Raw genomic sequence first — 286,972 nt, forward strand, 5'->3', positions numbered from 1 at the left:
GGAAAGGACATAGAGATACAAAATATTTATAGCAATTCTTTTTGTGGTGGCAAAGAATTAGAAATTGAGAGTATGCCCATCAATTGGGAAATGTATGGAATGTTAGTATGCTTTAAGAAATGATGAGTAGGATACTTTTAGAAAAACCTGGGAAGACTTAGATGAATTAATGATATAAAGGAAATAAGCAGCACCAGGAGAACATCATACATAATAATAGGAATATTATATGATGATCAACTGTGAATGTTAGCTATCTTCAGCAATACAGTGATATAAGACAATTCTAAAGGATTTATAATGAAAAATGCTACCCACCTTCAGAGAAAGAACTGATAGAATCTTATGGCAGATTGAAACATATTTTTTTATTTTATTATTCTCAGGTTTTTTTGATCTGCATTTTCTTTTGCAACATGGCTAATATGGAAAATTTTTGATTACATATATATATATATAGCATATAAAATTGTTTGCTGTCTTAGGTAGGGAGAAGGGAGAGAATTTAGAGCTCAAATTTTAAAAAAATATTAAATTAAAAAAATTTTTAAATAGCTTTTTATTTACAAGTTATATGCATGAGTAATTTTACTGCATTGACAATTGCCAAACCTTTAGTTTCAATTTTTCCCCTCTTTCCCCCCATCCCCTCCCCTAGATAGCAGGATGACCATACATGTTAAATATATTAGAGTATAAAGTAAATACAAAATAAGTATACATGTCAAACCATTATTTTGCTGTACAAAAAGAATCAGACTCCAAAATATTGTACAGTTAGCCTGTGAAAGAAATAAAACATGCAGGCGGGCAAAAATATAGGCTTTGGGAATTCGATGTAATGGTTCTTAGTCATCTCCCAGAGTTCTTTCGCTGGGTGTAGCTGGTTCAGTTCATTACTGCTCCATAAGGACTGATTTGGTTCATCTTATTGCTGAAGATGGCCAGGTCCATCAGAATTGATCATCATAAAGTATTGTTGTTGAAGTATATAATGATCTCCTGATCCTGCTCGTTTCACTCAGCATCAGTTCATGTGAGTCTCTCCAGGCCTTTCTGAAATCACCCTGTTGGTCGTTTCTTACCAAACAATAATATTCCATATTATTCATACACTACATTTTATTTGATGGACATCTACTCAGTTTCCAGTTTCTGGCCACTACAAAGAGTGCTGCCACAAACATTCTTGCATACCCAGGTCCCTTTCCCTTCTTTAAGATCTCTTTGGGATATAAGCCCAGTAGTAACCCTGCTGGGTCAAAGGGTATGCACATTTTGATAACTTTTTGAGCATAGTTCCAAATTGCTCTTCAGAATGGCTGGATGTATTCACAATTCCACCAACAATGTATTAGTGTCCCTGTTTTCCCACATCCCCTCCAACATTCCACATTATATTTCCCTGTCATTCTAGCCAGTCTGACAGGTGTGTAGTGATATCTCAGCATTGTCTTAATTTGTATCCTTTGATCATTTATCAATTGGAGAATGGCTTGATTTTTTATAAATTAGAGTCGATTCTCTATATATTTTGGATATGAGGCCTTTATCAGAACCTTTGAAAAAATGTTTTCCCAGTTTATTGCTTCTCTTCTAATTTTGTCTGCATTAGTTTTGTTTGTACAAAAACTTTTCAATTTGATATAATCAAAATTTTCTATTTTGTGATCAGTAATGATTTCTAGTTCTTCTTTGGTCATAAGTTCCTTCCTCTTCCACAGGTCTGAGAGGTAAACTATCCTGTTTTCCTCTAAAAAAAATATTAAATTAACATGTAATTGAGAAAAGAATAAAATAAAAAGTTAAATGGGAAAAACTGCCTGTTGATTAGTTGATTATAGGCATGAGATTCAACCAAAACAAAGACACAAAAATGGAGAAATGCAAGGTCAAATAAGAAAATCAATTTAAAAAACCTTACATGGCATGGTGAGGACCAGATTTTGAAAAGCTTTAAATGCCAAAGAGACTAGTTTATTTTTGATCCTAGAGGTCAATAGGGAGATACACTGGAGTTTATTCAGGAGGGGAGGGACATAGTCAGATTCATGCTTCTGAGAAATCACTTTGGCATATCTGTGGAACATGACTAGACTTGGAGAAGAGAATGCAGAGATCAATTAGAAAACTATAGTAAAAGTCCAGGTGAAAGGTAATGAGGACCTGAACCACGATGATTGCCATGCGAGTCTTCATTCATTTCACTCACAGAGAAGGAGTTGAATAAATGAGATGTTGGAGAAATAAAAATGAAAATATGCACTATAAGAGTAATGGGGAAGTCTGGGAGAGGGGTGGGTTTTTGGGGAAAGAAAATGAATTCCATTTTCAACATGTTAAGGTTGAGATGCCTATGGGAAAAATATACAGTTCAAAGTGTCCAAAAAGGCAGTTGGTGATGTTGGTACTCTCCTGAACCTTTAATGCTTAAAAAAGACACTTAGGATAGATCTATAGATTAGGGAGTCATCTGCATTGTGATTATATTGAAATCTGTGGGAGCTGATGAGATCACCAAGTGAGAGAGCAAAAACAGAGAAGAGAGTTTAGGTTAGACTCTTAAGGTGCCACTCTCAGTTAGGAGCAAGTGTTTATAAAGAGCTACAAAAAGGATTGGTTAGACAGGTAAGAATGAGATTAAGAGTAGGTCTCTGTCTCTCTGTCTCTGTTTCTCTCTCTCTGTCTCTGTTTCTCTGTTTCTCTCTCTCTCTCTCTCTCTCTCTCTCTCTCTCTCTCTCTCTCTCTCTCTCTCTCTCTCTCTCTCTCTCTCTCTTTCTCCTCCCTCCCCTCTCTCTCCTCCTCTCCACCCCCTCTCTTTCTCCCTCTTTTCTCTCCTCCTCTCTCTCCCTTCCCTCCCCCTCTCTTTAAGGTAAGGGATAGAAGGAAGAGAATTTGGAATAGGAAAAAAAATTCTTTTTAAAGAACAGGGACAGGACTTATGATTTCATTAATAGACACCTCCTTGGCAAAAAAAAAACTCCCTTTACAATCTTGACTAAGATTCTTATTTAAAAAACTGAGCAATGATTAACTCAGAGTCACACAGTCAATTTATATTAGAAGTGTGAAGTGAACCCAAGTCTTCCTGGTTATGATCTTAGCTGCCATGCTGCTTCAATAATGGTAGGAAAAATCTAACCATATACTAGGATTCCTAATTCCAAGGGTTAATATTCTTTCCACTACAGAATGAATCTAGACTCCAAAACTAATTCTGAAAACCATAGTTCTGTCACACAGCTGTTACTTATTTTCTTACTTATAATTCAGTGATATTTTTGAAAAACACTTTAAATTAATGGGAAGATCAGAAAAGACATTACATAGGAGATATCAATTGAACTGGACCTTTAAGGGGAACTAGTGGAAGTGAAAGTGAGGAATAAGTGAATTCTAGACATGAAGAAAAGCTAGTAAAATTCCTAGGAGTAGGAAATGGGATGTTATTTCTTTTTTCTTCCCAAGTTTCACATTTTTCTCTCCCCTTTCACCTTTTCCAGAAGGCAAGAAATACAATACTCATTAAAAATATGTCATGCAAACCATATTTCTACATTTAGCCATATTCACACACATACAAACACACAAAATCAAAAAGAAGAGACGAAAATATGATTCTATTTTTATCGACTCCGTCAGTTCTCTATCCGGAAGTGGATAGCATTTTTCATCATTGAGTACTGGGAAGGCAGTTAGCAGGTCAGGTTGACTGGAATACAGTGAAAAAGGGAGGCTAATATGAAATATTTTGATGAAATATAAATAATGAAATATTTTGGAGCTAGATGATAGAAGACTTTAAACGACAGGCCAAGGTATTGATGATATTTTAATGTAGAAGCAATAGTCATTAAAAGTTTTGGGGCTGGAGAATGATATAGTCAGGCCTGTGCCTGAGGAAAAAGATTTGGGCGTCAGTGTGGAGAACAAGTCAGACTAGGGCAGCATTGGAAGTGGAGAGATCACTTGGGGGGAAAGCAGCGTACAATACTTCAGATGAGAGACAACGAGTTTCTAAATTAGGGAACTGGTTATGTGAAAGTAGAGGAGACAGATTCAAAGAATGTGGAGGTAGAATTAACAAGACTTCTAACTAAATGGATATGGAAATAAAAGATAGGGTAGAAGAGTCAATAATGCAAATCAAGGTCGCCCGCTGTAGTGATGGGAAATATGATGGTGACCTCAACAAGAATAAGGAAGTTTGCAGGAACGGTTGGGTTTGAGGTTTGCGAAGGTAAAAATGAGCTCTATTTTGGATATGCTAATTTTAGTTCCAGTTAGTAGTAATTCATTGTGTGATTTTAGACATTTTCCCCCCTTTCTGAAACTCAGTTCTTCATTTGTGAAACGAAGAAGTTGGACTAGATGATCTTTAATCCTCCTCCCAGAAATTACATTTTATGAGTATGACAGAAGATATTGGGTAGGTAGGTTTGGGGAGGTAAGGGTTTGGGCTGGGGTGAGGTCCCGGCGCGGGGTTAGGGTGGAGGACATCTCTGTCTCAGGTAGGGAGTATTTCAGTACTAAGGGCTGGAGGTTTGCTTCTGGGGGTGATGTCTATCTCCACATTTCAACTCATTTTATAAATACAGAAAATGAAATTCAGAGAAACGACTTCCTAATTCAATTCTATATACATTTATTATCTATTCTGTAAAGTCACTATTCAAGGGAATCAGCGACACAGACAAAAGGAAAAAACAAAACCAAAACAAAATGGTGCCTGCCCTCAAGCAGCTTACTTTCACTAGGTTCATACTCCAATCAAAAAGGATAAATAAACAAGGCAATTGGAAAAGGTTGGGGGATCTGGAATGCAAGAGGAAAAGTGGGAAGGGAGGTCTCTATACTTAGGGTTGGAGGTGGGTGAGCTGCATTCTGCCTCCAAGGCTTAAAGCATCACTTTTGGAGGCTGAAGGTGGCAGCGGAGTGCCTATGTCTGAGATTAGTGGAGGTTCCGTTTCCAGAGTCTAAAAGAGGGGACTGGGAGGTATTTGTTACCAGGTGGGGTGATCTTTGTCCTTTGAGTTGGAGGATGGTAAGAACCTAGCCTGGGACCCCCTTCTCCGCCTCCATCAGGGTGGGGTGATAATCACCTCTCTGAGCATTGTCACACCACGGGGCGGCGTCGTGAAAAGGGAGCTCATGATTTTCCTATTGGGTAACCCCTCCATCCCAAGGCCCTGCCCTTGCCCCGCCCACATAACATGGCTCCTCCCCTTTTCTTTTTCCCTAACCTATCTTCTTCCTTCTCTTTCCCATTTGGACTCCGCCCTGGAATAACCACGCCCACTATCGACTACATAGTCACGCCCCCTATAGGCCACTCCCCTTCCTGTCAGGCCCCGCCCCTGCCTCGACAGGCGGGGGCTGTTTTTCTTGGGACTGAGTGAGGTACTGGCAGTGACTGGCGTGGGGGCACCGGGTCGGCCGGACAGAGCTAGGGAAGGGCAGGGACTGGGCGAGATGGGGCTGCCTGAGGAAAGGAGCGGTACCGGGAGTGGGAGTGGAAGTGAGAGCAGGAGCAGGAGTGGGGAGCGGACGCGGAGCTGGTCCCCGCCACCCGAGCTCAGCCGCATCGCACACGTCCCTTCCATGGCGCGCTACAGGGAGCTGCATGGGCGCTCGGTGCTCGAGCCTCGGGGTGAGTGTGCCAGTCTGCGCCTGCGCCTCCGCGCCCCAGAGGGCGGCGGCGGCGGCTGTGGGGGGGATGTTCTGGGAGCGGGGAAGCTCAGAGGAGGGGACCGGGGTACTATACGAAGAGAATGGGGGGGAAGTCTGTGTGGAGGGGAGTCGGTGGGGGAGAGTGGAGTGTGTGCTGGGGAAGGGGGTTCCGTACAAAGGAAGGGTTCCGAGTCAGTTCTGGAGGGAGTTGATGAGAAGGAAGTATAGGTGACTGGAGAGACCTTAGTGGAGGTGAGAGAGGAAGTTTGATTTGGAGGGTGAACGAGGGGAAAAGAGATTGGCCAACGTGGGATGGCGAGTGGACTAGAATTAGAGGAAGGGGCAGAAAAGGTGAGAGAGAGAAGATGATTAAGGATGGAGGGTTCTGCTGAGTTTTTTGGAGGTAGGTTTCTTAGCTCTTTTCCTCCTCACCTCGGGTATCCAACCTTTTCCAATTGCCTTGTTTATTTATCCTTTTTGATTGGAGTATGAACCTAGTGAAAGTAAGCTGCTTGAGGGCAGGCACCATTTTGTTTTGGTTTTGTTTTTTCCTTTTGTGTCGCTGGTTCCCTTGAATAGTGACTTTACAGAATAGATAATAAATGTATATAGAATTGAATTAGGGAAGTCGATTCTCTGAATTTCATTTTTTGTATTTATAAAATGAGTTGAGCTAAATGATTTTAAGCTTCCTCCCAGTTCTGTCCCATTTCAGCTGCCTTAACTACTTCTTCAATTCTTTTAGTTCCAACTTCTATTTGGGAGTTTTTTACCTCCGTAATACTCCTATATCTCAAGCTTAACCTTGTCTAAAACGGAACTCATTATCTATCCTCACCCAACTTGTTCCTTCTAGCTGACTTCCGTGTATCTATTAGTGACACTGTCATCTCCCCAAGTCATTCAGACTTAAAACTTTCATCACTGAATGTCATCTTTGACTACTCCCTCTCACTAATGCACAGTCACCAAATTGTCTTTATTCTTCTTTCGAAATGTGTTTTAGATTTGTCCTCCTTTTCTGTTACAACTGCCAACACCCTGATTCAGATCCCTGTTGCCTCTCCCCTGGACTATTGCAACAGCCTCCTAACTATTCCCGCCTCCAGTCTTTCCCCCCTCCTACTCATCCTATGTTTTCTGCCAGTTTAATCTTCCTTCAGAGCAGCTGTGATTAAGACACTTCCCTTTTCAAAAATGTTCTGTTTCTCAAGCTTAACCTGGCACTCAAGACTTTCCACAAGCCAGACTTCTCAGTGTCTCTCATATTATGCTTATTCCTGTCTCTATACATGTGAAATCTGTAGTAGTTTGCATTGCTTCTGTCCTTTTTACGAACCTATTACTTTCTTTTGCTTCTCTAGACTTTACCATCCTTTATTTGCCTGTTCAAATAAAAGTTTGCCTTTTTCTGGAAGCCTCCCATGACCTCCAAAGTCCACATTGATTTAATAATGATAATAATAGCGCCCATTCACGTAATGTTTTATGGCTTACAAATTGATTTATATACATGATCTCATTGGAGCTCACAACAGCCCTGTGAAGTAGATAACCCAAGTGCTATTCCTGTTTTATAGACATAAAAAGAGAATCTCAGAGAGGAGAAATGGCTTCTAGAGGTCTCTCAGCTAGAAAGAGCTGCCTAGGAGCTAGATCCCATTTCCTAATACTTTCTGCTGTCCCCCTTATTTCCACTCCCTGAATTTTTACAGCATTTACAATGTGTACTGTACAATCTAGCTCTTGATGTTATTCTGTCTTGTGACAAGGACAGCAGGTATTTAGAGAAGAGAACTTCACGGGGGCATAGAGAAAGCTAGATTTAATCTAATGCTTGAACAGTAAAGAGTCAGTGTGTCACAGTGGATAGAAAACTGGCCTTGGAATCTCAAATACAAACTGGCTGTGTAATTCTGGACAGGTTAGTTATCTTCTCAATGCTCTAGGCAGTTCTTTAAGACTGCTTGTTGCCAAGGAGATAAGGACTTGAATAGGAAGAGGGGAGTTTTCCCCACTCAAGAGTTATCCATAACAAATGAAACCACAGGATCCAATCTCTATCCATATTCCCTTGGAGGGCGGGAGTGGGACTGACAAGGGGAGAGGGAGTTGTGGACTAGGAGCAGTAGGAGCTAAAAGGTGAAATTAGGGTCCAGTGTCTGCAGGGAATTTCTGCGGGCAATGGGGAGAAACCAGTATCACCTGCAGTTGGTGGAACTCTAAATCCGACTGGAAGGCAGATATTTGGATTTGGGTCTGTAGGCAGTTGGAATTGATTAAAAAATAAGGATTTTTGGAAACTGAGGAATAATTTCTAGAACTGAGTTATTAATCTGGCTTTCTTTTTCTACACAGAGTTTTGGGGAGATATTGCTAAGGAATTTTTCTGGAAGACCCCATGTTCTGGCCCTTTTCTTCAGTATAATTTTGATGTGACTAAAGGGAAGATCTTCATTGAATGGATGAAGGGAGCAACCACCAACATCTGCTATAATGTGCTAGACCGAAATGTTAATGAGAAGAAACTTGGAGATCGAGTGGCCTTTTACTGGTAAAAACATCCAGTTCCTAGTCCCAGAGAATAGCACTCTAAGCAACATGAGCCAGAGTAAAGTCTAAATTGGAGCCTGGAAGAGGACAGCTTTGGCCTGTCTCTTATTCCTGCATTTTCAAGGGGAACAGGCTGCCTTTTTTTCTTTCTTTGTAATCTGCTCCTATCTCCATTAGAGAGTCCGTAGCCCCAGTGGCCCTTGGTGGGTATCATACACTTGAACATGGGTAGAATCTTGGTATTATTGTATTCTAGGGGTTTTTTCTTCTTCCTTCAGCAGGCACCCTAGGAAAGAGGTAGAGATTAGAATATCTAAGAATAATCCTGGTTGCATTAGTCTTCTATACTATGATAAGTTGCCATGGCAGGCAGTCAGAAAACCTGGATTCTAGTGATTTAACTCGGTCATTTAAACTCTCTGGGCCCTAGTTTCCTCATATTTAAAATGGTGATAATAATATCTTCTTTGCCTGTCCCAAGGTTCCGATTTCTGTGAGAACCACAGGAGGCATAACATTGAATTTGGATTCAGAGGACCTTGTTTCAAATCCTGGCCCTGCCTTTGTGACTGTGGAAAAGTCACTATACACTCTGGGCCTCAGTTCTTTATCTGTAAAATAAGAAATTTGGAACAGATGACTTTTAAGATCCAGCTCTAGGTTTATGATCCTGTGAAATGAAATTGTAGACATGAAAACACTTTGAAAAGTTAGTAGTGCTAGCTAAGGATAATGAACTGTTATAGTTTTCTTTCATTTTTTATTTTTCCAATCTTGTCTTAAGCACCAATCATCTCTTCTCTTGGGCACTGCTCAGCTTCCAGCTTTTTGTGTCTCAGGCTACCTCCTTAGCATTTTGGAGACATCGACAACCATTAAAAACCAGCCAGGAATGAATGGTTAATTGCCAGGACCCAGGAGACTTTATTTAGACACTTATTGCTGTGTACTTTGTAGTCCTATATGAATGTTAGCTGCTATTATTACTTGGCTGGAGCCCTGAAATCTTGTGTCCATCCTGACGCCTTGTGTCCACTCCCCTGGGTTAAGTGCTATATGGAGACAGGCTAGAAGATCAGTAGTTATTTATCCACAGGGCAAAAAAGGATCTAGAAGGCAGGAAGAATGCATATGTTAGTCAATAAATACCTTATTGAACCTACTAAATATCCAGTCAGAGGCTAAGTATTGTAGAAAGGAAGAAAATCTGGTTGTTACAACTAAGTGTCTCACGGTCTAATTGGGGAAATGAAACTGACACAGGAAAAAATTCAAGAGAACAATTAAATACCATTTCAGAGAAATGAGGTGATCTCAGAAGGCTTCATAGGAGAAAAAGGGTTTGAGCTGGGCCTTGAAGAATTGGTAGAATTTGGATAATGGGACAGAAGGTGTCTTCCAGACAAGAAGATGTGTATGAGTGAGCTAAGATTCAGAGGTCATATTGACTATGGAATGTGTTGTGGAGATTAGAGGGGGAAATGGTGTTAGGGACTAGCTTGACTAGAAGGTACATGAAGGAGAGCATTTGGGGGTTGGGATGAAAAGGTAGATCAGCTAGATGGTAGAAACCTAACTACTAACCTAAGAAATCTGGAAGTTATCCATGAATAGCTGAAAGATTTGGGGGTGAAAGAATGACAGTCATATTTGTTCATTAGGAAAATTAATCTGGCAGCCTGTATAGAAGAGTTTGAGAAGGCAAACAGAGAGGTTGCAGTAAACCATGAAATGGGTGATGGGGGTGGATGGTCAAGTCTAGGGTGGAAGTAGTAAGGATGAATAAATTTGAGAGATTTAACAGGATAGACTATTTTATAAGTCCTTGAAAGATTTGCATCTAGAACTTTTATTTTTGAAAAGATATTAGCTTCTTTGATCCCAGAGCCTTATATATCTTCCCCAAGCTAGTCAATGATCCTAATCTGTAACCCTTCACAGCTACTGGACTTCAGAAGTAGGAGTGTGTGTGCGTGTGTGTGTGTGTGTGTGTGTGTGTGTGTGTGTGTGTGTACTGGAAGTAGATAGGAAGGGGAGGAAGCAGTGGGGATATTTGGAGACTTGAGATGGGAGTCAAAGTAGAATCTGAGGATGGGTCAGTATTAGAGGAATAGGGTTGGATTTTGAGAGGGATTATGGATAAGGGGCTATCACTAACGCTTTAATGATTTCTGTATCACTGCCTCTTGACTGTATGGTCTTAGGATGTTTGGGAGAAGTGCGTAGTCTAAACTCTTACCTACCATTTTTTGTGGGCCACCTCCCCTTTGCTCTGCCTGCTAATGTCCAGAGTCCCCTGTAGCCATTGTCCTTGGTCATGGAATCTGGTATTGTTGCAGGATGGAGGCTGGGACTAATACCCCATTGAAAGGTCTCCCTCCTTCTTAGGTTGGACAAGGTCAACTGAAATCACTTTTCTCCCTTTTGCCAACTCCTGGACCTATTTCAAACCTTCCTTTTGAAACTAGAGATGTTGAAGGACTGATGACCTTGTGGGTAACCTTAAAGGCTCTGTTTCCTGCTTGCTATGACCTTACACAACCAAAGGGCCAAGATCCTCCAGATGGCCTTGAGCTCTGAGTCTCAGAAAGTGAGATTTAGGATTCTAGGCAGGGTGCATTAGAAACCCATAGAAAAGAAGGAAGTCATGATAAAAAAGTTAGCTTCTAAAGGGGTTGTGCTACCTGGGGTATATCTAAGTCTATGTAAGTATATATATTTGTGTTGGGGAGAGTGTGACCGTTCTAGGGCTACATGTGTGTGTGTAGAGGGAGAGAGATAGAAACAGAAAGGGAGAGGGGTGTATGTGTCCGTCCTTTTCTTGGCCCAGTGTCCAAGACACCTCTAGCCAAAGAATCACTAACTGTAAGGCCACAGGACACAAGATTCAAAAAGTACATCCTTTTCCTGTGTCCCTTCTCTAATATGCCATAATTTCCTCAAGTGTCCTGGCTTTAATAATTCTCTACTACCAAAGGATGGAGTCCCAGATTTGAGAGAAGGGAAGGAATTTTCCTCTCTGTCTCAGTATCATTCTTTTTTTTCCTGTTTCTCTATCTAAGGGGTTTACCCTTGTCAACATCATTCAGCCTGATTACCTTTTGTAGATGGTGACTTTCTTCATGGTGGATCCTTGATGTTTTTAGAACCTGCTCCTAAGGAGGCAAAACTGAGTGAGGTGGGTAGGTCGTGAGTAGTTACATCCATGGCCTGTGGCCGAGCAAAGTGGCTTCCCCTTTTAGGTGTTATCAGTTCCATAAAGGTTTGAGAATAATTAAGGCAAACTCTGGTAAACCTCTTTGCCTCTTTAGGCCTCATTTTCTTTTGCTATACAATGAGGGACTTGGACAAAATCCTTTCTAGCTCTGACATTCAGTGGTTCTATGACTCTTTCTCAGTAGGAGGAAGGAAGTGGCTGAGGAGTTCTTTTGCAACATTTGGGGAGCTGTATGAAAGAAAAGAGTCGCATCTCCTTTTCCTGTCTCCCTATATACCAGGCTGGACTCAAGTAGGTATTGCAATTAACAGATAATGAAGATAAAGAGAGGTAGCAAGCTTCACAGGGTGATAGTTACTCTGGAGGTCACTTCAGGCCCCAGGGTCCTGAGCCATAGCTCAAGAGGCTCTGTAATTTGATCTTATCCATCCTCTTAAAAGGTGATCAGGCTACAGGAACCTGCTTCCTATTAATCACACAAACTAGAGATTGATTAACCAGATGCCTTTGTATTAATTTACAGTAGGAATATCCCTGGTTTTAGAAATGTTCTTGCCTGTTGGTAAAATGGCTCTCCCTTTAGTGGGTAAGTCTACCTACATAGGAAACTCAATTTGTAAGAAAGTTTCATTGGTAAGTATAGAATCAGAATCGAAGGAAACTGAGTATTATTAAGGGATGTTTCTCTAAAGATAGAATAGTTTAATAAACTTAATTTTTTTAGCCATAAGAATATTTCTAACTAAAGAAGTTGGGTGTCATCTGGAACCAGATTAATTTCTCCCCAGGGTAGTATAGGCACTTTCTTTCCCTTGGGTTCTCCAGAGACTATGCAAATCAATTTCTTCTGCCACAACCACTTTAGTACATGATGGACAAATGATAATTAATTAGGTGACAATTTTCTCTATTGAACTGCGGAGACACTTATCTCAACCAGAACCCATTTATAAACCATCTCCTTACTGATTTCTTATCCATTCTGTATTCTCTTAGGGCCCATTTCATTGGGTGGTATTTTCTGATTTGGTTCCCCAGTTCTGGGGGTGCCTCTCTACCTGCTTGCTTCTGTGGTTTGACTGAATAGGTATTTGGGAAACATATTTTGGATGGGTACCACAGGGGAAATATCCCATTCTCCTTACTGAGGATGAATTTTCCCTGATCCAGCCAACCACCACAGTGACTCATAGAATACTACTCATGGAGCTTGAGATACTTTATACTTTTCCCACTTGTGGTTTGGGAGAGATTGGGCACATGTGCCTCCTACAGGAACAGGTAAAATTGCTCTAGTTTTTATCTCCTCAATGGCCCTATCATAGAATGTTAGTACTGGAAACAAATTTCAGAGGCTGCCTAATTCAACCCCTACCAATGCATGAGTCCACTCTGTAACATAGTAATCATAAATGATATTTATGTAGTGCTTTAAAAAATCTGTAAAGTGCTTTCCTTACAACAACCTTGGAGCTAGATACTACAGGTAATAAGCTCATTTTATAACTTTAGAGAAACTGCATGATTTGGAAAAACATCACATACCTATTTGGTATTGCAAACAGTATTAGAGTCATTGTCTTCTTAAATTCAATCAGCCATCCAACCACTGGGTTAGCACCCATCCAGCCTCTCTGCTTGAAAATTTCCAGTGGTAGAGAAAACACTACCTCACAAGGCAGTTTGTCTTGTTGGTGAGAGGCTCTAATTGTTGGAAAATCTTTCTTTATAATAAGCTGAGATTGGGTCCTAGAATTCTGACCTCAGCAGAATAATATGGCTCTGCTTGACAGTCCTTCAGTTATTTTTTTTTAACTTACTCAACATATTTATTAAGCACTTACTGTGTGCAAAGTATTGTACTATGCAGTAGGGAATTCAGTGGCAAAAATGAAGTGGTCTGTGCCCTTGAATTTATCTTTTGCTTGATAGTTACAGTATATACACACATAAATAAACACAAATTATTTACAATGTAGTTTTTTAAGGGAGGAAAGCCCTAACAGAAACTCAGGAGAGTGCACATAGGAGGTGACATTTGAACTCAGCCTTCAGGAGACTGTCCCATGGTTGGAGGATGTCCTGTCTTCTTAAAGTAGAAAGAGGCTAGAACAAGTAATAAACAAGGTTAGCTAAAACACAGGATATATAGGAATATATAATGTGAAGGAAAAAAAAAAACAATTTTAAAAGTCAGGAAGGAACCAGAATGTGAAAGATAGGAGATTGTACTTGAATTTATATTTTAATAAGGAGCCACTAAGGCTTCTGGAGTAGAGAAATGATGTCATTCATTATACTTTAAGAATAACAATTTGGAAGGTGTATGGAGATTAGATTCAGGAGGACCAATTAGTAGATTATTCTACTGGTTCAGGCAAAAGAAAACAAAGATTGGAATTTGAGTGGTGGCCACATGCGTAGAGAAAAGGAAAAGACTTATGGTGATGGTAAATTTGCTAAGATTAACAAACAATTCAGTTTTGGGAGTGAGAGCAAAAGGGGATGCCACCAAGTTTCAAACCTTGTTGTTTGTGGAACCTTCTATAAGAAGTAATTAGGGGTGAATTTGGCAGAAAAGAAAAAAGTTCATTTTTGTACATGTTATGTTTGAGATATCTATAGACATTGAGACATATTCAGCAAGCAGTTGATAATAAAGACTACTTTATGGATATGTAGGTTTTATATTCCCCTTGATTTTTCTTATTTCCCAGGTTATAGGACCCCAGGTTTTTAAATAGATGACATATTTTTATATCCTCTCCCATTCTGCTAACTTTCTTCTGTATGTCTCTCAGCTTTTCAATGTCCCTTCTAAGATGCTGGGCCCAAAACTGCACATAAAACTCCAGATACGGTCTGGCAAAAAGTTTGAACATAACTTCTACTGTGCAGCCTAAGATCATATTAGTTCTTCTAGAACTTCCCTCACTCTGTCCAACAGCTAGAAAGAGTACACAAAGCTAGCCACTGATATTTGAGAAGGCTTGGAAGGGTCCCTCACAAGGTAAATGTTGTTCTCTTACTCTAAAGTACAGACAGAAGTCAGGTCTCAAGAAATCCAGTCAAGAAGCTGGATTTCTGTGAAGTGGTTTTGCCAATGTTTTGCTGTTTGCTCTTGGATAAGTTACTTAACCTCTATTTCCTCTGTAGAATGGGGATAAAATCCCCTGCTCTTGTAAGAATCATATGAGATAAAGGATGGGAAAACCCTGTACACATGTGAAGGAATGGTGGTATTACTTGTATAGGATAGCAGAATCATAGATGAGGATGTGTGGGAGCACAGAGGCATGATGTACATGCAACAGGAAAACTATTTCCAAGCTAAAAGGGTCCCTAGAAATCACTAGTCCAGTCCCTTAATTTTTCAGAAGAAGAAATTGAGGACCCTGAAAAGAGAAGTAATTTGCTAGAGATCACACAACAAACTTGTAGCAGAACTAGGAACCCACTTAGCTTAATTCTTCATTCAGGATTTTTTCCACTCTACCATAGTGCCATCATTAAAGCAAAGTTTTGCCTTCTAGGCCTGAGCTTAACTCAGGAAGAGGTCTGTGTATCCTGGGGTATTGTGTTTTTCCTTGCATCACAGCAGGTGAAGGGGGTGGGGTTCTTTTCCAGGTGCTGGTGCTCCCCTGTTCCCTTGTTCCAGCTGTCATCTGAGCATTACCAGTCTCTGTGAAGGAAGAAATCTAATCTTTCTCAGAGGCTCAGGTTACTGTTTTCAGAGTGTCCTTTTCACATAAGGACTGGGAGAGCCCTTAGAGATCATCTCTTCTAACCCCCACATTTTACAAATGAGGAAATGGTCTTGGAGAGACTAAATGATTTGTATAAGGTCACACACAAGTTTGCTGGTTTCTGCCACCAAGTAGCTATTTGGTTTGTTCCAGTTCTGCCTCTAAGACTTAGGATCCCAGGATCATAGATTGAGAGCTGGAAAGGCTGTCACAGGTCACCTGTATGAATAAACCAAGGGAAAGGATCCTGGAAGGGATAAATGCGATGGCCAGAATCTTAGGAGGAGCAAGGAACAGAACCACGATGAGAGCCGAGGCCCTTTGACTCAGCTGTTTCCATTATACTACACATCTAGCATTGTGTAGCCCTTGGAAACCCATTTTCTCTTTCTGGGCCTCAGATTAACCATCTGCAAAAGAGGGTTGTTGGATAAACAAGATAAATTATCTCTGAAATCCTTTCAGTTGCTGTATCTCACGGCTTTATAGTAAGTCAGATTTACATCCATGGCACAGAGCGTTGATTAAGCATCCAGCCTTGCACATTCTTTTTCACTGGCTTCTTAGTTAGGTCTCTTTCCCATCCTTTATGACTAGGCCTCTTGTCAAGCTCCCGTAGAATTTTGTTCCATGACTGGACCCTTTACTTTCCTTTCTCTTTGTTCTCTCCCCTTTTCCTCCAGCCTCAAATAGCTGGTGTTTGATTATGGCTGACAGGGCATACAATATTCTGGCCTAGAAGACTCTTTCTCTGTCCTAGAAGACTCTTCTCCATCACTCCCTTCCCCCTCCCACACCAGCCCTGTTCTTTGAGAGAGGAAATGATGCCTTTTTTTTTCTGCCCCTTTAGAGTTCAGCTTTCTTTTAGGGGGAAAGAGGTCCATTTTGGACATGTAGAGTTCTTTTAGACATTTATTTTGAGATGTCATATTAGATGATGTATAAATTGTTCTCTTAGTTCTCTGTTCATTTTATTTAGCATCCCATTTACATCCTTAAGGAGTTATCCAAATTTTGTTTTAATTCTTCCAGGAATAAAAACTTCATTACTCCAGGAAGTACTTCATTATTACAATGTCCTAATTACAAGGAAGTTCTTCCTTATACTAAGCTTATATTTGCCTTACTATAACTCCAACCTACATGTTCTCTATGAAGTCACACAAAATAAGCCTAATCGGTCTTTATTATGATAAATTATTGAACATAGTGAACACATTCATCTTAAATCTTTTTTTTAAAGCTAAATCCTCAGACCTATCAACTGTTCCTTGTAGGCCACTTGGAGGACATCTAGACTGTTGTCTATCAACCATTAACCATTCCTTGTAGAATATACTTATAGAATTTGAAGTTCACTCCATTATTTTATTTAGATCTGATATTACCCCGTGTCCGTTTTACAGAAGACTCTGAGGAGATATGTTATTTGTCACACAGAATTAGTAGACAGAATTAGTCCAGGATTAGACTTCATATATCAATTCCAAATGTTAGGAAGTCAAACCTTTATTAGGTGCTTATTGTATGCCAGGCACTGTGCCAAACTCTAAGGATACAAAGAAAGGCAAAAGGCAGTCCTTACCAATAAGAAGCTCATAGTCTAACACGGGATCTAACAAGCAGACAAAAATGTACACACAAAATATATATAGAATAAGTCAGAAATAATTAACAGAGGGCAAATATTAAAATTAAAAGAGATTGAGACAGATTTGAAGTAGAAAATAAGCTTTGAGTTGGGACTTGAAAGAAAAATCCAGGAAGAAGGAAAAAGTCAGAAAAGCCAGGAAGCAAAGATGAGGAGGGAGAGCATTCCAGGAATGGAGAATGGCCAGAGAATGAATGCTCAGTGCCAAGAGATGGAATATCTTGTTCATATAACAGCAAGGAGGCCAGGGTCACTGGCTTGAAGTGTAGTTGGTGGGGGTGGGAAAGGAGGTTAAATTGTAATGACTGTAAAAGGGGAGGTTTTGAAGAGCTTTGAATGCCAAACAGAGGCTTTTGTATGTGATCCTGGAAGTCATAGGGAGCCACTAGAGTTGAGTAGGAGGATAGACTTGACCGCATTTTAGAAAGATCACATTGACAATTGAATAGAGAATAGGCTAGAGAAGAGACACTTATGGCAGGCATCTACTAGCAGTCTATTGCAATAATCTAGGTGTGAGGTGATGAGGGCCTGTACTAAAGTGAGGGCAGTCTCAGAGAAGAGAAGATGGCATATCTGAAAGATGTTGCAAAGGTGCAGTCAGGTTTCATATAGGGAATAAGAGATAATGTGGAGTTAAGGAAAAAGCCTAGATTGTAAGGCTCAAAGCCTGGGAGGTTAGTATTGTCCTCTACAATAATAAGAAAGTTAAATGAGGGAAAGGTTTAGGGTAAAGATAATGAGTTCCATTTTGGACATGTTGCACTTAAGATTTCTATTGGATATCCATTTTGAGATATCTAAAGGGTAGTTGGAGATAAGAAATTGGATATCAAGCAGAAAAGTTAAGACAGATTAGACAGTTTTGAGAATCATCAGCATGGAAAATCCATGGGGACTGATGAAATCATCAAGTGAAGAAATATGGAGGAAGAAGAGAAGAGCATCTATGACAGAATCCTGAGGGACCCCTACAGTAAGAGGGCGTAATCTAGGAGAATCTAGTAAGAGAGTGAGAAGGAGCAGTTGGAGAGATAGGAGGAGAACCAAATGAATGTAATATCCTGAAAAATGAGAGAAAAGAGAATATCAAGGAGAAGAAAGTAATCAACTGTGTCAGAGACTGCAGAGAGGTTCAGGAGAATGAAGACTGCGAAAAGAATATTGGCAACTAAGAGACCATTAGTAACTTTGGAGAGAGCAGTTTTGATGGCGTGCGTTGGATTTTTAGGGATTAAGAGAGAAGAGAGGAAGTAGAGGCACCTGTTATAGATAGGTTTTTCTAGATCTGCTTACAAAGAGCAGAAGAGATCTAGGATGATAGCAGGATGGAAGGATCAGGAAAGAGGGGTTTTTTTGAGACCAGAGTTAATATGGGAATGTTTATAGGCAATAAGGAAGGCACCAGTAGACAGGGAGAGATTGAAGGTAAGTGACAGTGAGGATGACAGAGAAACAGTTTATTGAAGGAGATAGGATGAAATGGAACTGCTTGTGCCTGTAAAAGGGTTTGCCTTGACAAGAAGTGGAGTCATCTCTTTCTCTGAGAGAGGGTGAAGGAGGAAGTAGTGACTGAAGGCATCCGAATGATACGAGAGGAGAAAGAGAAGAGGGAACATTGGCCTCAGTTTTTTCCTGTAAGATAGGATGCAAAATTCTCAGCTGAGAGAATGGGAAATGGGGCAGCCATGGGAATTTTGAAGACGGATAAATATTTTTGAAAGAGCCACTGGACAGTGGAATAGTGGTTGGTAAGGGAGGAATGGTAAGATTGCCTAGCATCAGTCCTGGTGAGGTTGTACACCATCTATTTGTAGTGAACTCAGTCAGAACAATTTCTTGATTTTCTCCACTTTCATTCAGTAGTTCTTGTGCAGTAGTGAAGGCAGGAGATGGAGAGATTGTGCCAGGCTGAGACTTGACAAGGTACAGCCAACAATAAGTTAAGGGGTCCACGGACTCAAGAGAAGAGGACAGTGTAGAACTGAACTGAGTAACCAAGGGTTCAAAATAGGAAAAAGAGGAGAGAGTGGGTAGTGCAGGGTTGATAGTCTGGGAGGAAATTGAGGATTCAGAGGGTTGGAAGTCATGGTGTGGATGAAGAGCATGATGTAACATGGCAAAGGGAGAGATGGAAAGCCACTAGATTATGTATGGCCAGATTTCAGAATTCTGTAATGGAGAGGTGGTACATTTGGCAGTGCTGACAAGATCAAGGGTATGACCATCTTTGTGTATGGTTGAGGTAGGGTGGAGGAATAGGTCAACTTGCAAACAAGTGGGTACAAATAGGCTATGGTGTTCTTTTCACTATGCCATGCTTGTTTCTCTGGGGGCCAGGGTACACAGGTACCTGAGCTCTCTTGGCCGGGGAGGCTTGGCAGAAGGCCGGAGGGGTAGTCTAGGACTGAAATAGCTTTAGGAAGGATGGGGTGGTGTTGGGGTAGGAATGAGACACTAGGGCAAAGCAGGAAAAGGACAGTCTGACACCAGCCAGCCAGGTTGAGCTCTGTAAATGGGAAAGGGACCTTTCCTTCTCATCTTCTCTATGGTATGGTATGTTCAGGAAAGGTGGTGATTGCATAATATTAGAGCAGGAAGTAACCTTGGGGATCATCTTATACAAAATCAAAGAGCTAGAAATCAGTTGAAACAGGATTTGAACCCATATTCAGTGCTGTTTCTGCTAGACTGTACAACCTCTTTATTGCAAGGGATGGAAAGTAAGATCACAGTCAGAAAATGGCAATGCCAAGTCTCCTGGCTTCTTTTTAAAACATTGTTTAATTATTATTTTGTAGCTGACAAATATTATTTAACATGAATATTCCCATAAGAAAGAACTGAAAAATAGGATTATATATAAAACTTCAAATCTCTGTTATGAACCTGACACTGTTTTTATTGCTTCACTATACCTCCTTGTCCAAGTTCCTGTTTTCAGATGCCCATGAACAAAGCTGAAATGGTAGATATTCCCAGGACTGTTTCTCAGCTCCACCTATTTTCTCAGGTCTATTTGGGAAAATTTATGACTCAGGTATCTTTCTTTGCTCCACCCCATGTAACTTTCCACAATCCCAAAGCATAAATATGGCAAACAATTGAATTTACATAATAATACAGATCACTTCTATCTGCAATAAAAAGATTATTTTGTGTTTGGGGGTCACCTGAGCCCTTTCTTTACTGGTTATGAGGATCAGGGCCTTTCCTTTCTCATTTGAAAGAAGTTATTTAGATGAGATGTGAGGGAGGGTAAGAATCTCAGGGCTTGCCTAGCTGTACCTTGCCCACTGACTTCCCTTTTCTTCCCCCTTTACCCCTAAACCAAACCCAATCCAAATTCTGAGGGTAGGAGGCATAAGATTATTACTATCCTTTAAAAAGAAACAGTTATCTAAAAGGGTGTTACAAATCTTCATTAAGTAGTTAGTTCATACTGCAAACTCTGAGATTTACTATGCTGTGGCAGAGAAGATGAAAGGAGGAAATCTGTTCAAATATAGTGCCTAGTCAGAAAACAAGATCAGACAGAATAGATTAGGCTTTGAGTAGATTTTAGGGTCCCAATTGCTATAGAAACTCAGAAAGGGCAGTGATGATTGTGGACTAAAGTAATTGAGGAAGGTTCATATAAGAGGCAAAATTTAAAATTTGGAGAGTCATCTGTTCAAGAATTAAGTTAGCCCTAATGATGGATATTGAACCTTTTTGTGAGCCTGTTTTACTTGGATTCTAGGTTAAAGGGGAGAAAGCTTGCCCCTGGGCAGCTATGTGTCTTAAATGGACTGTGCATTGGGCCTGGATGCAAGAAGACCCTATTGAAAATCCAGCTTTAGACACTTAATTACTAGCTGTATGACCTTGAGCAAATCACTTTCCCTCTGTCTGCCTCAATGTCTTTATCCATAAAACAGACCATTAAAAAGCGCCTACCTCCTGGGATTGTTGTGAGGATCAGATGAGATAATATTTGTCAAAGAACTTAATATAGTGCTTAGTACATAGTAGATACTTAATAAATGCTTGTTTCCTTTCTTTCCTGGGCAAGATTAGAAATTTTTCTACTCTTTGAGCTGGGCTTTGGGACACAGGGTTTGACTTGTTAGAAGAACAGTATTTATAAGGGAACAAATTGATCTGGAACTGCATTTTCTCAGAGAAAATGAACAATAGGAGAAATGGGATAACTATCAATAATTCAGTCCCTTCTTCCCTTTTTTTCCTGCCACCTCAGGTACTTGTAACACCCATCTCCATGTGAAAAAACTTTAGGTTTGCAGGCCTTGAGTCGTTTTTGTCTTGGCTTTTCCACTGACCCAGTCCCTTCTCTGAACAGCCCTTAGAGGGGGAAAGGGAGAGAGAGAGGGATAAACACCCTGTCTTACTGAAGCTCAGAGAGGGATAATGCCTTTGCCAAAGTCATACGGCAAGTGTAACAGTGTGGAGCACAGGAGTGTGAGCAAAAGCCCTGACAGAGAAGATCTTAGAGGTTAAAGTCTGCTCACAAGTTGAAGGCAGGTTCACCTTTGTGGTTTACCTTGGGGATTTCCAAAGTGTGTCTGTTGATACAAGTTCTTTTGGTGCCTCTCAGGGAAGGCAATGAACCTGGAGAAGCCACCCAGATCACCTACCGAGAACTTCTGACCCAGGTGTGTCGGTGTGCTAATGCCCTCCGGAAGCAGGGTAAGTACTGACAACTGCAGGGTGAACAACTAATAGACTATTGCTGCATTCCAGGTGATATGGCCTAGGCCAGAATGATGACAGTGTCAAAAGGGAGGACTTGGTAACAGATTGGATATGGGGGAGAGGGAGGAGTTGAGGATGTACTTGGGCTTTGAGCCTAGGACACTGGGAGGTTGGTAATTCCCACAGTAGCAGGGAAGTTAAGAAGAGAGAGGTTTAGGAGGAAAGATGATGAGTTGAATTTTGGAATATGTTAGGTTTAAATTGTCTTCAGAACATCCAGCTAAAGATTTTCAGTAGCAGTTAAGAGATGTGGGAGTGGAGATTAGTAGAGGTTAAATCTGGATAAGTAGGTGTAGGATCTTTCCAACATTAGCATAGAGGTGGTAATTGAATCCATGAGAGGTAATGATATTACTAAGTAGAATAGTATATTGAGGATAAAGAGGGCACACAGACATGTGGGGGGCATAAGATTGGGAGAGAATAAGCCAGAGAGGACATATGGCTGGAGAGTGGGAAGATCTATGAGCCCATAGGCCATGTCTCTTGATTGCAGGCATTCGGAAAGGTGACCGTGTATCCATCTACATGCCCATGATTCTGGAGCTGGTGGTGGCCATGCTTGCCTGTGCTCGTCTTGGTGCATTGCATTCTATTGTGGTAGGAGTCTTAGGGGACAGAAAGTGTTAGGTGGGGGATGACAGAATCTCTGGGACCCTGATGGAACTCATTACCTTACCCCAAGATCCGATCCTCAGTTTCCCCTTACTCCCTCAGTTTGCAGGCTTCTCAGCTGATTCCTTATGTGAGCGGATCCTGGACTCAAGCTGTACCCTTCTTATTACTGCAGGTGACTGGCTCCTTCCTAGCCAAAATGGGCTGGCTCTTTTGGCAACATTCCAGCTTTTGGTCGGCTCTTCCCAAGTTGGGGTGGGAGAGTAAGAGTGGGGGGAAGAGGAGGGCTGCACCCCCTTGGAAAGGGGTAAGCAAAACCCACATATGAACTCTGATTGGAAACCAGTTGCTGTTCATAAGGGCCGCTTTCAAGTGCTTTACCCTCTCACCTGTCTGCCCTCTGGCATTGTCCCTATAGCTACAGTCTTCTCTTGGGTCAGGCAGTTACAGAGGGAGCTGGGAGCATAATGCCCACTCTTCCCACAGATGCCTTCTACAGAGGAGAAAAATTAGTGAACCTGAAGGAGCTTGTGGATGAGGCCCTGCATAAGTGCCAGGAGAAGTAAGTATTCTCCTCTGGGTTCTTCCTAGATTCCCCCTAGGTATTCCCTACCATTCTGCCCCACTGGACTCCTTTGTTCCCCAGGGGCTTCCCTGTGAAGAGATGCATTGTAGTCAAGCACCTTGGCCGAGCAGAACTGGGCACAGGTGATTCTCCCGGCCATTCCCCACCATTGAAGAGGTCCTGCCAGGACTTGCAGGTAGGACTCTCCCCCCACTTACCCTCATTATCCTACTACTATCACAGTGTTATCATAATTACTCCTTGAAGAACTTGAGCCAGGAGATGAATGTAGTCAGGGAGAATGGACAATGTCCACAGCGAGAGAGCATGATTTGGGAGGCTGCAGTATGTATATGTCGATGGGGGATGGGGGGAGCTAGCAGCATTGAAATATCAGTTGGGAGCATCTAGCTCCCCCAGAGTGCTAATTGATATGAAATTTTCTGGGTGCCAGTATCCATTCTTTGTGAACTATTGGCTTCTTCTGAGCAATATTGTCCTATGAGGTTGGGATTGACCTGCTTGGCAAGGGATGCTCTGAAGTTGGTCTCTGTGGTGAGGCCCCCTTTATTCATAATGGCCTCCAAGAGTCTTGAATAAGCACAGGCAAGCATGTCCACTACCAGCTCCTTTCTTCCAGGAAAGAGTCTTGGAAACATAGCAGTTATTTGTTCACCTAGTTTTGGCTAGAAAATGATAGAGATCAGATTTGGGCCTGTAGAACTTGGAGTAGCTCTTAGATCAGAGGGTTCCTGGGGTGGGGGATCAGAGATGGGGAGGGGGCCAGTCAGAGGAATAGCAGAGAAGCCCTCAGGGTAGGAGCTTAGGCTTGGGGATCTTAGTTCCACCCCTTCGTTACTTCCCTCTCCTGCTCACCAGCCTCTCCATGGGCTTTTAACAGGACAAAACGAAAGAGAAACCCATGTCCAAGCGGCCCCAGGTACCCACTGTCCCAGGCACTGCTTCATTGTGCCCTTATCTGTGTGTCCATCTGCTTTGCACCTGCTTGCCCTGTTAATATGGACTTGAGCTTGCTTCGTGATCCCCCTGCTGGTCTTAGTCTGGTCCTCAGCCTCTAGGCCCTAGCCACATCTGCTTCTAGGGCTTAGCACAGTATTTGGCACATAGTAGGTGGTCAGTAAATGCTATTGGACTCTGACTGACTGACTGAATAGAAAGGATGACTATTGAGGTGCATCTCAGGAAAGGAAACCCAGGAATTGGTTAAAAAACAAAACAAAACAAAACAAAAAAAAACGGTACAATACATTGGGAGGAGTTAAGGAAGCCTTGGTTATAACTCTTCACAATTTTTTATTGGTTATGTGCCCTTTTGCAAATCTTTCCAGTTCTAGTGCTTGCTGTGTACAGGGCCTTGAGCCAAGTGCTGGGAATATAAAGACAAAAATGGAAATCCCTACCCTATAGGAGCATACATTCTTCGAGCCTCAGTTTACTGATCTTTAACATAAGGAGGTAGAATTTAGTTATAGAAGTTAGAACTTGAAAGGAACCTAGAAGAGGAAAGTAGGGCCAGTGAGCTGCCTAGGGCTGCACCACAGATTTGTGGCAGAACCAGGACCCTGAGGTGTTTCTAGTTTCTATGATCTGTGATATCCAGACTTGTGTGAGGCAGGTGGTCCTGTTGGAGACATGAGAGCAGAGTCTGCTGAGAAGACAGGATTATACATGCACATAGATGTATAGAATCAGGTATTCGACTGAATAGAAGTTGCAATATAGTTCATATTTAAGAGAATCAAGGGCAGAGAAAGGACTTTCTGTGAGAAATTTGAAATTATTTCTGAAGGAAGAACTTGAAACATAAAGTGGGGGTTCCAAAGCAGTTCCAATAGACTTTGGATAGAAATTACCATCTGCATCCAGAAAAAGAAGTATGGAGATTGAACATAAATCAACATATGTTATGTTCACTACTTTTTTTCCATTTGTTTTTTTCCCCCTTCCATAGGTTTTTCTTTCTGTTCTGATTTTTCTCTCCCAACATGATTCATAAAACAATGTTAAAATTAAATTTATTATTAAAAATATTAATATTTTATTATTAAATTAATTATTAAATTATATTAACATTAAAAATTAATTAAATATTAAAAATAAATAAATAAATTCGGAAAAAACATGAAAAAAAAGTTAGGTTTTTTTTTTTAAGAGACCTCTCTGAAGGCTCTTTTGACAGCAACATTGGTGTAAGTGGCATAGAAAGCAAGAAAACTTGGCTTCTTTCACTTCATATGTTCCAGAGTTCTTTGAAATCCTGGATCCTATTTCCCTGCAGGTGGGCTAATGATTGCCTTTGTGGCCTAAGGTTGGTCCCAGAATTATGGGATTCAGAGACTACTATCTGACTTCAGTCCACATTAAATGAATGACTTAAGTTATATGCATGTAGGGTTGCAGGGAGTAGGGATGAATAAAAGCTACAAGGGGTATATTCTTTACAAGTTCTGGATAGTAAAGTTGCATCACTTTTCCTGTCCCCTGCAAGGACATTTTAGGACAAACTCAAGGCCCTTAGACCCTCACCCAGCATCAAAACTAATTTCCCCAAGAGGTGACATAGTCTGAAGGTATAAGCATTCATTTTTACAAGATTTTGAGTTCTAAAGTTTTCTCCCTCCTTCCCCTCTTCCAGAGAAGTTAAGTAGTTTGATCTAGTTTATACATGTACTATCATGTAAAATATATTTCCATATTAATCATAGTTTTGAAAGAAAAAACAGATCTAAAGGGAAAAAACCCCACAAAAATAAAGTAAGTAAAAAAGTGCTTCAGTTTGCATTTGGGGTCCTGCATCAGTTCTTTATCTGGTTATGGGCAGCATTTTTTTAGGGAGGTTTTTGAAAGATTACTGGACAGCAGATACATAAGACTGAGAAATTCAGAAGTTTGGGAACTTCATGGAAGGACAGCTATAGGGAATGATTTCTTCAACCCAGTTACTGGGTTGATTTATTTCCAAAGCCTGACCATATAAATAGAGGTTTTTGTAGGTGTCCCAGCCTGGGGCAATAGGCTTCAGAGAGATGTGTACACAAAGTCCTCCTAAGCTGCTCATAGGGACTAGAGGGAGCTCCAGATTCTGACGCTTACCCAAGGTAGTAGGAATAAGATTCCCCTTTTGACTTAAGTCTTGGGATACAAGGAACTGGAGACTCACATAGCAGCGGCTGCAGAGCAAACAAGGCTGAGTGGCATTTGGGCCTTTTGGTTGCTGAATGCTTATTGTTTCTGATGTTTATGCATATGCATTCCTGCTTCTATGCTGTGGACACTCATGCATCAATATGTTTGCTTACACTTTATGTATGTGTGTGAGTGTGTGTGTTGAAAGCATATTATTGTAGCCTTGGGAGCTGGTCCCTGGGGAGCCTGGCAGAACTTCCTGGCATGAACCACTGACTGAGAGAAGTGGTTCTGGGGTGGAGAGGTGAGGAGAAGGGGGAGGCTGGTGCTATACCCCACAATGTTACCAGTGAAAATTCAGACCCTGGCTTTCCTGACTCTTAGAAATACTATCTTTTGTTGGGAGTTCTTCCCATCTTTAAGTCCCCATGATTTTATGGAGCACCTACTATGTGCTCTGTGGCCACTGTACTTTCCAGAAAAAGGAGGAAATGCAGTTTCAGCTCTTGAGCTCATTCTGCTTAGGGAAATGTGACTTACACATAGAACTATATATTAATGATCACACACCAAAGGATGGAATTCAGGACTGTGGTTTAGCCTCCAAGCATTGTAGGAAATCAGAGGAGGGAAATCAGAGTATCTGGGGTGATCAGAGATTGCTTCCTAAAGGACAGGAGTTTGAAGTGAACCAGAAAGGATGAACAGTTTTGGGATGTCAGGGGAGCAGTCACGGAAGAAAGCAGAAGTAGTAAAAATCCTGATGGGTGCTTATAAAGGGGAATAGAGAGTGGTCAGAATGGGGAAAATCCAGTTTGGCTGGAGTAGAGAGTTCGTCAAAGAGGAACAGATGAGGTTGGAGCAGAGAGTGGGATTGGGTTGTAGAGGATATTTTGAGTATCAAGCAGAGGGGCTTGGATTTGACACCCAAAGGAAATGGAGAACCACCCTATGTCATGGGCAGGGAAAGGATATCTGAACCTGTTAACCTATCCACAAAATGAATTGAGATCTTTAAAAGGGCTTTTGGATCTAAGTCTGTACTTTGGGAAGATTAATCTGGTGGTATGAATTATGTGGATTGAATGGATTGTAGGGCAAAACTTGAAAATGGGACCATCAAGAAGGAAACTATGGCAGCAATCCAGAATTGGTTAAGGATGGTTGTGGCACAAAGGGAGGAGAAATTAGATCTGAAAGATACTAAAAAACCAGATAGGTCCACTGGCTGGGAATACCTTCAAGCTGTCCCTGAAATTTTGTGTGAGAAGTTCAATGAGGTCCAGACAGTATTCGGACAAAGTCCTAATTACTCTTCTAGGAGACTTGCTTACTAATCCCAGATAGTCCTTGAAGGGGACTTGGGGAGTCTAGGCCTGGGGCCTCTGTACCCTCCCTGAAAATTCTCTTAACTGGTAACTCAGTCTAAGACCCTTAGGGCATCCCTCCAAAGCTATCCTGGATGTATTTCTTGTCCTCCTTCCCTCCTCCTGTCCCTGCAGATCCCCTGGAATCAGGGGGTTGACCTGTGGTGGCATGAGATCCTGGGGGATGCAGGGGAGGAGTGTGAGCCTGAGTGGTGTGACGCTGAGGACCCCCTCTTCATCCTTTACACTAGTGGATCCACTGGAAAGCCCAAGGTCAGTGCTTGGGAGGGTGATGGTTAGGAGTGGGCACATCAGAGGGCCTAGCATGTGCCCTAATTCTCTGCCTCACACTTCTGCCATAGGGAGTGGTACACACAGTAGGGGGATATATGCTCTACACAGCTACTTCCTTCAAGTATGTCTTTGATTTCCATGAGGATGATGTGTTTTGGTGCACAGCAGACATCGGCTGGATCACTGGCCACTCCTATGTCACCTATGGGCCTCTGGCTAATGGGGCTACCAGTGTTCTGGTGAGACAGGGTGGGCTGTCCAGGTTGGGACAAGGGTTGGATTCCAAGGATTTTAGGGAGATGGGCCTGAGTGGTTTTGGAAAGGAGGGAGCCGCAGAGAAGGGGGCAGAAGCTGTGGTGGGGTAAGGGGTTCCTGTGGGTAGGCCCTGGGAGTGGTTGAGGGAACATGGGGTAACATCTTGTTGGGTGCAGTTTGAGGGGATCCCCACGTACCCTGATGTGAGCCGCTTGTGGAACATTGTGGACAAGTACAAGGTGACCAAGTTCTACACAGCACCCACAGCAATCCGCCTGCTTATGAAGTTTGGGGATGAGCCCGTCACCAAGTAAGACCCAGCCCCTCATCTTCTCTTTGCCTTCTGCCTTGGTACCCCCACAATGACCCTGAGGCAGTGGAATCAGTTTTCCTCATTGTAGAGATGGAATCACTGAGGATAGAATCATTTTGCTGTGAAAGGGGAACAAGCCCCTGCCCTGGCTCTGTCACAGAAGCACCAGGTTGGGAGGTTTTGGAGACCAAGGCCACCTTTTATAGAGGGGGAAACTATCAAGCCCTAGCACAATCACCAGCTGGAGCCACGTCTTCTGACTGACTCCTGATGCATGGCTTTTTCCACTGGGCATCAGGGAAGTGGTTGATGCTGGTGCCCATTTCCTTCTGTCCTCACAGATACAGTCGGGCATCCCTGCAGGTATTAGGGACAGTGGGGGAACCCATCAACCCAGAGGCCTGGCTTTGGTACTACCGTGTGGTGGGAGACCAGCGCTGCCCTGTGGTGGATACCTTCTGGCAGACAGAGACAGTGAGTACAGAGATGCCTGGGAAGTTGGGAGCCTGGGATCTGATATCAGGATTGACCTCTGACCTCTTAACAGGGTGGCCATATGCTGACCCCCCTTCCTGGTGCAACACCCATGAAGCCAGGCTCTGCGGTGAGTGAAGCCTTTTGCCTCCCCCCCCCCCTCCCCCTTTACGCCATCTTCTCCCACCTCCATCCTCTAGGAAGATAATGCCTAAAGTGAGAATAAGAGATTAAAGACTGGTTGACTCTGTGGGACTCAAGTTTTAGGCTTCAGTGGGAAACTGAAGATCCCCTTCTCAGTATCTGCCCCTTGCCCACACTGGGTCTTCTTGCCCCCGCAGACTTTCCCATTCTTTGGTGTGGCGCCAGCGATCTTGAATGAGTCTGGAGAGGAGCTGGAGGGAGAAGCAGAAGGTTACCTGGTATGCTGCATCTGAGGCGACAGAGGTGGTGTGTGGGACAGACAAGACACAGAGCCCTGAGTGCACAGGGAAGGGGGCCTGGGTGGGACTCCTGGGTGACGGGGCTCTGTCGGATACGTGATGGATGAGTGTGAGGCGGGCCACACAGTTACTCTCTCATAGTATAAGGGGCAGGCTGGGAGAGTGTGGCGCTTAGCAGGGATGCCAGATGTTCCTTCCCTGCCCTTCAGGTGTTCAAGCAGCCCTGGCCGGGGATCATGCGCACAGTTTATGGGAACCATGAGCGCTTTGAGGCTACCTATTTCCGGAAGTTCCCAGGCTACTATGTAACAGGGGATGGTGAGCTCTCCGATTCCTTTAGCTTCCCACCTCTTGGGGCCATCCCACCCAGAAAAGGCAGGGCTCGTGGGTCAGGCAGTATGCCTCTTTGGAGCTACTGAGCTGAAGGACCATCTTCCACTTTCCTCCCTGGGTCTGGGCCCCTTCCTGGGGAGGGCTTCTGTGCCAAGAAAGCTTTGGGATGTGACCCTGTGTGCTTCCATGTGCTTCCTAAGGTTGTCGGCGGGATAAAGATGGCTACTACTGGATCACAGGCCGGATTGATGACATGCTCAATGTGTCTGGTGAGGGATGCTGATCTGTCTTTTCATATCTTACCTCCAAACCTAGCCTCAAGACTAGGACCATACTTTAGAAGGGATATTGATGGAACATCCTCAAGAAAATAATTAGGATAAGGAAAGAAGTAATGACTGATAAAAAGAAACTGGGGATACTTAGCTTGAAGAAAAGCAAGCTTTGAGCAGATAGCTCTCTTCAAATATCTGAAGCACTGGAATTAGACCCATTGTGCTTAGCCTCCCTAGACGGAACTACTACAAGGGCAGAAATTAAAGGGAGCCCAGAGGAAAAACCTCCTAACTCTGACAACTACTCGGAAGTGGAGTGGGCTGCCTTAGGAGCAAATGAGCAACCTGCAGCCACTGGTGGTGTCCAAGTCGATGCCTTCTGAGATCGCCTTGGACAATCACAGTGACCTTTGTTAATGAAGTAGAGAGGATGGCAGATCTAGGATCAGCTTGAGAAACTGAGGTATTTTTCTCTGCGGCCTGGGGTAAGACTTGCTGCCTTCTCACAATGCCCATCCCTGTCAGGTCACTTGCTGAGCACAGCAGAAGTGGAGTCAGCACTGGTGGAGCACAAGGCCATTGCAGAAGCAGCTGTGGTCAGCCACCCTCACCCCGTAAAGGGCGAGTGTCTCTACTGCTTTGTTACTCTCCGGGAGGGCCATGCCTTCACCCCTACCCTTACTGAAGAGCTCAAGAAGCAGGGTAAGCATCCCTCTTGTCTGCTGGGTATGAAGAATATGGGCTTTGATCCAGTGAGATCAGGATCTTCCTCTCTAAAATTCTCCTCTTTGAGTGTTGGTGTCTTGCACAAATTCTCAATAAAGGTTTTCTGTTTGATTGCAGTTAGAGAAAAAATAAGTCCTATTGCCACTCCAGATTACATCCAGAATGCACCCGGCTTGCCCAAAACACGCTCAGGTAGGCATGCATCCTCATTCCTATGGGTAGGCTGGTGCTGACCAATAGCAGTGGGCCCCAGGGTACTGAGCTGGAGCTGTGGGAAAGGGGATGGTTAAAGGAAGGGAGCCTGAAGTAACCACGGTTCTATCATGTACCACAGGGAAGATCATGAGGCGGGTACTAAGGAAGATTGCACAGAATGACCATGACCTGGGGGATACATCCACCGTGGCTGACCAATCTGTCATCAGCCATCTTTTCAGCCACCGCTGCCAGACAGTCATGTGAACCAAGCTTTCACACATAGCTCCTTCTCCGGACATCCCTGCTTGACTGTCCAAAGTTATATCCAATTTGCTGTCCCTTGCCAACTATCACCCAGGAGTACTAACAGGAGATGTAGCTTGTATCTTCAGGACCAGAAGATGTGGAACAGGTCTTAGCTCTTTCTGTCCTTGCCAGCCAGGATACAGGATGGGCTGGACCCCTTTCTTTAGGCCTTACTAGGAGCTGGAGCCTCTGTCAGAATGGGGTGATGAGGGAAGCTCGGGGTGGGAAGGTAGAACCCTGGGAATGAGGACAGGTGCTTGGTCCATGTTTAGTTGCACTGGGTCACAGACCCTTTCCCAGAAGCACCAGCACTTAACTCGAGCACTTAGCTTAGCTCTGTCTTTAGAAATTGTTCCTTATTGACGGTTTGCAAAAGGTAATTTAAAGAAAAACAAAAGCAAAATCCTACTCCTTTTACTGGTGAAAGCATCAGGGGAGGGAAAGCATGTCCACAAATTTCATAGGCCACTGACCAGAAATCTATTAGCTTTATCACCTGGAAGGATTGCTATTCTTACATTTTTTTTTGGACCTCATTAATGTTTTCTTCCTGGAAAAACATCTCAGGGCTCCATGATGTCCAAGTCAGGAAAGGTGAGGGGCCATTGCTAGAATTTGTGCTGGTCTCAGGATTCTTTCTTGCCTCTGTCCCACTGTCATTGGGGCTGAAAAATCCCTTAAGACCTGTGATTATAGGAATAAAATTGCTAAAATGGAAGAAATGGACAATTCTTTCTTTTAGCTCTCAAAGGCCCTTTAAATGCAACTCTGTCACCATACAGCAGTGCCTGAGTCTACCCACCACCCTTCAAAGCAGGGATTCTTAACCTGGGTTTCACAGATCCCTGAAGAGATCTTTGGATCAATTTTAGGAGTTTGTGAACCTAAGTAGAAAAAAAAATCCATTTTTGTTTCACTATGTGTATATGTGTGGCAAATGGAGTTGTGACTTTCTCAGAGTTACACAACTAGTACGTATCAAGTGTCTGAATTTGGATTTGAACTCAGGTCTTCCTGACTACAAGGCTGGTGCCATCCACTTTCCCACCTAAGCTTCCCAATTCACTATTTTTGTTGTTCAGTCGTGTCTGACTCTCTGTGACCCCATTTAGGGTTTTCTTGGCAGAAATGCCAGTGGTTTGCTCTAGCATGCTGTAGATGCCCATCTCATGTGAAGAGTGGCTTTTCTTCTAAGTCCTCCTCTGTGTGTGCACAAATGATCCCATTCCATCCCATCTTCTCTAATACATTGTCCCCTCCCTACTCTATTGCTGGCTGCTTGCCTGCTGCCTACAAATATGCCCTTATCTCCTATCCACAAAAAATCTACAAGAGGAACTGAGGCAAATAGGGTAAAGTGACTTGCTCAGTCACACAGCTAGTAATTTGTACTCATGAAGATAAGTCTTCCTGATTCCAAGCCTAATGCTCTTATTCACCATACTACTTAGCTGCCCTGTTTCACTGAAATCACTTTCCTTTGTCATTGTAAGTATTTTGTGCATTTAAATCACGAAAAGGGTCCTAGAGAGCAAAAACTTAAGAACCCCTGCCTTAGCCCATGGGCGATGCTACTTCATACTTCTTGGTAGACTCTGGCAGTGTCAGAAAGGCTACAAGTTAAGGGCTGATGCTCTTGGGGTGAAGAATCACAATGGCTGCTTGTTGACCACTGCTACATAGGCTCATATGGAAGTAAGGAAAAATGTCTATTTTGTACCTGGATCAGACAGAACTCTGCATGAACAATATTAGACCAGCAACACAGCTTTAATCAATGCATCTTTATTTGGAGGGTGAGAGACTAATCCATTCTAGGCTGAGGACTGGCCTCTGCAGAGGGGAGGGGCAAGGCAGGCCTCTGATCCCACCTGTTTCAGAGATAGGGAGGGGAAGTCTGAAAAAGGAAGGAAGAGTCCAAAGCTATTCACTAACCAGGCTCTGTCCCACTTGCATACAAACACGAAGCAGTGGTCCTACGACCAAGCTCTCTACCAGTCCTCACACTGGATAAGGGTTGTCTAGTACAGCCACCCCAGCAGCCACCCCGCCATCTGCATGTTTCGTGGATTTGGTACGGAGAAGGTGACCCACATGCTTGTTCATCAGTAGTGTTTTCCCTTGCCTGCAAAGCAAAAAGGAAGAAATACTTATTTGCAGGAAACCAACAAGCCAGGAGGCTCCACAGAGACTACTGAAATGTTGAGCAAAGACACCTGTTTTGTCCTAGTTCTTTGCCTCGGGTAAAGTCCTCAGCTTTCTGTGGTCCTTTTTATCACCTGACAACAGTAAAGACTAGTGCTGACTCTAATCCAATGCCTTTCTTTCATCACTAACTCCCACGATTCCCTCCTCATGACTCCTTCCTCCCCTTTAATCTGAGAATATTGCTTTAGTAAATTTTTTACATTTTACCTGTTTTACTAAAATAATGGAGGCTGCTCATAAAATCTTTCTCTTCTCCCTTCTTCCCCCCCTCCCATCACTCAGAAGACTTCTGCCATTACCTGCTCATTCACTCCATCTCACGTAAAGAGTGGCTTTTCTTCCAAGTCTTCCACTGTGTGTATGCACAAATGATCCCATTCCATCCCATCTTCTCTAGCACATTGTCTCCTCCATTATCCCTACTGGCTATCCCTGGCTGCTTGCCTGCTGCCTACAAACATGCCCTTATCTCCTATCCACAAAAAAACCTTCACTTGATTGTTCTTCCACTAGCCATGCTATCACTGCACAGTCTAGAGTCTAAGGAAGTTGTAGCACGTGAGGGTAAGCCTTCACGCTGGCTTACCTGACATAAACACCAAAAATGCCCAGCTCTGAAATGCACTGGGTCATACGTGCAGGGATCCCAGCTTGCAAGAGACAATTCCAAAAGGGCTCAGGCTCAATTTTCTCCATGAGAATGTAGGAAGCCCTCTCTTCACTGGCTTTCAACTGCTCCAGAGTTTGTGCCATCTCCTCCCCATATAGGTTGTTTCCTGAAACAGACCACCCCAAAGCAAGTTAATTTGAGGACCCCAATGGCTCCATTACCCTTTCCTAAACAGCTGGAGCCTCAGGCCTATCAAGCAATTGCTGCAAGGGGCCGAGCTGAGTCAATTTTGAGCAAACTCAACTCCAACTTGAGTGCTTAGCTCATTGGAACTGGACGTCCTAAAATTTCAGTCTAAGAAAGCTACCATAATAGCTGTAAGTGGAACCAGGAATGACAACAGAGCTACTTTCTTAATTATGGAGAGAGAAAGGTGGAATGAGAAAGACCCTTCAATACATGATCAAGCTTAGGATCTCCTAGGATAGCTCCCTTCCAGTATTGAATGGTTCTAATTATTTTAATGTTCTTAGTGTCCCATTAACATTCGCCATTCTCTATGACAAACCTTTAGACACTTAACCTGGCAAATCTTTAGACACTTGAAGACAATGATCACATTCTCCCTAAGTCTTTTCCAGATATAAAACCAAGCAAGCCTTTCAATTATCCTTCATATAACTCTACCTCTGACATAGCTCTGACAGTTCCCTCATTTGTAGTATGGAGGATACCTGAGATCATGTTCTAAAAGTGAGGTTTCAATGAGATAAAGTATATAAAACACTACACAATCTTTAAAACACTCTACATGCCTTCGGCCGCCTCTTTCTCCTCCTCCTCCCTTTCTTCCTTCTCTTCTTCCTCTGGCCAAGGTTCTAGTCTGTAAATGTCCTTTTAAAGATATGGTCCCTAGCAGTGCAGTCAATACTAAGGGAACCCCTGACATAGAGGCCTAACACCCCTTAATATGATGCATCTCTCCAGGAAGCTGAAGGCCATAATTTCTTTAGCAGCTGTTTGCAAACATGGGCTTGTGATCGCCAACTATCTAAAGAATAAGAGAGGACCTGGTCGGCATCTACAAAATCATCTCCTGGATGGCAGGACAAATGGGGGCTTGTTCCCTGGCACTAGTAGAGCCCTTTGAAACTCAAAAGAAGTAAATGTAGGATAAGTACAAGTAAACTGAAATTCTGAGGATCTCATTCCCCCAAGAGACAGTCTAGGCTGAAGGTATAAACAGGCTCAAACAACATTTAAATTAATCCCTAAGTGGCAGACACATAAAGGGTTTTGTTAAGGGTAATTAAGAATGTTTGGGTGATGTCAAAACGTCACGTGATATCGGGGAGGAGAATGCTGACCGGCTCCTAGGCTATTGGGACAATTCTGGGTCCTACAGGCCAGAAAAGGCCTCTATCCTTTGGGAACACACGTGGCAAAATCTGGCCTTTTCTTGCACCCGCAGGAAGGAGAAAACAAGGCCTCAGGATCTGGTGACAGGATGGGACCTGGGAGGCTTGGTGTGGGAGTGCTGCTGGGGAAGGGGATATCAATGCTGGTGAAGGCCTGAGGTCCCATTGCTTGCTTCCCTCGCTGGCACACCTAGAGAAAGAGGGACACTGGCCACCTACCTCCACCCTCCCTTTGGGGCTTCAGGACAAATCGGTCTGGGGCAGCGATGGCCTCCATGATAGCACGGTCACCTTCTTCGCCCTGGCATGAGGCAATGGACCCATCATTGGCAGCTGTAGTGTATGGCTCTAATGTGGGGGTGGGAACCTGGTCAACACTAAGCCAAATACCAAAGAGGGCTGGGAGAAGAGCCCAGAGCAGACACTGGCCCTGGGCCACCAGAAGGGTAAGTGGTCAGGAATGGAGAAAGGCCAGGATGAGTTCTGGGAGAGCTCAGGGCTGCCCCTTGGTTCTCCTGAGACAAGGCAGAGAAATGAGTTTCGTGAGACAGTCCCTCCTTTCCTGGCACTAGCTCTAGAAGGGGCCCATTGCTTTATGCAATGGGCACAGAAATAGCAACAGCTGCACAAATTCACCATCTTCACTGAGCAGGGGTGACCCTGACTTAGCCCTGCCCCCATTGTAGATTGAGACTGACCTGGATCGGCTCTAAGGCTCCTGCTCATGGATGAGGACTGGCCCTGCTTATATCAGTCCCACTAAGAGGATAGCCCTGATCTATAGCTCTGCCCTTCTCGCAAAAAGGATCTGACCCTCACTAGAAACCCCCTGCACTCTATTAAGGAACTTGTCACAAATCCTACCATAACAGTCCAGCTTTACCCACCAGATATTCCTTTTTGGGGGCCAATTCCATTTTAGGAAAGAGAAGCGGCTGGAGGCCTCCCAGGAGATAACTATTATGAGTGACTACTTACCATGTCCAAGGAATAGAGGCCTGCAAACGTGGCCCGGAGGCGGGCCACAGCTTCTGGCTGGTCTGGTATCAAGCTCTCCAGCACCCCTGGGCGGCTCAGCTCCTGCTGGACTTTCTTGGTCCCCACCAACTGAGTGGCTACATCTGGGCACTTAACAGCACATGACCTCTCCAAGAGCAAGCGTGCTTCCCAATTCTGCAGCAAGAAGGGAAAAGAAAGGTCCAGTCTCTCCACAGTCTGCCCCAGACTGCTGTGAGGGGCAGCTTCTCTGGCTTCACATCCATGACAACTGAGTAGCCCGTCCCAGCCTCCAGCAGTAACACAGCACATGTAATTTTACAACTGAGGACTTGGAGACTCTCTGATAGAACGAAGAATATAAGAACTAGCAGGAACTTGTTCATTTCATCTTTCCTCTATTCCAATCTTCCTCTTCATGTCAGTCATCACAAATATAACACAATTACCTTGGCACTTCAATAGGCCCAGCCTGTCAGGCAGGCAACCGCTGGCACACAGACCAGGCCTCTCTCATTCTTCTGTCACTCAGACTGTATGTCTTTCTAGATCTCTAACTGCTCAGCTTTCTTGGCACAGGATGTAGGTAGCTCCCTAAGGAGACACCCTTTCTCAGTCAGTTCCCTGAAGAATCACCCTTCTTTACCAGACAAGAAATGTTTAGGCACACACTTCCCTCCAGGCCCAAGCCTGGCTTTCCCTTGTCTCCTGCCCAGCATAATTTCCTACTTGCTAGACAGTGTGATCCAGTCAGAAGTGGGGGTCTTCGCCCTCCCTTCATATATCCCCCAACAACTTACCCCAATTTATCCAGAAAGGCACCAGGTACTTTGACAAGTTGTGGACCCAGTACAGTCATCAAAATTTTCTCAACAACTAATCTGATAGCTTCTAATCTAAGGCAGAGTGTCCTAACTTTTTTAAGGACTCACAGAACATCAGGACTGGAAAAGGCTTCAAAGATCCTACAATCCAGTTCTCTAATTTTAGAGGAGGAAACTTCCAAGGCCTATAAAGGGGAAGATATTTGCCTAATGGTACAGAGCAAGATGGTGGAAGAATTAAAATGACAATTTAAGTCCTAAACTCCTTTGTACAGCAAACCTTCAATTTAAAAGAGGAGAAGAGAAGACTTCTGAAAAGATACATATCTCTGATAATGAAGAAAGAAATTGAAAGGGAGATATTGATACCCAGTGCTCTAAAGGGGCACATTCAGGGAAGCAGAGGGAAGGAAATAGATTTTCTTAGAAGAGGAAAAAAAAGAGCATAAGGAAGGGCTGTTAGGACATGGTGGTAGAGGACCCCAAGAGGAGATGACCAGAAGTAGAGCTGAAGACTAGGCCTAATCTGAGGCTGAAATTAAGATGTAGCAATGTAGTCCTGGAAATGAGACAATGGTTTAAATCCCAAATACCAACCTGGGGGCTGTACTGGCTGGGCATGTAGCCATCACGGAAGTAAACCACAGCAATCTCCTGGCCATCCCTGGAATACAATGTGAAGAAAGCTTTTTATGTAAATGAGTTATGGTAGTTAAATGATTGGATTAAATATAACACTATGTCTGTTTCACTTATCAAAAAGAGTCTGGCTCCTTAAGAAAGTGAGATGACAGTGTCATTTACCTAGCAAAAGCCTGGCTAGGAATTAACTGAAAGTAGACCAGGAAAACCTTCAAGACATTATATGCCTCTCACTAAAAAGGGACAAGTAAAACAAAGAAAGGAGGCTCGCCTCAGGATACTGCAGAAGGTGAGCTAGTCAAGAAGAGGAAAAAAAAAGAAACTGGATGTACCAAGAACCCATGGGGGAAAAAAACAGGTCAGGTAAATCCAAGGCACTGTATCACTCTTAACTGAGCAGTAACATGTTGTGAGAGTGATAACAAGGTATTGGGACTTTAATGCCTAAAGCACCTAGGACTAGGCTGAGATGGATGAATTATCACAGTCCTTTTTAAAAGTCATTTTACACTTGGAAAGATTTTTTTTTCCTTTTCCTTTGTTTTTCTTAGTATTGTTTAGTCTATCTATTTAAGTTGATAAATGAAAGAATAATTCATGCATTTATTTCAGTATAAACTATTCCGCAAACTACTAAAATGGGCAGTGAGGATAAGAAAAAAAGCAATGCAAGCCACATCCTCCAAGATTTTACAATTCAATCAACAAGATGGATGTACACACACAAATAAACATAAAGAAAAACAAAAGAGAGAGCCAGACATGCCAAGGAAAACTAAAAGGAGGGGATATTAGTTTTGTTAGAATAAATGAGTATTCTTGGTACAAAAATTCTGGTACAGAATTACCTGGGGAACTCTTTTGAGAATAGGGATTTCCTTAGAGAGGTATGGTTTCATACCTTTAAATCTTTGTCTCAGTACCTGAATTAACTTACAAATGAGAAGGGATTCAGGGTTCAGGGTTCAGGGAAGAGCTCAGCAGCCTCTTAATAGATTTGCTCTGACACTCAGAGTGCCAAGTACATCTTCCATTGGACTGGTTGTCAGCTCCCTTTCCTACTTTCTCTCATATGACTACAGAGACATGGAGGCATAGAGACAGAATGGGGGAGCCCCAGTGGTATGTATACTAGCTTTGACAGGGTCAGGAGAACAATGCTAAGGATGCTAAGGTCTCTCTAACATTGTTATTAGTTTTCATGAGTCCACTTCACTTTCCCCCTTTAGGAAGTCACCCACCTAAGAACTTACACAAACAATTTACGGTCTTGGGACAAAGATCCTGTTTTAGCAACATCTTCAAACCTTCGCCGAATCACATGGATGTTCCTGAAAGAAAGCACATGTCAGTGGGAGAAGCCCTGGACTGCTGATGCACACAGTACAAAGGAGTCACACTTACCTGCTTAATAGGTCATGTTCTATGTAGTGTTGGTCAAACACATTTCTTTCCTCTTTCTGAGCAATGACAAGCACCAGTGCCCTACAAAAAATACACTCAAGTTCACACAGATTCCATTTATCTTTTATTATACCTCCCCAATATTCAAGAAGTGAATCAACTTCCTGAGCTGAGACATAATTTTCAATTCATCCAGAGCTCTATATATGAGACTTCTCAACATATCAAAGTTCTAAGATACATATAGTTATTCCATAGCAGAGATGGAGAAGGCCCAGGCTAGAGTTAGATCATTCCTAGGCTTCTATGTTACTTGCACATCACCTGGGATAGCGAGTGGAACATTTACAGTTAGGCTCTTTAGGGATAGGTTCTTTCCAGATCAAGAGAGAGGAATGCAGATGCATTGGGATTGGGTTTTCCCACTGCCTCAGGAGCTCCAGTGGCTCCAGTGATACTCAGTTCCTTTACCTAGCTCCTGAATCCTGGATACATAGTGCTTTGGCCTGAATTCTCTTGTCTCCTTAATTCCTGATGCCTACTGCCTGACTTCTGAAACTAGACCCTTACCTGCCTGAACCTATGGGACTCTTCTTAGCTGATTCTCCAGGACTTCAAATCCAGGCCTTCCTGATTTAGTCACTATCCAAAACCTGGTATAATATAAGAAATGTTAGCCTAATGATAGGCCCAGGGATAGGTGTCCAACAAAGTGAAAAAGGAAAATTTTATCCACTTCATTCTGTGACAGGTACTAAAGACTGGCTACAAGCATTTTGCCAGGATGAATTGTAGATATGCTTAATGATATATTCTCTGGCCATGGTGAAAGGCCTAGGGTTTCTCTCTTTTTAGGAGGGAGCAAAGACTGGAAGACTTATGGGTTATAAAATGGAAGCATGTAGGTCTATCTATATCATCATTAGGAAATACCATTCTCCGGACAGGAGAGTATTCTTTTAGAATAGAATGCAAATAAGGGTTGTTCCCTAGCAGAGAGTTTATGCAAATGAACTTTCTCCTTCTTCCCATCCTTCTTATGCAAATGAAATTAATCATCAGAATCAAAGAATATGAGTATCACATCATCATCAAAACATAGTAAGTATCCAAAACAAACATCAGGCATTAAAGCTCCTAGGGCCCTTCCGCCCTCATTCAGGGTCTTCCTACTCTTACTTTGTGAATAATTCTAATGAATTTGGATTTCTGGTTTACCACAGCAGATTAAAAACAACAAACTCTAAGGGAAAGGATTCTAGATGCAGTTACAGTCAAACAGAACAATTATAAAAAGTCAGCAAGATGTTACAGAATACAGTCATAAGGAGAGAGGGCAGCTTTTCTGCTTTGACTCTGAATCACAATTACGGGGGAAAGAAGAGGGCTCAGGCTAAGAGTGATAGGGATGACCCAAGTCAGAGAGAGATGGGACAGGAGTTTGCTAGCAGGGAAACGCCAGATAATTGTAGTTAAATGGAGTATTCAGTTCATAGAATCTGTTAGAGACCTCAGAAGTCATCTGGTCTAATTCTATCTGAACAATTGTTCTCCCTACCACAGGGCTTCTTAAACTTTTTCCATTCACGACCCTTTTTTGCCTGAGAAATTTTTATGCAACTCCTGCCATATAGGTGTTAAAAATACATATACAAATAAAACATTAGCTAATAATAAATTAATGTCGCAACCCCACAAGATCCGTATGGAATGGAAAAACCACAGTTTAAGAAGCTGGATGTTTCAATAAAACTCTACAAACATCCATAGCTCCCACCGCTGCTTAAAGACCTATAGGGAAAGAGAACCCATTGTGTTTCTTTGGAAAAGTCCAATTCTTAAAGTTCTTCTTTGGCCAGAGCTTCAATCTACTTCTCTGCATCTTTCACCCACTGTTCCTGACCTCTATCTAGTATTAAACAGAACAGGCCTGATCTCTCTTCTCCAGGCCAGCCCTTTAAACATCTGAATTCAGTTATTTCTTCTTTTCTCCAGGCTAAACATTCTCATTTCCTTCCAGTGATCTTCATGGCATGACCTCAAAGCTATCCACCATCTTGGTCACCCCTCCCCTAGACACTCTTCTGTTCATCAGTGTTCTTGTTAGTATGTGGTACTCAAGAATGAAGCTGATACTTTGATAATCCATATCTGGTCTACTCAGAGCACAGTACAGTGAGTGGACTACTACCTTCTAGTCCTAGAACCATTCCTTAGAAATGTGGACTACTATCGGTAGTCAGCATTGCACAAAACCTGAATAAAGACACTACTTCCTTCCCTCATCCTTACTTGGGTGAACCATAGAGTTCCCATGCTTTGGCAATGCCCAGGGCCAGCCCCTTGCTGGGATTGTTGGAGAGGATACAGGCAGCTTCCTTAGTTTTGCCCAGGATATTAAGGATGTGCCTGTAGGAAGAAAGACATAAGTTACTATATCGGCCTGGGGAATGTCAGAGGGTCTGCTTCTGCTTCTCACTAATTAGTCATTCTCCTAATAGCACTGCTACATCCTTGCTGTCTGCTGAGTTACTCAAAGCATTCTAAAAACACAATCCTTCAGGACCCATTGGGAGTCCCACCTTGTCCAGAAAGTCTTCCCCAGCAATTCCAGCCTGTGGTCTTTTCCTACTGAAGAGCAATCTATCTCACTGTTTATACTGCACACCTCAGCAGATCACACGCTATCTCATATGAAGTGAAAATATAATGTGTTTACTTATTTTTCTAAAAAATCAATTATGTCAGAATTCATCCATCCACATTCACTTCTTTGCTTTTTTTTTTTGTTTTGTTTGTTTTGTTTTTTTTGCTGAGGTAAAAGTGACTTGCCCATGGTCACATAGCTAGAAAATATTAAGTGTGTGAGGTCAAATTTGAACTCAGGCCCTTCCTGACTTCAGAGCTGGTACTCTATACATCCACTTCTTTGCAAAGAAGTCCCCTGGGAAGCATCAGACTGATTTCAGGGAGGCCACTACTACTTTGGAAGATGCTTTTGGAACAGTCTTAATAGTGGCAAATCTTTGTCCTTTAACGGCAGAAACAGCCAAAAAATAGGCTAAGTGGAATTTAACAAATAAGCTGGATCAATCATTACTGCTAGGGAATAATCACACAGGAGAAGGCATGCAATGCATTTTACAAACTTCAGTGTGTTCTGTAAATGTCAGCTATGTTTATAATTCAAGTAATGAGGTTGATTCTGTAGATGCCTGTAGACAGCTTGTAACCTGACACTGGAGGCAATTTCTAAGAAGGAGTTTTAAGTTGAAATAAGTGCACCACCTCCTATGGGAGCTATCATGCTTATAGGACAACACTCTTAAGCATGTGGGATCTGGCTAGGTAGGGAGGACATTTAGTCTCCTTGCCCATATTACTGCACAACATCTCTAAAATCTGGCTAGTGTTTAGTTTTTCCAGGTAGGCCAGGAACTCTATTGTTCTTCCATAAAGTGTTGAACAGGGTAGTCCTCTCAATATAGACTTGTAGAAATGAAAAGAATGCTGATAATTTCACTCTAAGTTACAAAGAGAAGATAAGGGATCTCTTCCTGAAGCTCAGGCCTGTCTTTGTGAGCCAAGTTGTGTTCTTTTCCCCCAGGTGTGACTGAAACTCTCTCATTACAGCCAGTGCTCTCTGCCTGCAGCAGGTGCGGGTTCACAGCCCTTTGTGAATGGAGACACCTTAGGTCTGCCTTGTGGCCTGAGAGTCTGGCCTAGAAGTGGCTGTGTATCAAGGGCTCACCGATGCACAGCTGGGGTCTTGGAGGAGAGGCCCCCAAAGCTGGCAGAAATGGTGTTGATCTCGATTTGTTTCAGGACCGGAGGGCCAGCTGCACTGCGGTTAAACATGTAATCAGAGCGATTCAGTCCTAGAAACACCGTCTGCAGGAGGGAAAACAAAACGCCGAGGATGGCCGTCACCAGGGATCTGTGTGGGCACTGTCAGTAAGCAGGGGACTCGGACCTGTTTCCAAGGGGGGAAGAGGTTTCCAGGGGCTGTATCACCACAGGACAACTCTTAGAGAATCTACCAGAGACCCAAAGGAACTCATTAACACTTTTCAAATCCAATGAGACAGTTTATCTGTTCCTCTATCATTTCCACCAGATAGACTCAAATGAGCTCCAGCACCCAACAAAATGCTTTAGAGGAAAAGAAAAGGGACCTCATGGGCCACATCTGGCAGTATGTGCAGTGGGATTGGGGACAAGGTGGGTGGAGTGGGGGAGTTACCTGGGCAATACCCTCTTTCAGGACTTGTTTGTAGATGCTAAAAAGCTGAGCAATGAAGTCATCTATTTTAATGGTGCTGGAAGAAGAAGCAGAAAAACAGTCACTCACCATAGGGAAAATACCAACGATGGCCTTTTCCTCTTTCTATCAACAATCCTTCCCTTACCTGGGGCTCTGCATATAAAATATCTAATTCTCAACATGGGCATTTGAGGCAGTAAGCAGGAGAAGAGCTCAGGAAGAACTATACTGGGTGATGGATGATGATGAAGATGATGATACAGAAATCAATTCATTATAAGGTTTGTAAAGTGTTTTACAATTACTTAATTCTCATAAAAACTGTGAGACATACAGATAAGAAAACCGAGGTAGAGAGGTTAAGTGACTTGAAAAGGGTCATAAAACAAAGAAATATCTAAGCCCAGATTTGAACTTGTCTCTTCCTGATTCCAGGTCCAGAATTCCAGCCATTTCACTGCCTACACAGACCTGTGGGTAAAATTAAATTTAAAACTAAGACACTGGCCCTGGAGTCATGAGGACTTGAGGCCAAATCCAGCCATTTCCTGGGCAAGTCATTTAATCTCAATTGCTTTGGAGGGGAAAAGAAAGAATACCGTTTAAAAAAACAAACAAACCCAAAACTATGTTTGTAATATCATCAGCCAAAATGACCTTTCCAAGTAATCTCCAGGCCTAGTTCACATGTTCTTCCATGGTGACTGAGTTGAGATGAAGAAAAGACAGAAGAGCAAAGCAGGGTATTGCTCAGTTTTTCATCTACTAGAAACCCACTGCCCTGAGCCAGGCTGGAGACCCTGCAGATTACACTCATGTGAAAAATCCCATCCCAGAGTTCATGGAAATAAGAAGGTCCCAAGTGCCACTCTGCCCTCAAAGGCAGAGAGAGGTAACCCTTGCCCTCATGAAGGGAACATTATTCTGTTCACATCAACTCCTAGAGTCTGCCTAGACTTCATCTTCCTGAAACCTGGTCAATATAGGAGAGTTAAAATGGTAGAAAAGGTGGAGTTAGGGAAGGAGAAATATATACAGGAAAGAAAAAGCATTACAAGAATGGCTCACATTAACAATGGCAGAAATACATTTCTACCTATTTAAAGGCCACAGGTCATAAACTGTACAAGATCAGACCACTTGAGCTTTAGAGAATAAAGACAGTTTCCTTCCTCTTGCTTCTTGGGAGAGAAAAAAAGACTTGTAAGAGAAAAAAAGGTCAGTTGTTCTTGGGGTTGTGCCAGATTACACAATGAACCTTGGGGTGGGGTGGGCATTAGCCTGAGTTGTACACAATCACGGCAGACTATATAAAGCAGCAGCAGAGAGAGCAGAAGTCAACAAATTAGAGCATTTTGTAACTGGAGTGAAGTTTGGCAATTCTAGTTGAAAACAGTAGTTAAGTCACTTACAGTCAACTTGATTACAAAAGGAAATGCAGTCTCCACAAGAAGTCAGTGGCCTTAGTGAAATCACAGGCCCCATCCTGACTCCCCACACATATTTCCCCCAGACCTCCATGTATTCTACAGGAAAGCCCGGTACCTGGCCAGAGTCTGTTCCAAGAAGTTTGAGTCTTGGCTAACTGTGTCCACTAGGAAGTTGAAGTCCATTTGTACTGAGTAGGCTTGCTCCAGAAGTTCCCTGGGTACTGCGGAAGGGAACAATGTGAAGGGGGCATAACTTACAATCTAAACAGGAAAAGATGACAGAAGACAAAACAGCTTATTAGCCTTTTTATACACATGGAAATAATACAGGTAGCAGAAGTATCTCATGCACAAGCAGGACTCCCATACCAAACAAAGACCTCTCAAAGCTCTAGTATTCTAATGGATGGAAATTATTCTGTGGGTCTTGTTTTATAAGGTATCCAACTACAGTTAGTACAAATCTGGAAATAATTCACATATACTAAAAACTCTACTGCCCACCATGCACCATGGAACTCACATCTCTGGACTTCTATTTCTGAACTGTCAGACCCTGATTCATTGAAGTACTGGCCTTTTAAGATCCTGAAATAGCATTGATGACCACATCCTTCCAAGCTTTCACACCTACAGAGGTCTCCAAGGTGAGATTTATAGCTTGATCTCAAGATATGGTGAACAAATAAAAGGGGAAAATAGGTCACATCTCACCCTCCCTCTCCTCATAACCAGTTGTAGTCTTTTCTCCAACACAATCACACCATCTCTGTTCAATGCTCTTTCTCTCTTCTTACTCCTATAGCAAGCCTGAACTGGCAACAACATAGCCTCTTTACAATGGGAAAGATACCCTAACAAAACACAGGCACCAGCTGCAGCTGTGTAGGCAAATTTCTATCACTGCCACCCACCCTCCCCATTCCAGCTTCCCTATCCCTTGTCTCTATTACCTTCATGACAGGTTCTTACCATAGAAGCTGGTAAGCCCCTTTCCTGGCCCCCAATGCACAAATATCCATGATTCTAATTTTTCAGGAGCAAACAGTGATGAACAGACAGAAACAGGGTACAATTACACGACCTTCCTACCCCTCATTCCAACTTTCCTGTTGATCTTGAGCATATCAAACATCTCTCTAGTTAGATCATCTCTTTACCTCCAAAACTCCTTGTAGATACTAACCTGAAAATACTGGAAGAGCTTGCTTCCATTTATCTCTTTCAAGCTATCAGAAAAGACTGATAACAGCAATCAACCTTTCAAGCACTATCTGGTGCTATAGAACAACCAGGTCACCTCATTGTCTGGATTTTGTTATAACTGGTTATCTGCACAGATGATTCCCTTCTCCATGATAAAATGATGGCTTTGACCTCTTGTACTTTCCAAATTCCACTTCTTCTCTACACTAAAGATGACTAGAGATGACCTAAGTCAATCTGAAAACCCACTCCAAAGGGCCTATAAATATCACTGTTTCTCCAGGGAGATACCAACTATGGCTCTCTATTTATACCTTCTGAAACACCTCATTCCTCCTCCAAAACAAAGGCCCTCTAGGAGGGACCCCTTCCTCTACCATAAATATCAATCAAATGAACTCCTGCCTTCATGACTACCTCCTTCATATTCAATCTAACCTTAGCAAGTCTGGCTAAGCTCAATGCTGCACCCTATAGCTCCCAAGATGCCCCTCCAGTATTAAATGAGTAAGACCTGCTCTATTGTATCTCCTGCTATTGTCATGATTTAATTCAATAAATATTTATGATGCACCTACTATTTATAAGGTAATGCGTTACCTGTCTACCACAGTGATTTGGAAAGACTGTTATCTGGAGGACTACCGTAAGAACTGGGATTTGTGCTTCTAGGCTTCCAAAAGCTTTCTATGGCTTCTATACAACCAAATGCTGATTCCCAACTTCCTGGGAAGTATCCTATCTTAAGGGGAGAGGGAATAAGGATTTATATAGTACCTACTATATGTCAGATCCTTTTTTACAAATATTATCTCATGTGATCCTAAACAATCTTATTAAGCAGGTACTAGTATTATTCCCATTTTAGAATTGAGGAAACAGAAGCAGAGGTTAAGTGACTAGCTAGGACCACATAGCCAGGAAGTTTCTGAAGCTAAGTTTGAACTTGGGTTTTCCTGACTCCAGAGCCAATGCTGTCTTATTTACTGTATCACTACCTTAAAAAGGAAGATAGTATTCTTCACAGATCTTCACTGGCTCTTTGTTCAAACCGGCCAATCAGTGGGTAATTCACCTCTGTCATTTGTTACTCAGACTTCTTTGTTTTTTTCCCCTGATTTTACAAGATCGATTCCAGTCATACCCACCTGGTTTTGTTGACTCTTTACTCTGTGCTTCCCAAGTCTTTCAGTTTCTAGTTTATATCAGAATTATATTCCTCTATCATTCTGCTTCAGGCTCTGCCTTGACTTTCAACTCATTCTAGGTAGATATCTCCAAGAGTGTTTGTAGTTTACTGACAGCGCACTTCTTTTCTTGATGTCCCATGAGCAATAAGCTCTTTTCAGCCAAGCCACTGCTGCTCCCTACTGGCCCTGCCAAGTCTTGTGAAGCCAAAGAGTCTTGTACAGGCATCAACCTTCTGTGTACTAGCTCCCTATTTCAGGCCATGAGGCTGACTGACTCTCTCCCCAAGGACCTCTTGTGCTCCAGAGCAGGGGAATGGGGCTTCCCAATTGCACTGTAGAGCTTTAGAAGAGAAACATATCCTTGGGACAGCGAGTTGTAACTCAGAATGGATAAGAGAATCAATATTCAGGCTAAGTTCCCAAGGTAATCTAAAAAACCCACATTTAACTAATTATTATTTGAACTATAATATTAATAATCATATCTATGAAAAAATATAGTTCTAGTTCCAAACAACAAGTTTACAAATATTTTCTGAAAAAGTATATTCACAACCTGGGGATTGTGTTTTAGGAAACTGCTAAGAACTGATAAGGCTTGAGCACATAATTCACAAAACTGAAGAAGTTTAGTATTGGAACAAATATACATTAGCTATTATTTGAGGGTAAAGAATCTGTCATCAATCTTCAAATAATATTAAGCTGAAGCATTTTATGAGGGAAAAAGTTTTAAGCGTTACAGGTTTACAGGGAATAAGCACTGATTTACGAGAATTACAGTCCTTTCTCATTTTAAAAATTCTACTTGGAACTCACTGTTCCCAAATGTGTCCTGTCAAGCCCCAACAACTTCCAACAGTCTCATAACTTACAATTCCTGCAGTCCCATACATAGGTGCTATTGCTTACAATATTATCTCTCTCTGAACAAATGAATATGCTGATATACACAAATATACACACACAACCCCTATTCCTTTATCAGCTGTGAAGAACAAGTATATAGGACTTCAGTGGCCTTTATTAATAGATTGGTGTCTCCTGACTGATGGGAGGAATGAAATTTCAGGAAGGAAAAAGTCTTGTCCGTTCTTGGCTTTTATAGTGGCTCCAAGAAGCTCCAGACCTTGCAACTGGATCAATGACATTTCCAGCATTCAGAAGCTGCCCCACCAGCAGGAGTGAGAATATTTTCACTCTAGGCTACTACCTTCCTCCCCCAAACCCGACTTGGTGCAGCTTACATCAGAAGATCTGGGTTCCTGTTTGGTTCTCATCAGCACTCCCTCCATCAAGGCCTTGTCCACAGCGTGCTGGGCCAGCTCTTCTAGCTGCTGCTCATTCTGCAGAATGTTTTCCCAGCTGGCTGCCATCATTCCTGCTAGGACAGACAAGAGACAACGTTACAGAGGCTACTTAGCTACAACAAATAACTTTATGGAAGGACTTCTGTTTTGATTCATCTTCCAAGGAGACAGTGGGATGGGTTTAAGCAGCACTGGATTAAGAAGGGGTAAGAATCCCTAATCTCACTATCTATGCCATAAGGCCAAATGTTTTATCTCTGTCTCTGTCTCAGCTATACAATGAGCAGGTCGAGCCAGATGAGCTGCAAGGTCCACTTCAACTTTAAAGTCATGATCCCTAAAGTTGTTTAATCTTCCTAAATTCAGACTCCTGCTTAGAATGGGCAGATGATAGAGTACTGTCTCAGATCAATGTATCTTTTTGGCTCATTCACTCACCAGGCACCTCCAGTCTGTTGTCAAATTTTGTCATTTTTACCTCCATAACATCTCTCAGATTTGTAGGACAACTAGATGGCGCAATAGATATAGTGCCAACCTTGGAGTCAGGAGGACCCTAGTTCAAATATGGCCTTGGATACTTACTAGTTGAGCAATTGTGGGTAAGTCACTTAATCTTGTTTGCCTCAGTTTCCTCATCTATAAAATGAGCTGGAGAAAGAAATGACAAACCTCTCCATTATCTTTGCCAGGAATGGAACATCCCAAATGAGATCATGTAGAGTTGGACAGGAATGAAATGACTCATCAACAACAACAACAACACACACACACACACACACCCTTTCTTTTCATTTAGCCATAACCTTAGTTCAGAACTTCATTACCTCTAATCTGGATTACTATTAAAAGTCTCCTATTGGGTCTCCCTGTCCTGTCTTTCTCTATTTTAATCCATTTTCCACTTAGCTGCCAAAGTGATTTTCCTAAAGCTCAGGTCTGACCATGTCACCACACACATACAACGCTCCACCTCCCCTCCCCTCCAACCCCACATTGTCCCCATTGCAGTGGTTCCCTATTATCTCTAGGATCAAATAATATAATCCTTTTTTTGGCATTTAAAACCCTTACAACTTGGCATTTTCCAGTCTTCTGATACTTGACCATCCTCCATCTTCTCTGTGCTCTAATTGCACTACTTTACTGGCTGTTCCTCATACAAATAGTCTACTTCTGAGCATCTGCTCTGGCTGTGCCTCATGCCTGATTTGCCTTCTCTCCTCACCTCTGCCTTTTGGCTTGCTTGGTTTCAAGACTCAGCACAAAGAGACCCTTCCCAATTGATTTGTCTCTCCCTCCCTGCCCCCAGTCCCTTCCATCTGAGATTATCTTCCATTTACATTAAGTTTATACACTATATTCACTATATTTATCTTCTAGGCTTTCTTTATATCCCCAATACTTAACTTAATACAAGCCTGGTACATAGCATTTTAAAATGCTTGTGATTGAATGTGTGACTGTGGGCATACTACCTTATCTCTATGGACTTATTTTCTTAATTTCATCTGTAAAATTATTATTTATGATAAGTTTACATTTACATAAAATAGCTGTTATCATGTTATCTTATATGGAATGGACAAAATTATCTCTGAGGTCCTGATCAATTTCTATGATTCTTAGTATTTATTTAGGAGTAAGCTACTTAAAGCACTCATATACAACAGAAACACAAGACAGAATCTTAGCACCCTAAATTTTCAAAATATTGTTGATCCTGGTATTTTGTTGTTTTGCCAGACTAGTTGTATCCAACTCTTAGTGACCCCTTGCAGGGTTTGTTTGTTTGGGTTCTTTTTTTTTTTTTTTTTTGGTAAAAATACTAGAATTGTTTGCTATTTCCTTCTCCAGTTTATTTTGCAAATGACAAAAATTGAGGTATACAGAATTCAGTGACTTACTCAGAGTCTAGTAAGTGAGTGAACTCAAGTACTCTTGATGCCAAGGCAAGTACTCTATCCCCTGTGCCACCCAGCTGCTCATGACTCCTGGTATAGAATGCAAAATTTACAACTGGAAAGGACAATCTCATTTTATCAATGAGAAACCTAAGATCCAGATAGGCTATGTGTATGTGTCAAAATAGAGCCAGGATTCAATTCAGACTTAAAATTCAGCATTTCTTCTGTGATTATCACAGTAACTTTTCCTATTTTCTTATATGTTACCTAATTTTATTGTGAGCTATTGTTCTCCCATTTTTACAGATGAGGAGACTAAGAATGAGTGAAGTAACTTGCTCACATTAAAGCATACTAGTGGCAGTCAAGATGAGAAAGTGGGCCTCTTGCCCAGGTACTCTAATGCTTCACCCTCCTGCCTGTTTACTCCCCTCACCTCAGCTCTATCCATCTACCCAACTGGTTGCAGGGATTATTGTACTTTTATACATTCCATAAGAGAAGAAAAGTTTGGCTTCCTAGCTGTCTTGTTGTTAGTAAAAAAGCTCTAATTACCCTAACTGGGACACTGCTCTGCCAGCTATTGCATTATTAATTCTTTAGAAGGACTAGGAGGCAGGCGTTCCTCAATCCTGCCCTGAGGCAGTCGGATGGGCCCAAGCCCAGGCCTGCTTCATAGCAAAGTTAGACATGTTCTGGGCCCTACCTCTCTGGTAACATTTTATTATTAACTAAAAATTCTTAGCCCAGAGTTATACAGATAGACTCTACTGGTATATTTGGGCTTTCTTGGGTTTTCAGATGCATAGGAACTGGGGCCTCAAACTGAATCTTCATTCAGGGAAGTATGCACATGATCTGATTTGGTAGTTTTAGAAAATGCATAGTTTAATTTAAATTAAAACACTGTGGTCTGGATCAGGAATATAGAAATGATCCAGTCAGATGGTTTTGGAAACTAAAGAGCTTTAAAGACCTAGGGACTGGATCTATAATTTGATTAGCATACTGAACTCCAAAGTGAACAAATTCCTTTTACCCATGGAAGGCAGGGGAGAGAAGAGAAAGGAAGAAGAGATAATGACAGACAACAGAGGCAAAAGAGAAAGAGAATAAAAAGAGAAAGTAAAGAGAGAAGAAAAAAAAGAAAAAAGGAGGGAAGAAAGAAAAACGAAAAGGGAAGGGGCAGTTAGGTGACTTCCCAGCCCTGAAATCAAGAGAACCTGAATTTAAATCTGGCCTCAGACACTTCCTGGCTGTGTGATCCTAGGCAAGTCACTTAACCCCAACTGCCTCAGCTCCCTCCCCCCCCCCAAAAAAAAAAGTTTTCTTCAAAAATGAAAAGGGAAAAAGAGAAAGAAGAGAAAAGGAAGAGAATGAAAAGAAAGAGAAGAATTAAAAAGAGTAAAGAGAACATTTAGTTTCACTAAAGGAACAGGAGTTTTTAAGTACTTTGTAAAAAAAAAAATGACTACTGTAGTATAATGGAAATTCAGGTTTAAGCAAATGAGTAGATATGATTCTGTCTCTGTTAAGGCTTGGACTCTCAATTAATAGTTATAAAATTACAAGGCCCACAAAGCATTTCCCATCTACAAGACCTCTTCCCCTCAAAAAAAATCTGAAAGGAGGAGTATTACATGTATCACTGGAATTTTACAGAGATGAAGTAATTTAAAGATGGTCACAAAGTGTCAGTGTTCATTCAACAAATTTTTATTCAAAACTATCAAGTACTGGAGGAGAGGCAACTCAGTATAGACTCCTTCTTGGAATCAAAGATCTAGAGTTAAATATCTGACCTTCACAGCACAAACCTACCTTTCCAGACTTATATATTACTCCCTTTACACTCTCTTCAATCCAGACAAACTGGCTTTCTATCAATTCCTCAAAAGACATGCCATTTTCCCTTCTCTGAGCCTTGCCTGGAATGCAATTCCTCACTTCCATGCTCCAGAATTCCTACTTTTTGTCAAAGATACACTCAAATACCTTCTCCTAGAAGAGGCCTTTCTGGGAATTACCTTCTATTTATTCTATAGATATTAATATGTAGACATGTTATTCCTATTGAATGTAAGCTCCTTGAGAAAAAGGGGTTTTTTTGGTCTTTGTATGAGGGAAGGAGAAGAGACTATGAAGTAACAGACAGATAACTGAACTCAAATACTGGCTTTCAGGGCCTCAGACAGCTCTTGATATTTTAAACTACAGATGAGTTGTAGGGTTGCCTTCAGAGATGGAGCACTTAGTCTCCTGTAGGGATGAAATAGTCTAGACCCTCTACTCTCCCCACTCCAAGTACCAGGTTAGATACCAAAGAAAAACAGAATAAATATAATAACTTCAGGAGGCGGGGAGGGAGACTAACTGAACATGCCTATTATCCAGCAATGATCTACGGTTAGATGAACAGCTTGAACTTAGGCTTCCGGATCCTGAATAATAACATCACATTTTTAGAGGATTTTAAGGCTTAAAATATTTTTTCCCCTTCACAATACCACTGTGCAGGAATAAAAGGATTAGTCTTCAAATTTCTAATAACACCTAGCCTGCCATCAGTCGGCTCTGAGTGGTAACTTATTTATTTTGATTCCGTACCTCATCTTTCCTCCTCAGCCCCTCCTCTACCTCTTCCCGTCTTATAAAGCTGTGTGCTCTCCTCAAGAGCATAAACAATGTGGTGGGTACTCTTATTTCCAGAAAAGAGCACAGAAGGTCGTGAACACCCGGAGAGCTGAAAGGACCCTCAAAAGAGACTCCCTAGTCCAGCCTGTTACTTTGTTTGACAGGGTAGAAAACTAGGGTCCACAGCACGGTCACATAGAAAAGCGAGGAGAACTCAGATCCTGATTCCAAACCCAGAGTTCTTCCCTGGTGTGGTCCCCATTGTAGGAAGGAGCTGCTGGACACCCCGTGGGGGAAGAGAGAGGGTAAGGAATGGTGAGGGGAGAGTGAGCAAAGTGGGAGGGTGGAAGGGGGGAGGAGAGAAAAGGGAGAGGAGGGGAAAGGAGAGAGAGAGAAGGGAAGAAGAGAGATGTAAGCTGGGGAGAAGAAAGGAGAGGTGAAAGAGGGCAAGGAGAGAAAGGAGAAAAGGACAGGGAATGGGGAGGGGGGAAAGAGGGAAGGGGGAAAAGGAGGAAAGGGGAAAGAAGAGAGGTGGAAAGAAGGAGAGACAAGGGGGAATGGGGGAAGAGGGGAAAAGACGGAGGAGGGGGTGCTCGGGGAGAGAAGCGTGGATCTCCTCGGGTTCAGGGCCCCACGGCCGTGTTGGGAGACCTTTGATCGGAGGCTGCAGCTCGGTCCTTCCTCTTGGCCCAGGAGCTTCTTCCTTCACCCACGAGAGCTCGGATCTGGGCCACAAGCCGGCTCTGCCAAGACGGGCGGACCCACGGGCCCATCGCCGTCCCGCCCTCCCAGCCTCCCTGGGTCCTGCGGGGCGGGCTACTGCCCCTCCCCGCTATCTGGAAGAAGTCTCCAGGAGCGTGTCCCTCGCAGGCCACCGTCCCCGGCGTCCCCCCACTTACCCGAGAGCTCGCACAACCCAGGCCGCAGCAACTTGGCTTCAAGCGCCGCTCCAGGTTGGGAGGCTCCCGCGCCCCGGAAGGGAGGGGAGGAACGGAGGAGGGGCGGGGCACGAAAGAGGCAGGGCCCAGAAGCTTACGTCTGCGCACTGGGGGCCGCCAGGAAGCTGAGCTGGAGGGTAAAGGTTAGTTGTAGAAAGGGCTCTGGGCAGTGTTCTGGAAGAGGCGGCGCTGGAGGTGGGGAGACTTGTCGGGAGCACAGTCCTCTGCACGCGCGCGCGCGCAGCCTTCCCCAAGCTTGACCCCGCGCGCGGCTCTGCATATCCGCCGGGACGTAATGGAATTCTGCAGGTGGAATTTGACCGGGAGACTAGTTTCAGTGCTCTAGGAACGAAGGTTCAAATCCTGCCCCAGTCTCTTAGTAGCAGTGTTTCCGTTCTCTGGAGGTCCATTCAGTCCCACTTCCCAGGGCACCGGTTAATGAAAGCTAGTCTTACATATTTTTTCTGAGATCATTAAACAAGTCTTCCCAAAGCTTCCTTGAACAAGTGCAAAAAGTCAGAGCTTTTGGGGGACCTCAAACCACCCGGTCCAGGTCTTCATCCCTCTCACTCACCGGGAGGTGCAGGGAGGGCTGCGAGTCACAGTTATGGACACAACACATACCCCCTCCCCCTTCCTTCTTTATGGAACCGTTTTTCTCATACAGGGTTGTATAGTTAGAGTTGGAAGGGATCTGAGAGGTAATCTAACTCCTCAGTTTTACAGATGACAAAACTGAGACCCAAGAAGTTATGACTTTCACACAATTAGTATAATGTAATATGATTTTGGTCCCCTGACCTTGGGGGGCAATAAGTAGTAGTTCTAAATCTTCTAGCTTTGGAATCTGCCTCAAGAAACTCCCATACCCAATCTGTCTGATTCTGACCACTCCAGATAGCTTCTGGTCCCAGGAAACTCCCAGAGATCAAACTCCTGAGACAATGAGGGAAGATCACTCCTCAATTCATTGCTGACTGACTGGTAATCTTGTCAATAATATGGTCGATTGAGAACTGCTCCTTCCTAACTATGAGCCATAGAATGAGCATATCTTTGATTAAAAAAGCTGTATGAAAATATCTCCTTTGCTTCTATTTCTCTGCTGAGTTCCCTTACAATTCAGTCCACTTTGTAATGATGTTACTATTACTATTGCAATAAAACTTTGCCCCTTGACTAGGAGATGGGTTCAAGCCTGCAAACTCTTTTAAGACACCTGGGGACACACCGGTCTGGGACCCCAAACATTCCATCCAAATGCAACATTCCTTCCATTGTTCAAGCTGTCTCTAGTTATATGACATCTAATACGTATGCTCTAACAATCTGATTATTCACAAATGCCTGTATATTCCCTACTAGATTATGAATCTTGCTTGGACAGTGAGTGATCATCTTTGTATCTCCCCAGCTCCCATCAGGATCTTAAGACAAAGGACTAGTTTATCTTTTACTAATTGTTCAATAAATACAATGAGGAGGAGGGGGAAAGGGTGGAAAGGAAGGAACCACAGTAGGGGAAGGTTTGAAATGAAAGAGTTAGCAGCCCAGATTAATTTTGCATGAACTCCCCAAGTAGTAGTTTGGGGCCTCCAAAGAAGACCTAGAGCCTGCTTTAAATCACATTAAAATTAGCTGACATAAAAGGAAGAAATTTATAATTATACCTTCCATTTTATATAGCAAATAGGCATGTTGCTTCTAAGGTATATTTTAGTAAAATTATTTTATTTCACAACTTTATTGATCAAGTATTTATTTGTACTGTCCTAGGTACTGTGGCATGCCAGAGAAGGTAAAAGTCTTGGAAGAAGGTTTATAATCCAAAAATAGTAAGTGTAGCTCATAGCTGACATTTTTACAATTCTCCAAATATGTAATGTGTTAGCTGAGATACAGTGTTTCCACAGAGACTGCCAATAGTACCAAGACACTTTACAGTTGGCTTTGGCGTCAGCCTGATCGAAATTCATATGTTGTAGATGTGATATGAGACATCAGGGATGGCACAAGGGGTTTGAAGAAAGGAAAGAAAAATGGTGGCTAGCACTTACATAGCATGCCTGCTTTCTCCTCCTCCCTGATTTACCAGATTTATTAGATTTTTTTTGAGTGGCTGTGAGGTACTTAAAAATCACTCCTTTCCAAGGCTGCTATTGCAAAGACGCGCCCTTTCTCAAGCCGGAGCAGCATGCCATGTAGCTTCTACAATCTGGAGTCACTAGAACTATGGAGTCAGGGATTGTGCAGCCTTGATCAAAAGTCTTTATAGCACACTCTTATTATTTTTTCCCTGCTGAGACAATTGGGATTAAGTGACTTTCCCACACAGACAGGAAGTGTTAAGTGTCTGAGGTCATATTTGAATTCAGGTCCTCCTGACTTCAGGGCTGGTGTTCTATCCACTGCTCCACCTAGCTGTCCTGATGTTCTCTATTCTCAGTGTTTTGGGTGTGCATATTGGGAGATGGGAAATTTGTTAAGACTTGACACTTTGAGGCTGTATCTCTCTCACATCCTAAGAGAGTGAAAATAGATTAGTCTGAAAAGTTGGAAATGGGAAGTTCCTGGGTTACTGTATCAAATGATATAGTTGTCTAATGTTTCTTGTCATTATCATGCTTTTACACATCTAATTTAACTGTTTAACAGTGACTTTAAGGTCACAAAGTGACTTGTGAACAACTAGTAGGATCTAGGAGGATAGGGACATTTTTTTTTTTCAATAAAATGGAAGCCTATGAGTCAGTGAGAGGAAGAGAGCTGTCAAATATCCAAAGTAAATTTAACTGGGGTATTCTTTTGTAAGCTGGGAGTGTCCCCAGGTGCTACATAATTATTGAGGGAAGGACAAAAAAGAACACAGAGGGTGTAGGTTACAAAGGTATGGTGTTCAAAATCTTCCAAGTCAAATACAGTAAGTAGCCTAGCAGTCTCCCCTACTTTCTCTCTCTGAGATACTAGTAATAGTGTGTTCTCTAGAATGGTTGAATCAGTGTACATCAATAATACATTAATATTTTATTTTTCTCACATCCCCTCCAACATTTGTCATTTTTCTTTTTTGTCATAGTAGCCATCTTTAATACAGAAGCTATTAAATCTTGTGTTATCCTGGCTGTGGTTCTATGATATTTGAATTGTTTCTTTTTGGCTGCTTATAGTATTTTCGCTTTGATCTGAGAATTCTGGAATTTCAGTATTTCATTTGGAGATCTTTCAGGAGGTAATTGGTGGATTGTTTCAATTTTACTACCTGGTTCTAGAATAATAGTACAGTTTTCATTGATAATTTCTTGAAAGAAGGTATCTCTTTTTGATAATGATTTTTATGTAGTAAAATCATTCTTAAATTAACTCTCTTGGATCTGTTTTCCAGGTAAAGTGTTTTTCACATATTTCACATTTTTTTCTATTTTTTCATTCTTTTGATTTTGTTTCTTTCTTGATATCTCTATAAAGTCATTAGCTTCCACTTGACCAATTCAGGCTTTCAAAGATTTTCTTCTGTGAATTTTTGTATCTCTGTTTCCATTTGGCCAATTCTTTTTAAAGTACTTTTTAAAAGTACTCTTATTTTCAGTGAATGTTTTGCATATCTTTTCCCATTTGGCAAATTCTGCTTTTCAAAGTATTCTCTTAGATTTTTGATGCCTCTTTAACCATTTGGCATATTCTGTTATTGGATATTGTGTCTTATGAAGTTGTTGATACCCCCCCACCCCACCATGGTTTTCTTGCATCCCTCATATTTCTCTTCATTTTCTTCTCTCTCTCTTAATTTTAAAAATTATTTTTGAATTCTTCTGTGACCAATTTATATTTTTCTTGGAGGCTTTGAATGGAGAAAAAAATGTGACTGTCATCTTCTAAGTAATGTATATATTTTGATTTTCCTTTTACTATGATAGCTTTCTGTGATCAGAATTTGTTTTCTGTTTGTTCATTTTCCAATTTATTTTTTTATTTTAATTCTGTGCTAAAGTGAGCCTTTGCTTCCAAGTGGAGGGAGCACTGTCTCAAGCTTCAGGGATTTTGTGCAGCTGTTTTCAGCATGATCTACAAAGAGGTGTTTACACTACTCTCCTTTACTGTGTTGCTGGTTTGTGAGTGATCACAAGCCCTCTTTTTCAACCTTGGTCCCTGCTTCTCTGCTATGCTTAGTGCTCTTCCTCACACTGATCCAAGTAGAGGCAATGCAAAGAATTCTGACCCTGGTAACAACAAAGGAATTGTTGTAAATCTTCTCCTGACACAGTCTGATCTCATCATCTGTAGGCTGAGAGAGCTGGAAACTGTCACTGATTCAGTAGCCTGAGGCTTGTTCCTAGTTTGCTGGGGCCAAATCTGCACTGGCAGGCCTGCACTGGACTGTGCTCCTGTCATAATCTGGTGTGTGACCTAAGTTGTCTTGGGTGGGAAAAGTGTTTCTCTCCATCTTTTTGTGGTTTCTAACGCTCTAGAATTTGTTTAGAGCCATTATTTAAAGATATTTGGAATGATAGGTGAATTCCCATCTTGACTCCTTCATTTTGGTTCTGCATTTTAATGCTACTTTATATATCCAATTTCTTTGAGATTTGGTTTCCTCAGCTGAAAAATGGAAATATATTACCTAACTCAAGGTTGTTATAAGGAAAGTACTCTATAAATCTTAATGGCAATGTGAAATATATTTAATGTTCTAGTCTTTATCAGTGGGAAATTTGCCTAGGACACTGAAAGGTTATCTAATTTGCTGAGAGACCACATAGCCAGATATTCTTTAGTCAAGAATATTCCTTAATCATTTCTTAATTGAAAGTTCTCAATGTCAATTAAAGATCAACTAGGTGGTGCAGTGATTAATGAGTCTGGAGTTGTGAGTTCAAATCTGACTTCTGATACTTATCATTTACAACCATAAGCAAGTCACATAACTCTATTTGCCTCAGTTTCCTTATCTTTAAAATGAATTGGAGAAGGAAATGGCAAATTACTCCAGTATCTTTGCTAAGAAAACCCCAAAGACATGAAGAACTGATAAGACTAATCGACTAAATTACAATAAAAATAAATTAAATCCCTGAATAAATAAATACAAATTTTGTCAGATAATTTGAATCAACAGCAGGGTAGCTATATAAAACAAAGTATTTCTTTATTAGAAAGTAAAGTAGGAATACATTTGCACATAAAGAAATAGCAATATAAATCACATATAGGGTTCTGTGCCACAATATACAATAGTAAGAAAATATTAAAAAAAAAATAGAATCTCAGAGGTAGGAAAGACCTTAGGTGGCATCCAGTCCAATCTATTCCTGAACAATAGCAGCAACAATAATATTTAAATAGTGCATATTATATGCCAGGCACTATGCTAAGCACTTTACAATTATCTCATTTGATTTTCACAACTGGTGAAAGTGGCTACTATTATTATTTCCATTTTACAGATGAGGAAATGGAAACAAACTGAAGTTAATCTACTTGTCCAGGGTCACACTTACAGATTTAAATTCAGGTCTTTGTGACTCCAGGTTCAGTACTCTATCAAAAGATACATCGCATTACCCAGAATCCCAACATTCTTTTTTTTTTTTTTAACTGAGTCTCCCCATCTTGGTCAGGCGGAAAGTTCAGGGGCTACTTAATAAGTTCTGTCCCACTACTGACTAGCATAGGAACTTTGATCTGATCTATTTCAGCATGAGCAGACTCATCATCCTCTTGGTAGCAGTCTGTTGTCTCCAATCTTTCCCTTCCTCACACTGATACCATACTTAGTGAAGACACTATAGGCTTCTACACCATAGGCTTCTACAGCTCAGAACTCCCAAACTCAAGCAATCCACTAATCCCAGGCATCCTTTTTGCAGCAGAAACCTCTAGGTGGGGGACTCCTCCAATGCAGCATTCTCAACAAATGTTCATCCAGCCATTGCTTGGAGAGATCTTCAGTAACAGGGGACTCATTATATCTCAAGGTATCTATGCCATTGTTGGAAAACTCATGTAGGAGGTGCTGCTCTGTCTCATTTCTGGGAGCTGAAAGGCCCCCAGTAATTCCTGTAGGAATAAACAAAATTGTGAGACACTGAGAAGGGTTGTAACTTCAGAAAGCATAGAATTCAGAGATCCCCTTATGCCTGAGATACGCACCATCCACAATTCCTGGTGCAGGGAGCAAAAACCTTTGGCCATCAGATCACTTCCTGTCCTCCATGTGGTGAGAAGCAGCCTTTGGCAATCAGTGCTGTAACCTGCACTTTTACCTTCTATAAGCAGGTATAGCTAGAAGACTACATTTGACCAAAGCAGCTGCAGTCCCAAATCTCTTATCTGTGGTGATCAACACTGAGATAATCCTAAAATAGAGATCTTGAGCTGAAAGGGACCTCAGAAACTCTCGAAGACAATCCCTTCCTTTTACAAAAAAGAAACTGAATCTCAATAATGTTATGTGGTTTTCTTAAGATCACACACTTAGGAAGGGTATGAGATGAGATTTGAACTCAGGTCCTCTGATTCCAAAGTTTTTTCTATTTTGTTGTCTGCCATGTCACCCTAAGGGTTGAGTGGAGAGAGGGCTCTATGTAGGGAGCACAAAACCACTTTTCCTTTTACTTTCTCAATACTTAATAGACTATGTGGCCACAGTATAGCAATTGCCTGAGTTTGTTGAATATTGGGGTTTGATAAGAAAGATTAGGCAGGGAAAGGGTCATAGATCTTTAGAGCTAAGTATTAAATCTATGATCAGATCATAAATTGTAAAGCTATTATTTCATCATTCTTTAATCTAAATACAGAATGTGGCCAGCAATTTATTCAGCCACCTGGAGCTCCAGGTTGTGGGAAGCTCTTGCATAATTTGGTGAGACTGAGTGGTGCATAGAGTGAATCTAGTGTCATCTGGTGGACAATTTAGATATTACACTCATGTGACCGGTACAATTGATGTAGGCTGTTACTACAACATCCCAAGTGGCACTCCCAAGAATCCACCAAATGAATACACAGGCCACAGGTGTCTTTCCTTACACTGTCTGTCTCAACTCCCACACATTCCTTCCAGCTTTGCCTTTTTTTGGGGGAGTGGGGAGGCAGGAGGGGAGAGAAAGAAGTGAGAGGAAAAGGGGGAAGGGGGAAAAGGAAGGGGAAGGGACAGAAGAACCAAAACTAAAATTTCCTCCATTAAAATGATGCACTTTTTCAAATCTAACATCCTCCAGATTTCAACCTTTGAATAATTTCTGGCTTCCAGACTCAAAGAAAGCAACATTCTATTTAGAATACCTTATGTTGGAAATTCCTGACAAGCAGTCATCCAACTTCCACTTTAAGACCATTTTTGTTTACTTACCTCTCAAGACTACTTCCACACTATACTCTGCTATAGGACATTGTATGTGATGGTGGGTTTTGTTTTTGTTTTGATCTTGCTCAGATTCAGCTCAGAAGACTTGCTCATAAGGTAGAGAGGTTCAGGAGGATGGGGGTGCTTGAAAAGAGAGAGACTTTCTTTTTTGTGTTAGTGCCTATCAGAAAGACCTGAGTTCTATCAGGCATTTACCATTCGACTTTGGACAAGTCACTTCACTTGTTTACATCAGTTTTCTCAACTGTAAGATGGAGATAATAATAGCATTCAATTCCTAGAGTTGTTGGAGTAATCAACAAAATCATTCAATAAACATTTATTAGGCATTTGCTCTGTGCCAGGTACTTGTACTAAGCACTGGGGATATAAAAAGAAGCCAAAGAGGACAGTAAGAAATTTGAAATCTAACAGGGGGGACAACATGCAAACAAATGTATACAAAGCAAGCTATATACAGGACAGATAGGAAATAATTAAAAGAGGGAAAGCACTGGAATTAAGGGAGGTTAGTTTTTAGGTTAGTTTTAGTAAAAAATTAAAAGGAGCCAGAGAGGTCAGTTCTTGGAGAGAAGAAGAAAAAGCCTTCCAGGCATTGGAGACAGCCAGAGAGAATGAGATTATATATTTTTAACAATTAAATATATATCTTTAATATTTTCCCCATTACATTAAAACAATTTTTTTACATTTGTTTTTTAAACTTTTGAGTTCCAGTTTCTCTCCCTTATCCCCATCCCCAATTAAGAAACCACATGTAAAGTTATGCAAAACATTTCTATAAAAATTGTTGTGAAAGAAAACATAGATTTCTCACCCCAATGGAAAAAAAACTAAAAAAAAAAAAATGAAGTTGATTACTAGAAAATTTACCATGTAAGAGTCACTATCAAAAATCAATTTCAAGAAATTCAACATAGTTTGTTTTCTTTACATAGGGAATTTATAGCTTATGTTTAAGACTGACAACAATATGACAGCTCAAAAGAAAGATTGGGGTAGAGTTAAGATAAAAATAGTAATTATGTCATACAAATGAGGTACAGAGGAAGAAAAGACAGAGAGGCATGGGCGGGGGAGGGCTTGTAGTTCTGAAAACTTACAACAGGAATGGGTTAAATAGACAACACTACATATATACCTTGAAGGGTATGGCACCCTCCAAAGTCTATAAAGAAATAATGGAGGAGGGATGGGAGGACAGGGAAGCAAAGGATGAGGGAAGAAGACAAGGGAGGGATCCATGGTGGGGGGAGGGTAAGTAATAGCAAGGCAAGTTAAGGAGCAGAATTAAAGCAAAGTCAGCAGGCATAGGAATGTCTATGTGTAGAATGTGTTAATGTATAGATCCTACATATCTACATACATACATATATACATATATATGTGTATATATATATCTTAACTGTAGCTTGCTTGGGGGTGGAGGGATGAAAGGGGGGGAAAAAGAATAAAGTAAAATAGGTACCAAGTGGAGAAAAAAGAACAATTTACAAGGAAATAAAGAGAAGATGGACAGTTGTGAATATGCTTTCTTCTACTAATATATATACTTTCTTGAACTGGTATTTGATGTTACATATCTTGACTCCCTCCTGATGTTCTGCTGGGCATATGACAATGTTCTCTTTATTTTGTTTCATTTTGTTTTGTATTCCTTTTTCTGCTTTTCTTTTTTCTTATTATTTCTTTAAATAAAATAAATTTGGATTAAAAAAGAATAAAAAAATTGAAAAGAGAGAGAGAATGCTTCAATCTGTATTCAGAAACCAATTCCTTCTCTGAATATGGATAGGATTTTTCATCACATGTCCTTCACAGTAGTTATGGATCATTGTACTGCTGAGAATAGCAGAGTTATTTACAGCTAGTCATTCCGGAATATTGCTATTACTTTGTATACACATACAGTGTACATTTCACTTTGTGTTCTTGGAGGCCTTTCCAGCTTTTTGTTTTTTTCTGAGAGCACCCTGCTCATCATTTCCTATAGAACAATAACATTCTATCACAAACACATATCACAATTTATTCAGCCACTCCCCAATTAATGGGTATCCCCTCAGTTTCTAATTTTTTTGCCCTGAGAAGAGAGCTGTTATTTTTTTTTGGTACATACAAGTCATTTTCCTTTTTTTTTTGTCAAGTGTTTAGTACAGTAGCTGGCATATGGTAGGAACTAGCTTGTAATAATAGTAATAGTAGTAGTAGTAACTAAGGGGGCCCAAATAGACTATAGTCAGCATTTAATGTTTGTTGAATTAAATTGAAAGGAATCATTGAATACAAAAATGGAATTATGGGAACTTTATAGAGGTGATCTGAAGGAGTCAACCTCCCCATCCTTTGTTGAGTCGTGTTCAACTCTTCTTGATCCCAATTTGGGGCTTTCTTGGCAAAGATACTGGAGTGGTTTGCCCTTTCCTTCTCCAGTCCATTTTACAGAGGAGGAAATTGAGCCAGGGAACGAAACTTGCCCAGGGGTCATACAAGTAGTAAGCACCTGAGGTCCAGTTGGAGCTCGGGTGCTCCTGACTGCAGGACCAGCGTTCTGTCCACTGCACCCCCTAGCGGCCCAATTTTACAGCGCAAGAAACTGACAGGTGAAATAGCTTGTCTCGGTCACCCAGCTGTTTGTGATCCAGCAGAGAGAGCTCCCAGACACGAGGCTACCCCGAGAAACCAGCGGCCTAGTTTGCTCTCGGGCAAAGCCTCTTTTCACGTGACACCTTCTCCCCTCACTGCACGCGGTTTGATTCCGCGGGACGGGGCTGAGGTGGAGGTGCGCTGTCCAGCTCACCCGGAGGGGGAGGCTGCCGGGGCTTTCACCCGTTGTCTTCTTTTACCCTGGCGGGGGTCCAGGGAGTTCAGTGGGGGCTGGTGTGAGGCAGCCCTCTGCAGGGGCTTGCATTCCGGCCGGGAAAAGCGGGGCACGGCACCCTGGAGGGGAGGGCGTGGGAGGGGTGGGAGAGGGATTTCTACTGGGGCCGGAGCCTGGCTCACAGTGGGACGGGGGTGGGGCCGGGGCTGCTGTGACGTCGACACCGGCATTGAGACCCCCACAATGCCCGTAAGGACCAGAACCCCGGGCGGCGCCAGACTCTGCAGGTGAATAAACGGGTTTGGGAAAGATTTGGGGAGGGTTTGGGGAGGAGGAGCTACCCCGCCGATGGATCACGGCAGGGGGCACCACTCGGGGCTGACCCTGACAAATCACAGCATTCCCGGGGGGCATGATGAAAACTCGAGACTGAAGGGAGGACGCTGGGATGGGGAGGGGACTCCCCAGAGTGCGGCCCAGGTCCCCTGCTCACTTTTTTGGGGTAAGGATGGTTCAGCCGCCCCTAGAGACTAACTCCCCCTTCTCTTTCTCCAACATTCAGCCTCCCCCCTTTCCCTCCCCCCCATTCAATTTATTTTCATTCTACCAGTGGTAGAATAGGGTGGTGTTACTTATGGTGTACTGTCAATAGGGCCCAAGGAGGGAGGAGCTCCAGGGAGGAGATGGGCTGGGGATGGCTCTGGGACAAAGAGGCAGGAAACACTCAGGAGTGAGCTCCCCATCCCCTCGGGGATGATTCCAGTCGGCCTATGTATAATGTTCCCTTCGAGAAGCCCAGATATTAAGTCCAGGAAAAATTATGATTCTCTCGCACACAAAAAGCACTTTAAAATAACCAAGTGTGGGATTCCTACTAATAAACTGTAAAGTAGATAGTATAGCCATTATTCCCTACTTATTTTTTGCCTGTTAACAAATTGGGGTTCAGAAAGGTTAAAGGTCAAACAGTTATTTTAGAGCTGGAATTCAAACCTTCTTGATTGAAAATTCAGGAGAGTCAAATAAACCATCTTGACTCTATTATTCTACGAGAAGGGGAGAGAGAGAGAAAGGGAGAGAGACAGAGAGAAACAGAGACACTGAGCGAGAGAGAATATTTTCTGATAGGCTTTGAGATTGTTCCTACTGGGAGATAGTTAGGGAATTAGAATAGTAAGTGACTGAAACAAGGCAGAAGAATAGAGGTATCCTTTTCCCCTACCTCCTAGGCAAAAAACCCAGCCAGTCTACAAGATTCATTTCCTGTGGGGACAATCCCCACCTTCAGCCACCCAGGGCCCTGAGAATACCAGCTACCCCGTCCTCTCCAATCCCACCCTCTCTCCTGCAGGGAAGCTGTCCCAGTCCCTCGGCCTAGGGCCTGGGAGAGGCTGTCAGACATCCCCCTGCCCTTGTGATCATCTGGTGGCCACTCGGTGGTGATCAGGACCTGGAACTCAACATCCATCCATCCATCCCTCCAGGCCCCACACACCATCACCAGCTGTTGAGCCCAAGAGAGTTCTGGACGTTACCTGCTCAGTCCACGTAGGGTCAGGACCATCCCTGGCCCCAGGGGCAGCTGAGTCAGACAGCAAGACCCTGAAACTCACAGGCCAGGCCAGGCCTACAAATCTGGCTACCAGCACCCAGATTTAAAGAAACCTGATTCACTAAGAAGACTGGAAACCATTTCCCTCACCCCCAGGTGCACAGATATTTAATGTCTAACAGGAAAGTCAAATCCCCTCAGCCTGAAACTTCACCCTTGAGGCAGCTCCTTGTGTAGTTCCAAACCTCTTTGTCCAAGAGCTTCACTACAAAAAGAGAATTTCCCCTCTCCTCTTCCCCCTTGAAGGATCAGGTCCATCTCTGTGCCCGCTCATGAGTGTGGGCCCCCAGCCCCTGGGAAATGGACATCAGTATCCAGAACATCCTGAGCTTTTGCTTTGGACGCTTTCTAGGGTCCAAGAACAGCCAGCCATTCCTGCCCAAGATTGAAGGCCCTCTGCTACAGATCATGGGCCGCCCCGCATCGGAGGCGGAAGATGCCCTTCTGGAGAATGAAATCATCCCAGACAGCATGCCGTGCTTCCCAGAGGGAGACAGTATGAGCAGCACAGAGAGGGACCAAGGCCCTTGGGATGCGGTATTGTCCCCTGACGGCGAGGGATCCACAGGGGTTGTGGACAGAAGCAAGCTGCTGTGGGAGTCTAACCTCATCCCCATCTCTGAGGCCTTGGGGGCTCCAACCACGGAGCACCCTGCCAGCTGTAACTGTGGGCAGCTGGGTCCCATAGCACTCTTCTCTCTCCCGGAGGCCACAGAATCAGTGACGCGCAACTCCTCCCAGAGCCTGGCCACCCACACCAGACAAAATGATTGGAGGATGGATACAGAAGAGAGGAAAGACATCACAGAGCTGATGAGCAATTTCTCAATGAGGCCCGACTCTGCCAGACAGCTGTGGCACAAGAATCGGGTGTGCCAGGCGTATCACGGAACTCCGGAGGCAGGCCGGCCCTCCTCAGGGTACTGGGGCCCCCCTCAGCCCTTCAGTCATACGGACTCTGGCGAAGCAAGAGCCCTGCAGCCACCTCAGCTAGACCTGGGTCCCACACAAGGCTGTGCCAGCCCGAAGCCCTATTGTGAATGGTCAGATACACAGGCACACGCCGACACAAACATGCACATAGAAAAGCCATCTCAAGCACATCAGCATCAGCATGAGCACTTACATAGAAAAAAGCATTTTCGCATGAAAACAGACACAGACCTAGGCCATCCAACCCTTTAATTCCCCTCAAAGTTTTCTGTCCTACAGTAATATCCTGGGGATGGACTGAAGGATCCTGGGAGGGGGCAGGGGAGTGCTTCCTGGGATTTGGAAAGAAACAAGTGTCCAATAAAGGCAAGAAGACTCCCTCTCTGCTCTATATGACTGGCCTCTTTCTGCGTAATCTCGTCGTATGGGTTTTATACGAGGGTGAGGGGGTATGGCTTAGGGGAATTCCCAGGGGGCCAGCATTCTTAGAGTCTCAGCATTTGCCCCAGATAAAACCAACTTAGGTGGTCCTGATGTGAACTTCACTAATCCTACACCTCCCAACCCATTTTATAGATCAAAAAATCAATGCCTAAGAATAATTTGCACCAAGAGCATCAAAGGTATGATTTGAATTCAGGTCCTCAGACTGGAAGCAAGTACTTTTTTTAAAACTGTCTTATCTTGCCTCCTTATTCTTTCCTCCTCCTTACAGAACTCTGCTCCTCCTGAACTGTCAGAACACTCTTGATAACTCCGAGTGTTAGTTTCCAAACCTCCATTCTGTAAGAGTCCCCCAAACTTTAACCTTCCCCAAAGTGTCAGAACATCTAGGATATTTCCCCTGGAATATCAGAACTCCCTAAGATTTCCTCCGCCCATGTCAACTGTAACATGGAGGGGAGTTACTGATTGTATTCTTTGTGGGGCAGAAAGTTCAGTTTACCCCTTACCCCACCACACCCTTTCATCTCCTTCCCCCACATCTTTGGAGTCTTGAGCCTTGGCCCTATGACCTATTAGGGTCACAGAATCATAGAATTTAGAATTGTAAGGGACTTTAGAGAATGTCTAGTCTGGTTCTCTGAATTTGGAAATCTAGAATATGAGCCCCCAGTCTAGGGCCCTGAGCAAAAAAAGTGTTGGAGTCCATGCCCCCTCTTGCCTGCCAGACAGACGCCTACTACATACCTGTCTTGCTTAGCCCATGTGTCACTAGAAAGGAGCAGATCACAAAGCAGACCTCTTGGCTATCCTGGGCTCCCACCCCCCACCCGCCTGTGGGTCTTGGATGGCTCCAGTCCCTTATCCAGGGCTGTGGTGGTTCCGGGAGGAGATAGAGACAAACAGCAGCAGCTGGAAGAGCCTTATCTCTGGCCCAAGAATAGACACTGGGGAGGAGGGGAGATGGCAGGGGGGGGGGGGGGAGAGGGCTAGAGAATAGCTGACCAAAGAGAACCATTGTGGGAATGAGGCCTGGGGAGGGAAGTCAAAGCCCATTTCTATGGTCCCTTCCTTTGGGAAGCCTCCCTTGATTATCTAGGCACCTGTCGTGTGTCTCCCGATTCTATAACACTGTCTATAGCCTGAAATGGAATGCATGAGTCCAGGTTTTTCTGTCCCTTGTGTAACTTTCATAGAAAGCAAGAACTGGAGGCCCTAAAAGATCAATAAAATCAACCTCAAATCTGAGTAATCAGTAGAGTGAATTAGTAGAATGAGTACATAGTATAGTGCCCAAGCTTTAGGCCTACTGCATAATCTTCGGATTTATGGTTGGAAAACACTGGTGGTCATTAAACCTAATCCTCTTTATTCTACAAATGAGAAAAATGGGGCCTAGAGAGAGTAAGTGACTGGCACAAGAAAGCCACACTACTAATGAGTAGCAAAGCCAGGTTCTGAACCCAGGTCTTCAAGACTCCCAATCCAGTGCTTTTCTCACTAGAAAAAAGAATGGTTAATTAAAAAGGATTTTAAAATTTGGACCTGGGAGGCACTTTACAAATTACCTAGAGCCATCTCATTTTAAGGAAGAAGATAACGTATTAAGCACCTATTATGTGCCAGGCACCAGACTAAGCACTTTCCAAAAATCTCATTTGATTCCTAAAGAAGGAACCAAATCTTAAGAAGTGACAGTTTATACCAAATCACAAAAATTATTAACCTACCTTTTGAAGCAAATTTTCCTGATTCTCCATGATGTTCTTTTCACTTTGTTCCCTCCTCCACACAAGTGACTCTCGTATCACTGTGATCTTCCATTTTTGGAAGACTATGTTGTCTTCTGCTAGGCCCCTCACAGGGCCTAACATCCTTAGGAAATTAGATGCAAGTCAAACACTTATTTCTCAGAAATAAGACTCCCTCACAGCTAGGGGGTCACTCTTCAGTTATAAACTGTTTTCCAACACAACTTTTATTCTCTAGACAGCCTTGTGAGAGAATCAGGATAATACTTCTTAAGTTCATTTCATTTCTAGGAAATCGGAGGCCCAGAGGGACTTTGGCCAAGTCAGCAAGTGTCTATTAAGCACCTATTATGTGCCAGTGCTGTGAATAAGCACTAGATTGGTTACCCCCCAAATTAGCCATAAAGGCAGAAGTAAAACCATAGTCTTCTGATCCCTTGTCCAGGCTTCTTTCTGCCTTATTAGGCTGCTAGGATATGATTTGCTCTCCATAGTTTCTGGCTGCCCCAGGCAGGTCTTCTCAATCAGAGGCCCAACAAGCTTCCACGACTCCATAACCCAGTAAGTTCATTGGCCAGATAAAAATGACTTAGAGGACAAGAAATAGAGGGATAGGCTGACCATCACCTACACTAGGATAAAATAGAAAATGCTCCATTTGGCATTCAAAGCCCTTCAAGTCATCTTTCTTTCATTCTATAATGATCCATTCAGTAACATACTCCAGGCCTTTTCATTGGCTGTCCTCAGTCTCTGGAATGGTCTCCCTCCTTGCCTCTGGCTCCTGACTTCCCTTTAAGATTCAGCTCAAAAGATAGTCAAGTGGTGCAATGGCCCTGGAGCCAGGAGGACCGGAGTTCAAGTGTGATCTCTGATACTTGATATTTTCTAGGTGTGTGACTGAGCAAGTCATTTAATCCCAATTCCTTGAAACTTAAAAAAAAAAAAAAAAAAGAAAAAAGAAACAAAAGATTCAGCTCAAATCCTACCTTCTCCCTGGGGCTTTTCCTAATCTTACTACAATGTCTTGCTCTTTGAAATTATTTGCCATCTGGCATGAACCTAGTTTTATATGTTTCTATACACACATATACATTGTGTGTATGTGTATGTGTATATATATATATTTATTATTATTAGGATACACATGTCTATTAGAATATAAGCTCCTTGAGGATACATATACATATATACATATATTAGAATCTAAGCTCCTTGAGGAACTTACATGTTATAGCAGTATATATATGTGTGTGTGTGTATATATATACACACATATTAGAGTACATATATGTTATATATATTAGAATGTAAGCTCCTTGAATTTACACCCATATGTTATATTAGAATGTATATATATACATATAAGAACACATACACACATTAGAATGTAACTTTTTGAGGACAGGAACTATTTTTACCTTTCTTTGTATCCCTGGCACTTAGTGAAGTGATATAGTTAATGCTTAATATATGTAGACTGACATAAGTTTTCATATATCATCCTAGAACATTAAAATATTCTATAGCTTTTATCTACCTGTAGTTCCAGCCCTATTATCTTAGATTGTACATCTAGACTATGGTCCCTGTGATCCAATCCCTGCAATTCATTCAGTGAACTCTAATAAGTGTTTATTATGTGCCAAGTCCTGTGCTTCTTGCTGAGGAAGATTTAATTTTTTTTTTTTTTTTTTTTTTTTGCTGAGGCAATTGGGATTAAGTGACTTGCCCAGAGTCACATAACTAGAAAGTGTTAAGTGTCTGAGGTCAAATTTGAACTCAGGTCCTCCTGACTTCAGGGCTAGTGCTCTATCCATTGAAAATTAAAAATTAAGAAACAATCCTTCTCCCTAAGGATGTAGAGTCTCTAAATTGGAACTGGCCTTCTAGCTGGGTGCCAGAGAGAGTGTTGGACTTGGATGCAGGAAGGCCTGAGTTTGAATTATGTCTTCAGTGCTTACTAGGTGGGTATTCTGATTATTTAAGTTCGCCTGACTTCAGTTTTCTCATCTGTAACATGGGGGCAATGATAGCACCTCCCTCATTGGATTATGAGAATCAAATGAGAAAATTTATATAAAGAGCTTTGCAGACTTTAAAAGTACTACATAAGTGTGAGCTATTATTATTATTATTATTACTCCATTTTCATCTAACACCAGCACCAGCCCAGCTGCCACAAACTAGAACACACCCAAACCTGACTCCTCTTCTACAATCCTTCATCCTTATCTGCCTCTCTCCCTTCACCAAACCTCATTATGATATAATAGAACAGAGTCCTGGTCTGAGAATGAGATCTGATTTCATGTTTTGTGTTTTGCTCTGTGACCTTGGAACCTCAGCTCCTTTCTTTGTAACACAAGAGGATTTCACCATATAGTTTTTAGGTTCTTTCCTGTTCTGACATTTGATGTCCTATGGTTTAAAGTTCACTTTAGTGCTGACATCCCAGGCACCTTCCAACTTTGTATAGCGAGCTCCTTTCTAGCTTTGACATTCTGGTGTTCTGTGCTCTGACTTTCCTCCTTCTGACTGATTATGCCCTCCAATATTTCCCCCAACCCAATCATTCGCCCTAAATCTTTCCCTTTCTCCCTTCAGCAAAGCATTTCTACCTTGGACTTGAGGCTGCTCCCCAGCCCCACAGAGAGCTCACCCTTGCTTTAGTGCTGGGGTATAGCCTCTCTCCAGAGCCCTTCTATCCGACTGGGGATACACCACATGATCAGAGATGCCCTAGGTCCCAGGCTCCTTGGGGGCCTCCCGCAGCAGGCCATGATGGGATTCATTTCACTTTATGGGGGAGGGATCTGGGAGAGGGTCCTAATCCTCTGTCCGACTATTGTTTGAAGTTGGGAACAACAATTGAAGGGCATAGAGAGCTATAGATAGGTCTGCAGCTGCCCCTGTCTGTCAGAGGCTCCCCCTCCACCTCCCCCAAGGGCACGGTGCCCAAGCATTGTCTGTGTGTGGAGGGGGCAGCACCATGAGGTGCAGGGGCCCTGCCTTGAGGATGATAAGGACCGCCACAGCCCAGCCCCAGAGAAGGCAGATGACCTAGATGGCCTCTGAGATCCCTTCTGAGATTCTTTGATTTTTTTGATGCTCTGAGCATAACATTTTTGTTATGTTTAAAGGTTTACAAAGCTCTTTCCACACAATATCCCGGTGAAATAAGTAGTTCAAATGCTATCATCTTCTCCTTACAGATGAGGAAACTGAGAGTCAGGGTAAGTGAAGTAGATGCTAGTATTGTCTCTGTGGTACTGGTAGGGCCCAGAAACTCAGCTAGTAAGAGGCCAGATTTAAACACAATCAAAGCTTTTATATTATTTTTATTATTTTTTTTAGTCACAGTTTTTAAATGTCAAGTTGGGGAAGGGAACCCAGGCAGAGAGGAAGAATATTACCAAGAGCAAGAAACATACCTTGGGTGTTTTGTGGGCTCAAAAGATCTTTGAGATTGGGGCCATACTATCATTTTATGGGGTCCAATTACTACCCCACAGGAGGGAGGAGAGGAGAAGCAATAAGGTGAAATGTACTGAATGGAGCAATGAATTTGGGAGAGACCGGTGGTCTTATTATTATTATTGTTTTTTTTTTTTTTGCATTTCCTTTTTTTTCCCCGTTTATTCCCCCCCCCCCTTTTAAAACAACTTTTAATTGACAGAACCCATGCCAGGGTAATTTTTTTTACAGCATTATCCCTTGCATTCACTTCTGTTCCGATTTTTCTCCTTCCTCCCTCCACCCCTTCCCCCAGATGGCAAGCAGTCCTTTACATGTTAAATAGGTTACAGTATATCCTAGATAAAACATATGTGTGCAGAACTGAACAGTTCTCTTGTTGCACAGGAAGAATTGGATTCAGAAGGTATAAATAATCCGGGAAGAAAAACAAAAATGCAAGCAGTTTATATTCATTTCCCTATGTTCTTTCTTGCTGCTTCTGTCCATCCTTGATCAGTAAAAACTGAATTAGCTCTCTTTATCGAAGAGATCCACTTCCATCAGAATACATCCTCAAACAGTATTGTTGTTGAGGTATATAAGAGACCGGTGGTCTTAGCCACAATCTCACAGTATGATCTTCAACAAGCTACTTACCCTTTTGGGCCTTATTAAAAGGAGAGAGTTGGAATAAATGATCTCTAAGGAATAAATAAAATGCCATTTTAAAAAATACCATCAGCTCTGTCTGATATTCTGTGGTTTTTCAAAATTCTCCCACTGTTCCACCCTGCCTCCTTCCCACTTCAGTCTAAGCCATCTCCACCCCACCATGAGCGTGGGGAACAGCTGGCCAACCTTCCCCTTAGGATAACCTTGGTGGAGTAAATCCACTATATTTTATCTTCTCCTGGATAAATATTCCCTCCCCTTTCCATCTGTTCTCATGGCTCTGATCTGACTCCCTACCTCCTGTCTCCCCCGCATGCCACTCCCCCCAGCTTGACCCCCATGACTAGAACCTGCCTCTGTTCTCTGTCCAGCTGTCCTGAGACCCTGAGAGCAGCCCACCCCCACCCTCATTAAGGTCCTTGTCTGGCCTTGCCTGCACAACTAAAACAATCTTCCTGCTTCTAGTTCCTTTTTCCATTCTATTAAAGAAAAATGTCATTGCTCTCCTTTGTTTTTATATCCACATTTCCCAATATATCCTCTCTGCTTCCCAGAGAGCCATCCCTTACAACAAGTTTATCCCTCCTCAGTCTTTTCCTTTTTTGGAGAGTTTTTAAAAATTCTTTTGTACCAGGACAATATATTACAGTAATTTTATGAATGTAAATTTTTCTTAGCTGGTAAGGCATTTATAAAAACTACACATTCTATTTATTTTAGCTTGACTGCATGATAATTCTACAAAAAATTTATTTTTAAATTAGCAAATATAAAATACTTTCAACCTTGGAGAGATGATCTGGCTTTTTAAAGACAATGCTATGTCAGAAAACTCACTCAGAAAATTACAAACTTTCACATATTACCAAGTTCAACAGGTGCTTCTGATTTATAAAACATTTAAAACCAGTGCCAGCGAATGTTCACTGGACTGCATCAGTGTACTCCATTATACATCTAGAAATGATTCAAGCTGATTTCTTTTACTACCAAAAAAAAAAAATTGAAGTCAGGATGCTGAGCATCTTTTTCCATACTGATCACCTCACTTTCAATGTGACACCATTTGGCCCCCCAGAATTTTCTGCAAAATATAAACATATTTGTGTTCTTGGGACCACTATCTTTTTAACAACTGCTTGTGGCCAATGATTATCAACTTTAGGAGTATAATGATAAGTTTTTCTACCTAATGTAAACTTCTGAGCCATTTTTTATACTGTGCCAGATTAATCTTCATTATACTTAGGTATATTGATCTCTTTGCTCAAGAACCTTCCATGACTTCCTATTGCTTAAAGGATCAAGTCCAAACTGCTTAGCCTGATGCCTCTGTCTCACTAGATGGGAGGACACAAATGTGACATTATGTGAGATGAAAAAGGGGAGGTCATTCATGATTGACAAAGGGGAATGAGGGAAGGTGAAAATCCTGAAAGTGTTAGGTGCCAAACAGAGGCAAAAATTCTCTGGTTTTGCAATCTGGGTAAGAATTCAACTGGTAAAGGAAAAGAAAGAATATATTTGAAAAAGCAGTAAGATTATTATGAGTCATATAGAAATGGTAAAGTATGAGGTATGCTCAGGAAGCAGAGTTGCCTATTTTGATTGGAGTGTCCACTTCCATTACTGGAGGGAAGTTATGAGAGAAAACTGAAAATTCAGGGTGAGCCTTGAATAAAGAGTTTAAACCTCACAGAAGACAACAGGGAAGGGTTCCTATCAACTGGGGAATGGATGAACACATTTTGGTATTTGAATACAGAGGAATAAAACTGTGCCATAAAAAAATAATGAAAAGGATTATTTCAGAAAAAAAATTATGAAGACAGAGGCAGAGCCAAGATCCTGTAGTAACAGGAAGACATATAGTGAGTTCCTCTGCCCAAGTGTCCAGAAAATAAACCATAATGAATTCCTATCAGGAAATCCAAGAGAAAAAATCATAACAAGTCATTTTTTCCAGCCCAAGTTTAGCACTGGGAAACAGAGAGATCTTTGGACACTGAGGATGGAGCCTGGCCAAGAGTATGCCCTGCAGACTTCTCTATTATAAGGAGAGCCTGTGTATCAAGGCAAGAAGAGATCTTAGGCCCAGCACAGAGGGATCTAGGTTGGTGAAGGGTGAAGGAACAGGGGCCAACTGGAAGATCTGTCCCTTACTGCCCATGTCTGGATAATTTTCAGCTGACTTATAATGGTTGAATTGTAAAATTGAAGCAGCAATTTCCTGGAACTCCAAATAGGACTAAGCCACAGATGTATTGCTCAAACCCAGGTCAAGAAAATGAAGAACTCAGATTAGGGAGGCAGCAAACTGTACGAAGATTATACCACTTTAGGAGCATTGAAAATTTGCAAGCTCTGCATTTTTGTTTTTCTTCTCAGGTTAATTTTACCTTCTTTCTAAATCAGATTTTTCTTGTGCAGCAAGATAACTGTATAAATATGTATACATATATTGTATTTAACACATACTTTAACATATTTAACATGTATGAGACTACCTGCTATCTAGGAGAAGAGGTAGGAGGAAGAAGGGGAAAATTTGGAACAGAAGTTTTTGCAAGGGTCAGTGTTGAAAAATTACCCATGCATATATTTTGTCAATAAATAGCTATAATAAATAAAAGAAAATTTGCAAGCTCTAGCCTGAACTGTGTCTGAAATTCTGAAATAATACAATATTCAATACCTTTAGAAAACAGCAGTAGGAAAAACCTAGACATTCTCATCAGGAGTATACAGAGCCACAGTTAGAAAGTAGGCTGGAAGAATGAGTAAACAAAAAGAGAATCCCACCATAAAAAGTAACCAGGAGGACAGAGATACTCAAGTTATAAACAAGGAAAGAATGACCCTCAAACACCTACAATCAAAGTTTCAAAAAATGTAACAGTTAAACAGAGAATAAAATGTGTTTTTAAAAATGAAGTGAGAAGACTTAAGGTGGAAAATGGAAAAGAAATAAGAGCCTTGGAAGAAAGAATGGAAAAGGAATTAACAGCTTGGAACAAGAAATAGAAAACCTTGCCCAAGCAACAAATTCTGAAAATTATAATAGACCAAACAGAAGTTAAGAATTCCATGAGGGAAAAAGAAGAAATATTAAAGTAATGTCAAAAAACAGAAGCAAACATAGCAAAAATGCCTGACCTGGAAAATAGATTGAGGAAAGATAAATTAAGAATCATTGGATTACCCAAAAGCCATGATTAAAAAAATAGATCATAGACATCATATTTCAAGAAATTTTAAAAGAAAACCTACCTAGATTCCCTAGAATCAATGGACAAAAAGTATAGAGGAAGAATCACCAGATAACTCCTAAAAAAATCACCAAATAAAAATTACCAGGAATATTAGAGCCAAAATCCAGAGTTTCCAGATCAAAGAAAAAAAAAATACCAACAGCAAAGAGGAATAAAGAATTCAAGTACCAAGGAGTGACAGTGAGGATCATACCAGATTTAACAGTCACCACCATAAAGGAATAGAGAGCTTAGAATATGATAATCCAGAAGGCAAAGGATATGTTTACAACCAAGAATAATTTACCCAGCAAAACTGAGGTTTACTGCAAGAGAAAAAAATAGATCTTTTTTTTTTTTTGCTACCCCTGTCTTTTTATTTTATTTTAAAATTTATTTATTTTTAACACACATTGCTTTATGAATCATGTTGGAAGAGAAAAAGCAGAGCAAAAGGGAAAAACCATGGGAGAGATTTTAAAAGGCAGAAAAAAGAAGTGAACATAGCATGTTTTAATTTACATTCAGTCCCCATAGTTCTTTTTCTGAATACAGATGTCATTTTCTGTCCAAAGTCTATTGGGATGGTTTTGGATCACTGAACCCCTGAGAAGAACCAAGTCTTTCATAGCTGATCATTGCACATTCTTTTTGTTATTGTGTACAATGTATTCCTGGTTCTGCTTGTTTTGCTCAGCATCATTTTGTGTAAATATTTCCAGGTCTTTCTAAAATCAGCTTGTTCATCATTTTTAATAGAACTATAATATTCCATTATTTTCATATACCACAACTTGTTATGTCATTCCCAATTGATGGACAAGTACTTATTTTCCACTTCTTTGCCTACCACAAAAAAAATTGCTACATTTTTGCAATTCCCCTCTTTTATGAAAAAATAGATCTTTAATAAAATAGAGAACTTCCAAGCATTTCTAATGAAAAGACCAAAGCTGAAACGAAACTTTGAAGTACAAACAGAGTAAAGAGAAACATAAATTTAACACGAGTAAACAATCATAACAGACTAAATAAGGATAAATTGTTTATGTTCTAATAAGGATAGATAATATCACATTCTAACATGTTTCTCTCTTCTAAACTACATCATCCTCTGAAATCATAGAAAGAACCTAATTGGACAGAAGGCTTGGGATTGATTTTGTTATGTCTTAATGAATGAAAAAGAGAGGAAAGGGAGGATATACTTGATGGGGGGAAGTAAAGGAAGGTTAGGGGAAATTGTCTTAAATATTTGAGGTATGCAAATTGTTCATCTTTCATTTTCTAAAAAGACTAATGACAGCATATGATAGCTTGATTTGGATTGGATTTAAGTGAGGCAGAATTGCATAGTCATCAGCCTCACTTTGTCTTCCAGAGCCATAAAAGTCTAGTGGCAGGACAAATTTGAGTCAGGATGACTGGCCATGGCCATGCAATGGATAACCTTGGAGTCTTTGATGTCTGATCAAGTACTAAGCACTTCACTAAGCACAAGCCTACTTCAGCTGCCTTCATGGCCATTGAAACAAATGGGTGTGAGGTCTGTGGGCAAGAATGTATCTATATCGATAAGAAGGGGGGACTTATGATACTTGAATAACACTCTCATCTGAACTGGTCAAAGGAAGAAAGAAAACAGTTAGATACAGAAATGCATTTCACTGAAGAGTAATAATACAACATTGTAAAGACAACTTTGAAAGATTTTAAAGCTCTGATCAGCACAATGACTGACCACAACGATGTCACATGCTATCTATTTCTTGATAAAGAAGTGATGGATTCAAGATACAAAATAACACATTTTGGGGGTCATGGCTGTCATGGGGATTTGTTTTGCTTGACTATATGTATTTGTTACAAGGTTTTTCCCTTCTCTCTCCAACTTTTTCAATAGGAAGAGTCAAAAGGATAGAAAAATAGTTTTTTTTTCTTAACTGAAAATAAATTCAACTTTTAAGAAGAAGGCAACAAATTCCAATAGATCTATGATGGAGAGAGCCATCTGCATCCAGAGAGAGGGCTGTGGGGACTGAGTATGGATTACAACATAGTATTTTCACCTTTTTTGATTCTTCTTTGCTTGCTTTTTGGTTTTTTCCCCCTTTTTTCCCCTTTTGTTGAATTTTTCTTGTGCAACATGATAATTGTGGAAATATGTGTAGAAGGATTGCACGTTTAACATACATTGGATTACTTGCTGCCTAGGGGAGGGGAGGGGGGGAAGAGAGGGAGAAAAAATTTGGAACACAAGTTTTTGTAAGGGTGAAGGTTAAAAACTATCTTTGCATATATTTTGAAAACAAAGGTTATTATTTTAAAAATTAGGCAATAGGATAACACGGGGCATTTTTGAGCAACAGAATAGAATCTCTTAATCTGAAAGACATCTCTAGCAGTAGTAAGAAAAATGGACTGGAGGGAGGAGAGAATGAAAGTAGGGACACTTGTTAGTCCTTCCTTATTTCTATACTTTTTTGAAAATGGCTCTTTCTCTAGAAAGAGTCTTCCTGAGTCTTTTCAGGTAGATGTGATCCTTTTTTGCTCTGTGCTTTTCAGGTGGCCTTGATAACATACCATCTTGTAGTACAATTACTTGTGTCTATGTCTTTTTTTCCATTAGATTTTAATCTCTAGAAGTTCAGGGACAGAAGAATCTTATTCCTTTTTTGCCGTTCCCATTCACCTGTGTAAATTATAGATTTTTAGTTACATCTTTCCAAACTTATTCTGGGTGGCCTCTGAGGTTGCCTTATAAGCAAGTATGTGCTGGAACATATTTAACAACATATCTTGGGGGGAGGGTGGGGAATGAACAAAGAACATATCTTTGTTAGCTTTTTTCTCTTGCGCTTATTTATTTATACTATTAATTTGTTAACAATAGCTCTTCATTTTCAAAATACATGCAAAGATAGTTTTAAACATTCATTCTTGCAAAAACCTTGTGTTCCAAATTTTTCTCACTTCCTTCTCCCCATCCCCTCCTCTAGCAGCAAGTAATCTATATACTATTAATTTTTTAAAACTTGATTGCCAAATTTTCTCTCTCTTCCACCCATTGAGAAAGCAAGCAATGTGATATTAATTATACATGTGAAGTCATGCAGAACATATTTCCATATTAGCCATGTTGAAAAAAGAAAATAATAAAAGCAAGAAACATAAAGAAAATTTAAAAATATGCTTCAGTCTACATTCAGAGTTCATCAGTTCTTTCTCTGGAGGTGAAGAGTACTTTTTAAAATGGGTCCCAAAGGACATATTTTTAAGTTTAATTTGCTATGCTAACATTTTCTTCATCACTTTCCTAAATCTTTGTTGTTGCTGTTCAGTCATTTCAGTCTGTCTGACTCATCCTGACCCCATTTGGGGTTTTCTTGGCAAAGATACTAGAGTGGTTTGCCATTTCCTTCTCCAGTTCATTTTACTGATGAAGTAACATGGACACAATCAATAAACAGGATAAAATCTATATTAAGGGAAATATAAGGGGTAGGATCATTGAAGAGAGCTAGCAACTAGGCGTAATATCTTTCCCATTTTACAGATGACTTAGAATTGGGAAGACCTGAGTTTGAATTCTCTTTCATATACTTACTAGCTTTGTTTCCTGGGTAAGTTGTCTCACTTTTCTCAACTGTAAAATGGGGATGACATAGTATCTGCGGGGTTGTTGTAAGGATCCAGTGAGATAATAAATTTTAATAATTTAATATTTAATAATAATAGTATTTTGCAAAACTTAAAGTGCTATGTAAAGGTTAGTGAATATGGGTTAGTTGACATTCTTTTTTCTTTTCTGCTTTTTTTGTGTCACTCTCACTTCCCATCTATTTCCCAATACTTCTTTTGTAGCCCTCCTTTAAAACAAATACATAGAGTCAAAAATCAAATTCACATATTAGGGATGTATGAAATGTATATCTCATTCTGCACCTACAGTGCCACTATCTTTTTGTCAAAAGTTAGGAAACATGCTTCATTGGTCTTGCAGAGTCATTATTGACCATTGCACCAATCAGAATTCTTAAGTCTTTCAAAGTTTGTCAGGAAACTTTTCCTGCCTACTTCAGTCTTCATGGAAGTCTCTTCTCTTGTCCTGGGAATCTAGGGCCATAGTTTGACTAACAATTACAACCTATTCTCTAATTGTCCTAATAAGACATGATATAAATTCCCATGGAACTGGGGCTGAGACTGCTCTTCCTACACTAGCCACCTCAAGCCCCCAATCTCTCATCCTTCTATCCAGTGAGGCCCAATTTCCCCAAAATAGCTCCCAGCTCAGCAGCTGTCTTGATAATCAGTGACTAAGGGCTCCATGAGCAATATCTCTCCCAGAAACTGCTGATAGGAAAGTGTTGGGGGATAGTAGCTGTCACCACTTTGCCTCCAGGTTCCTTCTTGCTTTCCAAATCTCAGACCCCAAGCCCTTAATCCTGACTAGTTAGTTCTCAGCCCAACTCCTTTCAGCTGAGAGATACTCCCAACCCAGCTCAAGTCTGCAGCCCCTCATGTTGCAGTCTTTCTAGCAGTGAGCCTCCAGATTCCAGTTCCCAATGAGGCTTTTAGACTGCTTTTAGCATCTGCTCTTCCCCAAGTATCTAGTTCCCAGACCTTAGCCTCCAGTCCATTTGACTTGTAGCTCCTAATTATATATCCCCAATCCTCCAGTACCCAGCATCTGGACCTCATTTTTGATACTTTAATCTTAAGAACCCAACTTCTAACCCTGAGCATCTAGATATGAACTTCCAGTCTCTCAGTCCTGAAACTCTAGCCTCTAATGCTGAACCCTTGGTCCCTAGTCTCCCAGTGCCCCAACTCACCAGAGCCTGGAACTTGCCTGTAACTCCTTAGCCTGAACTTCCCATATTCTCCATCTCTCAGACTTTAGGCTTTTGACTTCAAGATCCCAGCAACATAGTCCCTAATTAAATTCATGCATTGTCTTAAGCAAACTTGGACTGAAAGGTTCTCTTCTGTGTTTTTATGGGATCAGTCCCACATCATAGTGCTGGCAACCTTAGTAGGAGTATGATATTGAACTCTAAACTCTCTCCAGCCCATTGATCTCTTTTAAAGCACCTTCACCAGGCTCTAGAGAAAGTCAGTTAGTCAACAAACATTTATTAAGCGCCTATTATGTGCAAGGCACTGGGCCAAATAATGGGCATATAAAGAAAGTAAAAAACAGCATTTGCTTTCAAGGAGCTCACATTCTAATGGAAGAAGACACCAACTACATACAAGCAAATATAAATATAAAACAAACTATAGGTGATCTTATAGGGAAGTCACTAGCATTGAGGAGGATCAGGAAAGACTTCTTATAGAAAATGAGATTTTAGCTGGTACTTGAAAGAAGTCAGGAGATGAAGTTAAGGTGAGGAGAGCATTAAAGACATGGAAACAGCCAGATTTAGTTTATTGTGTGAAAAACAGCAAAGAGGCTGGTATTACTGGATCTCAGAGGATGTAGAGGGGACTAAAGTATAAGAAAACTGGAAAGATAGGAAGGGCCCAGATTGTGAAGTTGAATTGAAGATGTTATATTTGATCCTAGAGGTAAGAAGAACCCCAGAAGGTAGAAACAGAAGGAAGTCTGTTTCAGGGCTGCTCATCCACCTTTAATATCTACCTGGCACTCAACTCAAGAATAACATGGTGCAGCAACCACATCCCAGTACACTTTCTCAGCAAATGGGCTAACCCAGATTGAGGGTAACCAACAGGCTTTAAACTGTAGATGAAGCATGTGAAGATTTTTCAGGTGTAATGGGTTAATGAGAACTATTGACTTCTGTCTTTTTACCAGATTCCAATGCCAATGGAGGAAAAAGTGAGACTTTGTACAATTCTGCCTCACTTAAATCCAATTCACACTCAAGTCAAGACATAACCTATGATATCTTTAGTTCTCAGTCCTCTTTGAATGAAGGACAAAACAACAATAAGAAACCACTAATGTTTATGGAATAGACAAGGGAAAGTAACATGAATAACACTAAGATCAACTTGACACTTTAGGACGATCAGTTTGACAGCTGAGTCCTAGTTAAGGTAGAAAGATGCACCATCAGGCTAGTTCAATAGTCTCAGTGTGAGGTGATAAGGACCAATATCAGAGCGGTAGCAATGTCAAAGAAGAGAAGTGAGAGTATATGAAAGGCATTATGAAAGTAAAAGTGATGGGATTTGGCTATTGCCAATTAAACTGGATATGGAGGGTAAAAGAAAGAGATGAGCTGAGAATCTAAGTTTCATGCTTAAATGATTGGGAGGATGGAGGCCCTTGACGGGCCTAAGAAGTTAGGGAGAAGGAAAGATTTATAAGAGGGGAAGTTTTGAGAGGAAACTATCATGGGCTTTTTTGAGGGATTCTGATACAGCAGTGAGTTACATGATCTTGGTAGGTATCAAAGAGAGCAAAGCCATCTCAGAGCAATTCTCTTACATTAGACTGGGCTTGAATATTACCTTGATACCCTTACCCACAACCATAATCTAAACTGTGAGAGAACCCACTTCTAGCTACAATCTATTTATAACATAGTATATTCTCAATATTTTCTTTTTTTCCTCTGGGCTTTGTGGAATAATTTTGTGGAATGAATGAATAAATGGTTGGATGAATAAGAATGGATGAATGGACTGATAAGCAAAAGGATGAATTAATGTAGAAAAAGGATGAGTTGGCATTACTTTATGAATTTATTATTTTATGAATTACATTAGAGAATCATCTGATAAATAAATTTAATTCAACAAAATTATCTTCTTAAGTCACATATCTGAATCTATTACATTATATTAAGAGAATTTGTAGCTTGACGTTAACTGCCATTCATTTAAGATGAGTATGTCACATAACTAGCCAGAGCTTGCAAAATCAAGCTAAGACATCAACTATAGCTACAGTATTTACCATCTAGTTTCCTTTATCTGAATCAGATCTTGCTCTTCTGACATTTTGGTCTGTAAATCTTCACCTTTATTAACACTTTGAAATTCCATTATACCCAACCTGTTTTTCCTATATAAGGTTGCTAAAATCATTTCTTGGGATCAATGATTTTTACATATAATAAGTCTATGTTCTGGTTATAAGTTTTTTCCCCCTATTTCTGCCTTGTTGATTGTATAGTTGACAGCTCTATCTTATCTTCAAACAATTTTGTCACAGCTCTCTTTCTCTAGTCTTAGGGGTTCTACTGCCTTTAGAATTGAAATATAACTCTCCACTTTGAACGTGAAAAACTCTTATAATCTTGTGCCAACCTACTTTTCTAGATTTATTTCATACTATTCCTTTTTTCTCCCCTATGAAGATGATTTATTTTCAGGTGAAATTTTTATAGTTGCATTAAGCCCTGGAACATTGCAAGGTCTGGATAACATCCATAACAACTCAAAAGAACCAGTTATTCTCAGAGGAAAAACCAGGTGCAAAGAGTGCTAGACTTAGAAGTCAGGAATTCAAGTTTGAATCCTTCCTCAGGAACTTCTCAGCTGTGTGATCCTAGACAAGTCACAAAACCTCTAACAGACTCAACTTCCTCATTGGTACTTTCCTGACTTTCTTTGGAAGTCTTTTTTTTTTTTTTTAAGATTTTTATTTTCAAAATATATGCATACAGAGGCAGCTAGTTGATATAGTAGCGAGAGCACCAGCTCTGAAGCAGGAGGACTCGAGTTCAAATTCGACCTCAGACACTTACACTTCCTGGCTGTGTGATCCTGGACAAGTTGCCTAACCCCAATTGCCTCAATAAAACAAAACTAATATCTATCTATACATATACATACATCTATCTATGCATATATAGTTTTCAACATTCATTCTTGCAAAACTTTGTGTTTCAAATTTTTTTCTCCCTCCCTTCCCTTCACCCCCTCTATTAGATGGCAATTAATCTAGATAAAACATGTACCACAATTATGCTGTACAAGAAAAATCAGATCAAAAAAGGGAAAAAATTAGAAAGAAAACAAAAAGTAAGCAAACAAGAACAAAAAAAGTGAAAATATTATGTTGTGATCCACACTCAGTCCCCACAGTCCTCTCTCTGGGTGTAGATGACTCTCTCCATCACAAGACCATGGGAAGTGGCCTAAATCACCTCATTGTTGAAGAGCCACGTCCAACAGCATTGATCATTGTATAAACTTGTTGTTCTGTACAATGTTCTTCTGGTTCTACTCACTTCACTTAACATCGATTCATGTAAGTCTCTTTGGGTCTTTCTAAAATCATCCTGCTGACCATTTCTTATAGAACAATAATATTCCATAACATTCACTTACCATAACTTATTCATCCATTCCCCAGCTGATGGGCCTCCACTCAGTTTCCAATTCCTTGTCATTTACTGCCCAAACATTTTTGCCCATGTGGGTCCTTTTCCCTATTTTATAATTTCTTTGAGATACAGGCCCAGTGGAGACACTGCTAGATCAAAGGGTATGCATGGGTTTGGGCACAGTTCCATATTGCTCTCCAGAATGATTGGGTCAGCTCACAACTCCACTAACAATGTATTAGTGTCCCAGTTTTCCCATATGCCCTCCAGCATTCATCATTATCTTTTCCTGTCATCTTAGTCAATCTGAGAGGCCTGTCATCACTCCCTTTCATGCACTTTGACCCCAAACTGGCTTATTTGCTAGTCCCATAATTCATTTTCAATCTATATCAGGTGCCTATTTGCCACTCTTCAAACCTGGTATTTTTTCTTTTTGCTTTGTTAAAGGCTTTTTCTTTCTCTCTTCCCCCACTCAATCTATATGCATTCTATCATCACCGTAGGATCCCTAGTTTTATTTGAGTCTCCATTCTGGAAACATTTTCTACATAAAGTCTTTTCCTGATTGTTAATGCCCTCTCCATCCTCAAAATTATCATGAGTTTACTTATCTGTGTTACCTGATGAATTTATCCCTCTCTTCTTTCTCTGTAGAATGTAAGTTAATAGAGGGCAGAGCTTATTTTTTATTTGCCTTCATATTCTTAATGTAGTTCTCAATGTCAAACATATTTAAGCACTAAATAAATGTTTGTTTAATTGAGTTGAATGGATGGACAAACATATAGACATATGAGTAGATGAACAAGTAAAAGGATGAATAAATGGCTCAATGTGGCCCAATGGATAAATGGACAAATGAACTCGTAATAAGTGAATGGATGAGTGTAGAGACAGATGGCTGGAGGGACAGATGGATGAGCAAGACTACAGTTATCCAGGCTACTGCATGCCCTACTGCCATTCCCTCCCTTCATCAGACCTTTTCTCTTTCTTCAGTATCCTTTGTCCTCATGTTATCAGCATCCCTACTCACTCTGGTTTTCTTTGTATATATTTGAATATACTTATGTATTTCCATGTTGGCTCCCTGATGATTTCCTTGAAGACAGGAACCATTTTATCTTTATTTTTGCTTCTTCAGAGTTTAGTATTAGCTAGTACATAGTAGGCACTAAATAAATGCTTAATGATTGTTGATATATTTATTTGTTGATATACTCAATGTCAATTTTCTCCTCTAGGAGATTTCAATCCCAGACCATTTTTCTCTTTGAGTTACCTGCTATGATCCAAGGTTGAGAGCTTAAGAGATTGGGCGGTATATTGGAAAGAGTGCTGGATTTGGAACAAGAAGACCTGGAACTAGGATTTAAGGGAAGGTTATAGAGTGCAAGCTTTTTAGGAAAAGAATGGAGAAAGAAAGGGAGAGGGAACACTGAAGGTATAATAGAAATGGAATTTTAAATTTAGAGAATGAAAATATTCTCCCTGCAAAAATAATCAGGAAAAAATTAAATGTGGAAATTTCTGTGAGAAGAATTCAGAAGGTATATTCTATATTAGAATTCAGAAGCAATTTTCTAATTTTTTCTGACTTCCTGGGTGATTCTGGCCTCGTCACCTTCTTCTCCCTTTCTGACTCACAGGTTTCCCATGTATGGAATAGGAAAAGAATATCATTTCTAAGGCCTCTACAAACCCTAGTGTCCACTAGCTCTATGTTTTCCTTTCTCAGTCAATCCATAAACATTTATAAAGCACTTGAAAGGTTCCTAATGCTATACCAGGCTCTGAGGACAGGAATATCCCATCTCTCCCTGTATTTATGTAGCCCCTACTTTCTCAGGCACAGCCTCTCCCTGCATATCTCTGCAATCCAACACCTCAGAGGGTACCTTACTCTGTACCCCATGCCTCTGTCTCCACAACTTGATCTCTGTGTCTCTCTACTTCCATATTTGTCTGTTTCTGTCTCTGTCTCCATATTTCTATCCCTGTTTCTTTTTCTGTGCCTTTGTCTTCGTGTTCCTTAGTCTTTGTGTTTTAGTCTTTCAGTGTCTCTATATATCTGTATTTCAGTTTGTGTCTCTGTTTCTATATTTCTCCGTGTCTCTGCCTCTGTATTTCAGTCTCCATGTCTCTGTCTCTGTATTCCAATCTCTCAGTGTCTCTCAGTATTTCTCTCTCTCTCTCTCTCTCTCTCTCTCTCTCTCTCTCTCTCTCTCTCAGTTCAGTGTCTCTCTTTATCTCTGTATTTCAGTCTCTCACTGTCTTTGATCCTGTATTTTAGTCTTACCGTGTTTCTGTATTTCAATCTCTCAATGTCTCTATCTCTGTATTTCAGCCTCCTAATATCTCTCTATTTTTACATTTCAACCTCTTGTGTTTTTCTTTGTGTCTGTATTTCAATCTCTGTGTCTCTGTATTCCAGTCTCTTATCTCTGTATTTCAACCTCCCAATGTCTCTATCACTGTATTTCAACCTCTTGTGTTTCTCTTTGTGTATGTGTTTCGATCTCTATCTCTGCCCCTGTATTTCAATCTCAGTGTCTCTGTATTTTAGTCTCTCTCTATCTCTGTATTTCAGCCTCCCAATGTCTCTATCTCTGTATGTCAGTCTCCCAATGTCTCTCTCTGTGTATTCCAGCCTCCCAATGTCTCTCTTTGTCTCTGTATTTCAGTCTCTTAGTGTCTCTCTCAGTCTTTGTGCTCCCCTGACAATAGGAGGTAAAAATAGCCCCTGGGCGGTGCTGGCTGGGATGGAGATAAAAGGGAATTTGCCTTTTGTGTCCTGTGGCCAGGATGGGGGGGTCGCTGGGCCCGCGCTGACACATGGGGATTGCTGACATAGCTCCCCTGCTGACCTTGACAGGGCTGATAAAAGAGGCTGAGCTGCCCCAGGCCTTCACTTCGGGTGCTGAGGTTGGTGATATCGGGTGGGGGAGTGTGAGCTGGGCTTGAGTGTGGTGGGACTCTGGCTATGTGAATGGCTACTCACACTTGGCTATATCTGCGAATGTGTAGCTCTGTGGGTATGATTGTGGGAGGGCAGGTCTTTGACTACGTCTGTGAATGTGGAGGTGGACAAGACAGTGAGTGGGGAGGAGTCTGAGTGGGCAAATAGACTTCTCTGTGAGGGGTCTGAGTGTGGATGTGTTTACCAATGAGATGCTGCGTCCTAACTTGTAGCTCTGTGTCTGTGTGTGAGTGTGGAGGAGGAGGGAGGGTTGGGCTGTTTTTTGCCCCTAACTTAGGTCATTGAGTGGGCTTCTAACCTGAGGGAGGCTGAAGGACCGATTCCATGAAGCTCCAGGGCCTGCCCTCCTGCCTCCTCCGGGGATATTGCACATTGACTTGCCCTGGGCCAGCCCTGATACTCCCTCATCGACCCTTCTTTATTTCCTATTTTCTCCCCACAGGACTCCCTGGATTCTCTTTCTATTCCTTACTTCTCGTCGTTGCGACTACCATCTCTGCCACCATGATGGACCTGAGTGAGTTGGGAGAGGCTGCTGCCTACCTGAGAAAGAGCTACCAAGAGATGGTGAAGGTGCACACCGTTCCAGGCGATGGTGAGAGTGGGCCTGGGACATAGGGTCGCAGACTCAGACCCAGGTCGGGACGGCAGTGTGGGGAATCTGAAGTCACAGGGGCTTGGGTGTTGGAGACCACGACACAACTCCAATTAAAGAGTAATAGTTATCATTATAACAATAGCTCATTTATATGGCACCTTAAGGTTTACCAAATCCTTTCCATGTTTTATTTCACTTGATCCTCACAATCCCTGTGAAGTAGGTGCTATTGTTATTTCCATTTTAATAATAAGGAAACATAGGCCAAGAGAGGTTAAGTGCCTTGAAAAATCTCACATAGCAAGTATCTGAGGCAGGATTCAGACTAGTGTTCCTGACTCCCAACCTCATACTCTCACCCAGGGGAGCCTTGTCTGCCTATTAGTAAATTCAACAGACACTTAATAAGCACATCTACAAGGGGAAAGAATCCTTCTAGTCCTTGGATACCTTTGGCTGAGATGTGATTCCTGCCCTCATGGAGCTCATTTACAGATTTCAAACTATAAAACCCAATATAATCCGATGAGTACATTAAAGCAGTGTGAAAGGAAGGGCAGTGGGTAGATCTGAGGAGAGGAAGGCTGAGGGTGTCAGGGGAAGAATTGGTTCTCGAGTGAGCTGCATTTAAAAGGATGGGTAGGAATCCAACCAGCCAAGAGGGGGAGGGAGGACATTCCAGGCATAGAGAACAGTTTGAACAAAGGTGGAGACAAGGGGAGAGTGATGTGAACACAAGGACAAAGGGGCTGTGGGCCAAGGGCCCTGGAAAGAGTCAGAAGCACAACAAGCCTACCCCCTAGATGGTTAGGGCAGGCCACCTCTGTTAAACCTTTGGGCTGTGGAGGCCGTAAGCTAGAACCAGGAGAGAGGGATTTCCCTCTCTGTGTTTTTGGTCTCTTTGTCGCTCTATGTCCATATTTATAGACATCCTCATTCCCAGGTGAGTAAGGTGAATCACAAAGGGGACTTATCCAAAATCATCCTGTGAGTTAGTGCTGAGCTGAGGTCAGAATCCAGGTTTCCCGCTTCTAAGTATCCCTCATGTACACAGAAAAGTCCACTTTCTTAGGGTTGGTGGGGAGGGAAATGAGGAACCTCAGGGATAAGGGTGGGAGAAGACCCAGTGTTTGGGAGGGTAGCATTGTTGGGGTGGGTAATAGGAGGTCTCAAAGATGGGGAGATCAAAGAGTTATTCTTTTCACATCTATCCCTAGAAGCTCCTGAAGCCTCCACTAGAAGAGGTTCCTTCTTTCCCAATCCTGAAATTCTTATTTCCCCTCCTCCAGGGAAGAAATGGGTCTGGGTCCCTGATGAGCAGGAAGCCTATTTGGAGGCAGAGATCAAGGAGATCAAGGCCGGCAGAGTCACTGTGGAGACCAAGGACCAGAAGGTAAGAGCGCCTGCACTTCACTATCCCAGAACTTGTTCTTTGCCTGAAAATCCCTGACACCTCTAGCCTCCCCTGCTTTGATAGCTCTGGGACCCTCAGGCTACCTGGGTCCCGCCCTATGATCCCAAAACACACCATCTGCCCTACCCCAAGTAGCCAGAGCTCAAGGGGAACCAGCTTCCCAAGGATGAATGAGGTCTTACTCTAATCCCACTTTTGACTCTAGACAGGTAAGTCAGGGCTGCAACTGTGACAAAGAAATAATAAGATCTAGGAGAAGGAGCAGAGGAACTATGTGACATGATATAAAGCACTTAGCGTCTCTGGGCTCAGTTTCTTGCAAAGTGAGAGGGCTGGACTAGATCTCCTCTTAAGGTCCCTTTCAGCTCTATACCTGTTAAGCCTGTAAGCGCAAACATACATAAATCAAAGGCTTATTCTAACCTATACGCTTGCTTTCTCTGTTTCTTTGTCTCTATCTCTCTGTCACACACACACACACACACACACACATACATACCAATCTACAGAGGTAATAAAAGGAAGGGGAAGACATGATTAACTGATACACTTCCCCATGGGACAATTGGCCATCTGGCCATAATTATAAAGTAGATGTAATTGGAAGAAAAATTCATTTGAAAAATAGATTGAAAGTGTGTATGTCTTGGGTGATCACAGGTTCAACAGGAGTCCTATGTGCAGTAGTAACCCCCAAAAGCCAATGGGCTCTAAAGCTGAATGAACAGAAGTCGAGAGTCCAGGGTGAGGAAGCTGATAGTCTTGTCATTATCCTAATTGGATAATGCTGATTCAAGTTGAATACACTGAGGGGGTTCAGTGGAGAGAACAGTGGGCCTGGGGTCAGGAAGACGTAAGTTTAAGCCCTACTTACCTAAAAGTAATCACCTTAGCCAGCCTCAGTTTCCTCATTTGTAAAATGAAGGAATTGTATTCAGTGGACTCTAGAGTCCTTTCTGGTCTAAAATCTATGATCCTATGGTCTGTTCTTCTAAGCTCCAAGGGCAATACAGGTACACAGAGGAAAAACATTTTTGTCAGCAGAAAGCTCACCATTTAAAATAAGGGGGAGGTGGATATATAAGTGAGAGGCAGGACAGTAGCAGACATAAAACCAGCCTCAAGGCCAGGAAGACCTGAATTCAAGCCTCACCTCTAATATCCTGGCTGTGTGACCCCCAATAAAGTACTTAACCTCTCAGTGCTCTAAAAATTGCAGATCAGGTGTGGATCAACACTGGTAGATGAATATCCTTATCTGGGAATCCCTCTCCCTATCTCCTATAAATACATAGGATATATAGGTCTAATATAGATGATTATAGGGTAAATGATACCATGATTAATTGCTTCCATTTCTTTTTTTCTGCTTGGGTTTTTGTTTGTTTGTTTGTTGTTGTCGTCGTCGGATTTTTTTTTTTTTTGGCAAGGCAAAATGACTTGCCCAGGGTCACATAGTAAGCACAGGGCATTTACTTAGAATATAAATTCAAGATTAGGGACTAATTTTATTTCTGTCTCTGTATTCCAATCACATAGTAAAATACTTTAATAAATACTTTTGGATTTAATTGAATCATTGAATAGCCAGAGTCCTTTTTTTTTTTTTTTTTTTTTTTGCATTTTTGAGAGATAAAAGGAGGGTTATTATTAGGCCCATTTCATGTTTTCTCATCTACAAATCCCACAGTTTTTTCTATTACGCCTCAATTAAATGAACTGAAGGCCATATAGAGAAGCCTAAGAGATATGGAGAGGGAAGGATCACTTTGAACTGAGAAGAGGTGTAACAGAAGGCTTCCTGGAGGAGGTGGCACCTGAGCTGGGCAGTGAAAGATGGATGCATTTCAGCAAGGAGAGATGGGCAAGGGAAGAGGGATCCATTCCACGCATGAGCAAAGGCTTCTTCCCTCCTTAAATTATCCTTCATTTTCTTATAAATGAGAGGCTTTATTATTTATATTTATGTGTATAAATATAATTATATTATAATTTTTATTTATATTATGTGTCAGATTATAGCTCTTAAGAGGATATTGTAAGCTTTTTGAGAGCAGGAATTATTTCTCAGTTTTTTGTTTGTATGCCTAGTATACAGTTCCTGGCACATGGCAGGCATATGGCCTTACATGAAATGAATTGAATGAAACTTGATACTGTACAAGACTTAATTAAGGAAATGGGGAGGGTAAGCCTGGAAAAGAGAAGAGCCATAATGGAGATTATGAAGCAACTTAGTATAGGGCACTGGACTACTTATTAGCCATGTGACTCTGGCCAAATCACAATTTGTTTCTGCCTCAATTTTTTCCATACATTAAGAAAAAGGGGTGTGAGTTAAACTCAATTGCCTTTGAAGTATCTTTTTAGTTTTAAATGTTTGATTCTATGATCTCTTTCATTAAATATCTGAAAGGGAGAGAGGGAAACAAGTGTTTATTTAGTACCAACTATGTGCCAGATATTATATTTAGCACTTTACAATGATTATCTCATTTGATCCTCACAACAACTTGGGGGGATGGGTACTATCATTATGCCCATTTTACAGTGAGAAAACTGAGGACAGTTGATTAAGTGCCTTGCTTAAGCACTTAGCCCATAAGCATCAGAAAACTCAGGTCTTCCTTATTCCAGACTCAATGTTCTGGGTACTACACCACCTAGATTTATTCCATTTGGTGCCAGAAAACAGTATTAAGAGAGTTAGAGCATGGGGGCAGCTAGGTGGCTCAGTGGATAGAACACCAGCCCTGAAGTCAGGAGGACCTGAGTTCAAATCTGACCCCAAATACTTAAATACTTCCTAGCTGTGTGACCCTGGGCATGTCACTTAACCCAGAGAGAGAGAGAGAGAGAGAGAGAAAGAGAGAGAGAGAGAGAGGGAGGAGAGAGGGAGACAAGAGAGAAGAGAAGGAGAGGAGAGGGAGAGAGAGAGAGAGAGAGGGAGACAGAGAGAAGAGGAGAGGAGAGGGAGAGAGAGAGAGAGAGAGAGAGAGAGAGAGAGAGAGAGAGAGAGAGAGAGCGCAAAGTTCCAAGGAAGCAGAGAAGCAGATTTCAGTTCAGTAGAAGAAAAGACTTTCTTACAGGGCAGCCAAGGAATAGTAGGCTTTGGGAGGTAGTGAGCTCCCTGTCACTGAAGATCTTCAGGCAGAAGCTAGATAACTCCTTGTCTGGGATTTTGTAGCAGGGATTCCTAAACTGGAGAGCACGTTGGACTATATGAGCTCTCAGGTCCCCTCCAGCTCTGACCTTCTGGCCTCCCTACCCCTCACCCCAGAATAGTAGCCTTGCCCTCTCCGCCTTTGTGCCCTTCTCTTTCTCAAGACTGATCAGCTGGCTCATGTTGGACCCTCCCCTGGGTCTCCCTTGCGTGACTGGGGCCCCTGTGTGAGATTGGGGGCAGGCGGGGCCCAGAGGGAAAGGTTTTGGGGATGCCCAGTGATGGCCCCCATTTCCCCTCCAGGTCCTCACCGTACGTGAGGCTGACGTGCAGTCCATGAACCCGCCTCGCTTTGACCTGCTGGAGGACATGTCCATGATGACCCACCTCAACGAAGCCTCGGTCCTACACAATCTTCGTCAACGCTACGCCCACTGGATGATCTATGTGAGTCCCTCAGGCCAGGGCAGGAGCCCGAGGTAGGACCCTGCAGAGGGCCCCTGCGCAGGGCAGCTCCACGTACCAGAAAATTCCCTCAGCCCAGGTTGGGGGGATCGCGGGTTCCTGGAGGCGCCTCAGTCAGCCCCCGACAACTGATCATTTAACGGGTCTTTTTGAAGCATCCACCACAAACTGGGCCTATGCTGGGCACTAGAGAGCCAAAGGCAAGGAAGGGTTCTCAGGGAAGCTGCTCTCTAAGGGAAGGATTCTGGGCTGGGCATGGGGGGGGGCAGATAAGTACATGCCAAAGATCTTCAGGCAGTACAAAGTGATGGGGGACAGCGGGGGTCAGCGGGCGGCCCCAGACCTGCCAGAGGCAGGTTTGAGGGAGCCTGCAGGGAAGCCAGGGATTCTAAGCGGCTGAGATGGGAGGGGGACCCCTTCTTCTTACAAGAAGGGGAGGAGTGAGTTGGCTACACCAGGAGCCGGGCAGTGGGTGACTGTGGAAAAGCCCTGGAGAGACGGGCGGAGATGGGATTCTGAGTGGAGTTTCCTCTCTCCTGCAGACTTACTCAGGCTTGTTCTGTGTCACCATCAATCCCTACAAGTGGCTTCCTGTCTACACTGCCCCTGTGGTAGCTGCTTACAAGGGCAAGCGTCGCACGGAGGCGCCCCCCCACATCTACTCGGTGGCAGACAACGCCTACCACTCCATGCTGCAGAGTAAGGGGCCCACCCGCCTGGATTCCTGATGTCAGACCCCTCCTGTAGCTTCCCCCCATTGCGGTCCATGGATCAGGCTGACTCCCCCGATGCGTAGGCTACAAGGCGCCAGGGCCTGGGGCTGGTTTGCTTGGTGGGGAGGAGAGGGGGGACAGGAGGAGAAATTGTGCTGGAGACTGAGATCCACATCTCACCCCCTTTCCTTATAGATCGAGAAAACCAGTCCATGCTTATCACGTGAGTACCTGATGTTGGGGAGGGAAATGGGAGGCAGGGGAAGGGGCTGGGAGTCCAGCCTAGGGCCAGGGAGAGGATGAGGCTGTCTCCTTCCACCCGCATCCTCTCTAACTCGCTGACTCAGAACTGGGGCTCAGGGTCCCCAATGCTCCAAACATATCTCAGGGCACAAGGCACTGATTAGACGGGGCTGGGAGTAGTTCAAAGCCTTCAGACACCCCGTCCCTGATATTCCCCCTCCCACCCCACACACAGACCCACAGCTCTCAGTCAGCCCCTGAGCTTCTTCCTCTGGGAGGGGCTCCCTTTCTGCCTCACGCGCCCAAGCCTCCAGCTCCCCAGGAGAGGTGGGAGGAGGGGACCTGACCCCTATTTCCTCACCAGGCCAAGACTTTCCTTGGGGATCCTAGGATAGGGGAGGACTAGGGATGAGGGGGCAATAAAGGGGTGGGAGAAGCCTTCCAATAGAAACTGATTGGCTTTTCTGTCACCCAAGCGGAGAGTCAGGAGCTGGTAAGACCGTTAACACCAAGCGGGTCATTCAATATTTTGCCATCGTCGCTGCCCTGGGAGAGGGGCCGGGCAAGAAAGCCGTAAGACCTACCCTGTTTTGGCTTCGGCTTGTTCCCCTTCTTTTCTTCCTCCTTTTCTCCTTTTTCCTATTTTCCTTCTGGGGCTTCTCAGCCCTGGCCCTGCCTGAGCCTCCTCCCCAGGGAGGCAAGACTCTGGCCTGAGCAAGGCTTGACCAGCCCGGGGCCCTGTGTCCAGAGCTCTGGAGTTCCCTTCTCTCCTTCCTCCCAGGACCTCTGGCTTTTATTGAATGCCTCCTCCTGCAGGTCTCTCCTGGTCCGGTCCAGTCCCGTGTCCATCTGTTGAGCCTTGCTCTCTGGGGGCATTTTGGTTTTGTGGTGGTTTTTTTCTTGTGCTTTTGACATTATCATCTCTCCCCTCCTTCTATTTTGTCACCCTTCCCTTTTCATGTCTGATTTCCCTGTTTGGGGCGTTTTTTCTTTCTTTTTCCCACCCTCTCTTTTTTATACCTTTCCTTTTGAATCTTCCCTTTTTTCCATCCCCTACTTTCTCCTGAGTGGCTAGTGGAAATGAGACAACATAAGGAAAGATAGTTTGAATCTTTGGGCTAGCAGGGAAAAGCAGAAGCCTCTGAAAGCAAAATTAGAAAAAGCAAAGGGGAGCAGATTCAGATCCCACAAGAGAAGTCCAAGAATAAGAGATTTTGAAAGGAGAGAAGAGTGACAAGGGTCATAATTCCTTTCTCTTCACTGTGAAATCTTGAAAGCTGCCTTGGAAAGAATGTCAGTAATCATTTAGTCCAATCTAATGCCTTAGAAATCTCCTCTGAACTTTCACTTAAAAATTTCCCCTGATGAGGAGTTCACCACTCAAAAAAAGAAAGCCAATTTCACTTTTCCACAAACAGATCCAAAACTAAGTGAGGCTACTGGGTGGTTGCCCAAGGTGCTAAGCTGTTAGCATTTGAGAAACAATGAGGGAAACAACCAAATTAAGCATGTAGTTAGCAAGAATAATTAGTTAAACTTGGAATCAGTCACTCCAACAATAAGTATTTATTATATGTCTAATAGATAGTGTTAGGCACTGAGCTGGGTGGCCTGGAGAGATACAAAGACAAAAATGAAATCATTCCTATCCTCAAAGAGTTTACATTTGATGAGGGGAAACAACAAGTCAGCATAATATTCATAATACATACATATTTGGATATAGACACAGTAATGTCGGAAAATTTTTATTTGTGTGGTGGAACATTAGGAAGCGTCTCAGATAACACTAAGCTTACAAACTGGAGTATTGAAAGGATAGTGGTTCTACCAACAGAAGTAGGGGAGTTTGGTAGAAGGATGAGCTTTGGGGGAAAATGATAGTTTTCTCTTTTGGACATGTTTAATTTGAAATGTCTATAGGTCATCTAGTTTAAAGGCAATTGGTGAGGTAGGATCAGAAGAGAGACTGAGACTGGATATAGGAAGTGACCAATTGCCATAGTTCTGCTGCTTCTTCATTGAGTTCTTTCCAGACCTCAACCAGATTTTGCTCCTTCCCACATGGTAGCCTTCTAAGGAGTTAGCCTGTTGATATCCTGGGGGCTGTTTTCACCAGCATAAGGCACTGTTCTGGGTACTCTCCTTGAGGTGATGATCTCCTTGAGATCATAGATGTCTTGCTGAGGTTTCCCCTACTTTTTGCAAATCAAACTTCTCTTGACTTGAGGAAGCACTTCATATTGTTGACCCTGGACATATCTTGTGGTACTTGCCCTGAATAGAATATTTTCTAACTAAAATCTACCTTCCCATAATTTTCTCCAGATGATTCTAGTTCTGCCCTCTGGGGCCAAGAGTAGTAATAATTATGTACATTTTTCTCAATCAGCAATCAATTAACAAAAAATTCCTATTGTGTCCCCAATACTCTGCTAGGCTCTGGGGATATACATGAAAAAATGAGATAATCCTTGCCCTAAAAAAGCTTACATTTTACTGGAATGAAAATTCTAAAAAACAGAGAGTTGACAAAGCTTCTATAATAGTTGGGTCAGGTAAATTCAGAAAATATTGTTTGAGGGATTATTTCATTTTTATTTTTATCCCCAGTGCCTAATACAATGCTGGGAACATTATAGACACTTATTAAATGCTTATTGACTGACTGATTGATTGATCAGACATGGAATTTCACTGGTATAATAGTTTGAATTATTAATATGGCCAATTATACTATTTTCCTAATATTGAACCAGCCCTGTATTCCTACTTCACTGATATAATAGACTCCCAAGGAAGAAACTCCCTCTCTCAATGAAAATTAGCACCTTCTTTACAAATTATACTTATAAAGTTGCCTAGAACATTGCAGGGTTAGGTGACTTGTCCAGAGTCACACAGCCAGAGTGTTGTGGAGGCAGATCTTCCTGCCTTCAAGCCCAGCTTTCTATCTACTCTGCCATGCTGCCTCATTCCTACTTTATGGATGAGGAAACTGATTAGCTCAAGGTCATCTAGCTAGTTGATATTGTAGCTGGGATTCAAACCCAGGTTCTCTCTGCTTTCAAATGCAGCAATCTCTGCCTCTTACAGCTTTCATATTTTGGATCCCTGCAAATATCTGAAGATATCAATTATGTCTTCTCTAGGCTATATCTCCATAGTTCCTTCAAATGATTCCCTAGATGGTCTTGTGCTCCACTCTTATTCAATTTGTCAATATTCTTTAAAAAGTGCTATATATGACTGTACAAATGTGATCTGATCTGGACAGAGGACAGTCGTTTCATCACCTTTCCCCTTCTACATCTCTTTTTAAAAATTTAGCCTTTCTGGCTGCTTGTTGTGACCAGGCTTTGGGGAATCCCTCACTACGAGGAGTAATATATTACTTTACATTTACCCTGGGACTTGCTACTTCTGAGAGATGGTCGGAGGAGTACATAGAATATACATATGTCCTTGCAATTAACCCAATGAGTCAGTCTTTTTAGTCATGTCCAACTCTTTGTGACCCCATTTGGGGTTTTCTTGGCAAAGACACCGAATGGTTTGCCATTTCCCTCTCCGGCTCATTTTACAGATGAGGAAACTGAGGCAGACAGGGTGAAGTGACTTGCCCAGGATCACCCAGCTAGTAAATGTCTGAGGTCAGAATTGAATTCAGGTATTCCTGACTCCAGGTTTGGCACTCTGCACGCTATGGCGCCATCTAGCTGCCCCTAATTGTCCCAACAGACCCCCACATCCTAAGGAATGTAAGAGTCCAAATCATTTCCCCTAAGTCAGTGCTCAGAGGGCTCAGTGGGGCCAGCGACTGGGAAGCAGCAGAACCTCTGAGCCAGACACAGTGGGGCAGAGGATAGTGAAAGAATAATAAAGAGTGTTCATCTTCACACATCAGTTTCTAGAGTCCTGTGAGGGAGCCAGGGCAGGTATCCTGTACCCTATTTTACAGGGGAGAAAACTGAAGCATTAGGAAATGCCAGAGATAGGATTTTAGCTCCAGTTCCCTGACCTTGAGTTCCCATACAGAGAGGGGGGACAAAAGGGAGACTCCTTCTTGGCTGAAGGGGGCTGGAGGAGAAGGTGAAAGAGGAAGTAGGGAGCAGAAGGAAGCTCCCCAACCCTCCAGCCCCCCTTTCTATGCCCTTTCTCCTTCCTCACCTCCCTCTCCCCCTTCTCCCTCTGCCTTTTGCATTTCTCCATCTGCGCCTTCTTCTTTCTCCCAGAAGACTCTGTGGAGTTTCTCCTCCAATGGGGGCAGCCCAATTGGGTAGTTTGTTAACCCTGTGCCCAGGTTCTCCCCACTAACCAACATGCTGCCCTTGGCCCTTTAGCCTTCACCTCACAATGTTTCTCATATCTCACTATAGTTTCTCACTATTTCTCTTTCCTTTCTTCTTTTTTTCCAGCAACTTTTGGCAACCAAGACTGGGGTGAGTTGGGGGGGTCTTAGGGAGGGAAGAGGGAGATCCGTACTTTCAGGGCTCCCCCTCGCTGCTACACCTGTGTTTCCTAGAAAGCAAATCCGTGAGATTAAAAAATAAAAGGCATCTCCCTGTCAGCCTCCCCCTCTAACCCCCAGCTACCTTTGTAGCAAGAAGCCCCCAATTAAGATGCCCTTTTATTGCCCTCCCCCACTTCAGGGAACCCTCGAAGATCAAATCATCGAAGCCAACCCGGCTTTGGAGGCCTTTGGGAATGCCAAGACCCTGAGGAATGACAATTCCTCCCGTTTTGTGAGTCATCCCAGGGAGGGGGCGGGGGAAGCAGCCCTATGGCCCCCAGACAGGGGTGAGGTCAGAGTCCTACAGCCAAGTGGTTTGGGGGACAGAGGGGTAGGTGAGGGCATGGAGGGGAGCAGGTGAGGGGACTGAAAGAACAGCAGCCATCCAGGACCGGGATAAGGGGAGTAGAAGTTCAAGGTCCTAGAGATACTGGGATGGGGGTGGAGTGAATGGAGGCCTCGGAGCTCTAGAATCAGGCCTACTAATAGCCTGCCTGTGTCCCCTTTGCTCCTCAGGGAAAGTTCATCCGGATCCACTTTGGACCATCAGGAAAGCTGGCGTCTGCCGATATCGATAGCTGTAAGTCAGAGGCAGTGATGTGGAGTGGGGATGGAGCAGATAAAAGGTTCTGGTTTTCAGTATACCAGACCCAGCACAAAAATATCCTTGCTCTCCTCAAATCTCCAACTTTCCCCCGCCCCATCAATCTCCCAGCCAGGCTTGACATTTCAGGATTGTCTTATAACAGAGATGAGAGGTTCAGGAACACCATCCCTAGGGATAGAAGAGGGTGGAAAGAAGGCAGAATGGGGAGAGAGAGAGAGAGAGAGAGAGAGAGAGAGAGAGAGAGAGAGAGAGAGAGAGAGAGAGAGAGAGAGAGAGAGATGAGACAGAAGGAGAGACAGAGAGAGAGACAGAGAGAGAGAGAGAGAGAGAGAGAGAGAGAGAGAGAGAGAGAGGCAGACAGAAAGACAGAGAGGTGAGAGGGGCGGGGGAGAGAGAGAGAGAGAGAGAGAGAGAGAGGAGAGACAGAAGAAGAGACAGAGAGAGAGACAGAGAGAGAGAGAGAGAGAGAGAGAGGCAGACAGAAAGACAGAGAGGTGAGAGGGGCGGGGGAGAGAGAGAGAGAGAGAGAGAGAGAGAGAGAGAGAGAGAGAGAGAGAGAAGAGAGAGAGAGAGAGAGAGAGAGAGAGACAGAAGAGAGAGAGAGAGAGAGAGAGAGGTGAGGGGGGAGAGAGAGACAGAAGGAGAGAGAGAGAGAGAGAGAGAGAGAGAGAGAGAGAGAGAGAGAGACCGAGAGAGAGAGAGAGAGAGAGAGAGAGAGAGAGACGAGACAGAAGGAGAGACAGAGAGAGAGACAGAGAGAGAGAGAGAGAGAGAGAGAGAGAGAGAGAGAGAGAGGCAGACAGAAAGACAGAGAGGTGAGAGGGGCGGGGGGAGAGAGAGAGAGAGAGAGAGAGAGAGAGAGAGAGAGAGAAGAGACAGAAGAAGAGACAGAGAGAGAGACAGAGACAGAGAGAGAGAGAGAGAGAGAGAGAGAGGCAGACAGAAAGACAGAGAGGTGAGAGGGGCGGGGGGGAGAGAGAGAGAGAGAAAAGAGAAAGAGAGAGAGAGAGAGAGGAGAGACAGAAGGAGAGAGAGAGAGAGAGAGAGGTGAGGGGGGAGAGAGAGACAGAAGGAGAGAGAGAGAGAGACCGAGAGAGACCGAGAGAGAGAGAAGAGAGACAGAAGGAGAGAGAGAGAGAGAGAGAGAGAGGAGAGAGAGAGAGAGAGAGAGAGAGAGAGGTGAGGGGGGAGAGAGAGACAGAAGGAGAGAGAGAGAGACAGAGAGAGAGAGAGAGAGAAAGAGAGAGAGAGAGGGGGGCAGACAGAAAGACAGAGAGGTGAGGGGGCGGGGGAGAGAGAGAGAGAGAGAGAGAAGAGAGAGAGAGAGAGAGAGAGAGAGAGAGACAGAAGGAGAGACAGAGACAACACACACAGAGAGATAGACAGACAGACAGACAGACACACACACACACACAGAGACAGACAGACAGACAGAGACAGAGACAGACAGACAGAGAGGGAGAGACAGAGACACACACACACAGAGACAGAGAGAGACAGAGACACAGAGAGAGGAAAGAGAAAGACAGAGACACAGAGAGAGACAGAGACAGAGAGAGTGAGAATGAGAGAGCGAGAGAGGGATAGACAGAGACAAAGACACAGAGAGAGACAGAGAGAGAGGGGGGGAGAGAAAGAGAGAGAGACAGAGAGAGGGAGAGAGACAGAGACAGAGAGATAGAGAGGAAAGAGACACAGAGAGACGGAGGGGGAAAGGGAGAGAAGGAGGGAAGGAAGGAGGGAGGGAGAGGGAGAGGGAAAAAGGAAGGAGGGAGGAAGGGGGAGAGAGGGAGAGAGACACACAAATCTAGGCACACCAGAAACGTTCATTGAATGAATGAAAATATTCCAAATCTCTGACTTTCCATCTCTTTCTCACACACATATACAGCACTGTCCCAGCTCCCCCTAATGTCACTTAGACATTTACTGACATGGAAACATACACATGTACACATGTCTCTACACAGACATAGTAACACATACATAGGATCATAGTTAGAGTTGGAAGGGATCACAGGACCACCAAATCCCACCCCTCTATTTTACAATTGGGGAAACTGAGGCACAGAGAGGTTAAGGGACTTGCCCAGTAAGCTGTCAGAAACAGGCCCCTTGACTTCAGAATCAGTATTCTTTTTACTGTACCATGTACACAACCTCCTTAGAGGCTGACACTCTTAAAGACATGCACACAATGACAGACACCTATGAAGATTCAGAAACACTACTGTACTATACTAACACACAGATAATGATACTACAGACTTGAATACATACCAGGGAAGATTCACACTCATTCGTTCGTGTTTTCACTGACACAGCCCGGGACCTTCCTGCATCAACAAAGGGATGTCCAACTATCTTCTAGGGCAGTTTTCTGTCTCTGAGACCCCATAAGAGAATCTAGGCTAGTTGGCTCTCCTCTTGTGCCCTAACTCAGCCTCCCTTCTTTCCTCCCACCCAGACCTGCTGGAGAAATCCCGAGTGATCTTCCAGCTTCCTGGGGAGCGAGGCTATCATATCTATTACCAGATTCTGTCGGGGAAGAAGCCAGAGCTGCAGGGTAAGGGGGCAAGGAGGGTGGGAGAAGGGGACCAAATGGGACTGGGTCCAAAGGGCATGGGGTGACAAGCAGGAGTGTGCTGGTAAATGTTTAACACTGTTATAAAGGTTTATGTTTTCAGGATACACTTTTAGATTTAACCTGCATTTTTAACACTGTATCCATCATCACTAGACAATTAACAAAACAATATACAAAGTCCTAATTTAAAGCGTTTGCCAATTTCTGAGATCTAAATGCTCACATTGAAAATTTAATAATTCTTCCACATGGGTTAGAGTTGTCTCCAGCACATCCCTGGCTTCTGGGCTAGGAGGACAAAGGGTAGAGATAAAAGATGGGAAATGAAGGGGCCCAACAGGGGGACCCAATCTGGAGGCCAGAAGGGTCCAGCTTCTGTCAAAGAGAGACCTAAAACTTCAAAGATCTTGATTCTAGATACCTAGCCTAAAGTTTCCTCAAGGTACTAAGGGGTAATTGTCATGAATAAAAATAAGGATGATTTCTTAAATCAGTTGCTTAAAGGTTTCAGAGTGCGTCCCCCACAACAGAGTAATGAAAGTAAGGAAGATAATGAAAGAAGGCTCATTACCCACTTCTTATAGATAAGAAAACTGTCTTAGAGAACTTTAATCATAGGGATTCAGAAAGAACAGCAGCAGGCTGTTCCAAAGTGACACAGCTAATGGAAATAACTCCCATTGATTTAGGGCTTCACATTTACAAAGCCCTTCCCTCTCCCTCTTCCCCCCAACCTAAAGAGGGAGACTGCAGGTATTAGCATCCCATTATTCTTGTGGGTAAACTGAGGCTGAGAGAGATGTTCATGGTATTTAAATTAAATTCCAACAGTACACTGCTGCCTCTGGGTAGATGGACCCCCAAAATACCTCATTTAGCACCTGTTGGTTCCTTTCCTCAAAGGGCATGCTGGGAAAGAAAAGAATGGCGGCTTCTACTCTGGGTGGGGAATAGCAGGGCTGGTTCCAAGATAAAAAAAAAAGTGCTCTAGATTCAGTTTTTGGGTTTCCAAGTATTGACCCCCATGTTATAGGTCATCAGAGAAGTGAAATGATTAGGATTAAGCCACACAGCCCAAGAATATCTGAGGCAGGATTCGAAGCAGGAGACTCAATACCAATCCTAGTGCCACTATCTTAGGCTACTGGGAAGGAGAGGGAGAAAGCATCCCTCTCAATGCGGAACCAGAGGGCCTGGCTTTGGATTCTGACTCTGCTCTTTACCAGCTGTAGGAACACAGGCAGGTTGCTCAATCTCTCTGACCTTCAATTTGCACCTCTGTAAAATGGGGGTATATATTACTTGTACTGCCTGCTTAATGAGGTATTTGGTTAGAAGGTATTTAAATGCTAGGGAAATGAAAATATTACTAAGAAAAATGGGTTCTCAGAGAAACTTGACAGGGGATCCAATGAGCCAGGTAGAACCCTGACTGACTGACTTTGGAGATGCTTAGAGAAGGTCCATTGCTTCCCCAAGCCACAGCTTACCTTCAGGTCTCTGCAGTTCTGAGTGTGAAAGGCCCAGGGCCAGGCGGTCACTATGGGGACAAGAAGGGGGGAGGCACTGGGCCTGTCCTGTCCTTCAAGAACTGAAATATAGAAGGTTGTCATTTAGAAAAGAAACAAGTGGCCCAGTCCCAGGCTCCATGAGAAGTAGGACAAAGGCAAGCCTTGGGGTTAGTGTCCAGGGTTGATTGGGGGAGTGGGTGCCCTAGCAAGCTTCTGGACAGACTCTGACCTCTGCTTTGAGCATACTCCTGTGTGAGGATGCCTGCTTCAGGCCTGAAATTTCTCTGTGTGCCCTCAGATATGCTGCTGCTCTCTCTGAACCCCTATGACTACCATTTCTGCAGCCAGGGCGTCACAACTGTGGACAATATGGATGACGGACAAGAACTGATCGCAACTGATGTATGGGGGTGTGACAGAGTGGAGTCTCTGGCATAGAAGGGGCAAAGGGAGGCCTACAGGGCCCTCAGGACAGTGGGGTGGCATTGGGAATTCTGGGAGAACAGTGGCAGATGTAGGGGGATGTAGGGCAGTGGGAAAGCAGAGACGCTTGGGGAATGGAAGAACAGAGAGATAATTGGAAAGCTTAGATATGAGAGTGGATTTAGAGGAACATAGAAGGAGTTCTGAGGGACAGAGGGAGAGGGGCTCAGGATATCAGGTGACAGAGGGGAGCTATATGGTGGAAGGCTCAGAGGGAAAGAGGCAGATGTTTGGGGGGCTCAGGACAGCTGTTTCCTGTGTAACCTTCTTGCCACCCTTCCTGCGCAGCATGCCATGGACATCCTGGGCTTCAGTGTGGATGAAAAATGTGCCTGCTACAAAGTAGTGGGGGCTCTGATGCACTTTGGCAACATGAAATTCAAGCAGAAGCAGCGGGAGGAGCAGGCAGAGGCCGACGGCACTGAAAGTGAGACCCCAGCCCAGCCTGGATCCCGGATCCTGGATCCTGCCCATTTGGGGACAATGGCCCCCAGCCCTACCAGGTGTTACCTCCAGTGTCCCATCCCCCCAAGCCACTGACCTCTCCTGATCATTCCACAGGTGCAGATAAGGCTGCTTACTTGATGGGAATTAGCAGTGGGGACCTCCTAAAGGGGCTGCTGCACCCGCGAGTCAAAGTGGGGAATGAGTTTGTGACCAAGGGACAGAGTGTGGAGCAGGTGAGTCAAATGAGGGGGAGAAGGAGTGAGGGGGACAATGGAGGAGGTGAGATGGAGGAACTGGTACGGGGGAAGAGGAGGAGGTGGGTAACCAGAGGAGCAGATGAGGGCAGAGGAACAGTGAGAGGACAGAGAAAGAGAATGAGGAGGGACAGGAAAGAAGGCGAGAGGAGCAGTGGGATCAGAGAGCAATCAGTGGAGGGCAGAGGAACAAGTGAATGGTGACAGAAAGGAGCAGGGGGAAGGGTCAGAAAGAAGCAAGTTGGGAGGACAGAGAAGCAGGAGGGGGCGGAGCTTACTTAAGGAGTCGGGGGGGCGGAGCCTACTTGAGGAGGAGGGGAGGAAGCCTACTTGAGGAGCGGGAGGGGGCGGAGCCTATCTGTGGAATAGGAGGAGGACGAGCCTGTTTGAGGAGTAGGAGGGGCGGAGCCTACCTGAGGAGCAGGAGAGGGCAGAGTCTGCCTGAGGAGCAGGAGGGGCGGAGCCTGCCTGAGGAGCAGGAGGGGCGGAGCCTGCCTGAGGAGCAGGAGGGGCGGAGCCTGCCTGAGGAGCAGGAGGGGCGGGGTCTACCTGAGGAGCAGGAGGGGCGGAGCCTGCCTGAGGAGCAGGAGGGGCGGGGTCTACCTGAGGAGCAGGAGGGGCGGAGCCTGCCTGAGGAGCAGGAGGGGGCGGAGCCTGCCTGAGGAGCAGGAGGGGCGGAGCCTACCTGAGGAGCAGGACGGGGCGGAGCCTGCCTGAGGAGCAGGAGGGGCGGAGCCTACCTGAGGAGCAGGACGGGGCGGAGCCTGCCTGAGGAGTAGGAGGGGGCGGAGCCTGCCTAAGGAGTAGGAGGGGGCGGAGCCTGCCTGAGGAGCAGGAGGGGGCGGAGCCTGCCTGAGGTCCAGATTTGCTGTACCTAACCCAGCCCCTCCTTGGCACTCTTGCAGGTGGTGTTTGCTGTGGGGGCTCTGGCTAAAGCTACGTACGACCGGCTCTTTAGATGGTTGGTCATGCGTATTAACCGAACCCTGGACACCAAGCTGGCCCGGCAGTTCTTCATTGGGGTGCTAGACATCGCTGGCTTTGAGATCTTTGAGGTGAGCTAAGCAGGGGTGTGGGGCAGCTGGAGGCAGGCACTAGCATGTGCCTTACACTCTTGGCTCTCAGATATTCCTGACTGCTTAATTCTTTAGGTTCCTCAGTCTCTTAAGGAAGGAGGTAGACCCTCATATGCAATGGGTGACCCTTCTGTAAAGGGGTTCCAGTATAGTTTTAGGATGACACAAGTGCCAGCTCCCTTCCCCCACCCATGTCTGAAAAGTAAGTTTGTTGTGAGTCTGCCCTAAACAGGGAAAGGAATAAGCATTTGTATTGTGCCTACTGCGTGCCAGACACTGTGCTAAATGCTTTTCAAATATTATCTCATTCCATCCTTACAACCACACTTGTGAGATAGATGTTATTATTGTCCCCATTTTGCCAATGAGGAGACCAGGGCAAATAGTTTTGTCCAGGGTCACAGAGCTAGTAAGTGTTTGAACTCAGTTTGTCCTGATTCCAGGTCCAGGGCTCTCTATGCACTGAACCAACTAGCTGGCAAGGAGTGCCATGAGAACTCTACTCCGAAATAGGTCCTGAATGTGTACGAGGCAGAATTTGAACTCAAGCCCTCCCGACTCTGAAGCCAATTCTCTTTCCTCGACACCTAGTGTCTCTCCATATCAGTTGTTAATAATGAAGGTGAAATTGTAAAGTGTACCCCCTACCCCTGCCAGAGAGTCCAAGGTCACACAGCTAGTAAGGGTCTGAGGCAGCATTAGAATTCAAGCCTTCCTGACTCTGGGCCCTGTGCTCTCTCCACGGCACCACCTCCTGGCTCATTGCCTCGCCCACCTAATCCCACCTGTCTGTGTCCCATCGGCAGTTTAACTCCTTCGAACAGCTGTGCATCAATTTCACCAATGAGAAGCTCCAGCAGTTCTTTAATCAGCACATGTTCGTGCTAGAGCAAGAGGAGTATCGCCGGGAGGGCATTGAGTGGGTGTTCATTGACTTTGGCCTTGACCTACAGCCCTGCATCGACCTCATTGAGAAGGTGGGCCCTGGGGACTCAGGAAGGGAGGGGGTCAGAAGGGTGACCTTGAGAAGTCTGGGGAAGGGGCATGGGAGAGAAGATGTATGGGTGGCCCTGACAGGCGACTTCTGTGTTAGGAACCCCCAGGGAGTAAACGCCATCCACCTGTGGTCTTGGTCAGCTTTGTCAGCTTGTCTTAGAGAGTGGAGGGGAGGGGAGGGAGGGGGGACTTCTTGTTCAGGGTCACCATAATCTATGAGGGCCAAAAGAGGGACCTAATCCCAGGTCTCTCTCACTCGCTCTCACTCTCTCTCTTTCCATATGCGTGTGTGTGTGTACACATACCTACCTATTTATCTATATATACCTACACACACCCCCCACACGAGATATGTGAAGCATAAAGGAAAGGCAATCTCAGAGAGAAAGGACCAGCATGAGGGCGGCTGAGAGAGGCCTCCTGCCGCAGGTGAGCCAAGTCTTGAGGGAAGCCAGTCCGGAGGTGAGGAGGGTGGGCATCCCGGTGTAGGGGTGACCACTGTATGCTCAGCCTGAGAAAAGCAGGCAGGTCAGTGTAGGGAGACTAGGATGTATAGAAAGATGGGAAGGTGAGGAAGGGGCCAGGCGGTGAAGGAATTCCGGTGCTCTCTGGGTGGCACCGCCTGTGCCCATTGACCTGCCTCCCGCTCTGACTCTGCAGCCGATGGGAATTCTCTCCATCCTGGAGGAAGAGTGCATGTTCCCCAAGGCCTCTGACGTGAGCTTCCGGGCCAAGCTCTACGACAACCACGCTGGGAAATCGCCCAATTTCCAGAAGCCTCGGCCAGACAAGAAGCGCAAATATGAAGCGCATTTTGAGATCGTGCACTACGCCGGGGTGGTATGCGCTGGTCTTGGTCCCTAGCCCCAGCCTTGTTTAACCTTCTTTAACAATAACCTCAGTTCCATATCCTGACCCTAGTCATGCCCTTTCCCATGATCTCCACCTTCCATCCAGCAGAGTCTGTGCTCCTTGAGGACAGGGATTGCTTTGCTTTTGTCATCTGTAGCTTGAGCATAACCCCACAGTATCGGGCGCCGCAGGAGGTGCTTAAAACTGCATACTGAATAAAGGCCTGACCTGGCCCTGCTGCTCTCCCTTTCTCACATCAGGTCCCCTACAGCATCGTCGGGTGGTTAGAGAAGAACAAGGACCCACTGAATGAAACAGTTGTCCCCGTCTTCCAGAAGTCCCAGAACAAACTGTTGGCTTCCCTCTATGAGAGCTACTCTGCCTCTACCGCTGCTTCCGGTCAGTCCCCCAGGGCCTGGGGGGGGGGGTAGGGAGGGGCTGTCACTGGGGACCCGCTCCCTTCTACGTGACCGGTGTCCTTGTCTCCACCAGCTGAGGGCCCCAAATCCGGGGTGAAGGAAAAGCGGAAGAAGGCGGCATCGTTCCAGACGGTGTCCCAGGTGCACAAGGTGAGGGCCCGGCTTTCCCCACTGCCCTGGGCACTCAGCCCTCTCTCAGCCAGTCCTCTGCCTCTCTGGGCGGGCAGCTGTTAAGACTTGCAGTGATGTTTAATTCTTCTCTGCGTGAACATCACAACAAGTCTATACAGTTTCCCAGCCCCATACCTCTGGGACAGGGCTGGGGGCAGATGGGGATGAGGGTTGAAGGCTTGGGAGGCTAGGCCATGGGAGTCATCAAAGGGTCAATGGAGCTTTGGGGCACATAGAAAGTGATTCAACACATCAGCTGGGTAACCTTGGGCAACAACAAGTCCTTTGCTCTCTCTGGGCCTCAGTGTCCCCATTTGTAAAATTACACTGGACTATATCACCTCTAGGACCTTTCCTGCTCTAAATCCCAGGAACCTAAGAAACAGGCCAGTTCAGGCATAGGGGATCTCTGGAATTAAGAGAGACTCGTGGAGGCACAGGGAAAGCTGAGGAATATGGAAACTCCATAAGGAATGGGGTAGCCATGGAACAGACGTAAGGATCCCTAAAGCCAGGGGTGTGAGACATGAGCAGGAATATGGGGAAGTGAGAGGGGTGGTCAGCTGGGAGGGGATGCCATCCCCCACCCACTGCCTCCTCTCCTGCCCAGGAAAACCTCAATAAACTGATGACCAACCTACGGGCCACCCAGCCACACTTTGTCCGGTGCATCGTCCCTAATGAGACCAAGACACCAGGTAGATACCTAATTATGCACCTGGGTATCTGGGGAAACCTAATCCTAGGAGGTATTAGGCAGATAAACGTGGGGGCTGGGAGATCTCACCCAATATTACCATTCCTTCCCCTCCCCCCTCCCTGATACAACGCTCCAACCTCACAGAACTCCATTTTTACTTTCTTTGTTGGGTTTTCTGGAGGTTGGGTTGAGACCTAATCTCCATTGATCTTACGCCCTATGAACCCCATCCTAGGAGTCATGGATGCCTTCTTGGTACTACATCAGCTTCGCTGCAATGGGGTTTTAGAGGGAATCCGCATCTGCCGCCAGGGTTTCCCCAACCGCCTGCTTTACATGGACTTCCGACAGCGGTCAGTGATCCCCCTGCTCCCTGTGACAATGCTGTAGGTTTCTCCTCCATATCTTCCTATGTCCTCAGTTGCCAGACAGACAAAGCTGTATGTCCTGCAAGCTCTGCTCTTGTGAAGTCTAAGATTCTTGTTGGGAAAACAAAACCCACAATATGCATGTGAAAGATAAATAACCAGATAAAACTTTCATACTTGGTCAGTCAGGTCTATGAGAACTTAGAAAAATGGGGTTAGTGACTTGGAGAAAGATGGACAGATGGATCTCGAAAAAAGAAAGGGATTACAAGAAGAGGTAACGAGGGCATTCTAGTCAGGGGCACACATGAGCCAAGGCTCCGAGTTGGGGTGAGATTGGGAATCAACTATTTGGAAAAACCTAACCTGTTTGTACAGAGGACATGTGTTAGGGAGCCTTGAGAGAAGCTCCCAAAAGGAGGACGGGGCCAGACCACGGAAGGCTTTGAATGCAGGAGGAGTTGGGAATTTTATTCTCCCTTAGCGACAGGAAGCCCATGGAGGTTTTTGAGCAAGAGGAGGAATGTGTTCAAAGTTGTGCTTTGTAGGAAGGGAAGAACTGCCTATGAGTGCAGGATGAGCTTGGGGGAAAGATGGAAGCAAATAAGCCATTTAGGAAACTGTTGTTTCTAGGCAGGAGGAAGGTTGATTGAAGGAGCCAAGAGGCAACAACATACTGGACAGGAGATAGAGAATTGGAGTTTGAATTAGCAAAAACTGGGTTCATATCTTGTCTTCAGATACTTATTATCTGTGTTAGCTTAACAAGTCGCTAAGCTCTGTAAAACGAGGGGGTGAGATTCCATGGCTTCTAAGGATGCTTCCAGATCTAAAATCTATTATCTTATGATCGGCTATCACAAAAATGAAACAGATGTTAGGGGCATTCCAAAGGAGTTAACTTTTAAAAAATTATTTTGCTTCTTCTTTTTTTGGTTATGTTACATGCATTTCCAACTATATTCATCTCTCGTCCCACCAGTAAACCATCCTTTGTAACAAAAAATCAACCAACATAGCAACCATGTTTGACCATATTCCCAAAGGAATTATCATTTTTTTTCAAAAGGCTTTGTAACAGGATAGACCCAGGTTTTAAAATGAAGTTACAAAACAACTTCTGCAGCGTCTCTTTGCTGCCCTTCTTGCCGCCCCAACCTTCTAGTTTGGGCCCTAGCTCTGGGCCATACGTGGCTTGTCCCCTTGGCCCCTCCCCACATCCCTCAGCTCCCTTCCAAGGATCTTCCCGCCCCCCCTAATCCTCAGCCTCTGCCCAGGTATCGCATCCTGAACCCCAGTGCCGTCCCCGATGACACCTTCGTGGACAGCAGGAAGGCCACCGAGAAGCTCCTCGGCTCACTGGACATTGACCACACGCAGTACAAGTTTGGTCACACTAAGGTAAGGGGGGTCAAGTGTCTGGGTCAAGAGCCACTCTGAGGGGAAGGGCACTGAAGCTGTGGGTCCCACGGAGGTTAGGAGTGGTTCAAAAGGGTCAGAAGCCCACCGAGGGGTCAAGGTCATGTTCAGAGCAGGTCGGCTCTGAAAGGCAATCGGTCAATGTCTGAGAATACGAGGCACCATCATTGCTAACTCCATGCTAAGCCCTTCATGTTACACCCTGAGAGCCCAGGGAGCTCACACCATGTGTCCAGAATAACGCAGGTGAAGCCTGGGGTCACCCCAAGGGTCAGGGTCACACAGGGAAAAGCCTTGTTTTCCTTGCAGGTGTTTTTCAGGGCTGGGCTGCTGGCCGTGCTGGAGGAACTTCGGGATGAGCGGCTGGCCAAGATCCTGACCTTGCTGCAGGCCAGGATCCGGGGCCACCTCATGCGCATTGAGCACCAGCACATGAGAGGGGGAAGGTATGAGCAGCCCGGGGGCTCTGCCGGGATGGGCAGGGGAGAGCTCCCTCCCACTCCTGCTGCACCCGGACCCTTACCCGCCTCCCTCCTCTGCAGGGACGCCCTCTACACCATCCAGTGCAATATCCGGGCCTTTGCGGCTGTGAAGAACTGGTCCTGGATGAAACTCTTCTTCAAGATGAAGCCCCTGCTGCGCTCGGTGCAGGCCGAGGAGGAGCTGGGCGCCCTGCGGGCTGAGCTCCGGGGGCTGCGGAACTCCCTGGCCGAGGCAGAGGCCAAGAGACAGGAGCTGGAGGAGAAGCACATCAGCATTGCCCAGGAGAAGAATGACCTGGCTCTGCAGCTGCAGGCGGTGAGCCCTGGGAGGGGGCTGGGCACAGGCCGGGGACAGCAACAGGATCAGGGACGGGCATGGGGATGGGCACAGAGACAGGGGCGGGCACGGGGATGGAGAGAGGGATAAGCACGGGGATGGGCATGGAGACAGTGGCGGGCACGGGGATGGGGATGGAGACAGGGGTGGGCACGGGGATGGGGATGGAGACAGGGCAGGCACAGGGATGGGCATGGGGACAGGGGCGGGCACGGGGATGGGGATGGAGACAGGGGCAGGCACGGAGATGGGCATGGAGAGAGTGGCGGGCACAGGGATGGGCATGGAGACAGGGATGGGCATGAGACAGGGACGGGCATGGTAATGGGCATGGAGACAGGGACAGGCACAGGAATGGAGACAGGGACAGGCACAGGAATGGAGACAGGGATAGGCATGGTGATGGACATGGAGACAGCACGGGAATGGAGACAGGGATGGGCACGGGGATGGGCATGGAGACAGGGGCAGGCACGGAGATGGACATGGAGACAGGGACGGGCATGAGGATGGGGCCCTCCGGAGGAACAGTTAGAGCACTAGCCCTTCCTGCCTCCCTCATTGGGCACTGGTGAATCTACCCACAATTCTTCAGGAGGTTTTACAATTTGCAAAAGTGCTTTCCTCACATTAATCCCATTAGATGGGCAGAATAAGGACTGTTATACTTATTTTAGAGATGAGGAAACAGGCAGGAAGAAGAATGTGACTTGCCAAGGGTCATATAACTTAGTGTTGGAGCTAAGACTAAAACTCAAATGATAGGATTTAAAACTGGTAGGGTCTCAGGGGTTCCACTTCAAGGATTCAATTTAAGTCCCTCATTTTGCAGATGAGGAAACAGGAAAGAGAAATAGTTTTCTAAGGTTATATGGGCAGAAAGTAATAAAGCTGAGATTTAAAATCAGCCCTCTTGATTTGAAACCCACTATTCTTTCCACAATATCACATTGTCCTAGTTGTGATACAAACTTAGCATTCAAGGAAGGCTTTTGCTCCTCCCTTTTTTTTTCTCCCTCTTTTTTCCCTCCTTCCTTCCTTCTTTTTTCCTTCCAATTCTAATTTTTTAAAAATTTTTTACATTGAGTTAGATCTAAAATCTATTATCTTATGATTGGGTATCAAGATACCCAATCTTTTTCCCTCCTTTCTCTCTCTCCCTTCCTCTCTCTCTGTCTCTTTCTGTGTCTGTATATCTGTCTCTCTCTGTCTTCCCTTTTCTCTCCTTCCCATCTTAATTTTACCTTCTGAGACTGAACAGAGCAAAATTCATCAGTTCATCCCATTTCCATATAATGACTTTTTACATGAAGTTTATTGGCACAGTTATGTAAAAGTCTTTCTTTCACCTCTATCTGCCTCATTTTTCCCAACTGTAAAATGGGGACAATAATCCCCAGGGATGTTATGAGTTTCAAATGAGGCAATATTTGTAAAATGCCTAGTACATAGGAGGCTCTTAATAAATGTTCATTCCCTTCCTTTTCAGATTTGTGATTACATTTCTCCCTATTTTATTCTCTAGGTTAAAAACCCTAATAAGTAAGGTTACCTAATAGGTAACTCAGAAAGTGTTTGAGAATGAATGAACCCATTAATGGGTTAGACCCGTTCCCATTTTGACTTGCCTGCAACTTGGTCCCTTTCAGTGCTCACTTCATGTCTGTATGTCCTGCTCTGCCCCTGGGCCTGGGGTGCTGACCCCTGCTGTCTGTCCTTTTTCCCTCCAGGAGCAGGACAACCTAGCAGATGCAGAGGAACGCTGTGACCTTCTGATCAAGTCCAAGGTGCAGCTGGAGTCCAAGGTGAAGGAGCTGAGTGAGCGGCTGGAGGATGAGGAGGAGACAAACTCCGACCTCACTGCAAGGAAACGACACCTGGAGGATGAGTGTACCGAACTCAAAAAGGACATCGATGACCTGGAGCTGACGCTGGCCAAAGTGGAGAAGGAAAAGCACGCCACAGAGAATAAGGTTTGGAGCAGCCAGGGAGGGGACTGGGGAGTCACTTCTCAGAGGTAGCACTGAAGTCAGAGCCCAGAGCAACTGTTAGGCCCAAGAGAACCAAAGGAGCTAGAACTTAGATCTAAGAGAAGACCTAGAAAAAAGGAGTGGACTGGACCAGAGCAGAAAACCAGAGGAATTGGAGATTAGATCTAGGGGAAAATCCAGAACAGGGCTGGACTGGACCAGAGCAGAGAACCAGAGAAGCTGGAGCTTAGATCTAAGGGAAAATCCAGAACAGGGTTGGACTGAACCAGAGCAGAGAACAGGAAGAGCTAGAGCTTAGATCTAAGGGAAGACCTAAAACAAGGGATGGACCACAGCAGAGAACCATAGAAGCTAGAGCTTAGATCTAAGAGAAGAGATAGAACAAGGGCTGGACTGGACCAGAGCAGAGAATCAAGGGAAGGAAAAATACCCAGAAGGAAACTCAAAGAGAAGATTCAGAAAATAGTAAAGAATCTTTAGAAGAACAGGAGCAAAAAACTGGAAAAGGGCCCAGGATAAAACTTAGATGCTCTGGGGAATTGGCATGAATTCAGACCACCAGGAAGGGCTGACACAGAGATCTAAGAGAGGGGCTTTGGATCAAGGAATGGGGTAAAGAGCTTGAAATCTAGGAGGTGATGAGTCTGAAAAGATCATTGAACTTGTAGCCACTCAAATTGTGTGTGTGTGTGAACACATAGACCTACTTGTTTGTATACTCTCTCCTCTCAGAATTTGAATGCCTCAAGGGCAGGGTCCACTTTTTACCCTTTTTTGTATCTTTAACACTTAAGCACAATTTATGAAATATAGTAATTGCTTAATAAATGCTTGTTGACTGACTGATTGACTGAATACTGCCTGAGTCCCTTTATTACATATATGACAATCTCACTGGGGCCCGTTTTCTCTCCTATAAAAGGAGAGGTTTAGGTGAGGTGACTTCTAAGCTCCCTTCTAAATCTAGTTCAGTGAGCTAAGTCAATGTGTAACTCCTTGGAAAATGAGAATTAGAGAAACGATGTTAAGCATTCAGTGCTCTGGAGCTCTGTTCTGCGAGGATGGGAGATCAAGGTCTCCTCAGCAGGTCTGCTCTGAAAGGCAATCGGTCAGTGTCTGAGAATACGAGGCACCATCATTGCTAACTCCCAGTTCTGGGACAGGCCATACGTAGGCATGAGCCATGACAGACACTTGGATCTTATCCCCACGACACAGTAAAGACATGGGGAGGAAAAACCCAAGCCTCCATGGTCCTCTTCCCTCCACTGAGGGCACTTACTCTGCTCCATGCACAGGCTGTCCTTCCACTCACATAATCCATTTTACATAAAACACCAAAAGCTGGAGATCTGGACGAACAGGAAAGAAAAGTATGACATTATAGAAAGAGTATTAACTTGTCTTACAGCAGAAATTCTGGGTTCAGATCCCAGTTCTGCCCCTTTACTGTTGTGGGATCTTAGCTTGTGACTTCCTCTCTCTGTATCTTTAATTTTTTCATCCATAAAATTAGGGGGTTGTACAAAATGAGGTCCCTTGCAGCTCTAACCCAAGATTTGGGGATGAAGCCATAAGATTTAAATTGAAGGAAAAAGAATTGTTTCCTCTCCGGCTCCCTCGTCTTCTCCCACCTGTCACTGCAGCTCTTCTGTTTCAGGTGAAGACCTTGGTGGAAGAGATGGCAGGGCGGGATGAAACGATTACCAGGCTGACCAAGGAGAAGAAAGCCCTGCAGGAAGCTCACCAGCAAGGGCTGGATGACTTGCAGACTGAGGAAGACAAGGTCAACACTCTGAGCAAAGCGAAGGTCAAGCTGGAGCAGCAGCTGGATGATGTAAGTGTGACCTGGCAGGTGTGTGCTGGAGGAGGAAGTCATCTGGGCCTGGGCAGGGTGATACTACTGCTCAGAAGGAAGGAATTGAGAAAGCCTCCACTCACTCACATCTCTCCTTCCCAGCTGGAAAGCTCTCTGGAACAAGAGAAGAAAATGCGCCTAGATGTGGAAAGGGCCAAGCGGAAGCTAGAGGGGGACCTGAAACTCACCCAGGAGTCAGTGGCAGATGGAGAGCGTGATCGGCGGCAGCTGGAGGAAAAGCTCAAAAAGTGGGTCTAGTTTATAGCGATGGAGGGCTGGAAGCTGGGGATCATCATTTCTTCTCTCTCTGAGCTTCAGTTTCCTTATCTGTAAAATAAGAGGGTTTGGATAAAAAAGGAACTCATATCCTTTACTGCTCAGGACCTTGGTCCAGTGAATTCAGGGTCAGGCTAACTCCAAGGCAGGGATGTTGGAGGTCAGATAAAGCTCATAAAATATCAGGGACCCTCAGGACTAGTGCTTCCAACTTCAAACCATATCATTGATATAGAAAAAAGAAATAGCTGAATTTGCACTACTCTGTCTTCTTCGACCTCAGGACTTAGGGAATAAGGATCAGGGGCTGGGGAGCCAGAAGTGGGAGAAGCATCTGAGATGGATTTTTGAGTTTATAGGTAGTAAAAAGTATGGAACTTTGGAAATTAACATTTTACAAACCTGGCATGATTAGTAGATGAGAGTTTGCTAAGCTAACACTAAGCTAACCTCCTACTAAGGGATAAGAGGAAAAACAATTAATCAAACAAAAAGCCCTTATTAAGCCCTATTATGTGCTAGGTGTTGGGGGGCTGAAGATATAAGTTCAAAGAATGGAATGATTCCCATTCACAAGGAGATTACATTCTTATAGAGGAGACACGTACATATAAAATCGTATACATCACAGATAGAAGATAATAAACAAACAATAAACATGCAAAGCAGTTAAATACACAATAGTGAGGAAGAGAGAATGCTAACAATTGGGGAATCAGGAAAGTCTTCATACAGAATATAATATATGGGTCTTAAGGTAGGAAAGAAGGGAAGGAAAGGGAATGCAAGTAGGAGGGAGGGAAGGAAGAAAGAAGGGAAAGAGGGAAGGAAGGAGGGGAGAAAGAAGGAGGGAAGGAAAAAACAAAGAAAGGAAGAAAAAAGCAGAAAGGAAAGAAAGGTGAGAGTGAGGAAGGGAAGAAAGAAAGAAGAAAAGCAAGGAATGGAGGGAGGGAAGCAGAGAAGGATGAAATGAGGGAGGAAGAAAAGAAGGAAGGAAGGAAAAAAAGAAAGAAGGAAGGAAGGAGGGAAGGAAGAAGGGAGGAGAAGAGGGAGGGAAGGAAAAAGAAGTAGACACTTATTATGTATCAGGTACTGTGCTAAGCACTTTACAAATATCATCTTATTTGATCCTTCCAACAACTCTAAGAGGTAGGTGTTGTCTAGCCTAGCTAAATTCAGAGGCTCATTATCAAAAGGGTAGTCATATCAATTCAAGAATCTGGATGGAAGGAATGCCCAGATTGATAGAGAGAGATCACAGATCTTTTGGTTTCAGTAAGCTTGCAAGATTGGGAGCTCCTTGAGGGCAGGGGCTGGTACATTTTTCATCCTTTCTTACCCAATGTCTAACATGATGTCCTACATGTAGGTATAGTGGCAAAAAGTCTGGATTTGGAGCCAGAGACCTCGAGGTCACTGGTGACCCAGCTACTCACTCCCCGGTTTAATCTTGAACACAGCTTCTTCTTTCTACAATCCCCAGCTTCCTCTTCTATAAGGAGAGCAAGCTAGAAGGCCCTAACTTCTGATACTGTGTGTCAGAACAGAATCCCAGAAGTCAGGGTTAGGGGGACCCTCAGAGCCAACTCAGAGCCAGTTGGGCCAACTTGACCAAAACTCCCCTCCGCAATATTTCCGACAAGAAGTCACCCAGTCTCTGCTTGGAGACTTCCAGCTGGGAACTCACCATCTCCCCAGGCAGTCCATCCCACTTCTAAGCACGTTGTTTGCTAAGAAGTTGGGTTTTTTTTCCTTTCATGGAGGCAAAAGCCACCTCCCTGTCACTTAGACCACCACCAGGGTGGTCTAAGGCTGGGCCAGCATCTCTTGCCCTCACATTACTTCACCCGTGGCCATCTCTTGCCCACTGCAGGAAGGACTTTGAGATGAGCCAACTGAACTCTCGAATTGAGGACGAACAGGTGCTGGGAGCCCAGCTGCAAAAAAAGATCAAGGAATTACAGGTGCCTTTCCCCCGACCCCTCGCTTCTTCCTCGGGCTGGGCCACAGCTGTCGGCAAGCCGGAGCTTGGGACCCGGGCCGGGCAGTGCCGAGCGCGCCCCCGGGCTGTCGGGGCTGGGGGCGGGAGTCCCTATGGCGGCCCCGGCGTCTTCACACCCTTCTGGCTGCCCTCCCCAGTCCCGCGGAGAGGAGCTGGAGGAGGAGCTGGAGGCCGAGCGGGCAGCCCGCGCTCGCGTGGAGAAGCAGCGGGCGGAGAGCGCGCAGGAGCTGGAGGAGCTGAGCGAGCGGCTGGAGGAGGCGGGGGGCGCCTCGGCCGGGCAGCGGGAAGGCAGTCGGAAGCTGGAGGCGGAGCTGGGCCGGCTGCGGCGGGAGCTGGAGGAGGCCACGCTGAGGCACGAGGCCACGGCGGCGGCCCTGCGCCGGAGGCAGGCGGACAGCACCGCCGAGCTGGGGGAGCACATCGACAACCTCCAGCGGGCCCGGCAGAAGCTGGAGAAGGAGAAGAGCGAGCTCAGGATGGAGGTGGACGACCTCAGCGCTAACGTGGAGGCCCTGACCCGGAGCAAGGTAGGCTCGGGATGCTCCGCCGCCGACGCGATTCACCCGGCCTGGCCCGTCCGGCTTAGGAGCCGGACTTTGGCCCCGCCCAGCCTCCCTCCCCTACGTCCCATTCTAGTCTCCTCGGGGCTCCTCCGGCCCCCTGCTCTTCCTGCTCCTCCTAGTAGCCAACGTTTTATAAGGCACTGACTGTGTGCCACATATTGTGCTAAGCTCGTTACAAATATCTCATTATCCGTCAGTGACCCGGGAGGTAGGTACTACTATTATCCCCATTTTACAGATAAGGAAGGTGAGGTAGAAGTTATTGAACTCAGGTCTTCCTGACTCCAGGCCCCATAATACTTACTGCTTTTGACTCTTGACCCGAAGACCCTTCCAGAGCTTGATCCTTTGTCAGACTCTTTCCCCTCTGCCCGGTCCTCAGATCCACAAGCTTGAAAGCCTACAGTTGCCTGACTTTGTTTCCACTCTCTGGGACCCCCACCCCCACCCCTCTTTCCATTTTCTGCCTTCTGATACACTCTGACCCTTCTCCCCCAACCCAGACCAACGCGGAGAAGCTCTGTCGGGCTTCAGAGGATCATCTGAGCGAAGCCAAGGTTAAGATCGATGAGCTGCAGAGGCAGCTGGCCGACGTGACTGCCCAGCGCGGGAGACTGCAGACTGAGAATGGTGGGAAGGCTATCTGGGTGGAGGGAGGGACGATGATCTGGGGTGGAGGGAGGGGATGGTCCGAGTGCAGGCGGGGGGCGCGGGGGGATGATCCGGGAGCTCTTCTTGCCGACCCCTCACTCTATCCCTTGTCGTTCTCCCCCCTTCTCTCCTCCCCCCCAGGAGAATTGAGCCGGCTGCTGGAGGAGAAGGAGTCTCTCATCAGTCAGCTAAGCCGCGGGAAGATCTCGGTGACCCAGAGCCTAGAAGAGCTGAGGCGGCAGCTGGAGGAGGAGACCAAGGTGCCGGGGCCGGGAGGATGGGCCGGGAGAGCTGGGAAAGGAAGGGGCGCCCCGCTCCTGACACCCCCTCATTCCCCATCCTCTCGACACAGGCGAAGAGCGCGCTGGCCCACACGGTGCAGGCGTCTCGGCATGACTGCGAGCTGCTCAGGGAGCAGCACGAGGAAGAGGCGGAGGCGCAGGCCGAGCTGCAGCGGCTCCTGTCCAAGGCCAACGCCGAGGTGGCCCAGTGGAGGAGCAAGTACGAGGCGGATGCCATCCAGAGGACGGAGGAGCTGGAGGAGGCCAAGTAAGGAGCCCTGAGCCCTCCCGCTGCCTGCCCACCCACGGGGTCCCAGACCCCTAGCTGTGACCGTGTGTGTATGACCACTCTCCTGTCCTTAGGGGCCAGGCCCCGAAACCCTGTTCTGCGGCTCTGTGAACACCTGGCTGGGAACTGGCCAGCATGCTCTGACCCATCTGTGGTCATTCCATTCCCCCACTCCCCTTAGAGGCCACCAGGTAACCCAGCAGGTGGACTGCTGCTGCTGGAGTAGGGAAGACATGAGTTCAAATGCAACCTTAGACACTTGCTGTGTGACCTTGAGCAAGTCCTTTGTTTGCCTCAGTTTCTTCATCTGTAAAATGGGAACAACAGCATTTACCTCCAGTTGTTTTTTTTTAAATAAATAATAGCTTGTTATATTACTTCCAGTATTATTAACATTAAAATAATGGAAAAGATCCATAATGCATATATATGTATTTATGCATATATGTGTATAGCTGTAATATGCATAAATATGTATACATACATATATTATATATACATATAGATAACACAGATATGTATGTGTGCATATATTTTTTTTATTGAGTCTTTTAGCCCTAAACATTCACCCTGTGTTTACAAGTTTTCTCCCTCCCTATCCTCCCTCCTCTAGACTGCAAGCAATCCAATATAGGCTAAACATACTAAATTCTTCCAAACATATCTCCACACTTTTGTTGTGCAAGAAAATCAGATCAAAAAGAGAAATAAATGAAAATTTAAAAACCAAACAAATAATACCACCAACAACAAAAAGATGAAAATACTATGTTGTGATTCATACTCAGTTCCCACAGTCTCTCTCTGGGTGCAGATGGCTCTCTCCATTACAAGATCATTGGAACTGGCTTGAATCACCTCATTGTTGATGAGAGCCAAGTCCATCAGAATTGATCATCATATAGTCTTCTTGTTGGAGTGTACAATATTCTCTTGGTTCTGCTCATTTCACTTAGCCTTAGTTCATGCAAGTCTCTCCAGGCCTCTCTCAAATCATCCTGTTGGTCAATTCTTACAGAACAATAATATTTATTCCATAACATTCATATACAACAATTTATTCAGCCATTCTCCAACTGACAGGATCCACTCGTTTCCAGTTCTTTTCCACTACAAAAAAGGCTGCCACAAACATTTTTTGCACATGTGGGTTCTTTTCCCTTTTTGATTATTTTTTTAAGTATCCAGAGACCCTGCTGGACCAAAGGGTTTGATACACCCTTACAGTTTGATAATCCTTTGGGCATAGTTCCACACAAAAACTCCAGGAATCCAATGAGAGAATATTTGTTAAAAAAAAAAAAAAAAAAGTTCTTAGCACAGTGCCTTGCACTTAGTAGGTGTTATATCAATGCTTATTCCCTTATTTCCCCTTGGCCTTATGGGACCCTGTCTCTGACCACCAACCCCACTTCCATATAGTCAGTGGAAAGAATAATGACTGAAGTCAGAATAATGAAGTTCAAATCTAAGGTCCTTTTCAGCTCTGCATCTGCAATCCTACAATTACTTTGATGTCTAGGACCTGTGACTGCCATGTTGCTGATCTCATGAACATTTGGCCACGATCCTGCCCTGTGGCCCCATGCTGCTGACCCTGTGACTTTGAGGACCTTTGGCCACAACCTGTGCTTTCTCCCCCCCTGCCTCAGGAAGAAGTTGGCGGCCAGGCTTCAGGAGGCCGAGGAGGTTGCAGAGGCAGCCCACGCGCGGTGCTCGTCCCTGGAGAAGGCAAAGCTGCGGCTGCAGACGGAGGTGGACGACGTGAGCCTGGAGCTGGAGCGCTCCACCTCGGCAGCGGCCGCCCTGGACAAGAAGCAGCGCCTTCTGGAGCGGGCCCTGGAGGAGCGGAGGCGCCAGGAGGAGGAGACTCAGCGGGAGCTGGAGGCGGCCCAGAGGGAGGCCAGGAGCCTCGGCTCGGAGCTCTTCAGGCTCCGGCACAGCCATGAGGAGGTGCTCGAAGCCTTGGAGACCCTCAAGAGGGAGAATAAGCACCTCCAGGGTATGAAGCTCTGACCCCTCCTCAAAGCAGCATCTTGGGGACAGAGGTCGTCCTGGGGGTCAAGGGCTTCCAAAGTCACTGGGGTCAGCTTGATGCTGACCCGTGAAGGTTATTCTGGGATCTAAGAGGGGAACGCTAGGATTGAACAGGGGCCATCCCACGTGGCGGGCATCCTCTGAGATCGAGTCTCACACTTTCCCATCCTCCCCAGAGGAAATCAGTGACCTCACTGACCAGATCAGCCTCAGTGGGAAGAATTTACAGGAGCTGGAAAAAGTGAAGAAAGCACTGGAAGGAGAGAAGAGTGAGCTCCAGGCCGCGCTGGAGGAAGCTGAGGTCAGAGCGGCTGGGCTTGCATTGCTCTCGCTGATCTCCACGTGCTGACCCACCCAAACTAACCCACTCATGCTGACTGCCAGGACGCTGACCAACCAACGAAGCCCCCACTGCCCCTGACTCCCTCTCACTGCCTTCTAGGGGGCCTTGGAGCTGGAGGAGACAAAGACTCTGCGGAGCCAGCTGGAACTGTCTCAGGTGAAGGCCGACATGGACCGCAAGCTGGCAGAGAAGAACGAGGAGAGTGAGAACCTCAGGTGGGAAGGCCAGAGGCTGCCCCAGTCAGCCTCTGCGGGCCCCCACCCCTTGCACAGAATGAGCTCCCTGGGGGGACTCCAGGCCTGTCCCCTGAGAAATCATCGTGGCCCTGGGCCACTCCTGGGGAGGTGAAAAACCCTGACAGAAGTCCTTTTTGCTCCTAAACCTCTGTACATGTGGTAGGGTATACGTGTGTGTGTGAGAAAGACACAGAGACAGTGTGTATGTGTGTGAGAGAGATACAGAAACAGTGTGCCTGTGTGTCTGTGAAAGTGTGTGAGACAGAGAGACAGTATGTTATCCGTGTACGAGACAGAAACATGTATGTATGTATGTGTGTGTGAGAAACACAGTGTGTATGTCTGTGAGTGTGTGGCAGACGTGTGTATATATATGTATCTGTGAGTGTGTGTGTAACAGGCACAATATGTATACCTGTGTGAGAAACAGTATGTATGTGCATCTATGAGACAATGTTTTCCGTATATGAGACAGAGACATGGATGTATGTGTATGTGTGTGAGAAACACAGTATGTATGTGTATCTGTAGATGTGTGTGACAAACAACATATATATATATATATATATATATATATGTGTATGTGTGTGTGACAGACACAGTATGTTTGTGTATCTGTGAAAGTGTGTGAGAGACAACAGAGAGAGGGAGGGAGAGATGGAGAGAGAAAAAGAAATAGACAAAGACCAAAGAAATGACCTGAGGCTGGTATAATTGTAATAAGAATCTAAAATAGTTCACCAGTCAATAACCATTTTTATTATGGGGGATCAGGGAGAGAATCCCAGAAATGAGGGACTAGCGAAAATACCCAGCATCTGGAGTTGGAGTGCTAAGAGGAGGGAGGCCGGTGTTACTAGATCAGAGTCCAGGGAGTGAAAGGAATAAAGAATAAAAAGACTGAAAGGCAGGAGGGATGAAGCAAACTTGAGAGGAGGGGCTGAGGAGCAAAGGTGGCAAAGGATTAGTCTAGCAGTGGCAGTGAGGACCAAGGAGCAAGCTGCTGCTGCTGCTCTTCCTCCTGCTCCTCCTCTTCTTCCTGTTGTGTTGGGGGCATGAGGGAAGGAACCTTCACTCTGGAAGAAAGTGACCATGGCACAGTGACTTCCAGAGGGAGCCAGGCTCCTAAAAATTTTCATTAGCCTAGAGGGATTTCACAGAGAAAGGAACTATCTGACCAAACATCAGAGAACTTTTATTGGGAGATTAAACTCTCCTAAATCCCAGCATCTCCAAGATGGAAGGGACCCCAGTGCAATCTAGTCCAAGACCTAATGGAGCCAAAGTCCTCCCTCCGATATCCCAGACAAGGGGCCATCTGGCCTTTTCTGGAATACTTCTGTGACGGGGCGCCCCCTTTCCATTTGGGGGCGACTCCTCATTGGCTGGAAGCAGAGGTCAGTGGCAGCTAAGAAAGGACCAGAGGGGCTAGGATCTGGCGTCTGAGGTGACAGGCGTTGATAGCAGAGAAGAGCCTGGGCTCAGTGAGCCCCCACCGGCCGTCTGGGCAGGAGACCCTCGGCATTGAGCCTACCCTGCTTCTCCTTACCCAGACGCAATCACCAGCGCACAGTGGAATCCCTGCAGGCTTCGCTGGATGCTGAGGGCCGGGCACGGAACGAGGCGCTGAGGCTTAAAAAGAAGATGGAGGGAGACCTGAACGAGCTGGAGCTGCAGCTGGGTCACGCGACCCGCCAGGCCAGCGAGGCCCACGCAGCTACTCGCCTGCTGCAAGGCCAGCTCAAGGTGAGACGGTGGCCGAGGCAGGAGGGGGAGCATGGGGAGACGTCCGAAAGCTACGGGCACAGCCGGGGAGCTGGGGCTTGGCAGGGGCAGTGGGGGGCAAAGCTAGGAGCCATGGGGAAGTGGGGCACAAAAGACCTGTGGGCAGACCTAGGGAGCTGTGTTGGACAAATGCAGGCCCAAGCCTTTCCTGGAGCTCACCCCGTCTCCTCTCCAGGATGCCCAGGTGGCCCAGGACGAGGCGCAGCGTATGGCCGGGGAGCTGCGGGAACAGGCCCAGGCCTTGGAGCGAAGGAACGGGCTGCTGCTGGCAGAGCTGGAGGAGCTCCGGGCAGTGCTGGAGCAGGGTGAGAGGGCCCGCAGACTAGCTGAGCAAGAGCTGCTCGAGGCCACTGAGAGGATCAACTTGCTGCACTCCCAGGTAAGCACCCAAGCCTCCCACAGGGCTGTGCACATAGTAGATGCTCAATAAAGATCTGCACAACTTCTAGTATATTTTCTATATTTATTACTATGATCTTTACATTTACCAATGTATTATAATTTATGTGAATATTTTTGTATGCACATCTAAAAGAAACATGTTGAATTATGACAAGACCCAGAGCGTGCTGGAGAATAGGGCACACCAGGCTCTGGCTCCAAAATGGGACACGCCAAACACTGAGCACAGAAACGCAGGGCTTGGAGACCCCAGAGATCCCCTTCTTCAGAGGCCCTCGAGTCCTTTCTGCAGAGGGCTTGCCTGGGGCATCTGACTGTCCTTAGTAAGGGTTCTTAAACCTGTCAACGGGGATTTTTGTTTTTTAAAATTTTTGTACTTTAATGTAATCCTATGTATTTTATTTTATGCATTTATGCAGTAACGCCAAGAAGACGTCCATAGATTTCACCAGTCTGTGGAGAATTAATGACCCTTGCCTAGGTGGGACCCAACCTAGATCTGATTTTTTCTTTTTTTCTCTCCGCCCCCATCTCAACCCCCATGTGCTTCCAGAACACAGGCCTCGTCAGCCAGAAGAAGAAATTAGAGGCTGATGTGTCACAACTCAGTAGCGAGGTAGAAGAGGCCGTGCAGGAAAGCCGTGAAGCTGAGGAGAAGGCGAAGAAAGCCATCACTGACGTGAGGATCCAGAGGCTGGGCTGGGATGGGACCAGTCTCGGGAAGGACCAGCCTGGTCCGTCTCAGAGCTGAAAGAATTGGGCTGGGAATACAACAGGAAGGCTTTGGGACAAAATGATTTGCCAGAAAGATGATCACGGGATCATAGACTCCGAGCTGGGAGGGATGCCCCCATTTTACTCATGAGCTCTGGAGAGGTTGACACGGTGCCCAAGATCATACTGATCCTAAGTGATGGAGCCAGAATCTGAATCCCGGTCTTCTGACTTCAAATCAGAATCTCCTCTAGAGTCAAAAGGCAGTTTAGAGATCTAACTCAAACCCCTCCCCCTTTTTAGCAAAGAAACTGAGGCTTTGAGAAGCTGTTGGTAAGGCAAGGTCACAGTGACAAAACTAGAATCAGAACCCAAATTTTCTAAGGAAATCCAATTATCTTGATACCATGTAGCCTCTATCCAAGAGGACGCGAGGAGATCTCAGCAAGGGGGAAGAATGGAATGACCCTTGAAAGGGGGCAGGGATGGTCAGTCAATAAACATTTATTAAGTGCCTACTGCGTACCAGGCACTATGCTGATCTCTGCAGATACAAAGGCAAAAGGCAGTCCCTGCTCACGGAGAGCTCACATTCTAATGGAGGAGACAACATGCAAACCACCTATGTACAAACAAGTTATGTACAGTTTAAATCGGAGATCACAACAGAGAGAGAGGATTAGTATAAGGGGGAGATGGGAAAGGCTTCCCAAGGAGAGTGGGATTTTAGCTGGAAAGAGGCCAGGAGGCGGAGATGAAGGAGAACATTCCAGGTACAGGAGACAGCCAGTGACAACGCCCAGCCTGGAGATTGAAGTGTTTTGCACCCATGTCGCCGGACTGAAGAGTACGTGCGGGTGAGGAAGAGTAGGCTCGTGAGTCTGTGCCTTCTGCCCCGACTCCCTGCAGGCTGCTATGATGGCTGAGGAGCTGAAGAAGGAACAAGATACCAGTGCCCACTTGGAGCGGATGAAAAAGACACTGGAGCAGACAGTGAGGGAACTACAGGTTCGGTTGGATGAAGCTGAGCAGGTGGCCCTCAGGGGTGGCAAGAAGCAGGTCCAGAAGTTGGAAGCAAAGGTCAGTCCTTCCCCAATGTGTCCCCATCCCCCAGAACTTCTGAGACATTGCTCCTCTCTCCGCCTCCGTCTCCCTCCCAACGGTTTCCATCATGATCCGATTCACCCAGTCATCCCCGGAGGTTCTCCTGTCCTTGCTCTGAGGCTTCAGTCCACCTCCCCAACATTTTCTAGTGTAGGAAATCAAGACTCGGACTCTTTGTGGCAGGAATCTTGTCTCCCTTCCCCCAGGACTTGATTACTGCTAGGCACTGGAGGGCTCATTAAACTGACATTACACATGCAATCAACTGCTTGGAGAGCAGAGGGGTTTCATCACCAAGCAGCTCCTGCCCTAGCCTCCCTCGGGGAGAGCAGGATGTCTCCTCTCCTTGGTGATTCCTTAAGCATCCCACTGATCCATGGGGAATAACTTGAATGATCCCAAAGAGATGGGGCCCCCTAGATTCTGAGATGCTTCCAAGCCCGCTCTCCCCAATCCCTTCCCTCTCCTCTCCCCCTCACTCCCCCCCGACCCCTGGCCACCAGTACTTCCAGATCCCTCTTGGGCACTTCTGCCCTCTCCCCTGCCCCTTCACATTTGTCCTTGGCCTCAGACCTGATTCCTCACCGCCTGCCGACTGCTGGACCCCGTTCTGGGTATCCAATCCATATCCTCAATCTCCTTGTTCTTTTTTCGTGCCTTCTCTCTTCGGCATGGTTATTGTCCCCTGGTGCTAGGGAGATCAAACATCTAGAGCTGGAAGGGACTTACAGAGGAGGAAACTGAGGCCCTGGAAGTGGGGATTGGCCCAAGGTCACACAGCTCTGCTGCCACAATACCAAGATCCTACCTCCCTAAACTCACGGCCCCGGGCTCATCTACTCTTGTTCTGCAGGTACGGGAACTGGAGCTGGAGTTGGATGGGGAACAGAAGAAGAACGTGGAGGCCCAGAAAGGCATTCGCAAACACGAGCGCCGAGTGAAGGAGCTCAGCTATCAGGTCAGTGGGACCGAGGCTGGGGATGTCAGAGCTGGATAATCTCTCGAGCTACAAGCCTAGGCCACAGCTCTGAATGATCCCCACTTTCTCTCTTCCCCAGGCTGAGGAAGACAGGAAAAACCTGGCCCGGATGCAGGACCTTATTGAGAAGCTACAGAGCAAAGTCAAGAGCTATAAACGCCAGTTTGAGGAAGCGGTGAGTACGTGCGCAAAAGTACGTGCGGCTCTGACCCGGGCATTACTTTTCCCATCTTATAGAAGTAAAAACTGAGTCAGAGAGAAGCGTGTCTTGGCCCAAACATCCACATACAACTCTTTGTGCGTAATCCTACATGGTAGGCACTTAATATGATGCTTGTTAATGGACTGATTCTCTGATTGCTCCTTCCCAGGAGCAACAGGCCAACTCCAACCTGGTGAAGTACCGGAAGGCTCAGCACGAGCTCGACGATGCAGAGGAACGGGCAGACATTGCAGAAACCCAGGTTAACAAGCTTCGGGCTCGCACTCGGGATGCCCTGACCCCAAAGGTAAGGGGCTGGGGAGAGAAGGGCAATAACTTGTTCCCCAAAGTGAAAGGGGAAGAGAACAGAAACAAGTTCTGCAAGGGAGGAGGAATTCCTTCTTTGCAGGGCTGTCTGTGACTGTGGGAGGGAGGAAGCAGCAAGCATGGGTGGTGAACTAACATGTCTCTGCCATTCCTCAGCATAAAGAGTGAAGGCCCGGAGGCCCATAAGCCCTTAGAGGCCTACGATCTGAAGAGGAGTGGTTGCTGCAACAGCACCATGGACCCCTAACTCACTGCTTCCTTATCCTATCTCAAGGACCTTCGACTCCATAACTTACCATAATTTTCCCTCCAATCCCTTCGAATTTCCCAAATAAATGCAAATAAAAGCAGAATGCTTTTTGTTCCTTTTGCTTGAGGGAAGGGGAGACTAAAAGTAATGAAGAACCTGAGGGTTGGACTCAGGCCCCCGGGCAAAATCTGCACAAAGGGAGGAAAACTGGGCCTAGAGCACATCCCTAGTCTATCCAGTCTCCCAGAGCCTAGCAATGCTTACCCAAACAAAGGTCAGTTCCACACCCCTCACTTAAAATACTTTAATACTCTCCATCTAATAATCAGTTTATTTGCTGTTAATAAATTGGCAATACTGTGGTGCGGTCCTCATCCTGGGGAAGGGGAAGAGCTTTTCCAGGGAGAGCTGATCTGTGTGGGGCGACTGGGGGTGAAGTCCCTCAGAGGAAGGACTGAGTCATTCAAGGGATACAACTCCATGACATTTGAATTTAAAGAAGACAACCTTTTTCCTTTCCCAGACCTATTGGCAGAACTCCAGGGAGCATGGGGCTGTTGGACCAAGGTATTGGGACCCAGCCCTCCCTGGGGAAGATACCCAGCTCTGCTGGGGGCAGCCCCCTTGAGTCCAGTACGGGAAGAAAAACGACTTAAGACTATCTGAGGATTTAAGGGGGAAAACACGGGGTAGGTCAGAGGGACGACACATCTTTTCATGAGTGGCCTGTGGGTTAAAAGGTGGCAAAACAAAAAAGGAAGATCAGACAGCAGGGGAGAAGGATCAAATAAACAGGAAACTGATGGGGCAGGCCAAACCTCATCCCCGGGGCCTGGGAAGGAAGCCTGAGGAATCAGGCCTACTGTCCAAGGGGCTGGATTGGTCCTGGGCTAACCAAAGGTGAGACTCCCAGAGGGTGGGCCCAGAGGGGTTAAGGACTCTCTGGACCCCTTTCTGTGCTCTTCATCAGCACTGGGCCAGCTTACCAGAGACCGAGGGACGACATACCTCTAAGCAGTCTGAATTCTGGGGAGTTGGACACTGTGGGGAGCTTCCTACTACTCCTTTCTGGCCTCTCTCTCTCTGGCTCCAGAGAAGGCCCAGTATCCCAATGGTTGGGGTGCCCAGTATGCCCTCTCCCCCTCTCTCCAGCCCCACTCCCTTTACATGGAGGACTGAAATGCCAAAGTGGGAGGAGGTACCGCAGAAAAGCGCTGAGCAAACATCTGAGATGTGAAGATTTTAAGTTCCACTCGGCCACAGGTGGGGGCAGTGAATAACATCTAAGCAATGGACTGACGCTCCTGCCCAGTATTTTAAGGAAAAGGATTCTCCCTGGGGGAGAAAAACAATGAGAGGCCTGGAGGGAACACTAGATAAAAAGATGGAGACCCTCAAATTCAGTACCAGGTCTCAGGAGCAAGGGAAAGAGAAGAAATAATGAGTCCGCCTACGGCCCTTGCTCAGGAAACATCTGAGTTCATGTATCAGTGACCCAGGCCAGGAGCCGGCAGCACAGGCCTAGCCTCAGAAATGGCAACCAAACAGAGGGCCTGGTGATACTGGTCAGGAAAAGCTTCAGTTGTGAGGGATTGGGACGGAGAGGCAGGAAAGAAGGAAAGAGCTCTCGGTAAGCCCTGCCTCCCCCAGGGAGAAAAATAGCACTGTCTCTTCTGGGAAAAGGTAATTTCTCCTTCAAACCAGAAGTCCCTGAAATGTCCCATCCCAGGAGCAATGGGAGCAGGGGATGGAAGGGGGAGTAGCAATAGGGGCAGGAGTGAAGAAAGGGGCCCACACGGTCCATGGATCCAAATGGAGAAGTGCACACACACCACACTGTAATCCCTGAATCACCACTGTCTGCAAGATGTCCTCAGAGGCCTGGCCCTGGCAGGTCACTCCTCTGTGAAGTTTCTGTCTATGTCCATATAGGGCTCTTCAATATAGCTGACCAGAGCACAGGGTGACGTCCGGTCAGGACTTAGCAGGATGGACACAGTCTCTTTCCAGTAGGTAAAACTAATACAGGAGCTCTGTGAAGAAGAAAAAGGTGAAAGGTTGTTGAAAGGGCCCAAGGTAGCACAACCACATATTCCATTTCATTTTCCCCCACCCAAGGCTAGAAAAGGATCTCATAGCTCTCGCCTCCCCCCAGCCAGTTTTATCCTCCAGGTAGGACTGAGGCCTTGCTGAGGAAGGGGAGATAGACAAATCTATGTCGAGGCCATTTGGTATATAGAAATTGGATATCTTAGTCCACACTGCCCTCGGGAAGAGATGAATAGCTTCCTGGCTCTAGGACTTTGGGAGAATTTCCCCTAGCAGCTTTGATTTCCATGACAAGAAGGGGCCTACGGTATAGACCTGGCTCGGGTTTCCCCTCTTATTTTATGCTATTTATTTCCAGGCAGTATAGAATTCAAAGTTGTGCTACCAGAAGTGCCCCTTTTCAAAGGACTAGGCAGGAACAGTGGATGCTCAAGGCTGGACCCTTTCTCATCTCCTCCCTCTGTCATCCTCCCAAGCAGCAGAGGCCCAAAGGACAAGTTCCATTCACAGCCTCCACCCCCCCCCCCCCCATCCCCAGATGTGATAATATCTGCCCACCCCACTGGGCTCCCATACACTCCTACATTCTCTAAGCAGGTGCTGTCCTTGTCCTTATGGAGGTAGTGCTGCTGCCAGAAGCGCAGGAGACTGTGAAAGTTGTTGAGGATGAAGCCAGGGTATTTCTCATCATATTCCATCTTCTGGAGGGCATTCAGGTACCCAGGCAGTTTGTCTTTCCTCCGAGCAAGCATCAGGATCACCAGACTGGTATTTAGGCAGCTGACGTTCTCCTGAAACGCCCCAGCCCCACCCCATCCCAAAGCAATGAGTTCAGAGGCAGGACAGTGGGTCTGGAGCCCAGACAGGATGAAGGGACCAAGGATCAGGTTAAGGAAGAAATGAACTTAATTTTATGAGGCTAGACACAATAAGAATGGGCAGGAAAGAAGCTTGAAAGCCTTTAGGTCTGACCTGAGATGTGGAGATGAAAGGGGATGCCCATGCCAGAGGCCTAATTAGGAGCTTCCCATTTCTTCCCACAAAATTGGGCTTAGGTGTCGTAGGCTGGAGCTCTTCAACCTCATAAAGAGAAGTTTCAGCAACACAACCATTTGAAACACAATTAAGAGCAAGGGTAGAACTTGTAAAAGAAAATTTCAATTAAAGATGGAAGAAAAAAGTTCCTAACAGTCACAGCTGTCTAAAGTGGGTTCTTAACCATTGAAGATCATCAAGTAATGTCTGAATGCTATAAAGGGATCTCTGCTTAACTAAGGGATGGACTAGATGACCCTTAGGCCTGCAACCCTGTAATCCTAAAGCACAACAGACAATCACAAAACAATGCTTCCTGCCTTAAGTGGCCAGCAGTAATCACAGCCAATCTAGTTCCTAACAGAAAGACCCTGGATTAGAAATAAAAGGACCTGGATTCCAGTATTTGGCATTCCAGTTCTGCCACTTGACAGCTACTAGCTCAAGGAATACCCAATATTCAGTAATGACATCTCTAAATTGGAGAGGCTAATCTCAGACCATCTACTACTATTTTTACTAATATAGGAGGAAGATTGGATCTGTAAATGCTTCCTAAATCTCAACGTTTCTGTTAAGTAAATGAGAGCTATTGTTGCCGAGATCTCTGAATTCACTATGAGATCCAAAAGGTAGCTCCCAGAACCAGTCCCAGATGTTCAGGGAGGGCTGTCTCTCTAATTGCATTGATTTTCCCTAATAATCCCCTGAAGTTAGGAAGCTTGCCACACCTTATCTGTCACTCACACTGTAGCTTCAGCCCAATTTCTTTTGTTTGTTTGTTGCTCATCAGAGATGAAGACTATTTAGGCACCCACATTCTTCATAAACTGAAAAGACCACTAAGACTTCCACTTTCCCAACTTCTCCTAAACGCTCCTATTTTCCAAGCTTTTGTTTCATCTCACCCCACAGTCCTTGCCTCTCTTCTGAACCCATTATAAACCATCTCTTTATATAACCCAGTACTTGGGTAAGAAGTTCACCACCGTAATAATAGACTGATGTACTTGGGATAAACTATCCTCTTCCGAGGATCAGGATGAAAAAAACAGCTAACCAAATGAACCAAGCAAATGACAGTGCTGTCCCACATTGTTGGTATATCCTATCTGGTACTATACCTGTCACAGTATAACTTGTTGAGAGCTTCGATGGTATTTTTTCCTTATAAAAATTATGGGTCCTTCTTTTTTGATCTACCCTAGCAGTATATACCTACGCAAGCAAATTTACAAGGTTTCTCCTCCTAGACCAATGACTGAGGATGATCTTGTTATATCAGAGAAATAAGATCTCTAGTAGAGAGAATATGCAATTGTTGGAAAAAAGAACAGGATTCCTTCCCCAAGAAGCCCACAAGGCACACAGAACAAAGGAAACATGGCCAAAAATATAGAAATCTGAGTTACAGAGGCTGTGTTCATGACCTAATACTCAGGTTAGCTATATACTCAAGTGTCACATTTTAGTCTCTTACCTGTGTTAAAGTCTGTACGTGAATAATGTTAATGAGACGGAAAAGGAAAGTAGTTCTGTTGGACATCTGGTACATGTAGGATAGGAGGCGGCACTCTGACAAAACGTGTACAACTGTGGGATAAATAAAAACACAGTTTGGTTTACAATTGAAATTAATAACAAACTGAAGAGAGCAGATCTTCCAGCAGGCACTGGCTCAGGCCTAACAAAACAACTTATTAAGTTGCCATCTTTGTTCCCTGAGAGTCCAATTTGTCTCCTTACAGCAATGATCACAAGACACATTGCCCACAGTAGGTATTCAAAACTTGGTTGGTACCTATGAATTACAACTTATTTTGTTCTAACCTCTAAGACATTCCTCCTGTTTGGAGTATCCTCCTGTTGGAGAAGGGGAGGCCCTTCTATCAATCCACATCTCTTTTTCTGTAAAATAGTGTCTGAAGTTCACCTCTCTCTAGGGAGCTTATGCTACCTGATTCTAGGCCACTACTACTCTAAATGGAAAGGTCTTGTCTTTCAAGTGTTCCCAGGAGTGGGCAACAATATTGCAAACAGGAACTGAGGGGAATAGTTAGGGTATTGTTTATTCTACTTCAGACTGGTGACAATGTTAATACACAGTGCAAGTCAAGAGTCCTCTGGGGCTCCTAGGTGAACTGCTACAGAGTAGGTATTAACTCATTTATATGACTCTGGGCAAGTTCACTCCAACATTAATAACTTATGTACCTAATACACAAGGTTGACTTTTCTGGATTTGAGTTTCTTCTGTGAAGAGATTGGGGTGATTTCATTATCTTAAGAGGACTAGAACTAGGGGTGTGGAATGCTGCATTATATTGTCACACATGGTTGTTGTACTGGATAGTTTTGGGTTTGCTGCAATGCCTTTTTTCCTTTACTTTCTTGCATGAGAGTGCTCACTGAAAAGGGAAAGGAAATGAAGGTGATATAAAAAATATATATTTATAAAAATATTTTAACAACAAAGATAAAACAAAAGAAGGTGAACTAAAATGTTTCTGACACTCAGTCTAAGCAGCAAATCTCTAAAGAAGAAGCTAGATAGCCACTGGCAGTTTCCATAGGAATTTGGGCCCATTTTTTTATTTCTTGGAAAACAAGAAAAGTTGTGAGGCATTTTTCCATGAGGATTGTGTGGAAAATGGGAAATTTTAATACATTAAGAAGAGGAAATTCAAGGAGTCCACACCAAAAATACCTATAGGAAATTACAAAAGATGACAATATAAAAGAATGAAACACAGAATTTTTGAGCTGGAATGGACCATGTGCTACCTTGTGCTATCCAGAGTCACGTGAATATTATGCTTGGTTTTGTTAGTCACACCCACAGATCATAATCACTACCAGAAGCATTATCTTCTGAAAAGGAGCACAACTCTATGTAACTGTAAATTCCTTAAAAGTAAGAATTACATTTTATATCTTATATTCTGCAAAACTGTTTAGAGTGCCCTATACTGTGCCTGGTCAATAAATTCTGAGTAGTGCAGGAGGAAAGTTTGCTAGCTGAGTATAAAGAGATCATTAAATCTAGCTATCCTAAGTTTTTAATTACTTCTCTATTTTGTAGGTAGTAGTGACAATACAAATAAGATCAGATGTTAGCTACTGTATCAAATGGGAAAAAAACCAGAAAATTCAAAGCTCAGGATTCTGCCCACTTTTGTAAAGTCTAAACAAATGTCAAGTAGACCTGGTAAATTTATGACAGATGCTGTTCCAGAAAAATATGAGTCTGAATACATCCCCTGAAATATAAAACTGAAGGAATGCGACATTTTCACTTACTTATTGACAAAAATTACCTTAATTAAAACAGAAACTTCTGACCCAGCTACCTCTCCCAATGCTCAGTCTTGACACAGTAGTCTCATTTACTGTGCTATTATTTTTTACTGTCCCTGTGCTAAGCAGCTATAGTTAGTAGATGATCTTGGACAAGTCCCTTCCTTTTCTGGGCCTTAGTTTTCTCATTGATCAAATAAGAAAGTTGGATTAGTTGGCCCATAAGTATCTTCCCAGTTCTAATATTTTCTAGTTCTATTACAGGACATTAGTTGATACTGGGCTACTCAAATTAAAACATCAACAGTAGTTTGCATCACACAGGAGGAATGAGGGAAGAAAATACCACAATTATAATCGTATTAGAAGAACTAACATTATATTCTCTATCACAGGCCAACCACTAAAAAGCTTAGAAAAGTAGGACTAAGATAGGCAATTTTTAAAAATTTGACTATCCCCTTGTGTAAAGTGTCAGTAATGAAAACAGCTTTGAATTGTGTAAAAGGCAAAAAGAGAATTTTAAAAACTAGAAGGAAAATTCAACCATTCCCCACTGATTGCCATTAATAAAAAGAAAGGCTAAAAACAGTTTTAACTTTCACTGATTTCTAATGAATGCATTTTGCTCCCCCAAGACCCATCTTTTCTCTTTACCTTTCATATCTGATTGGTTTTCAAATCGATCAAGAGATAGTGTAATGCAGCGCACCAGCATATTGGAGTCCACCAATGAACTATTGATCTGGCTCAGGAAAACCTGGAACTAAAGCAGAGATCTCACTGAAACACACAGTGTGGGCAGGGGAAAGCATTTTGTGTGATTGCACCTGAGAGCCCTAACAAAGATAAAGCCATGGATTCCTGTTATACTTACTGCCTGTTCAGCTACTGAGATCTTAGCATATAGTTTCTTTTCATTACCTGGAGTTATCTCTGAGTAATCAATAGGAAATTTCCTGTGGAAATCCATATCTGGTCAATTCCAACTTAGGGGCAAACTGATAAGGAGACAGATCCACTGGATTCAAAGGCTGACTTTAGAAATCCTAACTTCCAAACAACCTGCATGCTAAAGTTTCTGATCTCTTTTTACAAGTCTGGTAACTGTACCCCAAAGATTATTAACAGAAGGGGGTTTTGGAGCTGTACCACCTTTCTAAAGGCATGTGACTCTTAAAAGCCACTATATTAAATGGATTTTGTTTGTAATATAACCTTTTATACTTAATAAAAAATTCCTGAGAAATAACATCTGACACTTTATCTGTCCCAAAGTGTTTCAATTAGGCTGGTCCAGATGCAGTTTCCAACATGTTATCTCTGCTAACACTTTTTCTTCCATGTGGGACACTACTCCTTCCTTTCCTTGAATTCTACCCGTTCTTCAAAGTCTAGTTCAGATATGACCTCCATCATAAGGTTTTCCCTAATGATCCCAGTCCCTATCCATCTTTCCCATTTCTTTCAATACCTAATAACATTTATCATCTGAACCTCACAAACTAATGCAATTTTACCCTTTTGTATGTTTCATTTCACATGTTTTGCCTCCCCAACAAGATCATAAGCTCTTCAGGGGCAAGATCCCTGTCTTCTATGTCTTTTGTCTCCCTTCACAGCTCCTATTTAGGGCTGAGCATATAGTACATATTCAATAAATATTTGTTAACTTACTAATTTCTCAGCATTCTCTAGTTTGGGACCTGAAGGTCATCTGCCCTGAAGACCACAAACAAAGCTGAACATATGCCAAGAATTCTCAGACTTCGAAAAAGACATGTTTATACTAATACAATTTTCTGAAGACAGATATGGCAACCACAAGAATTTCTTATATTTTACCTTCTCATCTGTGTTGATATATTTATTGAATCTCTTAAAAGCATCAATGTTGAATTTCATCAGTTCGCCCAGGAGATCAAAGTAACTCTGAAGTACATCCCTGGATTTACACTCACTGTCCACGATGCAATATAGAATATGCTATTTTGGAAACAAACCAAACCAAACAGGATTATTGAGCAGCCCAGAAAGCTGTTCCCCTGGAGCAGACAGACTGATTAAGCACTTGGAAGTCCCTATTGTTACAAATTGTGAACTACAAAGGTGTGACCTGTTCATGAAATAAAGATTTCAACCAAATACTTCATAGAATCCTAAAGGTGAAGGAGGCCTCGGAGGTCATCTAGTTCAAGCTACAGCCTAGTGGATAAATTTCTAAAATCATTGACGAGTAGTCATTTGGCTTCTGTATACTTCTGGTGACAAGGAGTTTTCTACCTCACAAAATAGCCTGTACCATTGCTGAACAGTTTTCATTATTAGAAAACTCTTCGTTACATGAAGCATAAACCTAAATAGTCAAACTCAGCTCTATAGAAACCTTCCCTCTGATTGGATCCAAATCTTCAGTAGAAGTCACTTATTTCAAATGATCAAACACCTCAGGCTTGACTTGTTTCTAAGGTGGGACAATATGAGCCACTGAGGTGGCAAGGCTGTCCGTTTGGTTACTGCAGGTTAGCAGGTTAGCAGGTAGGGATTACTGCTAAATTGCTCTAAAGTAACAAAGCTGGTCTATTGTAAATGGAGAAGCAGAATTGTCTTAGAAATAAGGTTTTTACATTTCTTTAGACCTGAGATTGTTCAAGTTTTACTCTTAAAAAATAGCTCTCCAAATATAGATCTCTTTTGTTCGTATATATTTTTTCTTAGTATATTTAAATTTATTTTCCCCATCTATAACTAGAAAAGGAAATGGGGCCCATCATTTGGTGAAGGAGGAATAACAGCTAACCAGAATGTGGCACTGGTATTCAGGAAAGAATAAAAGCAGCAGCTGAATATGCCTTTAGGCATTGTATTCACACAAAGACATGGACAAGAATCACACAAAATGAGAAAGTAAGGATGGACTATAATCTGCACCAGAGAAGAGAATAATACCCACATTCAGGGGAATCACTGGTCCACTGAAGTATAAACCTGAATTAAAGGTAACACTTTTTACAATGTGACAAACTGAGAGGCAGCAGACCCAAGTTCTAGTCTAGGCAAATCATTTCTCTTTGAGCCTCAATTTCCTTTTCTGAAAAAAGAAGTTGAATTAAATGACTTCTAAGATTTCATGACCATTTGGGAAGTGTTATATAATCTCTTTAGTTGCTATAGGGGAATCAGCTTTTTATAAGAAATTCAATCAGATCAATAAAAATTTTCAAAACACATACAACACACACACACACACACACACACACACACACACACCCTTCCTCCTCTCTCAATAATCAAACAACAGGGAAAAAAAAACCCATTGTGCTTTGAGAAAAAAATTTTTTTAAATCCATCATCATTTGGGTACTTACCTCTAAAAGGCCCCTCTTTAGTAGGAACATCTGATCAGCATAGGAAGTGGCCCCTCGGAGGAAACTTTCAACAGCCCTTGCTTGCCAAAACCTGTGATCCAAACACAATCTGCTATTCTCTCTCAATAAAGTTGCCAGCTGTAGATGGCAATCCCATAATTCTAAATTCCAGATACCATAGTAATACCTTTTTTTTCTGTTGTTCTACAGGTATGTCCTTAATTATTTCCAACTTAAAAGATTGGATGTCTTAAAAGGAGAGCCCAGGGCAGTAGGAAAAACATAACTCTGGAGTAAGAAAACCTGAAGTTCGAAGCCAAACTCTGCTTCTTACTAAAAGACTGTTCTTAAGTAAGTTATTTCCCTTCTCTGAACCTCAGTATCCTTATCTGATAAATGGGAATAATAATACGTGTACTACTTTCCTAATAAAGTTTTAAAGGCTCAAACTAAATAATACATTAATTCTAATAATAATATCGAATAAGTAGTAGTAATGGTAGTTTCAGCCTTGATTGGCTGCTATTGGGCTCCTCATAGACAAGGACTTTCTTGGCTCTTTCCTTGTTGTTTCTAATATACATAATTTCTTTTTTTTTTTTTTAAATAGCTTTTTATTTAGAAGTTAGAAGCATGGGTAATTTTTCAGCATTGACAATTGCCAAACCTTTTGTTCCAATTTTTCCCCTCCTTCCTCCCACCCCCTCCCCCAGATGGCAGATTGACCAATACATGTTAAATATGTTAAAGTATAAATTAAATACAAAATAAGTATTCATGTCCAAACAGTTATTTTGCTGTACAAAAAGAATCAGACTCTGAAATAATGTATAATTAGCCTGTGAAGGAAATCAAAAAAGCAGGCAGACAAAAATAAGAGGGATTGGGAATTCTATGTAATGGTTCTTAGTCATCTCCCAGAGTTCTTTCGCTGGATTATACATAATTTCTAATATGCTCTACTAATACAGCAAGAACTTAATACATGTCTGTGACTCAATATACAAGGGTGAAGAGGGAAAAAGAAGGTCTCTATGTGAGGACAACCAAACCCCTAAAGTAACAATGGGAAGACTTTCTAACATCTCTGTTGACAAACAGACATGGTAAGGCTGTGAGGTACCAGTCATTCCAATAGGGCCACAAATATCAGACCTACCTGAAAGAGGACTCGGTTGGCTCTTTTTTCATGACCTGTAGCAACCGAGTTAATAAGCCTCTTTTTCCATCACAGACTAAACTCCTAAAATCAAAAGACAAAAGTAAAAGTTCACACAGAGCTGAGAGACTGGAGAGGGAAGAGACCAAAAAAACCAATTCAGCCAACAACGGAAATCAGCACTGTCTAAGAGATTTACAGGGTTTTGAGTCTTAACCCCAGAATCCAAGACAGGTTTCCTGTGTTGGCAATGATTGGTACAGAGAGTGAGGGGAGTCCTTCCAGACTGGCTGAAAGCCACACAGCACAGCAGGCAGCTTCCCTTCCCTTCCAGGGACTGCATCTCCCCAGAAGACTCTAGAGAACTCTGAATTTAACAGCCAAGCATTTCCTTCACACATTTTGGACAAGTTTTTCCTTTCAACTTCTCTTCCCATCAACTCTTGGGCAGTTTTTTCTTCCCCAAATTACTGGGCAGTATTCAGATGCTGGACATGTGCCTAAGGTTGCTTTAGACTTGGTTATATGAAGTCTGGGTCTGGAAGGAGGCCAAAGTGGACACACACAAAAAGTTAACTTCTCCTTCCTGTTATACTTCCAAAATGTTTGTGCCTATGCCATCATATCAAGTGAAGTATATGACCTTTCTTTCCTCACAAAGCAGTAACAGGGTAAATCAAGGTGAGACTGCAGGGACTTCTGCTGAGATTCTCCACTATAAGTGGCTTACCTGTCTGTGTTGACAACTGCATCTACTTCAGGAATATTGGCCTTGAGGGAGATTGCACTGAGTTCATTTAGTTCTTGGCTATTTAACAGCAGATACTTATTCCTGAAACAGATAGGATTTGGGGCAGGTAAGGGAAAAGAATTATGGTTTCCACATTGGCCAAATGCTTTCATTTGGACTCTGTAGTTTGTACAGCTGCCATATTCTCAGGTGGCCAGTATACTGACCATCCAAAGCATTTATGGACTGTACTAAATTTTGTACCAAACCATACTGTCCTTTCATGATTTCACAAGTGACATGTGTTTTCTCCCTCAAGCACCAATCATAGGCTTAGAACCTAGCATGTACTTTGTGGAGCATAGAAATGATTCAACCCAAGAGAAACATTCCTGTGACTTCAGCTAGGCTGTTGTGAGTGTTTGGGACAGAAGAGATCTGTGTGCGTGTGAATGTTCTTTTGAGTTGTAGAATGGTACCAAAATACTATAGTCAAGTCAAGTCAGCCTAGAGAGAAATCTTTGTGGGCAGGAAGATTTCTCCCTAGGCTGACATGACTACAGTAGATCACTTCTGGTATCCAGAAAATAGGTGGGGTCATTTTCCAATAAATAGTCAAAGGATATATAAAGGTAGTTTTCAAAAGAAGAAATTCAAACTAACAAAAATTACATAAAAGAATGATCAAAATCATTAATAAAAAGAGCAATGGAAATTAAAACTATGAGGTCTTTATACCCATCAGATTAGCAAAGATTTAAAAATGATAGATATGGAACCAGGATTCTATGTGGGAACATAGTCATACTGAAATACTGTTGGTAAAGTTCTGAACTGGCTCAATTCTTCTGGAAAATAATTTGAAACTATACTAGCTAAGTCATTAGGCATAAACCTAAAGAAGTTCAAGGAGAATGGGAAAGGTACTATATACACAAAAATATTTATATTAGTATTTTTTGTAGTGACAAAGACCTGGAAAGAAAATGGTTTAGGAAGTGGCTAAAAAACAAAAACAAAACTATGGCATACTATTACTATAAGAACGACAAATATGAGGAATTGTAAGAAACTTAGGAAGATTTGTATGAACTGATGCAGAGCAAAGTAAGCAGAACCAGAAGAACAATTTACATGATGAACACAATAATGTAAAAGAAAGCAATAATGAAAGAGTTCAGACCTACGACCAGTGTGATGACCAACTCTGACTTTGGAGGATTTAGGGCAAAGCATTCTTCAGGTGTGCAATGATGCGTACATTTTCAGACATGGTCAATGTGTTGGTTTGTTTTACTTAACTGTATTTATTTGTTACTAGAAAGTTGTTTCGTTACTGGAGAATAGATGAAGAGAAAAGGGGGAAGGTTATTAGGAACTGAGTGATGGAAGGAACAGCAACAGAAAATGTTTTTTAAATAATGGATATTTTCTTTCCTTATTGATTTAACTTCCACCTCCTCCCACACAAAATTCTGTTCTTTTTTTTTTTTTTTTTGGTCTTTCTTTTCTTAGTTACCATAAAATTCACAACAAGTTGTATATTATGGTCTTACAAGATAAATCATTTGAGAGTGACAACAAGATTGACAATGCAGGAATTAAAAGGCCTTCCCCAGCTCCCTGAAGTGAAGCTATGACTCAGATGGCATATCTAAAAGTGTTTTCCATATTCACTATGTAAATCAGTCAGTCAGTCAGTAAACATTTATTAAGCCCTTATTATGTGTTGATCATCATGTTAAGTTCTAGGGATACCAAGAAAAACAAAAGAAACTTCTTGCTCTCAAGGAGCCCACAATCTAATTTTGACATTTAAAGTATCTAATGGCTACTACAGTATTCTGTTTTATGTGTCTCCTTAATGAGACTGCAATCTCTTTGAGGGAAGAATCTATGTTTTTTTTGGTGTATGTCTTCCAACAGACCCAAGTACTAAATGCAAGGAAGATTCTTAATAAACTCTATTGAACTGAATTAAATAAAACATAGAGGAACTCTGCCATGACTCAGTCTATTACTTTCAAGTATTCAACTCAATTCAGGCTTCAACAATACTCCTTAGACACGCAACATGATGTAGTTTGGCGAGAGAGAGCACCAGCCTCTGCCTGGATGAAGGTCCAAGTACTGTCTCTGACACAGCCTGCCTTAATGACCCTGCTCAGCTTTTCAGTGAAACTTTCCAGGCAGTTTGGCCTAGAAACTGTAGAAGAACTGCTCATCTGCATTCACAGAGGAGTTTCCGTCAGCAGGAATTCTCTATATCAACAAAATCACAATATCTAAAAAATATACTTAGAAAGAGGAATGGATGTTTGGTAGAATCATATCAATAGTGTGTACTCTGACAACTTGGCTATCCTAAATTAGGATTAATGACTTGGAGGGGAAAAGTGTCTTTAAAAAACAACCAATATAAAACTCCTTTCCAAAAAGATAATACTTACTCATGGTGATCACTAAAACTCTGGAGAAGTCTCAAAAACTGTATCTTTAAGGTGATGTCCTAAGGGAAAGAAAGCAAAATGTCTTCAAAATATATTACAGACATATCCAACATATAAAGGACTGCTTGCCATCTAGGGGAGGGGGTGGAGGGAGGGAGGGGAAAAAAATTGGAACAGAAACGAGTGCAAAGGATAATGTTGTAAAAAAAAAAAAAATTACCCTGGCATGGATTCTGTCAATATAAAGTAATTATTAAATTTAAAAAAAAAAAAAAGATCAATCAAAATATATTACAGAGTCTGTTAAAACAAGAATCTAAGAAAATATCCATGAAAACAAATAAGACAGACAGGTATGTGATCTCAGGCAAATCAATTCCATTCTCTAGGCTTGTTACATCATTTGTAAAATGAAGGAAGACATTAATTAATAACAGAAGTGCAAGTGAGAATTTTTCTAAGGTTTTGCCTCATATCTAGATTGGCAAAAATAACAAAAGACGAAAATAAAGAATCCTGAAGGAGTTGTGAGAAGACAGACAGACAAATACACTATTGTAGAGTTGTGAATTGCTCCAATAATTCTGGAAAACAATTTCAAATGACACCGGAAAAGTCATATGTTCTATGTACCTCTTTAATCCAGCAATACTAGCAATACTAATGAGGTCAGAGACTGAAAGAAAAGGTCCCATAAATACAAACAATATTTATAGCAGTGCTTTTTGTGGCAGTAAAAGCCTGCAAACAAAGTGAATGCCCGTCTCTTAGAGAAGGGGTGAACAAAAGAATATATGAATGCAGTGGAAAATACTACACCATACAAAATGCCAAGTCGGAAGGCCTTGTGTAAACTGAAGCAGAATAAATGAAGCAAAAGAACAGGCACAATAATGTAAAAGAAAAAAATGAGAGTGAGCAGAACTGTAATTAACACAGTCATCAACCTTGATTCTAGAGGACTGATGATAAGGCATGTCTCCTATCACTTGTCAGGGATGTGTTTAAATTACAGAAACATAAGAAGGAAGACACTGTTAAACACAGCTAATAAGGTGGCTTGTTTTGCTCAATTCTTCTTCTCTATTTCAAGAGAAGAGGGAATTGGGAAGAAAGGAGACATTGGAAAATGATGCTTATAATTATTGATAAAACAAATAAATAAAAGGGAGTTTGTGTATTATGTTCCTGTACTCAAGGTCATGAATCCTGTCTTATTAAACTGTCACCTCTACTTATGAATCACACTCCTGAAAGAGAACAATTAATAGAAGAACTTACCGGACTACAGTCACAATTCTGGTTATGTCCATGTAAAACAAGGGTGGATGTTGAATGTTTCCTCCATATCAATTTATCAAACAGATTATTAAGCCCAGGGATCAGTTTGAATTCTGCTATCATTTTATGAACCTAGATGGGGAAATAAAGGGACATTAACAGCAAAATACTGCAACTCAGCCACTGAAATATGACATGGAAACTAAAGTTTTCAGACATAAAAGCCACAAGTCTAGAGGATACTGTCACAAAATAGGGGCCTAAATGACAAAGCTGTGGGCTACCAAACAAGGTATTAAAAGTCCTCATAGGGCACTGTTCTCAAAAATCTTCTCACCACATACTCTGAAGAACCCAAACCTGTCATGAATGAACCACTCAAAGATTAAAGAGATGTTCCTTGGGTGACTGCCATGTTGACAGCAGACCAAACAAATTCATGCCAGCTATGCAAATTCACATGAGCAGTTTATCACCATAATACAAAGCCCTTGGTTAACCAGGAAACTAGATTATAGAGAAAACAAGGTCTTCTTGACTTCCTTCACAGAGCTGTCGCCTACTGTACTATAGGTGTTTCAAGACAGGAGCAAAGTCAAAAAGGACTCCTACAGGAGGTTCATCTAAGCAGTTTTCCTTAATTCCTCCTTCTGGATCTAACATCAGTGTGTATCTCTCAGTAGAGGTTTTGAGATCTGGGAATCCTAAAATATAAGGTCTGAAAGGGGTCACAACATTTATGAGTATAAGATACCTGTCTTTATCCAGTTAAGACAAATGATTGTAGAGCAGGTATACTCTAATTTTATAGTCAGTACTTTTGTACAAGACTGTGAAAACCATAGAATTCCCTGCCTTCAGCATTTGGGATTACTCCTTCACATTGATTGGGTGAGTTTGTGTATTGTCTCTTTTTTCCTGTCTGCCCATCTAGGACTGGCAAAAGGGAAAAATGCCCCATCTATGTGGTAGGGAAGACAATTTTGTAATCTGTACATACAAAGTAAACATCTGATGAGTACTGTATACATATAGAATTGACAAAATAAAGCAAGGCAAAAAAGAGTATTTAATTGGTTTCAAAGCAGAAAGCTTATTCCTGCTTTTGAATACAACATCCCCAGAAAAAAAAAAAAAACTGACATTTTCCCAAAAAAATATCATTTAGATGGCTTAAGGGGGTTGTGGGTATATCATCATATATTATGTGCTTCAAATGGGAAAGTGAGTGTGGACTATATGAAATGTTTGGCTATTGACTTGTGGGATCTAGTTTAGATAAATGTGAGATGTGGTCATAGATGCTTAAAAGCTGGGACTCTGTTCTGGAACAGAAAACTAGTAAAAGGCTCCTTCCAGCAGTTTGTACATAAGATATTTTTATAAGCAAGAACATCTAAACATATGGGGACTTTATGACTGAGATTTCTTAAATACTTGCTGAACTACTTGTAACAGTTGGTCAAACCCTGACTATCTCTGGCCAACTGTGGCCCTTGAAGATTCATGTATTATTAATGGGATCCTGCTGCTATCTGACTAATTTGACTAATGAATTTAGCTATATGATCTTAGACAAGTCACTTTCCCTCTATGGACCTCAAAATCCTCCTCTTAAAAATTAGGAATGGAGGGAAGCAGGGAGGTGGGAGGAGGGAAGAGAATGCAGATCAGAATATGAAATAAAATTTACTTTAAAAAGCAAAATAAAATAAGAGAATTGTTCTAATAGATCTCTAAAATCCCTTCCGTTCTGACATTCAGATGGGTTTTTAGAAGTCATCTCTACATCAACAATGTGGGGAAAGACTTTTCCTGTTGAAAAGGTAGGAATTTCCCTAAGACTAGGATTAGTTATTATCCTTTCCTCCCATACCTCCCTCTATTTAGGAAAGTCCTCCTTTGGTTATTTTAAGCCTTAGTAGGGGAATATATCCATGGATCTTTGGGTATTAGGAAATGACTACTTCTGATCAATTTTTAAAAATAAACCAACCACTAAAGACGATCATAGTTCTCCTTCCTCCAGAAGGAGTTGCTATACACACTTGCTTCTTCTACATAGAGAGCTCTATATTGCACTAGAAATGGACTGAGCATGACTGAAAACTGCTCTGCCCAGTTTTCCCAAGTATAATAGAGCTCTTCCATCTTCTGATCTTCCTCATCTCTTAGGGGTATTCAAACACTAATACATCAGGAACTTGTATTTACCTTTGCTCTCACTACAGAGGCAGCAGAGGCACAGCTGGCACAGGGGTGTCAAAAGGGTCCAAGCCTCTGCATCCCCTTGGTTTTTCATTTTGGCAGGGACCCATAGTGTCTGAGTACCAAGACAAATGCAGTACACCAACTATGAACAAACAACATGGTCACTCTGTGTCAAAAAAAGTGCTTGAGCCCTTGCTATAGGAAGGCAGTCACCTGATTCCGCTGACGGCCCATCAGCAGCACACATAGGACATAGAGCACCTCCAGTTTGTACATGATCTCGTGCATAATCTTCATTGATTGGGGCAGCTGGGTCCTTGAGGAAGTGTTTGCCACACCACTTTCATCTGAAGATTCTAAAAGAGGCAACATAGTAAACTCAGAAACTCATTCCAAAAAGGATTTATAAAGACCAAATCCTTTCAACTCACATTTGCTCTGTATAGACTTCAAAGTAATACATTTCCAAACTTGAGTCCCTGTGCCAACCAAGCTAAGACAGACTTATAAAAGCACTAGACTGTTCACCAAATTTCCAGAAGCAAACTTGGAAATTTAGAATAAACAGAATTTTTAGATCTTTTATTCCCTAACTTGTTTTTAAGCATAAAAATTTTCTGCCAATGTTACTAAACTTTCTTGGAAGGGACATGGCCAGATGTTTAAATTACTTTTCCAAATACTAGACAGCTCTCACATCTGGACACCTAATAGGCTTCTTGGCAACCAAGCCTTGGGCTAGACTACCAGTGAGCCCAGGGTACCTTGGGAAGCTCAGGAAAAATCAAGAAGAAGAAAGGCAAAACAAGTATAAAGGGAAAAATAGTATGACAGGAGAAAATAACTAGGTCAGAACACCTGGATTTAAATCCTAGCTCTGACAAAATATAATACTCATTTCTGTTAAAAACACTAGAAAACATAGGAATGAATGAACATTTTCCTTAAAATGACAAATAGTACAGGGAATCCCCAAAGTCTTAGTCTTTAAGCTTTAATAACTATGACTTTTGGATGTGTGTGTGTGTGTGTATAAAAATATACACACACACATATAAATATATGTGTATAAACACAAAAATATACACGTGTGTATATATAAACATATATTATGTATATATAATACACACACGCATACATATATACACACCAAGAGGTACCACATAAGAGATATAAGAGATAAACTAGAATCCTTTCCAATATAATCAGGATTGAAACAAAGACATCTATTGTCATACTTCTATCTGACATAATACTAACAATGCATTTTATAGCAACAAGACAAGAAAAAGAAAATAAGGGAATAAATATAGATTTAAAAAAATATTTTTGTGCAGATATGATGGTATACTTAAAGAACCCTAAGAAAAACAAAATTAATTGAAATAATGAATAATTTCAACAAACTTTTAAGCTATAAAATAAATCCACACAAATTATCAGCATTTCTATACACTGCAACAACACTTGGGGCAAGAAGATATAAAATAAAATATTATTTAAAATTAATAATGCAATAAAAATACTTAGTTTTCTTCTGAGGTACTACCTCATATCACTTCTACTGGCTAAAATGACAGGAAAAGATAATGATAAATACTGGAAGGGATGTAGGAAAACGAAAACATTAATGCACTGTTGGTGGAGTTGTGAAATGATCCAACATTCTGGAGAACAATTTGGAACTTTACCCAAAGGGCTATAAAACTGCATATCTTTTGATCCAGCAGTCTCACTACTGGGTCTGTATCTCAAAAAGATTGGAAAAAAGAGAAAAGGACCCCCAAAAATATTTATAGCAGCTCTTTTTGTAAAGGCAAGGAACTGGATATTGAGTGGATGCCCATCAGTTAGGGAATGGCTACATAAGTTATGGTATAGGAAGGTAATGGAATATTATTACTCTATAAGAAATGATGAGCAAGCTGATTTCAGAAAAGCCTGGAAAGACCTACATGAACTGATGCGGAATGAAGTGGGCAGAACCAGGAAAACATTGTACACAGTATCAAAAAGATTATGTAATGATCAACTCTGATGGACTTGACTCTTCTCAACAATGAGGTGATTTAAGGCAATTCAAAAAGACTTATGATGGAAAACAGCAATAGATTCCAAAGAGAGAATATAAATACTGAATGTGGACAGAAGAATAGTATTTTCACCTTTTTTTTTCTTCTTTCTCATGTTTTTTTTTTTTTTTTTTTTAATTCCCCCTTTTGGTCTGATTTTTCTTATACAACAAGACAAACATAGAAATATGTTTAAAAGGATTGGGCATATTTAATGTAATATCAGTTTCTTGCTGTTTTGGGGAATAAGAAAATTGAGAACATGAAGTTTTAAAAAAATGAGTGATGAAAACTATCTTTACATATATTTGGAAAAATAAAATACTATTAAAAAATACTTAGTTGTCTATTAACTAAGATACACTTAAGAACTATATAAATACAACTACAAACCATTGTTTATATAAAAATCTAAGTTAACTGGAAAAATATTGTTTGTGGAAAAGATGAATTTACTGGGCAGCTAAGTTATGCATAGCATTGGGCTGGAAGTCAAGAAGACTCAGCTTCCTGAATTCAAATCTGGCTTCAGATACTTAATAGCTGCATGACTCTAGACATTTCACTGAGCCCTATTTGCCTAATTCCTCATCTGTAAAATGAACTGTAAAAGGAAATGGCAAACCATTCCAGTATCTTTTGCCAAGAAAACTCCAAACAGAGTCAAGAAAGATCAGACACAATTAAAACAACTGAACAACAAAGATAAATCAACATAATAAAAATGATTAATGCCACTTTAACTGACTTAATCAACGTCATGCCAATCTACCAAAAGATTATTTTATAGAACTAGAGAAAATAATAATGAAATTCAGATGGAGAAAAAAAGTCAAGAATCTCAAGGAAAATAATGACAAGGAGGAGGAACAAAGGGAGCCTAGCAGTGCCAAATTTCAAACTACACTACCTTATAAAGCACTAATTTTTGAAACTTAGCATTGGTTAAAAAATAGAGAAATTAATCAGTGGAACAGATTAACTACACAATACAGGAAAGTAAAAGTAGCTAGTACACAAGTATTTGATCAACACAAAGACCCTAGGGTAATTTTTGTTAAAAGATTCATGTGGTCTTGAGAAATAGTTTTATTTTTTTGCTATCCCATTGAAAAGATACTATAAGTCTTCTAACTCTAGTTTCTCTAGTAATTTGCTCAGTTTATATTTTCTTTTTGCTTATCTTTGTATTAGACTTACCAAAAACTAAGAAGAAAATTTCTTTCTTCTAACACTATTGTGCTAGTAGTATCAATGGTATTTTTAAAGTTCAGTTGTTTTGTTAATGAATTTGGATGCTTAGGCATTAAGACTTTAGAAGTTATTACTGACATTGATTTTCTCTCTATAGTTTCTTTCAGCATAATAGTTAACTATTACATTGTTGGTAAAACTGTGAATGGATCCAGCCACTGTGGAAAGCAATTTGGAACTATGCTCAATAAGTTATCAAACTGTGTATAATTCTTTGACCCAGCAGTGTTTCTATTGGACCTATATCCCAAAGAGATCTTAAAGAAGAAAAAGGACCCACATGTGCAAAAATGTTTGTGGCAGCCCTTTTTATATTGTTGTTCTATAAGAAATGATCAGGAGGATGATTTTAGAGGTTTTTTTTTTTTTTTTTCCCCTGAGGCAACTGGGGTTAAGTGACTTGCCCAGGGTCACACAGCTAGGAAGTGTTAAGTGTCTGAGACCATATTTGAACTCAGGTCCTCCTGACTTCAGGGCTGGTGCTCTACTCATTGAGCCACCTAGCTACCCCGGGAGGATGATTTTAGAGAGGCCTGGAGAGACTTACATGAACTGATGGTAAATGAAATGAGAAGAAGCAGGAGATCATTGTACATGGCAACAAGAATATTATAAAATGCCCAATTCTGATAACTTTTTCCAACAATGAGATGACTGATGTCAAATCTTGTGACAAAGAGAGCCACCTACACCCAGAGAGCGGATTGTGGGAATGGAATGTGGATCGCAAAATAACATTTTCACTCTTTTTGTTGCCGTCTGCTTGCATTTTGTTTTCTTACTCATTTACTTTCTTTTTTTGATCTGATTTTTCTTGTGCAGCAAGAGAAATATATAAATATATTTCTACATATTGGATTTAACATATATTTTAACATGTTTAACATCTATTGGATTGTTTGCCATCTAAGGGAGGGGATGAGGAGAAGGAGGAGAAAATCTGAAACACAAGGTCTATGCAAGGGTCAATGTTGTCAAATTATCCGTGCATATGTTTTGAAAATAAAAAGGTTTAAAAAGTAACAATAATAATAATTTCCCTATCTCTCTTTCTCTCTCTCTCTCTTTTTTTTTTTTGAATGCTTGTTTTTGGTTTGTCAAATGGTATGATACAATTCCACCTTTTTTGAATTCATTGAAAGCACAGTAATTTTCTGACTAACATGACAGGAAGAGATAATGATAAATGTTGGAGGAGATGTGGGGACACTGATGCATTGTTGGTGGAATTGTGAATACATCCAGCCATTCTGGAGAGCAATTTGGAATTATGCTCAAAAAGTTATTAAACTGTGCATATCCTTTGATCCAGCAGTATTACTACTGGGCTTATATCCCAAAGAGATCTTAAAGAAGGGGAAAGGACCTGTCTGGGCCAAAATGTTTGTGGTAGCCCTTTTTATAGTCGCTAGAAACTGGAAAATGAATCATTTTTGGAGAATGGTTAGTAAATTGTGGTATATGAATGTTATGGAATATTACTGTTCTGTAAGAAATGACCAGTAGGATGAATATAGAGAGGCTTAGAGAGACTTATATGAATTGATGCTGAGTGAAATGAGCAGAACCAGGAGATCATTATACATTTCAACAATACTGTATGAGGATGTATTCTGATGGAAGTGGATTTCTTCGACAAAGAGAAGATCTAATTCAGTTCCAATTGATCAATGATGGATAGAATTAGCTCCACCCAGAGAAGGAACACTGGGAAATGAATGTGGACTACTTGAATTTTTGTTTTTCTTCCCAGGTTATTTTTACTTTCTGAATCCAATTCTTCTTGTGCAACAAGAAAATTTTATGAATCTGCACCCATATATTGTATCTAGGATATACTTTAACATATTTAACATGTATAAGACTGCCTGCCATCTAAGGGAGGGGGTGAAAGGAGGGAAGGGAAAAGTTGGAACAGAAGTGAGTGCAAGGGATAATGTTGTAAAAATTACCCATGTATATGTTCTGTCAATAAAAAGCTATAATTTTTTAAAAAGGCACAGTAGTTTTATTTTGCATATGTCGGTTTTTTAAATGTTTCTTATAGGCAATACATCTCAGGCTTTTGTTTCCTTATTCAGTGTCACTCTTTGACTGGATTGTTTAATCCATTCACTTTTGTGAACGGAAATTATACATGGTGACCAAGTAGAATTTATACCAGGAATGCATGGATGATTTAATATAAGGAAAGCTATTAGCAAAATTGATTGTATCAGTAACAAAAAGTACCAAAAAAATCATATGACTATATCAGTAGATGTAGAAAACCACTTCTGACAAAATACAGTCCTCATTCCTATTAAAAACACTCACTCAAAAGCATAAATATAAATGAATTTTTCATTAAAATTAGAAGAATCATGTACCTAAAATTATCAGCAAGCATTATTAGCAATGGGGATAAGACAGAAGCCTTTCCAATAAAGTCAGGAGTGAAACAAGAATGCCCATTATCACCAATCTTATTCAATATTGTATTAGAAATATTAGCAATAAGAGAAGGAAAAGAAATTGAAAGAATCAGATGAGCCAATGAGGTAATAAAACTCTCTTTGCAGATGATGTAATGATATATTTGGAAAATCCCAATGAATAAATTAAAAAATTAGTTGAAATAATAATTTTAGCAAAAGAGCAAGATATAAAATATCTTAAACCACATAAACTACTGGCTATATATCTATATATCACCAAAGAAGAAATAGTAAGAGATAACCCATCTATAACTGCAGATTATATAAAATACTTGGGAGCATATCTGCCCAAAACTATATGAATATAATTATAAAACACTTTTATTAAAAAAAAAAAAGAAACCTGAATAATTGGAGAAATATTAATTGTTCATGGGTGGGTAAAGCCAATATGAAAAAAAAGACAATTCTACATAAACTTATTTACTTATTCAATGCCATCACAATCAAACTACCAAAAATTTTGAGCTAGGAAAAAAAAATTCATGTGAAAAAATAAAATGTCAAGAATTGTTGGGGTTTTTTTTTTAACTTTTTATTGACAGAGCCATGCCTGGGTAATTTTTTTACAACATTATCCCTTGCACTCACTTCTGTTCCAACTTTTCCCCTCCCTCCCTTCACCCCCTCCCCCAGATGGCAAATAGTCCTATACAAGTTAAATATGTCGCAGTGTATCCTAGATACAATATATGTGTGCAGAACCGAACAGTTCTCTTGCTGCACAGAAAGAACTGGATTCAGAAAGTAAAAATAACCTGGGAAGAAAGACAAAAATGCAAGCAGTTTACATTCATTTCCCAGTGTTCTTTCTTTGGGTATAGCTGCTTCTGTCCATCCTTGATCAAGTGAAACTGAGTTAGATCTTCTCTTTGTCAAAGAAATCCACTTCCATCAGAATACATGCTCATACAGTATCCTTGTTGAGGTATAAAATGATTTTCTGGTTCTGCTCATTTCACTTAGTTCATGTAAGTCTCGCCAGTCCTCTCTGTATCCATCCTGCTAGTCATTTCTTACAGAACAATAATATTCCATAACATTCATATACCACAATTTACTCAATCATTCTCCAATTGATGGGCATCCATTCATTTTCCAGTTTCTGGCCACTACAAACAGGGCTGCCACAAATATTTTGGCACATACAGGTCCCTTTCCCTTCTTTAGTATCTCTTTGGGGTATAAGCCCAGTAGAAACACTGCTGGATCAAAGGGTATGCACAGTTTGATAACTTTTTGAGCACCGTTCCAAATTGCTCTCCAGAATGGCTGGGTATATGAACAATTCCACCAACAATGTATCAGTATGCCTGTTTTCCCACATCCCCTCCAACATTCCGCATTATCTTTCTCTGTCATTCTAGCCAATCTGACAGGTGTGTAGTGGTATCTCAGAGTTGTTTTAATTTGCATTTCTCTGATTAATAATGACTTGGAGTATATTTTCACATAGCTAGAAAAATGTCAAGAATTGTGAAGACCGAGTTAGCACCCTGGATGCCTTAGAATCAGCCAGAGTCAGGATAAGCAAAAGTCCTTGGTCTTTATTTTTGGTCTTTAGGGGTAGAAATGAAGGAGACTGACGCAAGCTCTCCACGACTTCCTTTCTCCTCATCTACTGCCAAAGTGACCCTGGCTTGTCTTACTCCACCCCCAATCTCTCCTACAATTATGTATTTACACCAAAAGATCGAGCCAGAACAGAATAGTGAGAAGGGCCATTTCCCAAGCATATGCTAATAGAGTATTGTCCAATTGGTAATTAGCCTTAAGTGCTTGGTTGTCTGATTCCAGTGCACATATTCAGAGTTTCAGCCCTTTACAAAGAATATAAAAAGAATTAAGGAAAAAATATAATGGAAGGAAATTTAGGTGTACCAAATCTTAAACCATATTATAAGGCTTTTTTTTTTATTATTAAGGCTTTTTATTTACAAAACATATGCATAGGTAATTTTTCAACATTGACCCTTGCAAAATCTTTTGTTCCAAGTTTTCCCTTCCTTCCCCCTACCCTCTTCCCTAGATGGCAGGTAATCCAATACATGTTAAATATGTTAAAATATATGTTAAATCCAATATATGTATACATATTTATCCATTATCTTGCTGCACAAGAAAAATCGGATCAAGAAGAAAAAAAACTGAGAAAGAAAACAAAATGCAAGCAAACAACAACAGAAAGAGTAAAAATCTATGCTGTGGTTCACATCAGTTCCCACAGTCCTCTCTCTGGGTTCTCTTCTTCACAAGATTATTAGAACTGATATGAATCATCTCATTGTTGGAAAGAGCCAAGTCCATCAGAATTGATCACCGTATAATCTTCTGGTTGCTGTGTAGAATGATCTCCTGTTTCTGCTCATTTCACTTAGCATCAGTTCATGTAAATCTCCCCAGGCCTCTTTGAAATCATCCTCCTGATTACTTCTTATAGAACAATAATATTTCACAACATTCATATATCATAACTTATTAAGCCATTCTCCAACTGAAGGGCATCCACTCAGTTTCTAGTTTCTTGCCGCTACAAAGAGGGCTGCCACAAACATTTTTGCACATGTGGGTCCTTTTCCCTCCTTAAGATCTCTCTGGGATGTAAGCGCAGTAGAAACACTGCTGGATCAAAGGGTATGCATAGTTTGATAGCTTTTTGAGCACAGTTCCAAATTGCTCTCCAGAATGGCTAGATCTGTTCACAATTCCACCAACAATGTATCAGTGTCCCAGTTTTCTCACATTCCCTCCAACATTTGTCATTATCTTTTCCTGTCATCTTAGCCAATCTGAAAAGTGTGTATTGGTATCTCAGAGTTGTCTTAATTTGCATTTCTCTGATCAATAGTGAGTAGAGCACCTTTTCATATAACTAGAAAGAGTTTTAATTTCTTCATCTGCAAACTGTCTGTTCATAACCTTTGACCACTTATCAACTGGACAATGGCTTGAATTCTTATAAATTTGAGTCGATTCTCTATATATTTTAGAAATAAGACCTTTACCAGAGTCCTTAAATATAAAAATGTTTTCCCAATTTATTCTTTTCCTTCTAATCTTGTCTGCATTAGTTTTGTTGGTACAAAAACTTTTCAACTTAATATAATCAAAATCATCTATTTGGTATTCAATAATGAGTTCCTTTGGTCACAAATTCCTTCCTTCGTCACAGATCTGAGAGGTAAACTATCCTATGTTCTTCTAATTTGCTTATAATATCACTCTTTATGTTTAAATCATGGGCCCATTTCGACCTTATCTTGGTATATGGTATTAGTTGTGGATCAATGTAAGGCAGTAATTATCAAAACTATCTAATGCTAGTTAAGAAATAGAAAGGTGTTATCAGTGGAACAGAGTAGACATATAATATACAGGAGCAAATGATTATAGTAGCCTTGTGTTTGACAAATGTAAAGATTTAAGCTTTTGGGATAAGAATACACTATTTGTTAAAAAATTGTTGGGGAAAACTAAAAAGCAGTCTGGAAGAAAATGGGAACAGATCAGTATTTTACACCATTTACCAAAAAATAATCAAAATGGTATTTTTTGGTATAAAAGGAGATAGCATAAGAAAACTAGAACAGGTAACACCATACCAGACTTATGGATAAGAGAAGAATTTATGACTAAGCAAGAGATAAAGAGCATTGTGAGATATAAAGTGAATAGTTTTGATTTCATTAAATTTAAAAGGGGTTGTACAAATAAGCCCAATGTAGTCAAGATTAGAAGGAAAGCAGAAAACTGGGGGAAAATGTTTATATATGCTTTCTCAGATAACTGTCTCATATCTCAAATATATAGAGAACTTTGTCAAATGTGTAAGAATATGAGTCATTCCCCAACTGATAAATGGTCAAAGGATTTAACAAGTTTTTTTGTTTAATCAACATGTACAAAATTACAGTTTTTTGTATAATCATTATTGATACAAATCAAAACAACCATGAAATACCAAAATCTATCAGGGTTACTAAAATGATAGAAGGGGGAAAACAATAAATATTGGAGGGAATGTGAAAAAATTGGGACATTAATACATTATTGGTGGAACTATGAACTGATTCAACTATTTTGGAGAGCAATTTGGAATCACGCCCAAAGAATTATACAATTGTATATACCACTAACAGGTCTGTTTTCCAAGGTGATCAGGGAAAAAGGAAAAGAACAGATATGTTCTAAAATATGTATAACTTTGTGATGGCAAAGAACTAGAAATTGAAGGGATGCCCATCAATTGAGTAACAGCTAAACGAGTTGTAGTATATAACTGTGATGGATTACTACTCTGCTGTATGAACTGATAATTAGCTGATTTCAGAAAACCATGGAAAGATCTGCATGAAATAATGAAAAGTGAAATGGACAAAACCAGAGAAATTACATATAACCCAGCTTCGTAAACTGTGATTTGCAATCCCATATGGAGTCTTATAACTGAATGCAAGAGTAGCAAAATTGTGATTTATTATCAGTAAGTGTTTGATTTGTATATCTAATTTATATACCTATACACTTGGGGTCACATAAAAATTCTTGGGAGAAAAGGGGTCATGAGTGGAAAAAGTTTAACAAGTCCTGGTGTACATATAACAAAAACAATATTGTTCAAAGAGTAACTGTTACCAAGTTCTGAGTTACTATTAATATTCAAATCAACTGTAAAGGACCTATGATGAAAGATCCTTTCTAAATTCAGAAAATGAAGTACATACAATATGGTTTTACATAGATTTATAAATCCATGTTAAATAGTGGTTTTTTCAGTGTGGGGTAGGGAGCAAAGAAAGAAGACAATTCAGAAATTAAAATGTAACCAAATAAAATTTTGAAAAGAAAATTAGGGGTTGTGATAAAGGCCTCATTTCCAAAATATATAGAGAATTGACTCTAATTTATGAAAAATCAAGCCATTTTCCAACTGATAAATGGTCAAAGGATAGGAACACTCAATTTTCGGATGAAGAAATAGAAACTATTTTTAGCCATATGAAAAAATGTTCCAAATCATTATTAATCAGAGAAATGCAAATTAAGACAACTCTGAGATACCACTACACACCTGTCAGATTGGCTAAGATGATGGAAAAAGATAATGCTGAATGTTGGAGGGGATGTGGGAAAACTGGGACACTGATAACATTATTGATGGAATTGTGAACAAATCCAACCATTCTGGAGAGCAATTTGGAACTATACTCAAAAAGTTATCAAATTGTGCATACCCTTTGATCCAGCGGTGTTACTACTGGGCTTATATCCCAAAGAGATCTTAAAGAAGGAAAAGGAACCTGTAGATGCAAAAATGTTTGTGGCAGCCCTTTTAGTAGTGGCGAAAAACTGGATACTGAATGGATCTCCATCAGTTGGAGAATGGCTGAATAAGCTGTGGTATATGAATGTTATGGAATATTACTGTTCTGTAAGAAATGACCAGCAGGATGATTTCAGAAAGGCCTGGAGAGACTTACAGGAACTGATGCTGAATGAAATGAGCAGGACTAGGAGATCATTATACACTTCAACAAAAATACTATATGATGATCAATTCTGATGGATGTGGCTCTCTTCAACAATGAGATGAACCAAATCAGTTCCATTTGTTCAATAATGAAGAGAACCAGCTACACCCAGCGAAAGAACTCTGAGAAATGAGTGTGAGCCACAATATAGCATTTCCACTCCCTCTGTTTTTGTCTGCCTGCATTTTTGACTTCCTTCTCAGGCTATTTTTACCTTATATCTAAGTCTGATTTTTCTTGTGCAGCAAAATAATTGTATGGATATGTATACATATATTGTATTTAACATATACTTTAAAATATTTAATATGTATGGGTCTACCTGCCATCTGGGGAGAGCAGGGGAAGGAGGGGAAAAGTTGGAACAGAAGGTTTTGCAAGGGTCAATGCTGAAAAATTACCCATGCATATATCTTGTAAATAAAAAGCTATAATAATTAAAAAAAGAAAGGTTTATATTTTCCTTCTTCTCTCTTTAATACTGGAGGTTTTTGGAAGTTACAATTTTTCCCCTTCCTTTTCCTCTGTAAATATGATATCATGTTCCTTCAGTTACTTTTTCTCTTTTTTTTCCTTTCCTTTTCTTTTTTTTTTAAAGAGTGGTCCTGTTTCCACAGGTTCTTTTGCCTTCCTTCATCTCTCCTCTGGTTTGTTACCTCTTTCCCCTTTGGGGATAATGTTGTCTTCTCTCCAGCTTTTATCTGGTTCTTAACCCTTTTTTTTCCCTCTCAGTCAAGTAGATTTCACCTTCTCTCCTCCCACAAATCCTGTTTTTTAGTTATTTAAATTTCTTTTTTTCGCATCCCTTTCCAAAAGGAATTCTTTCACTCTCTGTATTATCCATCCTCTCTGCCTATTCTAGACCTTTATTCTCTAATTTATGTCCCCTACATTTTTTTGGTTTCTTTTTATGTTCCTGCAGCAGTCTTGAATAACTTCTCTTACATTAGATAGTCAATTCAAGACCTTTCCCAATTTCTGTTTCTAATAAAGAAACTCCCCTCCTAACCCTGGTATCAATACCAAATCTGAGCTGAAATGTCCCTACATCTGGAACTAATTACCTATTGTCTAGCAAGCCACTTTTTATGATACAAAACTGCCGTACTTGAACTCCAACTTTGTTCTAGCCCTAACATGACTCCTTCCCCTTCAAAGTAGTTGTTTCTTGAATCCATGGTAATGAACCTCTGTCCATAATGCTATTTATTGTACATGTATATACTTTTTGAGGAATATACATGAAATGATGAAGGGCTGAATGAATGGCATATGAATGTGATCGAATACTACTGTGTTGTAAGAAAAAAAGAAATGAATGATTTGAAAGAGACATGGAAAGGCTTATGTGAACTGATGCATAGTGAAGTAAAAAGAACCAGAAGAACAAAACAAGTGAAAAATCTAAGTAGAATCAAAAGGACAATTCATACAACAATAATAATATAAAAACAATCTTGAACACTATAAAAACTATGATCATTACAATAGTCATCCATGATTTCAAAGAACTACTAAAGATGAAACACTATACACCTTCCCCCAGAGAGGTGATAGATTTAATATGCAGAATGTGACTTTATATTTTTGATTAGTTATTGACTAATAACATAATATTTAGCTTGACTATCATATTTATCACAAGGAGTTTATTTTTCTTTTCTCTCTTTTTTTTCAATGAGGTAGAAAGGAGAGAAAATAGAAGCTAATTTTAAAAATCAGTTAAAAATAGAAAGGTAAAGATGCTGGAATGATGCATACACTTTCATATTGTCAGTTTTGTTTAATTGTTTATGAGGCATCTAGATGGTGCCATTAGATAGAGTTCTAGGCCTGGATCAGGAAGACCTGAAGTCAAATTCCTCAAGTACTTCCTATTGTATGACCTTAAGCAAATCATTTAGCTTCTATTTACCTCAGTTCCTCATTTATAAAATGAGGATTATGATAACAGCACCTATCTCCAATGGTGGTGAGGATCAAATAAGATAATAACTATAAAGCCTTCAGCATCGTGCCTGGTATACACTATATGTCATTTATATAAATGTTAATTATTAACTATTATTTTTTATTATGTTATTTATATAAATGTTAATTATTAACTACTATTATTCATTGGTTACAACATTTCACAAATAAGAGATAATCTATAAATATTGTAATATAAACTACATCAATAAAACTTTAAAAATAAATACTAGTTTTGCTATTCTTTACTTATGTGACCTGGATAAGCCATTTTGCCTTTCTAAGCCCCAGTTTTCTCATTTATAGAATGAATGGGTTGGAGTCTATAATTTCTAAAGTCCTTTCCGACCTGTGAAATTCAAAGCAATAAGTCTCAACTATGTCATTCTCATTTCAACTGGTTTAATGCAATAACCTTTATCTCTCCCTCTCTCACTGATTCTCTATCCCATTCCTTTCAAAGGCTGTTATAAACTTTCTCTTCTCCCAGGTAGCCTTCCAAACTTCTCCTCTTCCCATTCTACCAACCAAGAAACTCATCTTATACTTTACTGACAAAATAGAAGCCATTTAATATGAGCTCCCTATTGTCTTCTCTTAATATTATTTGCCATTCTCTAGCTTCCTATTTTGGTCTTTTTAGTCTGATAAAGAGGTAGCTCTTCTCCTTACCCACATATTCATGATGCTATGCTCCGTCCACCTTCTTTAGCAGACTGACTTCTTTAATCAACCTCCTTCTATTTGATCTTCAACATCTGTTGGTTCCTTCTCAATAATAACTATGTCCAGATTTTACCATCTTTAAGAAACCCACATTAGATTCTACCATGCCCTTAAGCTGTATCTTTTTTCCTTTTCTGTAAAGTATGGGCTAGCTCTCTGGAGGCCTCAGGGTCAGCAAGAGTCAGGATGAATTAAAGTCCTTAGTCTTTAGGGAGAGAAGTGAAGGAGGCAGGCAAGCAGAATCCTTGATTCTGGAGTCTGGAGTCACCAACTTCTCTCCTATTTGTTCTGCTGCCAAGTGACTCTGGCCCCTCTTCCCCTACCCTCCAATCCTTGCCTCCTATTATCTTAACACCAAACATTCAGCAAGCACCAATGGTGAGAAGAGCCATTTATCCAAATATATGCCAATAGAGTCATTGTCTCACATCGAATAAGTAATTAGCCTTAATTACTCAGTTATCTGATTCAAGCATTTTGAAGTTTTAGCCCTCTCCACTTTTCGTTATCCAACTTTCTAGAAAAAATTATCTATCCTTTCTACTTCTATTTCTTCCACCTTCACTTCTCAATCTTTTGGAAGTTAACCTCTAATGTCATCATTCAAAAAAAAAAAAAAGTTCTCTCCAAAGTTGCCAATGATCTCAATTTCCCAATTGAATGGCTTTTTCTCAAAAAACATTTTTTTTAAAAACCTTTGTAGTATTTGATCCCCCAGATACCTTTTCCTCTCTGGGTTTTTGTGACTGCTTTCTCTTGATTCTCCCATTTTTCTGACTACTTCCCAATCTCCGTTGCTAGCTCATCTTCATCTCACTCTACCTAAATATGGACATTCCCCAAATATCCAATCTAAGCCTTCCTTCTCTCCAAACACTCTTACTTGATGATTTACCTTACTCCCATAGATTTAATCATCCTCTCTATCCAGATGACTCCCAGATCTATAAACCCTGCCTTAGTCTCTTTCTTGAACTCCATCTAGTCTCATATCATTAACTATCTAATGGATATTTTGAACTGAATATCCCATAAGCATCTTAGATTCAATATATCCAAAACAGAACTTACTATCTTTACTCCAAAACTCAGCCTTCTTTCACATTTCCCTATTCTATAGAAGACACCACTATCCTTCATGTCTTCCAGGTTTGCAACTTTGGTGTTATCCTCAATTCTTCACTCAAGTTGCCTAATCATATTGCCAAATCTTTTCATTTTAACTTCACCAACATTGTCACATTCCCCTTCTCCCTATTCACATGTCCAACACTCTAATTCATGCTCTATTTACCTGTTGCCTGGACTATTTCAAAGGCCCCCTAATTGTTCTTCCTGGTGTCAAGTTTCTCCCCACCAACATATCTTCCACATATATGCCAAAGTGATTTTCTTTAATTTTAAGTCTAATCATGTCTCTCCTCAGTCATTAAACTCTAGTAACTTCTATTGCCTTTAAAAGAAAATAAAAATTTCTGCTTGGCATTCAGAACTGGGTCTTACAATATAGTCCTAATTATATCTTTTCAGGTTTATTATATATCTCACCCTGACTCCCCTACTCTATGGTCCATTCAAAATATCTATCTTACTATTTTTAACACTTGGCACTTTGCCTCCGATTTCCATGTCTTTTGATTGTTCTTCATGTTTGGAATAAGCTTCCTTACCTACCTCCAATTTTTAGAAGCCATTTCCTTTAAGACTTAGTTCAAGGCACTGATATATTGTTGGTGGAATTGTGAATACATACAGATGTGAATACATGTGGAGAGCAATCTGCAACTATGCTCAAAAAGTTATCAAAATGTGCATGCCCTTTGATCCAGCAGTGTTTCTACTGGACTTATACCCCAAAAAGATACTAAAGAAGGGAAAGGAACTTGTAGGTGCAAAAATGTTTGAGGCAGCCCTTTTTGTAGTGGCGAGAAACTGGATACTGAATGGATGCCCATCAGTTGGAGAATGGCTGAATAAGCTGTGGTATATGAATGTTAAGGAATACTATTCTGTAAGTTAGTAACTATTCTGTAAGATAGTAACTATTCTGTTCTGTAAGAAATGACCAGCAGGATGATTTCAGAAAGGCCTGGAGAGACTTACAGGAACTGATACTGAATGTAATGAGCAGGACCAGGAGATCATTATATACTTCAACAACAGTGCTATATGGTGATCAATTCTGATAGATGTGGCTCTCTTCAACAATGAGATGAACCAAATCAGTTCCATTTCAATAATGAACTGAACCAGCTACACCCAGAGAAAGAACTCTGAGAAATGAGTGTGAGCCATAACATAGCATTTCCACCCCCTCTGTTTTTGTCTGCTTGCATTTTTGACTTCCTTCTCAGACTATTTTTACCTTATGTCTAAGTCTGATTTTTCTTTTGCAGCAAAATAACTATATGTATATGTGTGTGTGTGTGTGTGTGTGTGTGTATATATATATATATATATATATATTGTATTTACCATATACTTTAACATATTTAACATGTATGGGTCTACCTGCCATCTGGTGGAGGCGATAGGAGGAAGGAGGGGAAAAGTTGGAACAGAAGGTTTTGCAAGGGTCAATGTTGAAAAATTACCCATGCATATATCTTATAAATAAAAAGCTATAATAATAATATAAATAAATAAATCAAAATAACTAATCCAAAAAACAAAACAACAACAACCAAAAAAAACTTGGTTCAAGGACCATATTTAACAAAAAATCTTTCATTAGCTTCTTAGCTGTTTAGTGTTCTCCTCCCCCAAACTACTTTGTATTTATTTTGCATAATCTTTTATATGTACAGATTAACCCCTTTGATGGAATGGAAGCTCCTTAAGAGTAAAGACTGCTTTACTTTTGTCTCTGTACATTCATCACCTAGCATACTGCTTGGTAAATAGAAGCCTGTTAATGAATGATGAGACTGGGCAATTACTTTCTCATCTCTTTCAGTTTCTCCAACTATAAAATGAAAGGAATGGGTTAGAAGATTTTAAACTTCCTTTTATCTCTGACATTCTATGAGCTAGTTTCTCTTATATCATAAAAAGGAGAAGAGGAAGACTGAAACTTCATAGAAAACCTATTGAAATATTTTCTCATCACCTGAATCCCAAGGCCCCAGAAAATTGGCCATTTACAGCGTTTCAATTCTGAGCTGGCTGCTGGCATTACTGGAAATCACCCACCTGAAAAAAGCCCCCTGTGGCAGCAAATTGTGTAGGTATTCTTGAGTTATATCTCTACAAGATATCTGCCCAAGGAGACATTTTTGGTGAAAAAAAAAAAAGTTTTTTTCATCTAAAAGTATAGATATTCCATTAGAAGCAGAAAGTAATGGTCTGAACTTTAAAGAAAAAAGCTAAGATTCTACTAGCAGTTATTGAAGAAAAAAACCTTTTAAGTTGGGATTTGTTGATTTGACTATGATTCACTTTTTGGGAAACCAATAGTCCTTGCATGTTATCTGTGCTATATTCCTCTGGATAGGCTTACTAATATCATGAGTTTTAAAGAAATATCAATAATTTAGACTCAAATTACTACAACCCCAAATTAGACTAATGACTTGTATTTTGTAAGGATATGCTGAATTTTACAAGTCTAGTCTTATTGAGGACTATTCAAGGAAAAAGCAAAGAAAGATTTAAGATTCAATCTCAGTTCCTAATGTAGCTATGGAACATCACTCTATGATCCTGGAGTAGAAAGTTGACTAAAGATATAGATCATTGTGTAAATAGGTTGACCTTTTTTTTTTTCTTTCATTGTGCTTGTTCTTAGCACATAGTCCCAGAAGATAGGGTGCTACTGGCATTTCTCAACTAAAGACTGGTATGCCACTTACTTAGTCTCCACTACTATCACTAAAAGGGGAGTGAGGGGCACTTTGGGACAGTTACTTTTTTCTCCCACTTTCTAAGGCTTCCCTAAGGCTACTGAGACCACTATTACTGATGCTGAAGCATCAGGCAGATTACAGACCTCCCATGCCAATATAGTCTGCATAGCCTAGTTATGAAAACCCCCCATTCCCTTTCTTCCCTGATCCCATTACTGGCTCTCTCCATTAGGAGTTTGGAACAAGGAAAGAGGATATATGTCTACCACAAATTTTGAAGAAAAAATTGAGTGAGAGGTGATACAAAGGTTAAACAACTGTTTTAATGGCCATGGCAAAGAGTCAAAATCTACTTCAGTACCAGATAGGAGTCTGGGGGACTTTGAGGACACACTTGACAGCTGAGACATATAAAACTGATCTAATTTGGAGACAGAGGAACAATTTCTAATGCATCAATTTATGCATCAGAATATACATAGAATGGGGTAGAGTTGAAAGAGATGGTAGATAGGAAAAATACCTACCGAGCTCGCAATGATAAAATATTATAATAGGATTTTCTGGTAAAAAGAAAAAAGAAAAAAAAATATGACAAACAGATATGTATGATAGTTCTTTAAAAAATCAATAGTCTCTACATGAACTGATGCTAAGTGAGGTAAGGAGAAGTGAGAGAACATTGTACACAGCAACAACAAGATTATGTGATGATCATCTGTAATAGACTTAGCTCTTTTCAATAATGAGGTGATTCAAGTCAGTTCTAATAGACTTATGATGGAGAAAGCCATATGCAACCAGAGAGAGGACTGTGGGAACAAATGTGGATCCCAGCATAATGTTTTCACCCTTTGTTGTTGTTATTGTTTGCCTGCTTAATTTTTTTTTGTTCTCTTTTTTTTTCCCCTTTTTGGTCTGATTTTTCTTGTGCGGTATGATGAATGTGGAAGTATGTTTAGAAGAAATGAACATGTTTAACTTATATTGGATTACTTGCTGTCTAAAAGAAGAGGTAGGTAGGGAGGGAGAAAAATATGCAACACAGGTTTTTGCAAGGGGTCAATGTTGAGAACTATCTTTATATGTATTTTGAAAAATAAAAAGCTATTATTAAAAAAAAACACTAAAAAAAAAAAATCAAGTCTCCTTTGTCCCTTGATTCACAAAGATTGGATGGGAAAATATGCACCAGAAAGGAATTACTTTATTTTTCCATAATATGGTAAACTTTGGTGTTCTAGGAAATTCTATAAGGCTATAAATGTAGAAAAGATATTGATCTGTATTGGGAGAATTTCCTCATCTAAAAATTGCCTATTATGAGATCACTGCCTAATCTCTGTTCCTATTATTATCCTAAGATACAAGGTACAGTATGTGAAATTTAGAAGAAAACAATTTCCATGCAAAAACTAGTCAAAGAAAACCACATTTCTCTTCAAATTACTTTCTTTTTCTCTAAAATGGAGATCAGACAATTCTCAGATGAAGAAACTGAAACTATTTCTAGCATATGAAAATATGCTCCAAATCATTATTAATCAGAGAAATGCAAATTAAGACAACTCTGAGATACCACTACATACCTGTCAGATTGGCTAGAATGGCAGGGAAAGATAATGTGAAATGTTGGAGGGGATGTAGGAAAACAGGGACACTGATACATGGTTGGTGGAATTGTGAACACATCCAGCCATTCTGGAGAGCAATTTGGAACTATGCTCAAAAAGTTATCAAACTGTGCATACCCTTTGATCCAGCAGTGTTTCTACTGGGTTTATACCCCAAAGAGATACTAAAGAAGGGAAAGAGACACACATGTGCAAAAATGTTTGTGGCAGCCCTATTTGTAGTGGCTTGAAGCTGGAAAATGAATGGATGCCCATCAATTGGAGAATGGTTGAGCAAATTGTGGTATATGAATGTTATGGAATATTATTGTTCTAAAATTAAGACCTGTTAACGAAGAGTTCTGTGAACATCTCTGTTAAACTGATGGGACTCCCCTTTCTGAAAATTGCTTTTGGGATAAATATAATTTCAGCTCCCTAAAGCAATTTCTTTCATGGTGCACTATCATAGCACCCCACTTCTAGTCATCATCGCAAGCTTTAAGTGGGTCTTTTGTTCTTAAATAAGTTTTTGTTCAATGGACTCACGAGTTTTCTTTATCAACCGAATACAAAATTTCTCCCAGCAAATAACTTAGTCTCTATTAAAAAAGATGCCTAAAAGTAGCTCTTTATAGAAGTCTTTACCTGGCATATTCTGTCTTCAGGGAAAGAAGAGTGCATTGATCATATCCCCCTTTAATCATACCTCTCAAAAATGAAGGCTTTGCCTCTAATTGCGCTCTCTCTCTCTCTCTCTCTCTCTCTCTCTCTCTCTCTCTCTCTCTCCCTTTCTCTCTCTCTCTCTAGTTTTCCTTGCCTCACTTGTGGGCTCTCACAAGTAGGAAATAACTTTTTGGCCAAACAACAGGCTGTAAGATGAGCCTTCTCAATACATTTCTGAATGCCCTAATCAGAGAAATATCTCCAATTGGAGATCTCCTGAACCAGTCATATTCTGTCCCTAACCTCTGTTTATTAGGTTTGCTTTCTTCTAGACTTCAGTCAATTCACCTTCAAATGATCCTCTATCAACCAGCTTCAGAGATCTGACTCAGAACCTACTGGATCTACAATCAGCTTCTGGCCTATCCTCAAGCTCGCTATCCCTCCAAATTGGGACCTTGTAGGATGAGATAGCTATGCCCATTCTAAGCAGGAAGTTACTTCAGAAGATGAGATCATCATCCCTACCCCAAAGGACTTTGGGCTTCATTTGTTTGGAGAGAAACTGATTGTTGGGGTGAATGGACAAAATACTATCCAGTGGCTGAGTGGGTCCCCAGTATGGTACAAACTGATCCTGTGCTAATCTCTGCCACTATGTCTTGGTAAGCAACTTTGTACCCCTATGGTGTCACTAAACTTTGGCTTCAGTTCATCTCTGTAACACTCTTTCCCTACAAGTCATTGTATTTCACTAGCAACTTCTAGACACTATTTTAACAAGTCTCTCTGTAGGCATCTAAAATTTCACTATCAATCTCTTGATCCCTTTCTATTTAGGGATCCCAATCTACTTTTCAAAAGATTTCTTTAGTAAATTAAAAGAGTGGGGAAATGATGAGGTCCTGAGTAACTAGGTGGGACTGAAGAAAGCCTGAAGTATTGATAAAAATTACTTTCTAAGGTGAGCAGGAAAGGGCAGTGATGGGGATCAATTTAACCTTATAATCCCACCCTCTGTGGAGGTCACGGGGTAATGTTTATGTCCAGTCAGAAATCCGGAGATTAAATTTCCCCTATAAAATTATCCATGGCCCATACCATCTTTGCTGAATCCCTTTTAGGATTTCAGCCCACCACGGCACTCTGCCTCATGGTGTCTTTCCCCTCACCCTCCATGTCACATGGTGTCTTTCCTCTCATTTCTGATCATACCTTTTGTCTTTCTTCTTCTTAAAACTAACTCTTCTAACTAACTAACTCTCTATAGATTTAGCCTGCCAGCTAAACGCATACTTCAATCTCATGGGGTATTCCTTTCTCCTGGTTAATTGTCTTTTCCATTATTAACTATTAAAACCCCTTTTTCTTGCTAACTATATGTTCTCAACTCTATTTCATATTTGCCATTCCTAGTCTATATTATATATCTCATTTTGTCTGTAAACTCTTCTCCTAAATAAAGTACTTTTTGCAAAAGAGAATGGCCATTGTGAATTCTTCACATGACCTAACTCCAACATTTTTTGTTTGCATCAATCTTACCATTTGGTGCTGAAACTCAAACACATCATTTGGAACTAGGAACTGCTACCCTGAAGACATCATTTGGTGCTCTCAATTGCTCTCAATCACATTAGGATTAAGCCATTTAAATCACAAGTTTACTTTTAGGAGGGAGGATCAAGATTTGATGAAAGTAGAAAGTGAACAGAGTGTTGAGGGAGAGAATCAAAAAAAAAAAAAACAAACCCAAATAGCTAGGTTTCACAGGGCCCTGAGTTACTGGTTTCATAGGATTTTTAACTGGAGTACCTGGGCTGCTGTGCTCAGTCTCTTCATTAGCTACGCGCATCAATGCATCCAACACTAGGGCATTATCCAGCCATGTGTACCATTCCTCTAGCTCTTGCAAGAAACTGGAGGTGCCTGTACTTTCAGACACTTTTCTTGTTGCTAGCTTGCAGAGGCGCTCAATAAAACCTGGAATATTCAGGAGCGTTGCTGCAAAAAGAAAAGAAAGCAGTAAAACTTCATAATTAAGAAAACTGGATACACAGAGGAGGAATACCACCCCTAAATTCTTCAAGCATGAAAGAAATTCCTTTCTAACAGTTTGACAGGAAATGACTTATTTGGAAAGAGACCAAATTTACTAAGACAAAATAGCTATTTTATACCAAAATTCCGAGTCAACTTAAGATGGCAAAAGAGGTATAGTACTTAGCTTTTCAACTGATTTACCTACTTTGTTGAATGAATAATTGCCAAATTTATTGATGATAGTCTAATTAGGAACATTAATACCTTCTGTTCAAGTTTATCATCTAATTAAGAATCATCTGTTCTTCTCTCCTATATCTAGTCATATTTCTTTTGAACTCATTTCTGACAATAGCTACCAAAGATCTTAATCTTTTTGGCACCTTTACAAAAAGTGTAAACCAAAAACCAAAATATTACAAATGTGTACTTTGTGAAAACCATCTTTGGGTTATGGATATTAACTTGTATTGGGGATCTCCTACACTCCTATTTACAATCCACATCATTCACTTTGTCAACTGTCTTATAATTATTTAAATGTTTAATTGCATTAGTCTTGACTCTCCATCAAATTTGGCTTTTGCATATAATGGCTGGGAATGTTCCTAAAACATCTCCCTAACTCCCAAAGCATCCAACACTGTATTAGGCACACTTAGAATTCTACAATGTGATAATTGCAAGAATCTTAAAAGTGATCTGGTCTAACTCATTGACTCAGTTCCTATAGTGCAGCAAAAGGTTAAGATAAACAGTCAACTACCATTACCTTCAGGAACTAGGCTAGGATGATAAAGCCAAGGAACAGATAGGAACAGATGGAAACAGTTGCCAAGTTACAAGCTGCAGTAAAAATAAGATGAGTGGGTCATGCAAGGTGCATGTGGACAAGAATGGAACAACAGAACAGCAGCTAATAATCATGAAACCAAGAAGCCAGTCAGGAGGAAGCTCAAATAGGCCATTATAAAGAAATGGATAGGCTGATACCTGACAATATATGCCTGCCTATGATTTCCCTTTGTAAACTAGTTGGGGCACAAAGGCCATGTACTCTTCTGTTCAATAAGCATTTATTATGTTCTTTTTCAACTTAAGGGGAATGGACCAACTGGAATATAGGGATTGAATACCAAATAAATTTGGTGGAACGATTATCAGATTCACTGATGGCTTGGTCTGCACAGAAGATTATACATTAAAGGTTTATGAAGATCCACTACAGGACAACCTTAGCATATTACCCAGTGACAAAGGAATCAAGAAATCATACAAATGTTTTATCCATCAACACAACTGGGGCAAAGGTGATTGAATATCCTAATTGGGCCTGATCTACCATAAGAAATCTACATAAAGCAAAAGAAAATAATGAAGAGGGTAGGCTGAGTGTTAAACTGTAAACATGGACAGCTTTGAATGTGAGTACATCCATTCACATTGGATATTCTCTTGGGCAATATATTTTAACTACATCCATGAAATCTGTACTCTTCTGAATTGTTCACATGTGCCTTGCACTTTTTGCATTTCACTTTTCAAACTAGGAATTGCTACCTCACCTCAATCACAATAACATGTAATTTAGTAGCTTAAGAGGAAGCTAGACTATCCATTGCTAGACTATACTACAGATTTTAAAAAGTCCTTTTTCAGACTGAGGACTTTGTTTCTGATTAGCACTATTTCAGCTTTCTAGGGAAATAATGGAATGTCTACTCTCATTTTCACAAGACAACCCTTTAAATCTCTGAAAGCAATCATGTTTCCTGTAGTGTTCCCTTTTACAAATTAAACATCAGTAGTTCTTCAATCAGTCCTTAAGTATATAGTTTCTAAATCCCTTCAGAATCCTATCACCCTCCTTAGGACACACCTTAGTTTGATACTCTTATTCTTGACATCATTCATACATATACCCCTTCCATATTTATGAATTCTGAAATACACTTATATGATCATAATTTATTGTTATTCCATCTCTTCCTTTGCCTTGAAATCCTAAATTCTGTTCTTCATTCTTATTAAATCCTCTCATTCTTCAGTTCTTTCTCAGGCCATCAGTCCTGCACCAGCTACACTCTTCTCCTTTCTCTATCATGGTCTTTTGGTTAAGCAGTTAGACTCTACACTGTTCTCAAGTCCCTTGACCTCTTATATTGCTACCAAATCTAAGCCTTGGATCACTCCTATCATCTGCTGCCTTTGTTCCAAAATATATGTACAGCTGAACAAAGGTGGGGAAAAATCATGATGCCATTCTGACGGGCATTTATGCTACATAAATTTGCATAATATGGCAAAACAATCCGTTTATACTTCCCTAATTAACTTACCATCCATTTGCCACAGCGGCTCTCTCATTACCCAAATGCCTTCTACTACTATTTCCTTTATCGTTGACTCACATGAAGTAGCCTTTTTCCTTAATAAGGCAAACCTTTTTTTCCCCCAGTTTTGAATATTTTAATTTTTTCCAATTACATGTAAAAACTAACATTCATTTAAAAAATTTTTACTCCTAAATTCTTTCTTTCTTTTTCCTCCCTCCCCTATTCCATCACTGAAAAGGTTAGCCTTAGAAAAGTTATACATGTGCAATCATGCAAAATACATTTCTATATTAGTGAAGCTGTTAAATAAAACTGACCAAAAAACAAAAACAAAAAAAATAAAGATTTAAAAAGTAGGAAAATAAGCTTCAGTTTGTTCTTTCTCTAAAGATGGATAGCATTTTTCATCATAAGTCCTTCAGAATTGTCTTGAATCATTGTATTTCAAGGCAAAACTCTACCTGCATAAGTGATTCTATTCCATCCCATCTTCTCTAGCAGACTTTCCTCTTATTATCACTACTCTCTTTTATTTTCAATTTCTCCTTGTCTATTGGCTGCTTTTCTACAGCCTTCTCTCTTTCAACCTCAAAACAAAAACAAAAACAAAAAAAAATTCATTCGATCTTCCCATCCTTACTAGCTACTGTTTCACATCTCTTCTCTATTTTGTGGCTAACCTCCTTAAGAAGACCATCTAAAATGGGTATGATTAACTTCCTTTTCTCTAGATCTTTTCAACTCTACAGTCTGGCTTCTCACCTCATCACTGAACTAAAACTGCCACCTCCAAAGTTACCAATGATCTCTTAATTGCCAAATCTAAGGTCCTTTTTTTTTTTTTTTTTAATTCTCATTCTTCTTGATTTCTCTGCAACCTCTAACAATCATTCTCTTCTCCCTGATACTCTCTTCTCACTAGATTTCTGTGACATAATTCTGTGATGACCGCATATTTTAAAATAAGCCGGAGTCAGAAATTCAGGTTAAGGGAAAATCTTCAATATTTATTCTCTGTGGAGGTGAAGAGGGATCGCGACAGCAATGTGAGCAGCTTCAACAGGAACCAGCCAGCAGACTCTTTCCACTTCTCTCCCCGCCCCTGTGCCTCCACTCACCAAAATCATCATTTCCTATTCAACACATCAGAACTTACACAAAGAATAGGCAGGGGCCATTCTTTCTCCAAGCATATATATTAATAGAGTAGGGTCCAATTACTATTTAGCCTCACATGCTTGGGACCTCAGTGCATCAACTCGAGCTTTAGCCCATTACATAATTCTATACTGATTTTCCTTCTACCTGTCTATTCTTTGTTGGAACTTTGTCCAGGTCATGTCAACTAAAGGTGGCTGTTTCCCCAGGACTCTATCCTGGGCTCTCTTCTGTCTATATATTATTTCACTTGGTGATCTCCTAAGTTCCCATGGTTTCAATAATTATTTCCATTTATACAGTCTCTCTCCTAAACTCCACATTCACACTGATAACTGCCTATCAGAAATCTCAAACTGGATGTCCTGTATATATTTTAAATTCAAAATGTCTAAAACTGAATTCATCATCTCTTCTCATAAACTTTCCCTCCATTCAAATGTCAGTGATTCCTTTCAAAAGCATCACTATTCTCTCAGTTACCAAGGTTTGCAACCTATGTGTCATTCTCGATTGCTCATTCTATTTCACCCTCCACAACCATTTGTTGCCAAGTGCTATTGCTATTATTTTCCTGACATCTTTCATGTCCCCTTCTCTCTTTTAGCACTGACACAATCCTGGGGCAGGTCCTTACTACCTCATACCCGGACTATTGCAACAGCCTAATGTCTCAAATCTTTCCTCACTCCAGTTCATCTTTCACTCAGCTGTCAAGCTTCCTAGAGTGCACATCCACCACATTACATCCCTATCCAATAAACTCCAGTGGTTTCCTATCACGTCCAGGATCAAATATAAAATCCTGTTTAACATTCAAAACCATTTACAACCTGGCTCCCTCTGATTTTTCTAGTTTTTTTTTTTAATACCTTACTTGTTACCCCTTCATCCCTACATAGTCTATGATCCAATGATACTGGTCTCCTTGCTATTCCTCAGAGATGGCTATCTCCAGACAATGGGCATTTTCACTGGCTGTCTCCCAGGCCAGAATATCTTCCTCCATATCTTTGTCTTCTGGCTTCTCTGGCTTTCTCCAAGATTCAGCTAAAACATTACTGTACACAAGAAGCCTTTCCTAATTCTCTTTAATGCTAATCCTTCAATCAACTGATTATTGTTCATTTATCTTGTATGTAATAACATATCTGTACACAGTTGTTTTCACATTGTATCCCCTTCAAGCTGTCTTTTACCTTTTGATCTTCAGCACTAACACAATACCTAGTAAGTGTTTAATAAGTGTTTACTGACTGTTTTAAAATGTAGGGAGTAGAATTGAGAACCATATTTAATGATGGAAAAAAACTGAAGGGAAATATAATTATTGCTATAGTTGTTCAGTCACTCAGTCATGTCCAAGTCTTTGGGATCCCATATGGATTTTCTTGGCAAAGATATTGGAATAGTTTGCCATTTCCTTCTCTAGTAGATTAGGCAAACAGCAATTAAGTGATTTGCCTAGGCTCACGTAGTTACTAAATTTATAAAGCCACATTTGAACTCAGATCTTCCTGACTCCAAGTTCAGCCCTTTATCAGTGACCTATCTAGTTTCTTCTAGTAAGGGAAATAAGATCGTTTTCTTCAAATAGTGTTCTATATAATGTATGTGTATTAGTAGTCTGAGATTGTATAATTTTTTGTAGCTCCTACACTACAATGGTAGCCCACATATTTGGCAAACTAAAATCCCCAGATCTTTTGCTTATGAATTGATTCCAAATCAAATCTCTTCCTTCCTCTCTTGCCAACAATAACTATCTGAATATCCCTGTAAGGGTTTATATCTATTCCTGATAAATTTGGGAGGCTATATGACATTGAGTATTATACTTAGAAGCAGAAGACAAGAGTTCAAATAATTGTTGCTAAAATTAGTAGCCTATGATATAAAACACTTTGCAAAACATTAATGCACTATATCAATGCTAATTGCTATTGTCATGTGTAAATTAATGGGTTTGGACAAGATGCTCTCTTAAGGAACCCTTTCAATTTTAAATTCTATTTTTTTCAACAATTCAATAAATGTATACAGTTTTCACCCATATGGCCAGAATACATGGAAATAATATGTTTGATTCAGGGCATTCTGTTTAAGGATCCTGGTGAGCTAAGAATAGGTAAACTAGGAAGCAGTTGGGTGACTCAGTGGATGAAGCTTTAAGCCTGGAGTCAGGAAGATCAAATCGAGCCTGATATTTACTAGCTTTGTGACTCCAGGGAAATAACTTACCCTCTATTTACTTTAACCTAGTGGAGAAAAATGGCAACACTCTAATATTTGTCAAGAAAACTCCTTGGACAATATGGTCCATAGAATTACAAGTTATACTCAACTGAACAACATAAAAAAGAAGTCAAGAGTATGTCTGAAGGAAAGTGATCAGCATGGCTAAGGACTGGAGATCATGTCACATTAATATCTGTTGAAGAACCTGGAGGTATTTAATCTGGAAAACAGAATTCTAAGAGGAGAGATGATAGCTGTTTTCAAGTATTTGAAAAGGGGGATTATGAGCTAGCGTGGTGCAACAGAGCTAAAGTAAGAATACTGGGTAGAAACAGCAATGAAGTAGATTTTGGCCACATGCAAGGGAATTTCTCTCTTGAATGAGATATTAAACATGTTCAAAAGTAGAACTGATTATTTGGGAGGTAATAGGTTTCCCCTAAATGGAAGTATTTGAGTAGAGATGAATAATTACTTGTTGGTTATATTGTGGTAATGATTTGTATTCAGCTACGGATTGGACAAGATGGCGTTAGAGGTCCTTTTGAACTATGTCAATCTATGAAGTGAATATTTTCAACAACTGTTTTATACCCCCGTAATAGCTAAATAGTAAAGTAGACCAGGAAAGACTAGATAAGCAAAAATCAGAAACCATTCACTTTAATAATCCTATGTTCCATAAATCTGAGAACATCATCATGTTGGGGAATCTCTCTATTTGACAATAATAGCTAAGAAAACTGGAAAGTAATTGAAGAAAAAGAGGCATTTCTTGTACAGTATCCTCTGGATGACACTTGCCTTAAACACAAAATGTTACATCATTTAAAAATGGCTGAGCGTATCCTTTCTGACAATGGCTAGCAAAGCATTTTTTCTAAAAAATATATTTTTTTTATTTATTTCACTAACCATTTGTCAGTTACTTATAAAATTTTTTTAACATTCATATTTTTAAATTATGAGTTACAAATTCTCTCTTACCTTTCCTCCACCCACTGAAAAGACAATCAACATATCTATTATACATGTGAAATCATGCAAAATATACTTCCATATTAGCCATGTTATATACACACACACACACATACACATACACCCTCAACCCCAAGAAAAATCTGTTTCAACCTGCACTCAGAATTTATCAGTTCTTTCTGAATCCTCTGGAATTGTCTTGGATTATTGTTTTGATCAGTAACTCAGTCTTTCTTATTTATTAAATTCTTATATTGCTGTTACAGTGTAAGATGATCTCCTGTTTCTGCTTACATCACTTTCAGTTCATATATAATTTCCCAAGTTTCTTCTGTCACTTTTGTAGCACAATAGTATTTTATCACAATCATATACTACAATTTGTTGTAGCAATTTCCCAAATGATTGGCATCTTCTCAATTTTTGTCACCACAAAAAGTGCTGCTATATTGTTTATATATATATATATATATATATATATATATATATATATATATATATATATATAAACAATATAGCAGCACTTTTTGTGGATATATATCCTTTTCCTTTTTCTCTGATCTCTTTGGGATAGAGAACCAATAGTGATTCACCTGTAAAATAAAGATACTTTCTAAGGATCCCTTTCAATTCTAAATTCTACTTTCAACAACTCGATAATTTATATAGATTTCCACCAATATGGTCAGAGTACATGGAGAATAATATATATGGGTATAAATATGGGTATATCTTTTGGTGTAGTTTCAAATTGTTCTCCAGAATGATTAGCCAATTCACAACTCTATTAACAATTCATCAGTATCCCCATTTTTCCATATTTCCTCTAGCATTTGGCATTTTCCTTTTTTGTCATGTTAGCCAATCTGATAGGTACAGGATGATATCTCAGAGTTGTTTTAATTTGTATTTTTCTAACCAATAATGATTTAAAGCATTTTTTAAAAATTGGAAACTTTGATATCTTCTTCTGAAAATGGCTTATTCAGATCCTTGGACCATTAATTGGGGAATGGCTTAAATTTTTGTAAATTTGGCACCATTCCCAATGTTTGAGAAATAAGGCTTTTATAACAGAAACTTAATATAAATTTTTCCTCCAGTTTCCTAATTTTCTTCTAATTTTGGCTGTATTAGTTTTATTTGCATAAAACCTTTTTAATTTCATGAAATCACAATTACCATTTTACTTCCTGAGATCCTCTAACTCTTCCCTTATCCAAAAATTTTAGTTAGATTTTTCCATGCTTACGGAAGCATTCTTAATCAAACATGGGATGGAAACAGTCAAAAAAGAGAAACGAGATCATACAAAATATAAGAAACTGAAAAGTCTTTACATGAACAGAATCAATGTAGCTAAAATAAGGGAAACGATTGAGTATAGGGGAAAAAAAAAACACAAGAAACTTCCCAACTTTTCCACCAAATACCTTTGATAAAAAAACTGATATCCAAGACATTGAAAGAATTAACATAAATATGTAAGACCAAGAGCCATTCCCCAATGTATATGTGGTCAAAGGATGTGAACATTTAGGATTATAGATTAAAGCTGGAAAAAACCTCAGTGTCTAGGCCAAAATTCTCATATTACAGGAAACAGGACCAAAAACGTGAAGTGACTTGTTAAAGTCACAGAGGCATTTGTCGCTATAAGGAAATGACTTGAATCAAGGTCCCATGATTACAAAGTCCATTGACCTACAGTGTATATCTTAAAATAATAACAAAATAAACTGCATATTAACAATAATATGGCCAATAATTTTGTGATGGATAATGCCATCACTATCCAGAGAGAGAATGACAGAGACTAAATGTAGATCAAAAAATAGTACTTTCATCTTTGTTGTTGTTAGTTTGCTTTTTTTCTTTCTCATTTCTTTCCCTCTTTGATCTGATTTTTCTTGTGCAGCATGATGTGGGGATATATTTGGAAGGATTGTGCAGGTTTAACCTATATTGGATTGCCTACTGTATAGAGGAGGGGGGAAAAATTTTTGGAACACAAGGTTTTGCAAGGTGATTTTGAAAACTATCTTTATATGTATTATGAAAAATAAAAAGCCATGATTATTTTTTACAAAAGAAAGAATAAAAATAGAAATAGATCATGGTAAGAAAAAAATGGTATTTTTTGGTTCACTAATAAAAGAAATAAAAACCAAAACAATTATCAAATTTCCTTTCATACCCAACAAATGACCAAAAATGGAAATAGTCAACAGTGACTAAGTTGTGGGAAGATAATTATAATAAAATACAATGTAGGTGAAACTGAAAAACTGGTTCAAATATTCTGGAATTCAGTACTTAAGTTCACTAGAAAGGAACTAACTTCTATACTTTTTAATCCAGATATTTCCCTGTTAAGCACAGACTTCAAGGAGATAAAAAGCAGAAAGAAAAGTTCCATATATGCCAAAACAATCTTTGTAGCACTTTCTGTTGTAGCCAAAAAAAGAAAAGAAAAGAAAAGAAACAAAGGAGGTACTCACTAATTGGAGAATGGCTTAACAAACTGTGGTACATAAAAGTAATGAAATATTATTGATGGAAACTCAGGATCAGCTTGTGGGCTGATTCAGCTTATTCTCAGGAATTGCCAAAGTGAGAATCATGGTCAGGTCAGTCTGGTTAACATCTTTAAAAACAGCCATAACATCTTTGAGACAACCTTGATGTGAACTTCCCAGACTGTCTTGTTAAGCATAGAATGATGAGAAGCTACAGCTTACTTCAACCTAGATGGGAAACTGAAATTTCCCAGATTATTTTTATGACAGTCTCAACATCTCAATATATATCATTTATTTCTCCCTTCTTTCCCTAAGACCTTAAAAGTTGTACACCTCGAAAAGCAAATTGTTCATTCTGTATGACTGCCTAGGCTAGATGTATTTACTTAAGCCTATGTGCTATACCTGTAAAATAATAAACCTTTGTAGATGAATGCCCATAACCTAATTTCTTTATGCTGTGAACCAAACTTCTATAATACTATTGTTATAATATTCTTCTACAATTATGCTCTCCCAAATCTGTTTCATATTACCACTTCTATCAAACACCATTTTTTTAAAAAAAAACAATTCATTATTGTGACAAAAGAAATAATGAAGTGAAGAATTCGAAGAAATATGAAAAGCAGAATATAAATTGATGGAGAATGTACCAACTAAGGAAAGCAATATATGCAATGACAGATGAGAGACAACAATATAAACGGAAAACAAAAACAAAAAAAAAAAATGAAAGCAAATTCTGGATGATTATAATGCCAAAACTTGGCCTTGGAGAAGAAAAAAATCCTCTATCAAAAACTTAAATAGAGATAATAAAGCAAACCATTAAGCCATCAATCAACCAACAATAAGCCAGCAGGCCCTGCAGAAGCAAAGACTATAATGAAAACTATTTTTCCTTAAAGTTCTATCCTCCTCCATTTATATTATCCTTGATGATACTATCTATTGGTTGTCAGGCCACTCCTTTTCTTTCTCAAAGAATTCAGTACATAGCTCAACCTTCTTCTCCATCCCAACCTTATTCTCAGAGACTTCATATCCATATGATATCTGTGAAAGACATAGCTACTCTGATCAATATGATGATCCAAGATAATTCTGAAGGACGTGTGATGAAAAATGCTATACAACTCCAGAGAGAAAGCTGATGAACTCTGAGTACATATTGAAATTTATAATTTTTTTCACTTTATTTTTCTTGTTCTTTTTGTGTGATACGGCTAATATGAAAATATGTTTTGCATGATTTCACACTTATTATATCATATTGCTTGCCTTCCCAATGATGAAAGAAGGGGCTAGAGGGAAAGAATAAGGAACTCAAAATTAAAAAAAATATTTTTTAAAAGAGCACTTAAAATAAATAAATAATAAATAATTTCTAAAAAAATATTCATATTATGTTCCCTCAAACACCCTGGCCTTCCAAATATCAATCTCTTCAACCAAATGTCCTATCTAGGCCACACTCAGAATCAAAACTTACATTATCCAAAATTATTCAACCTCTACTTTGAGATTTGCACCTCTGATTAAAATATCCATTTTCTTTTTAAATAATCACTCTTTTTTGTTTTTCCTAATAAATCAACACCTCCAAACAGAATCAAATCAATCAGTCAATTAATCAATAAACATTAATTAAGTGTCTATTATGTGCCAGGCACTGTTCTAAGAATGAGGAATAAAAAAGAGGCAAAAGACAGTCCTTGTCCACAAGGAGCTTAAAATCTAATAGGGGAGACAACATACAAACAAATACATATAATGTAAGTGCTGTTGTTATAGAGTCATTTTTCAAAAGGTTTGACTCTTTGTGATCTCATTTAGGGTATTCTTGGCAGAAATACTGGAGTGGTTTGCCATTTCCTTCTCTAGCTCATTTACAGATTAGGAAACTGAGGCAAACTGGGTTATATGACTTGCCCAAGGTCATATAGCTAGTAAATGTCTGAGGCCAGATTTGAATTCAGGAAGCTGAATCTTCTAGCTCCAAGCTCAGTATGCTATCCACTTCCACACCTATTGTAGGCAAGCTATATACAATATAAGTGTGAAAAAATTAACATAGGGAAGGAACTAGAGTAAAGAGGGTATGAAGAAGGCTTCCAGTACAACAAGGGATTTTGTTGGGACTTAAAAGATGGGGAAAAAAAAGCTAGAGGCTTTTATTTTTGGTCCATGATATGCTGTGGAGCCAATGACTAAAAGAATGAATGAAAAAAACATTAAGTGCTTACTTAAAAAAAAAAAGGTCAGTAAGCAAAGGAAGTCAATAAATAAGCAGAGGAGAAAGAGTATTCCAGGCATGGGGTACAGTCAGAAGGAATAACCAGAGATAAAACATGTTTGTGGAATAGCCAATAGCCATTATCAATAGACTGAAGAGGATATAGCAGAAAAAGGAAGGAACTAGGTTTTAATGGGTTTGAATACCAAATAAAGCATTTTATATTTGATCCTAGAGGCATTAGAGAGTTTTACCGAATGGGAAAGTGACACGAAGAGACCTACACTTTAGGAAAATTACTTTAGTGGCTAAATGGAAGACAGGTTAGAGAGGAGATAACTGTGAGCCACAAGCAGGCTACTGCACAAAAATCCATCCATGAGACAATGAGGGCATGCACCAGAGTGGTGGCAGTCTCAGAGGAGAGAAGGGGGCCCTATTCCAGAGATGTTGCAAAAGTGAAATTGACAGGCCTTGGCAATAGGTTGAATGTGGAAGGTAAGGCATAATGAGGAATCCAGAATGACTCCTAGATTTTGAGTCTGAGGGGCAGGGAGCATGGTGATGCCCTTTATGATAATAGTGGGGATAGAGACAGGGAGGATTTAGGAAGAAAGGTGAATTATGTTTTGGAATATCGAGTTTAAGATATCTATTGGACATCTAGAGATGTTTGAAAAGCAGTTAGACATATGAAACTGGAGGTGCGCAGAGAGTTTCAGACAGGAAAAGTTGATTTGACAATTATTGTCATAGTCTTATCTTCTAACAAATACAATCCTATAGTCTTCATCCTTATTGTAACCTTGAGTTTATGTATGCCTCCTTATTTTATCCCCAATGATCTGTCTTAGTCTCTCTTCTCCACAGATCCTCTCTCCTTTGCTGATTTCAATCGTTCTGGTGGGTTGATAATAGAATGCAGATGATTCCAAACTATGTGTATGTATATAAATACCTACATTCATGCAAATATATGTGAATGTGTATGTTATACACATATGTCTCCTAAACTCTAGTTCTAAATTTTCAATTATCAGCTGGACATCTCCATATGAATCTCTTATCAGCATCTCAAATTCAACATGGCCAAAATGTAATTCATCACTTTCCCTCTCCAATCCTGTTCCTCTTCCAAACATGCCTATTTCTAGGAGAATAACCACAATTTTCCCAATTATCTAAACTCGAAACATCTGTATTTATACTAAACTCTGTCATTCCTCACCCCCACATTTGAATGTCCAATTAATAAGTCCTGTGGATTTTATTTTCACATCATCTTTTGCATTTATTCCCTTCTCTTAATTCTTAGAGCAACTCACCCCTTCTTATCTGAAATAGAACAGCTTCCTAATGGACTCCCTACTTCCATCTTAATACTTTTCAGAAAGTTCTGAAAACCAATTTATTAAAATACACATCTAAAGTTTTTAGTCCTCTTTCAAAAACTCAAAAAGCATCTCCAATGTTTCTAGAATAAGAGCTAGGCTCCTTAGCCCAGCATTTAAGACCACCTAGAATTTGGATCCAATCAATCTTTCTATTTCTTCCTATCCCCTTTCAGGCACTGTGCGTCTATAATTTAGCTAAATGAAGCAACTATTTCCAGAACATTCCATTTCCTGCCCCCATCTATTTACACAAGCTATTCCTGCCTGTCCCCTCCCACCTTCCTACAAGCCTGGAATATACTCCCTCCTCAACTCTGTCTCTCAAAATGTTTATGTTGCTTCAGGCCTTATTCAGCTTACGTACTACCTTCAAAAACTCTGAATTTTTTTTTTAATATAAGGAAATATTTTCTTCCTTCCTGCCAAACAGTGATCTACTGGGGAAGAGAAATTCTAACAGAGAAATAAGCATAAAAAGGGAAAGCATCTACAGAGCAATTTTATCCTTACTAGTATTCAGTAGTTTTTATTTAATTTTTATTATTAATTATTATTATTATTGGTTGTCAGGCCATATTAATAATAATTAATAATTAATTTTATTTAATAAGCTGTGTACATGTTTTATAACCCCGATAGAATATAAACTTCTTGGAAAAAAATATTATTGCTATTATGTCTTAGTATGGCCAGTCTCTTAAACATAGCAGGTACTTAATAATGTCTGAATTAAATTAACAAACTAATTTAGGAACAAAATTCTATATTACAGAACATTATAAAATTAAAATTTTTCTCTTCCATCTCTTTGCTGTATTCTTTAAATATTAATCTTACATAGCTCCAAATTATGGGATATTAAAGGAAAACTTGTAAGAGAAAAAATCCAAATCACCTTTTAAAATTTTTAATTTTTTTAAGGTAAAAAAGTCAATCACAGTGTACCTACTGGTACAACTTGTTGCAACATGAACCTCCGAATTCTGGGAGAATTAAAAAGAAGAAAAAGTCTTACTTCACAAGGTAGGCTTTCAATAAAGATAACTGTCAACAAGAAAATATGTCATGGTCTGAGAGCCAAGGCTACTTACCTTGGTTAATTTCAGCACGAGTAGGACCCAGATTTTTCTTCTGCTGGGCATTTTTGGCAAGAAGTGTATGTTTGTCATCACTTCCAGTGTCAAGCTCTGATATTGTGACAGCCAGAATTCTGCAAAAGTTAGCAAGCTGCTGTTGATCAAAACTGGAGACTAAAGTAGCAAGGTTGGGAATATCCTCCAACCGGATCATCTCCTGCAAAAAACACAAAAGAAACATTTTCCATATACTCCCACTTTATAAAACAAACTGGAAATTCTTTTATTTTTATTATTTTTTTTTATTTTTTGAAACTTTTTTATTTTTATTTTTTTTAACAGTAAGGCCATATTTTTGTCCTTCCTGCCAAATAGTGATCCACTGGGGAAGAGAAAGTCTAACTAAAAGAGAAATAAGCATAAGAGAAAGTACCTACAAAGCAATTTTATTTCTACTTTGTAAGGAAAAGGGAATGTTGACAGCCACTAGTATTCAGTAACTCCTGGCAATGGCCCACTCCCAATCAGAAATATTTTTGCCAGAAACTTTTTAATTAAAAAAATTTTTTTCTAACAATTTTTTTCTCTCCTTTCAATTTTCTCCTCTCCCTCCACTAAGAAGAAACCAAAACACATCTAGATGAGTAAAATAAATTTCTGCATTATATGCCAGCACTTTTCAACCAAAAAGCTCTCTCTCTGTAGCCTACACTTGAAATATCACTGAGTCACAGGACAGATTTCTTCCATGTAGTATTTGGGCTTTAAAAGCTGACATTGCACTTTTAATTTTTATATCCCCACCATAAGAAAAGAAGGGAGAGGAAAGGGAAGAGAATAATCTCAAATAATGGAAAAGAAATATTGTATATCCTTGGCTTTTGACTGTTGAGTTCTGCCCTGAATTCTTAGCCTGAGATGTGGTAAGGATGATGAGCAGGAAAATAATGGACTCACTATTCCTTCATCAATCATCATCTAAAATGGAAGCCTGATTTGTTCAGTAAGGCTTTTTCTCCCCTCCAGTCACTTGAAACTAAGGTTTTAGCAAGTTTCCCTCCTTGCTTTGGTGTCAAAGAACATAAAGTACCTGAAGTACCCTTTGTCAAAAAAATAAAAAATAAAAAAATCACAGAACATTCACACCAGAATGGTTTTAGAATAACCTTCTCATTCATGGGGAAACTAAGGTAAAGAAGTATGGAGAAATCATTTAAGGTTACGTAATGAGTAAGTGCCAGAGGTTCACCAGAACTCAAATCTTCTGATTCCCCAGCCAGTGCTTCCTACCATACCACAGATACCTCTTTTTAGATCTTTTTCCCCTCCTTTGTCTGCTCTTCCTTTTCATAAGCTGGAAAAAATAACTGATAAAGAAGAATAAAGCCCATTCATTAAAGGTACAATGGATTGGCCTGGGGCCCTTTATAAAAGGCCAAGAGTACGCACACATACACACACACACACTGCACTCATATGAAGCTTAGGACAAGACAATTGGCCATTTGTGCTTCATCAAACCAGAACAAAGGACCATGCCTAGGGAAAATTCAGCAGGAACAATAAAATAGAAACCTAGTTGAAAAACAGATGAACCGGGAGTAAAGGGTAGTAGGAAAGAGGAGCACATAGACTTCTTATCAAATAATAATAACCGACCCACATATTCTCTAGGAGGCTCTTTCTATATACCTCAGCGCTAATAATAAGAAATCTGATTTAACATGTATTTCAACATATTTAATATGTATTGGACTACCTGCCAGGTAGAGGAGAGGATGGGGGGAAGGAGGGGAAAATTTGGAACAAAAGGTTTTACAAGGGTCAATATTGGAAAAATTACCCATGCATATACTTTGTAAATAAAAAGCTTTAGTAAAAAAAGAAAGAAAGAAAGAAAGAAAAAGGAAAGAGAAAAAAAGAGACAATATAACTGTAACCTATTCAACATGTAAAAGGACTGCTTGCCATCTGGGGGAGGGGGTTGAGGGAGGGAAGGGAAAAATCGGAACAGAAATGAGTTCAAGGAATAATGCTGTAAAAAATAATGCTGGCATGGGTTGTATCAATAAAAAGTTATTTTATCAGCAATATAACTGCTGATTAATATGCCTACTTTTCCATCTGTTAAAAATTCCTTTTTATATTTATGTATACATAGATCATAAGTGTCCTTAATGTGAAATGGTAAAGATTTTTGGAAGGATATTTTCTAATCTTTACAATCTTAAAAAAAAAAAAAAAAAAGGAAATCTGTTAACGGGAAGATATCATGTACAAGAGGCTGTAGGCCCCATATTAAGAGGCACATACAAAATTTCCAAGAGTGAGAAAATAATCCCTTATGAAATGAGAGCTAAGAAACAATATGAAAAAGATGAAATTAAGCCATATGGAAGTATTCACTCTAAGAGATATCTGAGTTACTAGAAAGGCATATCCACCACAATAAAATGGTATCCTGATTTATGACTTGGTCTCACATAGATTTTGATATACATAAATCAATTCTCCTGGATCATTCCTAAGTGAATTTAAAATAGTGAGTTCATAAAATTACAAAGCTAAACATTATTTCTTTCCCCCCAGATCAAGACATTCTATAAGCTGCTTCTCATTTAATGATACAAATAAAACCCAAACTAACTAGGCAGGCATTTAAAGTCCTCCAAATTCTTATAGTATCCTACCTTTCCATATAGAGATAGTCATTTGATTTTGCCATCAATCATAAGTATTCCATTTCCATGTTCATGGATTCTGAAATTACTTATCTGCTTGTAGTTTTTTTTTTAATCATTTCATCTTTTCCTAATAAGCCTTATGATTCATAGCTCCATTCTTCTTTATTGTGATTTTCATTTCCTCTCCATTCAGATCTTTCCCAGGCCAACATTCCTATACTGATTACACTCTCCCTCTTTCCCTATCTTGATCCCTTGAAGAGCTAGTTCAACTATACACTATCCTCTACTCCTGCCCTTTGTCCATTCAGGAAGAATACCTTCTTCCCTTATCTTGCATCACTCAGCTATCTTCCCTGACAATTTCCCCCTTCACTTTTGTATCAACTGAAGAGATGCTCCTTTTCAAGGCCAAACTATCACATGCAGCTCTGACCCCACCCCTCCTCATCTTTTCCAGCAAACTTTCTATTATCTCTAGTCTTCCTCTAATCTTCAGTCTCCATCTCTCAACTGGCTCCTTCCATGCTACCTACACCATGCCCAATTTCCTCCATTCTTAAAAATCCTCAGTTGATCTGACCTACCCCACCAGCTATCTTCCCACAAGCCTTTGCCCTTTCTCAGCTACATTCCTCCATTATACTTTCTTTCTTCTCATTCTCTTCTTAACCCTCTGCAATCTGGCTTCTGATTTTATCATTTAATTCAAATTGCTTTCTCCAGAGTTAGTGATGATCTCTTAATTGTCAAATCTACTGGTCTTTTCTCAATTCTGATCTTTTTTGACTTCTCTATAGCATTTAACACTATATTTCCTCCATATTCTCTCTTCTCTGCATTTTTGTGACGCTGCTCACTTTATTCTCTTCATACCTAACAATTTTTTCTCAATCTTTTTTTTCTGTATCTTCACTGTCATCATACCCTCTAACTATGAGTTCCCCTTTAAAGGTTTATTCTGGGCCCAGTTTTCTTTTCTTTTTATATTGTATCATTTGGTGATCACATTGGTTCCCACTGATATAATTTCATTTTCTGTTTTAATTAAATTAAAAATTTTTTTCTTCCCCCCTCTAGATAGCAAGCAATTCACATGTTCAATCCTGCCAAACATATCCCCACATTTATTATGCTGCTCAAGAAAAACTAGATCAAAAAGGAAAAAAAATGAGAAAGGAAAAAAACCTAAGCAAACAAACAACAAAGGTGAAATTTTTTAAAAAGCTATTCAGAATGTGTTCCTTTACTACTTTTTCAATCTTCTTACACTTTAATCTCCCCATGTTTTAAAATCTATCTCTATTAACTATTTGTCATATTTCATCTTCTCTCTGTGCTTTTATCCTGGCTGTCCTTCATATCTTTAATGTTCTCCCTTCTCAATAATACCTCTTAACTTTCCTGGCTTCCTTCAAGATTCACTTAATTCCATCTTCTACTGGAGGCCTTTTTCAGTGCCACAACTTCTATTGCCTTCCCCTTTCAATCTGCCTTCCATCAACTCTATATATAACTTGTACAAACCTAGTTTTCATGTTTTTCTTCCTTAGAATGCTACCTCCCTGAAGCAGGATTATTTTTCTTTGCACAATTCCCAGCACTTAAATAAATGCAGTTGATTGACTTTCCAGCCTTATCTCCACTACAAGTGCTCTAAGCTACCCCTTGTATATAGTCAGAACTTTTCTACCTCTTGTCTATTTGTTTGCATTGTTCTCTATGCCTGGAATACCATTTGGACCTTTCTCCCTTTTGTAATCTTAGATAACTCGAAAAATGTTATAAAGAAAAGCATGCTGGATTCAGAATCGGGGGACTAAGGTCTATATCCCAACTCTACTATTTTCTTCCTATGAAACTCTGGGCACATCTATTAACCTCTCTAAGCTTCAGTTCCTTGTTTAGAAAATGAGGAGATTGAACAAGGAGGTCTATGAATCCAAATCTTTGATCCCACAATCCTGTGATTTAGTTTCTGGCAACATACTATAAGGAAATTTGAAGAGAAAGAGAACATATTCATCTAAGGAGAAATTACATAGGTGGCAGCAGTTTACTGAGCCTTTCAAGGCAGAAGGATTTAGAAAGGCAGAGATGAGAAGGAAGTCAATTCTAGATATCTCAGGTATGGCCTATGTAAATGCACAAAAGTTGGAAATGGAATTCTGAATTTGAAGAACAGCTTCTAATTTAGTTTGAATGGTGCAGTGTGTGTGTGACCTCACCTATTTTTCAAAGGTTAACTCCAATGCCAGCTCCTCCATGAAATAAAAACAACAAAAACTAACATTTATATAGTGCTTACTAACCAGACATTGTGCTAAGTACTTCATGATTCTTATCTCATTTGATCTTTTCAACACTGCTGCAAGATAAGTGCTATTATTATCCCATTTTATAGTTGAAGAAAATGAGGTAAATAAAGATTACGTGTCTGAGTCCAGATTTGAACTCATTTCCTGATTCCAGGACTAGTACTCTATCCAATATGCCACTTAACCACACAACATAAATGAAAGAAATAAAAATAATCTTTCCTTCTTCTGATCTTGTATAACTCTTTGTGGCTCTTTTAAGCTATTATTAAGAGAGGAAGTAACAAGAACACTAGATTTGGAATCAGGAAGAGTGGAGTTCAAGTCCCATCTCAAATCCATACTAGCAAACATGGCTAAGTCATTCAATCTCTTTGCCTTGGTTTCCTGGACAGCCCCCAAGGATTCTTTCAGCTCTAAATATGTGTTCCCATGATTCTGAGTCAGTTATCCTCTCAAAGACTCAAGTACTTCCCTAATACTTGTTAGCTAAGTTGCAAAGAGACTGGTAGAGGGAGCTTGCACATCAGGAATCCTCCAGCCCAAGACATCAGAAAGCTTCCTAGAACGTTAGTAATGGCCAGGAGGCTACTCTACACAAAGCAAGCGGTTAATAGGTGCTGGATGACTAATATGAAAATGTTTAAAATGATTATCCATGTATAACTTATATGATTGCTTGCTATTTTGGCAAGGGGAGAGAAGAAGAAAAAATCTGGAACTAAAAATCTTACAAAAATGAATGTTGAAAACTATTTTTACATGTCATTGGAAATAAAATACTATTAAATAGGGGGAAATTTTTTAAAATTAATATTAGCTGACTAGTTTTATTTGACCTAGAAGAATGTGTGTATGGCATAATCTTTCTGCTAGAGCACAGTATCCTGATATCAGGGACCATGTCTTGGCTACCTTCAATTCAGCCATAGTTGGTACTTAGTACAGTGTACAGAACATAACATAACAATAAATGGATGCTCAATGAATAAATAAATGAATAAATTAACTCAGCATCATACTGTCATCCTAGGCTCAATTCCAACTAGACGATCATTTTGAGACAAAACTCACCTTTTTAACACCCAGAATGTCTTCGATGAGGGTTGCTGTTTGTAAAAATGTCTTCCTATTTGTCATCAGTGTAAACAAGAAGAGGACAAAGTCATTTCTTTCTGCCAGACGCTTTGTAACGCCATCAGTCTGTTAAAAAGAAAAACAAAAAACAACTCCATCAGTCTGTTAAAAGCTATATTGGATGAAGGCTGGTGTTACCAACATATTCTTGATATATACATATACTCAATCCCACCAACATGTATTTGGGTCATGTTGCAAGCAAGTATAGCCAGCTTAGCTAGGATGCCACACATCTATTTCCTCATCATTCAATACTGGAATAGAATATTTCTTGCAAGAACAATTTCAACTCCTATCTGATAAGATATAACACCTCTACTTAAAAAAAACCTGTTATTCTCAGGCAGGATATTCCTGTATATGACCCATACCAGAGTTATAATGTGGTAAGTTTTTCTTTAGTTCTCCTGTTAGAATCCTAGTGTTTACTCAATGGAATTGATACAATGCTTATTGGTTCACACATTAGAGCAAATCCTTACAAGGTGTTAAGTCAATAGTTAAGTCACTATTGACAGAAACAATGCTTAAGTTAACACCTTTGAGAATTCACACATTAGCTCACACATTGGAGTTCACAAGTACAGGAGATACACAAAACTTTGTAACTTTGTGAATTCACACCTCCCATAATCCCACTCTCAGAAGAGGAGTCAACCTTTGGGTTCACACCTTTAAGAGATCATATAAAAGAAGCTCTTAGAGCTTCAGTCAGTCAGTTAGGAAGATTGCCAGGGGTCGGAGTTGAGCTAGAGGCAAAAGTTGGCAGAAGCAAAGGACAAGCTGCAAGAGCTCTTGGAATCAAGGAAGGAGAAAATAAACGTTTGGATTCTAACTCCTGGCTGTATTTGGAGTAATTATTACTTTGAACTGAAACTAAGGCTGCCTCCAGAAAACTCCCCAAGAAACCGGCTCCCAGAGAACCATTACATATTTTAGAAAAGAACAAGAACACCACACTCCTCCAAACAAGACAGAGGAACATTCCATGTGTCAAGAAGACCTGAAATCTTTAAAGAATATTTAATCAAATGTATAAATGACAAAAATTCTGTTCATAAGAATTTTCAAATGGGAAATGTTTTAATCCAGAAGATAGGATTAAGTTAAGCAAATAGTCAAAAGCCAAGAGTATCAAAGAAGACTCCAACTTTGAAGAAAGATGGCACAATATATAGTGATAGGATGACAAAAGGAAAAGAGCACTGAAAGTACTCCTAAGGCCTGGGTTATACTCCAGGATACTACTGCAGGACTCTACTGCCACTCAATTATATGACACTGGGTTAGACACTGCATTCTTCTCACCTTGTCTTCTCATGTGAAAATTGAATAATTATAACCCAGCCTGCCTAATAGGGTTTTTATGAGGATCAAGTGAGGCAACGTATGTGGCAAATTGCAAAATTCTCTATAAATTCACAGTATCATTAAAGAATAGTAATAACAATAATAATAACAAGGCACATGAACTAAAATTATTTTATTTTTCATTTAGTAGTCTTCTTGGAGGAAGTAAAGGCACTGGCATTGTTTTTTCATTTAATAACTCTACTGTTAGAGTAAAGAAGACAATTTGTAAGTCAACCAAAACCATAGGAATCACTGAAGAACTAGGGATAAAAGAGAATAGTCCCATTATCTTCCCAAACTTAGGAATCTTGAAGAAAAAGATCAAAACTCAGGATCAAAGAAGCTGATGGCCTTCCAAGGACAGACAAAGGAAATATCTGTCCAATCACCTTGATCTAGTGAATTATGATGTCTCCTGAGAATATAAAATGGTTAATTTACAAAAATATCTCATGCTGATTTGGCCAAAGCATTAGAAAAGTTCTCTTTCCAATGTACCAATGAAACAAAAATCAGAGTCCCCAAAGTAGAGATACTTACACAAATACATGTATTATACAAGATGCTTAAACAGTCCTTGGTCAGATCATCACTTACTGAAAGAAAAAAAAAAAAAAAAACAAACTTTTTATTAATGCTGGAATGAATTACTTTAACAAGAGGCTAAGCAAGGATAGAGGTTAACCCTAATACCACCAAAAAAAGATTTCCTTTTTTTTAATCAGCTGCAAAATTCAAAATCCAAAGGAGGCCAAGTATGGCTGTGAATAGTAAAACACATTTTAAAATAAACATATGTACAAACTCCAGTAACCAATAACATCATGCTGTTATTACCTCAAGGATGGTAGTATTTCATTTTCATCTCTGTGTCCCCAATGTTCTCATATTCTCTCTCTCTCTCTCTCTCTCTCTCTCTCTCTCTCTCTCTCTGCATGAGAGTCTATCTAATAATCAAATCAGATTCTCTGCCAAGTGTCCTAATCCATAATTCCAGAACCTTTCCCCTCACCACTACCCTGTGCTAGAGTTTGGCCTACATGGCTGGTAGAGCAATCTCTCTAAATATTTTTTCTCAAGAGAAATTGTGCCAATAATTTTGAATGAAATAAAGAATACTGATTCTCTAGGGATTCATAGGGCTATTAAGGTAGACACCAAATCTTAATCCATGTTTTTTTCCTATCTTGACTTTCACTTCCCAGAGAAAGAATCATTAGTGAGTTGATCTAAAAACAAACAGACCCGACATAACACTAAGTGATCAATGTTACTTTCACAATAATCTTCAAGGCATTTTAAACAGACTCCACTATAACTCTGCAAAAACAGACTATCATGTCATTTGTCTGATCATTAAAGATACAAATAAAATGGACAATGACTAGTTGATAAGTGTTAAGTCCCAATATTAATTCTCCTTACAGCCAGACAACTTTCCATTCCAATTTTGACATTCTTCCTGAACCATTACCTGTAACATCTTATTTACAAAACTGGTGACTGAGGTTAGGTGGGGTATAAATATATCACAAAATGTGCAGGAACTTAAACTAGCTAGAAGAGTTCATTGCATCATTCGCTTCCTTAGAATATAAGCAATACCACTAAGGAGCTTCCAAAGAAGAAAACTGTTTTTTTCACATGACTTCTAACTTACTCACTTTTTTACAATTTGACATATATAATTTAGGGTAACGACCTAAGGTCTTTTAACCTCAACCCTTCATCTTCTAGACCTATGCAAATTCCAAGTATTTGACTAGGGGATCTAAAAAGATGAAAATGACATGTGATGTTCTTCCTCAGTCTGCTTGTTTAGAAATGGATACTCTTGCCTTCAGCCCATGGTGTGGTGCTTGCTTTAATTCTAAAAAGGATTAAATGGAAAAGTTTTAATGAATGCTGATAGCCACTTTTAGCATAAGCTATTCCTTGTCAATTACTGCTATTGTTTCCTTAGGACAAAACTGCAGTGCTCACCATCAGAACAGACTCAATATTACACTAGCAATTCAAAGTCTCCCTATCAAGTCAGCTCCTTTAGGATTGCTATGCTAAAAAATAAAATATCTGTCTGAAATAAGTTGAAATGAGAATCCAACCTTATATACCTTAATTCTTTCCTGCTAGTCTAAAAGATAAACCCATTACTCAAATCTTGAGCCCCCCTTGAGGCCAAAATAAGTTTTTCTGCAGATCACAGCCTAGAGAAAAATCTGACCACTTACAAAATCTTCATACCAAATCTCATCTTCCATAAGGGAAAACTGAACAATACTCTGAATACACTCCTACTTCCAAGTGTAAACCAAAAAGAACCTATAGTATAACTTTGTTATAAAGACACTTGTTAGGTGTATCTACCAATCTAGACACTCATTCTTGCAAGAATGCAAAATAAATCTTTGTTGCATTCAAAAAAGCAAACAAACAAAAACCAAACATTTGTTTCAACTCAAATTCATTTTTGAAATAGAACATGGTCATAAAATTGACATCACACCTCTGTACGAATGCCATCAGTGGCTCTCTACTGCCACTAGGATAAAATACAAACTCCTGGGTCTGGCATTTGAAAAGCTCGCCACGATATGGCTTCAATCCACTTCTTCAGTCTTACTTTATATTCCCTATGTCCTATCCCCTATCAGTGCAACTATCTGCCTCCAAACACTCATACAGGTTGTCCTATCAGCCTAGAACACCATCCTCCTCCTTTTTGCCTTTTTAGAATCCTTTTAGAATTTGAAACTCTCTCCAAAGCTTAGCTCAAGTGTTACTACTCTGAAAGATTTTCCAAGACAGCCACAGGGACAGCTCTTGCTTCCATCAAACTTTCCTAGCATTTTTGTCTAATGTTTCCTAGTTCACTCATCTATTCTTTACCCAATAGTATACTTACCTGTATTCATTATGTATCAGTCAGACAGAATATTGGAAGCAGGGACTCTCATCTTTGTCTCTGAATCCCCAGTATCTAACTAACACATGCCTTTTACACAGTAGGCACTTTCATGATTTGTTGAACTACAGTCTATGTTAAATTATATCTTCCATACTGACTGACATTATTGTTTTTGACTTTAATAGCTTACAAACCACTTTACACTTGAAATCTCATAAAAAACATGTGTTTTAAATACAGGTGTATTATTCCCATTTTACAGATAAGGAAACTGAAACTCTCAGAAGTTAAGTGGTTGTCCATGCTAACAAGCAGCTAATTTGTCAAAACTAAGATCTGAACTAGGTTTCCTGACTCCAGGTCCAGAATTCTATATAATACCTAATGTTACCTCTGCATATGTATTGTAGTAATATACAAGAAAACCTTAGTTAACCAGCATACTTAGGGAACACAGGGGATGGAATAGGAAATCTGATTAACTGAATTTTCTAGTAAATGATTAAGTGAAAATAAATATGGACTTGGAGTTGCTTTATTTTCCATTATGTTATTGGATAACCCGGAGCAAATACTTCATTTCTCTGGGCCTCAGTTTCTTTCACTACAAGACTGAGGGATCTGATGTGCCTGCCAATGCTAACATCCTCCAAAAAGAGTAATAGGGCAGGGTTTCCCTGTTATATGGAATATAAGAGTTAGAGTTGACTGTCCCATATTTCAGCCCTATAAGCTGCTATGTAACTCCTCCTAAGGACCTGTATCTATGAAGAAAGGAAATCAATTATTGGTAAGTTTTATCTTTTTTTTTTTAACTTTAAGTTAATCCTATTGCTTACAAAGACCATTAATTGTCTTTACAAATTTGCCAAATTTGTAATTCTTGCCAAAGGGCCACGCTAATCTTTTCTGTATTGTTCCAATTTTAGTATATATGCTGCCTAATAGAGCACAAGACCATTAATTGTCAAAACATGAATTTCTTTCTTTTCCTGAGACAATACAGGCTGAGTTATAGAGCAGTGAATTCTTCCTAACACATAAATATCATTCTCCCAAAGAGTCACAGAAACTAAGGGTGTTAAGAGTTTAGAACTGATGTGGAGGAAAGCACAACAAACAAGGGCTTAAGAGACAATGACAGGCTCACTTACTTTTCTGTTTCTTTTTCTGAGTAGTAAGTGTAGGTCTCATAAGAATTTCCACAAGGAGCTATTAAAAAAAGAATTGCATTAAATCTACAAAGTCATTTCAAATTACAAGTTATGGCCTAGTATTGTCTGTCTCAGCTCAGGGCTCAATATGCTCTTCCCAAGACTTTAAGACCCTCCCACACATCTACATAGCACAAGAGGCAGCAAAATGGAATAAGAACAATCCATTAAATTTGTCTCATGTTTTACAGTTCATACTTTTACATCTATTATGCCATTTCATCCTCATAACCACTCTGTGAGAGAAGCAGAGCAGAGATAAATATCCTCAATTTTATAAATGACAAAACCAAAGCTCATAAAAGTTAAGTGACTTGACCAAGATTATATGACTTATACGGAGAATCAGAAGAGCTGAATTCGAGCTCAACCTCCACCAATAAATAAGAAGCATGACCTTGACTAAGTCATTGTTCCTCTAGGCACCTCAGTAGCCTCCTTTATAAAATGAGGATATTTGAAACTAGATTATTTCTGCAATCCCTACCATAAATTCTCGTTTCTGCTTTCACAATGATATGCAATACTACAATTATGGCCAAAGGAATAAAACCTGTTCCCAACATGATTCATAAAGCAATGTGTACTAAAAATAATTTTTTAAAAAAAGAAATATATCCTGAGTTGTCAACCATACTTATAAAATCACCATTTACCCTCTGATAACACACCCTTCCCCAGCTTTATATGCTGAAGTCCCTCTCTTCACCTTGCAGCTCCAATGCTGCCTCTTCTATAAGGCTGTTTCTGACTTTCCCTGTTAAGATAGACTAGGTAACAGTTCCCTCCTTTGACCTTCTAGCACTCTGCTCCTTTATACTGCACTTGTTTTTAGTCATAACACAACTGAGTAATGTGTATTATCAGACTAAGCTCTTTGAAAGCAGAAAGCTTTTATTTATTTTTTTATTTTTTTTTTTTTTATGGGGCTGTGATAGAGGCAAGGTACCTACTAAACAATGACATATTTCCACTGTAATGGGAAGGGCACTGCACTCAGGGTTCTAACTTCAGTTCTCTGAATGGCTTACCATGTATGGTATGATAAAGTTGTAACCTTAAGCAAGTATCAAATGACTTCTGTCAAATGAGGAAGCTGCATGATGTCTAAGGTCCCTTATAGCTCTAAGGTACTCTTCTAAGAACTGCTGTTAATGTTTCCCTCCTTTCTTCCCCTTTCCACTCTCCCCCTCCCCACTTCCCTCTCTAATTGTGTTCAGCTCCTAACTGCCATAGGGCTGGGTAAGAAAAGATATACAGCTCAAAAGTTTGGAATTAATGAAGCCCCAGGGGGAAAGCACATAATATATGGAAAAGAAAGCCCAAAAGAAACAAAAGAAGCTTCTCATCAGTACCATGGAAACAACCCACTAGTTTAGGCTCTATATGGTACCCAGCTTACCAGAAGACTTAAGTAATCTTCACATGCCCTGCTGGCTCCCAAGACTAAGGCATACTCTGACAGCATACAAAAATGAAGCAAATACTTTGTGATATTTTAAGTGCCTCGTATTTCAAAGCAACTGCTATGTAAGCAATTGCCTAAGGGAGGAGAGTTTATTGATGTGACCTTTACTACTTAAAATTTCAATGGTTTTCCTGCTCTTGATGTAATTCACAGTGGCTGTTCTATATATAACAGGAGCAAAATATTTTATAAATCATAGCATAAAAAGAGCTGGAAGAGACCTCAGGTAACCTAGTCTAGTGTTAGAGATGAAGAGCCTGAACCCCAGAGGGAAAGTGAATGCCTAAAATCATACAACTAGTTAGTGAAAGAGTTAGAACTAGAATGCAGATCTCCTAACTCCTAATAGCTTTTGCTGCCTTTATCAGGATGGCCCTGAGAAAGAACAATGGTCCAGAAATCTAGGAACTGGAATCAACAATCCCACCAGCACCAGTAACTATTCTATAATTTTAAAATAGCACAATTCTGTAGGAGAGAATAGGTAGCTAGGTGTTACAGTGGATAGAGCACTGGGCCTGGAGCCAAGAAGACCTGAGTTCAAGTGAGGCCTCAGACACTTACTGTGTGACCCTGAACAATTAACTTAACCCTGTTTGCCTAAGTTTCCTCATTTGTAAAATGAATTGGAGAAGAGCATGGCAAATCACTCCAGGATTTTTGCCAAGAAAATCTCAAATGAGATTATAAAGAATCAGACACAAATGAAAGGTCTGAACCACAAAAGTAAGAGAGAATACTAGTAACCAATCTACCATCCTTGTCAAAGCCATCATGTCCTAAGCAAGCCCTTGTCACCACCAAATCCCAGCTGAAGTGATAGAGTGACCCCTATTTGGCTGAGGAGTTGAAAGAATTATTGATCTTCAAAGGATGGTCTAGTTATTTCTCTCTTTAGTATCCAATTGTAAAAACTTCTAAGACTGAAAATAAAATAAGAGAATGAAGCTAATGTCCCATACCCAATATAAATCTTTCAAATAGCCCAATAATTAAATGACAACATGAACCAAATTCCTTTCTCCAGGAAAAAAAAAATCACTTCCTTCATCATAAATCCACGGACAAGTTCCCAAAAGTGTTAATAAAAACTTGATCTCTAAACTATATATGATAGAGTGAAGAGATTTTATAAAGATAACCATGTTAGTATTGGTAAATGAAAGATTTAAACCCTGGCTATCAGTCAGAAATCTAATTCTGCTAGAAGTAAAGAAACTGATAAACTCTTAGCTGGCCTAATCAACAATTTTATCTCTTGAAAAGTAAAGAGAACAATTGGGATGGTGTTGAGGGGATAGGATGCAAGGGATAAGCTTCCTAAAGACATCAGATTATCTTATTAATAAGGAAAAACTAACTCCAGATACTCTAGTGATCTTAATCTTTGGATAATTTGCTATTCCTCATTTATAACAATCTCCCATATCCTTGCCCTAGCACAGACTATTCCTTAGGGCTGGAATGCACTTCCTTGTGACCGCTGCCTTTTGAAATCCCTGGGACTCTTTAAGACTTAGTTCAAATATTACCTCGTTCATGAGGCCTGTCCCAATCTCAGATCTTAGAGCCATCCCCTAGAAAATTGCTTTGTATTTACTTATGTTTGCTGAGCAAATGAGAAAGTGACCATGTAGTCTTGGAACTGATAACTGGGAGGAGAAAAATATGTATAGTCAAATAAATACCCTGGATTTAAAGAAAGTAAACTTAAAATAATTCAGAGATTTTTCCTTAATTAAGGCTTTATAATCTCTATTCACAGCATGTATAACAAGAAGATATAGACCCCCTGATGAAAGTGATCTTTTCCTCCTCAAATTTCTCACAGTATTTTGCTCGGAGCCTTTCTTTTACACTTTTTACATTCTCCTTTCATCATCCCCCTTCCCATCTTTAAAAGGCCACCTAATCCAACCCTCTCGTTCCAGAAGAAATTAAAGCCCAAAGATGTTAAGTTTCTTGCCTAAGAAGTGGAATTTGGAGCCAGATTTTCCTAACTCCAAGTCTAGTGCTCTACCCACTGTTCCATGCCACTTTCCTTTTATTATGGTTATTTGTGTACATGTCCATCCCCTCCATCCTTCCCTAAATTAAAGTGTAAACTCATTAAAAGTAGAATCTGTGTTATATCTGTCTTTGCCTCCCCAATTTCTACCAGAAGGCCTTTGCACATAACAAGCACTTAATAAGGATCTGTTAAGTTGAATGACAAAACTAAAACTTTTATTTAGCTATTGTTTTTTTTATTCCAGGAGAAAGACAAATTGGAAAGAAGAGAACAAATTTTAAGAGGAAAATGAAGTCCAACAAGTGAGAAGAACACAGGAAGAGAGTACCTAGTACCTTGAAAGAACTTCAAGTCTCCCAGCTGAAACAAATCTTCCAGATCAGAGATAAAGGGTGTTACTTTCACTTCAGAGATCTCTTCCAGCTCATAGAGTCTATGATTCTAATTAGATTTAAGCTGTATAGACTACTTAAACTACTGAAAACATACTCGGAAATTATTAGAACATTTTTTAAAATGTTCTCTAAAATTTGAAATTTTGGGTTTTTTAAAAAGCAGAATGACACAATAGAGAATTGGTACTTGGTCAATAACCACTTAATCTGCTTTCTCAAAAGTTTCTTTGGTTTTATAGTATATTCCAGAGCAAATGTTCTGCTGGTATAGTCACTTCCATACTATGATGAGATAGAAAACTACACTCTAATAGAGGGGTTATATACAAAATATACATGCAAAAATTAATAGATTAATAGATAGAATGTATTAAACGCCAGAGAACTCCAAAGGTTATGAAAAACTGGAGAAAGATAGAAAAAGATCACTTCTAGCAGAAGGCTCAAGGAAGGTTTTCCAGTAGGTGGTACCTTGAGCAGGGCCCTGAAAAAAGGAAGGGATTTCAATATGCAGAGATGGGTACAGAGATGTTTTTAGCTGCTTTAAATGTTGTGTAGCTGTGCTGTCCAAAAGCCTGCAGCTAAAGCTATTGACATTAAAAGATGTGAGCTCAAAATGACTTCTCTCAAATGAAACTCTTAAATCTCTTCATGTTCAACAGTTATGTAGACCCCAATAGCAAGAAAACCAAAACAAACTTACGTCTACACCTCCAAACAAATCAAAAGTATATGTGTTGGGGAAGGTGGATTCTTGGGAAAATTTTCTATCTTCTGTAACAAACACCATAGCTTCCATAGAGAGAAGTGGAGAGATTTCCTGTTTGGGAAATAGAAAGGTAAAGAAAGGCTTTTGATTTTAAATAACCATTATTTATAAAGCAAACCTTATATCTAATAGCAGCTTAAAGCAGATGGTGCTTTAATCTCATTTGATCCTAACTAATCCTTTGAGCAAAAAAAAATTATCTCTACTTTACAGATAAAAAAACTGAGACTCAGGTCACAAAGCTTTAGAACAAGAATTCAATTCTCCTGATGCATAGGATTCCTTCTATTGCATTGTTTTGTTAATGTTTTAGTCCTAATATGAACACTATGAGAATGCCATACTCAGAAAGCTTCATTATCACTCTTTTTAAAGAGAGAAGACCCAGGTGTCAGAAAATCTGAATTTTAGTCCAGATTCGATCACTACTTAGATAAATGTAAGTAGGTCACCTAGTTTTGCTGAATCCATTTTTTCATTAGTCAATTGATCTACTATCACCTCAAAGAGATGATATGAAGATCTATAAGCTAATGACAAGATAAGATGTTATAATAAATTACCAACACTATGAGTTCATAGGATTACATGATCCTGTGATTTAGAGTTGTAAGGAATGTTAGAGGTCATTTCCTCACTTTAAAGATAAGGAACTGGCTACTGCCATTTTTTTTAATCTAACAATTTGCAAAGTATTAAGTAAAATTTCAGGGTTGTTTTTATTTGTGTTTCTCTTGTTATTAGTGACTAGGACTATCCATTTTTTTTTTCATTCATGTAGTTCTTTTGAAAATTGTTTGTTCAAACTGGGAAAACATCTTCACAGTTAAAGGTTCTGATAAAGGCCTCATTTCTAAAATATATAGAGAACTGACCCTAACTTATAAGAAATCAAGCCATTCTCCAATTGATAAATGGTCAAAGGATATGAACAATTTTCAGATGATGAAATTGAAACTATTACCACTCATATGAAAGAGTGTTCCAAATCACTACTGATCAGAGAAATGCAAATTAAGACAACTCTGAGATCCCACTACACACCTGTCAGATTGGCTAAGATGACAGGAAAAAATAATGATGAATGTTGAAGGGGATGCGGGAAAACTGGGACAATGATGCATTGTTGGTGGAGTTGTGAACAAATCCAACCATTCTGGAGAGCAATCTGGAATTATGCCCAAAAAGTTATCAAGTTGTGCATACCCTTTGATCCAGCAGTGCTACTATTGGGCTTATACCCCAAAGAGATACTAAAGAAGGGAAAGGGACCTGTATGTGCCAAAATGTTTGTGGCAGCCCTGTTTGTAGTGGCTAGAAACTGGAAAATGAATGGATGCCCATCAATTGGAGAATGGCTGGGTAAATTGTGGTATATGAATGTTATGGAATATTATTGTTCTGTAAGGAATGACCAGCAGGATGAAAACAGAGAGGACTGGCGAGACTTACATGAACTGATGCTAAGTGAAATGAGCAGAACCAGGAGATCATTATACACTTCGACAATGATATTGTATGAGGATGTATTCTGATGGAAGTGGATTTCTTTGACAAAGAGACCTAACTGAGTTTCAATGGATAAATGATGGACAGAAGCAGCTACACCCAAAGAAAGAATACTGGGAAACAAATATGAACTATTTGCATTTTTGATTTTCTTCCCGGGTTATTTTTACCTTCTGAATCCAATTCTCCCTGTGCAACAAGAGAACTGTTCGGTTCTGCAAACATATATTGTATCTAGGATATACTGTAACATATCTAACATATATAGGACTGCTTGCCATCTAGGGCAGGGGGTAGAGGGAGAGAGGGGAAAACTCGAAACAGAAGCGAGTGCAAGGGATAATGTTATAAAAAATTACTCTGGCATGGATTCTGTCAATATAAAGTTATTATAAAATAAAATAAAATTAAAAAAAAAGAGAATTGTTTGTTCATATCCTTTGACCACTTATCTATTGGGGAATGGCTATTAGCTTTTGTGTGTGTGTGTGTGTGTGTGTGTGTGTGTGTGTGTATTTATTAAAAGTCTATAAATCTTGAATACTAAACTCTTAAAGATTTTTCTTCCCATTCAACCACATCTCTTATGATAGGAGCATTAATTTTGTGTGTACAGAAACTTTTCAGTTTCATATAATAAAAGTTATCTATTTTATTTTATTTTATTTTATTTTTTGCAATTGCTTCTATCTCTTATTTGGTTAAGAATATCTCTCCTGAGTCAAATTTATTAAAAAAAAAAAAAAAAGAGCTATTCCCTAATTGACAAATGATCAAAAGATATGAACTAAGCCCTAAAATCACACATATCCTTTGACCTAACAATATAACTATTAGGCATGAATCTCAAAAGAGATTAAAAAAAAAAAAGCCCTATATGTACAAAAATATTTACAGCAGCTCTTTTCTCAGGACAAAGAATTGGAAATTGAGGGTACACTCATTAATTGGGGAATGGCTGAATAAATTGTGGTATATGAATATTATGGAATATTATTGTTCGATAACAAATGACCAACAGGATAATTTCAGAAAGGCCTGGAGAGACTTACATGAACTAATGCTGAGTGAAATGAACAGGATCAGGAGATCATTATATACTTCAACAACAATACTATATGATGATCAATTCTGATGGTCGTGGCCATCTCCAGCAATAAGATGAACCAAATCAGTTCAAATAGAGCAGTAATGAATTGAACCAGCCTCACCTAGTGAAAGAACTCTGGGAGATGACTATGAACCATTACATAGAATTCCCAATCCCTGTATTTTTGCCCGCCTGCATTTTTTATTTCCTTCACAGGCTAATCGTATACTATTTCAAAGTCCGATTCTTTTTGTACAGCAAAATAACTGTTTGGACATGTATACTTATATTGTATTTAATTTATACTTTAACATATTTAACATGTATTGGTCAACCTGCCATCTGGGGGAGAAGGTGGGAGGAAGGAGGGAAAAAATTAGAACAAAAGATTGGGCAATTGTCAATGCTGTAAAATTACCCATGCATATAACTTGTAAATAAAAAGCTATAATTAAAAAAAAAAAAAAGAAGAAGAATATTCTGAAAATACAGTTAAAAAAAAAATACCTCTCCTGAGTCAAATTTATTTAAAAAAAAAAGGGCTATTCCCTAATTGATAAATGATCAAAAAATATGAACTAAGCCCTAAAATCACACATATCCTTTGACCTAACAATATAACTATTAAGCATGAATCTCAAAAGAAATTTTTTAAAAAGCCCTATATGTACAAAAATATTTACAGCAGCTCTTTTCTGAGGACAAAGAATTGGAAATTGAGGGTACGCTCATTAATTGGGGAATGGCTGAATAAATTGTGGTATGTTATGATAAAATATTATTGCTTTATAGGATGAGCAGGATGCTCTCAAAAAAATATGCGAAGTCCTTAATCTTTCTCAAGCAAAGTGAAATGTATTGTGTACAAAGTAGTAGCAATAGCTATGAATGACTTTGCTATTTTCAGAAAAATTATGATCCAAGACTACTTTGAAAGTTTTATAATGAAAAATACTATCCATAACCAGAGAAAGACAAAGATTGATTATGTCTGAATACAGACTGAAGCAGTTTGGTTTTTTTTAACTTTATTTTCCTTGAAGACTTTTTTTAGGAGAGTGGAGAGAACTATTTTCTTTTGTAACATGACTTTTAAGAAAATATTTTGCATAACGTCACATGTATCTTCTCAATGGAACAGGGATGGGAAGGAATGGAGAGAATTTGGAACTCAAAAGTTTTAAAAACAAATTTAAAAAATTGTTTTATATATATATTATGTATATTTACATATACATAAATATTAAAGAATGTTTAAAAAAAAAAGAGTACACACAAAAAGAATACCTTTCCTATCCACTGATGTAAGAGGTATATCATATGAGTCTCTTCTAATTTTTCTATAGTAAGATTTTTCATATTAAAGTTATATATCCAATTAAAATGTATTGTAGAAAATGGTTTAAAATGTTAGTCTAATTTAATTTTTCTTAGACTGTTTTCCAGTTTTTCAACATTTCACTTCATATTTTAGATCTTTTGTTTTTTAAAGTAAATTCTGTTGCTATTTTATCAAATTCTTTAACATTTAACCTTGGTGAATTTGGCTGGTATACCATTAAAAATATAAATTAAACTGGATAGTGCCATCATTTTTATTAGGTAGGCAGTCTTGTCATAAACAGTAAATATTCCTCTAGCTCTTTTAAGTTATTTTTTCTCTAAGGATTGAATCTGTTCAAGTCTTTTCTGTGGTTTGGTAGGTTAAGAATCACAGAATCTTAAAAATGAAGGCATTTAGGAGATCACCTTTGGTTCAAAAAATCCTCATACAACATTTTTAACTTGTGCTTTCAGAAATCTTTATTCTCATCCCTCTTACAGATAACGATGATGTTTATCTAGTACCAACATTTTGATGGACATAAATGTTATATGATTCAATATCAAAGTTTAACCTCAACATAACTCTGGCCATGAAATAAAATTTTAATTTGGATATCAAATTTAGTTGGACACTGAGATAAAATTAGAAAGATAATGTTCATCTTCAATTAGAATTATGTTATTCAGTCATTTCAGTTGTGTCTGACTCTTCATGACTCCATTTGAAGTTTTCTTGACAAAGATATTGGAGTGATTTATCATCTTTAGAAAGAGATTGGTTGGGGAGAGTTTAAACTAGGCCTGGACTTTTCAACATGGTATAATTCAAAGAGTCCTAGAGAGGAATCAAAAGACTTGGATTTTAGTATGGAAGCTTTGAACATGTATGTCATGTATGACTTTGCCAACAGCATTTCAAAACCTAAGGCTTAACTTCCTAATTTATAAAATGGGAATAAGAATCTTACACTATTAATCTCATAAATTGCTTTGAGGATCAAAATGATATTATGTACCCTCACTTTATAAACTAACTTTATAAAATATTATGTAAACATCTATTATCTTTCAAATGTTGTTTATATTAAGAATAATCACTTACCTCTCAAATGTTACAAAGTATTACCCTTATAAATGTTACAAATAAAACAAGATTAAAATCACAAAGTCAAAAAGAAACCTTTTCCAAAGGACTGCTGACATTACCTTGAGGATGCTTTGACACTTAGAAAAATCGCTGTTGGGTTGGCTGTTCACATATAGTTTTTGAAGTAACAGAGGGATCCCATTCCATTTGGCTTGTTTGTCTCTTTCTTTCAGAAAAGCCTCTGTGATCTGTAATTGAAACAACAACGTGGATGTTCATTCTCTGGACACATGCCTTTGGCAAAGACAGCAAGGGAGCATCCCTCACTCAAAAAGACTTGAGATAAAATATACAACTCAAATAATTTTTTTAACCACTTGAGTAAATCTATAATAATAGTAGCTAATCCTTATATAATGCCTATTATGTGTTAGGTACAGTATTAACTGCCTTACAAATATCTCATTTGATCCTTAGTACCAACCCTGTGAAATAGGTGCTATTACTATCCTTATTTAACAATTGAAACAGAGGTTAAATGACCTGACAGAGTCACACAGCTCTTAAGTATCTGAGGCTGGGTGTTAACTCAGGTCTTCCTGACACTAAGCTTAGTACTCTCTCCACTGTGCCAATAACACTGTATGTTAAGGTCAAGAGAATAACGTGGCTTTAAATAGGAAGATATTGGTACCAAAAAATGGTAAATTAATGAATTATGGTTCTGCTCCTATTTACACTCCAAATGTTCTTTGACAATTTTATTATTAAAGTAAAATGGAATTTCAGGGCTAGAAATGATCTTAAATATCTTCTAATCCACAGCCTCATTTTACAAAAAGGTAATCCATAAATCCAGAACAAAGGAAGTTACTTGTACAGGATCACACAGTGTAGGTGTAACAGAGGTGTGATAGTAGGCGACAGAGATTAAAACGCAGATCTCTAAGGAGATCATTCCCAATTAATATGTGAAATTCCTGTTTGAACCTAGATTCAAGATCTATTAAAGTCAAGCATGCTTATGGAATCCAAATACATTTTATTAAAAGACATTTGATTTAAAGCAAAGCATAATATTGTATTTAAAGAAAGAATTTACAATGGAAATATAAGTAGCTTAATTAATATTTACTGAATGTTTACCATGTGCAAGCAACAGAGCTAAGCATTGGGAAGACAAAAAGGTACAACCAAAGAAATTCTCCAAGGGGCTTACTTTACATATTATATTTATAATTTACATTTACTTACTATATTTATAATGCTATTTTTATGCGTGTTATGGACTATCTACCAAAATAGAAAGATCAGCAAGATATAAGCACTAAATCTGGAAGACAAGGACCTGGTTTTGAATCCTACTCTTAGCTCCTTTAGGTCTTTATTTTTATCTTTAAAAAGTGAGGGTTAGATTATCACTAAGGTCTTCACCTCTCCAGTTCTGATCCTTTAATCAACCTCCTAAGTCTTTGACTCCACCTTTGTTTCCCCTATCTACTACAACAATTTACAACTAATTTCCCAGATACTCTTTGTTCCTTTCTGACATTCCTTTTTGACTAAAATATTTTTCATGCTAGCTTCACCTTCAAAATTCTTCCCCTTTCCAATTTCTAGTTCAAATGCCACTTCAACAAAATAGCCTATGAGCAGAAGTAATTGGTTCTTTCTCTGAATTTTTATACCATTTTGTACTACTAGTTTGATCCATTGCCTCGTATATTGCCTTGCATTATGGTTATTGGCAGCTGTGTCCGTCTTATTGTTCCACTTGGTCTGCAAGCTCCTCTGCACCTGGACTACATTATAGACACACACACACACACACACACACACACCTACTTTTGCATTCCTCTCACTGCTAAGCACAAGGCCAAACAAATATGGAAGATAATGTCTAAACACACAATAAACTCCATCTTGGACTGTGTAGCAGGAGAGCTATTGGAAATTTTCTCAGTATGGATCCAGTATGATCCATGAAATGGATCACTTCATAGCACAATCCCACACAACAGAATCCATATATGGTATTTCAAAGCACCAGCATAAATCACTGGCAACTAAAAGAGAATGAAGAGGTTCAGAGAAGAAAGTATAATATAATAACAGTATATAACCTCTGGAATAAAAGATATAGAATTTCAAAAGCATAAATAGAAAACATTTGGTAGGGGTTTCTCTATACAAAATGATGTATTTCCACAGTTCTGACTGCTATACTCCCCAAGAAAGGCAAATGAAGCCATCAAGAAGATGGAAGGATTTCCACATGAGAATAAAATAAGAAAATTAAATCTCTTCAATCAGAAAGATAAAGGTTGGAAGTAAATATGACTGAAAATAATAAAATTATTAAAAGTATATGTAGGGTTGAACTGATGCTAAGTGAAATGAGCAGAACCAGGAGATCATTATACACTTCGACAACGATATTGTATGAGGACATATTTTGATGGAAGTGGATTTCTTTGACAAAGAGACCTAACTGAGTTTCAATTGATAAATGACGGACAAAAGCAGCTACACCCAAAGAAAGAACACTGGGAAATGAATGTGAACTATCTGCATTTTTGTTTTTCTTCCCGGGTTATTTATATCTTCTGAATCCAATTCTCCCTATGCAACAAGAGAACTGTTCAGTTCTGCAAACATATATTGTATCTAGGATATACTGCAACATATCCAACATATAAAGGACTGCTTGCCATCTAGGGGAGAGGGTGGAGGGAGGGAGGGGGAAAAAATCGGAAAAGAAACGAGTGCAAGGGATAATGTTGTCAATATAAAGTAATCATTAAATAAAAATTTAAAAAATTTTTAAAAAATAAATAAACTTTGAGGATCTGGGGAAAAAAAAAAAAGTATATGTAGGGTAAATGCAGATCTATTTACCAGAAAGAGATCCTCTCTGGAGCCTGAAATAGTTCTAGAATACCCAAAAATCATTCTATTTTACATAATGATAAAATATGGAATTCATTAGCCCGTTGAACATATTATGTAAGTTGAAGAAAAATGTAGATAATGTCATTTACTCATAACAAATTAGAGAGAAAGTTTTCTGTGTTTGGTCACAACCCTTATGTTAAATTAAGGTTGAAGTCACCACCACCATGCTTTCCCACAAACAATCCAAAAAGAGGACAAGGGTAGATCACATAACTTTTAATAATATGTTCTAATTCTAATATTCTATGATCCTTTATTCAGACAGAATACAAGCTGACAAAGATCATTGGAATGAACCAGGATTGTATTTATGATCTTAACATTCTGGGAAAGGAAACAGGTAGAGACAGCTGCAAATACACCAGAATCATATGAAGAGCACCAATAGGAATAAATTGATAGGAACGAAATGGATAAATGGATAGGGCAGGTAAGATTATAATTCAATGTAACACAACTGTTAAGTATTTACTGTGTAGAGTAGATAGTACTAAGGATGAAAAGATGAAAAACGGGACAGAGTCTCTTCTTGTTTCAAAGTGCTTATAATCTAGAAGCAGACAAATCCCGACTGAGGCTTGCTTTTTAGCATTTAGGAATTCTGGTTTGCTCCTAAAGAGAAGGCTTTAGGATCTCTGTTCTGGAACTCCTGAATCAATCCTGGGCTTCTCGTACTAAAATTACTCTTTATTTCATTTATTCATTCAGTGCTTACTGAGAAGAACTGTACTACATGCTAAAAGGATAAAAAAGGCATAATTTTTTGTTCTTTAGTAGCTTATAGTCTAGTTGAATAAGAAAAAGGGAAAGGGAAGGAGGAGCAAATAAACATTTAATATCATCTACTATGTATCAGGCACTTTGTTGAACACTTTTTACAAATATCATTTCATTTGATCTTCACAATGACCCTGCAGAGTCGAGACTGTTATTATTCCAATTTTAGTCAAGGAAATAGGTAAACAAAAGTTTAGCGACTTGCTCGGGTTATACAGCTAATAAGTATTTGAGGATCAATCTGAATTCAATTCTTCTACATTGGAAGCCCAGCACTCTATACACTGTGCTATCAGATGTCTCTAAGACATAAAACATAAACAAAGAAACTAATTAAATAACAACATAAGGCAATATATAGACTAAAAGCCAAAATGAATGATGCAGACAATAAGGCCTATAGGTGTGCAATGGAGATAAAACAACATGGGCTGAAGAGAATTAGGAATGCCTCAAGGAGAAAGTGGTAATTTAGTTTAGAAAACATTTTTAAAACATTATCCCAAGTATTCTTATATTCACTCCAAAAGGTAAGTTAGTACAATTAATATTCTCATTTGAAAATAAGTGACTATGTTTGTAGTGGCTAGAAGCTGGAAAATGAATGGATGCCCATCAATTGGAGAATAGTTGAGTAAATTGTGGTATATGAACGTTATGGAATATTATTGTTCTGTAAGAAATGACCAGCAGGATGAATACAGAGAGGATTGGAGAGACTTACATGAACTGATGCTAAGTGAAATGAGCAGAACCAGGAGATCATTATATACCTCAACAACGATAGGATGTATTCTGATGGAAGTGGATCTCTTCGAAAAAGAGAGCTAATTCAATTTCAATTGATCAAAGATGGACAGAAGCAGCTACACCCAAAGAAAGAACACTGGGAAATGAATATAAACTGCTTGCATTTTTGTTTTTCCTCCCGGAATATTTATACCTTCTGAATTCAATTCTCCCTGTGCAACAAGAAAACTGTTCGGTTCTGCACACATATATTGCATCTAGGATATACTGTAACCTATTTAACATGTAAAGGACTGCTTGCCATCTGGGGGAGGGGGTGGAGGGAGGAAGGGGAAAAATCGGAACAGAAGTGAGTGCAAGGGATAATGCTGTAAAAAATTACCCTGGCATGGGTTCTGTCAATAAAACGTTATTTAAAAAAAAAAAGAAAAGAAAAGAAATGACTAGTCCAAGACCAGTACCATCATACAAAAGAGATAACTTGGTAACTTGACTCCTAGTCTGGTATCCTTTACTAAATATTTGTAGAACTGAATTAGATTTAAGATTAAGCATGATAGGGTAAGAGACAGTGAGAAGATGAGTCTAACTAAAGTTTGGAGTGTATAATGGGGAAATGAAAGGTAGGGCAGAAACAAGATAATAAAAGGGCCTTGACTGCAAAAGAATTTGATTTTACCCTATAGAGAAAAGGGAAAATAGTGGAAGTGACAGAATACTGGCTCAAAGTCTATTTCAGGAGGCTAAGCATCATGTAATAAGGGTGGCTAAAGTAGAATTCATGGGGAATAAAGTCCTTTAGGTAAGAACCCCAGAGTCTCAGAAACCAAATTCAAACTGAAAGTACAATGCTGCATAACCAGGTAGTAATTAATGACACTTCACAGAGGCAGGTTATTTTAGTCCTTTAATTGTTCTATTCATTTATAAAAATGCACTGAACTTTAAGTAATCTAGTTGAAATCTGTCAGCTTAATAAGCCAATGACCAGTATACATGGGAGTTTCAGATACTTTCTCACAAATGCTATCTCTTTACTATGAAAAAAATATGAATACCAAATGAAAGTTTTCTCTACTGTCTAAACTTAAAAATCTAACAGGAAATAGTTAACTTGAGCCATTAGTACCTAAAACTAAATTATGTCCCTGTTCCTCCCCCAAAATGCTTTCCCTCCTGACTTCCCTATTTCTGACAACAGCATTATAATTTTCCCAGTCATCTAGTTCCAAAACTTTAGAGTTTTGGTCATTCTTTCCTTACAATCATAAAACCCTACACATTCTTCTTTTCTTTGCAACCAAACTTCTCTTATGGTCCCTTCTTACAACTCTTACTCTAACTCAGGTCCTTATTTTACAAGTGAACTATTTTATCTCATAATTAGCCTCCCTGCCTTCAATCTCTTCCCCTCCAACCTAAAACATGCACTGGTTATTCTCCTAATAAACAGATTTATCATGGCTTTGCATTGATTCTCTACCATATAAAGTTCAAATTCCTTTATCTAATGTTTAAAGATGTTTCTAATCTGCATTCTACCTATCTAACCTCATCTGACCTCTGGTTCTAATTATGTTTGCTTTCCCAGTGCCTAGAATGCCCGCCTCTATCTTCATTATTCAAAAAATATTCTACTCATCCTTCAAAGCCTATATGACACCCATTTTAGCCTTTTTCTGCCTTCTCTCCACTCTTAGAGCACTTTCTGTGTATACTCACTTTGGCATCTAATCAAATACAAACTATAACATACTGTTCCATGTATGTTATTCTATGTTCAGTGAGACTCTTTAAGTTCCTGGAAAGCAAGGAATTTCTCTTATAAAAATTTCTCAACAGTAGCTGAGAGAGGTTGTAATACACTAACAAATTAAACCTATCCATTTTACAGATAAGAAAACTGAAGCACAAAGGAGATTTAGTGATTTATCTAAGATGCTACTACAAGACAGGAGCTGAACCAGAAAAAGGATCCAGATCTTTTGATTTCCAATCTAGTGCTCTTTTCATTATATGTTAATTTCTTCTGTATCATCTACAACGCCCAGCAGAATGGTCAGCACATAATACAATTCAATAATCATTCATTAAGGGTCAAACGTATGCTGTGCAAAGGGCTAAGAATACAAAGAAAAAAACAATTCCTGCCTTTGAGGTACTTATATTCTACTGGAGGAAACAATATATATACAGATAATAAAATAAAAATAAACACAATTTGGGGAGGTGTGGGGAGACCCTAAGAATTGGGGAAGGATTAAAAAAAAGCCTCATGAAAGAAAAGATGACATTTGAGGTTAGTTTTGAAATGAGCTAAGGATTCCAAAAAGTAAAGTTAAAGATGGAGAACATTTAGGTTATCAGGAACAGCTTCTACAAAATCATGGAAGTAGGAAATGAAATGCTTCATTGTAACATTGTAAGGAGCAAATAGGTCAGTTTGGCTGGAACACAAGAGCTTGTAAGAGGGAACAATGTAACACCAGCCTAAAAGATACATTGAAGCTAGACTGTAATAGACTTTAATGTCAAAGATCTATTTGTGTATCAAGTAATAAACATTAAGACATCATTAAAGTTTTCTGAGTAGAAGAGTGACACTGTCAGATCTGTTTTAGGAGAATCTATTTGGCAGTTCTGGAGAAACTAGAGAATGAAAGCACAAAGACCAATCAGAATTGTAATTATTGTAATAATGTACATCAGAGGTGATTCAGTCGTGAACCAGGAAGACTGTTTGAATAGGCAAAAAATAACAGATGCAATAGTATAATAATTACTTGTTTAACTGAATCAACTGAAAAATGAAACAAGTTCAGACCAGATCAGGTCAGATGGATAAGCAAAAATAAAATGAATTGGGAAAATGACCAAAAATAAAGAGAAAACCACATATATGAATGTGATGGAATATTATTGTTCTGTAAGAAATGACCAGCAGAATGAATACAGGGAGGCTTGGAGAGACTTACATGAACTGATGCTAAGTGAAATGAGCAGAACCAGGAGATCATTTTACACTTCAACACCAATACTATATGATGATCAATTCTGATGGAAATGGCTCTCTTCAACAATAAAAGGCTCCAAATCCAATTGATCAGTAATGAAGAGAACCAGCTAACCCAGAGAAAGAATATGGGAAAATGAGTCCATACTCACTGGAAAACGAGTGTGGATCCAACAAAGCAGTTCCACTCTTTCTATTATTGTTTGCTTACATTTTTGTTTTTTTTCTTCTCAGGTTATTTTTACCTTCTTTCTAAATCCGATTTTTCTTGTGCAGCAAGATAACTGTATAAATATGTATACATATGTTGTATTTAACATATACATTAACATATTTAACATGCATGGGACTATCTGCCATCTAGGAGAGGGGGTAGAGGGAAGGAGGGGATAAGTTGAAACAAATTTTTGCAAGGGTCAATGATGAAAAATTACCCATGCATATGTTTTGTATATAAAAAGCCATAATTTTTTAAAAAAATGTAAAAAAAAAAAAAAAAGATGTTTGCCATCTGGGGGAGGGGGAGAAGGAAGGGAGGGGAAAAATCAGAACAGAAGTGAGTGCAAGGGATAATGTTGTAAAAAATTTTCCTGGCATGGGTTCTGTCAATAAAAAGTTATTTAAAAAAAAGAGAAAACCATAGGAAGCAATCCCATGTCCAAATCACAGTATACATTGCCAAATTAAATGGCTTTATGCATAAATTAGAGCAGATTACTTCTCTGCTCAAAATCCTTCAAAGTTTCCCTACTACGTTTGGACAAGATTCAAACTCCTTAGATTGACATTCAAAGCCTTCCACAATCTGGCACCAAGATACCTTTCTTCCACACTACTTCCCCTACAACAGTCTTCTCTCCAGTCAAACTATTCACAAACAATTGAACCTATAATTCAATTATAGGATTTTTTCCTATAATTTTTTTCATCCAATTTCCCATGCTATAATGCCCTTCTCTGCCTATTAAATTCCTTTTCTAAAATACAACACAATTACCACTTCATCCATTTATCCAACCCTGAGCAAATCAAGTCTATAACAATTTGTCAAATGTCTACTATGGCCAGACATTGAAGATATAAAGAAAAACAAAAACAGTCCCTATCCTCAAAGTGCTTATGATCCAGTAGGGAAGACAACCTGCAAACAACTGTATAAACAACATGCTAACAGGATAAATTGGAGATATTCACAGAGAGATGAAACCAGCATTAATGGAGACCAGGGACAACTTCTTTTCAAAAGGTGGGAATTTTACCAATACTTGAAGGAAGCCAGGAGGCAAAGATGAGGAAGGAAAGAATTTCAGGCATGTAGGGCAGACAGTGAAATCCCTGAACCCAAAGTTAAGAGTATTTTGTCCAAGAAGCAATAAGAAAGTCAGAGTCAATGGATCATAGAGTATGTAAAGGAGAATAAGATGCAAGAAGACTGGAAATATAGGAAGGGACCAGATTATAAAATGCTTTAAAAGCCAAATAGGATTTTATTTGATCATAGAAGCAATAAGGAGCCACTAAAATTTATTCAATAGTGGGAATGACATGTTCAGTATTGTGCTTTATCAAGATCATTTTGTCAGCTGAAGAAAGAAAGAATTGGAGTGGGGAAGAATCTTGAGGCAGGGAGATCACCTAATGGCTAAAGCAACAGACTAAGCATCAGGTGATGAGGACTTGCATCAGGATAGTGACAGTGTCAGAAGGTAAAATGGTGCATATATGAGACATCTGAGGAAAGTAGAATGGACAGGATCTAGTAAAAGATTGAACAGGCTAGATGTGGGATGTGGGGAATGAAGAATAGAGGATGACCTTTAGGTAGGGGGATGGCGGTGTCCAGTAACAGGAAAGTTAGGAACAGAATTCAATTTTGGACACACTGAGTTTAGGATGTCTATGGTACATCTGGTTAGAGATTGCCCATAGTTAATTAAAGATGCAGAATTAGAGGTCAGGCCAGAGGTTTGGGCTGAATAAATGGATCTGGGAATCCAGAATCCAGGGGAGCCAAATTACCAAGATTATCAAGTGTAATACAACAGAGTAGAAGGCCCAGGATAGAACCTTAAGGGCTCCACAATCAGTGGGTACAAACTGGACCAAGATCCAGCAATGGAAAGTGAGTAGTCAGAAGGGTAGGCGGAAAACCGGCCAATTAGTATGAAAACCTAGAGAAAAGAAAGTGTGACTAATAAGAGTTAAAGGCAGCAGAGAGATCAAGAAGCTGAGAACTGCAAAAGATCATTAGAGTTAGCAATTAAGAGACTATATATTGATAATTTTGGAAAGCGCAGTTTCAGTTGAATGATGAGGTCAGAAACCAGACAAGAAGAGAGTGAGAAAAAAGGAAATAGCGAACTGATTGCAAATGTCCTCAAGAAATTTATCGAAGATAGAGAAGAGATATGAAAGGAAATAGTAGGAATTGACAACAGATCAGGCAGGGATTTTTGAAGGATGGGAGAAAAGTGGGAATGTCTGTGACCAGCAAGGAAGCAACGAAAGAGAAGGAAAGACTGAAAATTAGTAAAAGAGTGAGGATAATTTCATTAGGCTAATAATGATAACAATAACTAACTCAAAATTACATAGTACTTGAAGAATTACAAAGTGTTTTCCTCACAGTAGTTTACTGGGGCAAGTAATGATTTCAATGATTATTATGATGCCTAGATCTCTATGAACTATGATAGGGCTGGAAGGGATTTTAAGGATTTCCCAGTCTAATCCCTTCATTTTACAGATAGGGAAATTGATACCCTGAGAGGTTAAGAAAATTCCTTTATTTTGCTAAAGGAGAATCAAATCCATAGGTCTTCTAAGTATAGTACCTTTTCCACACACAATTCATTCGGACCACACTAAACACCAATGTTCTCATGCACTTATCCACACATTACACTCACCTTAACTCTTCTAACAAGACTGAGTCCCAAAGGAAAAGACCATATCTTATTTAAACTTTATATCCCCTCCAGGGCCCAACACAGCACTCAAAACATAAGAGTGTTGCCTTAAGAGTTGTCCAAAGATTCTTCAGTACCACCCTTTTTCAAACTTCAAGTGCCTGTATTAGAACACTTAGTGATCTTTTCAATTCCCATGGATTTAATTAACTTTGCAATGTTGATAATTCTCAAATCTATCCATCCTGATGTAACTTCTCTGTTGATCTCCAATCTCACATCTCCAACTGTCTTTCACACATCTCAAACCAGATGTTCAACAGAAATTTTAAACTCAACATGTCCAAAATGGAACTCATTATCTTTCCCCACTAAACTTTTCTCCTTTAACCTCTCTATTACTGTTCAGGGCATTATCATTCTCCCAGTCCCACAGGTTGCCAACCTAGTAATCATCCTGGGTTCTTTCTCGACCCCTCCCCCCCCAAATCTATTACCAGGCTAGTTGATATGCCTTTGCAACCTTTGCACCATCTCTGGCAAGTGCCTGTTCTCTCTTTTAACATTGTGGTGAGGGTTCTTATACAAGCCCTCATCACCAACCACCTGTACTATTGCAATAATTTGCTCTTGGGTCTGTTTGTCATGTGTCTCCCCAATTCAACATGTCCTCTTTTCACTTGATTTTCCTTAAGTGCTGATCAGACCATGCCACACACTTCACACATACTTTTACAGTGTTTTTAACCTTAACACTTCCCACCCCCACCTCCAAATCCAGTGATATTGGATTCTTGGTTGTTCCATTAACAAGATACTCCAGTCTCTTGGCTTTGGCCCTTGCCTCTGGCTGTCCTCTATGCTTGAGCTCTCCCTTCTCATCCTCAACCCATCTTCTACAGGATATCTTTTCCTGTCCTTAATTCTAGTGCCTTGCCTCTCTAAATTATTTCATATTTATTCTGCATATAGCTTATATGTACATATTTATTTGCCTGTTGCCTCTTCATTAGAAAGTAAGCTCCTTGGGGGAGTAGGGACTGCTTTTTACCTCTTTTTATATCCCCTAGGTTCACCACAGTGCCTGGCACATACTAGAGACTGAGTAAAAGTTTACTATCTCTTCTTGAGACTCGGGGTCAGAATAGGGTGTGAATTACCCTTCTAGGGTCACTTTTCCGATGCTCTCTGAAATGACCAGCCTTACACAAGCCTCATCCACCTTTACTATTCCAGATGTTGAGAGAGGACTCTGGGCCAAGGCAGACAGGTCTCGTTCCCTGGCCACCTCTGGGCCTGGGCCTGGACCATCAATCTAATCCCGACTCAAGCTGACAGATGCGACGTGTAAGGGATTGGGCCTGCCCTCTGTTCCCTGGCCTGACGGGGTCCTTGAGAGACACTGATTGACCAAGTGACCGGCGGAGTCGCGGAGCGGCCCCGGCCCGAGACGCGACGGACCGACCCGCCCCTCCCCGGCCAGGCAAGCAGGCAGTCACGCGCCAGTGCTGAAACCCCGAGCCGCCCGTCCCGGGCCAGTCGTGGCCGCTGCCCCGGCCGTAGTGCCGGGTGGCTTACTGACTGACTGACGGACAGACAGACAGCCCCGGGCCCTCAGCCCAGGCCCCGCCCCTTCAGGCCTGCCCGGCTCTACCTGCGCGCCCCGGGCCAGGCCCTGGCCCGTCACCTGGCCCTGCCGGAGTTGATCCAAGATGTTCCCGGAGCACGGCCGGCCTCCCCAGCCCCAGGCCGCCGCCCGCCGCTCTCGGCCGGCCCCGGGAACAGCCGCCGCCGCCATGGCTCCTCCTCGGACAAACAGGAAGCGGCCTCCGGGGCTAGTGGCGATTTGTACGGAGCGGCGGAGGGGCCGCCGCAGCGACCCCCGCTGGCCCAGGGCCGAAGCGCAAGCTGCGTGTCTGCAGCGGGGAATTCTGGGAAATGTAGTTCGGTTATCTCGCGGTGAGGAGCCACAAGAGCTCAGTGGTCCTCGTTATGGAACCAGGTGAGAGATTGGAGGCCAGGTTCGTGGGGGATTCGTGCTTCAGAGTCAGTCACAGTCAAACACCACCCTCCAACACACACACTCTCTCTCTGTCCCTCCCTCCCTCCCTCACCTTCCCAGGAGGTACATTATTTCACTTTGCCCTTTGAAAGTGCCCCCCTTTTACCTAGCCTACTGTTATAGGCCTGATACTCCAAAGTGATTACAAATCTCAAAATCAAATATCAAAGAAAAAAGATATATGTATATGTTATTGTTTATGGCAGCTCTTTTCATGGTGGCAAAAAATTGGTCTCTGAAAGAGTGCCCATCAGTTGGATAATGGCTGAACAAGTTATGTTATATAAATGTGATGGAATAATAATATGCTTTAAGAAATTATGAAGGGGATAGTTTCAGAGAAATCTGGGAAGACTGGATGCATAAGTAACTGAACAGAAGTAGAACAATTTTGCACAATAACCATATTGCAAAGGCAAACAACTGAAAAAAGAACTGATCAGTACAATGGACAATCAGTTCCAGATCTATGATCAAACATGCTTTCCTACTACAATACCATATAGTTACAGCCTCTCAGAGTCAGAAAGGCCACCAAAGTTCATCTAATCAAACTTGTATCTCCTCTACAAATCACCTAACAAGTAGTCATTCAGCTTAAAGATCTCCAGTCAGCTCACTGACTCTTTGAGGCAGCTTACTTCACTTCTAGATAGCTCTAGTTTTTCCATCTATCAAACAGCTAAGTGGCCAAGTGAGGCAGATCTGAAGTGAGGTAATCAATCAATTATTTCATGAGGTAATTAATTAAGGACTTACTATGAGGCACACAGTGTACTAAGCACTGGGGATACAAAAAGAGACAAAAATCAGTCACTGCCCTCAAAGAATTCACAATTTAATGGGGGAGACAATATGCAAATATGTACAAAGTAAGCTCTGCACAGGATAAATAGGAAATAATTAACAGAGAGAATACATTAAAAGTAAGGGGGATTGGGGGACTCTACTCTTTAGAAGGTAGGATTTTATTTGAGACTTAAAGGAAGCCCGGGAAGTCAAAAGTTGGAGAGGAGGAGGGAAAGCCTTGCAGGCATGGAGGATAACCAGAGAAAGTGTTCAAAATTTGTCAAGAGATGGCTTTTCTTGTTTATGGAACGGCCAAGAGGCCAGAGTCATTGGACCAAAGAATACATGGCAAGAAGATATAAGACTGGAAATATAGGAGGCTGGGTTATGAAGGGTTTTGAGTGACAAATGGAGGAGTTTTGTTGTTATTATTGTTTTATAATCCTAGATGCAAAAAGAGGTTGCTGAAGATTATTAAGTAGGAATAGGTGACATGATTTGATCTTTGATTTAGGAAAATCACTTTAGTGGCTGGATGGATTGAAGCAGGGAGAGACTTGAGGCAGGAAAATTCATAAAGGAATATTACAATAGTCCAGGTGTGAGATGTTGAGGGTTATGCACACATGAGCCAGAGAAATATTTCAAAGGTGAAATGGATAGGCTTTGACAATTGCATATGGGAGAGCAGAAGGGAGAGAGAGTGGGGAGTCCAGAATGGCTTTTAGATTATAAAACTGATAGACTGGGGAAAGGTAATGAATTACATTTTGGATACAGAATTTATCTCCTGGACATGCAGTTTGAAATATCTGAAAGGCAGCTGAAGATTCAAGATTGCAACTCAGCAGAGAGTTTGGAGCAGGATAAATTTGAGATGTGAAGGGTATTACTAGGTCTGAGAATGTTCATTATGGCAGAGAGGGAACCATTCTTATGTTCTTAAAGGACAGATCCAACAGGAGATTCCTGGGAGACTTCACATTAAAAAAGAAGGGTTGCTCTTTTTTTTTTTTTTTTTTTTTTTTTTGCACCAGAGGTTCTCCACAACCTAGTTGGGAGATTAGTGGAAAATTGAAACTGCCTTATGCTAGCAGAGATGGAAATGATTGCTTTGGGGCAGATGGTAGACATCAGCCTCAGCTGTGTGATCTTGGGCAAATCATTTAACCTCTGTTTATTTCAGTTTCCTCATCTATCATAACACCTCCCAGGGTTGTTGTGGGAATTAAATGAGGTAATATTGTAAATCACTTAGCATAGTGTCTAGTATATAGTAGGCATTTAATAAATGCTTTCTCTCCCCCTTCATAATCTTCCTTCCTATAACTACCATCCATTGCTTCTAGCTCTAGAGCAAAGCAGAATAAATCTAAACCTCCTTCCCCATGACAGATCTTCCCATATTTGAAGATCCCTAACATGTCTCTCTTAAATTTCTCTTCTCTTGGGTAAACACCTTCAGTTATTTCAATCTATATACATCCACAATCCATTTTCATCTATCAACTGGATATATCAACTATATCTATATATATAGATCAATAGCTATCTATATCTAAATATCCATATCAATTAGATATATATCCAATTTATCATGTCTCTTTAAGTTAGTCTATATATTTTCAATTTATTGTTTACACACACATTTGTACATATATGTAAATGTGTATATATTATAAATTGAAGATAATTTCAGGAGGATTCAGAAGTGACTTCAGAATGAAGTCACTAAGATTAAAGAGGATCATGCTATAAGAAGATCAGTTGAAGTAATTAGGATTGTTTAGCCAGGAGAAGAAAAATTTAATACATACTTATGTATTTTTATATACATTTATATACCTTTTATATACCCATATATATATATATATCCACACACATATATCTATAGACTATATACATAATATATATTATAGTTTGTACAGTTGTTTGCATGTTACCTTGTATCCCCTATTACAAAGTAGCCACACAATAAATGCTTGTTGACAATTTCTGACCAACCAGTTCACTATCACCACCATTTATCCTTTTGACTCTAACAACTAAAAACAGCAACATCAGACTTAGTTCTTTTCCAGACCAAAGTCCTACCCTGGGAATTTATGCTTCTTCCTGGTAGTTAGTGACTTGAGGTATAGGCTTTGTATCTGCCTCTATACATCCCTCCTTGCTTATTTGGGCAGGCAGCTGGGAAAAAAAAAAAAAAAACACTAGGTAACTGGAACCTAAATTCACTCTAAGGAGCCAACAAGCACGGGCCTGGTTTCAGTATTTCAATAACAATGGCAACAACTGCAACTACAGTTTTCATATTTGAATTTACAAACCTGACCTCAAATGCCTGACCTGAAAAGTGCTGACATTTCTACAGTGCTTGGGATTTACAAAGCAGCAGCTCAGTTGATCCTTTCAAGAGCCTTGTGTTCAGATGTTCTTATTCTCCATTTAATATAGGAAAAAAGCAAAGCTTAAGATAGGTTAAGTGACTTGCTGATTGTTAAATTGTAAGCATTGGACCTGGAACTTAAAGCCAGATTTTCTGTCTTCAAATGCTGAGCTTAATTTAATTAAACAATTATTAAATTTATTAAATAACAACTATAAGATGGAGCAACTAGGTGACTCAATGGATAGAATTGGTGACCTGGAGTCAAGAAGACTCATCTTCATGAATTCAAATCTGGTCTCAGACACTTACTATTTGAATGACCCTAGGCAAATCACTTAACCCAGTTTGCCTCAGTTTCCTCATCTATAAAAAGAGCTGGAGAAGGGACTGGCAAACCACATCAGTATCTTTGCCAAGAAAACCCCAAATGGGGTCATGAAATCAGACACAACTGAAAAACAACTGAATGACAAGAACAAACTGTATGGAAGACACTCCACCATATCTTGCTTTCTTTTCAATTTGGTACCAAGTGACCTTTAAAGACACCTATCTATTTCTTTCCATGACTTTCTCTTTCAATTCAACTTTTTTTGATTATTAACTTTTTTTCTCTCCTCCCTAAAAAGGGGAAAAAAATCCTTATAACAAATAAGCATAGACAAACAAAACAAATTCCCATAATAGCCATGTCCAAAAACATATTGCTACTTTTCTCTTTCTAGAATCTCCTCATCCCTGTCCTATTATGTTTTCAGCATCCCCCAGTCCCTTCTCCAACCTGCTGTCTTTGCTTGCAGATAGTCTATTCATCTTTCAAAGTCCAATTCAAATATCATTTCTTCAAGGAGCTCTTACTAGCTCTGTGAGTCAGAGTTCTGTGACTCATTGAATCTCACTGAAGTCTGTTCACTTTATCTATAAAATGTGTCTGGGCTCCCTGGCACTTCTTATCTCACAAGATAACCTTACAGTAATATGTATGCTGCTATTGGTATTACCTAACTGCATTCCCTTCCTCTCTCATGTTCTATCTCTTGAGAATTTCTATAATTTTTGTGGCCCCTATTAAATACAATCTCATATATGTATTTTATCTCCCTTAAGAGAATTTGAGCTCCCTGAGAGCAAAGGTTGTCATCTTCTTTATATCTTCCTCCACTCCCTCATTTTACCCCAATAGGTCTAACACAATATTCTGAATGTTAAGATGTTTATTAAATGTTGGAATAATGTCTTACCTGTTTCAGGATTGTACCAAGCTGCCTAGCCCCTTGTTTAAAGATAGAATTTCAAATTTGATACAATAACAGCACTATTGTATAATGACCAACTGTGAATAACAACTGTTCTCAGCAATACAATGAACCAAGACAATTCTGAAGGATTTATGATGAAAAATTCTATCCATTCCCAGAGAAAGAACTGAATGAGTCAGAATATAGATTCAAAAAAGTCTTTTTTTTTGGGGGGGAGGGGAAGGGAAGATTGGCATTTTATTTTTCTACAACATGACTATTATGTAAATGTTTTGCCTGATTGCACAGGTCTAAGTTTTATCAAACTGCCTTCTTAACGGAGGGGAACGGAGGAGACATAAGGAGGGAGAGAATTTGGACTTCAAAATTTTAAAAAACTAATGTTAGATCAAAACAATTGGAAAAATATTTAGTGCTCTTGGATAGGTCAGCTAATATAATAAAGATGATAATACCTTAACTAATCTATTTATTTAGTGCTATACCAATCAGACTCCCAAGAAACTATTTTAATGAGCTAGAAAAAATAACAATAAAATTCATCTGGAAGAACAAAAGGTCAAGAACTAGTGGGAAAAAAAAATCAAATGAAGGTGGCCTATCTGTACCTGATCTAAAACTGTATTATAAAGCAGCAGTCACCAAAACCATTTGGTATTGGCTAAGATATAAGAGTAATCAGTGGAATAGGTTAGGTTCACAGGACATAATAGTCAATAATTATAGCAATCTAGTGTTTCGACAAACCCAAAGACCCCAACTTTTGGGATAAGGATTCACTATTTGACAAAAACTGCTGGGAAAATTGGAAATTAGTATGGCAGAAATTAGGCATTGACCCACACTTAACACCGTACACCAAGATAAGATCAAAATGGGTTCATGATCTAGACATAAAGAATGAGATTATAAATAAATTAGAAGAACATAGGGAAAAAAAAAAAAGAAGAAGAACATAGGATAGTTTACCTATCAGACCTGTTCAGGAGGAAGAAATCTGTGACAAAAGAACTAGAGATCATTATTGATCACAAAATATAAAATTTTGATTATATCAAGTTAAAAAGATTTTGTACAAACAAACTAATGCAGACAAGATTAGAAGGGAAGAAATAAACTGGGAAAACATTTTTACAGTTAAAAGTTCTGATAAAGGCCTCATTTCCAAAAAAAAAAAAAAATAGAGACTTGACTCTATTTTATAAGAAATCAAGCCATTCTTCAATTGATAAATGGTCAAAGAATATGGACAATTTTCAGATGGAGAAATTAAAACCACTTCTAGTTATATGAAAAGGTGCTCTAAATCATTATTGATCAGAGAAATGCAAATTAAGAACTCTGAGATACCATTACACACTTCTCAGATTGACTAAGATGACAGGAAAAGATAATGCTGAATGTTGGAGGGGATGTGGGAAAACTGGTATACTGATGCATTGTTGGTGGAGTTGTGAACAGATCCAACCATTCTGGAGAGCAGTTTGGAACTATGATCAAAAAGTTATTAAACTGTGCATACCCTTTGATCCAGCAGTGTTACTACTGGGCTTATATCTCAAAGAGATATTAAAGAAGGGAAAGGGACTTGTATGTGCAAAAATATTTGTGGCAGCCCTTTTTATAGTGGCTAGAAACTGGAAATTGAATGGGTGCCCATCAATTGGAAAATAGCTGAATAAATTGTGGTATATGAATGTTATGGAATATTATTGTTCAGTAAGAAATGACCAGCAGGATGAATAGAGGGAGGCCTGGAGAGACTTACATAAATTGATGCTAAGTGAAATGAGCAGAACCAGGAGATCATTATACACTTCAACAATACTACCTGATGATCAGTTCTGATGGACGTGGTTTTCTTCAATGAGAGGATCCAAATCAGTTCCAATTGATTTGTAATGAACAGAACCAGCTACACCCAGAGAAAGAACACTGGGAAATGAGTATGGACCACAACATAACATTTCCACTCTTTCTGTTACTGTTTGCTTGCATTTTTGTTTTTCTTCCCAGGTTATTTTTACCTTCTTTCTAAATCCGATTTTTCTTGTGCAGCAAGATAACTATATAAATATGTATACATATATCGTATTTAACATATACTTTAACATATTTAACATGTATGGGACTACCTGCCATCTAGGGGAGAGGTGGAGGGAAGGAGGAGAAAAGTTGGAACAGGAGTTTTTGCAAGAATCAATATTGAAAAATTACCCATGCATATGTTTTGTCAATAAAAATCTATAATTAAAAAAAAAACTAATGTTAAAAATTGTTTTTACATGTAATTGGAAGAAAAATAAAATACTAATGAATTTCAAATTTGGTTCTCAGACACATGCTATGACTAGGACAACTGTAAAAGCATTGGGACCTGGAGGAAACATGGATTTGAACCCTGGTTAGTTTGGGCAAGTTGCTTATAACTTCTCTATACCTCAGTTTCTTCATCTGTTTAAAAAAAAGAAAGGATGAGGGAAGGAAAAAAATTTGGAGCATAAAGTTTTGAATATTGAAAACTATGTTTGCATATTATTTGGAAAAATAAAAAATATTATAAAAAACAGAAGTAGGAGACAAACTAGACCTCTAATGTTCCTTGATGCTCTAAATCTTATGATCCGAAGCCTCGTAAGAAAACTTATGCTATCGTTTTTTGTATCTTAACAGCCACATCTTATTCCCATTCCAGGGAATGCATTGGCAACCCTTAGCCACCAGAGGGCAACACAAACAGTATTGTTTGGTTTCCTGTGATAGAGCTAAGGTTACAGCAAAAAAAATGTCATTTGGAAAATAAATCAATTTCCCTTACTGAGTGGATTTTTCTGACTCTGATATATAAACTCTATAAAAGCAATGTCTTCATCTTACATATGATACAGCAGAAAGAGGACTGACCTTATGTCAGAAGAGCTGTATTTAAGCTTTTAAGTCACTGGACAATTCTACTGGGTATTTCCTCAATAAAACAGGAATAATATAACTGTCTAACTCATTTCTACAGGCTAGTGAATTGCTTACTCATTTTGACTACAGACAAGGCCCCATAACTTAATTTCCTAAGATTCAACCTAAGTTATGAATATGCCTGAAATTAAAACCTGATCCCACCCCAAATTACAGGAAAGAAAGCATATTCCTCTCTACAGCCTTTACATCCAATGAGGTAGGGTTCTAATGTCCTCTCTTCTTCATCTCAATGTCTTAAACCTTATTCCAATCATCTGCCCAATCATCTCTTTTGTAATAAACCTTAGTTTCCTCATCTGTGAAGGAGGGAAAATACAAACTACCTTTGTTCATAGGGTTGTTGTGTAGATCAAATAACATCTAATACTTTGTAAAAGGCTATAAAAATATTAAATTGAATTGTTATTGTTATATAGAGAAGAAACAAAGCATAGTGAAGAAAGAACTAAACTTGGAATCAGTAAAATCTGTATTCAAACCCTATGATACATACTACCTACTGCTTAGCAGGATATTTAACTTATTAGTATCCCAGACTGTGCCTCAAAATTCTAAGTTACAAATAACTTGCTGATCTAGTGGAGAAGTTTTCCACACTGGGAATTCCCACCACTTGAAATCAATGTCCAGACATCCAGCCCTGCAAAATATACAACTGTATTTTATCCTATTTTTTTGGCTTTAGCTTGTGGTTTATATAATGTTTTTAGGTTTACAAAGTATTGTGAATATGAAGTCTGGATTGATAAACAATATAATGCACATATCCAAAAGTTGGCCTTCCCTTGCAAAGTAGTCTTGTGGCCACATAGAATGGAATGAAACTGCCATTCCTCAAAGCATTTTTGGAACTTCTTTCAGAACACTCTTTTGAATTTCCACATTGGGACAGATATATTCATTCTTTGAAAAAGGATTTGATTTCCAGAAACAGCCAAGTGTAATGTAAAAACATGTCTGATAAAGGTGGATGATTAAACTTGAAAATACCATCTTTAAAGAAAATTACTCAAGATGAAGAAACTCGTTTTTTGTTTGTGTTTTTTGGATGAAGTTCTATAGACCACTTATTAAAAACAAAAAAACACTGATCAAACACCTACTATTTATGGAGCCTGGTGCTGAGGATTTGAACTACAGGAAAGAATACATTTATGGAGTTTACAATCCAATATATAGATGTGACAGACAAATAAGTAAACTGGTAAGTGAAAGATAATTGAAGATCTTGAGATCTAAAACAGAAAAGTTCAGAAAATAAGATTACTTTTAGTTAGGGAGACCCAAAGGTTTATGTAGGTGAAACTTAGACCTTGAAAAGATCAACAGAACTTCAAAAGGTGGAGATAGGTGAGAGAAGGAGAGAATTTCAAGCATGAACAAAAGCAAAGAATAAGATGTGTCCAAAAAACGAGGTTTGATTACAAGTGTGGATGGGGTTTGTTGTCTAAATGGAAGCTTCTTAAACTAGAAGTCTGGAACCCATATGGGCTTACAAAATTATGATTATCAGTAAATATTTAATTTGTATATCTATTTTATATATCTATATGCCTAGGGTTATATAAAAATTTCTCAGGCAAAAGGGATCATGAGTGGGGAAAAGTTTAAGAAGCCCTGCTAAAGAGATTACAAGAAAGATTACAGAAAGGCAATTTGGAGCCAGAAGGAAAAGCCTTCTGTTACTTTAAGACTGTTACTTTAACTTAATTCATTCAATCAGCAATGGGAAACTTTTTCAGCAGACAAATAATGAGACCACAGATATTCTTTGGAAAGATTAAGCCAGCATTAGCACATAAAGGAAGAAGAACGGAAGTGGGAACATCAGAGGCATTAATGGAATTATTTGGAAAAATGCATGCCTCATTGGGATTACTGTAGAGGCTCTCAAGGTGGTTTATACATTTACATGTATATTTATTTTGTTTATCTTTCTAAATTAATTGTATTACCTTAGTCACAGCAGGTAGGTCCCTCACATTTCCCATAGTACTCAGTGTTTAGCACAGAATAGACAATTTATGTCTCTTGATTGACTGACCTAGGAGACAGTAAGCTTTCAGGTTAGGTGGCTGGTGAAGCTACAAGTGGATAAACATGGCAGTCTCTAACCCTCTGGAGACTTACATCCAATTTAGTATAAGTCTATGAAACATTCAAAAGCAGCTAGAATAAGTTATGTTAACTATGTTCATTGCAGAGGTACAATTACCTTTATGGGCTAAGAAGAGAGAAGAGGAAAGTGTCGAAGATTAAATGGGGAAAATTTCCAAAAGGTTGGTAGTTGAACTGGGGTTTTAAGGATGGGCAGGATTTTGAAGTGGAGGTCCAGAAGGATGGAATTCCATGCGGAGAACATTAAGTTATTGACCCCAAAAGACATATTCATCTATGTGCAACATTTTCTCTCCAAACTCCACAAAGCCCCATCACTCTCTTCCTTGATATTTAATAACCTTTCTCTTCCAAATTACTTGCAATGAATAATCCCTCATCTTTTCTCCCCACAGACAAGTTATGAAATTTTTCAGATTCCCAAGTTAGAGGGAAACAGCCAAATTTCAGCCCTAATTTACTGACCTTCCATAACCTTTCATACTTTCTCATAAAGCTTCTCTTAACTGGGATCTAATTCCTAGACCCCAATAATTGAGTTACTCTGGTAGCCTGGGCCTTCTAAAAGTTTAATCTTTGATTAAAAACAATTCTAAAAACCAAGAAAAATAGCAACCACATATGATGCGTACCAAAATCATTTGGGTTCATGCCTGGAGATTTTTCAATTCTCTGTCAATACAATTTCTACCAAAATTCCAACATTCAAATCTGGAATCTGAATGGAGTTTGTGTAACAAGAACCTACAGGCTGTGGGAGTTGGGACATGGCAAATTCTGATCCCAACTCTACCCTTAACTTGCTGCATGATCTTGGGCAAGATACCTCCCTTTCTCCAGGTCTCAGTGTTGCAGGGGATCTCTAAAATTGCAGCCCCTATCCCAGCCCTTAAGTCATTATTTGACCTTGAATGAATCCCTCCCTCCCCCAGACCCCCTGGACCTCACCTTCCCCATCCTCAAAGTGACAGCCCTGTATCAGAGGATCAAAAAGGTTCTGCATCTTGGTTTCTTGAGGGAAAAAACAGCAGAGGCAAAACCAAACACATTTATTAGAGTTCAACTTCAAAATAAATCTTTATGTGGTCATGGGGAGTCTAAGAAAACCTGTCCAAGCAATGCCAATTTGGAGGTAAAAGGCTGGCTGGGACACCTAAGGAGTGGAACACTACGCTTGGAGCCCTTTTTACCATTCATCTCTATTTGGTTTTCCGAAGCTGAGGCATCTTTCCCTTTTGCTGGGTTTTCCCAATGGCCAAGACCAGCAGTAGTTTTTCTTAATGTGGATTTTCGGTTTCGTTTAAGGGAGTAAAATTCCCTCATTAAGTCTTCTACTTCCCACTGTTCTTCCTTCTGTTTCCTACAGCAGTGCAAGGCTGCAGGGTCAATGGGATGAGCTTCAGTGTTGAAGACATAACCTCCAGCTCCCAGGATACATTCCCCATAGGGTGTAATTACTGCATCAAAGGTAGAGCCATTGTTGTGAATGAAATTGGTAGGGTCAAACAGTAGGTAGAGATACTTGACAGTCTCAGCCAGAAAGAAAGATTCCATCCGGTTATCCAATTTGTGATCTCTAAGGTCTTTTATCTACAAAACAGGAGAGAAAAAGGAAGTCAGAACATCACTAAAAGTAGGGACTTCAACTGTTGACACAAGCTGAGAAAAATCAATAAAGGTGACAGGTAGAATACTAAATCCAACTCAAAACTCTGTTGCTGAAACAACTTTTTATTTCAAGTTACTTGAATAAGTTAGTTGAGTTTACAGGCACAAATGAGTCAGATATACTTCAACTGTTTGGGATTAGAAAAGTGCTTTTCCTTTAGCAATCAATTCCCACTGGATTTCTAGCTTTATTCATAAATGTGACTCAGAAAGGATTTGGAACAACCAAGAACTGTTCTTTTACTCTGGCAAAAGCTGGGAAACTCATGAGACTTGTTCCTCTACTGCTCTGTCTTGGAGTACCTCCAAAGGACAGCAAAGTCCCAAGTCCCCATGACCTAACTGCTGGGGGATTGTGACAAACTGAAAAGAGCTTTCCAATTTTCAAATCTTTTTAGTCTGCTCCAAGACTGGATGTGGAACAGCATGAGTGTCAGTGGTGGGAAATGTACAAAGGAGAGAATTAGCTCTAGCCCAGCCAGGGCAGAGCAGATAATGGAGGACTATATTGAAGCAATAGTACCCAGGCCTGAGCTATTATGTCTGATCTCTATATAGTCATCCTTTTGGCTATGGATCAGCCACCAAAACTGAACTGAACAAGACTTCAAGAGAGTTGATACAGATATCTCCCTATTTCTTACAGTGTTTGAGAAAAGGGAAAGGAAGAGATAGAGTGTCATAAATATACCAAGGCTCTTCCATATTCTAAAACCAATAGGGCAGGTTACCTATAGGATAATCTAATTGGTTAGCATTTAAATGAAGAATCAAACTTAATTCCAGTAAAATGCTGGAAAATACCTAGGAAAATGACAGAGAAACATTAACAGAAAAAGAGAGAAAAAAAGAGACAGAGACAGAGAAAAAAGCAGAGAGATAGAGGGAGGCACAGAGAGAGACAGACACCAAGAAAAAAAGAGAGACACAGAGAGAGTGAGAGACGGAGAGAGCAAGAGCGAGAGAGAGGGGAGAAGAGAGGGAGAGGGGAGAAGAGAGGGAGAGGAGAGAGAAAACATGCTTTGCACAGCAAATAAAAGAATTGCTCTAAGAACTAGGAATCTTCATTTCTGATCACAACTCTGCTATTAACTCACTGGTCTCTAGGCCTAGAGTACATTCCTTTACCCATTTGTCCAAAATCCTTTCCCAAGTACTAGATCAAACATCACCTGCTGCATGAGCAGGCCAGACTGAAGCACTCATCTGGATATCCATAATTCCTTGTTAAAACCACTCTGGTAACATAATCACAAATCAGAATGTGATGTCTGTGTATGTTTTTTCTCCTGCTTACTGTGCTTACTCTACTGTGAGGTTCTTGAAGGCAGGGCTTTGTAAATAAGCCCTCAATCCCAAGTGCTTGCTAAAGGTTTGCTAAATCAATCTTCCACAGCACAAGCACAGGAGCTTGCTGGAACAAGCAAGCTCTCAAATGTTTGTGGACTGAATGATGCTGAGTAGGTCATGTCGCCTTTCTAGGCCCTAATCTCTTCATCTGCCAAGTGAAAGAGCATGACATCTAAAATCCCTTCTAGAGCTGACATTAGAAGATATTAAGGCAGCACAAGGATTCCTCACTCATGATAGATTAGGACCATCTGGAGCCAGAATTTCATTTGATAGACTCGGGAATTGTGATGTAGAGGTAAAGTCAGCCACATAATAAGTGACAGAGGCAAGAAGATGCATCAGTCTACCAATACGATCTGGGAGGGCCCCAGAACTGAACTTTCTTCCTAGATATGGAAGCAGAGCATGTAGTCAGGAGCACAACACAGAAAAATGCCAGTTTTAAGGATTCTCCACTATTAACAGAGAACTTTTCGTTACATCCCCAGGCTTGCCATGGGCTCAAAGGGCAGTACAAACCACCATTTGTAAGACAAACTGAGATAGTTGTGAACTTGGTGTTAAGGATGTAATATATGCAAATACTGGCAGAAAATAGCTTTCTAAAAATATATGTGATCTTTATGAAACTTTAGAACAAAGTTGTGTTCAGAAACAGGTGTTCAATCCTGCAATAACTAACCAGGTTGTCTATTCCTTCTCTTCCTTCATTGGGTTTGTTGGGATCTGGATTATCCAGAATCCTAGAATCTCACAAGTTTATTTCAACCAAGTGGAAGTTGGATGACAATCTCAACATCTTTGACATATTGTATTTGTGATTTTTAGAATTTAAGCTCTGAGCAAATATTATAAAGTTTAGACCTCCAACAACAGTGCATGTTCAACAAACATTAAGCTCCTACTGTGCTGAACATCCTACTGAGCCGGACACTAAGGGGACTACAAAGATGAATAAGCCATGGTCCTTACTCTCATGGGCTTACAATCTAGATAAGATTATGCTCGAATACCCATAATAAAAAGCAATGAATATCCTAAAAAGGAGAGGTCTAAACAAAGTGCTATATTTAAAAAAAAAAAAAAAACTAGGAGCAAGTCATTATCAAATGGAAAGGAAATCAAAAAACATTTCATAGAGAAAGATGGTATGTGAATTTGAAGTTTGGGTGTAATTTAATTTTTTTTAAAATAATATTTTATTTTTCTCAATTCATAAAAATAAATATTAACATTTGTTGTTGCTGTTGTTTAAATTGAGTTCAAAATTCCCTACTTCCCTGCCTCTCCTCTTTGAATGGAATTTTAATTTGAAGAAAGGAGACATGAAAAAAGGCAATAGAATTTTAACATGTATAACATATATTGGATTGCTTGCTATCTAAGGGAGAGGGTAAGGGAAAGGAGGGGAAATTTTTGGAATACAAGGCTATGCAAGGGTCAATGTTGAAAAATTATCAGTGCATATGTTTTGAAACTAAAAAGCTTTAAAAAATGTATATTATTGTACTGCAAAGAGAGCAATGTATTCATATAACATAAAATTCAATTTTTTTGATTTAAAAAAAAAAGGCAATAGAGTGTATTTAGAGGATAGATGATGAACCAGTTTGGCGATGGAACAGACTAGAATAGATTGCATGGCTGATGGCAGAGCATAATGGAAAACAATTTGGAACTATTCCTCCAAAGTCACTAATAACCAATAATACCTCTTCTAAGCCTATATTCTAAAGAAAAAGAAGAGGAAAATAACATATATGCAAAAATATTTTTGTAGTGGCAAATATTGGATACTAAGAGAGTGCCCATAAATTAGAGAATAAGAATACAAATTATTGCATATGAATGTAATGGAATATTAGTGTGCCATTACATTCATATGCCATAATTTGTACTCTCATGGAATATTATTGTGCCTTAAGAAATCACAAAAGGGGATACCTAAGAGACTTGAATAAACTGATACAGAATCAAGTGACCAGGAACAAGAAAATAATTTATACAATAACACCACTACAAAGGCAAATAACTCTGAAAGACTTAAGAACTCTGATCAATGTAATGAACGACTAACCATGATTCCAAAGAATTGATGATGAAGCATGTCACCTACCTCCTGACAGAAACAACAGATTCAAGATAAAAATGAGACTTGTATTTCTGGACAGAGTCAATGTGGGAATTAATTTTGGTTGACTATGAATTTTGTTACAAAGTTTTATGTTTCTTTTTTCTTGTAAACTGGGAATGGAGTGGGGAAATACTTGTTAGCTGGAAAATAAAATGAAAAAAGAAAAAGGAATAGATTGCAGGGGGCATGATATGATATTATCAAGAAATAAAGGTTTTCAAAATAAGGTCGAGACAAAGAGACCTAACTGAGTTTCAATTGATAAATGATGGACAGAAACAGCTACACCCAAAGAAAGAACACTGGGAAACGAATGTGAACTATCTGAATTTTTGTTTTTCTTCCCAGGTTATTTTTACCTTCTGAATCCAATTCTCCCTGTGCAACAAGAGAACTGTTCAGTCCTGCAAACATATATTGTATCTAGGATATACTGCAACATATCTAACATATATAAGACTGCTTGCCATCTAGGGGAGGGGGTGGAGGGAGGGAGGGGAAAAATCGGAAAAGAAACGAGTGCAAGGGATAATGTTGCAAAAAAATTACCCTGGCATGGATTCTGTCAATATAAAGTAATTATTAAATAAAATAAAATAAAATATTTAAAAAAATAATAAGGTCGAAATGGGTTCATGAATTAGTCATAAAGGGTGACACTATAAATAAATTAAAGCAAGCAAGGAATAGTTTACCTGTCAGATCTTTGGAGAAGAGAAGAATTTATAACTAAACAAGAAATAGAGGACATTAGGAAATGCAAAGCGGATAATTTTGATTATATTAAATTAAAAAGGTTTTGCACAAACAAAACCAATGCAGCCAAGATTAGAGGGAAACAGAAAGCCAGGAAAAAAAATTTTTATAGCCAATGTTTCTGATAAAAGCTTCATTTTTAGGTGCTCTAAATCACTACTAATCAAAGAAATGCAAATTAGGACAACTCTAAGCTACCATTACACACCTCTCAGATTGGCTAAGATGACAGGAAAAGATAATGACGGATGTTGGAGGGGATTTGGGAAAACTGGGACACTAATACATTGTTGATGGAATTGTGAATGGATCCAACCATTCTGGAGAGCAATTTGGAACTATGCCCAAAGAGTTATCAAAGTGTGCATACTTTGATCCAGCAGTGTCTCTACTAGGCTTACATCCCAAAGAGAAATTTTTATTCATTCGTTTGTTTCTTTGTTTGAAGCTTTTTATTTAGAGAGCAAAAGCGTGGGTAATTTTTCCAACATTGACCCTTGCATAACTTTTTGTTGCAAATTTTCCCCTCCATTCCCACCCCTATCTGGCAGGTACTCCAATACATATTAAAGATGTTGAAATACATGTTAGATCCAATATGTGTATATACATTTATACATATATTGGATCTAACATGTATTTCAACATCTTTATACATTTATACAGTTATCTGGTTGAACAAGAAAAATCAGATCAAGAAGGAAGAAAAAGAAAAACTGAGGGGAAAATAAATGCAGCAAATAACAACAGAGAGAGTGAGATGCTGTGCTGCGTTCCACCCTCTGTTTCCATGGTTCTCTCTCTAGGTGTAGACAGTTGTCTTCATTACTTGCACAAGTGGAACTGGCCTCAATCATTTCACTGTTGAAGAGAGCCACGTCTATCGAATTGATCATCATACAGTCTTGTTGTTGACGTGTATAATGATCTCCTGATTCTGCTCATTTCACTTAGCATCAGTTCATGTAGGTCTCTCCAAGCCTCTCTGAAATCATCTTGCTGGTTGTTTTTTAATATTCATAGCATTCATATACCACAACTTATTCAGCCATTCTCCAATTGATGGACATCCACTCAGTTTCCAGTTTCTTGCCACTACAAAAAGGGCTGCCACAAACGTTTTTGCACATACAGGTCCCTTTACAACAATGAAATGATGCAGGCCAGTTCCAAAGATCTTGTGATGATGAGAGCCATCTACACCCAAAGAGAGGACTTGGGAACTGGGGGTGGATCATAATATAGCATTTTTATTCTTTTTGTGAGTAGATACCCATCAATTGGGGAATGGCTAAATAAGTACTGATATATGAATGTAATGGAATAACTACTGTTCTCTAAGAAATGTTGGTTTCAAAAACATCTGAAAAGACATAGTTGGACTGATGCTGAATGAAGCAAACAAAAACAGGAGAATATTATACACAGAAATAGCAAGTGATGATCATCTCCAAGACAACTGATGGAAAATGCCAATTGCAACCAAAGAGAGAACCATATAGATTGAATGAAGATTGAAGCATACTATTTTCACCTTTTTTTTTTTTTTCTTTCTTGTAGTTTTCCCTGTTTGTTTTAATATTTATTTCACAACATTTGCTAATATGGAAATATGTTTAGAATGACTGCACATGTGTAACCTATATGAGATTGCTAGCTGTCTTGGGGACAGAGGAGGTAAGGGAGGCAGAGGAAAAAAAAATCTAGAATTCAAAATCTTACAAAAAGGAATTTTGAAAACTAGTTTTATATGTAATTGGAAAAATTAAAATAGTATTGTGGGGGGAAAAAAAAGAAATACAGGTAGTAGCTAGTCTGAAATTGACTTTGTTGGCAGCAGAGAGCCAAAGAACTATCCCCAACTAGTCAAAAAGTTATCTCCCTTCAAAGTCACCTTCCAAGTTAGGGGAATCATTCCTAGAAAGAATTTTCAGACTTGAATCAAAAATACTTTTATTCCCCCCTTTCACAAAACTAGCCATGCCTAGGTAGAGTAGCTCGGGAGCTAGAAGACTCACATCTAATCCTGACACTGGGAGTGACTTTCTTCCTGACTTTGGGCATGCCATTTCTCCTCTTGGGGCCTCAATTTCCTCTTCGGTAAAAGGCTGGCCTAGATTGAGAGTTCCTGACCTTTTTGTGTGGTGCAACCTGAGGCAAAGCCTGAGTACCCCTTCACAAGATGTCAAATGCATCAAACAACAGAAAGGATTACAGAGGAAATTAATTAGATAGAAAGAATGATCAATATATTAACAAAGTAAGTTCATGAACCCCTGGCTAAGAACAACTGGACTAGGTGATTCCCTAAAGTTGTATCTGGTTCAAAAGGTCTATTAAATACTGACTTGCATGCCTTTGTTTTTAGTAGAAAGAAGGACATGCTACTCTAAATCCTAAGAAGTGATGCCTGGATCAGAAGAGAGAGACAGCAGGAACAGGCTGTTCTCATACTCGGCTATTACACTATAAGGGACCTCCAGGGACCCACTGATCCACCCTCTTAAACAGACCAGGCTGCATGACTTCTAAAAGGAAAAGATTCTATCAAGGAAGACTGAATAAAATATTCCAGGATCTACTATACACCAAATAGCAAATAAATGAAATAAAATGCTACAGAGGAGAGGATATAAATTTTTCACATCCATCCATGGGTTCAGTCCACCCTCCACTGACAAGGCACAAGACAAACAACAATCCCATGTTATGAACACAAGGACTGAGCATTACAAAAGGCTGAGCTGCCTTCCAAATTATTCACAATGTTATATGATCTAGGGCCACCAAGTCTTTGGTTTTAGGGAAAGGGTGGAGAGGCTCCCATTCATACTGGCACTTAAAAGATTACAAAAACCTTTATGTATACAATCTCATTTGATCCATACAACAAACATTCGGGGGGGAGGAGGGGAAACACAAGGACTTTATAAATGACTTAAAATATATAAATAACTTAAAAATATTGAATGACTTGCACAAGACTGACCAGCCAGTAAATAGCAAAGCTGGAACTAGAATCCAGAAACTTTAACAAGCATTCGATCAAAAAGTTTCTACTAACCTACTACATGCCAGGCACTGTGCCAAGTATTTGGCTTACAACGACCAAAATGAAACAATTCCTGCTCACAAGGAGTTTATATTTTTGGGGAAGGAATCAGCACATACATAGAAGTATATGCAAAATATATACAAGGTAATGGAAGTGGGCAAGTCACTTAATCTAGTCTGCCTCAGTTTCCTCATCTGAAAAATAATTCCTTCATCTGGAAAAGGAAATGGCAAACCACTCCAGTTTCTTTGCCAAGAACACTCCAAATGGGAGTCAGACACATTGACTAAAACAACAAAAATGAAGAAGTGAGAGAGGAAGGGAAGAAAGAACTGTTATCTGAGAGGGATCAGCAAAAGCTTCACATAAAAGGCAGCATTTAAGCCAAGTTTTGAAGGAAACAGGAGATTCCGAGAGGCAGAAAAAAGAAGGGAACTCATTTCAGGCATAGGGAGCTTCATATACTAATTCTCTTGGCTCCTTTACTAATAAAAGAATCCAAGTGCTCATAGAGAACAAGTGCTTTTCAGATAGTGAGTGACAGGCTCCTCCATAGTCCAGTAGCAGCTAGAAGGAGCACTGGCCCAGAGCTCTGAATCATTAGAAATACTTACTGTTGCAAATCCGCAGTCCACCTTGCTGATTTTCTCAATAGACTCCACAGCATCTCTTCCAAGTTCTAAAAGAGTGGGATCTCTTGTGGCTTGATAGAGGTACATTGCACTCTCAATCAGTTCTGCAAAACCCAAAGCAGAGAATTTCTCACAAAGGGATAGGGGTTGGGATAGGCCTGAGTGGATGCAAGGCCACTGGTCAAGGGTATCCTACTGAGCACAGAAGTGAGAATATCTCCTGTCATGTTTTCTGATCCATCACAAGGATGGAACAGGATGAAAAACATCCCTAAAGCTGACCAGTCAAGGAGAAATGAACACAAAGATGAGAGACAAAAATTCCAAACCAAATTTCTAATTTACTGAGTTTGTAAGCTGTACACAAGATACTGTCCCTCTCTTCCTATCCTTTTCCCATTCCATTTCCATTAGAAAGAAATAAAGCCCTGGGAGATAAAAGCTCTTATCTGACCTAAATTCTTCCCTTCTTCATCCTTCCCTCTCTCTCCAACTGGCTCTCCATTCTTCCTATTTGGGGAGCAAGGAGGCCATTGCTGGTCTCAGGACAGTAGGAAAGAACACTGGGCGAAGAGCCAAGAGACTTGGCTTTTGGTTCTGCCTTTTCTACTGACTCACTGTGTGATTTTAAGCAAGTCACAACCTCTGTGAGTCTCAGTTTTCTCATCTCTAAAAATAGAGGGTTGGACTCAATGATCTCCAAGTTGCCCTCCAGTTTCTAACATTGTATGATTATGATTGTGAAGATGTTCAAAATTCCAGGTCCTCCACTTCATTGACACTTTGCCTGAACACAAAGGAGTTGTGAGAATCTATGCATGCCATAGAATCACAAAGCATAAAAGCTGAAAGGGTCCTTAGATATGACTAAATAAAACATCCTCATTGTACATAAGGGAAATTAAAAGCCAGAGAGGAAGCATCATTCTCTGAATCCGGCTTCCCTGCTCCCAGATTAGTGTCCTCTTCCAGTTAATTAATTGCAATCCATCTTGCAATGTGTGCATTTCTAGTCAGGAAGCTTAGTTATCTCCCTTCAGACAATTAACTTGAAGGGTATTTGTCTGTGAAAGTATGTAAGTTCCCTCTCTCCTGATTATCTTTTAAAAACAATTGTCCTCATAGAAGAAATATTGGAAAACCTCTTAATTGAAAAGGTAAAAAAAAGTGTCAGTTTAGGCTTACTTCACCCTCAGAAAAATTTTAACCTATTCCTGGGCTGATTCTCATGTCCATTAAATATCATAAGCCCGGAATTGCCTGTAACTCTGTGCTCCCTTTTTTTTTTGGAGAGTCTCCACCCAGCTGAAAACTGCTTATAAATTTCTGGAATCCAGGGGGAGGAAGAAGTAAGAGGTAAGTGCCTTAACCCTGGAGAGAAGGAGGAGCTGGAAGCTCTGCTCTTCCCACCATCTCCACTGATCTCCATGGCATCTCCCACAGTCATCTCAACTCCCCAATCCTATTTTGGGCTCTGATTGAATAATATAGTATTGGGAAAGCTTAGGAGTGCAGCCTAGAACTCAGGCTGATGCTTCTACTCACCAGGCCGAAGCGGGTATCCTTCCCTTTTCTCTACAGTATAGCCTTGGGGAATGTTATAGAATTCTGGCAGCCCTCCAAACTGCTTCCACACAGTATAGTAATTGAGGAATGTTCTCATGGCATTGTCAATGTCCCCAATGAGACTCTGCAGAAAGAGAGAGAAGCTACTCAGTCATATGACTTCTGACACAGTTTGTCTAACTAACTGATAACTACCATAGCCAAACCCCTGAGAATTAGGTAAAGGAAGTCAAAGGTTGATGGTGCAATGGAAAAATAAATAATAATAGCTAACATTTAATGGAAAAAAATAGCTAAATGCTTTAAGGCTTAAACTCTTACAGACATTATCTCATTTGGTATTGACAACCCTATGAGGTAGGTATATTATTCATCCTGAGGAAAGAGGTTAAGAAAGGTTTAGTAATTTATTAAGAGTCACACAGCTATTAAAACTTTATTTCAGGATTCATAGGATCCTAGATAAAGAGCTACAAAGGAATTTCGATTTCTTTTTTTTTTGCTGAGGCAATTGGGGTTAAGTGATTTGCCCAGGGGTCATACACCAGGAAGTGGCTGAGGCCAGATTTGAACTCAGGTCCTCCTGACTTCAGGGCTGGTGCTCTATCCACTGCACCACCTAGCTGCCCTACAAAGGAATTTAGAGACTATCCAGTCCAATTCTGGCATAGAAGGAACTGATGCTAAGAAAAGTGAAGTGATTTCCTCAATCTTCTCAGATCCCAGACCAGTACTCTTTCTACTTCCCTATGATACTACCACTAGCTATGAAACCTCCAACAAATCATCTTAGCTTATGACTTCAGTTTATTCATCTATGAAATGAGGATGATAACTGTTCCACCTGCCACACAGAGCTGTTATGAGGAAAGTGCTTTGTGACCTACAATGCTATGTAAATGTAAGCTCTTTTATCCTCAGTACCATCTATATGTCATAAGTTAATCAGTTAACAAGCACTTATTAAATACATACTATGTGCCAGATATTAGACTAAATGATGCAGTAAATAAAACAGATGGACCTTACAGACACCAAAAGAGGGTCCCTTCATTTTTATTTAGTTCCTTTTCCTTTCTTGCCCTCATTCCAGCAGACTTGATAGAAATTCCACACTACAAGGAGAAAACCACTGCAGATACAATTTCTCCTTGCTCAAGAAGATTCTTAATATGCAATATAGAAAATCGTTAATGGGGGAACTACCTAGGAACTCCCAAATGACGAAAAAGCCCCAGCCTTCTTACCTTAAAGATCTGCTAGGAAAATGAAGAAGCAGGTAAATAAGGGTTAAAATTGAGAAAATGAAGGAATGGCCCCAAATGTTCTGTAAAGTTCCTTTCAGCTCTGAACCAACCCATCAGTCAACAAAGACTTGTTTTCAAGGCTTACCAATGGCAAGTATTGTACTGGAGAAGAGAGAGAGAAGATGACATCCAAAAACAAAAACTAAGCTGTTTTATCATCAGAGAGCTTACATTTTATTGGGAGATGTGTATGTGTATATAAACACACATACATAAAGAGAGACAAAAGGAAACATATTTATATGTATTTATATAAACACAGAGAGACACATGATATATATATATATATATCATGTGTCTCTCTGTCTCTCTCTCTACACACACACACACACACATACATAAATGTGCACATATATTTGTGTGTCTAAATATATAAGTGTGCATATGTGCACCATACACATATATTCATGTCATACACATATGTATTGTATATATGCCTATGTGTTTGTGTATGTGTGTGCATGTATATGTATGTGTGTATATATGCATATCCATGCATATGTGTATGTATATGTGTATTTGAATATACATATATGTAATACACATAAAATAAAGACAAATTTATTTTGAGAGGACAGAGAAGGCATTGACAGCTGGAGACTGGAAAAGGTCTCAGGTGGTATTTCAGTCAAACTTTGAGGGAACTAGAAATCCTAAGAGGCAAAAGGTTTGCATTTCAGACATGGGAGTCAACCAGTTCAAAGACCCAGGGACAGAACTGTCATCTTTCTGCCAAGACAGAATGCAGGCCACTTTGATAGAACTGACAGAAGTGTAAAGGGAAATTATGCTTAAAATCTATGACTCTTGCATCTTCTTTATCTCAAGCTACCCCAAATACAAAAGCAACTTAGCTGATTCAAATAGTACATTGAAAATAACTTTTTGATGCGATGAATTCAGAGAAGGATGGAAAAATCTTACATAAACTGAGACAGAATGAAGTAAACAGAGTCTAGAAAACATTATACACAGTGACTATACTAATGTAAACATAAGAAACAACCACATACAACAAGAAAACCAAAAGTGATGTTGTCAAATGATAAAGACTCAAGAGATGTGAGAAGACATTTCCTGCCCATCCTTTGGAGGAGGCAGGAGGTCCACAAGTAATGTCCACTGCATATATTTTCAGACTTTTTTGATATATTAATCAGTTATGCTAATTTTTCTTCTTCTTTTTCTTTGTCTTTAGAAAAATATTTGAAAATAAAAAATTTTAATAAAAAATCTATTCTATGGAATGGTTCTCTGGATGGGGTAGAGGAAAGGATTCCAGGGCAAACTAAAGTGATATATATATATATATATATAAGACATCAATAAAAACTTACTTTAAAAAAAAAATCACTTCACATTTTTATTTTCACAGTAAAACTACAACCCTGATCATTCCCACCTTCAAGCCTAGCCAACAGGCTTCCAAGGATGGAAAGATAAGCATTCTTACCTGTAAACCTGGCCAATAGGCTTCCAGAGACTGAAATACTGGCATGGAAACAGTCCCTTTGTACATCTGCACCCATAGGTACCAGTCATCAAAACGGGTGTAATTCCGAATGGCTTTATTATATTCTGTAGTGGAGATGGGGTTAGTCATGTCAAGGATAGGAAGACAGCCCTCATCACTGAATGAGGATCAGTGCATTAATATAGTCCAATAAGGAGCTGGCAAAGCTGAGATGGAGTTGTATTGATTCAAAATTCAGTTAAGTAAAGAGGTAAAATGATCAAGTTTTCATTTCACTCATCATCAAGTCTGGCATGTTCTATTCAACTCCCTTTCCATGTGCTGTCATGTAAGGGTAAAGAAGTCAAGGAGCCCATTCTCTGCTTCTTCTACAATATGGACCCCTAGGGAAAGCCTCTCCAGGCCCTGTCAAGGATGTCTTCATTTGCCTCTCAACCTGGCCTACAACTGGTTTAACCTAGTCCTTATTCCTCCCTGCAATTCTATGTTTCATGATGTAGAAAAGGAGATCAAACTCATTCTGCTTGGCCCAGAGGGGAAAGCTAAGAGGAGAAAGTAATAGGGAAGCAGATTTCCTAACAATGAGAACTGTCCAACAATGGCACAAGCTATCTGATCCAATGCCATGAATGTGAGGGGACCCCGCATTGGGTAGAGGGAGGGAAAGGATGATTTCTAAGATCCCTTTTTGACTCAGAGACTATTTTTAGAGGGGTTTGAAAACCCCTTGAAAAAAACACTAGTAGTATTCCCAGTGATTATCTCCCTTATCTGTACTCCTAACGTTACAGAAGCTTGGAAAAATTGTTCACACGATTTCTATTTCTTCATTAGTACCAATATGTGCTGGAGTAAGAAGTACCAACATCAATGAAATCATGTTACTGAAGTATAATCATAAAAGAAAGCTGGGCAATTTTTCTAGTTTGATAAAGAAAAGTCTGACAAATTGGCTTCCAATCTAAGAAGAGACTTTTGCCTCACAAAATCTCTGTGGCAATCCAAATTAGGACCACCAATTGACTCCAGGAGAGTTGAGGAGGATTCTCAGGAGAATTCAAGTTCCGAAATTCTGACCAAACATGAGAGAGAGCAGAAGCTATGGGGAAAGAAAAACCAACAACCCTATTCAACAGAGACAACAGTCATGTCTTCTCTTTCTAGCAAAAACAACTCAAAAAATGGAAGTCAATCAGTCATCAGCTTTGAAGCTCTGGCTTCTACATCTGGGAAATGCCACATGTTCAGTGTAAAGGCCAAAAGACTCCTTTTATTCTATAATAAGATATCAGTGTAGGAGAATTTTGTCATTTAAAAAAAAAATAGGTCCCAGCCCTAATGTAGGCCTGAGGGTCGAAATGAATTACTGGCAGCTAATTTGGCTCCTAAGTACAGGCACTTAACTCACATGCAGAGAGATGGAATCTTTCTTACCCAAGAACATGGACATCAGTTCTTTGTCCTGAAGCAGGATAGCTCCCTTTACCAGGTACTCGAAGTAGGAATCTACACCAGCGCCTATGCCAGCATCCTGAGCTACCCACTTGCCTGTCACCACATCGATATGGTTGCCTACCTGTGAGAAAAAAGCAGGTATGAACCAAAAGCCCACAACCAACGCTCCCCTGGTCACCTCCCATAACACTTGCATAGCTTCCCACCCCCACCAGGAAGACATATACAATGTGGGCATACAGGGAAACTTTCTTCCCATCATATCCAGAGTCTGTTACTGGTTTGGATAGGAGATCCATTATACTAATATTAGAAACATTACTAGGAAGAATAGCCAAATGCTCTAGAAATTTTAAAAACTCAAGATGAAAAGATTATAGAGGCCCCTTTCTACTCTTGAAGCTGCACTTCCTGATCCCAGCCCCCCATGCCCATTTTAATTTGATGATGGTCTATTTTAAGAATCCTAAGAACTCCAGAAAAATGACCGGATAACGACTCAAGTGCGACTCTACATTCTACCTCTCTAGGTTTTCCTTGGCCTGGCTTCAACTCTTGGCTCAAAGCCCTTTGCCACAAAGACCATCCCAATATGTCAGATCTGAGTCAAACAGGAAGAATATCCTCCTACTCACCAGTCCAATATCTGAGCGGCTTTTCCATAAGCCCTTCAGGGCTCTTCTAGCTACATCTTCAAAGACAGGGTCACCAGTCAGGCTGCTCAAGGTGGCAAATTCTACAATGAAGGTCCCTATCCCAGCAGTACAGGTCACAGGAGTTTCTCCAGGATTCACACCATGCATCAAATTCACTGTTCCATATGGCATCCCTGTAGGGGTCTGAAAAGCTGAACCACAGAAAATGGGAATTCAGGCAAGGGGTTAGAGGTCATGTTCAGAGCAAATCCCACATCTCAGAGCATCCAAGGATGATGGATCTTCCATTCAGGACACTGGAAGATGAGGCTAAATCCTGAACTATTAATGCAGTTCCTGAAAAAAAAAGGGGGGGGAGGGACCCCAAACCTAATATGTTAATCCAAGGACAGAAACTAGACTGCCTGTCTGTAGCTAGCGGGCATAATGCTTTCATGGGGACTTCTTCTTCCAATCAGAGGAAATTTGTACTTTCTCAAATGTCCTAAAGACAAGAAGCTTAGAAAATCTCACTGTCCATTGGGCCCAGGAGAGTGTTGTGGGTTGTGAACTGTTTTAAAACAAAGAAACAGCCAGGCAGAACTCTCAGCATAGTGAATCACACAGGATATATCCCTGAAAAGGAAGCTGCCTGAGTATGTTATCAGTGTTACAAGGACCTGGGCTTTACTCTTTCCAAAAGAGTCAAGAGAATAAAAAAATAGCTGCATAATGCGTATATGCTAGGGACATTGAGAAGGAAGAATGGTCCATGTTTACACACAGTTAGAAAACATCAATACCCACAGAGTTGGATTGCTGATTACATTCCTATTGTCAGTAGGAATGGAGAGACCAACGTATAGTTGGTAAGTCTTAGCCCAGTACAAACATGGCTTTCTTCCCAGGTATTTGCCTATGCAATACTTCAGTTATATCTGGGTAGCAGAGTTGGAAGGCAGGGAGTAAAGAATCACTTACGTAAGTTAAGAGACTTATAACTATTAAGCCCTTCTTAAGCACTATTCTTTCTCTACCAACAATGACGAAATCAGCTTATTAAACCTAAACGAATTTCAACAAAGTAACAGCAAGTCTCTAAAGTAATTGAGACTCTTCTCCCACCCTATATTTTCTATCTGAGCCTGAAGAAGAGAATAGAACAACTATTTACAATGAGAAATCAACTTACATCTAGGCCCACTGTCGAAGGAGAATGATGTCAGACACAGGTGACCCATACTCACCCTTAAAAATGGACAAAGCCTGTTCATACCTGGAAGAAGCTTCCGAGCTGCCTCCTCGGCCATCCTCAGGAGAGGTCCAGAACAAGGCCATCCTGCCTCCACCTCTATTCCAGCCTTCTTAGATAAGAGATGAGCCGACAAGAGGCCTCCTACCACTGAAGGATAAATAGAGTTAGTGCTACCACCAAGAAACTCAATTATTCATTCATGGAAAATCAAGAAGATACTTGAGACCATAAATCTAGAGGTGGAAAAGATCATTTAGCCCAACCCCTTCATTTTTTTAAACAAATGGGGAAACTGAATCTGAAAAAAGTTAAAGGCTTATCCAATACTACATGAGTAGAAAAAGTAAGAAAAATCTGAGGATGAAAGCCAATGGTCTTTTTAAACTGTTTGATGTCTGAATTGAAGATCTCTTCCCTTCCCTAAACCTTTTCCACAATAAGGGGCTGCTCTCAGACACTGGGTCTGGTGGTGGCTGCTTGAAATTACTTGTGTTCCTGAAGTCAATTCCCTCCCTCTCCTCTCTACTTATCTGGTATAAGACACAGGCCTTTTTCCAAAGGCTCTGGGTCCCTGAGGTCTCTGGGCCAGCACTCACCTCGAATGTTGGTTTCAAACACAGAGGCATTGACATCGATATCAAAATCCACACTTTCCTGGAGCACATCAACAACCCTCTGGAATTCAGTGACATTTCCCAAAATCTAAGAGAACAAAGGCAGGAAATCCCAGGAGAGGTGAGGCCATTGGGGGCAGGGAGGGATAGGGAATCAAAGAAACAAAATGCAAGATTTATGAGCCCTGCCCTGGCACTTCCTTCATGGACCTAGCTCAGGATCTTAGTCTTAGGCTGCTTCTTTTTCCCTTTATAAATATGCTAAGGTTGCTGTCTATTTAATTAATAGGAAAAAAGTTCTCAAAGTCAAAAGCTATGTTAAGAAAATACCTGAGAGTCAGGAAAAGGAAATCTTTCCCAGTTCCTGTCCCTAACACTTTTATTCAGCTCACTGAACAGTCACCCTTCCTGCTTCCAGCATCAGCAATTAGACAGGGAGATCAGAAAATAGGCAGGAAAATCTCAGTCCAATTTCTGCCTCTCTTCACCCAGGGTGCCTCACAGACAGAGGCTGTGTCCAGGTACTCCCCAACCAAGTAAGTCGTCTCCAAATTTGACATTTTAAAATTGAGATTTTAAAATATTTAAAATAAAATAAAATAAGTAGTTATTTATTGTGATGGGTTTCAGAGCCCTCAATAACACAGGTCTTATCTATCTTTCTGCCTGATCACTCATTACTCTACCACACAAAATCCTCCACTTTAGACAGATCAACTCTTAGTGTCCTCATTACAATAATACTTCAAGCTAGTCCTCCTGCCAGGAAAGCTACCACTATAATTTGCCAACATGAATCCTCCTTATGGGCAGCTAGTGGAGCAATGGATGGAGCACCAGCCCTGAAGTCAGGATGATCTGAGTTCAAATCTGGTCTAGCAGTCTGTGGCCGGGCAAATCACTTAACCCCAATTGCCTCAGGAAAAAAACCAAACCAAACCAAAATTAAAAAAAAAAAAAAAAAATCCTCTTTATCCTTTAAGGCCCAGTTAAAGATCCACAACTCCCTTGGTTGTCTTGGTTACTTCAACTCAGAGGGAAATCTGAATCCTACACCAACAGTGTACCATTCATTGGTACACTGCTATCTAACTTCTCATATTACGTTTTATTACATTACTGTTATGTTATATTATGTTACATTATATACTATTCTCTATCTCACAGTTTAACTTTCCTGATTGGGGATGAGATGGGAAGATAAGTCTTATCTCTCTTTCAAAACTATTAAGTATCCTGAGTATCATATGTTTTCTGTATTTTCTTCATAGCCCACAACACTTCCTTGGACTAACACAATCTGAACCTGGCAGGCCTTCTAGTCTGCTCTCATGTCCAGTTCTGGGACAGGTCAATACCCCAAAGAATTGCCAAGATCACAAACACTCTCCTAAGAAGCCAATCAAATGGGACTAATTCACAGCCTCTTCAGTTGAGTAATTTGATATTATCGATTCTAAATAAGCAGAGGAAAAATATGCAGGGGTGAACTGTTTTATAATTGAAATAAACTCAACGAAGAAAGAACAACACGAGAAAGGAAACAAGAAAGACAAAAAAGACACTTACCAACAATGTATCCAGGGCATCTATCAGCGTCAGAGAAAAACTGCAAGAGGACAAAAACCCCATTGTTTCTTTTTCTAATTTTTACTTATTTTTTAATATTCTTTTTTTTTTTTTGAGTTTCAAAGGTTCTCCCTTCCTCTAATCTATCCTTTGCACATTGAGAAAGCAGCAATATGATACTTATTATCCACATGAAGTAATGTAACATATTTTCATATTAGCAATGTTATAAATAATAACAAAGTGGAGTAAAAAATTTCAATTTGCAGCATCCATCAATTCTATCTAGAGAAGTGGGTAGCATTTTTCGACATGAGTCCTTTGGAACTGTTGTATCCACAACATTCATTGTATTGATCAGCGTACATAAGTTTATTTCACAGTTAACTATCATCACAATATTGCTCTTACTATATATAATGTTCTTCTGATTCCTTCATCCACTTCATATGTCTTCCCATGTTTTTCTGAAACTATCCTCTATGTCATTTCTTATAATATGATGGTATTCATTTATGATCATATACCACAACTTGTTCAAGAAAACCCTGACTGATGGACACCCTCTCAATTTCCAATTATTGCCACCAAAAAAAAGTTACTATAAATGTTTTTGTACATTCGGTCCTTTTCCTTTGATCTCTTTGGGGTATAAACCTAGTAGTAGTACTATTGGGTCAAAAGGGAAGTTCCAAATTATTCTACAAAATGGCTGAACCAATTCACAACTCCAACAATGCATTAGTGTACCTATTTTTCCATATCCTCTCCAGCATCGGTCATTTTCTTTTCCTGTCATGTCAGCCAATCTGATAGGTATTAGATGGTATTTCCGAAATGATTTAAATATTCATTTTTCCAATTATTAGTGATTTAGAGCATTTTTTCCCCAAATGACTACTTGATATCTTCTTCTGACATTCATATCCTTTTTATTCATATCCTTTGACCATATTGGAGAATTGCAATTGGAGAATGGCTCCTATTTTTATGAATTTGGTTAAGTTTCCTATATATTTGAGAAATGAAGCATTTCTCTATTCTTTTTTATTAGGATCCTTTAAAAAATGTAGGGAGTCTCTCTGGGCTTCAGCTACTCTAACTCAGTCCCCATCTGTGCAGATTTAAAGCCTTCCCTCTCACAAAATCTGCTTTCTGGAAGTAATTCTACAGTTGAGTGATTCAAATCCTAAGAAAATAGAGGTGCCTGGAATAAATGCTGAGCACAGGGTGTTAAAGATAAATAGAACAGGCCAAAAAGAGAAAAGGGCCAATGGAAAGCAAAACAAATATCAGAAAAGACAGGATATTTCCATAAACATATACTGTCTCCTAAATCAATTCTGGCAACTGATTCCTCTGTAATTTGTCCAACATATCTCAGGCCAGAATCGCTCTTTACAACACTTACTGTTATGCCTCCTCTCAGTCCACCCCACAATAGTAGAAGCTCATTCTTAACTCTGCTCACAAAATTATTATTATTATACTATATTACCTTCACAACTTCATCTTTCCTTTCTTCTTCATCCTTTCCCCATGCAAATCACACCAATCATTCTCATATCTCAAATCCTTCTCAGACACTGCAACTAACATTCATCACTGCTTTCCTTGACTGCAAGTAGAAAGGTTGACTGTATATCTCATAAACTTTGATATTTGGTTCTACTGACTAACCACTTTTAAATCTGAACTACTAATGAATCACGTTTCTAAAGCACTTTAATGTGTATTCTAAATATTCTAAACCACTCAGTGAGATACGCAGGGAAGTTTTAAAAAATGACAAAACAGATGTGGAAATTGAAGTTCAAAAGAAATTAAATGACTGGATCAAGATCACAGCATGGATACCGATTTTACATGAAACTCAGATTTCTTGTCTACAAGACAAATTTTCTATTATATTAGCCCTAACATGGCCTCGAAGAGCATCACTTTACCATAGATTGTGCCTCCCTGGGTCATTTAGGACTCCAATTTGTCACTGAAATTGTTTTGCTCTCTTCTGGGGGCCTCAGCTTCCCCATCCCTCCCATTCCCTCCTACAATGAGAGTAAAAGGTTTATTTTCTAACTGCTCTACAGTTCGGACACCGAGTGACTCAGTGCTGGGCTTAGAATAGCCAGTCCTGTTTTGAATCCCCGCCCCAAATAGCTCAGCTCCGCTAGCCAAGAATTCTTCCGGACTCGGTCCTACAGATCAGAGGGACTCAAGCTTATCTCCTGCTATCCAATCAAGTCAGCAGCCCGCTTAACCCTTGCCTTTCGGCCCTACCTTCCCCAGGTGTCTTGCCCGTCGCAGGTGAGCGGCCGCAGCTCGTCGTAGGGGAAGGCGTTCTCCAGGTAGTTGTTGTAGGCGTGATAGAACATCGATTTGACTCGCTCCCTGGGACCAGAAAGCCCGGGCAAAAAAGAAGGGGAAAGGGATGAGGGGGCGGAGGAGGAGAGAAAGAGAGGTACAGAACGGGTAGGGGTCGGGACAAGCGGCGAGAGAACAGGGAGGAGGAGGCAAGAAATAAAAGGAAGGATTGGGAAGCAAGAAGTCGGGGGGCAGGGGGAGGTGTCAGTACAGGAAGATATGAAATCCGGAGACGAGAAGAGAAATAAGGACAGGAGAGATCAGGTGGGGAGGGGAAAAATCAGGAAGGGACGGGAGAAATTGGGGGGGGGGGGGGAGAGAGGGAAGAAAAATCGGGAGGGGAGGGGGGAGAATCAGGCGGGGAAACTGCAGCCTGATTTTTGCACCCCACTGCCCACGCAGGGGACCTCAACGCCGGGAAAGTGCCCAAATCTTCAACTCCGGCCCCCAGGGACTATTAGTCGGGAACACAGGACTCAGGAGGGGGAGGGGGAGGGGGAGGTCCCGTTCCGCCTCCTCCCCAGCCCCGGCCCCAGCTCACCTGTAGTGGGCCGTATCGGGCGCGGGGCCCTCGGGCTCGGGAGCATTGTGGTGCAAGGGTAGCAGCGCGCACAGGAGGCAGAGCGAGTAGAGAGGGCACCGGGGCATGGGGCACAGGTGCTCTCGGCGCCACCGGCATAGCCCCGCAGCCGCCTCAGCAGCGCTTCCGGGGTCTCCGGCGCTCCCTATTGCGCCTGCGCGCCTCACCACGGATCTCAGCACACTACAGGATCCAGCATGCAATGGGGCCGCAGTATAAACCGGGAAGTGCGGCGCGGAGGGCAGAGGGATGCTTCCTCCGAGCTCTAAGGTTCCAGGTCCTAACCTGCTGAGACTTCCCATTCCTTACCTTTTCATCCTTTAGAGATTGTGATAACTTTTGGGATCATAGGATCATGGACCTAGAGCTAGAAGGAGATCTTGGAAGCCATCTAATTCAAATCTCTCATTTTACAGAGGAGGAAACTGAGGCAAACTTTCCCAAGGTTTTATTACTAATAACTGGCAAGGCTGAGATTGAAATACAGATATTCTCTCTCCTAGACAGCTCTTTCCCCCATTTTAAAAGAATCTTAGGGGCAGCTAGATATCGCAGAGCACCGGCCCTGAAGTCAGAAGTATCTGAATTCATATTTGACTTCGGACACTTTACTTAACTACGTGACCCCGGACAAGTCATTTAACCCCAGTTGTCTTGCAAAAATAAAAAAAGAAGAATAAAAGAATCTTAATGTAAACAAAGCATAAATAAGGGAGTGGTCCCATTATTTCATGCCTATGGAGAACTCTCTACCACTTCAAGTTGTAACCTTTTCTGTAACTTGAAATGCTGCCCAAAACATTGAGAAATTAATTTGTCAGGTTCACATTAACAGTACATTATCAGAGTTAGGACTTGAACCCATGCGGCTGCCTTTCTGTCTTTTGTCTCTCAATGAATTTCAGAATAATCTACAAATATGTATATTCAAATATAGAAATAAGAATTTGAACAGTAGCATTGCATGTGAAACTATCATCTCTGGTTAGTTACAATTTGTTCAAGTGGAACATTTTCCACCTAAACTTTAATAATAACAAGATACAGTATTAAAGTCAACTTCTTGAGACTCCCACCCTCATTTTATTTTTCTTCTATTTTCTTTTTTTCTGATCTTGTTACTGTTATGATACTTGAAGTAGATGTATATGCAGTATTTTTTATTCTTTTTTCTTTGTTATATAACACTCCCTGTATTTCCCATATTTTTCAATGGTTTTCATATTTGTCATTGTTTTCATAGTAATATCTCTTACAATTATATAACACAGTCTGTTCATTCATTTCATTTCCCAATCACTGGAGACATGGATTTTTTTTCCAATTTATTATTATGAATAATGATACTAGGAATATTTTATCTTTTCAATTCAATTTTATTTTCAGTTCCAAATGTTTGTCCTCCTATGTCTCCCTCCCCTGACCCTTAAGAATACAAAAAAAAAAAAAAAAAAAACTGTTACAAATATGTATTCAAGCAAAACAAATTCTTTTATTAGCTACATCCAAAACAATGTTTCAGCCTTTTTTAAAATAAATTTTTGTTGCTGTCTTCTGTTTCTTATATCATTGTAGTTATCCCAAGTATCTCTTCTCCACCCTCCCATAGAGCTACAACGTGTGACAAATAATACTATTTTAGGAAGAAAAAAATTGGCATAACTGATACATTGAAAAAGTCCCCAAACATCTGCAATGTGTAATACCTGTGGAGCTCCCACCTTTAGGATAGGGTGGGGTAAGAGTATTCTCTCTTATTTTTTCAAGTCCTACTTTTTTGTTGTTGTTGTTACATTTTTCCTGCATAGTTGTTCTAGTTACTGTGTATATTGTTTTCTTGACTCTGCTTACTTTACTCTGCCTCAGTTATAAAGATTTCCCTCTCCTCTACTCTGATCACACCCCTTCTTATCCTAGGTGCATTATTGTTGTCTGAAGATTTTCATTTTAGCTTAATCAAAAATATGCTTCATTTTACTCTCTGAGTCATTGTCTAGGAGTTGATAACATCATTCATCATGGATCCTATGGAATTGTGTTTGATTCCATTGTATATATTAGAGTTTCTAAGATTTAAAGATGTTTTTATGGTATTAACAAGAAGTTTTATAAAACTTTATCCCATTGTGTTTGAAATGAAACTATATCTCTGGAATTTTCTCAAAAAACTGGGTCTATAACCCATAGTGATTATAATGAAATATTAGTTAATCATAAACGCAAAAAATCTGTTGGTTTTAGTATTTATCTTGGTGAGATAATGCTTTGTGCGTTTTTTGGTTTTGCTGAATTGTTGAATAATCTTCTTTTGTCTTAGAAGAGATTAGATTTGCTGAGTAGTTGATTAAAGGTAAAGTCCAATATCTCATTTTTTGACATATTATATTCCAGCTTCTGTCCTTTCACAGTTTTGTGAAAAGTCTTGAGAATATCAAATTGATGTTTCTTTGCTATATATTTTCCTTTTTGGAGATTTTTTTTTAAATTTGTCTTTGTCACTGCAGTCTAGAAGATTAACAAATGCTATAAATTGGATTTAAAACTCCCCCATGTAATGGGCTGAGGCTCTAGTTGATGCACTGAGGTCCCAAACACGTGAGGCTAAATAGTAATTGGACCATACTCTATTAATATATATGCTCAGAGAAAGAATGGCCCCTGCCCACTCTGTGCAAGCCCTGATGTATTGTATAGGAAATGACAATGTTGGTGGGATGGAGGTAGTGGGGCGGGAGGAAGCGGAAAGAGAGACTGCTGGCTAACATCTTGACACAGTTGCTCTCATTGCTATCGTGACCCCCCCCACCTCCAATTCCCCTTCCCCTTTGATCCTTCTTCACCTCTACTAAGAATAAAGATCGACAATTTTCCCTTAACCTGAATTCCTGACTCCGGTTGATTTTAAATATGTGGTCATCACACCTCCATGTCAGCATCTTGCAAATTCTGTCAATTTGCAATTAGTCCATCATCTTCAATATTTCTAGGGAATATTTTTGGATGGTTTCCTTATGTATAATGGTCAGACTTTTTTCTTCTTCATTGTTTTTCAAAAGACTAATATTTTTTCATTTTTTTCCTTGCTCCATCCTCCAAAAATGTAATTTTTGTTTGCATAGATTCCAAATCATTTTCCAGTTGTTTAGTTTCCCAGGTATAGTTTTTTTTTTATTTCCCTTAATATATTATACTTAAAATCCATTCCACTCTGAAAGTCCCTATTCTATTATCAGATTCAAGGTGGAGGAAGGGAAATACATTCTTGTCTGTAATCCACTGAAATACATATTTTACCCACAGATCAGAAAAATAAACAGAAATCAAATAAATCAAATTAATTGAACCATACTTTAAAAAACACTCATAACTGCAAGGAAAATTCATGCAACAAAATTCAATCATCTTAATTCTTCAAGGTACATCAAATTGACTTTGGAGTCAGAAATCTGGGTTGAAATTCCTCTTCTAATATTTATTACTTATATGACCTTGGTGAAATCACTTAACCTCCCCAAAGAGTCTTTAAAAAAAAAAACAAAACAAACAAAAAAAAAACCACTGTGTCCAATCTTAACTTCAATCTAAATTAAGGGAATTATTTTATTTTGTCTCTACCTCGAGGACAGGCAACATAACTCTTCACAATATTCTCACATCATATAGGGTGGAATAAGAGTATTCTCTCTTATTTCTTCAAGTTCTACTTTGTTGTTGTTCTTGTTACATTCATATGTCAGTTTTATGAGGTGAGGGATAAAGTGCCATTCTTCTTTGGTCCTTTCAATTCCCTTCATGTCCTTTCAATTACCATCATGTCCTGTCATTCAAATTATCCTGTAACTTTGAGAAGTCTCTGAAAAGGGATGAAGTGCATATATTTTCTCATATTTTTTCTTTGGAACAATGCTTGCTCTTTGTAATTTTACAACATTCTCTTTTGATTGTTTTGTGACTATTGTAATTATATATGTTGTTTTCTAGGTTCTAATTATTTTACTAAGCATCATTTTATATGAATCTTTTCAAGTTTCTTTGTATTTATTATATTATCCCTTTTATATAACAATAATGTACCATTACATTCATGTACTGGAATTCATTTAAGCATCTCTTAATTAATGAACATTTATTGTCTCCAATTCTTTGCTATAACAAAAAGTGGCACTATATGTATTTTGGTGTATAAGAGAACTTTCTTTTTATCAATGATTTTTTGAGTGTCATAATCCAAGTAGTAGAATCTCTGATTCAAAGGGTTTGGAAATTTTAGTCATTTTATTTGCATAATTCCAAATTGCTTTCCAAAATGGTTATACTGATTCATAGTTTTACCAATGAGGTGTACGCATCTTGCCACAATCCCTTCAACAACTATTTTTCACCTTTCACTACCTTTATCAATTTGCAGGGTGTGAAGTGAAGCTTCAGGATTGGATCAGGATTTATCTTATGATTAGTGATTTAGAGCCTTCTTTTATATAGTTACTGATAATTTACAATTCTTCTCCTGAAAACTATTTTTTCAAATTCTCTGATCACTTATCTATTGGATTTCTCCTCTTACATATTTGAAGATGGCATTCACATTCCATCTTAGCTTGGCTTTTTCACATTGGATTCCAGAAACCCACATTTTCCACCTAGCCATCCAGTTTAGCAATTTTGTAGACACCCTCCCTCTCTCCCCCATTCACCATGATTCAGTCAGTCACCAAGTTCTTTCTATTCTGTTTTTTCCATCTCTCTTTCATTTGGCTCCTTTCCAGTCTCACAATTGACTCCCTAGGCCAGGCTCATATTTACTCTCTCTCAGAGTCTTGCATTAGCCTCCAAATCATTCTCTCCATTTCTAGTCTCTGCCTACTCAAATCCCTTCTATACTTGTCATCTGATTTAATTTCCTAAAAAGAATCCCTTCCTCTGGGTAAATAAATAAACAAAATGGGGAGCCCTTCAATAGAGCCCCATTACTGGTAAGATAAAATCCCAACTTACTGGTCTGGCATCCACAGTTCTCCACGCTTTTGAGTCCAAACTTTACTAGTCAAAGTACATTGGAGATCAGAAGAATCCAATCCCAGTTAAGGGAGTTCCTACCATTCTTTTCCTGCAATCTGCCTTATTAAACTGCACTTACTTGTGACCACAGATGTTTCCTGCAATAGTATAGTGTAGAATACTACCAGAAGACTATTAGCAGAAGTCATTATTTCTTTCTTTAAATTTAAATTTATTTAGTTATTTAATATTTTTCCCCAGTTACTTTCAAAATCATTTTTGACATTTGTTTTTTAAGATTTTTTAGTTCTAGATTCTCTCCCTTATCTCCACCCAAATTAAGAAACCACATGTGAAGTTATGCAAAACATTTCCACAAAATTCAAGTTGTGAAGTTAAAAAAAGAGAGAAATAGAGAATGAGAAGTCATTGTTTCTAACAGTGAGAATATGTGGGACAATGACCACTAACCCAAAATAATTCAAATAGATGTTTCTCAGAACCAGAGCAGAAAGCAATTTATTCAGTTCTTTCAAGAATAAGGCATCACCTCAACTAGTATAGTCTAATGGAGGTAGTAAAAGCACAGGCAATAGAGCAGGAATTTTTATACCCTGAAACAACTTTACCACGTTTTGGGCCCCAGCTGTCCCTGACAGTATCATGGCTCACAATTTGTCACAAGGAACCTACTCCATCCTCAAGGTACAAGAACAGGGAACTATAGATTAGAAAGTTTGTGCAAGATTAAGCAAGGATATAAGCAAGGGTATAAGGAGGAGGGTTTCCTGAAACTGTAGCCATAAACTATGTCATTCCTTCAAGGGTTAGTGTTCTGAAAAGGCCTCATGTCTTTTTATACCACTCAATCCCTCCTCTTATTTGTGTCCATTTGATGACTTTTCACATCAATTCCAATACAGTTTCTCAACGTCTGCATCTATGTCACCCTCAGGTCTTTCTTTATCTTCCAGACTTATGGGCCCCCACCCTTGCCTTTTAAGGTCCATCATTCTTACAGATCCTTCAGTCATTCCTTCTAACTTGATCATTTTCAAGAGGGTTTTCTGGACAGTGCTGGTAATCAACTAAATCATACAGGGGAGATAGATAGGGAGCAAAATAAAATTACTAAAGGCAATGAGCATAAATCATAATAATCTGCTTCTATTAGGTTCCTCCAAATCAGGACCATCAAGAAGTGTTAAACAGAGAGGAACAAATTTGCACAGGAACATGAGCAAGTTTTCTAAGATCCTTATTGATGTCCCAAATAGTCTCACATCATCTATCTTTATGCAACAAGTAGATAAGTTAAGCTTCCCACAAACACCTGCTTCTTCAACTTAGAGGTAGTCTAGGACTAGTCTATGCTGCAAGATGGCTGCTCTACTTTGAATTTTGCAAGTAAGTCAATAACTTGGGTAGTCTGGTTGGTGATAATTACTACCACAGCTTAAAGTCAAATTAATTCTATTAAGCATATAAACTGGAGTTCAGTATTCCCAACTCCCATCCTGTGTCCAAATCATAGGCCCATATTCTTTAGTGATTCTTTCTGGGGGCCAAGTATCACCTCACCCATTGTCATTTTCAGTGCCGGCAATTAATGCATTGATCAATCGCTTTTCTCTCTCTAAATCAATGTATAACTGAACTCCCAAATATTTTCCTTCCTGACTTGTTAGGAAGAAGAATTTCATCAAGGGCAGTAAGCTCACATATTCAGTAATGTTCCTTTAAAGCAGTTCTGCTTGGGAGGATATGTGAATTTAATTAGGGACTGCATGATAATATTATATGTTTTGGCCTCCCAAGAAGGCATCCTGATATTGCACTCTACCAGTTTCCTGATATTGACATTTCCATAACTGTTATTTTTCCCTCCATAGACACTTTTTAATATATAGTTCACTTCTGTTAACATCACTCCAGAAAGTGGTAAAGTATCCTAACTTTACCATATTCAACCTGGGCTCAGAGGAAAAGGAACTCAGGACCACTGTTCTAATCGCTCCACAGATGCAACAGTTGAAAAGGTTGAAGGTCAAAGCTACTATCTCCTTCAATTGTTCAAAACCATTTCATTGGAGCAACCAAGGGATAGGAGCCAACTGGGGAAAAGGTATAAGGAGGAGTATAGAAGGTAAGGAAATTCCTATTGTGTGGTGCTGGAGTTACACTTTTGGAGGAGAGGCAGAAAGGATCCCTCAGAAAAGGATATGGACCATGTGCAAATAAAAAGGCTAAGCAAGCAAACAAAATCAGCAGAGTGAGGGTTACAAGGATTAAACCACCCAGGAATTTCCAACCACAATCCTTCATGAGTCAGGAGACTGCTCAGTGGGATGTCTTGTCAAAGACATAGTTTCAGGGTCTAGAGCTCATCTGATTTAACTGTCTACTCTTTGGTAAGTGAGTTGATAGGTCCCTTCACTTGCATCTAGTAAGTCCAGCTTCTCTCTTAAATTTTTACTATGGTATCAGACGTTAGCAAAACCTGGAATGACCCTTTCCACACAGGGATGAGCTTCTCCTTCTTCCAGGTCTTAATAAGGACCTACTCTTTTGGTCTGAACCTATGGACTGGAAATCCTAAGAGTGGGATGTGGGTAATTAGTCCTTCAAGCTGCAAACTCCAGAGATTCTAAGCTAATGAAACAACATATGATCTAAGAAATCTATCTTTCTGACCATATTGAGGGTCACTCCCACCTGGGTGGGAGTGCCAAAAAAGAGCTCATAGGGAGAGAACCTTACATCCCTTCTGGGTTTCATCCTGATTCTAAACAAGGCGAGGAGAAGGCACTTAGTCCAAGGGAATTGTGTTTCCAAGGCCAGTTTTGTGAGTTGCCTCTTGATTCGTTCTCACAAACTTGCCAGACAAGGGAAAATGCCAGGGAGTAGAAAACTCTCAGGTAAAGTCCAAGGTCTGAGCTATGAATTGTAGAACCTTTGCTATAAAATGCATCCCCTGGTCTGAGTCTATCTGTTCTACAATACCATATTTTGGAATAATTTGTTCTAATAAGACCCTACTTACAATTGAAGCAGAGGTCCGGTGATAGGAAGACCTCCACCCAAGAAGTTAAGTGGTCCACTATGACTAATAGGTATTTAAGGTGTCTTTGTGACTATAGCTTGGTAAAGTCTATCTGTATGCTTTGGAACAGTCTTAGCCCTGGAGGCCTTCCTCCCACATGCAAATGGCAGAGGGAGAGCTTATTTGTTTTGCCACACACAAGGCAACATCCACCAACTGCCATGCCAAGGTATATAAGGCGGAGGATACATACCAGGTTAGGAGAACATCACACAGGTTTTGGCTGTCCCAATGAGACTACCATCTCATACCTGCTTTGGCCAGTACCTTTCTCCCATATGGGAGGACCTATCATCCATCTTGTTCTTGGGCCCTCAAGGCCAGGGATTTCTGTTTTTCCTCCTCAGTATTAGAAGGGGAAGGGAGACAAAGAAAGGAAGGGATTAAAACCATCCTGTTTTCTAAGGCTTTGGCTCTGTCATTCCAACCTTTTGTGCTATTCTGCACAGTGATTCCCTCAGACCTCAAAGAACTGCCCAGTCTGGTGCCCATCAGCATATAGTACTGCTATATTCTCAGGCAATAGTAAATTTTTCAAAACTCTGGTTATTAGGGTGATGTGTACCAACTCCTTTCCCTTGCTATTAACCATATCTCTTTCTTTCCAAATTTTTCCAAATATATGTACTACTCCCCAAGCATACTTGGAATCAGTACAAATATTTCCTTCCTTTTCTTTTAATAATTTCAACACTGTTCAGGGCATACATTTCATATGTTTGAGCAGACCAAGTTTTTGGGAGCTCACCAGATTCATTGAGGGACTCTTGGTCCGCATCAATAATTGCATATCCATTACTTCTTTTCCCTTCAATCACCTTCGAGGAGCCATCCACAAACAGCATCATTACTCAGGAACTGGAGTGTCCTGCAAATTCTCTCTTACTTGGGTCTGGAAGTCAATAAAGTTAACACAGTAATGTTCTGATTCAGCTCCCTCAGACCAGAAAGGAAGTTGAGTTTTGTGTAAGAATCCTTTTCTAATAGTATTGCTTCATATTTGAGAATCCTTGAATTGGTGAGCCATCACCCTGCCCTCTGGTTTAGAATAGTCCAAACTTGATAGGGGACACTAACAATCAAACTTCCTCCAAATGTCAGTTTTCTACTTTCCTCTACTAAGAGGGCTGTGGCTGCGACAGCCTGAATACAAGTTGACCAGCCCAAGATACCGAAACCAATATTTTGGATATTAGATATCCAATATTAGATTTTTGGAGATTAGATATTTGGATATTAGGTCTCTTTTGCCCTCCTATTATTTGTTCCAGGACCCCTATTGCTATTCCCTTATTCACATTCACAAATGAAACTGTATGTCAAGGGAAGGCAGACCTAAGACTAGAGAGGAAGTTAATATCTCTTTCAACTTATAAAACCTTTCCCTGCTTTCAGGTTCCCACTTGAACTGGTTCAACTTTTTCTCTACTAAATGTTGATGCATTGGTTTTGTGAAAGCAGAATTTGAGTCTATCCAATTTCTACAATACCCCACTAATCCTAAGAATTTTCTAAGTTCCCTTTTGGTCCTCAGGGGTATTTGCAAGATCCCGGCTACCCATTTAGACTCTAAGGTCTTCTGCCCTTTACTAATGAAATGTCCTAAATATTTAACTTCTCTTTCCACAAACTGAAATATGTTTTTTGATGATCCTCAAACCCTGATGGCTCAGGTAGTTCAACAGCTTGACTGAGGCTTCACTAACTGCCTCCCTTTTCCTCTCAGTAACAAGTAAGTCATCTACATATTGCATCACTTGAGTGCCAGTATCTTTTCAATGACTTGGCCAAACAGGTTTGGGGATTTTGTGTATCCCTGAGAAAGAATGCACTAGGGATATTGCTTCTTTCTCTCTCTTTCAAGGTCCTCCCATTCAAATGTAAATATGTCTCTGCTTTCTGAGTCTAAAGGATAGGCCCAAAATATGTCATTGAGGTCTATTCATATTAAACCATTTGCTTCCTTCAGTTATCTTCCCTAAAATGGTATAAGGATCTGGGACTACAGGATGTAATGATATGACAATCTTATTAATTTCTCTCAAGTCTTGTGCCAGTTTATATGTCCCATCTCCCTTTCTGACCCACAGAATATGAATATTGTCAGGAGAAATACAGGGTTTAATGAGTTTTCCTTTCAATAGTCCCTGAATCATAGGTTGAAGTTTCCTCCTTCCTTCTAGGGAAATAGGGTATTGTTTTACCCCCACTATGATGGTGGGATCACTGACTTTGATACTGATGGGGGTCAACCAACCCTGGTTGGTTGGGCTTGCTCAGGCTAAATTTGGTCCTATTGCTCTTCCTTCAAAATCAGCATTTTAGTATGGATAATTTGGGTTCCTTCTGCAATAAATTGTAGGATTAACTTAGTCATCAAATTCCTGAGTAAATGTATTTGGTAATCTGTTTGAGGTAATCATCCTTTTGTATCCATATTCTAGTACTTCAGTGAGAGGAACAGTAAAATTTTCATTTTTAATTCAAGAGATTATAAAACTATTTTGGGAGAGTTTAATTCTCTGGAGTAGCCAGAGCAGCTGCCTCACTGTCCTTTAGAAATATTACTTCTTCCCTATATGATGCCACCCTCAAATTTATCAAGGGCTCTGGATGAGATGCTTCCATGAGCTGCTGACACCACTACACTTTCAATTCTACCAGGGAGAGAATTTTCTGTTTTATCTGTTTTGGGGGATAGTCTTTCATAATGTGTCCCTCCTTGCAATCCCAAAAGTCAAGGGCCCTTGGTCCTTTCTTCTTTTCTCTCACTACTCTGGTGGTATTTTTCCCCCTTTCCCCTGGGAGGGACCTTTCCATGATTCCCTTTGTTCCAGTCCATAGGCTGCATAACACTACACCATCTGGCACATAATTTTTGTTTTTTGTCTTTGTTTTTCATTATCTCTCTTAACATAGCTTTTGTAAGTTATAATAAAGTTAATAAACTTTCTAAGGTCCTATGGCTCCATCTTTCCATCTTCTTTATCTTTTTACTTATGATGATGTTGAGTGGTCTAGATTCCTGATTGTCCAGAGGTTAGTTAGAGGTTAGAGAATCACTCATTCCCGAATAGTAGTTGCAAAATGAAAGTTTATTGTTAGATAGAAATCAGTTTACCAAGAGACTGATTTCTATAGTGGCAAATCTATAGAAAATGAAATTTTGCACAGAGAATGCAGTTCTCAGTGGACAGAAGGTCCTGGCAGTAAAGGGAGCTACCAAGGTCCATCTGCAAAGACTTCAGTTGATGGAAGCTTATTATATTGGGTGTCTTGGTGGAGGCTGGACAAGTCCAGATCTTCTATTAGAATTCAGAGGGATGCTTTTTTCACCAGGATTTGTAATTGAATCAAAGGCTCTGGCATCCTGGAAAGACAACTTGTCTGGGAAGGATTTGCCTCAGCCAGGAGGGGCTGGGAATATGAAAGGAATCACAGATCAATAGGAAATAAAGTTTCTTAAAAGGACCATAACTCACTTCACTTATATCTGGCCAAGCATTAGTAACAAAATTCAACTTCAATATATCTTGTATTGCAGGATCAGACATATCCAGACCTGAGTATTTTCTCATGTTTTCTTTTAATCTTTTTTTTAGAATTCAAATCTGACCATAAACACTTCCTAGCTGTGTGACTCTAGGCAAGTCACTTCACCCTGTTTGTCTCAATTCTCCAACTATAAAATTAACTGGAGAAGGAAGTGGCAAACCACTTCAGTGTCTTTGCCAAGAAAACCCTGCAAAGAGTCATGAAAAATTGGCTGCAACTGAAGGAAGGAAAAAAATGAGAAGGAAATGGCAAACCACTCCAGTTTCTTTGCCAAGAAAACCTCAAATGAGGTCATGAAGAATTGGACACAAGTAAACCAAAAAAAAAAAAAAATTTAAAGTGTGTTCTGTATGCTTGTTATGGTAAGGAAGAGACAGTTGTTAAACATTTACTAGCACACCTCTGATGGCCCCAAACAGGAGACAGCTTCAAGATCTGGAGATGAGATAAAAAAAATTTTACCTACCAAGAAAAAAAGATTTTGCACATCTGTAGAAGGCTAATCATGGCCAACTCGTAAAAGTTAAATTGTTTTAAAGTCATCCACTCTAAGATGGATTGTGAATCTGTTGAAGTTGAGAAGGGGACTCCAAAAGTTTGGGGTCACAGACCAGTGTCAGTATGCAAGCAGGTGTCTCAAAAGAATTTGCAGGCTTGAACCCATTTCCTGGTGAAGGAACAAAGTTTATTGTAATTGTAATGCCATTATAAGGGGACTAAATTCCAAGAGAATTTAGCAACCTGATAAGAGAGAAGAGACACATTTATCCAGCTTTCTATCATTGACATGCTAATTTTATGGCCCAGAGGTAGGATCTAGGAGTGGTCTCTGGAATTTGGTTCTCACTGACCAACAGATTATCACTGTTGTCTCAGGAGTTTGGTCCCAGACTATCCTGAGGCCAGAAGCTATCTGACAGTAAGCAAAAAACTGAGGGGTGGTCTATTCAGAATCAGAAAGATTGTTATTCTTAAATTGGGTGTGGGAATTCCCTGAAGTAGACTCCAAACCCTGAAGATTTAGAATCATTGACTTATTTTAGAACAATAGCCCCCTAAAGTCAGAGGACCTCAAAATCATTGCTGTCTTCCCTAGAAGCTATATTATATCAAATCTATATGAAGAATGGAGGACATCCTTAGGGATACAGCTTGCTATGTTCATGATGCTGGTTGACTTTAGCTGTCACCATGAGATTGGAAACATCATGGTATGGCAGAAAGATCAGTGGCCTAAAAGTCAGCAGAAATGGGTCTAGAGGGGCAGGTAGATGGTACAGTGATAGAGCACCTACCCTAGAGTCAAGACGACCTGAGTTCAAATTTGGCCTTAGACACTTAACACTTCTTAGCTATGTGATTCTGGGCAAGTCACTTAATCCCAATTGTCTTCCAAAAAAAGAAAGAAAAGAAATGGGTCCAGAGTCTGATCTCAGATATTTACTCCCTGGGTGATTTCATGCAAAGTATTAAATCTGCCTGGACTTCAGTTTCTTCTTCCATCACATACATACAGAATATATGACTCCAGGCAAGTCACAAAATCTCTCACTGCCCTAAACAATTCTAAATGCTGATGGAGTTGGATTACATTATTAGAGGACCTAAAGGTTATGGATCTAGAGTTAGAAGGGATTTTAGAGTTCTCCTAGTCCAACCCTTTTCATTGAATATGTGGAAAATCAAATTGTTGAGGTCTAGATTTGGGGTACCTAAATGAAATTAGGGTTTAGTTAAGGTCTAGTGGCAGGTTTGGGGTACAGGGAGTCAAGCAAAGCTCCCCTGCAACCTCCTTGGGTTCAGGGCAAGGATACAGGGGTAAATGGGGGTCTAGTATCGGCGCGAGTTCCCAATAAAAGCATTTATTGGCCCGAGAGCTAGATTGATAAAAGAGGTTTATTATTGGGTAAGCAAGGTTAAAGTATAGGCGAAGGTAGAGATAAGGAGGGCACCGGACAGAGGGTCCAGTGGACAGAGGGTCCTCACATGGCTAGCATGTTTGGAATCTCTGCAAAGAGGGGTTCCCAGCGTGGCCTTTTTATAATAGGAGACTTAGCTCTAGGGGCTTTTGGGTGTAGCCCCAAAGTTGGCTCAGACCCAGGTGGGGCTGGGACAGGTCCAGATCTTCTATTGGAATTCAAAGGGACCAGGATTTGTGAGTTAAAGGGTAATTTACATTCACTAGGAGGAGATGGGAATCTAGAAACTAATTTTTCCCACATCAAAATGAAAGATTTATTGTTAGATAACTGAGAAAACTGTGGAGCAGAAAGATTAAATGATTTCTCCAGAGTTATACAGATATCAGACAGAAGAGTCAGGTTTCGAGTTCAAAAAGAGACTGTACACTGGCTTACCTTATACTTTGATAGCTTGCCTCATCACTTGTCTCCTATCTTCATGTACTTAACCCCAGCATTTCATTTTCATCTTTCTCATTCATTTGTCTTTTTTACATTTCAGTTTCCTTTATCTCTTGCTGTAGTCGATTTGGTTGGTGCCTTAGATCTGTATTTTTGCCTCCCTCTCCAGTTCCTATTTATTCCATCTGATCTTCCATTGATAGTTCCCTCGAAAGCTCCAGGAAGGAAAGCTGAATTTGGAGTCAGAGGACCTGGCTTCAAATAACACCTCTGCTACTTGCTACCTATATAATTTTGGGCAAAACACTTAACCTTTTCCAGACCTCATATCCTCCAATAGTACTAGATGACCTGAAAACTCCCTTTCAGCTCTAAACCTTTCTTCTGACTCTGAGTTTATGTTCCAGTAGCATTCCCTTCTCCCTGGTATCTCCTACTAGGTTTTGGCTGGGCTGTGACAGTTGTCTCCCAGATTCAATCAAGGAGAGTAGGCTAACTCCCCAGACCACATGGACAGAGAAGTGTTTCTCTTTGAAGTCTCCTCTGACATGAGAGATACCCATCCCAAGTTCAATAAGTCAATATTAAAGATTTGAAATCTGTGATTTCATTGATATGGGTATGTAATGCTGGAGAAATTGAGGCAAGATAGAGATTAGAGAGTATTTAATAATTTATTTAAAAGGGAGAGATTTACTGGAACCAAATGGATCCATGGTTTGGTCCCAGGGCTGAATGAGACTATTGTCTCCAAAAATCCAGCAGTCAATGTGAGTTCTCAATGACATATATATATATAGGGCTCAGACTCAGGGAGTAGATTGGAGTAGGGGCGGAGTCAGGGTGCTGAAAGTAGGAAGGGTGGGATGAGCCATGGGAGATGGGGATGACATAATGGGGGGAGGAATCCAGAGATGGGGAGAAGCATTGATAAGATGGTATCTGATATTCTGATAGCTTGGGATGGGAAGAGGCATTCTGATATTCTAAAATATAAGATCTTTTATCCTTATCAAATATTCTGATTAAGAGGTAGTTTCACCGGACTGAGCAGAACAATTATAAACCGAGGCAGAACAATTAGGGAAAATGAGTCAGGACATAAAAGAGAACTGTGGCATAATAGATACACAATGTGGTACATAGGAAATATTTTTAAAAGATGGTTATGAGGTTTGGTGCAGGGCAGAGAGTTGTGGGAACCCGTTCTGATCAGCGCAGGTCCTCTGTAAATGAATTTACAAACCCGAAAAGTTAGAATGGCAAAAAGAAGTTTATTGGCACTGGGAAGTCAGCTTTTGCTAGGAGGCTGACTTTCTTAGTGGCAAGGACACAGAAAAGTAAAAGCAGAGGAGTCCTGGCAGAGAGAAAAAATTCCTAGCAGAGAAATCCCGACAGACAGGTAAAGAGGGGTCTGGTCCTGTTAGGGAAATAGGTGAGAGACATAAAGAGGGGCTAATGCTGAGAAGAGGGAGTTTCTTCACAATGGGCATAGGGTCCTTGAAGGCAGCTATGCCAAGGAGAGAAAAAGGTTCCTTGGAATGATTCCTGCTTTTGGCCCTCTGCAAAGACTGAGCCCCAAAGTTGCTCTTTTAAAGAGATCTGAGACTGAAGTTTCAATTGAATGAGGTTACTGCCCTAAGCCTAGATTTCCAGTAGAATGGGACAGCTCACTGGGAGTGGTGGAGCCAATTTTCGGCTCAATAGATGTGATTGAAATCTAGATCTCCAGCTGGGCTAAGTAGGAGTGGTCCTGGACTCAAATAGTCCCATCAAAATAACAGAATGAAACCACTTTATCTTGATTCCCTGGGATGGGTCTTTTGCAGAGATAAGATTCAAGGAGAACCTCTCCTTCAAGAAGCTTCTCAAACACCTTATCTCATGGCTCACCTCCAAAGTCAGAGTGAGACAGTTTCAGGGTTCCCCACATCAATGGGATCTAATTAATAAAACAGAAGGAGATAGACTGCTTATGCTCCAGAAAAAGAACATCTAAAGAAGAATACATTGTAGATGTTTTTCCCAGCACCATCCAGGAAGAAGGTGCTGAGAACTGCAAACATCAATCAATAAGCATTAAGTCTCTACTACTAGGGACAAGCACTTTGCAAGACATTGAGAAATAAAGACAAAATGGAAATGAGTCCCTACTTTCAAGGAACTGATTCAAGGAATAATAGTAAAAATAATAGTAATTCACATTCAAAAGAAACTTCTTCACAGAAGCTCTCAGGTAAGATCACAAATTTAGAGCTGAAAAGGCCCTCGGAGGTTACTTAGAAGTTCAATTCCCTCATTTTACAGATGAAAAAATTAAAAGTTCGAAGAAATGAATTGACTTATATGAAGGTCATACAGATAGTAAGTAACAAAGCTGGGAGTTAACCATAGGTCCTCTTATTATGGAATGTGTGGCTTTTTCTTCTTTGACACAGTTATTTAAGTAACCAAAATATTACTATCCCGTCTTACAAATGTGGAAACCACAGTGTAGAGAGGTTAAGTGATTAATTGGCCCAGAGTCACAGAACTAATAAGTATCAGACTTAGAACTTCAACAAGTAATATCTGGTTGATTCAACAAGGCTAAACTTATAAAAGATCACAATCAGAGCACAATACTTTTGAGGGTCGTTCCTCAGTCATTCTTATATTATTAATTTGTTTGTCCAAGTGAGCTTTCTTTTTAGAGGATGTGTTGACCAGCCAATATGAGTATCTGGTCTGATTAATGCTTTTACATTTAGTTTGCTGTTGAGTAGTCATGTATGACTCTGCAATACCATCTGGGGTTTTCTTAGCAGAAATACTGTAATGCCGGAGAAACTGAGGCAGGAGAGAGATTAGAGAGTTTTAATATTTTATTAATGGGAGAGTAAGAGTGACTGGACAGGACTCTCGTCTCAAATTATCCAGTCAGACAGAGATAAGTATACTGGGACCAAGGAATCCATATTGGTCCCAGGGCTGGAGGACCCAAAGAATCGAGCGTCCAGCATACAGCTGCCAGACGCCATTCTCCAGCAATGAATGGAAGAACCCCAACTTCTTAAATACCTTTTTGGAGACAAAGAAGAGAAAGGGAGGGAAAGTTTTTTTATCAGGGAGGGGAAGCCATAAAACCTAAAAATTCCAGAGACAAAGAAGTAAAGATATCATGGGTTAATCTTGGAATATTCTAAAGGATATTGTAAATCCGTAAAAGAATCAGGAGATCTACTCTTTTATCTTGCTAATTTATAACCCGAGAGCGAATAATCCTTAGTTTTACTGGGTCAGAGACAGAACAGTTAAGGTAACTGAGACAGGGAAACTGAGTCAGGACAGTTAAAGAGAACTGTGGCATAACAATACTAGAGGGCTTTGCCATTTCTTTCTCCAGATCGTTTTACAGATGAGGAAACTGAGGCAAACAGGATTAAGTGACTTGCCAAAAATCAGATAGCTACTATGTTCCTGTGTGGGTCAGAAACCATTTAATTTAAAAAAAAAAAAAAAGGCTGGAGAGATCTCTAGAAGCAAAACAAAGAAAAGTTTATTATACATTCTCCCGATAATAGGGCATCTCACCCATCAAGCAGACAATCGAAGGGAGGAAGCACTGTAAAAGGCAAGGTCAACGCTTTTAATCCCTAATGCAAATTCCCCCTCCCACCACTGACCCTCATCCTTATTGGCTGAGGATCTTACATTCTAAACGCAGGAACTACCCAAGAAATTGAACTTGACCAATAAGTACATAGTTGCCCATATTTGGCTGAAATAGGGAGGTATGCCCTTAGGGGGATATATTACAAGGAGGAGACTTTAAGTATGCCCTTAGGAGAATAGCTGGGAGGAGACACTTTAAGTATGCCCTTGCACAACCGTCTTGAAAGATCTCACCTTATCTCCTTCATTCCTGAGGTCAGATTTTTCTGATTTCAGGCCCAATACTCTTATCTACTAACTGATCCATACATTTCATTACAAATTAGTATTCATTTTTCCAATGAGTTTATGAAACTAGTTTTTAGAATACCCTTTGTTGCTTTCTTCCTTTGTGCCTTTGGGCTGGAACATTAATGGTCCAAGGCTCCTGGGCCAGGCAACCATGTGGTTTACGGCTTGTATGAGGAGCCCTAGGGCTTTATGGACAGGAGCTATGCAATAGGACTGCTGTACTCCCTGCAGGAGCACCTATTAAGGAAGAATGCAGAAACCAGAAAGTCATGTAAGCCTATAGATGAAAAACTGAGTAACAGGACCTAGGAACATCATCAGGTTGCCAAGTAAAAACACAAATCTGTAATACATCAAATTAAGTCGTTGCCCTCCACCAATTCTCCAGATTTTGCAAAGAAACCTTGCCCTCCATCAAGGGAGGAACTTAATCCTAAAGCTATTGACCCATTCAGTGATCAGCCATGTGCCTCTTCTACTTTTGCTGCTATTTACTCCAAAGGCGGTATCCCTGGCAGGTTGGTACATGGCTCCATAAAACACAGATTACAGTGGGACTGCCTTCTTGAAACTTCCATTTGATCCTCTTCTTATTACTTTAGCAGAGGGTTTGAGAGAGACTAAACAGCCATATACATGTATATCAAAAAAAGGTTTGCCTAGATTGATTGCTGTCTAGAAGGCTGCTCTGATTCATTCAGATGGTGAAATATTTGAAAGGGGGTTGAATACTTTAAGTATAGTTGAGTAGTGTTGTCGGACTTTAGAGAAACATCATCTGAAGCATTTGCTTGCAAGTCTTTCCAAAAGACTAATGGATAAGAAATTCAAAGAGCCAATCATCAGTACTTTACAAAAGTTAGAATAACACAGTGGACAATGTGGCAGCCTTATGATTATCAAAACTAAAATTCCAGTCTATTGTTCTATCTCCTCTTAAACCAAAGGAATGATAAAATGATTTGACTAAATAGTGAGAGATGTCAGAAGCATGTGGGTAATATCATAGGAACCCTTTTGAACAAGGTTCTTTTTCTTAATCACAGCTCCTAATTTATTATTTACATGATAAAAATTAGTATACAGAATTCCATTGAATCATAGTAAATATACATTTGTCAGCATGGGAAAGTGGAAAATGATGGAAAACTATTGAAAGGACTTCTATAGTCCAATTTATGGGGATTATCAGTTTTTTTTTCCTGCTACATTTGGTTTGTATCAAGAATCACAGTTTCAGATTTGATATTTATATTTTAGTTATAATAGCACTTAAATGATTGCACTAGTTTTTCATAATTACTTTGTCATACTTTGATAGATCTAAAAATCCTACAAAGTCACAGAAATTAGTGATAGTTAAACTGTTTAGTAACTCACTGATTAGTTATTGCTTATAAACATGTATTTTTATAATATGGAATGCTTGGTGAAAACATTCAGAACATTTAAAAATATTACTTTTTATTATTTTTACATTGTGGAATGCTTGGTGAAAACATCCAGAACATTTCAAACTATGCCTTTTCGTTAGTGTAAATTTCTATATGTTACTATGTGAATTATTGTTCTACTACAAGTTGCTAAAACTATAGATGAGTTTAGATGTTGTAATAAGTAAATATTATTTTTTATATTTCCTTACCTTTAAAAAAATGTGACTTGCAGAATGGAAAATTTAAGAATTCAACTCTTAAAATTTCAAATTGTATTCACAAAATTTTTAGTGTTAACTTGTTAGCTCTTTTTCCCTTAAAAATGCTTAATAAATATGTTGTAGTTCTTTAAAAAAAAGAATGACCTTTGTTAAAACACCAAAGGTCACTTTTGGTTCTAAATTCTGTGATTCCAGAAGTTAACTGTGGGCAGAGAGCTCTATAGTTGGACAGTTGGATAAGATAGGATCTCTGTTCTCATGAAACTTCTGGTTCTAGATGTGATACAAAGAAAAATACCTATAAGGCATAATATTTCATAGTGAGCTCATTTGCAAACACAAAAGGTTTATAAACACAAATGTCATGTGAGATCAGAGCAGGTAAGAGCTATTACTAATAGGAGTAATCAAGGTAAGCTTTCTGGAGGAGGTGTCCTTTGGAAACAAGATGATATAGTGTATAGAATGCTGAACTTGGAGTCAGGAATTTCTGAGTTCAAATGTGACCTCAAATACTTACTAGCTAGGTGATCCTGGGCAAGTGACCACCTCCTTCTGCTTCAGTTTTCTTAAATGAGGATCATGCTGACACCTACTTCCCAGATTTGGAGAACAACCAAATGAGATATTTGTTAAGTATTCTATAAATGCTAGTTATTGCTATTATTTTAACTATTATCAATCAGATTCTTAGAGTATCTAGAAGCTGGGGCAATGGAGAAAATACTTCAGATATGGAGAACAGATTAAGCAAAAGTTCAGAGGTGAGAAAGCACATGATGAGTGCTAGAGGGAGAACAATGACCAAATAAGTACTCGCAGCTTGAAATAATGCAAAATTAAATAGACTGGTAATAAGCTATATAACTCCTAGTGGGAGTTATATTTTGGGACATTCCTGGTAGCATAGGGATCACTATGGCTCCATGAGAGCTCATTCCCTCTACTGTGGCCTTCCCTTAGATGAGGCCCTCTTGTTATGGCAGCTGTACAATCCTGGCCTATCTCCCTCCCTTCCTCTCAGCCATGGGCCTCTCTTCTCCAGCCAATAAATTTGCAGGAACACACTTTTCGGGCCTCCTGCTAATGTTGGCATGGATTTGCTCTGCTCTGCTTCCTGCCACCCTTATCTTGCCCCTGCATACAGTCCCTGCAGTGGAAAATCCTACCACTGGCTTCCTTCTCAGGTCTTTACTGAAATGGAGACACAAGTTCTTCATATCATGAATTGACCCCAAACCCTTGTCTCAGAACTCAGCCTCCAGCAAAACAGCCCCTAGTTCTCTTTCAGGCTGGAGATGTGGATGCTTAAAAGCAATCACTGATCCACTCTACTTCACTGATCATACCCCTTAATCCTAGAAATCTGAACAGTGATGGACCTCAAAACAAAGGATATGGGAATGAAAAAGCACTTTACAACATAGAATGTAAGAGCTGGAAGCTACCTCATAATAGAACTCAGAAGGAATCTTAGGACATAGATTATAAAAAGTAGAAGGAACTTCAGAGAACATCTGGTTTAATTTCCTCATTTTAGGATGGGGAAAAGAAGATCTAAAAAGGGAAGTAACATGCTTAAGATCATAGACTCAATCAATGGCAAATCTAAAACTAAAGCCCCAAGATTCCTGATTTATAGTCCAAAGCTCTATTCATTGCTCCATAACACTCTCATCTTTCCTGCCTCCTATATTACCATATGTGCACTTCAGCTCAGCCCTTTTATCCTCCTTGTCCTGTAATGCCAGAGAAACTGAGGCAAGATAGAGATTAGAGAGTATTTAATATTTTACTTAAAAGGGAGAGATTTACTGGGACCAAATGGATCCATCCAGGGCTGAATGAGACTGTCATCTCCAAGAACCCAACAAACAATGTGAGTTCTCAATGACATATATATACATGGCTCAGACTCAGGGGGTAGACTGAGGCAGGGGTAGAGTCAGGGAGCTGAGAACGGGAACAGGATTCTGACAGGGTGGGGTGAGCCTCTGGAGAGGAGGATGACAAAATAGGGGGAGGCACCCCCGGACATAGGGAGAGGCATCTTAATAAGATGTTATCTGATATTCTGATAGCTTGGGATGGGGAGAGGCATTCTGATATTCTAAAGCATAAAGCATTTATCCTTATCAAATATTCTGATAAAAAGGGAGGGGAGTTTTTGCAGGACAATTATAAACTGAGGCAGAGAAACTGAGTCAGGACTGGGTCAGGATAATTAGGGAAACTGAGTCAGGACAATACAAGAGAACTGTAACATAACAGTCCTCCCCACACATTTTCAAGTTTTCCATCTTTTCAACTCTTTATCCACCAAGCCCAGAAACTTTTCTACCACTCACCTACTACACTCTCAGCCCATTTTGGTCTTTTTTGATATCTTTGGAATGACACTGGGAGCAAAGCAATGTTTGAGAGAGAGGAAGGGGCTTTAGCATATGTTTGATGCTTTTGGAAACCTGGGATTTGGAGATTTTCCAAAGTCAACTTTGAGAAAGGCCCCCTATTTTATCTCTACAGCACAGGGAAGGGGAAGTAGTCCAGAGATGGTCTCCACACCTTTGCTGAGATGACTCAGGGGGCATGGCACCAAGGATCCGGAGTAGGAATGTCTCTCTCTCTCTCTCCAGCTTTTACTCACCCCCCCCCCATCACCCCCTATTAGCCAACACCCAGAATTCAGTCCTACCCAGAACTTGCAATCTCTCTCCCAGCCTCTCTCAGTTCCCGAGGGCAGATCCAGAGATTTGGAGAGGGGGAGGGTTGGGAGCATGCCCGGGCAGGAGGGCATAGGGGCGGGACGCTGGGTGGGGAGAACAGGCCCCTGGATAGGAAATGAGGCAGAGTTAGAACAACACTTCACATACTCCACACCCTCTTCCTCCTCCCATCCCTGGCCAACATCCAGTCACTTTCTCTCCCTTTCATTCTCCTTCTGCTCTCCAGGCAGCTTCCACAAGATCCCTAGCCCACCTGAGCAGAGTAAGGAAAAAGCTCTTCGTCCAGCTCCAGGGAAATGTTCCTACTTTTGTCGCTCTTCGGCTGGGTGTTCTGTTGCCAGGGAGCAATGGAAGGTGAGTATATGAACTATCCCCCACTGCACTCATCTGCTGACTGTACATAGGGAACAAGAAACAGGAAAGAATGTTTGTGTCTATCTCTAGTCATGGTGAGGAGGTGGGGATATGATTTCTGAGGCTAGGGGATAGCCTAGAGGAAAAACAGGAAAGAATTGAAAGAAAGCTATGGAATAACATAGAAGAAGAACAGGAGGAAGCGAAGAGAGGGACTGAGAGAGGGGAGCAAAAGGGAAGATGGAAAAGATGAAGGAAGAAAAGAGACAGATTAAGGAGAATAGGATATGGAGCAGTTGGGCAGAATGAGTGATAGGAAAGATGAAAAAGAGGTAGAGAAGGACAGGAAAAAGAAAGAGAACAGAGGAAAGATGAAGGGATGATGGTAGGAAGACAGTGGAGGATGGGGAATAATTGAGGGAGAATGGGAGAGATAAAGGCAGAGAGGAGGAAAATGAGTAAAGATAGGAGAAAAGTAGGTAAGACAGGAAGAGATGGAAGAGATGGGAGATATAGGAGATAGATGAGGCAAAAACAGAAAATAAACAAGGGACAGAGCCAGAGAAATATAGACAGGACTTCAGAGGACGATGATGGTGATGGTGGTTTTTGGTGGTAGGGGTGTGTGTGTGTGTGAGGGAGCAAGGTGAGGATCAAAAGAGCTGGGAGCGGGAGACAGAGATGAGGGAGGACAGGAGAAATTTTTGGGAGAGCGAGATAAATTCAGGAAAGCAAGGAAGATACGGAAGACATTCAAAAAAAGATGGACAGACAAAAGAGACACATAAGGAGAGAGAGACAAATATCAGGGATGAGAGAAACATGAGGAGGAATAGGAGAGAGATGGGAAAGACAAGAGTGGGAAAGATAGGAAAGAAGATGTGGGGGAGTATGAGATAAAGATGGATGAAAGAATGGACAAACAGGACATTTGAGAAGAAATGAGGTAGCTGCAAGTGACATAAGGGGGATTAAGGAAAATAGATATATGGGAAAGACACTGGGAAGGTTATAGGAGATGAGAGGACAGAAGACAGAATGAAAATAAGAGAAGAAAAAGATGAGGGAAGAATAGAAAAATATGAGAGAATTTGTGAGAGATGGGGCACAGACAGGAGAAAAAGTGGAAGATCAGAGGATTTGGGTCTCGACTGATGGGAAAGCAAAGTGTTACCTATTACCATTGCTTCTAGATCTTTGGAATCTTTGATTACTGCAACTGGTTCAAAGAGGATAATCCCATAGTATTGGAATGTCCATTTCCTTTGTCTGTTTGAGATTTCCCAATATGGAGAAGAAGGGTGTGAAAATCTTATCTAGGATATCATATCCCATGAGGAGTTTTGGGCCCAGGTGGACACCTACCTATGAAGTTATAGTTGTTGAAGCAGGAGAAGATCTTGAATGGTTTTAGGAATATCAGTAAAAGATAGCAAGAAATAATTAAACAGCCTAGGTGTACAAGATATTAAGCAATTAGTATGGATTTAAGCATTTTTAAGGAGGTTTTTCTCTAAATAGCTTGACCACAGCCAGTAATGTAGCTTCTGGTGGTTTTTTTGAGTCTCTTGGAAAGAGTACTTATAACTTCTTTGTGATTCTGCATCTGGATGTTAAAGCAGATTCTTGGGATAAGTGGTTAATAAATTTCCAAAACACAAGTATCCCCACTTGGATTAGAGGAGAGACCTCAACTGTTATTAATTTTGAACCAACTCTGTATCTTCATTTGTGTAAGAAATTCCCAGTGAAGAAACTCTTGATGTAGTCTTTGAAAGTTTCCTGAATAAAATAAATGGAGAGAAAGATGATATTTATTATGTATTTATTATATGCCAGACACTATGCTAATCACTAGGAATGTATATAGAAGCAATCAAAACAATCCCTGCTTACATTTTTCTCTCCCTTATTTGTTTATCTATTAGTATTTTATTTTCCCCAGTTAACATATAAAAGCAATTTAAACATTCATTTTTAAAACTTTGAGTTCTAAATTCTTTCCCTTCCTCTCTTTCCATCCTCCCCATTGAAAATGCAAGCAATTCAATATAAGTTATACATGTGTAGTCATGCAAAACATTTCCATAATAGTCATGTTGTGAAAGAAGACATAGACAAAAAAAAAAAATCAAGAAAAATAATGAAAGTGGAAAAAAAAAGTATGCTTCAATTTGCATTAAGACACCAGTTCTTTCTCTGAAGATGAATAGCGATTAGTTTTCAAAATATTCTAGGGTTGTTATTTCTAGTACAATAGGCATGAAGCTGTGGTTGGATCCACAAATTTCTGAGCATTGGCCATAGTAAACTCCAGGGCGAGTGGAGGTTAGGATGGCTTGGTTCAGTCTGCTTTTAACTTTTAATCATACATCCTTCAGAGATAGTTGTCTTGGGTTGTTGTGTTGCTGAGAATAGTTATGCCATTCACACTTGCTGACTGATGATAGCACAGAAAAGGGAACTGCAAAGAGGGCATTAGGAGTTATAAGGAGATATGGCCTAGTTTGGGAGATAAATGAAGTGGGGTGCTGGACCCTGGTAATATAGGGTAAAAATTCAGCTATCAGAGCTGAGGATTCTCGGGATTTAGTTCAGGATGCTGGTAAGGAGGAGATGACGATGATGACGCAAATGGTGACTTGGTCTGTATGTCATGGAATGGGACAGGAAGACACCTGGAGGTCTGAGCACAGGCAAGATGAATTGAGACAGTTGAGACAATCTTAATAGTCCTTGCAACAAAGATACAGACAGGCAGGGGCAGATGAATTGCCTCCCTCACCTCCACATCTTTCTTCCTGGATTACACATATACTCCGAGACATACATGTAAATCTACACACATATACCTGATATCCATCTGTCCATCCTCTTGTCTATTTGACAATACAGGTTCTGAGAGCTTCCTCATCCTCCAGATTTCTCACTTCTTGGACCCATTCTCAGTACAGTTCTGGGGCAATGCCTCTCTAGGAGGATTGACCACCCACACTCTGGAGGGCAGCAATCACAACATTACCATCCAGCAGCTGAAGCCTCTGGAGTCCCCTGGGGACTGGCAGCAGACTAAGGAGCACCTGTTAACGTACCTTAGTGAATTCCAAGCTTTAGTACAACTGGTAAACAAGGAACGAAGAGTGACTTGTAAGTGGAGAATTAGGGTCTTGCTGGAGAGGGGGTGGGTCCTCATGTGGGGGAAAGCACCTTGGATGGGAGTGGAGCTCATTTCTGGTGGGAGGACAAATGATTAAAAATCCCCAGGGCTGAGATAGGAATCCCTAGGGGCAGGAAGCTTGACCTCTGATCTTCACTGCCTTCAGATCTTGTTGGACCCCCTGTTTTGGGAGGAATAGGAGTCAAAGACCAAATCCAAGTGAAGTACCAGGACCTCTTTTAGCTGGGCTACATGATCTACATGATCTAATGCAGAGTCTGAGAGCTGTCTTGTAGATCAAGCTCCTTAGCTGGCTTCCTCCTTCCCCCTCTGAGCCCTCTACTCCTCCCCATTGTTCCCAGACTTGCCTCTCCTCCACTTCATAAGCCTTTGACCTGGCTTCCTTCCCTGTAGTCCCACTGACCCTGCGCTGCTCTCTGGGCTGTGAGTTGCCCCCTGATAGCCAAGATGCCCACGTCTTCTTTGAGGTGGCCCTGAATGGGAGCTCCTTTGTGAGCTTCCAACCAGAGAAGGCCCTGTGGTCCGCATGCCCAGACCAGGGCCACCCCCCAGAGCTGTACAACTTCGCCCTGAAGCAGCTAAACAACTATAACCGAACCAGGTTCGAGCTTCTGGAATTCTTACAGGACAGATGTGTGGGTTTTCTGAAACAGCACATGGACAGGGTCTCAGGACCAGGTAAGTGATTGGTTGGGGATGATCAATGAGGTCCTGGATCCCAGTGTGGGGTGTCCCCAAGGCATTAGAGACTCTGGTTTACCACCTGTGGGCTCCTCCTCTCCTAGTCACTCCAGGGCAAGATCCTACTTAAATAGCTAAGTTCTGGGATGAGCGATAGAGAAAGAGAGATCAGAAACCACAACTATAGGGGAGCAGCTTGCCCAGGTCTCCCCAGGATACCTCATCCCCCTACTCTTGTCAGGGTCAACCCATTCTTTCCCCCTCTCATTCAGCAGAGATTTGCTAAACACTATGCTTGTTCCTCCTCTGACTCAGAACTGATCCCTTCATATTCTGCAGTGTCCCAGGTTCCTCGATCCTACACAATGCTGATCCTGGGCATCATCATGGGTGTCTTCACTATCTCCAGTGTGGCTGTTGGCATCTTCCTGTGCACAGGGGGAAGGTGGAGTTAATCTTACTCCTTGCTCCAAAGCAGGGCTGGTCATCCCAGTTCAGAAAACCATCTGAGACCGTGGCTCTTTGGATCCAAGAAGCAGTGGTGGACATTGTTCTCCTCTGGCTCCCTTGCTCTTCCACCATAGATTTTGGCCTCAGGAACTCTGTGGATGTTTCAGTTGAGGTTCCTGCCCTAAGAGAGATGTAGCACCATTGGTGTATCTAAGAACAACAACATTAAAACAGACCCCCAACATGATAAATAGTTGGGATCCTGGAGGTATACAGTTTAAGAAGGGTAAGGTCATAGCCTTTAGAACTTAAGCAAACTTAGAGATTACCTAGTCCTCATTTTACAGATGAAGAAATGGAGGTCCTTAGAGATTTAAGAAATTTGCCCAAGCTCAAAAAGACAGTAGGTACAAGATAAATGGGGTTCCAAACTTAATGTTCTTTTTGCTATCCCATGATAAGTCATGGGAATAATATGGTAATATTTCCTCTGAAGCAAGAGTGTAATAATGGAATCATGACATCAAGAACCATTAGAATAATCAAGAACCATTAGAATAATTGTGGACCAATGGATTGAGATTCCGGGCAGGATTCACTTTTCAGGTAGATGAGATTTGAAAGGCTCCACCTGTCACAATGACAGAACCCTACTACTAACTCCCCCCTCCCCAAGCTCCCAACATGCAGTGACTTTGAAGGAACCAATGGCCCCCTCCTATATCAGGGACAAGTGACATCTAAACTTACCTCCTTTTCTCTTGGAAAATTCTATTAGAAGTTCCATTTCTACCAGTTTCTACCAGGGGATTAGAACAGAGATTAGAATACTCTTGAAAGGGAGAAAATGAGTTCGTGTTTGGGAAGGGTGGGGGTCTCAATCCCCCTACCATCATCACTGGGGATCTGCAGCCTAGGAGATTCAAATCCTGGTTCTGCCACTGATTTATGTGAGCTGACTCCTCCATTTCTCTGGTCCTTAGTTTTCTTATGTGCAAAACATGGATAATACTTGCTTTACCTACCTCACAGGGCTGTTGTGAGGATTTTATTAGATGACATTATCTGTAAAAATACTTAATCAGATAGTTGTATGTCCTTTATTATTATTACCATTACTATTGTTAACAAATGTTTTTATTATTTTTTCTGAGAAAAGTGAGATTTTTGTCCCAAGGATATTGGGATTAGAATTCCTACCCTGTCTCCTCAGGAAGGGAGGGAGGCAATGGATCCTTGTTAGTCTGGATCATAGAGAAATAGCCCCTCTTTTTCCTGTGCTAAGGAAAGAAAGGGCAGTAGGGCTCAGTCTGCTAACCTCATGTTCTACCCAGGGACATAGGGCTGGTCAGAATGGTATCACAAAAACATTCTGAGGACCTTAGATGGAGACTGCTCACCCTAGTCCCTATTCCATTTGGGGTAAGGGCTGAGAAAAAAAGTGGAACAGAAAATCATTTTGGCTGGGCTCTCAGATTGGGAAGGAGCCCCATCTATGCATCCTAGACTATTGTCTGAAGTCTTATCTCCTCTGCTCTAAGCTCCATGCTTCATGCCAGAGGTCGCCAAATTTTGGGACTGAACTTCCTAACATTGATAAAATCATTGTTGCTTATTGGGTTGATTAAAAGAAAAAAAAGCACTAAGAATTTGGTCTAGATGCTAAAGCCTAGGCATCCAAGGTTCCCTATGATATGTTGCTTAAAGAGGTAATAGCTAGAATCTTTGCTTTCTGAAAACCTACCAATCCTTCAGCTCAGTTGCTGTCTCCTCCAGGAAGCCTCTTATCCTTCAGTTAGAAGTGACCTCTCTCTCTTCTGAGCTTCCACAGCACTTGATTTATGCTCTTCCTGACCCTTCTTTCATTCTAACTCCTGTATGCAACATCTCCTCTGGGGTTATTTTCCCAACTTTCACTTGAACTGCCAAATTAATTCCCCAGAAGTAAGGACCTGACCCCTAAGAGTTTTAGGAATAATTCTGAAAAGTTATGGCTTTTAATACAATTACAATTCCCATTGAGTGTTCTCCCCACAATTTTTATCAACCAGCTGATATTAAGGAATTTTTACAAAGGGAAGTTTACTGAGGATAGAAAATACAATATAATCCTTCCAAATTGGCAGGCTCACTATTCCCTTGAACACACAAAGAAGGTCCCTGGAGATAGGGTACTTAAAGTATAAAGGTAGACACAAATATCTTTAGCCAATAATGGGGCCAAAAATATTTTGAGGTTATTGATCCTGGAAGTATTTTCTCCCCTTCACAATCCCCACCAACTTTGTTTTGGATCCTGTCATCAGGATGGATGAGTTGCTCTTTTGCTCAACTGGATGGACTCAGCATTCTCCCAGAATACACCATTTTTCTTGTTAGGCCATTCCACTACTGACTGGGTCAAGCAGGTTGCATCTCACAGGTAACTTCTTAGCAAATTCTGTTACTGTTGCTACTGGGTGTTGGGATCTCTTCTATCTCTTCTACTGACTCTGGTTGCTTAAGAAACCGCTGCTGGCTCTTTGGAACTCTCAAGGCTCACAAGGTAGTACCTTGGCCACACAAACACTCCATATGGTCAGGGGTATGGTGACTGAATAGAAAAATAAGAAAGCCTTTCTCCCCACCTGAAGACTCACAAAAATCTTATTCACTCAAAAGCCACCAAGGAAAAGAATGAAAAACCTGTGCATCTGAATATTTTACATGTACTATGGATATAACTTTAGCCAATTAAGAAGACTTCATTAGTGCAATATCAGCCTCTTAGATCAAACTTAGCAAGGTTCTACATGCTATATGAAAGCAAGGCAGGGAATATTGTACATGATTGACACAACCAACCAGAAAGGGGAAATCTGCAGTGTCCTGAGGACTGAACCTTTATTAATCTCCTAATAACATGTATGATCATAATAACAACAGCAATAACATTAGTTAACATTTATTGTTGGCACCTTAAGATTTACAAAGCACTTTGCTAATGAACATGAAGCCAAATGAACTGTGTTGAATTCCTGCTCTGATATTAACTATATAATCTCAGGCACAACATTTTACCTTTATGAGACCTCATTTCTCCATCTGTAAAATGGGGATGATAATACTTGCTAGGACTTCCCCACAGAGGTGTCATGAAATTCATCAAATTGAAGCATTCTAGGAATGTGACATTATTACAATGAAAATCCTCTAATATTTCATTGTGTTATGGAAATGATCCTGGGTCCTTGAAGATCATACTAGTGGAGTATAGGATCTGAAGGGGAGGGGAGGGATGGTTTTACCAAGGTGAAAAAATGCTCCATGTAGCCCAAAGATAGACTGCATATCTATAGTCAGGCTAGCTAAGGGCAGAGGAACTCATCACTAGAAATCTGGCCACTAGGAATGTATCTTATTTTTATTTTTCGACTAAAGCAGCAACCAAGAAAATATTTCACAACAAAGGGAGAGAGGAAGTTGAGATCTGCAGATAGGGCACAGATTCCACATACATAGACATAAGTTAGTTATCTCCTCTCCTAGACTATGTATATGTTTTGTTTTGGGTTTTTCTTTTTTTGTAAGACAATTGGAGTTGTGACTTGCCTAGGATCACACAGCTAGTAAATGTCTTAGGATGGATTTGAAATCAGGTCCTCCAGATTCCAGAGTGCGCTGTCCACTGGGCTATCTAGCTGCCCCTGCTCTTTTAGACTATGGATTCTTTGAAGGAAAACATCACTTACTCAATTTGATAAGCTCCTCTTTCCCCAGTGGGTCTCCAACATAATAATGCTCAGTGAGTCCGTGTGAAATAAGGTTTATTGGCCATCTGGGACTAATAGGCAGTAGGATAAGAAAGGGAAGAGGAAGAGCCAGGAATTGGAAAGGAGAAAGGGAACAAGCATTTATTAAGTGCCTACTATGTGCTAGCTAAACGCCTTTCAAAAAGAGGTCACTAGGTGGCGCCACAGTGCATCTATTTGAACACCGAGCCTGAAATCAAGACCGCTTGAATTCACATCTAAGCCATAGAAACTTGGACAAGTTAGCTTTTGTTTGCCTTTCTAGGTTGTTTTGGGGATCCAATGAGATGATATTTGTAAAATGCTTAGCACAGTGCGTGGTGCATAGGAGGTGCTACATAAATGCTTACTCTTGTCCCTTACCTTTATTTCATTTGATCATTGTTGTGATGCCTAAGGACAGAGTTAGGGAGAAAGATACTCCTCAGTCCATACTTTGATGAATAATCTTTTTAAAAATAAATGAACTATTTTGCAATGGTGAAAACTGAAAACTATCTGCATGTATTTGGAAAAATAAAATACTATTAAAAAGAAATTATTTTTGCGTTATGAATCTAGAATTATCAGGAGAAATAAATATTCTAACAGACAAGGAAAAAGAAAAAAGAGGACTGTTTATGAAATTATGAACTTCTGTCTTACACTTACTTAGGCTCTTCAAGGTCAACACGCTGAATATAGGGAGATAGTAGTGAGAGCCAATAGTATGTGCAGAAAGGGACCGTGAAGATGCCAAAGTTCCCCATCCCCTACCCCACATATACACAAAGACTGATGGGAGTTTTTTGAAATTTTTGGGATAAACCTGCAGGACATAGGGAGTGGGTGATGTTGAAATCCCAGTGGGTGGTAAGCTCTGACCTATTAAGAAGGGCGGATTCTCATCTGAGAGGCTGAGGATTACCGAGTGCTTATATGTGTACAAGCATTTATCCTTACTGAGATGATGTGATATAAACCATGTAGATACTTTGGTTTCTTCTTTTGCAAAATTGGCAGGAGACTAGGGTTTTAGGGTTGGACTAGTAATATCCAACATTCCTTTTAGATATAAGATTTGATGATTCTAAACTCCATGGTCTAAGTGGCGCTGTCTGGGAGACCATACAGACTGGAAACGCATCCCCTTTCTGAGAAATGACTTCAGAATGTTTATCTTGGGCCTGACGCCCAGAGACCAGTGCATTTCAGGTCCAGCTGCTGCTGACATAGGAAACAAACACATTTTGTATGTTGTAAATGGTCCCCTTAGCATGTCCAAGCCCCATTTAGCCAGCTGTCCTTGGATTTAGCTTCCCTCAGTTGCCAATCATGGTGAATAAACTTGTAAATCCTTTTCACTCCCTTGACTTCAGCTTCAGCATCTGTAAAATAAAGGTCATAAATTTAGAGCTGAAAGGACTTCAGAGTCATCTAGTCCAATCCTCTCACTTTATCTATCAGGAAACAGACCCAGAAAGAGTAAATGAGCCCATAGTCACAGAGGTCCTAAGTGACAGAAATACATCTGAACTTGGATCCTTTGATTGTAGGAGCAATATTCTTTCCATGGCACCCCACGTCCTTTCAAGACTTGCTGATCTCAGAGGTTCCTTCCAACTATGATATACTGCTTTAAAATCTCACATTACTCAAACTCTTCAAATTGACCTATGACCTCATTGATTTGGATGTTTTTGCTAGTGCTGCCAATCAAATCCTTGTTTATCCTGTGAAGTCCCTGTCGATATCCTCCATTAGTTCACAACTTGCCAAGCCCATCTCCCCCCCTCATATATTTCTAGGATAATATTCTTTATTTGTTGTTTGAAGTTATTATAATTTAAATAATTTAAAGTTATTATTTATTATCCCAAAGCTTGTCCACACCCTCATATCTTCATTAATTCCTGAACAAAATTCATTTTTTAATCCTTTTGGGACAAGAATATTACATTTTTCTCAGCTACTAAATAACATTGAATTTTTTTTTAAGTGATTAGAGAATGACTCAACCAAAGCACATAAATATGCTGCAAGAAAGAATGAATAGGATGAATACAGAGAAACACAGCAAGACTTAGATGAACTGATGCAAGGTAAAATAAATAGAAATAGAAAAACAATACACACATGACTGCAACAATACAGATGGAAAGAACAACCGCCATAAAATGATTGAATTGAATGTTGTGAAATTATAAAGAATAAACTTAACCCCAAAGAAGAAGAATGAGAAGAATCCCCTCTGCCATCCTTTGCAAAAGTCAAGATTCTTTTGCATAAAACATCATTTTTTTCCTAATCTGTTGACCAGTTTTGCCATAAAAAAGTCTTTCTCCTTTTTTTTTCTTTATCTTTTTTTAATTGGGGGAGATGGCTGGCATAGTGGATAGAACAGCAGCCTGGGAATGAGGAGGACCTGAGTACAAATCCAGCTTCAGATATTTACTAGCTTTGTGACCTTACACAAGTGACTTAGTCCTTATTACCTCTTTAGCCTCTCAAATGTTCAGCTATTGAGAAGAAATAATAATTTAAAAATTCCCCTCTGAACCTCATTTTTTAATTATAGCTTTTTATTTACAAGATATATGCATGGATAATTTTCCAGCACTGACAATTGCAAAATCTTTTGTTTCAATTTTTCCCCTCCTTCCTCCCATCCCCTCCCCCAGATGGCAGGTAGACCAATACATGTTAAATATATTAAAGTATATGTTAAATATAATATATGTATACACGTCCATACAGTTATTTTGCTGCACAAGAAGAATCAGACTTTGAAATAGCATACCATTAACCTGTGAAAGAAATCAAAAATGCAGATGGACAAAAATAGAGGGATTGGGAATTCTATGTAGTGATTCATACTCATTTCCCTGAGTTCTTTTGCTGGGTGTAGCTGTGAACCTCATTTTTGTAATCTGTAAAATCACAGAATAGTAGCATGCAAACGACCTGAGAGGCAGATTCACTTAACTGTTATCTGTCCAAGAGTCCCTTCTATAATATCTCTGTCAAATGTCATTCAACCTCTGCTTGAAAACTTCCTGTAAGAGAAAATTCATCACTTTCCAAGACATGTCTCTAATTGTCAGAAAGTTTTTCTTCATTGCTGGTCTCTTGGACAGTTTTTACCCACTATTCTTTGTTTTGACTTCCGGGGTCAAAAAGAAAATATCAGGTCCTTTTTCTACATAATATCTCTTTGAACACTTGAAGACAGTTCTCATGCTCATCTTAAAATTAAATTCCAAAGTAAGCATCACTAAGCTCTTATGCTGTTCCTTAAATGGCATAGTTTCCAGCTCTCTCATTATCCTGATTTATTTTCTTTGGGTATTCTCCAACTTATCAACATCCTTCTGGGAAAGAAAAACACATAAAGAAAGTGGAAAAAAACAAAGCTTCAATCTGCACTCAGAGTTCATCAGTTCTCTCCTTGGAGAGGATTATAAAGGAAAGCAATTATATTGAAATACGGCTATCAAAACTTTTTTTTAAGTTCACAAACCCCAGGTTGAGAATCCATGATCTAGAAGAAGTGCTCTAATTCTGGGAAGATACTATACATACAAAAGATTTATGAGAAAATATGAACAAAAATGATGTGGGCTAGTGATAGGTTGTGAAATGCACTATTGTAGGAAGTAAGTACCCATACAGATAACATTATAAATTTATGAAATGTATTTAAATTTTTAAATTTTATTTTGCTATTCTGGACTTTAACCACCAAAAACTTATTCTATGTAAAAAGTAGAAAATAAAAGAAAATTATATAGGAAACTGTGAATTTATATTTTATATTACTATCTTTCAGAAGTATATAACACATTAATTTTTCAGAGTTGTCTTGTTTGTGCTTCCTTTTAGATTCTGTGCATCAAAAAGTTGTTTCAATGGCTTTAAAAAAATTCACTATTGCTTTTTCCCTCATCTTCACCAAGTTTTCCTCCAAACAAAAGAGAAAAAAAAAGCAACCCAATATAGCCAAGCAAAACAAATCTTTATAGTGATCATGCCCCCAAAATGTAATCTGTTTATGCATCTTGAACCTATAACTTTTCTGTCAAAAGATAGGTAACCTCTTCCATTTTAGAAACTCTGGAGATGTGGTTGGTCATTGCTTTGATCACAATTCTTCAGTATTTGATATGGTTTTTTAAATGATATTGTTATAAAAATTGTTTCTTAATTCTGCTCACTTTACTCTGCATCAATTCATAGAAATCTTCCCAGGATTCTCTGAAATTATTTTCTCTTTTCTTGTGGTGCAATAATATTTCAGTGTATCCACATACCAAAATTATTTTCAGCCATTTCCCCAATTGGTAGAAATCCTCTTAGTTTCAAATTCTTTTTTTTTCTCTTTTAATTCTTTTAGGATCCACCCTCTGATGCTTATGTTTGTTTTGCTTGTACACTTCCCATCCAGGTATCATTCTTCTTATCCTCCCATTCCCTAAGCCTGCTTATTTCCCTGGTGAATTCAGTCAACCCCTTACACCAAAACGTGTGCGCGCGCGCACGCGCGCGCGTGTTTTCAAACTCCCTTTGTGTGATTCAGATAAGAGTGAGGGTCATCTGATGGTGTAGGCACTGGAAATAAAAATAGAAAAGACCCTTCCTTCCGAAGATTTCCCTTCTGCTAAAATAATTTACATTCTACATTCCAAACAATGTTTCCAAAAGGTGGAGGTGAGGAGAACAGACAAAATAAAAAAGCAGAAAGCTATTTTATCATGTATGAAGAATAGCAAGTAGGTCTTCTTGAGTGGCACCTAAAATGGTACAGGGAAGTTATGTAAAATCAACCTAAAAAGATAAATTTAAGACAGATTGTGGGAAGGGAGAGGATTTATACCTAAAAACAAGAGTTTTTATTTCTATCTGAGAGTTAATAGAAAGCTGCTGAAGCTTTTTTAGTCAGGGTAGTGATATAATCAGACTTGTGCTTTAGGACTTTCTATGTGAAGGATGGATAGGAAAGAGGAATGACTGTGGTTAGAGAAAACAATTAGGAGTCTATAGCAATTGATCAGAGATAAGTGATGAGATTGTTGTCATATGAGAGGAAAGAAAGGGACAGATGAAAGAGACATTGTTGAGGGAAAAAATGACAAGATTTGACAGCTGATTTGATTTCAGGAGGAGAGAGAGTGAAGTGTCAAGAAGAACTATGCGATTGTGAATCTGGGTAACTAGAAGGAGGGCAAATGAAATAGGAAGAGAAATAGTTTGGGGGGAAAGATGAATTCTCTCTCCAATATATTATACTATCTTTTATTGTGAATCAATACCCTAGGAAGATTAATTTATTGATGTCTGCAAGATGGAACAAAGGTAAGAGACTAGAGGCAGAAATGCTGGTTAGAAGACCACTTAGTACCTACCTACTTTATATAAAATCCTTCCTCTTTCTAGGAATCAGTTTTCCACTTTGTAAAATGAGGGGGTTGACTAAGATGATAAAAGATGATGAATTTCATCTTTCCCCATGTGAGTGGGGAAGGCTATAAGAAAAAAGAAATGATAATTTACCTAGCTATACATTGTTTAATTAACCAGTATATAATGATGCAATTGAAGTTCTAAGGAAGTGAAACAAATACATAACTTCAAGAACCATTCCCCAATATACAAGTGGTCAAAAGATCTGAACAGACTTCAGAAGAATTGCAGATTATAAGTGATCAGGTGAAAACATATCACCAATCATTAATAATAAGGGAAATCCAAAATTAAACAATTCCGAGATTTCACTTCACATGATGCAAATTGGCAAAGATGGGAAAACCAGACAAAAGACAGGCACATTCAATACTTGGAGGGGATGTGAAAAGATAGGCATATACATTGTTGATGAAGCTGTGAAGCAGTCCAACCATTATTTCAGTGTGTAATAATTCAAGACAAATGCCTAAAACATCCATGCCTTCTGACTCAGAGATTCTATCACTGTTCTTTGAATTCCCTAAGACATTCAAAGATAAACAATGATCCAATAAATACCAAAATATTTATAACAGCATTCTTGCTGGTATGGTACCAAAGAACTGAAAAGAAAGCTATTCTCTACTAATTGGGGAATAGTTTAAAAAGTAGACTTATTTGTTGTTCTTCATATATAACATTACATGTCTTTGCTTTTACATAGGCTATTCAAGAAGTATATTAATATGCTATATTAATGTAATGAAATATTATTATATAATTTTATAAAAGACAAATATGAGGAATCCAAAGAAACCTAAGAAGATCTTATGAACTGAAGCAGAGTCAAATAGGCAGAACTAGGGGTAAAATTTGTATTATTAAATTACTTCGTTATTAAGTTATCGGGCCTAGAGATGCCACAACTATTTGCCATCTACTGACTGAATAATGCTGACAAATATTCTGTCATATGAATATAAATAAATATTACTGTACCATAAAGAACATGAAATATGACAAATTTTGAGGAACATCAGAAGACCTATGCAAGTAATATAAAGTAAATAAAGAGAACAATGTACATGATAACTACGATAATATAAAAGAATACAACATTGAAACTTGAATGTTTTCAGCTAGAACAAGATGTTACATTGTTTTATTTATCTGTTCCTATTTGATACAAAGGAAGTAGTGAGGAGTACTTCAGAAAGTAGAAGTAATTTAAAGAAAGAAGGCACAGGAATAGCATAAATTAAAATGGTATGATCTCATATCCATTATATTAGCAAATTTAATTTGGAACACTTATTAGCCATAACTTAGCATTCTCACTCTTTCTGTTGTTATTTGTTTGCATTTTGTTTTCTTTCCAGTTTTTTTCCTTATTGATCCAATTTTTCTTGTGCAGCAAGATGACTATGTAAATATATAGATAAATAGATATTGGATTTAACATGTATTTTAACATATTTAACATGTATTGTACTACCTGCTATCTAGGGGAGGAGGTGAGGGTAAGGAAGGGATAATTTGAAACAGAAGGCTTTGCAAGGGTCAATGTTGAAAAATTACCCATGCATAGGTTTTGTAAATATAAATAAAATTTATTTTTATAAATAATAAATATAAATAATTTATTAAATATTTTAATCATCCATTAATTATATAATTAATATTATTATGTAATATATTATATATAATTAAATTCATTAAATACATTAATAAATATAAATGAAAATGAAAAATAAAAAAGCTTTAATTTTAAAAACTGCTTATTGGTGTAGGGAACATAAGAAGACAGGTATGCTATTCCCTACTGCTGGAATTGTGAATTGATTAAACTATTCTGGAAAACAATTTTGAATTAGAAAAGAAAAATTACTGAACTATTCATGCCTTTTGACCTGGAGGCTGGAACCTGGGACTCTTTGAAGGAGCATTATAGGGTAGTAAAAAGAGAATTATACTTGGAGTCAGAGTTGAATTTGAATCCCAGCTCTGTTATTGAAGGATGTTGGGAAAACCCTTTGAGTCTTAGTTTCTTCATCTCTAATAGGAAAAGAATGTTGGATTTGGGATCAGAGGATCTGGAGACACATTCTGACTCTGTCAGGTATTACTTGTGTGACTTTGGACAACTCATAGCCCCTGAGTCTCAGCTTCCTTACCTGTAAAATAAGGAGTTTGTACTAGATGATCTCTAAACTCCCTTCTAGCTGTATAGCTATAAGACTATAATCCTATAATATAAAGGAGATTAGTGGCAGCCAGAATAGACATATCACAAAAAAATTGGAAACAATATGTTTCAGGGAAATGACTGATCAAATTGTAATGTAATAAAATTGGAATTATCCTCAAAGGACTATAGAACTGTCCATACCCTTTGATCCAGTAGTGTTTCTTCTAGGTGTGTAGTCCAAAGAGATCATAAAAAAGGGAAAAGGACCCACATAAGCAAGAATGTTTGCATCCGCCCTTTGTGTGGCAAAGAACTGGAAACCAAGTGGATGCCCATCAGTTGGCGAATGACTTAATAAGTTATGATCTATGAATGTAATGGAATATTATTGTTCTATAAGAAACAATAAGCAGGATGATTTTAGAAAGGCCTGGAGAGACTTATATGAACTGATGATGCTAAGTGAAATGGGTAGAACCAAAAGGACATTCTTACACAGCAACAACAAGATTATGTGCTGATCAACTGTGATGGACTTGGCTCTTTTCAATTAGTTGATTCTAGCTACTTTCAATAGACTTGTAATGGAGAGATGCATCTGCATCCAGAGAGAGGACAATGGGGACTGAATGTGAATCACAAGGTAGTATTTTCATCTTTTTTGTTGTTGTTTGCTTGCTTTTTTCCTTTAATTTTTTTCCTTTTTGATCCAATTTTTCTTGTGCAGCATGATAAATGTAGAAATATATTTAGAAGAATTGCATATGTTTAACTTATATTGGATTACTTGTTGTCTGGGGGGAAATTGGGAGAAAGGAAAAAAATGTGTAATGTTTTGCAAGGGTGAATATTGAAAAGTATCTTTGCATATATTTTGAAAAATAAAAAGCTAGCATAAAAATTGTGATTCATGATTAGAATGAAATATGATGATAATATTATTCTATAAGAATTAAAAGGAATTCAGAAAAACATAGGCAGATTTGTATGAATTAATGATGGGTAAAGATAATCAGAACTAGGAACATATACAATACTTAATACATAATGTAATAAAAATAACACTCAGAGGTAGTTGAACTCTGATTCTTTGTAATGACCAATCTTGACACAAGAGAATAGATGATGAAACAAAGTTTTCTTCTATTAATTGAGAAATGGAGGACTAGGAATGTGGAATACAATATTATCATCTTGACAATTTTGACTTGTCCAGTGATGGGGAAAGTTGCAAGAAAGATTATCATGAAAGGACTGTCATGTAAAAACAAAAGCCCAAACTTGAAATTAAAAGGAAAAAAATCCATTGTTCAGATATATTCATAATTGTATTATCTGTGATTTTAAAAAAATCTGGAAACAAAATTTATGATTTGTAATTGTGTAGCACTACAATAGCATATGAATACAATTAAAGAATGACACATAGGAAATTTTTAGAGAAACACCTGAACACTTGTTTAAAGTAATTCAGAGTAAAGAAAACAGAGTCAAAGGAAAAATATATACAATGACCACAACAATATAAAGTTAACCAAAGAGGTATCAAACCTCTAGT

At 40.2% G+C, this 286,972-nt stretch overlaps 7 protein-coding genes, 1 non-coding gene and 1 pseudogene across 18 annotated transcripts; 5 read left to right on the plus strand and 4 right to left on the minus strand.

Moving 5' to 3' along the window:
• Positions 1 to 5,361: 5,361 nt before the first annotated feature.
• ACSS2 (acyl-CoA synthetase short chain family member 2) lies at positions 5,362 to 31,625 on the plus strand. 2 transcript variants are annotated; one of them, XM_051979169.1, is made up of 19 exons: positions 5,362 to 5,650; positions 8,029 to 8,224; positions 21,435 to 21,526; positions 22,089 to 22,192; positions 22,310 to 22,382; positions 22,694 to 22,769; positions 22,854 to 22,968; positions 23,674 to 23,712; positions 27,422 to 27,559; positions 27,649 to 27,819; positions 28,012 to 28,145; positions 28,490 to 28,622; positions 28,696 to 28,752; positions 28,964 to 29,044; positions 29,275 to 29,383; positions 29,599 to 29,667; positions 30,199 to 30,375; positions 30,517 to 30,591; positions 30,734 to 31,625. In XM_051979169.1, exons 1-19 carry the CDS (start codon positions 5,473 to 5,475, stop codon positions 30,859 to 30,861), a joined length of 2,145 nt encoding a protein of 714 aa, XP_051835129.1. In that variant the 5' UTR covers positions 5,362 to 5,472; the 3' UTR covers positions 30,862 to 31,625. The 2 variants fall into 2 exon arrangements, with proteins under 2 accessions (XP_051835129.1, XP_051835130.1); XM_051979170.1 differs by lacking the exon at positions 23,674 to 23,712 and having other exon boundaries at positions 5,363 to 5,650.
• Positions 31,626 to 32,672: 1,047 nt separating this feature from the next.
• GSS (glutathione synthetase) lies at positions 32,673 to 54,063 on the minus strand. Of its 4 annotated transcripts, none has more exons than XM_051979171.1 (13): positions 53,846 to 54,063; positions 48,343 to 48,476; positions 44,815 to 44,960; positions 43,249 to 43,324; positions 42,757 to 42,896; positions 41,298 to 41,414; positions 39,006 to 39,086; positions 38,855 to 38,932; positions 37,557 to 37,623; positions 36,118 to 36,312; positions 35,359 to 35,440; positions 33,698 to 33,887; positions 32,673 to 33,028 (listed from the first exon to the last, which is right to left on the minus strand). In XM_051979171.1, exons 2-13 carry the CDS (start codon positions 48,472 to 48,474, stop codon positions 32,905 to 32,907), a joined length of 1,428 nt encoding a protein of 475 aa, XP_051835131.1. In that variant the 5' UTR covers positions 48,475 to 48,476; positions 53,846 to 54,063; the 3' UTR covers positions 32,673 to 32,904. The 4 variants fall into 4 exon arrangements, with proteins under 4 accessions (XP_051835131.1, XP_051835133.1, XP_051835132.1 ...); XM_051979173.1 differs by having other exon boundaries at positions 48,343 to 48,479; XM_051979172.1 differs by lacking the exon at positions 53,846 to 54,063 and adding an exon at positions 53,598 to 53,786.
• Positions 54,064 to 64,258: 10,195 nt separating this feature from the next.
• LOC127550348 (uncharacterized) lies at positions 64,259 to 67,009 on the plus strand. 6 transcript variants are annotated; one of them, XM_051979177.1, is made up of 2 exons: positions 64,259 to 64,358; positions 65,423 to 67,009. In XM_051979177.1, exon 2 carries the CDS (start codon positions 65,984 to 65,986, stop codon positions 66,866 to 66,868), a length of 885 nt encoding a protein of 294 aa, XP_051835137.1. In that variant the 5' UTR covers positions 64,259 to 64,358; positions 65,423 to 65,983; the 3' UTR covers positions 66,869 to 67,009. The 6 variants fall into 6 exon arrangements, with proteins under 6 accessions (XP_051835137.1, XP_051835140.1, XP_051835136.1 ...); XM_051979180.1 differs by having other exon boundaries at positions 64,265 to 64,358; positions 65,556 to 67,009; XM_051979176.1 differs by lacking the exon at positions 64,259 to 64,358 and adding an exon at positions 64,403 to 64,573 and having other exon boundaries at positions 66,036 to 67,009.
• Positions 67,010 to 87,928: 20,919 nt separating this feature from the next.
• On the plus strand, positions 87,929 to 127,699 carry MYH7B (myosin heavy chain 7B). Its single transcript, XM_051979183.1, has 41 exons — positions 87,929 to 88,083; positions 89,376 to 89,479; positions 92,967 to 93,110; positions 93,671 to 93,827; positions 94,037 to 94,064; positions 94,561 to 94,657; positions 98,503 to 98,526; positions 98,737 to 98,829; positions 99,114 to 99,177; positions 101,672 to 101,770; positions 103,601 to 103,704; positions 104,074 to 104,212; positions 104,347 to 104,465; positions 105,392 to 105,541; positions 106,369 to 106,539; positions 107,219 to 107,398; positions 107,671 to 107,809; positions 107,903 to 107,979; positions 108,611 to 108,698; positions 108,936 to 109,053; positions 110,346 to 110,469; positions 110,797 to 110,933; positions 111,030 to 111,285; positions 113,037 to 113,279; positions 114,958 to 115,134; positions 115,258 to 115,403; positions 117,305 to 117,395; positions 117,571 to 117,960; positions 118,500 to 118,626; positions 118,789 to 118,907; positions 119,000 to 119,196; positions 120,870 to 121,219; positions 121,431 to 121,555; positions 121,697 to 121,812; positions 123,387 to 123,579; positions 123,794 to 123,997; positions 124,574 to 124,699; positions 125,644 to 125,814; positions 126,692 to 126,796; positions 126,897 to 126,992; positions 127,189 to 127,699. The coding sequence occupies exons 1-41, from the start codon at positions 87,993 to 87,995 to the stop codon at positions 127,438 to 127,440; spliced, it is 5,931 nt and encodes a 1,976-aa protein (XP_051835143.1). The 5' UTR covers positions 87,929 to 87,992; the 3' UTR covers positions 127,441 to 127,699.
• A 187-nt stretch (positions 127,700 to 127,886) lies between these two features.
• Positions 127,887 to 214,852, minus strand: TRPC4AP (transient receptor potential cation channel subfamily C member 4 associated protein). The gene is made up of 19 exons (XM_051979182.1): positions 214,646 to 214,852; positions 202,707 to 202,835; positions 197,510 to 197,626; positions 192,873 to 192,930; positions 189,351 to 189,406; positions 187,392 to 187,520; positions 181,331 to 181,532; positions 167,147 to 167,335; positions 145,390 to 145,532; positions 142,966 to 143,097; positions 141,685 to 141,743; positions 139,235 to 139,336; positions 138,505 to 138,588; positions 137,346 to 137,436; positions 135,823 to 135,963; positions 134,635 to 134,743; positions 132,161 to 132,273; positions 130,230 to 130,436; positions 127,887 to 129,629 (listed from the first exon to the last, which is right to left on the minus strand). Exons 1-19 carry the CDS (start codon positions 214,787 to 214,789, stop codon positions 129,492 to 129,494), a joined length of 2,343 nt encoding a protein of 780 aa, XP_051835142.1. The 5' UTR covers positions 214,790 to 214,852; the 3' UTR covers positions 127,887 to 129,491.
• Positions 192,565 to 192,671, minus strand: LOC127552602 (U6 spliceosomal RNA). The gene has a single exon (XR_007951468.1). It is a non-coding gene; the product is annotated as a U6 spliceosomal RNA (small nuclear RNA).
• Positions 214,853 to 225,619: 10,767 nt separating the features above from the next.
• EDEM2 (ER degradation enhancing alpha-mannosidase like protein 2) lies at positions 225,620 to 247,321 on the minus strand. Its single transcript, XM_051979184.1, has 11 exons — positions 246,966 to 247,321; positions 246,341 to 246,451; positions 244,061 to 244,100; positions 242,474 to 242,579; positions 241,899 to 242,024; positions 240,623 to 240,834; positions 239,967 to 240,108; positions 238,512 to 238,636; positions 235,731 to 235,875; positions 234,168 to 234,289; positions 225,620 to 226,177 (listed from the first exon to the last, which is right to left on the minus strand). Exons 1-11 carry the CDS (start codon positions 247,304 to 247,306, stop codon positions 225,674 to 225,676), a joined length of 1,974 nt encoding a protein of 657 aa, XP_051835144.1. The 5' UTR covers positions 247,307 to 247,321; the 3' UTR covers positions 225,620 to 225,673.
• Positions 243,438 to 275,100, plus strand: PROCR (protein C receptor). Of its 2 annotated transcripts, none has more exons than XM_051979185.1 (5): positions 243,438 to 246,367; positions 269,578 to 269,705; positions 272,601 to 272,852; positions 273,277 to 273,561; positions 273,904 to 275,100. In XM_051979185.1, the coding sequence occupies exons 2-5, from the start codon at positions 269,648 to 269,650 to the stop codon at positions 274,017 to 274,019; spliced, it is 711 nt and encodes a 236-aa protein (XP_051835145.1). In that variant the 5' UTR covers positions 243,438 to 246,367; positions 269,578 to 269,647; the 3' UTR covers positions 274,020 to 275,100. The 2 variants fall into 2 exon arrangements, with proteins under 2 accessions (XP_051835145.1, XP_051835146.1); XM_051979186.1 differs by having other exon boundaries at positions 246,311 to 246,408.
• Positions 265,314 to 265,908, plus strand: LOC127546764 (PACRG-like protein; annotated as a pseudogene).
• Positions 275,101 to 286,972: the final 11,872 nt, after the last annotated feature.

This window comes from Antechinus flavipes, chromosome 2 (genome assembly GCF_016432865.1).
Source record: "Antechinus flavipes isolate AdamAnt ecotype Samford, QLD, Australia chromosome 2, AdamAnt_v2, whole genome shotgun sequence".
NCBI lineage: Eukaryota > Metazoa > Chordata > Mammalia > Dasyuromorphia > Dasyuridae > Antechinus > Antechinus flavipes.

Coding starts and splice junctions, on each gene's coding strand:
- EDEM2 (XM_051979184.1), bottom strand. CDS start 247,306: ATGGGAAGTCTCAGCAGGTTAGGACCTGGAACCTTAGAGCTCGGAGGA. Junction 235,876..238,511: donor CCTATTGGCCAGGTTTACAG/GTAAGAATGCTT, acceptor CTCTTTCTGCAG/AGTCTCATTGGGGACATTGA. Junction 234,290..235,730: donor AGGATACCCGCTTCGGCCTG/GTGAGTAGAAGC, acceptor TGGGTTTTGCAG/AACTGATTGAGAGTGCAATG.
- TRPC4AP (XM_051979182.1), bottom strand. CDS start 214,789: ATGGCGGCGGCGGCTGTTCCCGGGGCCGGCCGAGAGCGGCGGGCGGCG. Junction 187,521..189,350: donor TGTATAATACATGTATTTGT/GTAAGTATCTCT, acceptor TCTTTTTAACAG/ACTGATGGCGTTACAAAGCG. Junction 132,274..134,634: donor AAACCAATCAGATATGAAAG/GTAAAGAGAAAA, acceptor TTTATCCCACAG/TTGTACACGTTTTGTCAGAG.
- GSS (XM_051979171.1), bottom strand. CDS start 48,474: ATGATGGCAGCCAGCTGGGAAAACATTCTGCAGAATGAGCAGCAGCTA. Junction 41,415..42,756: donor AAGACCCCAGCTGTGCATCG/GTGAGCCCTTGA, acceptor TTCTTCCTACAG/GCACATCCTTAATATCCTGG. Junction 39,087..41,297: donor GAACTCTATGGTTCACCCAA/GTAAGGATGAGG, acceptor TATTTTTTGTAG/GGCACTGGTGCTTGTCATTG.
- PROCR (XM_051979185.1), top strand. CDS start 269,648: ATGTTCCTACTTTTGTCGCTCTTCGGCTGGGTGTTCTGTTGCCAGGGA. Junction 269,706..272,600: donor TTGCCAGGGAGCAATGGAAG/GTGAGTATATGA, acceptor TTGACAATACAG/GTTCTGAGAGCTTCCTCATC. Junction 272,853..273,276: donor CAAGGAACGAAGAGTGACTT/GTAAGTGGAGAA, acceptor CCTTCCCTGTAG/TCCCACTGACCCTGCGCTGC.
- ACSS2 (XM_051979169.1), top strand. CDS start 5,473: ATGGGGCTGCCTGAGGAAAGGAGCGGTACCGGGAGTGGGAGTGGAAGT. Junction 5,651..8,028: donor CTCGGTGCTCGAGCCTCGGG/GTGAGTGTGCCA, acceptor TTTTCTACACAG/AGTTTTGGGGAGATATTGCT. Junction 21,527..22,088: donor TAATGCCCTCCGGAAGCAGG/GTAAGTACTGAC, acceptor TCTTGATTGCAG/GCATTCGGAAAGGTGACCGT.
- LOC127550348 (XM_051979176.1), top strand. CDS start 64,420: ATGGATCACGGCAGGGGGCACCACTCGGGGCTGACCCTGACAAATCAC. Junction 64,574..66,035: donor CCCCTGCTCACTTTTTTGGG/GTAAGGATGGTT, acceptor GACGCTTTCTAG/GGTCCAAGAACAGCCAGCCA.
- MYH7B (XM_051979183.1), top strand. CDS start 87,993: ATGATGGACCTGAGTGAGTTGGGAGAGGCTGCTGCCTACCTGAGAAAG. Junction 104,466..105,391: donor AGGGACAGAGTGTGGAGCAG/GTGAGTCAAATG, acceptor GCACTCTTGCAG/GTGGTGTTTGCTGTGGGGGC. Junction 125,815..126,691: donor TCCAGAAGTTGGAAGCAAAG/GTCAGTCCTTCC, acceptor CTTGTTCTGCAG/GTACGGGAACTGGAGCTGGA.